Raw genomic sequence first — 288,358 nt, 5'->3', positions numbered from 1 at the left:
CACTGTCTCACTTGATTGAGGTCAAATATTTTCATGACGTTGCGAATGGCTATTGGGTTATCTTTAAATGAAATCCGTGCATTTAAATTTCAAGTATATAGATAGGCTAAAACATAGGCCCAACTTTTGTTTTGTTTTCATAACCTGAAAGAGTTTTTGTGCAACCAAACATTAAGAGACAACGTTTGAGCTGGAATCTTGGTCTACGTGACTCGATAGCGTTAACAATCAGTACTAGCATGTGTTGCACATCTAAAACCATTATCTGCAAAAGTCCAAGACAATAAACGAACAATGGCGTGCCACTTTTAGCGTTTTGATGCGTGAGGGGCTTCTCGGTCACACGAATGGACAGCAAGTCCTTGTTAATGTTTGAGCTTAAGGTACCTTTACTGTAATTGCACACATTTAAGAAAGCAGTAGCTATGGATCAGATGAACCATTTAAAGAAAATAAAACAGTTAGGGTGAAGTAGGAGGTTTTTTTTCACGACTAGTTTAATCCATCCCAAGAAGAAAAGATTTATGGAGAATAGTGTGCTAAAAATTTGGGAATTGGTCACTAAAGAGTAGAATAAATGAGAAATTTGATAATTGTGTAACAGTTGATAAAAAAATATAGTCAAGGACAAGCTAATAAACACAATGGTACACTGCACTGATTTCTAGCAATATTAAATAATAGATGATTCAACTGAAAAGGGACTGTGGGGTCTATCCAGCTTATTTTTATGTTTGGGCTATTTATTCTCTGGACTTTTTTATAGGAATATCTCATATCCCCCCTCCTCCACCTGCGATAAATCGGAAAGACATCAGGCTATGCTATAAATTCAGATTCACCAGAGAAATTTGATAACTTTAGAAAATATATGCAAGGAAGAATACCTAACTGGAAGTGGCATCAACAATGAGCAATTCAGGTATCATTTGTATTATATTACCCAACAGCAGCGAGATAACCATGGCTTCTTAACCATTTAGTTCAAACTACTAAGCATGTTAAACTTTGACCCAAGAAATATGTTATGCACCATCACCAAAAAGGCAGTTCAAATAGCCTTTGCAATTATCGAGCATTAGTCATTTTGGACGCTAAAATACTTCTCCAAAAGCGATGTTATAACTCTTAAAATGCTTCCAAAATACTCATCTTTAAGATTTGTGACTTCCATAAGAGAAAATGGCAGCAAGCTTCATAGAATAAACGCTACAGTGCCTGCTTGTGGTGTTTAAGTGTAGGAGCGATAGGTTCTCTGTTTGAACCCCGTTACCCGAGTGAGCCGATATTAAAAGGAAGAGGATAATGTCTTAGAGTAACCTTAGAATGAGGTTTGGATATTGTTCTCGGTACGTGGCGCTACTTAGTGACGATAGTCCTCTATAAAGGAAGAATATGTTTCGTTCCTGATAAAAGAGTTAGTGCTGGCCTGGTGTCGCTTAAGACACGATCACAGAGGCGAGATGACGGACATAAATGGAAAGTTATTCCGCTGAGAAGCAATGATATTCTGGCGAGTCGCTGCTTTTAGCGGACGATAACACATAGGGATTTAGTGTGAATGAAAAATGATCATATCCTCAGCACAGGCAATAAACTGTGAACTCTAAAGCTGACTGAAGAATATTGCCCCGGGCATTAAACTTTGAAACTTCAGTAATAAAGGCGAACACGTTTATTTAAACCGCTGTTCCCGGATGAAAATACAATCAGATATTAAAACGCCTAACATGAAAACAACAGTTAGTAGAGAAGCTTAAGAAATTGTATTTCTAGGTGTTATGTAATCCGATTAAAGATAAAATGTTTTAGTGCCCCTAATTTAGTGTGAAGGGGCGTTAAGAGGATAGGGAAGTGGAAATGAGGGAGAGAAATCTGATACTGAAAAGCAGTCCCGGAATTTCAACATTTTTGAGGATTTATCCCTATTCTGCTCCTTATTATCCTAAGTGATGATTCTGTTCTAACAAACAAGATAAGAGATATAGAACAAGACGCCAATATTATAATGATAAATACTGATCACGTGATATTCATGATTCGATATATGTAAGAGATGATCTTTACTTTCTGTAAATCCTAATTCAAATTGTCATTTATCGAGTGGACATTATTTAATGAAATCTTTCTCCATGGAAACTGATTCTCTCTCTCTCTCGGGATTTATTACCTTCAAGTTTAACCTTAAAATGGATTTCCTCGCAAATTACTTTCCCCTAGCGTTATCATTATGGCATTATGCTGCAGAGAGTATTTCCGTAAATCGTTTTAAGTTACAGCTCAGCAGTCCTACGAGTCTTCGTAGGGCTGCTGGAATATTGAACTCCAGAGGGAATGCTAATCATAACAGGGAAGTTCGTGAATAATTAATTCTACAGAATAATATGCATGGAATGAGGAAACTTCACAGATATTTCAATGTCTGGCTCCCTTAATTTCAGAATTGTCATCTGTTCTAAGGGTGGAACATCAAACTATCATTCAATGTTGTTTTTTTTGTTATACAGGATGCAAATAGATTCGTCATTAACTGAGAACCTATTTAAACTGATGGACATTTTTACAATAAACTATGACGAATATTTCTTTCCCAAGAAAGGAATTCTCATACTTTAAATCCGTGATCATTTATTTATTGAGGCCATAGTTCATGGTTGCTTAACCGAGAAGTTTAATTCTTAATTGTAACGGTGCCCCATCCATACTGCCATTTCTATGATTATTTTCCTGCCAAAAATTGAGTACATGGGTAAACATCCATCTTTATGCAGTACTTCTCTACCATTCTTATACCAGAATCCTTTGATGATTCTACTTACGGTATGAGAGATTCCAAAAGATGTGTACGGTTAAAACTAGAACAGCTGAATTGCTTCAAAAGTTTCAAGTACTTGCTGAAGTAGATCAAACAGAAGTTTCCATATGCAAAGGAAATCTAGAAAGCTTTTCTAATAATCTAGTTAAACATTTAAAAAAGTAATGCGTCGGAACCACGCAAAACATTTATAATCTTATGCAATTCAAAGAACTCCTTTCATCTTCCATTCAAAGAACTCCATCCATGTTATTCTGATTATGTACGTCTTCTCAAAAGGGACACTCATTCGCCAGTGCTCAGCTTTCGACTTGTTTTATAATAATAATATTTATAGGTAATAAATGAGAAAACTAACGAAACTAAGATAAACTTCATATATTCAAAAAATAAAGCTCTCGAATCTCTCAGAATATTTATACTCTGATGCAATTCAAATAACCCTTCAGTTCTGTTCAAACAACTCCACCCGTATTATTCTAATATTGTGTTCCTTATTTTCTTAGGGGACCACATAATGGGTTCTCACTCACCAAAGATTCGCTTTCTACTTCTACTCATCTAAGTAACCATTTTAAATTTCCAACCCATCGTTTCCTATTCGGTTAAAAGATATTAAAAAATCCTTAACGTTGTATAATGCTTTGATTCGTTTCAAGCAACCTTTCCAGCTGATCTGAAATATTTAGTTTCGCTGAATGGACTTACGCTTCACCGTGTGCTTCTGCCATTCTTACCGAAGTTAACAATTTAAATATTTAGTTTGGCATCTTCGCCTACGAATCAACTATTTATCAACATCACCAGCTTATTCTAGCAGATGGGTAAAAGAAGGCTATTTGGTTGTAAGTAACAGAATGCGTTCTTTATGCCGGGTGTACAGAAAGCGTGCGGCTGTTGTAGGAGACGGAATTTTACTCCAGTTAGTTGGGTTGTATGTTTCTTTCCGTTGCGTTGCAGCTGTTACCATGGAGAACAGCTGTTCTGGCGCTAGATGGATGTGTGTCATGTCGATAGTTGAATAGCAGTAATTCTATGAAGTTTAAATAATGTGCTTGGACTGTATTAAAAGTCCCCCGGCTTGTCAGGAGCAGCAATTTATTTCTGCCCACCGGGGCTTAGACTATTAAATCAATATGGAATTTTTGAATGTTTCCAGCAAAATTATTTGGCTGCGACTTCTTTTAAATGAAGGGAAGTTATGTGAAACAGGTGACTCCCAAGGATTCATTTCTCTTCACAATTTTAATGTTCTAAATAAAAGTAACAGAGCATTTGCATCTCTTTTTATATTCGATGTGATGCTTTCTGATTTGATGTCCAAACCATATTTCACGAATTATTAATAGAAATGTGTCATCGCCAGAAAGATGAAAAACGGCAAAGGAACAGAGTTCAACGACTTTTACGCACAAATAGGCCATAAACACAATTTATCAGAAATGTCACCTGTCTGGTATTATTCCGCAACTGGTTATAATCTGAGATATGAAATGGGTCGAAGATTCCGCATAGGGAACACAATAATAAGATATTTCTTTGACATGAAAAAGTGCTAGCGTAGATGAAAAATTATTTCTGATTAGAAAATTCCCTATTTCCAATTTTATGGAAAATTTCGATTCTTTATAATAATGGATCAGGTAGCAGTTATAACAACACTAACTGGGAAAGACATTGAGAAAGCATGCCGTTAAAATAATTAGGGATTCATTATTAATATTCAAAATCAGAGCATTATAATAAGTGACTGACCATTTTGAAATGAAAATTAACGTTTGTACATGGAGGATGGGTACAAAGGGATTAACTAAACAATAAGATCTTCTATGAGGGGGACAATGATGCCCGGCAGCACTAGAGACAATATGGATTTCACCATCAGTACTAGGGAAGCGCAGTGTTCTTCAGTTTATTTTAGCGAAGGACATCTCTTCAGCAGAAATGAACCAGTGTATGGAGGTAGAACAACTGCAAGCCAACCCAAGAGTGTAGGAATGGACAAATAGTTATCGTGAAGGAAGAAAAATTCTGGATGACCCCGCGTCGAGGATGTCCTCATACAGTTGTCACTGACGAAATTCTCTTCTTGGCTTTGCGTCATCATGGTAGATCAGCATACGACAGTTGATGTGGCCAGAGAGCTGGATATGAGTCATGAATCTGCTTACCCCTTCATCCAACTTAAAGTAGAAGAGCTGGCATTAGAAGCGAGTGAAATATCCCGACAATTAAATAATATAGTTTGGAACGATCCAAATGATAATCAAGAAGCAAAAGTTAAAATGTATAAAACCAAAGAAGGATCCTTAATAACGCATGCAGTTCACAAAAGATATACAGCAGTAGCCAAAATAAAGCAAACGAAGTTTTACAGAAATGAAAAAAAAAATAAATAAAGAATACGAGTAAAAAACATTTAGAAATAAAGTCAAAAGAGAGAACAGTAGAATACAATATATTACTGAATAGATATATATAGCAGAAAAATGAGAAAAATGACAAATGGACAAAAATATTGAAGAACTGGAGAAAAACAAACTATGGAGAGGAACTCCAAGGAGATGGAAAGATGTTAATAATGATATAATCTTTATTATGGAAAGAAATCGCACCTATCCCTTAACGGCATTGGGACTGCCAGGGATTATCATAAATCCAAAGAGGAATATGCTTAATGAGCAAAGAAGATAAACTGGTTAAAGGAAACAAATCTTATTGTACCAGTAGCTTGTAAAGTAATAGAATAATCGAATAATAATCGAGTAATAGAAGTAATAGGAATCCAGCAGTTATTAGTCGTTTTATTTCACTTGAGTGGTGGTTATTCAGAGAATATAACAGTACGTTCACGTTTCTGCTGTGATTAATAAATTAAGCACGTAATTAATAATTCATGATTATTAATTACTAACATTATTAACATGTGTTCACAAAGTCTTTTCCCACTCTTAAAAATTAATAATGTGAAATCTATATAACGAAAAATGCTTTTTTTTTACATTGTAATCACCACATGAAGCTTGTCAACGATAAAAAAAAATATTCACTCCAATAAACAAATTAGTTTTTCCTTACAAAAAAGGAATGACTCTGGTTTAGGTTTAGCTGGTACATTAGCAACGAAGGCTATAATAATGCGCCAAGGAAACGACTCTGGGATCGAAGAATTCGATCGCTTGCTCATCGTGGTCTTAATCTTCGTCGGCAAGATAAGCAAGTTTGAAGCTAAAGTCCTAACTTAAGTAGCTAACTCCAGTAAAGTTGGTTTTAAAATATTGTCTAGAGATATATCATGTTTAATTAAACTTAATTACAAGAATGGAAGCGTATCAAAGACAAAAAATGTTTCGAAGCCTCCTTGTTCAAGAACTATTAAATATTTTAAGGCATTTTAGTCTCTTCGGAGACGAGAAAACTATCCCTTTATAGGGAGGATTGCTGGGACCTCTGTATTCGACTCCCGGAAGCACGGTATTTGTTGGCACCCACTGGTTCAGCAGCTTGTCTTTTATGAGTGCAGGATCTTATTAGTTTACCCATTTGTAAAGTTGTGGCCTGCCTCTGAATGGCACAGGCTGGTACTCAAAAGCAACTTTCCTGGAGATCGCTGCTTCCTGGTAGCAGAAAGGTGAAAAACAACTAAAATCTGGAAAACACTACAGTGACAGCACTTTATTCATTTAGGACCATTTTACATAGTTATGTATCAGTACATACGTCTGCATAGCCGAGTGGTCAGGATACGCTCTTTGAGTAGACCAAAAGATTTGCTAAATATGGTTGATCTGCCAACTCGCACTGGACCAGTATGGCAGATTATTGTCCATTTCCCTCAACATGAGTTGTTGAGGAGTCTTCCATCCTACAGTGGATTGATAATGGCTGCAGTTTACCTTTATCTTTTTTTGCATACGTCTTCTTGAACTGAGTTCAGGAATCCCCTACATAGGATATAACATATGTCCATTGTAAGGTGTTTGGAACAAGACTACCTAACTCCTAAGCCAAGAAGTAGTCGTCGACCAGCATCACAAGAATTGATTGAAAGAATTTGAGGTACAACAAGGGCAACCCTTTCAGATTTTGAGGACACAATCCGTCAGGAAGCAGTGAACATTTCATCCAAATTTTTGAAGGCAACTGTGGATAACAACACAATGCCTCGTCTTGAATGCTTATTAGAAAATAACAGAAAACCCGCACAAATTTGATTGCAAACAAAGATTGGTGAAAATTACACTTGTGTTATTATTCTAAATGAATCACTTTGCACGGTCAAATTTTTGGTTAATTTTTATTATTAAAAGCTCCAACTTAAGCAGATTACGATGCAAAAACTGCCTCTCTATATGACCAATAGTTTCCGAGTTACTAATTTATAAAAGTGAGAAAGGACTATAACCAAACTGTTTAGTAAGTTGATTAAAAAAATGAGCTCTTTCGTAGGTGCCTTCTTAAAACGTGGACATTTCTTTTCTGCGCATCCACCATATTGCCCATTCATTCCTCCAATCAGCACACGACTAAAAACATACTATTCAGTGCTTCAGCTAAAATATGGTAGAGGATAACTACAGTTTTCTATTAGTTCAAGTTTAATGAAATTTGGGATTAGTGGAAACATTATCTTTCTAAATGAGCCAAATAGAAAATTATGTCATACGCATATATTCGAACTTGGCTAAAAACGTGTCCTTAACCATTTCATCCTCTGTGAGGAAAAACATGCACTACGGTTTCTCTTGTTTTCGAATGCACACAAGTTCGTTCACTTTTTGCATTCTTTTTATCATGCAAATCTGGTAGCACGTAGTTGCTACTGAAGAGATATACTAAGAGGTATTCTTAATGCTTTTCTCTGCGTCAGTCTCTAGAGAAATCACACAACATCCATTTGATAAACGGAAAACGTGAAAAAAGTTTTTCTTCAAGAAATTACAAAGAGTATAACAATATCAACAAAAAAGGTTTGTAAAGTAACTTCTGGTGACAACAAAGTACAAAAAACCAGTCACTTCGTTCAGCACAATCTGTGTAGAGCAATATTGGTAAAGAACATTAAGGCGAATTCCATACAAGATGTTTTGTGTATAATCACACAGGAAAAAGATAATACGAAGGTGTTCAATGAAGCTACAAAGAGTAGAAGTGAGTTTCTCACCTCTGGACAAATAACTGGTGTCTGAATGTACACTCAGAAAGAAAAAGACGAAGGGATATTTGAGAACGTTGTGGCATGTCTTGGATGAAAAGACTTGCAGAGAATAGAAGCGCGTTAGGCAATAAGAATAGCATGAAGAAGCAGCTCTTATAAAGTAGCTTTTGGTCGAAGTTTTATTTGCTGATCTTTATATGCCACAGGTTGCGTCATTATCTGGTCGCAGAAAGTATCTTTGAACAACGCGAAGTCTGAAACGATGAATCAATTCTGCTCAAAATCAGAAACAGCAAGCCTAAACTTGTGGTGCCTATTAGGACAAACGGTGTCTTCTTTCCTCACGACATTTTAGCCTATACTTGTCTTTATGAACTGCAATTTCCAACGCTACGTTATTATATATTTTACAACAAGTCTGCTGGTTTGGGAGAGTCGACAAGGTTTTTTTCTCATGCATTAATTTCACCCTAATCCAAAACCATATCGCTGACAACAAGGCAACTTTCCACTACAAGCATTTTACGATGTAAGCGGCATTTATTTGAACATATATTTGAACATTTGAGCTTAGGAGAAGGAATGGTCATAAAATATTGTAAGTAATACTAAGAGAACAGATATATGCATCCTTCATAGTTGTATGAGGATCTATGCTCTTCGTTTTCTTAGAATAATTTAGGGATTTAAATTAAATTAAAATCGTATCCATTGTTTATTTTCACTAGATTAATACATTCGCCTTCTGAGTATTATGGAAAAGGCAGTAAATGGTCAGATTTCGAGATAACTGCTACTGCACATAATGTTGATATGGGCCTTGACGTTGGCATATGATGCAAGAAAGCAAGCTTATACAGCATCAGACAAAAAAGAAAAGAAAAACGTCCCATTTCACCTTCCCATTTACTCCAAAAGTTTATATGCATCCCATGAATTTTTCTTCTCTGCCACGAGTCTCATTGTTCATCTGACATCCATTTAGGCTTAAACCTTGAACAGTATTTCTCAGTGTATGAAAGCCTAGTAGCTTCCAAGATTAATTCTTTGAATGCTTCCCATTTTGAATTTGCTGTTGGTAACACATCATCAGTTGGTCTCACTGTATAGAATTTAAACTGTCCGAGACCACTGTAGTCACCTTAACGAAAGCAAAAACCGCTCCCTTTACTCCTGATGATAGTTACATCTTTAAGTAAATCCCACATCAGTACACTGTGATCACTGCCACCTAGTGATTTCTTTATCTGTAGATCCTTAATGCATGAAGAATCATTGCTGAGAATCAGATCAAGAGCTCTACTCTCCCTCTCTCTCCTGCTGCCTCTCTAACGTGCAGTAGAAAACAGTCATCCAATAATCCATGCGCAAACAATACATTAACTGCTGAAGTCTGGAGATGCTGGATCTAAGGGTGCGCCATTGGCTTACGTGCGCTGAAATATGACGAATTCAATGGATATGACAGTTATTATCTCTTTTGATCAAATAATTACTTCATCCACTTTTACTTCGTTAGACATTTTATTTGATATTCCAGTACTGATTTCATTTTTTCATCTGAGGGTACTCTTAATAGTACGTCGAAGGCTGTTCCATGATTAGAAACTGCTGCTACAGATGCTATCGTTAATTTATTTACATCTGCACGAGTTCGAGAAGAACAGCTCGGGAGCCAACTTGATCGCTTACTACTAACTGAAGAGAAGATAAAACTTTATATTTTTTATCCCATTAAAACGCTACTAAAAATGTAAAAGTGTGTGACCAGAACAGAACTTGTATAGTCCCCTTGTGTACAGAATTATAACTTCCAGAATTACTCGATAATAAAACTTGGTGTCCCAAACTTCATCTCGTAGAATATCTCTGATTTACGAACTGTCATTAAAGACTTCGTTCAAGAAGATCACCTTATCGGATGTGCAAAAGAAAAGTGTTGTCGCCTTTGAGAAATATAAAGTTGCACTTAAAATATCGTAAAATGAATAACAAAAAGGGTTATAGCATCCTTATGAGAAAGGTAACGATCTTCACTGTAGCCATGCTGTTCGTTGTAATGGATAAGCAGACATATGATATGAGGCTGGAAATAATAACTCAGAAAGCAGTTCGTGTTTAATACGTGTGAGAAATGTTTCGAAGGGAATGCTTTCAATACCGTGATAATTGTTTATCGGAGCGTAAAACAATTATGAATGGAGATAGACTATAAAACTTCAAAAGGCATAGCTCGTGCCATTATACATGTAGAGGGATTTCAATATGTAGCGCTTCCTTATTTTATATGAGACCAAAGAATGAATTTTTCTACAGAATGTACTGAATTATTTTAATGATTTCTCCACCAATTAGGCTAGATGTGTGACAGGATTACGGATATTTGTAGCGCTCATACCGCATTTGTAGATTCAAAATTACAACAACCGAACGAAGAGAAATTTTTCTTCTTTTCTTTATCCTATTACAGTTTCAGAGCAATATGGCTTCCTCTGTGGTGGTTCTGTTGTAGACAACTTGATCAACTTTTTGCAAAAAAGAGAGAAAATTTTAAATCTGGTATAATCCCGCGGTCTCTTTGCATAAGAATCTAGGTCCTTTTCTTGTTCCATTTTGTGGCCTTATCCATCGTGTGGCCTCTATAATTAACCACTAATTTCCAGGAAAGAGGAGTCCCAATGTACTAATAGCGATTATTTATGAAAGAGGTCTAGGTCCTTTTCTCGTTCCATTTTTGTACTATTTATCAGTCATTGAGGTGCATTACCTCATCCATCATATGGCCTCTAGAATTAACCACAAATTCCCAGGAATATACTATCAACTTTTGTAGATAGTGTATTTCTCTTTTGAAATTCGGATTCCTCGTGGTTCGCTTCAGGGTCTCCTTGATTTCACGCTTATGATTTGATGTATTATTTAAACAGTAATCGAATCAGCACATTTCTGATGATGACAAAATTAAGTCAAGTTAGAAAATCATTTGAGAATAGATAAGGACTTTGGAATTGCTTAAATTCATTTAGTATTTGAACATTTCGAAATTACCTGAGCTTAAACTCAAATAAGTCTTCAACGTTTTTAGACTACTGCATGAAGACTAGCAAAACTCGTGCATAACATTCCACTAAACGATTCAAGAGTTCAATCAACATATTCAATATATTTCATATAAATAAAAAAAAAACAACAGAACTTGCTTTTTTAAAAATTAACAATGAATTTAAAGGATCAAACTTGTTTTTTTAATAAACAAGAGATGATTTCGTTTATAAAAAGTGAACTTTATACAGAGATATTTCAGGGTTTTTAGAAATCTTGCAGACCACAAAGCAGTCATGATTTTATTTAACAGAATTCCAGTCCGATAGCAAAAAACACCATAAATTGATTAGTGTTCAACTTTTTTTGATGAGATTACTCTCCTTTTATGTTAAAGACCCGCTTCTGATTTCTCTCAATTAGTTCGTCTCCTAGAAAAGACCAAAAAGAACATCTTGAAGAAATCAAATCGTCCTTCCCCCCATTATCGGTGTACGCATTCTTTCCAACTGTTTCTGTCTCACTTAAAAACATTACTGAGGGGAAATCGTTCGGACAGAGAGGCGGAATGGAGGACACAGTATTGAAAAGCATCAACTTCTGCAAGCGCCCTGAAGGGGGCGGTGTATTGGTTGATCACACAACAAATACTATCCGAGAGTATGTAATGGGGTTTCTATTATTCAAGCAAACAGACGTCTGTGTTCTGTGAACTCCGCAACTGATGATGTTCGCTGCTGCAGGTAAAAGAAGTGTGTCAGTCCCTCTTTCGGGGAACACGGTTTTTCCTTTACTGCCGTTTGCTCAATGTCTCTCTGTGTGTTTACTTTGTAGTAGAGTAATCAAGGAATGCTTCTGGATTCCTTTCAAGAATAAATAGCGGACGGCAGAAAAACTTCTACTCAAGTATTGACGAGCAGCTGAACGGCTTGACAATGTTACGAGACATGTGACTGAGAGGGCGCAAACACTACATCGTAATACAAACAGCAGCTATTTGCGTCCAGCATTTTGTTCGATACAGTAAAAAGAAAGCCCATTTCCAAATACAACTGCGACCTCTTCTCTTATACGGAAGAAGTCGGGGTTTGTAACTATTTTCTTCCAGATACAAGGGTGTCTGTCTTTAATGGTCGCAATTCAGGGGAACAGAAAGGGGGTTACAGTTTTACCTGTAATTTTCTTCAGAGGAAAAGACCACTTATGTATAACGACGCCGAGAGGGTTCTCATTGCTCGAATGTGGCTTATTAAGGAGGCTTGCAGTTAACCCTCGAAAGAGCTTTAACAGAAACGTATTGATCTGAGGTACCATACTAGAACAGAATGTTATGCTTTAATCTAATTGACAGTATAAGGTTGCTTGCTGAAAATAAATGTTTTTTTATCAGAATGTATGCTCATTCCCATCATATCAAGATGCAGAGGATTATAACTCTCCATTGTGCCAGGTGATCGTATTTCTTCTTCGAAAACTGGATCCCCTCCACAAATATAAAATAAATATCTGTAAATATTTTAAGGTTTATATATACTTGAGACGATTTGAACAGCGTGGCCTTCTTTTAGGTAGCAAACCTCCTTGAATTCTAAGATTTTGTGGTGTGATGATTCCTCCACTGATTGAGCAACTTCAAAATTAGGCAAGCTATACCACTGTAGCTTATTTTATAATAACAAAATGATGCGAAATATGAAAATAAACAAGTGCAGGGTCATCCAAAAAAGACTATTAAATAACAACTTTAAGAGAAGTGTTCAGATTAAAAATTTAATTGAGGCATCCACTCACACTAGAAATTTGCTTGGGTATTATTAGTTGAAGAGCTAGGCCTTGAAATCAGTGTACCATCAGTGTACTGAGTGTATTTTTTTATAGTTTCTCCTATAAAATGTAGTCACAAGGATTACGTCCAGCTCAATAAAAACGATCAGAGAGCGGTTAAATAGCTGTTTTTTTTTTTTTGTAGAAATGTGCGTGTCCAGAATATAACCAATATAACTGTACGAACGCCTCCTGAAAACATATTTCAATAAAAAAACAAAAACACGATTCTTTAATCAGAATTTTGAAATGATGCAAGATCTTCAAAAATATTCTCCTGCTTTAAGCGAAGGATAGTTCAAAAGTTATATTGCCTCTTCATGGCAACGGTCACCACACTGTTTGAAGAAGAGAAAATGTATTAATATAAATCTTGGCATAAAGAGTGCATGAGAGAATCGATCTTCATCACTGTTCCAACATAAAGCTGGAGCAGGTGAGTCAAAGCCTTCAATTTTTTTTGTCTTCCCAGATCTTGACTTCTATCATTCTCTAATTCGATCTCTCCACCTCTTCCCGGGTCTTCCTCTCGGCCTCTTCTTGTCCATTTTCATCCCAAACATTCTTCTTGGTAATCTGTCCAAAATTCATTCTCTTCATGTGTCCAAACCATTGTAAACTTGATGTAATCATCTTTTCCCTCAGAGTTTTTCTGTTCCCAAATTCATTCTTATATCAATATTTCTTATTTCAACTCCTAGTTTTAGTTAGCATAGTCCTTAGCACCTTCCATTTCTTGGACTCTGCAATCCCCTTCCTAATTAGATTAATTGGATAATTTTTCTACATGTTCGTTCCAAAGCAAAAATACTTCCAACCGTATCAATACATCTAATATGCACTCAAAAATTCAAACACTAATTTGATGTTAGTAATTTCTGTTTCGTTCTCTAATATTTAGCCATTAAATATTAAGCACATATCAGATCATACTCTGGTGTTTCCATGAAACCCTTGACGTATCCCCTCCCTATTGTTCAAATGAAGAATCGCTCAACTGTTCAGGTTTCTCGTTCGCTTTGTGGCTGAACAGAAGTATTTCCCTTCACGCATGAAAAGTAACCTAAACATCTCTTCCAGTTACGGATAACCTGATTGTCGGAAAGTTCTGATACCACTCTGAATTATGGGCCCGTCCTTGATTGCAATGTTGTCAATATAATTACATTCAATTAAGGTTACAATTATTCGTTGGTACTCGCTATGCATACAGACACCGGATAACAGACTATTTACCGTTCCCTTTGAGATAAACGTAATTTGACACATCCAGGAAGGCAGGCAGGGAGTAGGAACTTGACAACGAAGTGTTCAAACTTATTGTCTGTCTCTTTGGCTTTGTTATTAGAAATGCTGGGTAAACATTGACGCGAGAGACGAACTGACAATGGCTCTAATTAGATCACCTAATTATAGATGACACTAGCACACATTCAATCATTGCTTTACTTATTGGAAACCTATGGAAACAGATCTTTCACTTCGATTTTTCTCTCTCTTCTCTCTCTCTGCTTCCCTCAATCATGGCAAGAGAAATCAAACGAGGGTGTAGAAAGCAAGATGTAGGATATACTAGACTATCTAACAGAAACTTTAAAACAGATCTATTTGCTGATAAAATTCTTACATATGATTAAACCCTGAAGTGGCGAGGTTTGGTCTGCTGGACCCAGTGTCAACTACTCTCTCTCTCTCACCACAGTTTGTATTAATTAATTATTAAAAAATTTTATCCACTATTTAGCAGAACCTTTTCCACAAAAACGACTCTTTTAAATTATATATTTGTATAAATTAAGATTTTATACTTGGCTTTGGTTCTTATATTAACTAAAAATAAAGTGGTTTCATAGCTGCCGGAAGTATTCATACGTTTTAAGATATTTCACTTTAAATATTTTAGTTCAATAAATTAACACTATAGTCCTTATAACTGATTTAATTCAGTCATTATAAGAATATATTATTCTGCTATTTCCTAATTCCTTTTTTTCAGAATTTGGGGTTGGTTGCTATAAGCAGAATTGCATGGGTTGGATGTCATCCACATTTTTAATTTTTATTCCCGGCTGTAAACTTCAAGGGCCCAAAAATGATGAATCTGAAGGTAATTAAATCCTGAATATAAGAGAGGGTTACGATCCTAATTCATATTCTCAGAGTATTCATTGCACTGAGATTCAGCGAAGTCTGACATCGTTCTTTAGAAAAACTGCTTTTGATTACGGAGATTCGTTGATGATGATATTATCCAATTTAGCTTTAATGATCGCCGAGAATGAGAAAAAAAAACTTTCCTTTGGTTCATTTTCATAACCTTCATTGAAGACTTTATAGAACTTATACACCAGCGACTGTAATAAACATTCATCACCACACAGTGATTTGAAGTTTGGCAAGTCTTAACAATAGCTCAACGTTGAGCAACAGAACTTGCCTCTGAGATACCATGTTAACTTCATTTGCTATTTCTTCCGAGTTTTCTATGGACTTTCTCCTACAATCAGTTCAGGGACAGATTAGACAAGTATTTGATTTACTCTCTTCTTTTTTGCATTAACATATTAGATGGATTCCCGGTCCCCATTCTTAGCTCTTTCTTGTAAACAGCTTTCTCTCATCTTAACCCATGAATACAGTTGTTATTGTTCTCTTATAGGTCCACAATACAGATCTTGTTTCACGTGATAGCTTGTAACTGTCCCATACTTCTATCTTTTGCTCAATTAAGCTCTGGACCTCATTTGTTATTCGTTTTGGCATCTTACATTTATGGAACTTGACCACTGTTACGAATATATTTGTAACTTTGACAAAACCTCTTGAACATTTCCCACAGCCTTATACTCTCTCTTTCTCTCCTTCTTTCGTTAAAAAAAGAAATAAAACGATTGTAAAATCATCAGTCTCTCATTGAAAAATCTCACGAAATCAAAGTTGACAGCTTAAGATTTAATACATCAAGAAACATCAGTGTTATCACACAAAAAGATACATTTTGTTTTAAATATATTACAGAAATTTCCAATAATTCAATCTGTAGGCCCACAAAAGACAGAACCAACCCATGGCCTGAAATATTGCTTTGATATTATAATCGCAATCAAATAAAAAAAACGGTGCTTTATATACTTAACAAAACACACCTCTTATTCACTTGGTTTAATGCAAAAATGCGGTGCCATCTCAAGATGACAACGTTGTTACAGCGGTCTTCATTTTGTTAGAACCGTCTTATTCCATCAACTTCGCGAATAGCGTTTGCAGTCACGTGCTAGTGATGAAGGACGTTTTGGTGTTAATTTAAACACGAGGGGCTCCATCTAGTAGAGATGCTCGTGTGGAAATGAGCTTAGGGCGATTGTTGGCGTAATTTGTGATGGAATTTTAGACGTTGTTCCACTTTGGCAGAGTACAATAGAAGAACATCAGCGACACAGCAACTTGACAATAACTCAACCACTTAGGTATATTTATTAGAGCGAGCGAAAGGTGTGAACGCGCAGTATCTGAAGCCAGGCAGAAATGAACGATGACTGGGCATGTCGACGACAAGGAGGGTGGAGGGTGTTAAGCGGGACAACGTGCCGAAGGAGTGCAGTCATGCCTTACCTGCTCACTTCAAACGATATGGATGTGTGCACAGTTCCAATTAAAACCGAGCAAGATGATGTATGCGAATTATCAGCTGTGAATGGAAATTATCGGAGCGGAAACGAGAAATTTCACCCCACTACCAGCCTTCTGAACGGAAATTTATGAAGTCAGCGGTAAATACACTTCCCCCTCCCCCGCTCCTCATTCTAGGAAACGTCATGTGATATATTGCTTGCTTTTCATAAATGGAACAACTTAAGGAGACAGAATTCGAGGTGACAAGGAAACCGGGAAATCGAAGATTTGCATAATAACTCCTTATCTTAATAAGAAGTGAAGAGAGTGGGAGAGAATGGATTCAAGATTCTGCAAAAATAATCGAGGCCTTGGAAGATTTATTACAGCAAAAGAAGTTTTATCGCTTTGAATAGCCAAGTTTATTTTGCGGTAATGGTATTTATATTCGTACAGCAAGTCGTGTGTGGCATCTGTCTGGAATTCTTTTTGCTCTGCATCCAACTGGAGACGTGGGCATTGCTGCTGGAATAACAACAGTGACATGTATATTTTTTGATCAAGTATTTCGACAGTTAATTTTATCCGAATTGTCCAGAACAAACTGGACAGTTCTGAAAAAAACTTCAGTCTTTGCACTCTATTTCAGCATCCCAGAACATACCATCTCTTATAATGGAAAGAAAACTTAAAATCACTGAAGCCTAATATTTAAGTATCAAACGGATAACTAAAATTTTATTTCTCACCCGATGTGGGGAAGACGGTGATTACAATTACTGTGTTACCTGCGTAGGAGTCTCGCTTAGGAAGGGATGGAGCAAATCCGCAAGAGAAACGAGATGGCTTGGCATCGCGCGCTAAAGCCGCCTTCTAAATGATCACAACTTCTTTGTAGCCAAGTACCTAGGCACAGCACGAAGAGAGAGAAGGCGCTCTCACAACACGACTATCTAAACAGAGATTTGCAACTTCACAGTGCAAAATGGTGGATATGTAGGAAACTCAGGTGACGCCTATACTAAGACACCATGAATCCCTCTATAAGTGTCCTGGCAGTGTCACAGATTTTTAAATACTGTATATGGCTAATTTTTATGGGATGCTATACAATTTAGAAAGAAATCAAAAACTTAGAGACAAATACTATTATCCACAGCTCTGTCTAAACGGCAAAACCATTAAGTCGAGTACTCATCTTTCCATCTTCAATGATAACAGAAATATCGTTAATTTCCATCGAAGGATATTTCATGAAGATTTCATTTGATTCCAACTACTGCGTTGAAATATACCTCTGCAGTCTTATAGTAATGGCAATATATTAACTAAACGCCACTAATAATGTTGATTAATATAAACTGATGTTAAAAGTTACTCCTACTCCCATGTGACCCTGAAACTATCCATGAGTATCCTTCTCTCGTTTCTCATGAGAGAATGCTGATTTTGCTACTCCTCACTCGTTTAGAAAGGTGCTATCAGAAACTGGAAGAATTCTTAAATGCGTTTTATCATTCGCGGTTGCAGTTAGCCGATTTCAGAGAGCGTGGGGATCCTCTACGTGAGCTATGAACACAATTATACAAAAATAAATATATCAAATTATCATTTTAACGTTATCGGATATTTTCGCTGATGTCTGTATTTTGTATACAGATCATGTGTGTATTTTATGACGAGCGACGATTTCATATTGTGAAAAAGCCTGGATTGAATATGACTTGAAAAATTCTTCAAGTCCCTAATTGGAATCTAGCCCTGATATCAATGTACCGTGCTGATCAAGCTGCCTCGAAGGACAATTATATAGCTAAATACACGACATGGACATGACCAGAAAGCTCTAGTCTGGTGTCACTGAAATAATAATTTGAATTTTCTGGAGCTACATAAAATTACCATCCAGTGTTTATGAATTGAAAATAGTACAAACACTTGACTTGAATCCAAACTGCTCATTCCCACGGTTCTCGAACTTATCGGATACGCACGTAGTTGAGCTGAAAACCAATCGTGCACAGGTATTTCCCAAAATGATGCATTATCCACTTTCACTTCTTGTCAGAGAAGCAAACGTCCCATTTCAACATTTGTACGCGCGCGCCTACCGGATCAGCATAGAAATCTAGTCTCGCCTAAATAAGTATTTTCTACTGGGGGATTAATAACCCTCCAATACACGAATTCGGGAAAGCGCTTTTGGACATAATGAATTGATATTATTTAAAACTACCCGAAAACGTAACTTTTGTACTTGAAATTGCGTCTTCGCAAATTAAAAATGATTTTTCTTCTGTCAGATATGGCAGGTTTTAACCGCTCATGAAAACAGTTGGATGTCGTTGATAAAATAGGTTCAGTCATTCTAAAGGAGCCCAAAACAATTGAAGTAGACAAGGCAGGCTTTCTTGTTGACGACGTTTCTCATAGCTTCTTGTTGGTAACTTGGACAGGGAATTATTTTCTGGAAGGATTTTCTGCTTGGCTTAATCCACAAAGCGAAGGGTTGCAGCAAAACCAACTAGCCTGAACAATGGAAGTGAAGTCTCCAAAGTGCGTGGGCTGAAAGTTTTATCATAGAATGCAAAATATTATTAAATGAAAGAAAAAGAAAAGAAAAGAGGCATAGAATAGAAACAAAAGAGAGTTTGTGTCTTGCTATGAAATGAACTGTTCAAGACTAAAGCAAAAAATCGAAATTAAAACTGCAGTTTCCTGAATTTTATTTCAAAATCTTAATTCCTAAATAAAACATTTTATTTTTAATGAAGTTTAAATAAAATATTTTAAACATTAAACAATGATATTGCGCTGATTTAGATCACCGAGTAGGAATCAAAATTGAAACAGTTCATCGTCATTCTTAATCATGCTACAGTTCAAAATGTAAATAACTGCCCAGTAATATTAAAAAACATGGAGTAATTAACAAACAGGTAATTTTTATATCATTCAAGTATTTTTAAAAGGCATGAAAGCTGTTTCTTTCGGATTTGTGTGAAGTGTTAAAGGAAGAATTTGAATGAAACAAAGTTAAATGCATCAAATTACGAATATGTAAAGAAATAAAACTCCTGGGAAAAGAAACTACATTTTAAAAGATGACATATTACTTATGACCTCTGTTCTAATGAAGGGGCAGCTAGCTGTCACAACTAGAAGCTGGCCAGCATAAGAGAGATAGAGAAAATTTTTTATACAACTTCTAAACAGTTCTTTAAATATTTCTTCTGGTTTCTAGTGCACCAGAATCTTATGTACCATTTAAACCAGGGTCAGCTTATACCAAATGAGTGCTGTCTGAATGTAAAGTATATTTTAAACTAAGATATTACAAGTCTAAATTTCTGGCATAATTAATTGGACCCATGATAAACTATTTCGAAAGTACAGATAATAAAAGAAACAGACCCGCATCATCTACAGTTGTCTAGTAGTTGTATTTTTCTCATCCAGTTTCTGTTGGATGTTTTCTTTCTGTGATCTGCAATTAAGATTAATCTAAGAACACCTGAGCTGAAAGAATTTCGTTAAATCTAGATCCGAACAGCTCTAGAGTTATTTCGTTTAAAGGGTATTTTTTCACGTTTCACATACAAGGCTTCCATTCATTATATTTGTTCGCCTCCTTTCTCGTTAACTACTATATAACCACAATGATTTTTCACCTAGCAATGACAAGTGATTGGAATAGATCTCTATAATCAGTACTTCCTTAAACTCACTAGTTTCTCAGTGTCTTATTCCTTTCTTCATATTCTGTGCTGAAGGCTATCAAATGTGATGCTATTATCACTTAAGATAATACTATAAAATTATACTGTTTATCTATTGTTGCTTAAGAACACATAAGATAAAGAAAGGAACTAATAACTCCTCTACGCTCTTTTCTTCAGGAAACTACACGGTTACACGATTCTGAAGTAAGAAAATTTCCACAAAGAAAACACTCTTTTGTTCTTTGAGAAAACAACAGTTGTTTAAGGCAATACACAGAAGAAATAGAGACATGGTTGAATTTATTAAAAAGGCAGCGGGATGCTGTTTTTGAATCTCTTTTTATCCGCCTTACTGTTATTCTTCAGCCAAAGATATTTACTTGGTTTTGTCAGTTCTGGTATTTTCTCTTCCTTCGTTCTTCGGAAGTTATCCACTTTTTACACACTTCGTTTATTTTATTCAAATGGAAATTAGCCTTTTCACTTTCATCTTAAGCAATACGCTCCTGGAACAAACACGCCTCCAGGTGGTTTCTTTTTAAGACGTTAGCTTAAACAAGACATCCTAAATGCATTTTGAATTCGGACCGAGTTGAGTTCACTCTGTTTAATATGAAGAGAGACGGAAGACATGCAAATTTTTTAGTAGCGATATTTTTCTTTAAGTTTGTAAGTCTTGTTTCTCCCTGTCTTATTTCTGTTAATAACCAGAACGTATGCATTTTTATTCTTGACTAAGCTAACTGAAAAATATCCGTAAGCTCCTCTTATAGCCTTCTTGTAATACGAGCTACTTTTTATATAAGTAAAATAAAATAGTTGTAAGTGAAAATAAAATCCATGACAGAGTACTCAAAAGGGAATATTATCTTAAAGTTAAAAGAAATTAAGTGCTAACAAATCGTAAAAATGAAATGAATGATAACTATATTTATATCCTCTGTATCTGCACTTAAGTAGTCATCTACGAAATTGCTTAATCTTCTACAAAACTTAGAACAGTGCTGTTTATCTGAAATGAAACCAAAGGAACTTGTGGTGACTGCTCCAAACAAACTACTAGAACTACCAAAGATAGGAATAAACTCGCCTGATCAAAAGAAATTCCATCTCTTAAAAAAACAAATTGCATATCCCCAATCTACAGACCAATTTGTAAGACACGGCTTTTTAAAACAGATACCTTCTTAGCTTTACGTTCCAAAAAATTTCAATATGTTGAAGAGATTTTGGGTTGGCGTTTTATCGAGAATTTAAGTCAATATAAATAAAACCGTCGAGAGAGAAATCGTTTCAATCTATGCACATTTTACAGACATTAAAATTCAACACACCAACGTATCTGTTCCCCTTCTGATACTACATTTAATAGCGCTACTTTCAACAGTTTCCCTGTAGAATTGAAGCCACACGTTTCTTGGAGTATAAATAATAAAACAGCGCTTCAAATCCTTACTGAGATTATCAGCTGTAAATGCACTGGCCATGTTTTCGAAACAGTATAAAACTGCGGCTTATTTTAAAGAGTATTCCACGTTCGATACACGAAGTTTATGCAATATGTAATCTAATTATAATACAAATCGTTTTACATTGCAATTTTACTGTATTTTAAGATTCTTTTTATACTTTACTTATTCAAAAATGCGAATGAAAGCTTGTCATATGCTCTTTGAGGATTACAATCATGTGAAAACAAACATATTTAAACTCTTAATGTTGTCGGAAGTCGCATTAAAATATAAAAGAGTCTTGAAAAGATTTCTCTAAAATCTTCTAAACTGCAAAAGAGTCACGGTAGAGTTTAAAAATATCAGTATTTTTAAATGCTGCTTTATATTGGTTAAAGAGAAATATTTAATCCACACAACTTATTTTTAGGAATCTTCGAAGTTTTAGTCTGTAAATAATATTTTATGTTTAAAAAAAGATTTAGTTTATTGACGATGTACTGTATAGTACCAATCTTTCTTGGGTTGGATTACCTTTGCCATGGTGTTTGCGATTAATCAAAAACACGTGCTTAAAATTAGTTCCACCTTCTTATGAAAACATCAATATACTTCATGCTCACTTTATTGGGCACACCAGGACGTTGCACGAATTTGGGAGATCGTGTGATTGAACATGCGAAAAGCATCGTCCACATGAAACAGAGGAGGATGGGAATATTTAACATTTATAAACAACTTCGCCTAATTGAACATGCGAAAAGCACCGTTCCAACTTCGCCTACAATACAGGAAGATATTCCCAAATTGGACTATACAGAATCAGAAACTTCCATGGTAGATTGGAAAGGAATCTGTTATTGCAATTAATCTTGCTGCCAACTGCGTTATGATAATGGACAAGTAGGAGCTAATGGTGAAGCCTAGTGATCTGGATATATTTTGCTGTATGCCCATGGGTCCCTTAATTTTCGTGGATCAACATTAAAGCATATTTAAACCAGATGGGCCCTCAACGTTAGTTTGCTGTTCCTCAGATAACATATTTCTAGCAAGTTAATGCGCCATTAGATCGTACTGAATCTTGTTGGATTTGACAACAGAAACTAATGCCATTCAACTTATGCGCAAGGGATGAAGTTTTCGTGGCATGTACTTAATGGTAGAACATTATCAGAACATTACTGGAGTTTAGTGTAGCACTGTCCAGTGAGAAGAATCGCTTCTGTATTGCACCCAAAACAAAGGATTCAAACCAATATTAGGTAAGTCCGCTTAATAAATCAGCCAATGAATATTTGCTGATACAGCTTTGTAACAGTGAAACCGTACAAGAAGTCTGCCGATACAGCCCTCAAGTAATGTTCTGTCTTTGTAAGGGCAGAGTCTAGTGTTACATCGTTCAATAGACCTGTGTTCTAGAGGACACCTCAATATCCTCTAGAAACTCCTGCAGGAAACGCCTAGTAAGATTGCAATTGCTGGATGATCTTTGTGATCAGGTTAGAGGGGGAGAGCATCTAAACACTCTTGTCTCCAATAATCCCATATAGTCATATCTCGCGTTTATCAAGAGTGCACCAAACGTGAAAAAACAATTAGGCAGAGTTCCCATGCGAGTCGTTCTCGCGTTGTTAACAGAAGGGACAAGAAGAAGAATCTCACGTTTTGTCCAACAGACATGCCACAGTGGAGAACTGACCAAGCAGACTGCACGAGGATAACAACTTGCCTGGCCTGATCAATGGCGTTTCCAGCTACACCTTCAGATGGACGGGTGCAGTATACTGAACATAAGGCTCACGAACCCCGCTGCATGAGGGAGTTTATTGGCGGGCGAGGACAGACTATGCAGTTGGGGAAGCCACCAGTATGGGAATGCTGGAGATCCTATATCTATCGTTCAGAGACCTCGTAGTGGTCCATTTATGACTATGTGTGCACACGTGTATGGTGTAGGTCTTCTCTGACCACGAATGAACTTTTGGCAAGACAACGCTCCTTGTCAAGAGCAGCCAACGATCTGGTTCGATGAGCAAACTGGCTATTCGGTCATTTTGCAGGCCATTCCGTCTTGCAATGGACTACAAAGCTCTACTGATCTCAGCTGAATAGAACATGTGAAGAATATCTTGTTCTGTGCCTAGATTTATTGCCATCGAACACCTGGAATACTGCATCTGTGGAAACCCCCAAATTCTCAAATATATTTTAATAAAGTAAATTTTTCACAAACATGTTTTTATTACCAAATTTAGAATAAGAGTAATTTTTGTTAAATAAATAAAAAATAATTTAAAAATAATAATTTTAATTTAGCTATTAGTTTTATCTTTCGCTAGAAATTTAATTCCCGAACTCAGGGTCTCAACCCTCTGAAAGCCTAATTTTTTTTGTTAAAATTTGTCTCAGGTTTAAAATTTGTTCCTTTTTTTTAAAACTAAACTGTTTCATTTTATAAAGTTCTAGTTATACTAGATTAGATTAGGTTATTAACCAGATTATACGCTGGTTATAAAATCTCTTGATAGGTAAATTTTTATGGCATAGACTTTCCCTTTCCTTGATATAGGTCTGAACTTGACTCTTATTTACTCATATCTTTAATTTGTTAATAAAGGCCTATCTCTAAGGCAAGGATTTAAAGCGACAGGAATGCATCGAAATATATTCTCAGAGAAATTTCTGAATGCGTGTTATTGATGCTACGAGATAATAATATGATTACACATTTAATATACAGAGTTGGAAAATTTAAAGGACATCTTGGTGTTAAATCAGGTACAGGTCGAAAACGAGTGGACTCCTCTCGTGTTGAAGATGTGACTATCGCTGTCGTGGATTTATCGAGTCAATCTCCATGTGGTAGCTCAAGTGTGCCAGCTGTTTCTCGTGAAGGAAGTGGACATGTCGTATTCCACTGTAAGGCTAGTAATAATGCGTCGTGTGTTGCGGTACTATCCTTACAAGATGCACATGCCACAGCAGCTGAAGCATAGTGATGCAGATATTCATTTCACATACTTCAGTTTCTGGCGCGAATGACAGTGGATATCACTTGGCCATGGAACATCCTTTGGAGTGATGAAGCCCACTTCTGCTTAAATGGACAAGTGAATACGCACAACTATCGCATTTTGGCAACAGAAAACCCTCGAGTTATCCAAGAGGTGCCGTTGCATTCTCCAAAAGTGACAGTGTGGTGTGGATTTACGGCCACATTCATGATTGGGCTATATTTTTTGAAGAGGTAACGCGGACTGTACCCCGCACCTGTTACGTCACTGGACAGCGATATTATGAAACGTTGGCAAATTTCGCAATACCAGAGCTGCAACAACGTGGATGCCTTCAGGATACCATATTCATGCAAGATGGTGCGCCACCCCACATCGACCGTTGTGTCCAAAGATTGCTAAAGCAATATTTTATAGACGAACGGGTCATCAGCCGTTGTTTCCAGACATCTTGGCCACCCCAATCACCGGACCTCACCCCATGCGACTTCTGGTTGTGGGGTTTTTGAAAAACTAGGTATATCGGGAAGGATATCAAACTCGGGCAGATCTGAAGGGACAGCATTAGACGTTACGTACTGGCAATTCCAGTTTCCATGTTACGTTCTGCTGTTCTTCGAATGGAAACTGTTGTTGACCAAATTGGAGGACACATTTAACAATTGTAGCGCTGTTCAAGTGATTTTTATTGCCACATCGCCATATAGTGACACATTTTGTAACTAATGTTTTTCAATAAATGGCGATTCCATTCTTTATTGTACCTGTTGTCCAAATGTCTCTTCACTACGAGCCTTAGAAATCGCTCCAGAGCCCTCTACATAGGGATACTTTAATTTTAACAACCCTGTACGTCTGCAACACATATGCAAAGTAATCCTTTTACTTTACCTGTAAATAAGCCGGATTCTATTGTCGACTTATCTGTGATCAAAGTGGCTCGCAGATTGCCGTGTAGGCTGGTTATGAATGTCGAAAATAAAGTTACGGTTTAAAGTTTATTAAACTTAATCAGCAAATTATGTGTCCTATGACATGTATTTTTATCTCTCCGTTCATTTTTTTTTCGATAAAAATCATCAGGGAATAGTTAGCTAAAAAGTCTACATCTGGATTTGATTACGTATACAGAAAACACGCATTAAAAATTTATCCATTACACTATTGGTTCAAAAAGTGGTCCTACTATTGGTGGACCATATGAAATAGTCTATTACTTTACGAATCAGAAGTGGCAAAGTCTGACTGTATGAAAAGGCTGAAGTACTGTATCGTTTATTTATTTATCTGCTAGATTTTCTAAAGTTCAGTTTGCTTGAAAGATGGATTAAAATTCTGAGTTCCCAGTAATGAAATTGATTATCACACCCTGGGGATGATTGATTCAAAACAAGTTCACAAGTTCCAAAATTTTTTATATGAACTTATTCACAGAATTCAAAATTAGAACTCCAAGAAAAAAGGCCAAATTATTATTGAATAAGTAATGTGCATTCTCCCTTTTTCTACGAATACCAAACCACTCATTATGAAAGAACAAGTCGAGAAAAATGTCTAGAACTATATGAAGATAAATGAGAATATATAATCAACTACATCATAGTGAAGTTAATTATATTCATTTACTTATTCATTCATTTTTATATCTTTCCCAACTCTAAGTAATATTTATACTACGTGTTTAATAGATTGAGAGTAAAATTCGATGGTGAAATAGTAAACCTTTTTATAAGAAACTGAGAATACAGAACGATAGATGAGTATCGAAAACCGATACTATTAAATTGTTTTACTTGATCTTTAATAAACAATAGGAATTACATTTACAATATATGGATTCATCTTGGAAATTATCCAGTCCAAATCGGGTACACAAATCATTTCGGAATAGTTGTTTTAATGGTAAAAATTGCAATGTGTCAGATCATTATCAGAGACAGTGGACATGATGGCATGAGGATCACAATAGTATCATTTAATTTTTAATATTTATCACCAATTAAATTTTGAAACAAACTCATTCATTTGGAATCATAGACCACGCCAGCTTCATTTAACTGAAATTCTCGTCACTTACGCTCCAAAGAATTAATTTTAATTGAAATCCTTCCGAGTCATTTTCCAATGTACTTCTCATTCGTGAATATGTCACTGAACAGAATCAATGAGTGATTTTGTAATCCTGAAGCATTATAAGAAACTAATAGCTTAAAATTAAGAAGACTGGTTTAACGCTATGGATTTCGTCAATGCATATCAGTACGTATGATACAGTTTCTTCGACCTGTATAAAACTTGTTCTCGAAATATCCACGCATCCCTGTGTGGTGCTTTCTCCACATACCTTCGGTATAAAGCAGGTTTAGTGCCTTTACAGGTGCACCAATATCGATACACAACACTACGTATTGAAAACTCCGAAACTGTAGCGAAAGAGAGAGAAAGGTAAAGCGCATAAAATACACAAAAGCCATGAAGTAAAGTGTATCGCGACCTCAACATCCTCGAGTTTTATAGACCTTGTCAGTAGGGGGATCAAGTGGCAGCAATAAACTTGACAACGCCAAAGAAAAATCGTAGGCTATATTACAGTTTGCAGAGATTAAATCGGATATTGTATCCAGAGAGAGAGAGAGAGGGGAGTTTCGATGTGTTTACAACAAACTGTCACTGTCGTACGATGCGCTACTGCACTGCAATAAATTCAATGAGATCGACTATTCTGGTTTTAAGGAGAAGCGAGATACGAAAATTCGAGTATCCGTGATGCAATCCTGCTGCAGAAATCACTTGTTAGCGAACTGTGATTCTTATGTTGAATATCGTTTTAAAAGTGATACGCTTTTCTCACTGCGTCCAAATCTGGTTGCTACATAACTGGCATTTTTAATTGTGTAATTTGAAGCTGCAACGACCGCTACCCATTTCTTATCCTCTTACGTTGTGCCTGATGATGATTCATAATATTGAAGTCAGCAGTATTCAATTTTTTTAAGGATTCCATTTCTCAATTCAAAATTTCCTGTGGATCTCCCACATTAACTCGTTTATTTTACACCCTCTTTGTATTATCTATGACCGTTGGTAAGGAAAAAGATGAATTTCTCACGTGGCAGATTTTAAAACGGGATTATCATTTCAAACTGTTCTATTTTACAACCACAGAAATGTTATATTGAATAAATATTCATCGAGGTTTTGTTGCACATAAGTGCTTCTGACTTAGCCCATTTTTTGAATCCTCAGAAAGCTGTTTACTGCAGTAAAGATGAATATTCTAAAATTAGGAAGAGCTTAACGGACCATGAACAGAATTTTGTAGGGTATTCCAGGATGTGCTTATAATTTGAATAATATTTGAAACCACTTCACTAACAAAATTTGAATTTTTATATATAAATATAAAAAAAAAAAGGTTTGGATCTACAATCTTCAGGAAGCAAAATAGGGACACAAATTAAGGTACAGATAATAAAAGTGATACAGCTCGTAAAATAGTTGATATAAGTTAATGAAATTCGGTATGGAAGAAGTTCAGAAGTACTGATATAAGTAGTATTTCATGACGTACCAGTATAATTTACAATCTTAGAAGTAAAGCATGCTTCCTCTGAAATATAAATTTGGAAGGTTTAGCTCATGCATTTGTGAAAACAATTATCTAGCAGAGTTGGTTTGAATAATAATGGAAGTCATAAAACACTCACTCATGTTGTTAATGCATATTCCGGAATCCTGGTATTTAGCATTAGTAATGCCAAATGATGCAAGAAAGCAAGCTTATAGATAATCGTCCAAAAAAGGGAAAAAACGCTTTCCATTCCCCCTATCCATTTCCTCTAATATTTTATCTAGTTTTTCCTTGAATTTATTAAAGTTATTAACTTCCACAACAACAGAAGGAAGCTTGTTCCAGCATTCAACCACCTGCTGGCTAAAGGCAAACTTCCACACATCTATTCTGCAACCGTCCTTTCTTCAATCTGATTTATGCCCCCTCATGTGTGCGGTCTGAGCAACAGGAAGAATCCCATCAGAATTCAGCTTGCACAATCCATTAAAAGCCTTAAACACTTCAATCAGACACTTCGCAGGTGCTTAGTCTCCAGACACTGCAATTTGCAGAACTGAAGCTTCCCCCCACCAATCTCGTTGCCCTTCTCTGTATTCGTTCCAGAAACTCGACACCTGTCTTAAAACGAGGCCGCCAGACTAGTATGCAATACTCAAGATGTGGCCTTATACAAGGATAATTACCTCCTTATCCCTGCTACCAAAATGAGAATAAATCATTGACAAAATCCCATGAGCTGTCCTGGCAGCTATCTGCATTTCTCAGAGCACTTCATATCTAACTGCACGATTACCCCAGGTCTTTTTCATTACACCGAGCATAGTACAACACAGTTCGTACGTTACTCTGAGGTTACTGCTATTCATGTGCAGTATTTTGCTTTTGTCAATGTTAAACTTCAATTGCCATTCTATAGCTCACCTGCCTAACGTTTCTAGATTCTGCAGCAGTAGCATACCATGATTTCTGCCATTAACCACTTTGCCAAACTTGCACCATCTGCAAACTTGGATATTAAGCCTGATATGCCTTCATCAATATAACTGATAAATATAGAAAACAACAGTGTGACGAACACCAAACCCTGGGGGACTTCGCTAATAACATATTCCCACGAAGAGTGGTGTCCTATGATAATAACTCTGTCTTCCACCACTCAACCATCCCTTTATCCAGAGAAAGTTTCCCTTAATGCTACACTGCTCCAATTTGTACAGGAGCCTTTCATGTGCAACAGTATCAAAAGCTTTCCTGTAATCCAAGTACATATCAAAATTATTTTTATGTTCAGTTCCTTTGTGACCACATCGTAGTATCCAGTCAAATAAGATTTCCCCTTAACAAACCGGGCTGTGCCTAACGTATAATTACAGCCCTGTATAGATGATTTTACATTACTTCTTTAACCAGTGACTCCATTATTTTACCTGGAACAGCAGTTAAATTAACAGGTCTATAATTACAAGTGTCATACGTTGATCTCCCTTTGTGAATTTGGTTTAGATTCGCATATCCGCGGGGACCTGCCCTTCTTCTAAGGATGCTCTCATAATTATGGCTAAGGGTTTCCTTGCTTCCTTCCCTGCCTCCTTTAATATAACCCGATAGATCCCATCCACCACAGGTGCCTTTCTTTTGTTTAACTTCAACAATTTCGCCTCTTCCATCTTCCTCTGTTATAACAAAATCATTTCGCTCCTTGTTGGAGTTTGATATACTTCTAGGATTCCCTTTCGTAAAGAATTCCTCATGTCTGAATACAGATGCAAAATACTCATTCAATTTTTCAGCAACTTCAGCAGGAGCACCAACAGTTGAACCATCGATATAAAATTGTCCAATTTGATTCATCTCCTTTCATCTAGTGTTTATTTAAGTAAAGAAGTGTTTGCTCTTTACCTTTGCCAACGATTTTTCGTAATCTGCCTTCGCTTGCTTAACCTTCATTGTAACTTGATTACAGAATAGTCTACCATAGGCTTCTGTGTCGCTTAATAATTTATACGCATCCCTTGCATTCTTCTCTATCACGAGTCTCCTTAGTTCATCTGACATCCATTTAAGCCTATACATTGAAGAGCATTTCTCAGTTGGTATTAAAAGCATAGTAGCTTATATGATTAATTCTTTGAATGCTTCCTGTTTAGAATTTGCTGATGGTAACCTTATCAGTTGATCTGTATAGAATTTAAAAACTGTCTGAGTTCAGCGTATTTTCGAAAGCAAAAACCCTTCCCTTTACCTTTGATGGTAGTTGCATCTTTGAGTGGATCCCAAATACATTATGATCACTGACATTTATTGGTTCTTTTTGATCTGCAGATTCTTAATGCATGGCTAATCACTGCTGATAATCAGCTGAAGGGTATTACTCCCTTCTTCTGTTGCCTTTCTAACATGCTGCTGTAGAAAACAACCATCTAATATATCCACAGAAGTCTTGATCATCTCTCAGTAGCTAACCCACAAGTTCCAGTCTATATCTGCAAAGTTAAAATCACCCATTTTAAGACAATCTGATTAATTAGGTCACTCTATTTCTACGTAGTTACAAAATTGGTCGCTTAGTGTTGTAGGTGAAATGATCTTTACTGCTCATTGGTGATAACAAATGCTATAGGTTAAATGGTAATATGTTGGAAATGAATATTGAGGACAGTAATGAAAACAGTGTTGTACATGGCTGTACCTTAGGTTGATATGATATTGCGTGTAGTATTTCTCTTCTATTGGCCCATGACTGAAATAGCAATGACTGATAAGGATGGTAATTTAGTGACAATGCGTGTGTCCAGGGCAGTAATCCTTGCAATATCGCATTAACGTTTATTACAAGAAAACCGAAATGTATTTCCCTTGACCAATATCTTTGGTAGTTCTGGGATTACCATATGTGTAGACAACCACGCAGTTCCAATAGCCTCATTTCTGCCGAAGGAAAGCAACATGTGACATTGCACCTTTGAGACCCGATATCACTGCATTCCGCTAATGTGATAGTGGTCATCCGCCACGGGTATTGCAACCTGAATGGATGCTATTAGCGAGAAGTGCATGTTCTCCGTAAACGAAAGTCAACTTCTCACGGGAAATCTCCCCGATATAATAAAAGAGAAAAGAAAGAATCAAAAACTCGAGTAGTTAGAAATGAAAATGTTTTCCATCAGAGTAGCTTCATAAAATCAAAAACGTTCTCCACGATTTTAGAATCATATAAAATCAATAATTTTACAAATAAAAAGCTATAAAGGACTTATTTCTTACAGGATGTCCTAAATTCTATAGTCTAATGTAGTTTAAGAGTTTCGTGTTATTTTATGTCATATCATATAAGTTGTTTAAATGTTGCAAAAGTACATAAAATCGTGTGTCCCTGTTAGTTCGGTGTTTTTAAAGCTAGTTTCAATTGTGATGGGAAATCGGTGAGTCCGAGAGAAAGGAGATTCATTCAACGATTGAAAATGTGTGAGAAATGCTGATCCCTTCATGGAAAATAACCATATAAAGGAACAAGTCATGATGGTCCTATTAATAACTAATTCGAAGAATAATAGCTATAACGCATATTATATGCCTTAATAACAGCAGTACACACATTCCCGAGTAGAGTATTTAAATAAAGTAAAACATGGTAGTCATTGATAAAATGCGGACAATCAATCATTAAAGGTTAAACAGTTAAGAGTTCCACACTATTAACGCGAAGAGCAATCGCTAACACCATCAACAAAAGGAGTGCGAGATAATTGACCATTAACGAATACGAAATTGGGCCTGACAACTTCTTTACGCATCATGCTTTGATTAGAGTGGAAAGCCTATAGAGCACCAGAACTGAGCCTGGACGAATGTAAAAGGATCTGGTTGTCCAACTAATACTACTTTTAATTGGATCAAGCTGATGGTATGATTTGGGCATGTGATAATAAAAAGTAGCCACGGTCCAGTCATGCATCAGGACAACACTTGGGGGATGGTGAGGAGTAATAATTATTTTGGGGAACACGTTACGCTGACAGTCCATGGGTTACTTGATTCTCGTGTATCAATGCCTGAACGTCAGAGTGCATTTAAACATCCTTAAGGCTCAGTTGGATCCCGTAATTCTGACTTCCTAACTATGAAGTGACGGTTAATTCCAGATGGAGAATGCACCATACCACTATAACTGTGAGTGCGGCTCGAGGAATATTATGGTAACTTTATTAGCCGCCAGTCGCTGAACTTCAATCCCCACACCATGTATGGGACGACATCTAAATGACCATGTATGAAAGAGTTATGTGAATAGGAACCACTGTATGCAGTTTTTGTATCTGGAAAACAACGTAGTTGTTCTTGATGTCATCGCTAGAACATTAATAAAATTTAAAAGGGTCACTATCAAGAAGAATCACTGTAGTCCTCAGGCAAAAAAAGGGAGGCAGGGTCCTGCACGGCATAATATTTTGACTTTAACTGACATGGTGTTTTTTTGGACAAACATAGATCTTACATAACAAAGTTATTAATACAGTATAACAGCACACAAAATAATGGCAAAAAAAATCTGAAATCAGATATGATCGGGTGAAGATGAGCAATGGATTAAATATTTATGCAGAAAATTTTAAACTGATGGTAAACTTTATTTGAATCTCATTTATTGAGCATATATTCGACGTTTTGAGCAAATATACTCAGCAGATTAGGACAACTCGAGCATGATACCTCTGCGTTGTATGGTATAATGATATGCGGTTAAGGGCACGGTCCTGAAAGCACCGTAGTCTTTCTACAGCTAGCTGTTTCTAAATGGTCAACAAACAAAAATCCGAAAGAAAAAATTATAATAAATGAAAACACAAAAATAATCGCCGCTAATCGAGGGTATGTGTAAGAAGGCTTACACAACCCCTCGTTATTAACGGCATTCCAGAAGTATGGCATCGTGAAAATTAATTCTAACAGAGTTTTCGCAACTGGAGAAAAGATGCTTTTAATATTCGAGTGATTGATGTTCTGAGTGGGGTGTCTAACGCTTATGTTAATGAAGCAGAGCGGTGCTTTAATCACCAAGGACGCATTAGGCAGGTCTGTCGCTTGCAAAATAAATAAGTGAGTATATTATATAAACTTCCTTCCCCAAGTACGGCGACTTAACTGGTTTACGGTTAAAAGTGTTCTCTATTTTGCTTATTTTTTTTAAACAGCTGCACTTCTAAAGATGAATAAGAGAAGTGGAAAAAAATCTTAAATGTGGAGGGACGTGCATTTTTGGGAAACACACTTTACAGATAACAACAAATGTAGATACCACTCAATTAAATAGCAAAAACAATCTACGCAGAGGGAAAACCAGGGGTAAATACACGGGGAAGCTGTCCCGAGCTCTGCTTGAGAAGAAACGGATGCACAAATTCGTTTGAGTTTGGACAGAAGACAAAAATATACCTGGGTACACTTTTCTCCTTAACAAAGTTGGCCAACAGGTAGTACAACTGACAGGGGGGGTTATAATGATAGCTAACTTTTCATTAATTATTTCGAAACTTCGAGTTTAAAAACGAAATAATTCTACCGTCTAGTATAAACTTCACTAATGAAATGTGAAATAAATCAAACCACATGGTCAGAAAAAGGTGGGTGCCCAAATACGATTATTGAAATGGAAACTTCTGCGTATTTAGCGCTCATCATTCTTTGGTAAGGAATGAATCCGAATCCCACGTATGGGGCGAGGAATTCATTGCAGCCTCAACAGGAGAAGTCGAGTTATTTGGCGTAAGTGTTTTTCATCCCAGATGGATTCCGTTGACCTGAGCTCTAACTCCAAAGAACCTAGTAAATCTCAGACACAGAAATGAAAGGAGAATAACTTAAAATTAAACTGATGTTCCATACTATCTTCATTTGAAAGAAATACCAGCGAATATTTAATTCCAGTTTATAAATGATTCATTCCTTTAATTCAACTTTATGAACCGAATTTTCGGAGCAGTCTGAGAATCTTGTAAGAAATTACGATAAATATTTTTAACGAAATGTTCTTAGTTGTATCTTATGGTGTTTTGAAGGCGAACGTTGTTTTGGTCACTGGAATTTTAAATAAGTCATTGATATACCGCAGTTTAGTATCTTGAGGTGGGGTGTGGTTCATCAGTGTGCTCATAATTTTGAGCAGCTCAACCTAACTTTTAAAATATTTCTTTTACATCAACGACAGCTGCTAAGTATGTAGCCTTTGGCCTTATTTAGATATCATGATTACGAAAAAAAAAAAAAATGTTCAACTTAATTATGCTGATCAATATATTTAAGCTTTAAGTATTGGCCAAACGCAAATTCAGATGAAACATCTCTGGAATAAAGAATGCAAATTAGTGTAATTAAAATACAGATGGCGTGCTGTATGTGCATCTGTGAATATTTTCTTGTTCCTACTCATTATCTAGACCGACAGATCCATGTCATTACTACCAACAACGCGATGTGTTTCGCAACTCTACCCCTCCTCACGTCCATAAAGAGAAATACTGTTGTGCTTTGATTCATGTCGACATTAATTGCAAGACTCTTCAGATTACCAAGAACTGCCAACACACATTCGACTCCGTCTCCATTAGCTAAGAGCACTGTTATTTCAAAGCAGTGTGGTTATGGTGCTATATTTCATGCGGTTTAGTGCACCACCCCATATCACTTCAGAATTTGCGTTACTATGCAAATGCTTCGTTACTCACGTGAGTAGCACACATTTCACAGACAGATGGTCACCTAGATCCACAAGCTGAATAGCTAAATGCTTGTTAGGAATCATGCGTATACAGAAGCACTCTGGTAGTTTCAGTGAACTTTCAAGACCTTTGTATGTCCAACGGACAAAAGGCACAACCAATGTGCAGATAATTTGGATTTTCCAATAAATAAAACTTCATTAGATGCATATTTAAATTCACTACAGAATGTTCCCGCTCAAATCGTAATATTAAAGTCAGCTTAAACATTAAAAACTAAGGAGATAAAAAAGGGAAATGCATGTGCCCCTAAGGACACTATTGATTGGAAAACACTGTTTTAAGTATGCTCCCTTGACTCAACTATTCATTACACCCCGAGAATATTATAGGTGGTTGGTTCTATGAGGCGTACAATGCCTTCTCTGAGCCCAGAAATCTTGTAAAAGCAAACATTTGATTGCTCCAGACAGGACCGCAAATGGAGAATATCATCAACCAGAACGCTAAATTTGGGCATAAAGCAACATTGGATATGTATCGTCTAAGGTGTGTCCGAAACATACGACTGTTAAACAAATCCGGTTCTGATATTCAGACTCCATAATTAAATACGAATATACTCGAAGTTGTAGTTGGCAAGGACTACCATTTTGGAAACATTTTAAGGATACAACTGAATGTTTTTAATTACAAAAATTAGTAAATTTGTCAACCCGAATACCTTTCTTGGAAAACTTTAGCTATTAGATTCAAGATTATCTTAATTGCATGAAAGCGTTTACCTTATTGAAAATGCGGTTCAGACTCAGTTTATTAACACTCGTGTAGTCTCGAAATAAACATTTCCACATTGCTTGCTTGCATACGTATAGTGATCTAGTTCTCTGTACGTATGAGTTCTCGTGGAAAACATTATTCCAAGAAAATCTACAATAAACAAATAAGAAACGCTGAAGTTTACACCATGGAAAGATGTAAGTGACCCCCATTCTATCATTAATTGGCTGCCATAGTCAGCCTAATAATATAACAAAACTTCGCCAATATTCAAATAAACTATTCATTGGACAAGATTATTGGTCAATAAGGTTCTATAAAATATAATAATACTAAAATGCATTTTATACGAAAATTATTGCGAACTGACCATAACCCCTTACCACGGGTTTCATTAAAAACTTAACTCCCACAATCGACAAGGTACAATAACAGTCCTCGTAATTAATACTTCTAACCTATTTCCTCAGAAAATTTCACCTTCATTCATATTAGTAACAGAATGGCAAATGATTTGTTGGCAATATGCTAATTAACATGTTAAGCAAATATTTTATAATAGGTTTTGTACTCACACGTATTTCTTTACTTCAGGATATCGAAGGACACTTCAATTAAGCACATTTTCAAAATTACGCGACATTTCACTAATGCACAACAAAAGCGGTGGACACGTATGAGGTCTGTCTCTTCACATTCACTTCGAAGCAAATCATTCTGAAAGACTACGCCATGTATCGGTACGCGCGAACTAACAGTACCCGGATAGGTTTGTTCTGTATTCATCTTAATTATGCATAGTGAAGTAAAAAGAGTAATAATGTTGAATACTGAAGTCTGTTCCTTAATTGTGGAATGATAATCCTTGAGGAAATTAATAGAAATTTAATCTAGCAGTTATTGCAATCTTTGCTCTAGTATGTCGGTGTTGATAGATTTGGTTTTGAACTTCCAAAACCTAGTAGGGGTGGCTGGGAGGTCTAAAGTCTCATTATTCTGCGCTGGTGAAAGATTATTTACTCTCGACAGTAAGAAAGGCTTCTGCTAATACTCTGGTTATTAGTTAATATTATTATTGTTTATATTTTATATGTATAATTTTGAACTACCATTAATATAAATTCATTTATAAAAACTTATATTAATCCGATATTGTTCCACAGTACTAGGATTATGGTTTCACCCAACACACAAAATCCAACACTCTTTTTGTATTATTGATTCTTTCTACATGAGTTGAAATCTGAATGTAGACAACTTCTGGTAGGAACAGAAGCGGATTTCAAATCCTTCCAAGAGTTTGCCATCCAGGTATTTCGAAGACGGTTAATCTTGTTACAAATAGAGGAATAAGGAAAATAACTGCTGCATCGTGTAATGAGGTCTCGTGAATGACTGAAGAACAACAAGATTGGCTGATCATTAACGGTTTTCAATTTTTCAACAGAGTAGGCGAAGGATGAGCGGTACCATTCTAATTATAGGTGGTAACTTACCCTTTGCAGGCAATGACGCCCAAACTATTTCAAATTATTTAGGGTACTGTGGCGAAAACCTTGATCCTGTCCTATTTCATCATGGCTTTGGTTGTGCGAACTTTTCTTGGATAACAAAATCAAGTGTCGAACTACCATAAACCTTAGGACAGTAAACAACTGATCTGAACAAATAATAATCTGAGATGATTTAGTCTCATCAATGATGGAGCGATTGCGTTTGACCCTGTGCTGCCTTGGTGGTTGATTGCGCTACATTAGTGATTGATCTAGATGGTGGTTCATTATGCTGCCTTTGCGGCTGACCCTGAATGGCGGCTCATTGCGCCATTAGTGACTCGTTCCAGATGATGGTCTATTGCGCTAACTTGGCGATTGATCAAAGGTGATTGAATCCAGATGACCGCTCATTGTGCTGCCTTAGCGACTTTATGGTGGGTGCGTTATGAAGCCTTAGTTAGTGATCCGTACGATTGATGACGGTGATGCCAAAGGTTGTCTGGCACTGCATAAACACAATAAAAGTATAAATGCAAATGTGTGTGTGCCCGCGCGTGTGCTTTTCTCATTATGATTCCATAGAAGGATCTTCATAGCCATAGCAGAATAAACTTTGCCTTTCAAGAGTTGCCTTAGTATTCCACCACTTTTAAACAAATAGCATCGCTAAAAAGTTCATCAATATTTATTTAAAATGATAATACTACTATAATAGCCTGTTTTTGGATTTTCTGCTTCATCACCAGATTGAAGACGATATCTACTTATTAACTTTATTTCTACATCTGTTCGTTTACCGCATGACAGCTCACTATTTTTTCATGAATATGTGAGTAGAGGCCACCTTCTTTCTGAAGAAATACCAGTACGTCCCAAAAGAATTCTGTCATAACAGTGTCCCATCTTTTAAATAAAGTGACAGGTGATGTCATTTGTAAATAGTTCCATACGCAGGTCGTGGTAAATGCCAAATTTGTTCTGCTACGGTCATTAAAACTATTGTCATTAAAATTATTTTAATTTTTAAATCCTAATAATTAAAAAAAAACACAAATGACAGAAGAAAGTTCTACGTTTTAAACAGTTTATTTAGAAAGATCAATATGCATGACAGAATATCAATGGTCTTTAAAATAAACAAGGCCATTTAGTATTGGTATTATAGAGGTTCGTTTTGTTTTTCTCTACTTCTCTGTCTGTACTCCACTCTGCTACTTTAGGGTTCCCTCCCTCTAATAGTTTTCGTATCTGCTCGCCTAAGGAGATCTCCTTCTCTAAGGTCCCCTCTTTATCTTCTTCTGTAGTTCCTACTCTTTAAATTTTCCTCTACTTCATTTCTTGGGCCTTCTCACCCCTTACTCTGCTAGAGAAAAGATCACCATCAAGTGTACCTCCTACTGTCCTGGCCAAGCTCCTTATGCCCATGGATGAATGGATGCTGAAAGATTCGATCCATGGTGAAAGTGCCTTCCAGTAACTAAGTGGACAGATGAACAAGGCACAATTCTCACAACATTCAACGTTACTCACACACACCCATCTGGCCTTGGCAGAGTTTGATTTTGCCAATTTTGACTTCTACTGTGTAGAAGTCAAAATTGGCTGAGTTTTGGGAACTAAAAAGGAATAATTATACCGGGAGTTCGCGATGTGTATCTCTACATTATACAATCTGCCCTTTCTCTCTCTGTTGTGTGTTTCTGACCGTTTTTGCCTCGTGTGTAGTACAGTTGATATAGTTATCAGCCTCCTCACACCTGGTGAAAAAGACTGAGGTAGAAGTCTGTCAATGACGCGAGGAATTTTTATGAGTCTCGAGAGAGGGTAGCGTGTTTTTCCTACTGGAAACTAGGGTTTTTTGTCCAGCAAACAATAAATCGACCACAGAACACAATTTACAGGCATATTATATACGGCCCAATATGGTCTAATTGCTGATGCGCTTAAACCCTTTAACAACAAGTAACCCTTATTAATCGATCACTCACATAGTGAAATGACTATCATCACTAACGCTACCGAACGTCATTCTAACCTCCAATCGACCCTTACAAGACACCTCGGAAGATGAATGGAAGCGAGAGACAAACTGTTAAATGGGCCTTGCGATGGTAGCCTCACTTCCAGAAAACGGTTGTGAATCCTAGGAGAGATCACGTTGAACATGACACTCCGAATCTGAGCGAAAGCGGCTAACCTATTGAACACATCCTTTGGATACTCAGGTCTTTCCTTTTCTCAGCGCTTCTAGAATGCTCTGTGCCTGGTCTTCGAAAATGCATGCTCTTCCCATTGCGTCCAACATCAATGAATTGTAGATGCCTCTCGTCCACCTCGTTCAGCAATATGGCGGTATGATGTTTAGACCTTCGTATAATGACTGTCCATTCTCTCTCGAAGTCCACTTGGATATAGTATTAGTATTACCATACGGCGCCAGAAAGCCCTAGGCTTTTTCTGCACCACTCGAAAATACATAATTAAATCAATAAAACAAGCTACATATTTGACTCCATCGTCACGTAGGTGTCTATCCGCTCACCTTCGAATTCTCCCAAGCAGTTAGCGCCAACCTTGGTGAAAACTTATTTCAGTAATTAATAACTCGCTGGCTAAAAGAATTTCTTCCCATCCCCGCACCTCTTTTAAAACTTCCTCTTTCCCGTAATTGAATTTATGGCCCGTAAGTCTAGTTTCATTTATAACAGTCAAAATTTTACCACATTCATTTTACCTCTCAGAAACTTATACATCTCAATCAAGTCTCCTTTAAGGTGTCAGTTTCCAATCTCTGCATCCCAGATATTCGAAGCCTTTCCTCATATGGATGCATTTTTGCCAATCTAACCAAGCGAGTTGTCCGTCTTTTGACCCTTTTAAAAAGGTTGAAGTCTTTTTAGGAGCGGTTTTCATATTTAAATTGCGGAGAGTGTTCCAAGTGCGGTAATTCAATTGTATTATAAGTAGTGTGCATAGTGATGGCACCTGTGCTTTTCCACATCTGCACCGTATGTACACTGTAAATACCAGAAAAGTGTTCTATGTTGAATGTGTAGTATTGTGTTGGGTTCTGTTGTGTTCTGGAATATGCCAGCAGGGCCTACGTTGCCCGCACACACCGACAGGAGGTACCCAAGCTGTCCATTATTCTCTGGCTTATCTCCGCCAGGGTCGCCTGAGCTTCTTGGAAAAGTAGAGCCGTGGAAGTACAGAATATACTCAAGAGGGGCAAAGGCATCCTCCCGATAATCAATGGACAATGGCAACACTGTTGGTTTTGATTTTCATAAATGACTTCGATGAAGGGACAGAGGGAGTGATGTCTAAATTTTCAGATGATGTAAAGGTTGGTAGAATAGTTAATGATCACCGGCAAGCAGAGCTTGTTCAGAGTGACCTAGATAGACTTCAGGGATCGTTAGAAAAATGGCAGCTATGCTTTAATCCAGAAAAATGCAAGGTCTTACACCTGGGGAACAGTAACCCCAAAATAAGTTATTCACTTGGTGGAGTTGAACTAAGGTCAGTAGTGGAAGAAAGGGACTTGGCGTTACGATACGGTCAGACATGAAGTTGTCTGAGCATTGTAGACTGTTTGTCCATGGTGGCCAATCGATGATATATTGAACATTTGCTAGTAGAGATAAGGACGTCATAATCCCATTATATAAGGCTTATGGTAGACCACACTTGGAACACTGTGTTCAAGTATGGGGACCGCACCTAAAGAAAGACATCGAGCTTCTTGAAAGGGTGCAAAGACGGGTAACTCGCCTGGTGAGATCGGCAAAAGGGCGTCCTTATGAAGAAAGACTTCAAATATGTGGTTGCAGAGTTTGGAAACTAGACACCTTAGAGGAGACTTGATTAAGGTGTTTAAGGCTCTGAGAGGCATAAGCAAAATGAATAAGGATGAAATATTTTCATGATTATAAATGATTCTAGAACTAGGGGCCATAAATTTAAGTTACGGGGGGAGATGTTTAGACTGGATTGCAGGAAGTTTTATTTTAGCCAGCGAGTTATAAATTACTGGAATAAGTTACCTATGGGTGGTAGATGTTGACAGTTTGGGGAAATTCAAAGGGCATCTGGGAGGAGGGAAATGCGTAGGTTGTCTATTTCCTTTTCTCTTATTGTTATATATTTATTTAATTTTATTATTATCTGTTTTATTTATATATTATTTTATTTATTTATTTATTATTATTATAATTTTTTTTTCTGGTGCAGTATAAGCCTTGGGCTTCCTTGCACCATACTGCCATTACTAATACTGATATGCTCCATCAGGCGAAATGAGGACCTCGTAGAGAAGGATATATAAGACGCATACCAAGAGAGCGGCGTGTAAGTCGCCACTGGCAATTCAAGGTAGTCCCAGGGCCACTTAATCCTACCCAGGTTAAGTCCGGTAGCCCAGTAAGGTTAGGAAAGATGAGGTCTCGGATCAGATGTTTGGAGTGTTCCTATTCCACGTTGGTAATAGGGTGTTCCGTCTGGTGCTTGAGCGAACTTAGTAAAGTCGTAGTAGTGGTTTTCGTTTGTGATGATTAAGTGTTCATTTCCTTGAGGGATGTCTTGTATATGTGTAAACAGGATGCTGCAGAGTGCTCATAACGTTTACAGGTATATACCAGATGGTCCCAGTCTTCTATTTCACCGCATGCAAAGTAGGGTTTGTCTACGTTACCCATAGACGTTACTTTGTGGTTTATTGATCCATGTCTCTAATGAAGTAGGTGGGATAAAGATCGGGAGAGAACTAATTTGGAGACTTGGAAAATAGAGCATTTACATCAGGTATAAATTTCTTGTGATGGGGCCCTTGTCCGTAGCAGTCATCTGTCTTGCCATAAAATTGCCTTATACCCTGGGATTGTGGGATTATGATATTCTTATCTCTATAAGTAAATTTTCAATAAATCACCGATGGGACACTATGGAACTTGCTTGCCGCCTGTCTACATTGTTCAGAGAACTTCATATCCGACCGTATCGTCACTCCCAAATCCTTTTCTTCGTTTTCTGACGTTCTATCCCACCACGCCTATACGTTAGTTTGGGCTTGCTATTCGCCAAGTCTGAGGCCTTGCATTTTGCTGCCTTGAAATATAGCTGCTGTTTTTCTAACCATCACCGAAATCTATCTAAGTCGTCCTGAAGAAATGTTTTTGGCGGTGAGCATTAACTGCTCTACACATCTTGAGATCATATGCAAATTTTGATATCACGCTCTGTCCCCTCGTCAATGTCACTTAAGGTTATAAACGAACAGAGGTCCTAATACCGATCCTTGGGAAATCCCTCAAGGTGTCCGTTTCCTTCGGGCATATTTAAATAATAACATTTTCATTTTAATCTTATTTAGAGAGTTAAAGATTTGAGAAACTTATGACTTAATAGACATTCCTACGTGGTAACGTTCATTATGTTGCAATGTAGGAATTCTAAACTCGAAGCAACAGTCAGTCCTTTATCTTGAACTGACTGTAGCATCTTTATAGGTTATACTGTAATGCTGTTCATCTAAGATCCCCCGTCAGAGTACAGTAGATTCGCTGCCTGTTCTCGTTTCGATACGGCTGAGTCCAAAATCCAACAGAAAAGAGAGACTTTTAAAGATCTGTTCAATAGGGCTATTACTGTGAGCACACGCATGCTTCTGTAGATGTTGGTATCTAAGGTAAAATTAATTATAGCATTTAGCACCTTCTTCTAGAATCTCTCAGAGTTTATCGATTTGATTTAGGACTTCCTGTAGCAGGATGGCCGCGATGTATTCGATCCCATTATTCTAAGTTCGTGAAAGCTGACTGGTTATTTCAAATTGATATTATTATTTGTGCAGACATAATTCGCATTTGCAAGTCCATTACACCTTACCTTTGTCTGGTGGGATTGGAGAAACGTGTTTCTACCATAAGCCTGCTAGTTCCAGCTAATAAGATAGATATGCGATTATTAACAGGTCGTTTAATTTAAAAAATCATGCAGAAGAATTAATAACTTTTTTCTTATCCATAAATAAATACAATATTCTTATCTTAAGGTAGCATTAAGGAATTAATTAAGGCGAAAGTTATAATCAAGGATAGGGGAACAAAGTGACGACTCAGGAGGTGAAATGATCCACAAAATTGATTGCAATTTATAATCATGAGTAATCTTGGAGTTCTTTGTTGTAGCCTCGCAACGTGGAATGACTTATGGGTAATACTTTATTGCTTCAGGAAATGAACCCCAAATAATTTATTTTAACAAACTGTGGAAGGAGTGAATGTAAATTCAAGGGTAATGCAGTGAATACCCCCTAATGAGCTCAATCCGGGTGTTCAATCAACTTTGCACAGCTCTGCTTTTCTGCTGTATTATTCGCTTAGTCGCTTACAACCCCAAGATGTAGATGCGATCTCGAGTTATTTACTTTATTTCTGTGAGAACATCGCGCCTTTCAAATATTCTGCTTTGATCATTAAGTAACATAACTGAATACAACCTTTTAAATGAATGGAAGTTTCTATACTATGAGTTTCTCTTCTTTTTTCCATCGTCTCTTATTTCCGGATTGTTTTGACTGATAATAGATGAACTAAAAATAAACAGATGAAACGTGCATTTATCACACTTATTACTGAAAAAGACACCATCCACTAGCGTCAGGATCACTTAGAAAAAGCGAAATTAAGCAAACAGATAAAAAGATAAAAAACATCTCTCTTTCAACTTTTTTCGATTGTTATTTGTAAAGAAAAATGGCAGCTTTCTGTCAAGAAGAAGAAAAAAAGTTCACCACTGCTTCCGCCTTGCAGCGTGTATTATTCCCTCTCGTGCATTCTTTCATCACTCCCAGCATATTCGCGAAGCCGCAGCTCATTAGCACTTATAAAGAACTCAAGAGCCATATCAGTCTCCTTTGAAGCGTCTGTCTCTTTGATACCTTATAACTTACATGTAAACATTTTGTCAGGAACTTCTCTCCTCGCTCTACCTGTTCCCCTCGTGCTGCTACAACACACCACGATACATCATCTCGGTCTGTTGTAATTAACGCAGGTGCATATCATTGGAGGCTGCCGAGTAACGCATGACCGCATCTCTTCTTCGCTATCCATCTAAAGTCTTACTCGTATGCCAACGAACTTAGCTATCGCTCGCTCTTAGGTGACTTCAGGTACTTCAAGCATCAACTCCTGGCACGTACTTGCCGGAATATGAATTATAATGGAAGAATATTGGTTACAGGACTTCGAAGAGACGTAAGGAACTATAAAAGTGCATGGAAATTTCAACAGACAGACAGGAGATCGTTCGTAGTGAGGGACTGGAGTTTATTCACTTTAAAACATTTGTGGAAACATTCTCTGAATCACTTCAAAGAAATCATCTCAAAGAAACCTTCTTGTATTTTTGTTTTATCAGCGAAATTAGTTGTTGCCTTTGACTTATTCAACTTATCGGGAATGTTTCAGCCATACAGAGACATTTTGTTTTTATACATCTTCAGAAATGATGCAGATCATGCTTGGCAATTTTTATCTTCAAATAATATGGATTAAAAATGAGGTCACAGCGTATTCGTTATTTTTTTACAGAATGCAAGTCCCAAATAAACAGCATAATTTGCTGTATAAAAGAGACAGAGAGAGGGTTGTTTAATTTTTCATGTTCTTAGAAGCCGTGAGCATTTTTAGCACTCGTCGCTCAGCTGAAATAGGTCAACGGAATATGTTGTCACAAAAGTACAATGACGACTCTTTACTGACTGCCCAACTTTTTGATGGTTCTACCAATACATGCTATTGTTATTCTACTGCTTTATGTCCTGCCTTGGTAGAAGAGATCTATAATCATCTAGCCCTGCAAGCGTCATTATTTTCCATTGGTAGCAGTTCCAATCCATTGGTCGCAGTTCCAAACTTTTTGAATACTAGAAAAACGAACAATAAAGGGATACGTATCCGATCGCAGATCATAAAAATACACAGTACACGCAACAATTTCCTGAATCTATTATACGTTCTCAAAACCGTTCTTGAATAATATGTTTGTTTACGACTTTGCGTCAACAAGATAAATCATTTATGATTCGAAAAGTCTCAACCAAGAATCAGGATTATGACATCAACCATAATTTGAGTTAATTGATGCGTTTGCGAATGTCTAATTACTATTGTAACCAGGACAGATATAAGTTCAATGATAATTGAACAAAGTAGCGCAATGGACAACAGAGACCCATGTGTGTGTTTTTTATTACTTCGGATATACGTGATCTAATCCAGAAGTGGGTGTTTTTCCTAACTATTTTTTGATTATTTTGACATAGAAATGGAACGAAATGAGAGACATAAATACAAAAACAAAATCATATTACAACCTCCACTGCATGTTGCGAATCCACTTGGATCACAAATATCAAATATTTGGCAATAAAATGTTTTTGAAAATTTGACTCTTAAAGTTATTTGAGTATGAGTATGCGATAAATGTTAGGAGGAAGGCCAAGAACTGGAAGAAAGTTGATATTCTTTATAAAAAGTCCGTATGCAAGGAAGTACTTCAAATCGTGCTGCAAGTTAGGTTAACTACACGTGCTGCTGTAGAATTTAGAGTTTTAAACTTCTCTAACTGGAAGACTGATAAAATGAAAGGTGGTATTTTAATTCGATGCATTTTTGTTATAATAGTTTGTAAGATATGCTTAAGATCATGGGTCCAACCTCCACTCGTCACGCTTAGTGAATTTGGAAGGGCAGAAGGGAAACCTCCTGCCCTTCCAAATTGTCCCCAAAAAGGTGATTTGAATTGCATATAGACGGCGGAACTTTTAAGGACTTTGTTTCGCACCATTACCGAAGTATAAGGTCTCAAGCAAAGACTGCATGGATTTTATCCCACAGCTTTTCATCCCACAAACTGGGAAACCCTTTGAAATACATTTCAGGTAGGCTCTTCTTTTGAAACGTCTTTGAAAGACATGATAACTAGATGCTGCTATGCTCTAAGAGTAGAATGAAGTTTCTTAATTATATTACAAGTTTATGATCTAAGAAGCGAGTTGTGGAAGAGGAGGGGGGGCGTGTAACAGTCTTAAAATCTCTGTATTCAGGCCTGTACAATATCTTATAGTTAGCCAGCTTCCTGTGTCTTTCAGAGATTTTTTTGATTGCTCTTCTCTTCCCACCGTATACAGCGTGCAATACTGAAGACAGAGACTGCCTGTCAGTCACAATGAATGATGAGAGCGAGTGGGTATCGCTTTGAGGTAGTCTCGAACGCACGTTAGGCTTGAGGCTGGGTATACGTGACTTCGACTTGATGGATGACGTGTAAAGTACGGAAAGTGAAATGCTGAAAACTGGCGGGAAACTTGCGGAAACTATATGCTACAATAAAGAATGGCGTGATGGCATGGACTCAGTCCACCTCGTGCATGCAATTATGGTAAATGAAATAATAACCTCGCAGGTAACGGACACTCATTTTTCGTGCCTCAAGTAACAAGCCGATGTTATCGCAGGTCATGTTTCGCACTGTTATGCTTAAAAAGGGTCACGTAATTATTGTCCGCCTGTGAAGAACGAATTCAATTTAACTTGTCTGTCTTTCTAGACGGCTGTTTCCGATGCTTTAAGGTAAAATTTGTTTCATTTTCATACCTTTATATTTAGTTCATTGAATAGAGTAGTTTTATTTATGAATTTGGTGGTGTAGTGCCATGTTTTAATTCGCTAGGCCGCCATTTATTGTCTATAAATGCGAAAATACCGCTATAAACTCAATAGGAATGAACTTAAATTCTTTGACATATTTTGAGCAAAATTCTTGCGCAAAATATGTCAAAGGATTTAAGTTGTTTATTGTTGGTTACTAAACTGTAAGGGTAAAAACAGAACTATTCAGCTGGTGTCACACGGGACGGATGATATACAGATATCAGTGCAAGGAGGTATTGGATGTGACCTATAACAAATGAAGGTGTAGTGTTTGTTAATTACAAAGTACACTCAGTGAACACTGAATTATGAACACCTACCTAATACCGTGTTGCACCATCCTTCGCACGGAAAACGACCACCATTCGCCTAGGAAATGACTCAATTAGATGTCTGAAGACGTCCGAAGGGATCTGCAGTCATGCTATCTGAAAAGCTTTTCACAATGTCGGAATAGGTGACGGCTGCGTGTCCATACGCCTCACTTCCCGTTCCAAAATATCCACAAGCGTTAAATGGAACTGAGGTCAGGCAAATTTCGAAGCCAATTAAGATGGGTGATATCTTCACGGTGTCCTCGAACCAATCGTGCACATTGCGGGCCAGATGACAAGGCGCATTAACTTCTTGGAAGAAACCGTTTCCATCTCCTAAGAGCTGCCGGAAGACCTCAACAGTGAAGCGTTGGTCCATACGCACCAGGAGTCCTAGTTATTGCCAGCAAAACATACCCCATGTTAAGCAACCACCGCCATCCTGGATAATGGGCACCATGAATGATGGGTCCATGGACTCGTGCTACTTGCGGCAAACACGAAGGCGTCCGCCGGCATGTTCACCAAGTATTTGGATTCATCTGACTAGCACACTCCTCTCCAGTCTTGCAGTGTCTAACCAGCGGTATTGTTGAGATCACAGCATTTACCGTACACGATGATCAGCAGTGAGGAAAGGGTGTCTCTTGGATCGTCTGCTGAGGAAACCCATACGTCAGAGAAAGTGGCAAGTCGTCATTTGAGATTTGTTCAATAATTCCCCATATTGTATTGCGATATCAACAACGAACTGCAGTTGAGCCCATACAACGCACTGCACCCCGAATTCACTATGAATATCCAGCTTGCATAATCATTTACAGTTCTTTCGGAGGGAAGTAGTTTGACCCGTTCGATTCCATTCTTTGTACACCTTAACCACAGTGGACCGTGAGCAACCGACAAGACGTGCCGTTTTCGATATGGAAGCACCCACGTATGAGCTCCCATAATCAAGCCCTTTTAAAACTCCATGGTATCTTTACTACGTCCCATAACTGCTACTTTATCACTTTGAATTGAACGACCATGTACAAATTACCACTACTCTTCGGTAATTCTGTTCGGCTTTTTCTACTGCGAACTATGCGGAATAGTCCATTACGGATGGTGTGGTCACAATTCAGTGATCACTGAGCGTATATTGACATATTGTTTAAAAAAAGTGAGGAAACATTTAAGCAAACATAAAAATATAAATTCTCAGACAAAAACAGAACAGTCCAAAAAGAACAATCGAAAGGCCAAGAACTGGAAGAATAAGAAGCGCTGGAACCGGAAAAGAAATGGAAGGCGAATATATAATAACTAACAGTAATGAGAAAGCAAATGCTTTACTGCGATGAAAGCGATATATGAATGGTTATAAAGTATATTCTCCCACTTTATACGAAAAGGGCTGAATATACTATATTTATTAAGCCTTTAATAACATTTATAGAATGTACGAAAAGTTCAGATTGCCATTAACAGTTAGCTTCATGTATTTTGTATTTATCTAGTCCGAATTCCATGATGGATGGAATTCGGGATGGAATCCAGACTATATAAATGCAAAACACTATTTTCATAAGAGAAAACCAATGACAGAAGCAAATATTCAAATACACCAAACCCATAACGGAGGACGAACAAGAAGCCTGTAGATGATGGGCCCGTCTCACTGAGAAATACCATCATAGATTCAAAAGCATGCTAAATGGAGAAAGCACAGTTAAAGCCATAAACACATACGCAGTCTCACTACTTACAAGCTCCTTCGGATTCATAGTGTGGGCTAACACCGAGATGGGAGAGATCATGAGAAGAACCAGGACAATGAAGACCAAGAACCGCCAACATCATCCCAGGGTGATCGTCCAGAAAGTGACCATAACCGGAAAGGAGGAGGAAGGGATTTGACAGACGTCATCGAACAAGAGAATAAAGCGATTGGGAACCTGAAACATTACTTACAAAAAAATACAGCACCAGTCTACCAGGACATTAGACGATATCACATATCTTATGCCAGAAACAATCCAGAATGTCACTGCGGGATGCAGATTGATCGCCCAGACCGAGTATACTCACAGACACGACCAGGTAGCCAGGATAATACAACAGACGCTAGGGAAGAAATATCAGTTGATCAAAGAAGGTATACCGTATTACAAACATGAACTTCATGCTGTACTAGAACCGCGCCACAAGAACGACAAGATAATTCCGCACAATAGACCGGACATAATCTTCGCTGACAACAGGGAAAAAGGCTACCTAACTTATTGACATAGCGGTACTCAACACTATCAACCTCCAGAAAACCTACAAGGAAAATATCAGGAATTACAGAAACTTTAGACAAGAAGTAAAAGAGATAGTGTCAGAGAGAGAGCCTACATAAGAACTTAATAGTAATAGGCCTCCCAAGGAACACCTACAAGGAAAAGAAAGCCGCGATGTTGAACACCTGTAATACACTCAGAGAGAGATCCTCGAACAATAATAATAGCCGGTTATAAGAATCACCCCACGCACCTGGTACCCGTCGAGGGATGGAAAAAAAGAACCATAAGGGGAGGAAAAAAATTATAAATATATAAAATAAATAAATAATAAGTAGCAATAAAAAATAAACTACCTATGTGTTTTCCTCCTCAAATAGGTAACTATCCAGTTGACCTTTGAATTTCCCCAAGCTCAGCCCCAACTACTCACGGATGTAATTTTTTTTCAGTAATTAGCAACTGGCTGGCATAAAGAGTATTTCTTATAATCCCGTCTAAATCTATATCTCCGTTATTAAAATTAATGGTCCAAAAACCTCGAATCATTTATATGAGCGAAATTTTCACTTTCATTCATTATATTATACCCTACCCCTTCAGAGCCTTATAGTTCTCAATCAGGACACTTCTAAGTGCCTGTGCCAAACTCAGTAACCCACATATTAGAAGTCATTTTTCATATGGGCGCCCTTTTGCAGATCTCATCTAGGAAGTTGCCCTTCTTTTTTTCAGGTGTGGTCTCCATAGTCTGACACAGTGTTCCATGTGCGGTCTTGCATTCGTCTTATAAATTGAGATCGTGACCTTCCTATCTAAAACGAAACTTTTTTGTTCAATCATTGATAGTATACAATGCGCGTTCCGCGCCGTCTATCTACACTGCTCAGAGAATTGCATGTCCACCCGTATTGTAGCTCCCAAATCCCTTTTTTCATATATTGATTTTAGTTCAAATTCACCAAATGTGCAAGTTATTTCGGGGTTGCTGTTCCCAGTTTTGTAAGCACTGGACATTGTTAACAAATTGGTTTTGACTTGACGGTGTTTCACCCCTTCGATTTAATGAACCACATGCTATGCAATTGATGGACCATCACCTTGGGGCTTACGAATGAGGAAGCCATCTTCAAAATGCTCAATGGTATTGAAAATATTCTTTGTGAACTCATTATATTAATAATAAAGATCGATTTGTAGATCTCTATCTTTATCATAGTATCTGACAATACTGCTGGAGTTACCTAGGTTTCAAGTTACAGATTTTTAAAGTAAAAAAGACACCTTATAATCTCTTCAATTACATCTATTAATTCTACAATTCTCAATTTTAATTGTTACATTTTTTGAATTGAACAGAATATATTCATCGTGGATGCACTGAGTCCTTCAGTCAACAAAGTTTGAAAGATTAAAATTCTTTATATTAAAAATATACCACTGTAAGACATTTAACTTAATATATTGTAATATGCCTAATCGTATCTGAAAATTCTCCCATTTCAACACAATCATTTCACCAGAAAGAAATGTACGTCCTTCTTTATTTCGATTGCTTCAAATCATTACACATTTTCTGATGTAATTATATTTGAAACTCCCCAAGGGAGATAAAATAAGAATATCGGCTGTAATCTCAGTTAACCATCAGAGTGGCCTGCAAGGGACTATCGCTAGAGCCTCACCGCACAAGGAAAATCGGTTATAACAAAAATTCAAAAAGAAAACAATAAAACTGCATGGAATGATGAAGGTAGTTCCTTTAGGGTCGACTTTCAACTGGCATAATGCGGCCTAATCTGCCTGTAACCTAAACCTCCAACATATCCGTTGCGGAAATATTGTCCAACAGTTGTATGGCCATTATGATAGCTGCACTGGAGTTAAACATCAATGTGGAAATGACATGTTCAATAATTCATGACCTTCACTATAGCGAAATGTGGCTTCCTACAGACCAAGCTGAAGAGGAAAATGGTTGATAAGGACCAATCCTATAGTATTTGATGCCATGCAATAAAATCAAAATTGATTTTCTACAATCGTCCAACCACTATCCAACAGATTCATCTTCTTCGGTAGTTAGAACCCGTTTCTTTAAATGGTAAAAAATCTGGAGTTAAGAAATCCAGAACTTACTTTTAGTGCAAAACAGAAGAAAACTGTATTAATGTGAATGCACCTTGGTATCATTGCAGTTACTTATATTACGTGAATTTGTCTAATTAGAATTAAACAGAATATCTCAAGATCGACCAGCAATATGCTGATAGGGATTAAATGTGTAAGGACTTCTAGCTTGATAAGTTTAAAGGTTTGCAAGATTATTTTGATCTTGCTAAGCCTGCGATAAATAATATTAAAAATTATTTTATCTGTTGTTTATTTGTTTCAAAATTTTCTGAATTTTTGCGAGTGACTTACAGAATCCATTCTGAAGAATAAACAGAACAAAACCTGCATATCAAAAGTAGCTTGAAAGCAGCAAGACTTCCTTTTGAGGTCCAAAAGGAACAGTCCACAAGAAGTCCTTTTGTCGACAAGGAACAAGGAGGTATCATCGCGGTGCGTAAGGCTATGGTTACGCCACATCTGGAGTACATGGCATACAAGTTTATAAACCTAATTTCAGCAAGACATAGATTGTTATAAACAGTACAGAAAAGAACGAGTTGGGGGAACAAAACGATATTCTTTCCAGGAAGATCGGAGTTCTGTAAATTGCTGTCTCTGGAAATTAGGCATCTGCGCGGTGATCTAATTAAAATGTGTAAGGCTTTAAAAGGGTTAAGTAAAGGCTGACGACATCTTTACCCTTTTTTACAAGGTGGTAAAATGGCTGCAGATTAGATGTGTCGAAATTTGCATTCAGCCAAAGGGTAGTCAATTGTTAGCGTTATCGTCCACTTAGCATTGCCGGGGTAAATGGTTTAGTAAATTTACCGAACATTTGGACAAAATTATTAGAGCGGATGAGAAAATTGAGGTTTTTTTTTTTTTTTTTGGGACAGTGCTGTGTGAGCTTTGCTTTCTTGCACGACATTACCAATATCAATTTTAATACTAAGAAGTTTCCATCAGCTAAATCAATTCTTGGTAGATGTTCAGTCCGTGTGATGCCGCCCGGGCTAGCCAGGTGGGTAGAGTGCCTGCCTAGCAACCCAAAGGTCGCGGGTTCGAATCGCGCCTCGGGCTTGGATCAAAGTACTGCAAAAAACCTTGGGAGGTGTCTGAAGGCGTCTGAAGGCCACAGAAGCCGATGCGCCAACAACTACCAAAAAAAAAAAAAAAAGTCCGTGTGATATGAGATGACTAGTAGTAAAGGAAATATAATATTTGGGTGCGTGTTTAAGCCAAACGATTTCGCCGTGTACGATAAAAACCACTTCAGGCAACTTGAGTGGGAAAATAGGAGCGCCTGAATCACTGTGGTGACCCTAATCTTTTTACTTACAGGTTCGAGATCGTGAATATGCAGTATATGAGTGGAAGCAGTTGTCTTGAATCCACTAGGTCACTTTTAGTTACTTCAACACTTTAGAGAAAGTACACAGAAAAGACAGAATTCATGGGCAACGCGACTCTGTCACCCTTCTTCCTAGTGGATGAACCCACCACTTGGCAGGTATTTAGTTACACTGCATTTACGTAGACGGTAATTCGATGTCAGTATGGATAAACGTCGTGAGTTAACCGACTGTAAAAGAGTGATGACGGTGGGTACAGAAATTGCACTGTCACCGTTCGACAGTCTCAAGAGTGTATCGGGAAAACGCCATTTCCGGAATAACATCTTATCGTGGACAGCCCTGTGGGCGGTGAACGGTGGTGGATGAACGTGGCCGTAGACGTCTGTCTCGCATTGTTTCTGGTTGGCTGAAACAATGCGAGACAGATGCATTGTTTCAGCCAACCAGAGAGCTACAGTGGCAAAAATCACCGCAAACTTCAATGAGGAAGGTGCCAGAAATGTCTCCACCTAGACCATCAAGCGATCATTAGCCGCAATAGGTTATGGGAGTCGCCGACCCACCAGAGTCCCATTGCTAACACCACGACACAGGACTGTACGCCTCATCTGGGCGAAAGAACATCGGCAGTGGAACTTGGATGATTGGAGACGGGTCGCCTGGTCCGATGAGTCCCTTTTCCTGTTGTTTCGAGCGGACGAGAGGGTGCGTATCTGCGGAAACCGCACGAAGCTGTGCACCTGTCATGTCAACAAGAAACTGTTCAGGCAGATGGACGGTCTGTAATGGTCTGGGGCGTGTTCAACTGGTGCACGTTGGGACCTTTGGTACGTCTAGACGCATCTCTGAACGATCCAGGTTACGTGTCCATCCTCGCAGACCATCTGCATCCCTTCATGGTCATTGTACACCCACAGGGCAATGGACCCTTCCAGCAGGACAATGCGCCTCCCCACAAAGCCGTGGTGACTAGGACATGGTTCGAAGAGCATTCCGCAGATTTTACCACCATGGAATGGCCTCCTCGTTCATCGGACATAAACCCTGTAGAGTATCTTTGGGATGCTGTGGAAAGATCTGTTCGAGCTATGGATCCTCCACCCAGGAATGCGACGGAATTATGGACAGCAGTGCAGCAAGCATGGATGGAGATACCCGTGGAACGCTTTCGTGAACTAGTGGACTCAATGCCTCGCCGTGTGACTGCTCTTATCCGCGCGAAAGGTGGACCTACCCGTTACTAGTTTGGTATCCCATGATTTCTGTCCACTCGGTGTACAAGTGGTTCAAATATCCTTGACCTAGTTTTAACAAAGGATGAAGCCAATTCCGACAAAATATGACAGTTCGGAAACCGTTAGCGGGGAGTGATCATAAAACATAAAATGGATGGCAACCAAGGAAATTTCGGTAGTCAAAGGAAAAGGTTTCAGAAAGGGATACTACAGTAGATCAGGTCATTTCGTGAGCCCTTTTACTTGGGGTTAATACAACATGCTATTTATTATTGAACACTATGAGAGGTGTTTAAAGGATTTGTTTTGGAGGCAACAAACAGATTTGTTCTGGCTGGGAAATAACAAAAGAAAGACGCCAAAAGCAGATGCGTCATAAAATCACTGATGAGTTTTGTGAGGTATCGTTTTATACTCGTAAAATTTGTAAAAGTTGAGTATGAAAAATGACTGGCGAAGAGAGCTAAGAGTGGGAAAAAAAGGGGTTGATTTTACTTTTATATGAATGTAAAGAAGCAGAAAGTAAATTTGATAGTCTCCTTGCAAGATCAAAATGGCGATATAATCGACAATCAACCCGAAATAGCAGCAAAGTTGAACAAGTACGTTCCTGTTAAACATTGCTTTTCTACACTGGTGTGCAAAATTTAAGGTGGTAGATGACTTTCATCAACGGGTGAAATACCACCACTTTGCTTATTGGAGGCTTGAAGTGGTGAAACCCATGTTTAGTCTCTAAAGCAAAGTTTCCGGCATCCCCCTCCCCCATACTTCTCCTTCAACCCATGCACGGTACTAAGTACTATAGGTTTTGATACCTTTCGTGTTTGGGGTTTTCATAAAAAAAAAAAAAAATTAAGGACCAGTGAGGTTTTCACCTGTAGCTTCTCATAGGAGTGGCCTGGATATAGGAAAATCATACCAAAGGAACCTCGTGAGGTACAGAAATGATGAAGGAAACAACAACGGAAACAAAAATGGCAAAATAGCACTAGCTGCCATGATACAGATGCATCACTTCGAAAGATGGAACAAAGGGAAGAGGTAGTCCTCAGTAGGAGATATGGCCACCCCTAATGTCAATGCAGGCTTTCCACCGCCTGTCCATACTTAGAACAATGTTGTTGATAAGTTCTTGAGGTAACATCGTCCATTCCTCTGTCAGCGCCATCTTCAGCTGGTGAACACTTTCTGGTGGGTGTGGACGTGCCACTAACGTCTCCCCAGAACGTCCCATATGTGTTTCATGGGATTTAGATCGCAAGAACGGGCAGGCCAATCCATACGAACAATGTCCTCACTTGCCAAAAGCATACCAACAGCTGCAGTGCGATGGGATGTGGCGTTATCATCCCTAAACACAAACTCTGGGCCAGTGGCACCTAGGAACAGATGCACATGGGAAAGGGTGCCTGAAACCCGTTAGGGTTTCAGGCACTCGTTTTTTAATGATGAAGGCATATCGGGGCAGTGTTAGGCGGGTTGGAAAACTGCCAGTTTAAGGGGAACAGACTAATTGATTAACATTAGCCACAAGCAGAGGTGAGGGTGATTCTTAAACTGCTTCTATTGGAACGAGCAGCAGACTTGAAAGAAACGTGCTGGGGATTTCAAAGGACTGTTGGGAGTCATCATGAAACAAGGAAATACATGGGCTATGTAAGTATAACTAAGAGTAAGAACAGGTGCATGTACACCAATGCTAGGACAATAAATAAATTTGATGCTCTGGTTGCTGACAAACTGAATGAGTATTTTTCATCTATATTCATAGATGAGGAATTATTTAGGGAAGGGCTTGTCGGAACTTTATCAACAGGAAACTAAATGATTTTTTGTAATAACTGAGAGGAAAGTGTAAGAAAAATTGTTGAAGTTAAACACAAGAAAGGCACCTGCGGTGAAAGGGATCTATCCAATTATATTAAGAGAAGCAGCGAAGGATGTAAGAAAACTCTTAGCCATAATTATGAGAACAACTTTGGATTCACGGGACGTCCCCGAGGACTGCAGAATGTATCTCCAATTCACAAAGTGGGATCAAAGGGTGACACGACTAATTAGACCTGTTAGTTTAACTTCTGTTCCAGGAAAAATAATGGAGTACCTGGTAAAAGAAATAATGCAGGATCATCTACATAAAGCCACAATTATAGTTCAGATACAGCATGGGTTTGTTAAGGGAAAATCTTTTTTGACCAATTTGATTGGATACTACGATCTGGTGCAAAGGAACTGGATGAAAAAAAATTATTTTGATATACACATACACAGATTTCAGGAATGTTTTTGGTGCTGTACATAAAGACTGCTGTACAAATTGGAGCAGTGGCATTAAGGGCAAGTTCAAGTTGAAAAAGAGATGGTTGAGTGGGAGAACAGAGAGTAGTAATCAATGGATACTTCTCTTTGTGGACAAATGTTATTAATGGTGTCACCCAGGGTTTGGGGATGCCCATTATCGTTTTCTACACTTATAAATGATATTGATAAAGGCATATCAAGTTTGCAGATGGTAAAAAGGTTGGCAGAGTGTTGTTGCAGGAGCATAATGACATTAATGACTTCCATCTGTTTTTGCAGGAGCATAATGACAGTAATGGCATTATGCTCCTACAACAGGATCTCGAAAAGTTAGGCAGATGGGCTGAGAAATGGCAATTGAAATTTAATATTGACAAATACAAATTACTGCTTATGGGCAGCAGCGATCCCAGAGTAACCTATTAACCGTGTGATAATACACTCAGGTGAAAAATGAAAACGATTTGGGGGGTTATTTGCAGCCACGACAGCTCATGAGGTTTTGTCAATGATATACAGGAATTTTGTTAGCAGTGATAAGGATGTGATTATCCTCTTGTATAAGACAATGGTCAGGCCACATCTCGAGTACTGCACACACAGGTCTGGAGATCTCATTTTAAGATGAACGTAGAGCTGTTGGAAAGATTACAGAGAAGGGCAACAAGATTGGTGAGGGAAATAAAGAGATGCTTTGACCATTTTGAAATGCTTCAGTTCTGCAAATTGTAGTGTCTGGAGACTGGGCCTGCGAGATGATCTGAGTGGTGTTTAAGCCTTTGAATGGTTTGAGTAAGCTCAATGATTTTGGAATTCTTTCTCAGACTACGCACATGCGGGGGCACAAATTCAAATTGAGTAAGAACAGTTGCAGAATACATGTGCAGAAGCGTGCCTTTAGCCAGCGCATGGTTGATTGCTCGAACAAACTTCCATCTGTTGTTGTGGAAGTTGATAGTTTAAATAAATAAGTAACAGTTAAAGTTTCACGTCAGGTAGAGAACTGCCAAAGTGATATGCTTTGAATATATGCTATCTACTGACCGGCGATGCTAATATTAAAAATTACTTTTAAAATAACATGATACTTGATAATATAACGGAAAGAAAATTAAAACAGGAGCAAGTCCGATTGGATTCTTCGTAGTAACCTTTTATGCCTCCCACGTTCATAATTCTTCAAAACGTGATTATTACTCAGGACACCAGACATTAGTGGGTAGTTTGGGCCAAATGCAAATGAATCAAAATGAATAATACATGCAAAACAAAGCTGCAGATAGCGTGTTTTACTTTTCTGCTAGGGCACCTATCATTTATTATTACTGCCACATTATGCTATGTGCATATATAACCTACTTTTTAGAAATATGTATCTGAATACATTTAATATACATCCTCTGTTCTTAATGCTGTATTTTATTCGAATAAACATGTATATTTTAGTTTCTCCATTTGATTTTACGCATTCGATTCGTTTATCTAGCATTTTCTCCCGAGATCTATCTTTCATGCGATAATTAAAACCAAATTAAAATCTCTCTCTCTCTCCCCAGTTTTGCAGTGAATGAACACCATAAATACTGTTCTCTATTTGCCATTGTGTATTATGATGTAATTTTCACACTTTGGATAATCTAAAAGCATTAGAACACCATGAAACTTCTTCAATTCCTAGTTCAAAAGTTCCTCAAGTCCCAAAGGGAAACGAGCACACTTGAGACTCCCATCGTCGAGTGAAAAACTCTAGAAAGAGTTTCTTCAATCAGCAACGGGATCTTTCCGCTCTGTGGCACAAGTCGGTAACTGCTAGTATCCGTAGGACTATTTGAGCAAAGGCAATGCCAATATTTATTTAAAAAACAAAGAACTTTCATGTTTATGTTTTGCTATAACCATAAGGGGAAAGTAGTGTTAACTTGCTGTTGTGGCAGGGACACAATGGCATTCAGTTAATAAAGTGCTGCGTATTTTTTGTCAATTGAAGAAGGCGGTCAAAATTTCTATTTAAAGTTAATTTGGAAAATTCGGAAGAGGAGTGAAATTTCGATAAATATGGGTCGAAAAAGGCAAAAATACTCGTGACAATCCACGTTTAATGAAGATAAAAATGAGAACATTTTTGAGTATATGGGAAGAACAAACTAAAAATGAAAGTACGCGCCCAAAAAACATTTTAAATACTTACCACCATTTTAAATACATTTCCATATCCAAATATCAAAACCGTTGAAGAGAGACATAAATAAATTTGTTGTAACTTTTCCTAGTTGATTAAAATGCCACAAATGTCGAAAGAAAAAAAAAATCTCTTCTTACATACCTGCGGAACTGCAAGGTTTCTTTAACTCTCATTGTGCATGTCACGCCGACGATTGACCTGCGATGTACATATCATTAATCGTGCGGTATTAAATTTACTCTCCGACTGAAGAGTGTCAAATTACCGGATGTGCGATTATTAAAACTTTTCCGAAGTGCAATAGCGAGCACGCATGAGACGAGAATGTTCTGGCCAATACAGGTGGGTGAGGGTCGAATGTTGCTAATTAATTACTAGAACTCATTAAATGGTTTCAGGGTGACAATGAACCGACGGCTGGGAAATGGAGCATTTACCCACTTAACATAAACCCTCAATGGTCAACGTAAATGCTATGTTTCGTAGGCAACAAAATTACACGACTGCATCATGATAAAAAGTCAGTTCCAGCTTAAGATGAATAACATTTTACAGCTGCTGGTTGACTACTTCGGAATTCCAACTGCATGAAATCTAATCGTACCAATTAGTTTATTTTGAGGCAGATCCTGTATTTAGCTGAACTAATTATTTAGGAATCTTTCGGATATCAATAATTATGCACGAATCCAATTGACATTGGGACACAAGTCACAATTTCGGTTCCACCAACTTCTGATCATAACTAATGTTTCACCATTCCTGTTGAAATGCGGGTACCAGCTGTTTGGCGATAAACGATTTCCAAACAGCAACGGGCAGAAATCAGTATCAATAACGGAAAAGTATCCATCATTTAGAAAAATGTTGCTTAAAATGGGCAATACCTTTGAACTTCCTCTACCATGCAAAATAAGTAAATGGACTCAAACAACATCAGAATACTTTTATACCTTAATTATAATTACACCGTCTTGCACTATTTATATAATATGGTATGCGGGAACCATTATTAATAGATTTGGTAAGAAACAACGACCTGCTATATGCACTTAAAAGTATGATAAGGGATTTATCAGACCAGAGGAGCTATTCCATGTCAACAGCTGAAGAGATGTATAGCTGGATATTTTCTATCTATATTTCCCTAAGCACAGAGGATCGTGGTTCAGGATGGAGTACCAACTATGTTACTGCAGTTTCTTTGTGGAATTATGATTTTGAAACTTTTGCAACCTTTCAATAAAAAGTCCTTACCACTGCTGTAATTAGCAGATCATAAAGAGTTGCTTAATGCCACTGTGGCTATTACCCTTACAGTTCTAGCTAATATCGGCTCTGTTGGACCCCTATTGCTTATTTACATTATAAACATTATTAAAGCAGGCGGTATCCCACTGTACAGATGAGTTTTCCAGGCCGATCTTTTGGATTAATTTAAAAGGAGATCCAACTGAAGTGTCAGTGTATCTTGTATGTAAATAATAAATGAACGTTCTATTACACCCCCACGACCAGAAGTATGACGCTTGCATCCAGTATATTGATTTACTGTGTGGATTACTTCAGATTGTAGTGTGGATTATGCTGAGGTCAAAATAATTAAATCAAACACAAACACGGAAGAAACTGTAAGTTTTTTTTTTATATATGTATATATATATATATAACTTGATGATGGTTAACACAAGGATAACGCACACTGCAGAAGTATGGTACAGAAATTTTCCGTATTTGGCACATATAAAAGAAAAACATGAATGTGTTAGGCACCTCGCTGAGAATTCATTCAGTCGATGAAATAAAATATCAAATAGAGCGATTTAATTTGGGCTGTTTACGTATTTACCACAGATGTCCAACACTAAGTACCACCAATCATAGAAAATAATCTTAAAATCTTTAATTTCTTCGCCAATAAAATCGAATCTTTGTGAACATGTGAAGTGTAAAATTTTCAAAATGTTTACGATATTTTTCCTATTTAAATAATCCAATGATTATTAATATCTTAAACGATATGTATTCGGGTTGATATAATAAAATTAAAACTTAATATCCTCTCGATAAAACTTTTTTTCTGATTCCATTGCATTAACAACAATAATAACAACAACAACAACACCACTATTTATCACTCGGTTCACTAGATTGGGCCTTCGTGCCCATCGCATCACAGATTCTGCAGTCTCTTCTCGACTGTCCGTTGCTGTCGCCAAGTTACTTTGAAGGACACTCACACATACAGTCTCCAATACGCAAAGCGCTGATTCGTCGACTCCCAAAGACTGTCAATCAGCAGAACTTTGGATCCGTAGTACAATGCGGTCGCACTACGGATCTTATAGAAAATCCAAGCATTACGTGTCATAAGGGTTCACCTTCTGTCATGTACCGACATAGACTGGTTGATTAACTAGCATCCACACAAAAGTACATAGAAATACGACAAAAGTATTCGAAAACACGCGCGCACAACTGCTTATGTCCACCTCACATCCTAAATCTTCTGCTCTAAGGTCCACTATGGCTATAGTAACGTTGGTTACAGGAACATGACACATAGTTTTGCGAGCAACAGTTTGGGCGTATAGGAAGCCCTCAAAATGGAGCATTTGTACCCTCAAGGTCTCTCTCATCCACCTTCGGATCCAGTGTCCTAGCCACACAAGTCCACAGCTGCATACCCATGGGTTATCCTCCAAAAGAACTCCGCCTACAATAATTATAAAAAAAATTATTAATCGCTATCGCCAAGGATGTATAGAATTTTCTTTATCAAACATTTTTTTTTCATTTTCGATAAATTAAATGAAACCATAGAAGAACTTGAAATAGAAAAAAAAAGTCACAGATGACCGGGACCACATGGTAATAAGATTATGCAAATCTACTTAGAGTTATCTTTAATTGACTTACTGTATTTATTTATTTTATAAAATACAAAATGAATATTTGTATATATATTAAATAAAAAATAAATCGTCCCAGAAAACAATAAAATAAAGCAGAAATGAACCTGTGCCCGAAAATAGGACAAGTGGACCCTCGTAGAATGAAGTAGTAATAGAGTTTTAGAAGCAAAAATTTGGTTAGAAAGCACAGTACGTTACTAACGCAATTATATATTACCATCAACAATTCGAGAGATAGAACTTGTCATGTCACTTTTCTTAAAATGGACAAGCCACATCAAGACCACAATACATTCTTTTCAGATAGAATAAGACAGCAATTTGTCCCATTGTCTGTTCAAGAGTATAGCACAGTGACTATAATCATCGTCCTCCCCCCCCCCAGCGTGGAAAAGGCCGAGTTTTAATCCCCTCAACAACGAGAGGAACTTTTATGACTTTTTTTTCACTCCGATGCTGAGTTGGTCGGTCTCAGGCGTGGATATCAAGCGTGTAGTTAAGGAGGAAAATCGACCGAGAACACCAGCAATTTAAGGACATAGTACACTATGCAACTAGAAAATGAGAGATAAGAAATTCTTGAACTTCGCTTTACAAATGAGTTGTCCTCTACCTACTTCGATAAATTTGTTTCACCATTCCGTTTGCTGATTGTCATATAATTTATATCAGTAACTATAGAGCTTGGCTTTTTTCCAACTAAAATGCGGAAGCATTAAAAGATACATGACTACATCAAGTAGAGGGTAACTAGATAAGCATAACAACTGATAATTATGCACTCAACTATACTTTAACTTTAGTTCAGGTGGAACTTTTATCAGCTTTTTGTTTTTACGTCGAGGCCGATTTAGTAGGTCTCAGGGTGTTTGAATGGCTTCTCTTCTAGGAAACCCAAGGAATTTCATCAGTTGAAACAGCAAACCGATCTCGGAATAAACAAAAGTTACTGTCCAATTTACATATGATTCAAATTCGTTCAATAACTCTTCGTACAGCCTAAACAGATCTCAGTCTATGAGACGAATATATTGGGAAGATTATTGAAAGCTGAGAGAAGGTAAGGCTACAGGAGTGAATGGTATACGTCGTGTTATACTACAAATGTTGGACTTGAATGCATCATTCTGTTGGTGATGTTATGAGATTATTTGGAGACTTCGCAAAGATCTCCATATATCAGAAAAGCACCAATATCTCCCCAGCCCACAAAAGACGTGTGATAGACAAGTTGGACAATTATAGACGTAAATTTTACTTAATTCTCTAATTAAAGAAACAATGCAGGACCATCTCGATAGGAATGGTATCTTCTATCTTCAAAGATACAATAAGAATTGTACCTTTAAGGATACAATAGGAATGACATATTTAAGGATACACTAGGAATGCATCTGTAAAGATTAAGGATACAATAGAGGGCCATCTCGATAGGAATTATTGTTGTTGGTATTGGGCTTAACGACACAAGGGCTACTGAGGCCAAATTGTGTCTGTTCATTGTTTATTTGCAGGCAACATACAGTTATAGATGTTAGATTATATGCTCCTGTACAAGCCAATATGTTTCAGGTGCAATAAAAGTTCTTTAATATTTGCTAGAAATGAGATAAACCAGGTGATATATTCAACGTGGAGAGTGACTGAAAAGTGTTTGACTAGATGGTTGAATATAAGGGACAATCATCCAGAAAATGACGGACTGACAGGATGAGCACTGAGGTGGGTCTGACAGGATGAGCACTGAGGTGGGTCTCGATTGGAATGGAATGTGATCTATCACAGCATGAAGGGGAAGTCTTCCTCGACCAAGCTAGTTAATTATTATGACGAAGTTGTAAGACAGTTGGATGCAAGAAACAACTTTGACTTTATTTACCTTGCTTCAGTAAATCCTTTGTTACTTTTCCCCATGAAAGGCTCTTGTATAAATTAAAGAAAATTGAGATTAATGGCAAAATTCTTCGTTGGATCAAGGCATGGCTAAAGGTGAGGGCCAGAGAGTAATCATAAATGGACATACTCCAGGTTGGACCAGTGTAGCAAGTAAAGTCCCACAGGGATCACTTTTGGGGCTACTTATGTTTCTTATCTTCCTTAATGGCATTGATGAGAAATGCAGGAAGAGTAGTTAAAGTTTGCAAATGATTTAAAGGTAGGAAGGGATTGCTAACGACCAGAACCAGACTATTTTTCTCAGAATGATTTAGATCGATTGCACAAAAGGTCTGAAAAAATGGAAACTGCAGTTTAATGCTTAATGTTTAAGACCTAACTCCAGGGACTTATAAGCTAAGGGAAGTGGAATTAAAAGTAGTCCAGATTAAAAGATTTAGTGGTTGCGATTCAGTCAGAGAACAAGTGGTTAGGAAGGCACATGGTATCCTCTCTCTCTGATAGATAAATGACCTTCACAAATAGGGAAAAAGAATGTCATTGTCTTTCTGTATAAGATCATGCATTGCGGTGGTGCATTTGGAATATTGTGTTCAGGTCTGGAGACAACACTTGAAGAAATACATAGTGTCTACAAAGGGTATAAAAAGGACCACATAGTTGTGAGCGGTGCTAATCAACGTTAATATGAATAAGTTCTTAAAAGATGCGGACTGTAAAGCTTGGAAACTTGATATCGTTAGGGGAGGATTCGATTTATGTACGGTATATAAGGCCCTAAAGGAACCAGTAAACTGAACGAGGAAGATATATTTTTTGAGGGTCGGTACCAAGCCATCCTTCATTAATACTTAGCCATGTCAAATCTTAGTTCTCCTTGAGTAGCAAAAATGTTCATACTTCTTCAAAATTAGGCGCATTATGGCCATGTTGCTCTTGCGCCGTAAAGCCCACACTCAAACAAACTTCTTCAAAAACAATACAGGGATCGAATTTTTAAGGAAAATTTATATTACAATTATGCATGTTATATGCGTGAATGATGCAGATCCGTACAGGTTTCTTTAAGAAATGTGACTGGTGTCAACACGTGGATTCATCACTGGGATCCAGAAGTTCATGCAATGGAAACGCCCTGGATCGCCACCACTGCCCCAAAAAATTTAGGATTCAAGCCTAAAGATTAAGGGCACCATTTTTTGGGATACGTAAGGAATTATTTTGATAAAATTATGCCACATATGAAAACAATTACTGGGGATGCCTATGCTAATGTTCTCAAAAATTTAAGTGGGACCATAAAGGAACAGATAAGGGGAAGGGAAATGAGGTGGTTTAAACTGCTGAAATCTTAGACATCTCGTGTCTCAGATTTCAGCAGTCAAGCTCTCTCCCCCCCCAGTGCAAACGTGATTATTTCATTCCCAGAAATCTGAACACTAGCATGGTCATAAACACTGATTTTCAAATGATTACGATCTCAAGGACCTGTAACTTTCAACTTCTTTTTTTTTTTTTACTTTTAAGATATTTCCTCTTTGACTTCAAAATGGATAATATATATTGAATTCATGGGGATATATTTAAATATATATATATGCTATGTTAATTCTTTAATACGATAATCCATCTTTCATAATTCCATCTTTAAAATTCAAAAATTCCAGAACTTTTCTAATGACTCTCGTATATTCAGAGGACTCTCTTTTGGCAATTTGCCCAATCCTGCAATAAAACGTCAAGGTAGAATACGGCACAGAATCACGTAACAGTCATTCATAGACCTGTAACCTGGAAAGTAAGTGCAAATTGAAGCACTTATGAAGCATGCATCTTTCGAGAATACGTGATTAGATAACCTAGTTCAGTTGGATACGTGTTATCCATTTCGGAATAGCTATTCGTTTATTCATTGAAAGCTCCGATAAACATATTTAGCATGTGTGGCTGTCGATGGACAATAAAGAGATCAAAGGAATATAAATGGAATACTGTCAATGTGTACAGTTGCTTGCGTGATGTCTGCTCAAACGTTTCCATGGAAGCTAGTTGACAGCACGGTACGATTTTCCCTTATAGTACGAGTATATCTTTAAAGCAATTTACCAATGACCTTAGAAGCCTTGTTTCGCCATAGAAACAAGATTATCCGCTTGCGGCATCCACTCGTCGACCTAGTAAGCGGATGAGAGAGCAGATTTTTCGCAGGTAATTCATAATCCATCCTAAAAGCGAAAGAAGAATCCCACAAATACGGAGATATATCGATTATCGCTATTAACTTGAAGTTGTTTAAAAAAAATGGGCTCTTGTTTAATTACTGAAATTGTTAATATCCATACTCCATATTCATTCACCCAACTGTCACCAGTGAAACCGTCTGAAACTTTTCTCAGCTATTTTTTAATTATTGGATACATATTCATTTCTGTAACTGGTTGCGTTCGTCTGTTACAAATCTTCGCTGAGGCAACTAAGGTGTGGGGTCAATATCCATCTTTAATATACATAATCTACAGACTCTGTGGAAGGATTGTCTATGGTTGCGTATTTGGGGATGAAAAACCCGAGTTTCCAGAAGAAAATTATGATAGGCTTCAAAGTTTTAGGCTATACTGAAGCAGATGGCTACCTTTATATTAAGAAAACAGCAATTTAACTCAATCTTCTTTGCGATTTCTGAAAGGAAGGTACCAGAACATTCAATCATGGAACAATTTTAATTATCTGTCAATATACTGTATATTTCTAAGAATTTAATAACGCTTTTATCTTTATGGCACTCACCTTCAGAAAGGCCTCATCAAATTCTTACGATTTGGATTAATAATATATTTTTATGCCCTTAATCCAAAAATTCAAATACAAAAGAAGATTGGCAAAAATCTGTGCTCATTTCAGACTGAAAACAGTCGTTTACAGCTCATTAAAAAATCGAAAAACACAACACACTAAAATGTTTATACATCTTTGTAAACTTCCTCCTATACTAATTTATAAATCGATTGACCTCTGAAATATAATTAAGCATAACATTCCAAGATATGCAAATGTTCTTACGTAGCAGTTTTCAGGCATAAACTGTAAAAATAACATACCGTAAGAGGCTACAGCGTTCATGCATCTAAACTGTGTTCCATGTATTTCATTCTTTTTTTTTTATTTCCCCTCATACGAGGTACGATATTTGGGAAACGTACTCACCTGAGATATGTTGGGTAACTAAGGCTTCGCTTCTTACTTTATTTGCCGGGCTAAGAACGTCTTCTTCAATAGTCGTCAGTTTGTTTCCACGAATATCTAGCGTCAGGTAACGAATATCAGCCAAGTAACGCAACAGTCCCTCAGGCAGACGACTAATACTTGTACCGGAAATCCTCAGCACCAGCTCGTGAGTTTGAAGCCCTAGAAACGCATCAGGTAGAACGCGCTCGAGATTATGGCCCGTGATGATGAGTTCGCGCAATTTGGCTCCAAAAGTCCACTGTAACTGATGCGAGAGAGTGGGTTCCTCCACTTCTACAAGAACACGGCGGAGAGCGGTTGATTTGGAAAGGAGATTATGAAGGCGAAATGACCGAAGTCCTGCATACGTGCCTGTTTTGAAAGTTGTAAGGAATCTGAAAGAAAAAAAAATCCTACAAAGAAGATTTTCTGTTCTGTTTTTCTTTTCTTTTTTAATGTAAGTACTATGTACAAAAATAAGTGTTATTAGAGGTTAGGAAGCACCAATTGCCATATACAAATCATTAATGTGTGTGTTGTGAGAAATGAGCGCTGCTAATGCCACTAAGGATATTTTAGACTTTATTTTAAAAGTATGTTAAAAAATCTTCTGAACGTAAACAACTCATTGTCTCATGGAGCCAGGAAATAATTATAAGCAGCCATCCGCTATGGATTTTTACCTTAAATGTAATTTTCCAAATAAAGAAGTTGAATTACGAAGAAATCACCTATTGGTGTTATTTCCTAAAATCAAACGCTTTCACAAAAATTTGTACATAGACCGTGGAGTCTCTCCTGTTCCCATTTACGCTTAGATATTTTCTAGAACGATGTTCCAGTTCTACATTACTTTCTTTAATGTAATTCCTGAGTTAATTAGATTTATTTTCATAATTGTTTCCCAAAGAATACTGAGGAATATTGAATATTTTAGAAAGAAATAAGGTCAAATAGGATAAGATGGAAGATTATTTGGTCGCATAAGAAATAATGAAGGTTCATGCGCATTGCACTACCCTATCAAAAGTGGGCGGATACTGTCACTTTTAGAAAACTAGAGTTTTTTTATTGAATAAATTAATAAGGGGTTAGGCTATCCCTTTGGCCTAACCACCATCCATCCACCTACAATGGACCTTTGGCTCAACCTTCATCCTTCCACCTACAATGGATGGATGGATCCATCCATCTATCTATTGTAGAACAATTTCGATCAGTTTCTTATAGCAGGCAGAAGGAATTTATTCCTATTCCTCCTTAAGTAGAGTCGCCAATTCAGCTGTAGAATTTTTGATGGACTCATGCGGTGTTCCAGTTCGTCCAAATGTGTTCGATAGGATTCGGGCTTGAGCTATGGGGCATTCAATCTATAGGACTTCATTTTTCTCAAAAGAAGCTTTTACACTGTTCTCTGTATGAGATGAAAATTATCATGCTGGAATATGGATGAGTCCATTTGCACAGAACTGCCACAGTGCGAGATACAAAGGAACCATCCAAAATTTCGGTATACTACTCGGCACTGACGGTTTTTGGTACTTTGCAAGTCCAAACCATGGAAGCAGCCTATACTATGACCTCACCTTGTCCGAACTTCATTGTAGGCACAATACAGTACATGCAGTAGATGACATTCTCCACACTCACACCCGACCATTTAATCTGAAGACTATAACAGAACTCATCGCTTCATAAGATCTGCATCCACTGTTCCATGCTACAAGAGCAATGAGCCAAACACCATTAATAATTACCTATGAGGGTTCGATGGTTATGTGATGACGGGTGCGGACACCAGAGTAAGAATATCTCTGCATGCAATGCGTTTTGCGATATCTTGTATAGAATGTCTGAAGGGGACTTCTGAATCTGATAATATAACTACACTACCGTGTGCTTTATAATCCTAGTGTTGGCTCTAGACCATGCATTTATAGTTAAAATAGATATCTGTGAGGAGAGGTTGTTTCTTATAGACAGATGTATACTGAACCCATCTATTAATCGTAATCCAGCCATAAATAGTATTACTATTGATTTCAACGTCAGTAATAAATTGAGAAAAATCGGGTGCCAGTTACATTTATCTGTAAAATTCACTTTGGTAACTTCTAACAACTCTTCCATTAATGTTCTAAGTACAGTAATCTGGGATAACAGAAGTTGAAAGCTTCCAGTCGCTGATAATGAAAAGATGATTTACAAAGGGATTTGCTTTTGATTCTCGCGCTTGCCTGGTGCTTTGCATGTTACGAGCTTTTACTAGTTTCTCCACTGAAGAAAGAAAACTTTGAGTCTATGGTTACATCCGCATTTCCCTGTATCAGCTGGCTCAAGTATGGGACAACTTCCTTGATTCATTTTGACTGCTTTGGCACGGGGGGGCAGTGGGCATGAGAGAGGAGGGATGACTTTACACTCAGGTTACGGGCTTCGCTACGTGCTGATACAATGATCAAGGGGTATTAACTTAAGTGAGGTTAATAGCGCATAAAAGAGAAAAATAATAATAAAAGAAAAATGAGCATCCTTTCTGGGCACTTAGCTGCTATCTACAAAGTACAGAATATTTAGAGAAGTTAACAGTATCGATATCTAATAAAAGAAAATTTGTCTGGAGGATGGAGAGCTCAATAGAAGTTACTATGGAATCGCTTTTCACCCAGGGTTACTTTGAATTAAAATTCTTACTTAAGTGACACCATTTTTGCAGAAGTGATTATTAAAAAATAAACTGAGGAAAGGCAAAACATCAGTAATAAAGAGGAAATATTGGGCGTGAGATAAATTTATCTTTAAAAATTCATTTTATTATGCTTCTAATAAATATTCCATTATGTTCTATGGGCACAGATCTCATGGGACGTACCAGAAGTTCAGAGTTACCAATCGTTACAAATGAAAAGATGATTGACAAAAGGTTATTTATTTTTGATTCTCGCAATGCTCTAGATGTTTCTCATACCACGAGCTTCTAGCTTTTACTAGTTCCTCCACTGAGAAAAGAAAACTTTGATTCTCCGGTCACGCGACTGCCTTTAGAACAGAATTGGTCACTTAAAAATATGTGCGACTGATCTGATCATGCAATCCGCGAGTTTTAACTTTAAGACCACCATGTCTTAAATTACGACTACAGCAAACCAACTGAAGAAATTGGATTACCACAGAAGAGTGATTTCTTGGCCGGGTGATCTAAACGGAATTGTTCTGCAGGAACATCTTTATACCACTAGAGCCCGAGGTGGTTATTATCTGGAAGAATTGTTTTTCGCTTTATTATTCTATTATTTCCCACTAAGAGAGATTTTATCGAATAACTGAATTTTTGTCTTTCTTTTTGCCCAGCTACAATCTAAAGCCACCCGATATTAAATTCTTCAGCCAGTGTTATCAGAGTTTTATTCTTAAGGCTTCTGCCACGATCATCGACTTCGATATGCTTCTCGTGTTCAGTTCTTTTCTTATTTTTTTCGGAGCATGAGGGAATTACAGACAATTCCCAACAAAGACAGAGAGTAAAAGAAATTTTTCACGTCAGATTATAAATCAGATAGTCCTGTTTCTGGCAGTAGGCATGCCTAATGGACAATATATATATATTCGCACCATCCTGCGAATTTTATCAGACGGATCTGAATGACTATTGCCCATCATATCTTTTTTCCTTCCCCAAAAAACGCGCATAATTTAATGGTTACTTTGATTTCGTTTGGCTCTTTTCAAAACCATCCCAACTTTTTGTTTTATATACCTAATGAAAAATAAACGCAGTGATTTGAAGATTAATCTTTGAACATTTCGTCACAACCATCACGAGATGGTATCCGATAAATTGGTGTTCTTTATAGTACTAGCTATAAAGAATAGGAGCTCTGTTCATGACATTGACTTGTTTCTGAAAATTACGTTCGTGAAAACTTTGCTACAAAACTTTTAGAATATTCCTCAGTGCACTTTTGAAAGACGAAGATGTCTCAACCTGTTCAAAACAGAAACATCAAGAAAGTTAAAAAATTTAAGATATAAATAAAAAAGCATCATCTTGCAACAACTAGAGCAATCTTATAATCTTAGAATAGTACAGTAAGAACAAGGAACAAATGTTAAGAAAAGCACAGAAAATTGATTAATTTGCATATTGACCTAATTTGTAATCCACTTTTTCTTCTAGATTACAAGTCATTCTTATTAAAACTAAATAAGAAGAAAAATAATAAATATATATGCAGAAACGTGTATATATATCTTAAGATTAATATATACTAAGTTTTAAGTTCTTAAAGCTTCACTTTTCAGTAAACTGGTGCGTGCAAAAATAAGATTAAGAAAAATAATCTGATGTCTCACAAATAACATAAAATAAATATAATAGAGACTATCCCTTCTGCTTTTCGCCAGGAACAAGGTGAGCTGATTCTTAGGGACACAAATTCAATAAAAGTTTTCAAAGATACTTTTAATTTAATTTTATTATCAGATTTTAGAATTTTAAAAGAGAATTTTTAAATCCAAATTTATCCGATTATAGGCAGTTTAAGCAATGAGCTCATCTCAATGGAAAGTAAATACCTATGTGGCCAGTTGATCTGAAACTACCAGAGACTCGGTCCTTAGAGAGTAAAAAGATGGCTTCGTGTTCTACTATTGATGCTGGCGATGTTTCCCATTTTGTTTAAGGATCATCAGATATCTTATAATCTTTCCATCAAAGTTGAGTGCACAAAATATAAGTTGACCGGACAAGTATTTGGCCGTTTATGTACCACCTAAACCGGAAAACAAAATTTCTTCAATGTTTCTTTTGGTTGATCTTAAAGTATAGTATAACCTTTGGGGACGACTCCACAGCGCGTTCTATGCCTTCTTCGGAGTATTTGGTTCGAACATTAGTTCCCAAAGGACAGTACTGTTTTCGATCAAATCTTCTTTTACCTCTTTCTTGCAGGAATTTAGGTCATTTGACATTTTCAGTCTCTCTGCTTCTGTTTCCGAATGCAACTTATATCTAACTTGTTTTCTTAGATTACCTATCTTTGTTATCTCTGAGTATTCTATTAAATTTCTATCATACTGAAATACATCATTAGCATTGCTCTGTAACTTAATTAAAAAAATAAATATTCGATTAAAACGTTTGTCTTAATTTAAATAAAACGGGTGTACCGAATTTGTTATTAGTATGTGGCTATCTTTTGAAGTTATAATTTGAATTACTGTTTTTTTGGTTTTGCTTTCTTATAATTTTTTTTGTTCAAGTTGGATAAAAAATCACTATGCAGTACATAAACAGAAAATAGAATTAAAAGCTTTGATTTTACGCTATAATACAACGTATAAACACACGCAGTTCGCAAATTTCGATATTAAAGAATTATAAATAAAAAGGGTCGTCGATAATATTTTTATTTTTCAGTAAGGAGCACTGAATATTTTTATTTTTAAAATCAGTTCCACCGGTAATATGACAATATACATTGTAATTAAAGGAAAAAAACCTTAGACCATACACATCACAATCGGAAGTACACTTAAAGGACAGAATTCATGGGATACCTTGTTCCTGGGCAATGCGACGCTGTCACCCCCTCTCGCTAGTGGACGAACCTACCATTTGACAGGTATATAGGTACAATGCATTCATGTAGACCGTAATTCGATATCAGTATGGATAAATGTCGTGAGTTAACTGCAAAGAGGAATGATAGCGGGGCCCGACGCATGGGTCACTCTATCGCGGAGGTGCTACAGAAATTGCACTATCCCCGTTCGACAGTATTAAGACTGTATCGGGAATACGCCATTTCAAGAATAACATCTCATCGTGGACAGCACTGTGGGTGGAGAAAGATAGTGGATGAACGTGGCCGTCGACGTTTGTTTCGCATTATTTCAGCCAACCAGAGAGCGATAGTAGCACAAATCACCGCCGACTTCAACGAGGGAGCAGCCGGAAAAGTCTCCTCCAAGACCATCAGGCGATCATTAGCCGCACCCATCACAGTCCCATTGCTAACACCACGACACAGAACTCTACGCCTCAACTGGTCGAAAGAACATCGGCACTGGACCTTGGATGATTGGAGACGGATCTCCTTGTCCGATGAGTCCCGTTTCCACTTATTTCGAGCGGACGGGAGCGTGCGTATCTGCGGAAACCGCACGAAGCAAAGAACATGTCAAAAAGAAACTTTTCAGGTAGGTGGACGATGGTTTGGGGCGTGTTCAGCTGGTACATGTTTGGACCTCTGGTATTTCTAGACGCATCTCTGAACGGTCCAGGTTACGTGTCCATCCTTGCAGACCATCTGCATCCGTTCATGGTCATCGTGCACCCACAGGGAAATGGACTCTTCCAGCAGCAAAATGCGCCTTCCCACAGTGCCGTGATGACTAGAACATAGTTCGGAGAGCATTCTGCAGATGTTACCACCATGGAATGGCCTCCCCGTTCACAGACATGAACCCTATGGCTTTGAAAGAGGGATGGACCTTTCCACACATCTTTGGAATGCTGTGGAAAGGCCCGTTCGAGCCTTGCATCCTCCACCCAAGAATGCGACGGAATTATCGACAGCGGTGCAGCAAGCATGGATGGAAATATCTGTGGAACGCTTTCGTGAACTAGTGGACTCAATGCCTCGCTGTGTGAGATTCTGCCCAACAAACAAACGGATACCTATTCTCAAGGAACTGCCGTCGTATGTAGCACATTTGGTAGAATCGCCGTTTCCCCCCCGCCCAACTAGATGGAAAAGACCTGAATTCGACTTCTGTCGATGATCTGAGAAATTTTAATGGGCCTTTTTCACAAAGTGGTTGATTAGTCCGTCTCAGGCGAAGCGATTGTAGCATGGCTTTTTCTCCCGGAAAATCAGGTTTTTCATCCAGCAAACAGAAAATCGACCTCCGAACACACGAAATTTACGGACAATATACATAGAGCAATATGGCCTTAGTCGTTACTGCTCCTAAAACCCTACTACAACGACAACAACTCAAGGAACCTGATCTCCCAAAGCTAAACTGATTACCATAGGCTATTCCTTAATCAATAGGCAATTGCTAATCAAGTATCTGAAACATCTTTAATAAAAAAAAACACGGATCTCGATTACAACTTCGAAAGAAGTGATAGATGGAAACATATCACTCACTGAAGAATGGCACATGGCAAGCAGAGAGGGAAACAATCACACTTACGATATGCAATTTCGTATCGTGCACTTTGTGAAGATAAATGAAAGAACAAAGAAGCACGATTATAACTCATGCTTTCTTCTTACTACAGTCATATACTTCTTCTAATTTCACCTCGTATTAAAATAACTGTTCCCAACTACACAATCACTGAAATCGAAATGTCCACGTATACACCATGAAATCTTCATTTGCTTCATATTTATTCTAAAGATATTTGTGGCAGAATAAAATATGCCACACATCTGCGCATTTTTCTTGAAACATAAAACGATTTTATTATGAGGGGTTATTTTGCTGAAGTTTCACATATGGTGCATGATCCAAGTTCAATGATTACATAACTATGGTTAATAATAAAGAGACCGTGCAAAAACGTTTGAGTAACGGATACCGGTGGAATTCGCAGAATGGATAAACATTTCAATCGACGTACGAAACTCAATAATATGTATAACTCTAAAACTCTGTTTAACGTTTAAACAAAAGCAAGTAGGTTTTCCGGCCCTTCGATCTCTAAAAACGACGGGCGTAAGAATTTTTTTTTTATTGCAGAAAAAAAAGCTTAACATCGGTGAAACCACTATTAAATCACGAGACCGCTGTATGTGTCTCGCTTTTGGCAGTGAGCGCAGGGTCTGTCCACAGTCGCCACTTTTTTTCTAAGCAATGATTTCTGAGCTTAGTAAAAAGAACTTTTCATTCTTCACATGCCACGAACGCTATCGTGTTTACTCTGGGATTAACCGACTTGGCATCCAGTCAGCAGAAACTACTCTCATTCTTAACTGCTCTTTTAGAATGGTGTCTGGGGTGTCAACATTAATCCGGTACTTTTTCACAATGCCTTTTCCGTCTTCAATGAAGCTGGCGCTGTTGTGGATTATTGCTATTATTATTTTTTGTAATTTTGTGCATTGCGATTCGTCTTATCAGGATCACCATTTTGAATATATTCAGTGTCAGTCAGGTATACACTGGGTGGTCACTTTAATAGGTACACCGAAGCTATTCGCGAAATGGAGCACTCCTTCAGTAACACATCGCGTTCGTACAGCAAGATATAAAGCAGGAGGACATAATTCGGCGTGCAGTATGTGTGCAATTCAGTGCAAAAATGAGCAATACGAAAGCTCAAGTGACCCTGAATATGACAGTCGGTATTAGTGTCTTGAATATCACAACTCTGCTGGGGTTTTCATGTACCTTTGTGTCTTCGGTGTATCGAGATTGCTCGAATAACCAAATAACATGCAACCAATTGAGATCCTGTGGTTGTAAACAACTTGTTGATGTGAGAGTCCAATAGAGATTGATAGCACTTCTGCAAGATAAGAGCAAGGTTGCAATTAGTCAAATAACAACCCAGTACAATAGTATAACTGTACTCATAACTCGTATCTTCTCACGAATGGGATATCGCAGCCAACGACCGAACCGAATTCCTCTCCTTTCGTGGTGTGCATTAGTTCCCATTATACAGCGAAATAACATTTGGATGCGTAGTCGGATACAAGTTATCTGGGAATTGTTTCCGACTACGCGCTTCTTTACACGGCTTCAGCATATCCACTTGAAAATGGATTCTTCCAATAGAATGAATATTGCAAAGCCAGAATTGGACACACGAAACACGAAAGAGAATTTAGCCTGCTGCAGCCACATCCTAGTTAACAGATTCCAATATAAATGAGCAGTACTTTATGAATTGAGACGAGCTCTTTGGTGAAGAGATGAGGAAGCATCCAAATTGCAACAATTGTGGTACGATTTCGACACCTCGATCCATGCCGCAAAAAAACTAGGCTGTTCTGAGGACTAAAGCGGACCTAATTGCTATTAGGTAGACGTACGTAATTAAGTGGCCAATCAGCGTTTATATAATGATAAAATAATCTCGAAACATAGTATTTACACTTGAGAGCGATTTGAACTCATATATAACCCCTCCCTCCCCATCAGCAAATCTAATTATGATACTGCCAGAGTCTACAGTGTATATAGGTTGAAAGATGATATTATCTTCCGGTTATGATTTATTTGCGGAGGTAAAATAGACAAGTAACGTGAGAAAACAGATTTTGAACAGAGCATTCTTTGTTCAAAATGGAACAGCCGATGAAGCAGCAGCCGAGAATAGAACTACAACTAGAAAAAGACCTAGCTTCGATTTTAAATCTCAGGCGAGGATTGTACCGTTTTTATCAACCGGAAACTTGGTTTTTTAAAGTTTATCTCCCGGAAACTTGGCAGAAGACAATCTGTTTGGATGTTTTCATCCAGTACAAAAGCAAACCGATAAGACCATACAAGATGATGCCCCATGGCCTTAGTTGTCTTGGCGCAAAATTAAGCATTACCAACCGCAGTGGTGGGCAATTCTTTCCTTCGTTGAAAGGAAGAACTTTTCTGGCCTTCTTGGGTGCTGCCGAGTTATGTTATCAAGCCAAAATTATCTGTAAGCTGATGATGACCCCTGCATAAAATATGTAAAATATCTTTTAGTAACCCACGTAAGTCATTCATACACTCAGATTACTCCTAAAATTTCAACAACGTCAGTTCTATGTAAAGATTGAGCAGTTATGGAGTAATATTTTCTTCTAATTACACATTCACTCTCTATGTTGATACAATAAAGAGATCAATGTTGGAAAAAAAGTTAAATGGAATATCATAGCAAATTTCGTCTTCGGGGGCCCCACGCTGATGATCCACAGGGGCCACATCATTTCTTACATTTCTTGTCAATGCAAGCAGATCAAAACAGAAAAGTAGAAATACAAACAGCTCTTACGAATTTAGAGTATGCACTGGCAAAAATGGTGACCCGACTCCATGAATCCAATATTATTATATTAATATTTGTAATTTTAAATATATATTGCAAACTAAAATACTGCTGAAAAGTTTTTACAGACATGCTGGGATCGTACAGCCCATCTTCCAACGGGAGGAGCTAGAATTGGTACAGGAATATGTTGGTAAAAAGAAAGGTATTAAACAGTAAAGAATGTAATAAAGAGTTCTTCTAAACAGTATGGGGAGAGGAATCAACTTAAGGTGGTGAAAGACAATAATTCTATAGTTAAAAGAAGGAGAAGAGAGCAAAGGATAGAAATAATGCTAGAAAATCTTTCCAGTAGCCTAATAGATCACTCAGCGGCCAAAAGGTATGCAAAACAAAAAAGAAAAGTAAAAGAAAGAATAATTAAATTGCTCATGCAAGCTGGGATCCCAAGTACCCAACCTACAAGTGAGGGCCTTTTTGTTTGAGGGCCAGTTTGACTGAGGAAAGATTTAATGAGATTAAATTCATCAATGTATAAACATAAATGCTTGTAATTAGTATTGTGTATTATACTACGTATATAATCATTATCATATTATATTATTGCATTATTCAAATGATTAGCATTTTTTAAATTTATAAACGAAGACTCTTGAAACGTAATATAATATTTTTGTGACAAGATATTAGGCCGACACTAATGAAAGGAAGAGGGGGAAAGACCTGATGTGGTGAATGAACAAAAACCTTCTTTCCGCAATGCTATTAAGATTGCAGTGTGCAGAAGTATGTGCAGGATTGTTCGTCCTTGTTTGAACTGACACCACAAAGAGACTTTCTTCATGGGCTTGTAAGAACTGACACCATAAACATACTTTCTTCATGGGCATAACTGCAGGTTCACACATAGCTTCCATCTACTGATGACTTTCTGTTTCATTGTCTACTTTCAAATGGGAAGAGCCATTTTGTATCAGTGAACGAAATTCAACAGTGATGTAAATCCTCCTGTAAGAAGAAGAAAATAAATATATCTGAGCTTTTATTCAACCAATATTTCGCTACGAACAAGTAGTTTTCTCCAAAAGCATATGTTGCCTTAATTTTCAAACATCCCCGGTAAAATGGGAGTATTCCAATCTGCTTTATCATTAGATTAGCAAATCTTTCCCTGCTTGGCATGGGTGACAGCGCCTGATGAATTCATGTGTATATTTTACTTGACTGCCTTCAAACAAGACTGAGCAATTTTTAAGAATTCGTCTTTCTAAGAACCATGGAATTACTGCCAGCTTTATTTTTTTATTTTATTTTTGGATGGCAAAGCCATCCAGAAACAAAACAAAACAATACTATCACGAGATGGAAGGAGATATTTACAACATAAATTTGCTGTTCCTGCAAAATATCGGAATTTATAAAAATGCAATAAATTCCTAGGATTTGTGCTGGAACTGTTTCAAAGAGAAAGGAATTCGCTTTTCCTTTGTTATACATCAGAACACTGACACTCGCCACAATTTGCAACAAAAAATATATAAATAAATAAATAAATCCGTCCTTCTGAGGTGAAATTTTTCTACGCAGTCCAAATTCTCTGTATAATAAAGATGATGCAATCAAAAGCAGCCTTTACCAGCATTATCGCTTTGGTTTCACGTTTAGAAACACGGCTCGTTCTTCAGCTGTCTTATTTAATGCCGCGTTTTCTTTTTCTTCCACGAAAACCTCTTTCAGTGGAGGTAAACCAATTCGTGCAACTCGGGACTGCTCCTCGTTACGTAAGAGCGCCACTCTGAGTCTGAAGTAAATATCATAGAATCACTTAAGCTGCATTTCAAATTCCAACCACACAGAACAATACTGCAACAGCAACTCGCTGTTATTCACAGATATCAGAATACAGTAGCCAAGTTTACCAAAACAATCCGCATTGTTCGTTAGCTGGGCATCACGCTATATCTCCAGCGTCTATATTCTCCGAGGAATTCCCTTGACGCGACAAACAGCTGTTGTTTACTACGTGAAATGAATATCAGAGAATGCGTTAGATACACACCAGAGGTTATTAGTACATAACTTAACACAAGTACATAAACGCTCAGGCTTGCTGGAGATTATTATGGACTGGCATAGAATGGAGAGTTCGCGTTTAGCCGAAGTTTAAGGAACGATTAAACGTAGTAGTCGCTGTTAGTCCAGTTTTTCAAGCTATGGATCAAAAACGTCTGCTTTTTTTTTTGTCCCCTTCGAGTGGAATTGCTTCCCGGTGAACACTTTTTCAATGGAGTTAAAATAACTTACAAAAACTGAAGATTTTTTACAAAGAGACAAACAAAAATGATTTTAGCATATTAAAAGTCCAAGCAAAACCGTGGACAGCGCGATGCCGTATGCTTTTGATGAACCTATCAGAAAGTGTAGATGGCAATGATGCCCAGCGATCATAATACAGAAGCTAAGCTCCCGGAGAGGTGGATGGAGGGCAGTACTCCCAAAAGCATTCCAAGTATGCTCTGTAGCATGGTCAGCGTATTGTGCTGGACAAGCCATACAGTAACCTAGTCTGGTGTGTGATTTGGTTGGGCATTAACGTCACATAAGACCTGCATACGGTGTAATGTTAGGGCCCAGCAAATCATCTCTATAGATCTGTACCACCATTGTGGGCTCTCCATGACAGTATAGTGGGTCTGATACTCGTTGAAAGACCATTTCAAATTGGGGCTGTAGTTAGCTGATCCCAGACAAAAGGAACAGCGTTTTTCCTCGTAAGTTATTGCATATTTTGTAGCCCGCAAAATTGCAAATCATCCAAAAAAGCACACGCATATTCTTAGAGACATAACACACACAGTGCATTATGGACTCAATTACTAGTGTGCTATACGCTTAATAAACAACCATGGTGCTCGGCATCATGACTGTTGTTTTTTTCAGAAAGCATACATATATAGGCACGTCCACCAAAGAATGCCTTTCCAAATCAGCATAGTGTCGTCTCCTGATAAGTGTCCCTTTGAATGATGTTATCAGAAAAACATGTTCCTAACTACATTTATATGACTGCACATCTCGCATCGTGGAGGAGCAAGTATGAACTTTTCCTCCTGAGTGGACGTTATATTCTCACTCATAAATGTTACTTCAGGAAGCGTGCAGATCATTAAAATAAACTATCTGCCAAAGTGAGCTCGGCAGAGTCTGGAAAGTTCAAAGTGGGATGGGATGGATACTTTTCTAGAGATGGGAAACGCATGAGTGACTGTGATGTTTTTTGCAGTTGTAGTTGTTTTTCCGATGTCACATTATTCTTCAATAATTTGACCATTTTAATACTAAGCTCGCTTTAGTGACTCCCCCCCCCACGAAGTGCAGTTGCATATGAAGAGGCTGTATTACCATAGAGTCAAACCTTACATGCAGTTCATGGAATCGCTTTCATCTTTTGGGTAATGGAATTTTTATTAGACACTTACAATATATGTGAAAATATGTTATAAAGTCGATGTGTTTGTTAATTTTTGGGAACTAGTGTACTAGCAGTGTCTGCTGATAAAATGCCAACTTTCTTAGAACAGGAAGTCAATGTCTACAGAAGCATAGAAACTTCTAAATATCCAGAGAGAAGTTTCTTTTCTTTTTTTGGTAGTTGTTGGCGCATAGGCTTCTGTGGCCATAATGCACCTCCCAAGGTTTTTGCAGTACTTTGATCCAAGCCGCGACCTTTGGGTTGCCAGCAGTTTCTTACTGTAGTCCTGGAGAGGTTCAGCCGCCGTATACTGTATATAGAGCGAGTGCAGAGGATTGCAGGCGGATTTCCAATTCGTGCTTAAATGACAAGTTTGATTCAGCAGCGATTTACTGTCTGAGGATATCATTCTTTCCTGTGAGTTCTTCAGTTACCCATTCCCTCCTCCCACAAGGCGATGGACGAAAAGATCCAAGTTACGTCGCATTCTCTAGGACTTCTTCACGATCGAAAACGGGACTGGCAACCTGATTGCAGTAGAAATTTCAGGAAACAAGTTGCCACAGCCCGATAAACTATGCCTCGAGATAGCGTAGGTAACGTTGGAGGACAGCGCGCTGTCTATATACGAAAAGATTCAGGAGGATGAACTGAAATAACGATGAAAGGAAATGACTAAGTTGAGTTGGATGGTGATAGTGTCGCTGGTACTCCAGACTTACAGACGAGCACGTTGTCGAGGGATGTCAATCTCAGTGTGGTGCATAATACTAGAAGGGCGACACGTAGAAAACCCTGTCAATCGCAGATTGATCTAGGGAGGGTTGCTCGAAACATTGAAATGGACTTAGCACTATTGGAGAGTGGTCAATGTATTGATTGGCCAGGCGCGGATGGTTCAAGTGGGGTTGGAGGTTCTGAACCCGTTCAACGACCCTCATATCCAATGGAAGAAATTAATGGCAACTTTGAGCCAGGCTAGGATCGCTTAATAAATAAAAAAAAAAATATTCCACAGTCTAGTCTTGGCATTAGCAGCCCATTTCAGTCAAACCTTTAGATTTTTTATAGAAAGAAGTGGCGTTCTTATAGACACACGACTACAAAATGCTAGATTCAACTCCTACCGCATAGTTCTGTTGGAAATGAGTCTTTGTTTGCCTAAGTTGAATTTTTCAACCATTTTCTGAATACTGGACCTTCTATTTTTAAAGACAATTCGCTTTAAATTCCTGAGGTCTCTCTCTTGGGGTCCTGAATTTGTGTTGCATTTCTTCCTTTTTAGATCTGCATTCTCCTTTCGTCCTGTGTTCATTGAATACTTTTTGAGATGGCTGCTTTCGATGGATAGTTTCATGAGAAAACAAAGGAAATCACACACGATTATGGATCCTGCGAAATGTGCTCCAACAATATTACCTGCATGAAAAACGGAAAGATCACTTGTCTTCCTCATGACCAAATCGACTAAGAATTCGAGGAAGAGTACAGTATTTATTTGGTACCAAGAACCTGTGAGCTTACCATGAAACAAATTACATTTGTATATTGTACGTTTAATTACTTGTTGACGCCAATTGCAAAAGATTTCTCAATTTTTGGGCAGTGACTTTAGGATGACAAGCACTTCTCATAGATATTTTACATACAGAAACAAAAAATCAAACTCTCTAGGCAGCATAAGACAATATCACAATACAGTTTCAGTTAGGACTGACTATGGTTAACTTACGAACAAGAGTTAATCTTAGGCAAATTCACAAATGGCTGTAGTGCTTATTAGATGTTACTCTCACGGGTAAATGTTACTCTTAGAGGAAAATAAATCCTTTTAACCTTTTAATATAAGCTCCATTAATTTCTGCTGTCAAGTATACGATTTGATTTTATAAAAGACCCTTTTGTTTCTGTGGATCTTCTTTTTCGTCCTATTTTAATTTTGATAAGATAGCCATTTGTTTTCCTTGTAGTCAGTTAAGCTGGTATTATCCAACAAAGATCCCCATAATGTGAAGGTTTGTTGTTTCTTCCTAAATCACGGCTTAAAATTTCATTTGGAAACAAAGGAAAACGATACGGAAATTTTCCGATATCACATATCTTTACATATGAGGTAGCCACCTGAAGAACTGGTGCATTGCAGTTTCTATGAGCTTAATAGTAGATCACCTTGTGAGAAACATTTGGTTACCTTGTTCTTTCTTTATTTAGGCATGCTGGGAAAATAAGCCCTTTAAGCCTGGAACGCTTTGGAAATAAGCCTGGATGCACATGCTTTTCGAGATTTTTTTTCTGTTTAAGCATTTTAAATAACATTTTATGTTGCAAGTTCAGAGTGCTAAGTCTGTAATCAATCGTCTTTTAAGAAAAAAAAGTTTAGTTTTAAATAAACTTGTTTATAAGTGCCCTTCGTAAATATTTTGAGTTAACCCTAAAGGAAACATCTCCGAAAACAGGGTTCAGACCTGTTGGCATAGATTCGGCTAAGGAAGAACATCCAGATCAGGACTCAACCCAATGTCGAAACTGCTCTGAGTAGTGATGTATGTTAAATGCATTTAAATACCTTTTCAAAGTTTTTAAACTGTACTTAAAACCATTGTCAAAATAATTTTAATAAAAATCCGCATTTGGAAAACGCACGAGATGCTAAATGACTTCTGATATCTCAGATGTTTATGAGATACCAAACAACTAGCAAAGATTATGGTTTACAATTTCCCTTTATTACACAAAATGCGTATTTATAAATTTTGTTTATAAATAAACACATATATAAAAAATGAATTAATTAATTGCTACCTAATTAACAATCGCGTAAAGTAAATTAAATTTATTCCAAATAATAATGCCTATTTCTCAATATATTTTTGAAAATATCCTTAAAAAACAGTTAACAGAAAGCAGAGGAAATATATATGCTTAAAAACCAAATAGAATTAAAGATATATGTAATGAGAACCATTCAAAAATTATGTTAATAAGAAAACTTGGGCACCCACCGAAAATATCTTTATGGATCTTATTGACCGCGTCTGAAGAAGAGAAACAAGATGATCTAATCTCTTTATACGTACGACTACTTGATGAGCAAGCACGTGGTTTACTATTTCAATCGAAGTTTCCAAATCAGATTCATTTCCGAAAACAAAATTGAGGTCCCCAAAACAGAATCGCTTTAGAAGCTGAAATTGGGAAAATTTTTTTTTTTTTTTTGACTGAATTTTAATAAAATCCGCATTTGGAAAGAGGAAAAACTAATTTGGGAAGAAAGGATAACAAAAAAGCCACATATTTGTTTCGTTTTAAAATCAAGCAATCTAATTAAAGTGCAACCCTTTTATAATTTCTTAGCAAGAACGCTGTAGTCCGTTAATTAAGAATACTTGTACTGGTGAGGGCATTCTTCAAAGTTAGAAGTAAGTTTAATCATCGCTGCATATAACTGTCATGGAAGCGTTAACGGCTATTTGAAGTACCTGATTTTATCTGATACACTCCCAATTGAAAACAACTTTTAACAATAGCAGTTCACTTTTGATTGTTTTTGCATTAAATCAGCTGAGGCTATGAAGCATCAATATGTTGTATCTGTGTGTGTGTGTGTGCATACTATGGTCAGATTGCACAGACCACCACAATTCAGCAGTTCATCTCCTCAAATTAAACGTCCAAGCCTATTATCATTTAAGTTCACACGTGGTTCATTTTAACAGAATTACCATAGTGAAGAGGAAGCATGGACTTACGCTAAATCTCAATTCAAGATATGGCCACGAGGACCAATTTTATTGGTTATATAACTGATAAAATTATTCTTATTCTATACGGAAAAAGCCTCAAACAACAACCAAACCTCTTCTCCTTCATCTCCAAACCTTAAAGTTGGGACGAAGTCCAGCCGAACAATAAACATCAGTTCTAATTTTAGAAATTTAATTTATTTGTAAAAATATTTCAATTTAATTTAAGATCCACGTCATCTGGGTCCTCCTTTTGATAGAAAGTACAATCTTCTGACACGTAATTCAGTAGTTGAAGCAAGTAAAATTTTCCTGCCATTTTCCAAATCCATACCAGGCGACTCAACTGAACAGGATGTACCATGACTTATCGTCCTATAAGACTGTTTTCCACGACTCAAGAACACAAGACAGGTGTACAAAGCCAACCAAGTCAGAGACGCCCCGTCCATTTATACGACGTAGGTGGTATACTCAAGGGGTGGTTTCCCCAGAGGCGAATTAAGCGGTCGACTAGGTGGGCCAAATTCCAGGTAAAAATCAAGTTTAAAAAATGAAAATGAAAAAAGGAGAAAAATATATAAATATGTCATAATTTCAATTCCCGTGCTCGTATAGGGTACTTGATTAATTTCTCTACATTTATGAGAATTATTATTTAATTTGTCAAAGTGGTCCACAGCAAATTTGCTTATCTCAGTTTACGTTCACCCTTGGTGTTGGGGCACTGATTCTGTGGTTCGCTTGGGAAATCAGTTGCTAACAGCTAGTGTGAGGCCGTCCTTGATGAGTGACAGTTGGCATTCCTGGAATAACACCAAGTGATGGTGTTGTCATCAGTGACTGCCAGAGGTATTTTCTTGCACAGAATAGTGACAGTCTAGCACCGCTTTTAATAATATATCGATAATAGCAATAATAAGAAAGTTTCTCTTAAGACTTCGAGGTCAATGACCGGACAAACGATACGTCGGGCTCTGTGGTGGGTTGTGGCCAGAATTTATGCAATTCTGAACACAACACACGATGTATACATAAAATGAATACATATAAGCAATAATACTATGCCCTGTCTTCCATAGAATAATTAAATTTTTTCTGATATTTCGAAATATTTGCATATCTTGATCTCTCGACCTTTCTTTATCATTTCAATCAGCCGTATATAAAAACAAAAATAATTCGACAATGCAAAATGTACTATAAAACATAAAGAAAGTTCCATCTTGCGCTATGTATAAGGTTTAAAATTTTAAAGGTTAATGTTCGGAATGCCATTAATAATTTTAAAGGAGTGGGGAACATTAACCAAATGAATGCGAACCAGAAATAATAACAACAAAAGCTCCATTTTCTACATTCAATATTTGCAGAAAATTCATTTATGAAATTCGTTTGATTCATAAAAGTAACTGCTCAGTTAAAAGCATTTCTGAAAATGCTAATGTACGAATTCCACCCCAAAATAGGGAAGTTTTCTACTAAAGTTAGTTAACGAATGGAAAATGTTTGCCAAGGCAGAACAAAGGTCACATTTCGATGAAAGGCTCATTAACATTAAAGCAACGCATCTGGTGTCGTATTACTGTCCTTCGCTGCAGGTACGCTCAAACCACACTACAGAAAGCATTCATTAGCAGATGTTCCTAAGTGCTTGAACAGGATGATATTTATTCCAAAAAGATTGCTTTTAAAGAGTACCGATAATATTCTAACAGGTGATTTACGAAATTATATAAATTCCATTGAAGCAACTGTTGGAAGCGAAACCCCAGAAATATGATCATCAATACCTTTGGAAAAGTTCCATTTATTTGGAGAAAAACCAAATTGCATTTTGCATTTTATTATCTAGAATAAAATTCGGTATTTATTCGGTGTACATGATCATAAAAAATTTCGCTTTTCTTAATCTTTCGCTTCAAGTTACATCGAAAAACATTTCCATAATAATGAAGAATGAGAGTTATTCGCAAAGAAATTTCTGATAACTAATAATATTCAGTGCGAAGCCATTTGCATAAAACTTTCATATGCATTCTTTATGAATTCTACAAATTTATAAGGGTTGCTGTGAAACAGAGTGCGCTGTGTTTGTGGTTTACTAAAAATTTAATGAATGAAATATCATGCGGATATTGTCTTGAAATGACATCTTCAATATGTATAAGAGTGCTGTATATATCAGTCTGATGTACAATATTCGATCCAGCAAACTGATTTTTTCCACGTGGTTATATGAGAGAGTTGAAATTATAAACTAAAATTGGATTGCGGAAAAAATACATCTGATTGGTATTCAGAATACAGAGTAATGGCAGTTTGAACATGGTTAGGAAATTTAGGATAATGGCAGTTTGCTCTTACGGAAAAGAAACAGATCCTGAAAGGTGCAATTGAAGTATTAAATCATTTTTTCTCTTATAATATCCACAGAATTAATTTCTTAAATGCATCTCTTTCTCCTGATAAGATATGAACATGTCTTAGCAGGAGAAAGAGATGCATTTAAGATTCGGCATATAGCTGGCGTTGTTTAAGAACGACGATTTATAAGCAGTATGTTACTTAATTCATTGATATTAACCCAAGGTGTGGCTCCTTCTTTACCTTTAACAGTTGTTTGTTTATAAAAGCAACTCCATTTAACTGAGGGAAGTAATTCTTGACATATATTGAAATATGATTGGTCAATTACTTCAAGAAATCAAATGAATCCCAAAATAAATAATACCTAGAGATGAATAAAAGCGTAAAATTTTGTTTTGATAAAACTAAAAGTTAGGAAAATGTCATCGTGTATTGGATTGTGTTTGGATTTGGATCGTGTTTCGATTCTTGGTTGGTAGAGGTGTTGTCTAAAGGATAGAAAATAAAAAGTGGTCATATAAATAGCCATTTTTCTGGATGGAGTATTGCAGTGGAATTCCTCAGGAGTAAGTGGTGGGAGGCCCTTCCTGTTTCTAATATTCCTTGATGAAATTGATCAGAGACAGAGATAGAGGTAGGAGAGGTGATTAACGACCAGAACATGATTGAATCGGTTGCACAAAAGGTCTGGAAAATGGCAACTAAACTTAATGTATCTAACTGCATGGTTTTTCGAATAAGGATCAGAAATTCAGGCGAATAGGAAGGCACACGGGCATGTAAATCATATGAAGGAGTGTATATGATTTATAGGACCTTTGTAAGTAGGGAGAAGGACTCCATTGTCTCCCATTGTATTAGAAGATTATGAGACTGCATTTGGACTTGGCGAGAGGACAGCGCTCCTCCCAAATTCCAAATTTTTTTTTTTTATTTGGCATTTTTATTATAGACGTTTTAAGCAAAGATTTTCTGAATTTTAAATATCACGTGAACAATATTAAACTACTGTTGCATATAACAAAAATAGACAATACATCCTTATTAATAAAATAAAAATTAAATGAATAACTTTTTCTAATGTCCGCTAATGTCATTACAGCTGGACTCTTTACATATGGATGCATCACCCCACAAATCAGTTGAAGTGTAGAGTCTTTACAGGGACCTACGTGAGACAAGGGTATGGAGAAGTAAACTATCCCCAGTCGATATCGAATCACTGGTCTGAAGCCGTACTTTATATCTAAACATACCGTTATTAATTAGATTTTAACATCTACAGAATTTATGGATATTGTACAGATATCAAGTTTAAAATATCTACAAACATTAGTAAAGGCGCATGATGCAAGAAAGCAAACTTATACAGCATCGGCCAAAAAGAAAACCTTCCCATTTCACTGAGCCATTTATTCCAAATGTTTGTCTAGTTCTGCCTTGAATTTATTTAAGCTATCAACTTCCACAACAACAGATAGAAGTTTGTTCTAGCAATCAACTACCCGCTGGCTAAAGGAAAACTTGCGCACATCTAATCTACAACTGTATTTTCCTCAATTTGAATTTATGCCCTCTCAGGCGATTATTCTGAACAAGAGGAAGAATCCCATCAGCATTGAGCCCGCTCACCTCGATCAGATCGCCTCGCAGGTGCTTAGTCTCCAGAAGATGCAATTTTCAGACTTAAGCATTTCTTCATAAGAGCACCCCTTTGTTCCCTTCACAAATCTTGTTGTCCTTCTCTATACTCGTTGTAGCAACTCTACATCCTTCCTAAAATGAGGCTTCCAGACCTGTATTCAGTATTCAAGGTGTGGCCATTGCCTTATACAAGGGGATAATCACCTCCTTACCCCTACTCGCAAAATTCTTGTATATCATCGACAAGACCTCATAACCTAGCAGTGCATATAAGCTGCTCTGGCAGTCTGTATGCACTGATCAGAAACCTTAATATCTGACTGCACAATTATCCCCCGGTTTCTTTCATTCTCCACTACCCTGAGTGTAACACCACATAGTTGGTTCGTTTCACTGGCGTTACTGTTGCCCATATGCAGTACTTTACATTTGTCAATGTTAAACTTCAGTTGCCACTTCTCAGCCCATCTAATTAACTTTTACAGATCCTGTCGTAGCAGCATACGGTAATTACTGTTATTAACAACCCTGCCAATCTTTGTATCATCTGCAAATTTTGACATTAAGCCTGATATACCTTCATCAATATCACTGATAAATATACAAAACAACAATGGGCCCAACATCGAACCCTGAGGGACACTAATAATAAAATTAGTCCACGAAGAGCAGTGTCCATTGATTACCACTCTCTGTCTTCTCCGACTTAACCATACTTTATCCATTGTAGCAACTTGCCCTTAATGCCATACTGCTCCAATTTGTACAGTAGTCTTCCATGTGCAACGATATCAAAAGCTTTCGTGAAATCTAAGTATATGATATCAAAATTATTTTTTGCATCCAGTTCCTTTGTGACCACATCATAGTATCCAATCAAATTTGTCAGACATGACTTCCCCTTAATAAACCCATGCTGTGTCTGAATTATTACTGCTGTCTTGTCAGGATGATCTTGCAATGCTTCTTTAACCAGTGACTCCATTATTTTCCCCTGAACAGAAGTCGAACTAACAGGTCTGTAATTACTCGTGTCACCCTTTGATCTCCCTTTGTGAATTGGAGATACATTTGCACATCTCCGGTGCGTGAGAACTTAAACCTGAGTCCAAGGATGCTTTCATAATTATGGCTAAGGGTTTGCTTACTTCCTTTGCCACCTTCTTTGATGTAACTGGATAAATCCCATCTACACCAGGTGCCTTTGTTATGTTTAACTTCAACAATTATCCCCCACTTTGCTCTCAGTTATTACAAAATGATTTAACTCCCTGTTAGAATTTGATAAATATCTGGCTCTCTTCTCCTTGGATAATCCCTAATGTGTGAATGTAGATGCAAAATACTCATTTAGTTCGACAGCTATCTGAGAATGATCATCTACAATCAAACAATTGATATCAAGTGGCCAATCTGATTCATCCCATTCCTTTCAGACTTTATATCAATAAAGAATGAATTCTTTGCTGTTTTTCTGTACACCCTTTGCCAAAGATTTTTCATAATCTGCCTTTGCCTTCCTAACCTCCTTTGTGAATTGATTACAGACTAGTTTGTATCTACCATAGGCTTCTTTGTCGCCTGACAATTTATATGCATCTCATGCATTTTTCTTCTCTTCCACGAGTCTCATTAGTTCATCTGACATACAGTTGGACCTAAACCAAGAGCAATATTTCTTAGTTTGAATAAAAAGTCTAATAACTTCCAAAATTACTTCCATGAATGCTTCCCATTAAGAATTTGCTGTTGGTAACATCAGTTGATATCAATGTATAGGACTTAAAAAATCTCTGAGACAACTGTAGTTGCCTTTACGAAAGCAAAAACCTTCCCTTTTACCCCTGATGGTAGTTACATCTTTAAGTATATCCCACATCAGCACACTGTGATCACTGCCACGCAATCGTTCCTTTATCTATAAATTCTTAATGCATGAATAATCACTGCTGATAATCAGATCAAGAGTATTACTCCCTCTTGTTTCCTCTCAAACATGGTGCTGTAGAAAACAATCATCCAATAAAACCAAAAAAGCCTTGCTAGAGTGCGAGTGACCAATCCACAAGTTCCAGTCTATATCTGGGAAATTAAAATCCCCCATTATAAGACACTATGATTTACTGGCCCACTCTATTTCTCTGTATAATTCATTATGAACTCTGTATAAGTTCATTGTATTCATCCGAGTAATTTGGCCTATGATGAACTCTTACCCTCATTTTTGTTTTACCAGTGCTTATGTCACACCAAACTGATCCAATATTGCAGTGTCCATCTATGTCAACTGGATGCACTTCCTTAGATTTTATGTGTTTCTTAACTAACAGCATAACCCCTCCTCCCTTCCTATCTTTTGTGTACACATTGTGCTCCCTAAATTACAATTTTGCATCCCTTATATGTGAGTGGCACCACGCTCTAATATCCCAACAATATCCGCCTTGGAATCAAGGCGGATATTGTTGGGATATTGGGATTGGAATTTGTTTACTATACTCCTAGCATCTGTGTACATGCAAGTATACATGCACCTGTTCTTCCCCTTAGTTACTCTAACACAGCCCATGTATTTACTTGTTTCATAACCCCCGGCAGTTCCTGTAACCCCCAGAAACTGGCTTTCTGGGCTGCTGCAAATTCCAATAGATGCTGCTCATACCAATAGAAACATGATAAAAAGGGACACGAAATATACAAAATACTTGAAGAATACAGAATAATTTTACATTTAACCTTTTTTTTTTATATTTTCTCTTCGCAGTCTAACTTTTTTATATTTATTTTACTTTTGCTTGTAAAAAAATTAAAGTCTTCCTACCTCTGCTCCCAAAAAATCCTCGATTTTATATTCAAATAGAAACTTTGCAAATACAGTATTTCGAAACATTTGAGTAAAGTTTAAAAAGTTTTCCCATAAAAATATTTAAGATAAAAAATGTTCTGTAACATTTTGGTAGTAACCTACGAAACATATATTAACGTTTTGAAAAGTTATTTCGAAAATTCATATTTATTTATATTTTTAATGGATTAACTGCACGGGTGGAAATTAAAATTTTCAAGAAGGTTCTTTGCTATCACAGTGCTTTTTGTAACATGATGAGTACATTGAAAAGTTCAATAACATGCTATATAAAAATAAAACGTTGGTAGATCGGGCTTGACATATTCCTTACCGATTTTCATTAATCAGGTGGAAGGTTTAAAGGTAATACTAAAATTGGATAGTGAAGAATGCTTTTCTTTTTGAAATGCGTTGGATATGAATGAATTTCCATTGAGCAATAAAATTGAGGCCATATTTTCAAAAATAAAGTACATATTCATAGTAAGAGAAAGAAAACGTCCTGGTATCAATATTGCACAAGATTCTTCATCAAAAGATCTTGAGAATGAGTAGGTTTCTAGGTCAACTTTATCTTTAAAGGACGTTGTAATAACAGAACCATTAAGATGAAAAGGAGATGGAAGTTGCGGACAATGATTTTTGAAAGAAAAAATATTTTGGAAAGAAAGCAGACCTTGTCACATATTACAAACTTTTTTATTGTGAACTTCTGTTTGGGTAGAAAACGAACCTTGGGATTTGTATGTAAGATAATTGTGGCATACTTTTTTTAACCCGAATTAAATTATCTAATATGTTGTAATACAGAAAAACGAACCAAGGTTTTAATAAAGGAAGAGAATTTAAAGTGAAGAAGAAAACTAGAAATTCGATGACACTGAATTCAATGAGGCGATAAAAGCATACGTCAACCTTGCGAGATTTATAGTGGTAGCCTAACCGTTGGAAAGGGTACATAAATCGCAAAGATCGCAGTCTCATAACTCAATGGAAATGGAGACAAACACACCATGTTACGATTTGAGTATCTCATCTTACACCTAATATCTACTGTTGTTGTTGGGTTTAAGGAGCCACTAAGGCCATATTTCTCCGTGTATACTGTCTGTAAATTGCGTGTGTTCTGAAGTCGATTTTCTGTTTGCTGTACAAAAAACCCGAGTTTAAGGGAGAAAAAAACCATGATGTCCTCGCCTGAAACCGACTAACTAGGCCAAGCTGTGAAAAAAGCCCCATAAAATTCCCTCATGTGATCGACGTTACTTCAAGTCGGGTCTTTTCCACCCGGTGGGGAGGACGGCGATCCTACCAATTGTGGTGGTACCCACCAGGGCTAATATCTACTGTAAGTGGGATGAGAAATATCTTATATTTCAATAGGTAAGTATATTATTTATGGAAAATCTTTATTGACAACAAATGCGTCGGTATCTGGATCAGTAAATTTCGAAATAAACACTTGGAGTTGTTGGCATTCGAGGTACCATGAAAATGACATCACTCGTATATTTTTGAACTCCGAGAGTTCAAAAATATATGAGAAATAAAAAATATATTAATTAAAGAAATAATTTAAAAATTGGAACCTAATCGGCTAGATTAGGAGCCAGAGGAAATTAAAGACTATTGTGAAGGATGTGTATTTTAAGTAATGAGAAAATTCTGCGTTTTTCAAGCACCTACCACTACATTCAATCTTTTTTTTTTTTTTTTTCAATAATGAAGAATAATCGAAGAATCATGTTTCATAAAGAGACATTTATTCAAGCATTTGTTTAATTAATCATCACTTGAGTTAACTGTGGTTGAAGAATAAGATTGGGATTCAATTAAAAATGACCAAAGAGAGTTTCTAATACCAAATGGATGGAAACTGTTCAAATTAGAACCGAAATCTACGAAATGTATTAGAAAGTTTTTGGTATGATGGTAGACTTTTTTCGCTTATAAGCTTGTTTTTAAGCGAAATTTATTTAAAACATTATTTAAATTTGACTCAAGAGAGCAAATTTGGAGCACAGTACTATAATTGCTCTCAAAAAACATTTTATTTGCATTTAAAAACAGACAAAATTGTTTAAAATGCATATTAGTGCAATCCTAAATATACTCAATAAATAATGATGAAGTAAAATAATTCTAAATTCAAATTTTTGGAGATTTTTAGTTCTTTCAATTTATTCAATTATTTTTTGCCTAGATGAGAAAATCCTAAGGAACCCCAAGAGCAATCGCGTGAGCCATCCTACGTTGTCTTTATACATGGAGATTATGCTACAGGTATTTCATGTTAAAAACATTTTTATGTAATCCTGCTTCTACTAATATTACAAAGTATTTCTCCAAAAGTCTTAGCTAATTATCTGCCGCTCATATAATTACCAACTGGCTGTAAGTGACGTAAATAACAGGGACACCATTAACTAGTCCCTCGGATCGCAGCTCTCTCTGTGCGTGTGTGCGTGTGCGCACATGTTTGTAATATATTTTTCGGTTGCTGTAATCGATAGCGGATATTATTAATTGCGTGTCAGGCATTATACTGGAGTAATAAGCCAGAAACACTCTTACTGCATGATATATCAAGAAAGTAATTTCCTGAATATAATCAATATAAAAATAAGTAACATTAATTAGCTCGTACACTAATTAGCTTGTAAGACAACTGGAAAACAAAAGTTTATTGATAAAATTAAGCTTTATAAAATTAGTGAATGCAATTAGCTTTGTTATTTAATTTTTTTTCAAAAATATTTCAGGAAAATTTTAATCGAGTTGAAATAAATACTGTCAGCGCCTCATTTCGGGGATTTCAAATCCTGTTCACGATATTAATGTAAGGGAACGTAGTTTAGCCATCATGGTATTCATAGCGGCTACAACTGGTGTTCTTTCACACCCTGTGGAAATGGCCTTGGGTTTCCAATTCCTTCTAGGGGGAAGTAACTTCTATGTGCTGTTTTCGGAATATAGCATAGTTAGTCTACCTCGGATAATTCGCACAGAAATATGAGCCTCTCCTGCCCCGACCAAGAATGGTCATCATGGCCCAGTTATAATTCCCAGCTTTCTCAACTATCGTCATAAGAAGGTCCTCGATCATTTGTAAATGTTTGTTGGTATAATTAACTCTCCAGATTTCTGGGGTTACCACAGATAAGGCACATGATGGCCCAGTTGCCTTTAAGCCCAAACAAATAACAACAACGACTTCTGGTGCACACCGATGTCACAAACCACCACCCCCTACTGTCAGAGCCACTTATATTTTTTTAATTATCACTCTCGCAGTAGGATTTTGGTTTTAATCACTTTCTTCCCACACCGGATTGAGAAAGGTCTCGTTTCGAATCCCGTTAATGACGCGAGGAACTTTAATCAGCTTGTTTTCATAAAGTAGCCGAGTTAGTTGGTCTGCGGCAATCTTGCCTGGTTTTATCTCCTGAAATCAATCTTTCGAAATAAACATAAGAACCACAGAAATTTACGAACTGAATATGCTACTTTTACATAAATTTATTTAATGCTTAATATGCGCAATCACTTAGTCTGGAATTAGAAAGTGATGATTAGAATAAGAGGCTATAGACCTGTAACTGATTTATTTCTGCCTAGGTGCTTCTCATAACTCAATCTTTGCAGATGCTTGGAATAACCCTCAAAAATATGCGTAAAATAATCCGATCTCTATATATGATCCAGTTAGCCTTCAGAAATATACGTCAATTTGTAAATACAGGAGATTGCTGACTGAGCTAACTGGTCTCCAAAGTCGTCTTATTACAGGCATTACACCTGACATTTCCTCATGTGCCACCTGAGTGAGAAGAACGACACCACTATACTGCACAAAATATGTAAGGACGCCAGGCTACTGCTCCCCACTATATTCCCCTCTTCGCATGTAATCTATATCAATCCAGAGATTTTGCAGATTGTATATAAAACAACGGACACTGAAAGGACAGAATTCATGAGGTTCCTGGGTAACGCGACGCTGTCACCCCTCCCGCTAGTGGACGAATCCACCGTTTGGCAGGTATATAGGCACACTGCATTCACGAGACGGTAATTCGATGTCAGTATGGATAAACGTCGTGAATTAACCGACTTTTAAAGAGGGATGATAGTGGGTGCTCAACGCATGAGTCACCCTATCGCGGGAGTGAACACAAATTGCACTATCCATGTTCGACAGTGCCAAGAGTATATCGGGAATACGGCATTACCAGAATAACATCACATCGTGGACAGCGATGTGGACGGTGAAAGGTGGTGATGAATGTGGGCATCGACGTCTGTCTCGCATTGTTTCAGCTAACCGGAGAGCGACAGTGGCACAAATCACGGCCGACTTCAACGATGGAGGTGCCAGAAGCGCCTCCAGCAAGACCATCAGGCGATAATTAGCCGCAATAAGTCATAGGAGCCGTCGACTCATCAGAGTCCCATTGCTAACACCATGAACATCGGAACTGAACCTTTAGATTGGAGACGGGTCCAATGAGTCCCGTTTCCAGTTATTTATTTTCGAGAGGACGGGAGGGTGCGTATCTGGTGGAAACCGCACGAAGCTGTGCACCCGTCATGTCAAGAAGGAACTGTTCACTCAGGTGGACGGTCGGTAACGGTCTGGGGCGTGTGGCAAACGTAGAGACCTCTGGTACTTCTAGACACATCTCTGAACAGTCCAGGTTACGTGTCCATCCTTGCAGACCATCTGCATCCTTTCATGGTCATCGTGCACCCACTGGGCAATAGACTCTGCCAGCAGGCAATACGCCTCCCCACTGAGCCGTGATGACTAGACCATGGTTCGAAGAGCATTGCGCAGATTTTATCACCATGGAATGGCCGCCCCAGTCACTGGACATGAACCCTGTGGACCATTTTTGGGATGCTGCGGAAGGATCCGTTCGAGCTTGGAATGGCCGCCCCAGTCACTGGACATGAACCCTGTGGACCATTTTTGGGATGCTGCGGAAAGATCCGTTCGAGCTGTGGATCCTCTACCTAGGAATGCGACGGAATAATGGACAGTATCAAGCATGGATGGAAATACCTGTGGAACGCTTTCGTGAACAGTGGACTCAATGCTGCCTCGCAGTGCGACTGCTTTATCCGAGCGATCTCTCAGTGTATGATATAATACGCTTACAGTAAAATTTGAAATGCGCCGGTTATGTCTATATTACGAGGCACTACTATGCAAAAGTTATGAGAATGATCAAGGCCAATAACAAGCATTTTTTAAATTAGACGCTCATAGATTATAATATACCTTCACATTAGTTTCCATCATTTGCAGTTCTGTGCTGTGTTATCCACATATTTGAATATATTGTATGACAGCTGAATCAAATTAATTTTTCTGTGTGAATGAAAATCGTATAAATTAAGTTTTACTAATTTAAAGATGGAACAAATGAAGGAAATTAATCAGTAATCAGAGCAAAGAAAAATCAGCAACTACAGTTTTGGTCACCAATATTTCAAGACACAAAAGTAATGAAACTTTTCTCCAATGAGCTTTTCATAATGGCCGCTAGTGAATTATAACTTGGACTGGAACTGAGTTGAACAAGCGATTAAAGAATCCTTATTAAAAATATAAGAAGCTGTCTTTTTCGAACAGCTATACATACCACGATAATAAACATTAGGGCGGTTGCGCTTCTTTGAAAGAAATTGGAGAAAACTATATCGATTTGGTTTTAGAATTCCCAGTAGTGCCGTATTTACAAATACCAAAATCCCTAGTCCAACCGGGCGATTTATGTGAATCTCTTTTGTTTACCGACTGTTTCCCGCAAAGTTTCTTCTAGATAATAGATATAAATTGCTGACTTTTGCTATATCCGAGTAAAGCTAAACTTTCCCCACCAGTTACCAGCGTTTGTGAATATCAATAATAATTTCTACTGTGCCATAAAGTCGGTTTCTATTTTACAAAGGACGACTCAGTTTATAGTGATGGCACTGGTACTGATACACAATTGCCAAAGATAGGGTGAGCAATTACGTAGCAATAGCTGATGGTCGAAAAATATCTTTAATGGGAACTTTTTCCAGTCCCGGTGGATTAAATGAAGTCGGATTAAAACCCTCTGAGAAAGTAATCAAGTAGATTCTGAAGTCTGTAACTTTTGAACTTTATAAAAGAGGAAAAATATAAATTTATTCTCAAGAGATGTAACATACGATTGTACACTTCTACGCATTTGCAGAGAGTGATTAAATTGATGGAATGCCTCCAAACTCAGTACAAAAAATTCCCGCACTAAGAGAGTTAACTGTACTGCTAAAAATGATCATATCGAAAAATGCAAATAAGCAAGCATGCTATAAGCCTGGAATGAAAATTAAGATACAGAGCCATTGGACTGATTGTATGACACATGATATCATAAGGCCAAATATGGGTGAGTCAGTTTGTTGTTGTTGTTGTAGGGTTTTAGGAGCATCGGCAACTAAGGTCATATTGCTCCGTGCACATTGTCTGCAAATTGCATGTGTCCGAGGTTGATTTTCTGTTTTCTAGACAAGAAACACAAGTTTCTGGGAGAAAACCATGCTACTCTCGTATGAGCCCGACTAATTCAAGGTCCATAACAATTCTTCCCGTCATCATTAACGGGACTCAAACTCAGGTCTTTTCCACCCAGTGTGGGGAGTATGGCAGTCCTACCAACTGTGCTACCCACGAGGGCGAGTCAGTTTATCCGAAAGGCTTTGAAAATATCCAAACCATGTGCTACAACAATGTATATATTCAATTGAATAAGTTTGAAAAGGATGGCGTACTGGGGCTTCCTGAAGCTTTTTTTTTTTTTTTTTTTTTTAGGAGCATTAGCAACTAAGGCCATATTGCTCCGGGATATGTGGTGGTCATTTCCTGACCTTTCCGCGTCCTCTGTATTTGGTGCTGATGGGCTCGAACCCCGGTCTAATCAAGAAGCGTGTGCTACGCACTGCTGCTCCTTCCCACCTGGCTACGGAGGCGTCCCCTTCCTGAAGCTGGATGGTCCACCAGACAAATTGCTTTTGATGTTGGATGAGGTTTTAGGATAGATTTTCGATATCACGTTGTATAATATAATCCACAGCTTTCGTCCAGTATTAGAAACACCTATGTAAACACCAGAGCGCAAGAATGAATAATCTTCCAACAGGCTCCAGCTCACGGACTTGCCACTCTTAAAATGGCTGGGTGATGTTAATTCATCTTTGGGATATCCAGCGTTATTACGCATAATTACCAGACAATTGGCAGAGGCAGGATTGCTTCAACTCCTCACTGCATCTGATCGTATAGAGCAACGTCAGCAGAAAATAACAATAATCACCAATTGGCTTTGATATTAGTCAAGGGTATTGGTTTGGTTTCTGTTCGAGGTATTGTCCTGTTATAATAAAAGGTTCTGTACAGTTGAAAATAGGTAAAACAGAAAAGGTTAGTTATGTGAAGTTAAAACCGTAATTGCTACTTCACTTTTTTCATTTCTCAAATAGTTACAGAATCTTTTATTCCAAAAAAAAATCAACGTTCACCCCAATACTACTGATATCAAACAACTCTATAATTCAGAACGACTCCTTAGTCGGCTGAGTCTCCTGACATGTTTCCTATCGAGCATCTACGATATGATAAACCAGCAACTTACACTGTCCTTCCATTAAATATCCGGACACCTGCCTTTAGACAAAAAAGGAGCTTTTATTGTGTCATTTAATATTTTGAACTGAAACCATTTGCTTTTATGACGGCCTTCAATCTTCCCGGCATACTCTCAACCAGCTTTTTATAAATGTCAAGTGATATGTTACTCCACTTGGCCTTTAACGCACTTACCAGTTCCGCCTTGTTCGTTGGCGATCTCGATGTACACGTACCCGACGATCCAATACATCCCAAAGATGCTTGAAAGGTTCAGATCAGTACTTTGGACTGGCCAATCCAACTTTTCTACACCCATGTCCTCAAACCACTCTGTTACCCCCAAGCAGTATGGCATGGCACCTTGTCTTGCTGATACAGGTATGGGCCTTCTCCGAAGTATTACCATAACGTTGGAAGTGCAATACCAGTCCAGGCTGTCCTGGTGTTGCACAGCATTCATGATTTTGTCGTTAACGACAAATATGCCCAAGCCAAACCATGAAAGGAGCCCCATACCATGACACTACCTCAACCAAAAGTCATTGTTTTGAGGATAAATCAAGAAATTGTTCCCCTGTTAGACGGCCTTCGGACTGGTAGAGTGCGAACCTCGACTCGTATGTCCATAGGACTTTTTTCCACTGCTCTACAGTGTAAAAAAGTCGTGATCTAGCATTTGTTGAAGCGATCCTGTTGAACGTTTCATCTTGCATGCCGAATTTTGCAATTGTCTGTTCGAAGCCCAGTGTGCATATTTATTTATCGCAGGTTCTGTGACGTGTTGCATGCATAGGACCTGTTTCCACATCCATGGAGGAATGCCCGGATATTAATGGTAGGGCAGTTTAGAGCCATGCCAAAATCATCAAAGTTCGTGGCAGGTTTTTCCTCAAGAGGGTATTAGGCACATTTTTGTGCCTGTGCCAAGAAGAACAACGTCCTTCATCACTGCCAGAGGCTTCGTAATGATGTATGCCAGGTTGCTGCATTAAATAAAGATATTTTATTCTAACGTTTAGATAATTTCTTTCCTTGATCTATTTGTATATCAGAGCCCAAATACATTGCTTGGACAAGAATTATGCAAACGAAATTTAATTCCGAAATTCACCACCAGGGAAGTGTATGGGTTTAGGCTAACCACGACTAAAAGAGGTCCAGTACTAGAATTAATGAAAGGAACTGCTTTGCTTTACATAACCTAAACAGGATAAGTTAACGTTGCACTTCTGCATATTGAAAAACATCCATATTCGAAATATTTACAGATTAAGATGGAAGATTCAATAGAGAGTATCTGATGAAAGACAAGGAGGCCCTTGAGGGGCTTCATAGTAGTGGTTAATGGTTAATCTTTCAAATAAGGGGCATTCGTAAATTTTATAATGCCACGTCATTTTATTACTTCTTTTAACACTTCCCTGTGTCACTTCATAACAAAAGCCCCCCCCCCCAGAATTACGAAACAAAAGTTTTAACCATTTCCTTTGTAACTTACTTAATATGAAAATGAAACAAATTAAATACATTTGATGTCAATAGAGTTTCTCTTCAATAACACACAAGATTACAAACCTTAATGTATACGATTTTATGCCATTCAATATACAGGATTTTTTTCTAAAAGGCGCTATAGTTTTAATTGAAGAAATATAACGAACTGCTTTGTGCACATCAATGCATTTCGTGTTTCTGAACCAAGAAATTCTGGGAAAGTGGAGTCACGTGAAAACATTTGTAATATGCACATGCAGAGCGTTCCACAATCATCTTTAGAAATTCTTAATGACTCTGGCTAGAGTCAGTGGGAATTTCCAAAGAAGGAATATTCGCTAAAATTTCTTCTTTCATTTCTTGTATTATGTGCGGATTATTTCTTTAAACAGTATGATTCAGAAAACCCCAGAGAGTCGTAATAAGTCGGAAGGATTCAGATCTGGAGAGTACAGCGAGCTCCTTTCCTCTGTACATAACTGAAACGGGCAGAAAATCGATTAGACAAAGCTTGGTCATGATATGCTTACTGAGAACAAACAGCACAGAAGTTGTTGTGTGCAGTTTGGTCGAAATTGGCGCCTTGGAGGAATGAGATAAATTGGTTAAAGAGATACGGATAAGAGTCGACATTTGCAGTATCTATAATACTCGGCTTGTTAGAGTAGGCAATCATATGAAAAAGGGCTTCGTCTTCAATAACAATACCACATGCTCGTTAGAGCAAGAGGATTATTCTCCATAAAAAGCAAAAACGGGCCACAGAAGCCAACAAGGGATCGCTGCATAAGAATTTGTATTCAAACATGTTGACATATTTTCAAACAATTTCTCTACCTATATGGTCCTGATTTTTCAGATTTTAAAAGGTTTACAGGCCTTCGCAAGAGTTAGTTTTGAACATATGCAAAATTGTCTGTCCTGTACTTCTTTTTATTGACACTACCCCCTTCCCTTAACTGTTGACCTCCTAGCAAGAAGTGACCATGAAAAACCCAGTAAAAAGACAATTCATCTTCAATAGGCTTTGTTGGCTGTGTACAGTTCTCTCATTGCGGCAATGAGGTCAGTTCATGATCGAATTGCCGAACGAGGCCTAAATTATTACGTTAGATTTGAATTATGGAGAAGTATCCGCCAAGATTTGTGTTCTGTGGTGCTTTTCAAAACAAAGTCTACTTAGGACGAATTTTAGGGTGTTGCAGTAGTTAATGGTGCATGAGATACGTACTAGGTTTTGAAGTGCGATTCTGTAATGGTCGATTTGGAATTGTTGTCTCCTCTCTTCCTGTTTCATACAATGATGTTATTAAAGTCGGGGGGCATCCAAAGTGGATTGTTGTTGTTGGAAAGTTTTAGGGGCGCATCAGCAACTTAGATCATATGCACCGTATATATTATGTCTATAAACTGCGTGTGTTCCGTGGTCGATTTGCCTGTTTGTTGGACAAAAACCGCGCAACCCTCGCCTGAGACCGATTAACTCAGCCCCGAGAAGCCAAAAGTGAGTGTAAACAAGAATTATTATACTCCTTGTGACAATATGGTTTTTACGCAGTGTGATGTTTATGTTCAAGAACACTACCGCCTTAGAGATCGTGAATAGCTTCCTTGTGGCGAAGTTTAACCATTGCAGATACCAAAAATAAATCAAGATGCGAGGGAGGAGCAGATAACCAAACCAGCGATACACGTGTGACCATCAGGACGATAAACTGTGAACATACTGAACATTCTGAACATATAGAACATTACTGAACGCTGAGCCTCTGTCTAATAGTCCTTAGGACCGCCAAATAGTGTATAGATTCCTTGAAATGAGAGAGGAAAGTAATGTTCTAGTTCCATATTAAGCAAAGATTCCTGTGGTGAGAAACCTTCTCAAGTTCGAACATAATTCGTTCTTTATTTTCTTTATTTTCTTCCTTGTAAATGATGGAGGATATTCACAATTCTGAATAAACCAAAGAATATCACTTGGTTCTGTTTGGGTATCAATGTTTGCTCAAGAATTCCATTTATATTTTTATGCCGGAATCCTTGACTCCCTTTCCCATTTACAACAGTGACATTTCCTCAAGATATTAAATGAACTTAGTAGATATCTCAAGAGCAAATTACGATACGTGGAAATGTTTGTCAACGTGGGTTGATCTACACCTCTGATTGATAGGTATGTGGTGTGTAAATAATAGATGGTAGATTGACAAACAAATTTACTGCAGCTGTTTACATTGCGGCAATAAACTTTACAAACAAGAAAAGCAAAACAATCGGATTTTCCTTGCTGCAATAGGAAGTGTGGTGGAGATCTCAGAAGTATTCGTTAATAGTTTACAAATTATGGAAACAGCACTGAGTTAATAATTCTACTTTAGAATTCCTAGGACATTTGATGTACATGCAAGCGAACTAATGATGCCTTTAGGTCAAAAAGGCTTTGATATCGCACAAACTCTTCCAATAGGCTCTGGACTTTACACGAAGGCGTGAAATTCAATAACCTACCGGATTTCATTCAAGACTTGGTCACTAACTTAAAGTTTTGTTCGGCTTAAACGATGCTTCATTCTATCATTTGTTTACATCGCTATGTTTAACTTGGTGAATTCCAAGCGCCAGATAATCACAAAGACGCGGATATACAGAATATTCAGCGACGGAATTTAATTCTTTAATTATCAGATGGTGCCTAGTTATGCGGCCATCAGGGATGCCCACAAGAAATCCAATCTCTCAGGACTAGCGGAAAAAATCGTGGTTTCAATCTTCATATACAGTGTGTTTCAAAATTTCTCCAACATAAAAAGAGAATAAAAGCTATTAAAAATATGTCTCAAAAATCTTTATTTTCAAGATATTAAACATTAGTGATAAATGAGCACACCGTGAAAAATGCCAAAAAAAAACCAATTCTTATGTTAAGAATTTGTGTCATAAAAACATGACTGTGTAAAACGGGCTTTAACCTTTACAAAACATAGGCACAAACACTAACGAAACCAGCATTGCTCTTCTAGATGAATCATGACAATTACTTGCTGTGAGTACCAAAGTTGCCCAGTCCACATTAGCAGTTGATTGGTTTTTATTGGCATCAGCAACTTAGGCCATATTGCGCAGAATATAATATCTGTAAAACTGTGTGTATTTTGTGGTCGGTTTGCTGGGGGAAAAAACCTGAATTTCTGGGAGAAGAAACTAACTCTTGGCTGAGTTAGTCGCCCTGTCCTGAGAGCGACTAACTCAGCCAGGTATCAAAAATATCAATAAAAATTCCTCGTGTCATCGATGGGATTTGAACTCAGGTCTTTTCTACTCGGTGTGGACAGACAGAATGATGCTACATCAACGCGACTGATCAACATCGTGTTCATGTTACACTGAAGAAAATGGAGTACACATTGCACAGCTGCCCTTGATGTTTTTCCTTTTTTTTTTGCGATTATCTATTTTTTTTTTAATAATTTTAATTGTCTCATGAAATTTTATACACAGTATACTTCGAATTAGTGCGGTATTTTTCACGTTTACATATTTTATTAGTAATAAAACTGGATACGATGTTTATTAACATCTTTACAAGCCTCGGCATTTCTGTCAACAGTCACCAAGAGTTGTCTCGGGAGAGCAGTACAAATAAATACAAAATAATACGGATGATTAAGATTTATCATTGATTACTTTCTGAAATTAGATTCTGATCGCAATAAGCAGACATTCCCCATATGCTTGGAAACTGCAGACTTTTTTGTTAGGCGTTGAGTCGACCAGAAGTGTTTTGTTTACGAATTCAGCATGTAATTTTACTACACGCAGTTCAATTTCGTCGTCCGTATCCGAGATCTTCTTTCTAATACGATCCTTGAGTGGCACAGGTATAATATACGACTTCGGCGATTTTCTGCTGCCTCCACTTCCACTTAAAACTCATGGAACCTTTCAGTCTTAGTGAGTTTGTAAGTTACCCATATCCAATAAGTCAGAGCTTTTTTTGCTATTTTCCCAGTTCAAGCAATTGCATATTGCATCAACTGGGAAATTCTTTTGATTCTACATGGACGTATCTCCTAAAACATATTTATTTTGAAAAGGCAGTACCATCACGCAGAATGTTATTATAAACTTTTCTCCACCTTTGAAATTGAAGATTTAGAGTGTTAAATGATAAACAAATGTCAGCTTAATTATCCCCACTGAAATTCTAGAAAAGGGAGAAGTTATTCGATATTCGAGAATACAAATATCCCCTTGTTTCCCTTACTTTCATCGAATTCACGAACTTGAGGAAGATGACTCAGAAATCCATTAATACCCTACCTCGAGACAACTGTCTCACTTCATTTACTGTATTGGTTCGGCAGTATCTTCTCCTTTCGAATACTATTCCACGTTCGATAATTCTGGATTCGTGAGACAAAACTGACCACTTTTGTGTTTCCTTACAATGGAAAATTTCCAAATTCTTACAAAGCAATACAATTTTCTTATTTTAACTCTAGGTGAATCATTTTGAGTGAAATCTGCATGCACAAAATTGCTGTGCTTAAAAAAACTGTTTTCTATCTGCTCAGAAATCAGAGAAGTGGACGGCGCTATTTCGGAAATAAAAATCTCTAAACAGCACTCTTTTCTTGAAACTCTCGGTTTCATCTTCTAAAGCTGTTTCTCAAACTGCTTTGGTATAAAAAATCTTTTTACAAATTTCATTGGGTGGATAAACTTAATTCAGTACTAGGCAAAAAAAGTTTTTATTATTTCTAACCAAAAGTGAATAAAATGGGAATGAAAAACTCTATAAAATTTATTGGGGAGGGTATTCTCTTGATTCTCCCTTCAGCATACGTCTTCGATCCATTTACGTGCTTTTGCTCCTGTTTCACTTTCTGATTTTACCTTCAACCGAATTACAAATCGATCTTCGCTTTCCCCTAGCTCCTTTTGGGCTGATAAAATTACTTATGACACAGAAAAAAACAACACAAGAAAAGCACCGATAGATACGGCACAAATTTATATAGAACCAGTCCTGGATAACGTTTGCACAGATTATTGGAAGGAATAGCCAAATTAGTGGTCATTTTTCCCTTAGGTCTGTATAAGCTTTGCTACCTTGCTTTATTTTTTCAGTATTAATACTACCGCAATGCCATTTTTGACGCTTTTTGTTTCGTCCCTTTAAAACCGAAATGCGATGTCAATGAAAGAGTTGATGGGAAAAGAGAAGACTTTTTTGGTTTGTTTGCTTAAGAGTTTTTTGGCGCATTAAAATCTGTGGCTATAATTCACAAAAAGCAGGCACATGATGGCTTTTTGCGGGCAAAAAGCTAAATATCCTGAAACAGAATAAAAGCTTATGAATATATACGCATTAGAATGAAGACATTTCCGATATTGAAGCACCTCCGGACCACTATGCCACTATACGCATTCGCATATCCTTTCCCAAATTGGTAATGCTGATCAAACAGCTGTATATTCTGAAATTCCCCTCAACACAGCAGTGAATGTAATTGGAAGAAATTGTGGAAGATGGCAAAACACTGCAGCCATATGTCGTCCAAAAAAGAAAGAGACTGAAAAAGACTTGGACACCATTTTGTCATATTCCGCACTCCATAAAGCTAAAGAGCTTTATGGTTTATGGAGTGCAGAATATCAACTAAGCTCGATGGGACAGAGGACGATTGCTTATGGGACACTGATCCTAACCACATGAGCTCAGCTGCCGTTAAAGATGAAAGTTGTGGAGAAAAGTAACTGCCCTATTATATCGATATTTTCAGTTTTGTTTGATTTGAAAACAGAGCACTGCATACGTATCTCCTGTTCACTGGTTTGTTTAAATGTTTGTTAGGTATGCTTTAAAATTTGAATGACTTCACATAGTTTTTTTTTCTGGTGTCTTAAAAAAATGGGCGCACTTCTTATTCAGTGACGTGGGATGTTCAAAGAATACAAGGTATGCGTTCTTCTTTGAGAGAGAGACACTAATGTCGTACCAACGTCACCTCGAGAGATGGCTACGTTCCCAGTTCAAGCAATTTCATATTGCATCAACTGGAAAAATTCTTTTGACTGTACATGGACGTATCTCCTAAAACATTTATTTTGAAAAGGCTGAGTTGGAATCCCCCTCTTAGTCTCTGTGCAAATTAAAATAGTGCCCAGGACGGGAAGATGGGATATACCCTGCTGATATCAGGTATAAAATTTTTGGTGACCATGAAAACACAGCAGTATTCATGGTTTTGTCCAAAGCATCCAATGGACTCAAGCCAAACCATGAAAACACAGCCTCAAGACCATCACGAAGCCTGCGCCAAACGTCATTGTCGAGACAACACCTGGTATGATACCTTTACAAAATGGTACACTTTGAATTGCAGTAGACATTCTGCACTGTATGCGTCCAATTATTTGGCCAGTGCATATATCTCTGTACATTTTATATGAAACTACATAGCTGAGTAACTACTGAACTGATATCATGCCAAGTATTAAAAATAATAGATTGAAAAAATATGAAAAACTGTCAAAGAATCCTGAAAGTCTAAAAGAAATGCGAACTGTCGGTATAACGAGTCACCATACAGGTAGAAACTATTCATGGTTATAAAATACTGGGAACTGACAACCAGAGAAGATCAATCAATAACCGCCTTACTGAACCGATGCGTGCAAGGGTAAAAGAAAGGTTGCTGTAATATCTTTTTCCGCTGTTCTAGATGTGAGAGAGACTATCCTCTCACGGTATAACACGCTGACAGACTTTTAACATAATAAAATGGGTTTTGCCTGACAAAGAGATAAAATAGACCGATGCATGGAATAAATAATAAAGGAAAAACGTTACTCTTAGGTGTTAATTAAATACTTCTAGATCATGCTTTAAATAAATAAACAAAGATCGATTCGATATCTTATTCACTGAATGTGCGAAGTATATTTAAAGAGAATGTTGAATGAAAGCAAAAGAGCTTTTGTCCAGCACTTCAAAGCTGAAAATGTAAAAATAATAAATATAAATAGCTAAACAAGCGAGGATGTTTACAGTCGTCGATTTATATTAAATCCGGTTTTCAGCTAACCAAGCTACAACCGGTTCAAGTAGCAGATACACGCGAAGATGAGAAAAATGATAGTACATCCAGCAAAAAACTATTTTTAGCAAGTTTCTGTGCACAAAGTGTTTTTATACTTCTGTAATTGCTGACTATTAGAAGGAATATTCATCTCATTATGGTAGTACCAGAGCAGAAAAGAAAAAAATATGCCTTTTTTAACATGTAGTTAAAATAATCACTGTCATGAGAGAGAGAGAGATAACTAAAACAGTCGGCCTTACAATAATGCTACCCATACCATCAAAGATGGCTGCATCACGTGACTCATCAGAGCGCTCTGCACGCAAAGAACCATAGTTAAACGATAATGGAACCCAAATGGAGCACTTTCTAATATGAGTGCAACTGTTCATCATGCAATCCAGGTCATGTATTTTCGATGTGTGTGTGTATTTAGAGATCGAACACGCATTTCGTATCATTCATTTAATATAATCGAACAAGCCAGAATTGGATAAAATAGTAATTGATTAAGTTTCAACGGGCAGAAAAGTAATTTTTATGCTCATCCGTAAACAATATTGTGCGATGGATTACCAAAGGAATACAGTTTATTATAATGGACTCGAACTGGAAGAAATTGGAGCTACCAGATGGAGAAAGCAAACCCTTAATTGTATTTTTACCACGTTTTCAAAAGAAATAGGGACAATAGAAACAAAGTTTCGTGACTGTTTTCAGTAAAAGGAAATTAGAGTATGACTCACCTAGAATTTGCTAAAAGAAGTGCAATAGAACCTCATAAACCCGACACTTTTTGATTATTTCTCTGATGGTAATTCACAAAACAAGAGAGGAGGTCAAATAGATTGGATGGAATTAGAAAAAAGCACCGCAGGTGTCGGATTTACGAATTATTCCATCAATTATTTCCAAACACCAGTAATTTGTATATAGGATACAGTAATATGCATTGAATATTACTGTAAATTCAATTGATGAAATCATATCTTGCAATTTATACCACAAATTAAAAATATTGGACAATTATAACACCCATATGGGAGGCGGAATTCGAACTCGCGATCTTTATTTTTTAGTGCACAAATCTTTATTTTTATTATATTATTATAGTTTTTATTATGGTATTATAGTTTATTTAATTATTATTGTTTTTATTTATTACATTTTTTACGGGAGCTGCTACATATGTCTTGCTCCCTTGGTTCTTTCTGTCATTTCAATACAATGATCAAAAACAACAAAAATATATCTAATGTTTCATCGGGTCATTTTGGAATTTACATTTACCATTTTGAAACGTTATCACTGTGCTACGCAGTAGAGCAAATATGCAAGTTTCTCTCATAAAGTACCAATATGGCTGTAAGCTATACACCTCTCTGTGATAAGATCATTCGAATCCCTTTAACAGTTTCCATCAATCGAACACGCAAGTTCACTCAAAATAAACAGAGGGATTTGGCAGAGAAATAATTTCCTTTAAATAAAAAGGTATCTACACTGGTGTACAAATCCTAAGGACCAACACTATTTCTAAAGGTTACAACCACAAAATCAAACGAAACAGCCTGTGGCGATTTGCATAACTGTGGCAGTTTAGTAGAAAGCTGGTGCAGACGCAAAAATTTGAATCGTGATGAGAGGGCTCACATAAAACAGACAAAAGCAGCAGTTCGGCAGTTAAGTGAAAATTTCCGAATGGTGAGCACGATTGTTACGGACGTTCCATTGATTTCATTCAGTGCTACAGACAACGAAATTGCCAGTAGACAACATCTGGATGATTTTGCCCGGTTTAGAATAATTGTGAAGCTCGAGCAAGGTCGAAGTGGGAGGAGTGTGGCTGCAGACTTCGGTATCGCCCATAGCATCGTCTCACGTGCGTGGTCGGCCTTCAGAACGACAGATACAGATGTTCGAAAGACCAGTGGTGGTTTTCCACGAAAAACAACGCCCAATGATGACCTCTATATACTCCTACAGGCCAAAAGGGACTGACACCAGACAGCGAGATCCATTGCAAACCAGCTGCACAGGACGCAGGATATCGCGGTTTACTGTAGCCAGGCGATTCCACAAAGGTTCACTGTTTGCCCGACGGCCAGTACGCTGTGTAATTTTAACACTGCCCATCGGAGACACCGCTTACAGTGGAGCATCGAACACAATGACTGAACAGCAACGCGATGGGGTAAGGTACTCTTTAATGATGAGAGTAGATTCAGTCTCAGCAGCAATTTTGGACGTCAGGTAATCTGGCGGGAGATTGACACACGGTATCACCCCGCAAACACCACTGAAAGGGATCGATATGGCGGTCGAGGTGTTCTCCTCTGGGGAGGCGTTATCTTGGATGGACGTACAAAACTCCAGATACTGGAAGGCGGTACTGTAACCGGTGCACGCTACTGTACTGAGGTAATCCTTCCCCATGTACGTCTTTTCTGAGGTGCCATTGGCCCCGAGTTGTTCGTGTTTATGGATGATAACGCCACACCTCATCGCACCGCAGCTGTTGATATGCTTTTGGAAAGTGAGGACATTGTTCTTATCGATTGGCCTGCCCGTTCTAACGATCTAAATCCCATCGAACACATATGGGACGCTCTGGAGAGACGCCTATTGGCACGTCCACACCCACCATAAAATGTTCACCAGCTGCAGATGGCGCTGACAGAGGAATGTTTGTTTGTTTGTTTGTTATTTAGTTTTTAGGAGCATTAGCAACTAAGGCCATATTGCTCCGGGATATGCGGTGGTCATTCCTAGACCTTTCCGCATCCTCCGTATTTGGTGGTGACGGGCCCGAACCCCGGTCTAATCAAGAAGCGTGTGCTGCGCACTGCTGCTCCTTCCCACCTGGCTACGTAGGCGCGCCGACAGAGGAATGGACGATGCTATCGCAAGAACTTATCAACAACATTGTTCTAAGTGTGGACAAGCGGTGCAAAGCTTGCATCGACTTTAGGGGTGGCCATATCTCCTATTGAGGACCACCTCTTCCCTTTGTTCCATGTTTGGCAGTGACTCATCTGTATCATGGCAGCCAGTACTATGTTGTCATTTTTGAATAAAGTCCCCCTGTACCGTTTTGTTTCCGTGTTCCTTCCTTCATAATTTCTGTACCTCACGAGGTTCCTTTGGTATGCTTTTCCCATACCCAGGCTACTGACATGATACAGGTGAAAACCTGACTGGTCCTTAAGTTTTGCACAACAGTGTACTAATCTGAGTACAATTGGAGATTAAAATTAGTTTTCATCTTTAAATTAACCAATACTCAATCTTGATATTTTGCATTGTGTATTCATTATGTATTCACGGTGTATGCAAGGAAGAACTCAAAGTTCTTTTGTACTTATATAAATATTTTTCCCAAAGTGGTGGACACGAGATCACCAGTACAGAAGTATTGTATACCGTGAATCTTTGTGACTTAAGATAGATTAATATTAAACCCACTTTTAACCTACCTGTCAGGTTGATTTGTCAAGAGGTAAATCAAGTATTTTCTCCCGTTCGAAAAGTGGACCAAGGTTCGAAGTTCCTTATAATAATTACTTTGTATACGTGACTCAAGGGTATATAAATATACTTGTACGTAAAGTGTATAGATATACAGGTAGCATTTCGATAACTAACAGCTAGCAAGAGAATAACTAGACCATTGAAGAACTACTATGAGTACCATAACTGACTGCTTCATCCCATAGCGATCAGAACTTCATCTACAAAGGCAATATACAAGCTGCTATAACAGATGAGTTATGGCATTCAGTAGACATCGGTTAGAAACCGGAAGGCACAACATCAGCCGTGCTTAGAGAGCATGACTAGTCGCTGATGAATAGGAAAGATCAAGTTACTTGATAGGTTCCTATTCATTACAGTCATCACTAATTGCAAATCCAGATTAAGTAGTTAAGACAATAATTTATTTGCCATTTGATCACGATAAGTTTAATTTGAATTATTAATAAGCTAAACCATTCTCAGTGGTTTAGTAAATTAAATATTCTGTGCGTGAAACCAAATCTGAAATCCAAAATGGTTCTAAATAAAATTTCTTAGTAATTCTTTTTGCGATTCTTGGCAAACACACTGTTCGCATTATAAAAACAAATTTATTCCCTGAAACTTATTGAATGGCGCAAGGAGACTTCACATCTTATAAAACAAGACATGTTCTAGAGTTTGGAGTTGAATTCTTAGTTATTAGGAAATGCACTGGCTACACAACACTAAGGTGACCCAAATGATGTTTTTAAATTCTCCATTAAATTAAAAATAACAAAAAGCAATGAAAGCAGAAAGGCTGCAGTACGGTTTCTAAAGAGCAAAGCAAAGCTGAAATTTTATCTCCCTCTCTCTCTCCAGAGAATGTTCCAGGATCACTCCTGTTCACAATGTGAACAATGGCATCCTTTGTTTGTGTATAAAATATAATATATAACATAAGGCAATCTGTTTCAGAAGAAAGCGTAAAGTTTTCCCATCGGGATTTCTTCTAAATAATAAATGGAAGATTATAGATGAAGAATCCAAATATATTCTTACTGAAGAAGGAATACAATTATTATTCTTACATTAATTTTTAAATAGAATATCGCAGCTAGCGATATTTTCAAGTTTAGTTATTTAAAAATGCGTTTAAATCATTTGTTGGCAAAAACATCGTAATTACTACTTTTATGGTATCATGGTTTAAAACATCTTTCAATCCAATATCCTACCAAAAATGTACAGTTATGTAATTGGTTTAATGTAGGACTTCCAGCGACGAAGGACCACTTTTCTCATTGTGTGACGAAAATTAAAAATGAGTTTACAAAGTGCCTAAGAGATGGCGTAGTATCAAGCTTATTGGAAAACAAACAGTGATTGAACGTAGTGATGATCTATCAGCGGAATTGCTGTCTCAGTGAAAGCTACTCTTCTTCTAGATCTTCTACAAAAATAAGAACGCTTTGGGGAAAAATCAATATCAAAGATGAATCGCGAAATCTATCTTTAAAATCTGCTAAATGGTTGCTTGAATGAGGACTCTGCCTGTCCCAAAGTTTAAAGTGGTGAAAAGCCAATTGTTGTGGCTCCAGAATGATTGCAAGGTGTACGTAATCGGTTGTTGAGGAGTCGCGGAATAGTTGCAGTGTCTGTCTTACAAATATGGACTATCATATAGACCTTGCCAAAGACCAGCAACCTTTATCGCTGAAGAAAATTAACTTCATCCCTTAAGATTAGCATTTCGTTTATTGCCAGTTGTTTAATAGTCTTATAGCAGCGGAAAATTCCAAGTATCAGATCAGATCGCATATTTTACATCGATGAAGCTTGGTTTTTGTTCATGAAGAGTACGTTTTCGTTGTTGTACGGTTTTGCGCGCATCAACAACTTAGGCCAATTGCGTTGTATATAATATGTCTGTAAATTGGGTGTTCTGTACCCGATTTCCTGTTTTTATGGATAAAAACACGAGTTTACATGAGAAAAATATGCAGCCCTCGCCTGAGAGGACTATGAAATAAGTAAATAATATCTAGTGAACAAGATAAACAGTAAATAATAATAGATAAATAATGGACGCATAATTCATAGGTCTAATGTAAGAATTTTGTACAGTATGATACAAAAAAGTATACATATATAAACAGGATCAGTACTCAGAAAGCAGCTAATAATTGGAGATTAGAGGTCAGCGGATAGCGGACAGAAATGCATTATTGTGGGGGGGGGGGCATCAGCGACTTAGGCCATATTGCGCAGTCTTTGTATTATATCTGTAAACTGCATGTATTCGGTGGTCAAATTTCCTCTTTCTTGGACTAAAAGCCCGAGTTTTCGGGAGAAAACCCCGTGCTATCGCTCCAGATCAAAATATTCATCCAAGTTTCCATAACTTGGACCATAAAATACGCCCATAAAATTTCCTCGCGTCATTGACAGGATTCAAACTTCGGTCTTTTGCACAAGGTGTGGGGAGGACGGCGATTCTGTCAACTGTGTTACGCATGAGAGCACAGAAATTAATGCGTTAATATACAGTATATTCCTTTCATTTGTTAGTATGTAGTAGTTATCATTTGAAACAGTCATTCCAACACGCACTTTAAGTTGTAGTCGTCAGTCTCATGAAAAACGTTCACGATGGCGGTATCTTAGAATTTGGATGGTTGAAAGATGAACGTGGTTCTGAAAGGAACTGAGCTTATGGGTAACGCAGATAGGAGTAGAAAGGATTATCCAAATGTAAATAAATCCAGAATGAGAGTCCAGAAATAATGCAGATGAGCAGCTTTATTGGGATGGTAAGTCTAGGCCATCTTTGTTTGGACAAAGTGTGAGCCACAGCAGTTCTGTGTTGAGTTGGGGAGGGAGTTCACATTGATACACAAGCTCATCTCAGGAGCCAGAATTCCACTGCAAAAATTAATTATGGATTTTATTATGGTGGAAGCAGATAATGCACAGATTGTAGCTGCATAAGTGGGTAAGATACAGTCATGGTGTAATTGGGTGTTGATTTGTCACGCATATATTGCTGCCTAAGCAACTTTAAGAGAACTAATCCTGAATAGTACCTCACTGCTTTACTTAGCGATCTATTACAAATGGTGACCCATAGAGCAGAAAAAGATGGCATGGGATGTTACACAGCAATAAAAAGTACTGAAGCCTATAAAAAGGTACAAGTTGATCTGTAATAGTAAGACAGAAACGTTGGCAAAAGAATAATATGAGAACTCGCTGGCTAGGAGAGCAAAGAATGAGAACAAAAGTTTTACAAGTATGTGAATATAAAAAAGAGAAGAACAAATCAAATAGACCTCGTGTGTGAAACGCTTAGATAACCAGGCTAATACGCTGGTGAAGTAAACAGGTACTTTGCATTGACGAAAGGCCCTTCAGAGGAGAAACTGAAGGCGGAAGGCGTGAAATTGGCACTAGTGAAATTTTAGAAAATTTTGTATTAGAAAGTTTTCGAGTAAGGCTCCAGGAGTTGATTGTATATACCCAGAAAGTTTTTATGGAGGCAACAAGCGAGTGCATGAAACCATTAAGGTCATTTATGAGGGCATTACAGGATTCAGGAGAAATTACTTTGGATTGGAGAAATTCCTATGTATCGCTAAAACTAAAGGCGATTATAAGGGTGAAGTGAGTAACTACTGATCGGATTGTTTCACTTCACTTATAGGGCTGGTTGGTTTAGAAATTCTTGGCGCAAGAGCTACTGCGGCTAAAATATGCCTTCACTTATAGGGAAAAATCATGGAAGCAATGAGTCATTCAAATAAAAATGGAATTCTGAAGGAAAAAGCACGGTTTTATAAAGGAAAAGAAGTAGTGGACCAACCTGGTTAGCTAGCTATTTTGACAGAATCATTCATGAACTGCAGGTCTAAATTAATTTCGACAATGTTTAGTTGGATTTCTGCAAACCATTTTGCTCAATCCAGTATGAGAAATTACTATACAAGTTGGAACATATTGAAATCACAAGAAAAAAATCTTAGCTAGTTGCAGGTTGTCAGGTAGAGAGTGTGTTGTGATCAATGGTTATCCTTCAGATTGGACTAACGTAATAAGTGATGTTCACCAAGAATTAGTACTGGGACCAGTACTGTTTTTGATTTTCTTAAATGACATTGAACAAGGGATGCAGAGCGTAATGTTAAAAGTTGCAGATGATGACAAGATCGGGAAAGTAGTTAGTTTATGATTGGTTTCAAGGTTCGCTTCTACGAAAGAACGAATTACATAGATGTAGGGATTGCCATAAAAGTGGCAGATAAATTTTAATGTAGCAAAATGTATTTAGGAAATAACGGAAATAATAACCTTAAAATGACTTATACACTTCGTGGAATGGAATCAAAAATAGTATAGAAATAAAGAGATTTTGGAGTTATGATACGGACGCGAAGTTCTCAGAGCAATGTAGACAGGAGGAAAGGAAATACCATGGTGTCCTATCAATGCTTTATTGAACAAGGTGTAGAGAGAGATATGGAGGTCATAATCCCACTGTGTAAGGAAATTGTAACACCGCACTTGGAATACTGTCTAAGTATGGAGATCTCATCTGATAAAAGACACTGAGCTCCTTTAAATGTTCAAATATGGGCAACTCTCAACGTGTGTTCGGCAAAAGGGCGACCATATGTGGAAACACTTCGAATATGTGGGCTATAGAGTTTGGTAACTAGGTATCTAAAAGGGACCTTAGTGTGTGTATAAGTTCCGAGAGAAGGGAACAGTAATCGATAAGCAAATCATCAGAAAACTCCACAGCTTTCTGATTGTGGTATTGAAAATAATTTATAATATTGCTGTATGTGTATTTGTTATGCAGGAGTGAGGGCCACGTGTCTCAAGCTGAATGAATAAATAAAGATAAATAAGTAACATGAATGAAGGCGAAATTTTCACTGTTATAAATGATTACAAAAATAGGGACCATAAATTTAAATTCACAATACGGGGAAAGAAATTTAAACGGAATTGCAGGAAATTTTCTTCCAGCCAGGGAGTTGTTAATTACTGGAGTACATTACCTTTTATAGGTGGTTGGAGCTACAAGCTTGGGGAGATTGAAATGTCAATTGGACAGATACCTACTTGAGCAGGGAATCAAAGAGTGGTAGTTAATTTTAGTTCATTATTATTATTATATATATATATATTTTTTTTTTTTGGTTGGTGCAGAAAAAGCCTCGGTTTCCTTCCATCATTCAGCTCTTACTAATAGAAGTTAGGATTTCGTGACCTTTGGCTCAATTAATATTTAAATAACGTAACCAAGAATAACCCAAAAGAGGAAGCCATACGAATAAGGAACTCAATGGAGTTAAGTAAACCGATCTGAGGTGCAGGATATTTTCCAATTTTTTTTTCATTCCATAAACAAGCACAGCAGCTTAAAACATGAATAATTATGCAACTTCGATAATCACAGTGTTTCATTGCATCTTTCATATTCAGTGGGAAGTCCTCAAACTCGTTGGGAAAGTTTCCTAATAACACCGTTCATAATTACTATTATAAATCGCCTTAAGAGACTTTTTGAAATGCTTCTCCAATGGAAAATGGATATGTGCGCTCTAAGTGACTTTGCGTGAGAATAAATATGCTGCCTTACTTAATTTATTCCGGATCATTTAACCTAATCATCTTCTCCCGATTAATCTAGTAACTGCTAATTACTCTCTACGGTTTTCAAAATCACAGCGCAAGCACGAAGATACGAAGGTAAAATCATTGGGAAGAAACACTTCCTATCTCTAAAGACAGTGAATATGAAAAGGAGAGTCATAATGGATGCAGAAATATTAAAGCACAGTTGTATTGGCATTACAAGGAATGTATTTCAGGTATTTTTCTTCGAGAAGATCACAAAATTTCCACTGAATTAGTAACAAGCTGTTTTGAATCAGGTCACAATGCATTTGTGTTTCGTGACTGTAAACTATGTGACTTCTAAAGCCATATTACGTGATTTCAGGGCGAAAGTAAGTGATAAAATGTAGTAAGTTCATGTCAGCTTATGTCATTTATTATTTATGTTTTACCATTCAAAACTCCGCAACCATATTTTAAAATTCAGTTAAGAGTCATTAAATTACTATGAATGTTCCAAGCATTTTGAATTTAGCTTCAAATATAACATACTTGTTTCAGAATTTCGAAATTTATATGATGAGTTGGTTGTAATCGATTTATGGCATTGGGGAGTTCTTCAGCCGGTCATGAGAGTCTCTATTGCAATTGACGAACAATTAGCGATGAGAGGTTTCTCAGTTAGCAGGTTCTTAAGTTGAGCAGTAAGTTGGCATAAATGCATCTTTGAGCGTTTTTTTGTGGTCGACTTCTACTTCAGCACATAATGCACCTGTGGAGAATTTTCAAGGAAACATGTTATCTTAAGGATGGGGAGTAAAACGTTTTCCTTCTTAAATTTGAACCCTGAAGTCTTGACAATTGATAAGTGGTGTATGGCACTTGGTGTCCGGACCGTGGCAATAAACCATTATCAGTAAATATCCTAGTGCATATCAGCAATATCCGAGGGTACTCCACTGAAAGGTAGAAGTTTTTCTTTACCACCGAGTCATAGATGTTAAGAATGATATCAATGATGAAGGGTCTTAGACACTTAAGTAAAACAGTGGCATAATGTCTTCCCCGGTAGCTGCAGTGATTGTAAATTTGTTGTATGCTTAAATCGAACTTTAGGCTCAAGATGGTTGCCCAACTATTCGAAGTCTTTCTTCTGACAACGACTAGTCCTATCGCCTCCCACCAAAGGGTAAATTTCCGAAAGTTAAAGATAAATATCTAATAATTCAATGAATAAATATGCAACAGGTCAGTGGATATTAACCAATAAGAATCAAGTAATTTATAGCCTATTATGTCACGTTTGTTCCTGAATTTATGTGCAGGTTTTCCCAGTGAACTTTGTCAACCACTGTCAAGCAGTATAAAAATATCCTTCGCTCATTCGAAGACATGAAATACGAGTAGTACCAAATGCTTTCTCAATTCGTCGCACTGTCAACGTAATGAATCCCACGTAATCTGACCACCTATATTTTCTGTTGCTTTCTTTGATCATACCAGCGTATTTTGAATGTCACGCAATCAAATCCTTACCAGCGTTTCTTATCTACCAGATCAAGCACGTGACCGAAACGAAGCAATTGCAAACCATCTCTAAAGGCAAAACATGTTATTGACCTTTCGTCTCTTCTCGCATTCATTTCCTACAACGCAAATGGCCCCCGAGGTTTATCTATTCCAGGTTGCTATGGTTACAGAAAACTCTTAGTTCCCACTGTTCCTGTAAGAGTTAGCCAATTGTCTGCCTGTAGCAATAGCCGAGAACGTACTCCTATATTTCAAAAGTTAGAAGCGGAATCAACTAATTAACAGCAGTAAATTAGATTAATTATGGTAAACTAATTAGGTTAAAGTGTCGGAATACATTAAGTAGTAGAGTGCACTTAACCCCTTGTTCCAATGGCTATTCAATCCACAATGTACAGATATAAGTCTTGAGTAAATATTGGAGCTATAAAAGACAACAAAATCGATGTTCTTTGAAATTCGACAATCCCAAGAAGGTCCTGTTTAATTAGAATGGACTTGTTATACGAATTCAAACTTTTGTCTTTTGTTTAAGGGAAGTGGAATTTATTAAATTCAAACTGAAAGATCATAGTACTGATTTGGTCTTCATTTTCTCTTGAAATAATTATTTACTGTGTTGGACCTCGTAATTGGATATAATAAGTAATGCATCTGCAAATTAAAAGTTATTAGAAGAATAAAAATGATCCTATTTCAAATTTTATTATATTTTGAGCTAAATTTCTACAAAAGGTTTTCATAATATTTCAAACAGAAACAAAATCAAAAGCGACTCGTACTTCACATTATTTTGTCTACCAGAATCCAAATAGCAGTTTTACACGTCCTTATAGAATTCTACCAAGAAATTATATAACGGATCTTATTGGTTGAATAGCCATTTCTGGCATAATAATAATAATAATCCGGAAAGTAAAGATACCGGAGAGTTAAAGAATTTTTTTCTTCAGTCGATTTAAATGGTAAAAGAAATAAACTAGAAGGCAAATGCAGCATTTTCAAAAATAGGACATTTGCTCTTTGAACCACACAATTGTAAAAAATGTATCATAAGTATGATACTATTTTTACAATTCAAAGGATATTTGACCAATGCGGATACAGAGAAAAAGAGTCCATTTATGATATGGTGAATGATATAATGGACTCCGAGGAATACATATCATAAAAGATATTGAAGCTGAAAGGCTGTAAAGTTGTTGGTGTAGATGTGATGCATCCAGTTAGATTAAAGAATGTAATCATACCATTCGGATTGCTATTAATATCGTCACTAGACTCTGGGGTAATTCCATTGGATGAATAAGTCAAATATTTCACTCATTCATAAGGGAGGGGCTAAGCTGGAAATGACTAGCTATAGATCTGTGAGTTTTACTTCTGTGGTGGGTAAAATAATGGAATCTTTGATCAAGTATGCAATACAGAAACATTTAGATAAGGAGGAATTTCTAAGACGCATGGTTTTGCGAAGGGGAAACTGAAATGACAAACCTGATTAATTACCATAAACGTTTTTTTCTGGTTTCCTATTTCTCATTTCCACCATAAAGCATTTAGATAGCGGAAGTAATATCGTACAGCTGGATTTCAGTAAAACTTTTGTTTAGTTTTGTGCAATTGGAGCGTGCCTGGAAATCCTCAACAGGATCAGGAGCTCAATAACAGAAGGAGATAGAATAAGGTACGTATGGGGCATTCATCAGAGTGGACTTTATAGTGAGCGGGGCCTTATCTTATTTCTGATTTTCCTCAATGATACTGATGGAGATAAACTTATCTTCGATATAAGCGATTCATTTTTGCATGTGTATTCAGGTTGGGATTACTGTTGTTATTATAAGTGCATCAGAAATTTAAGCCACATTGCGAGGTATATAATATACCAGTATATTGCGCTTGTTTTTTGGTCTATTTGCTGTTTGCTGGACGAAAAACCCGAGTTTCCGGGAGAAAAAACTCTGCTAACTCAGCCACGTTAAAAAGTCCATAAAATTGATGAAATTCGAAGTCAAGTCTTTCCTATCCGGTGTGAGGAGGACGGTGAACGTAACTTTTGTGCTCACAACGGCTATGGGGATAAGCAGAGGAATTGTCAAAGTTTTCTGATGATTTAGAAGTACGTAGAATGGCTAACAATCAGGACCAGGCTATGCTGATTACTCAGATCGGTTACATATACGGTCTGAAAGATGAAAACAGAAGTTTAATCCTAATGAATGTAAGATTTTCCATTTGGAGAAAAAATCTGCAGAAATACACATACTAAGGGAAACTAAATTAAAGGTAGTTAAGGGTGAAAAAGATTAGGAAGTTATGATACAATCATTCATGAAGTTTCCCTTGCAGTGTAAGCAGGTGGACGAGCGCGAAAGCTGAGAGCGTGCTATTAACGATCAATAGGACTTTTGCCATAACGGAAAAGAATGTTATTTGGAATGAATGTTATTTGGAATACTGTATTCAGATCTGAAGGATTCACCTAAAATAAAGGCATAGAACTTCTCTAGATGGTTAAAAAAGGACAGCTAGATTGGTTGGGGGCATTCAGAGTTGTCTCTACGAGGAACTTCTAAGATTCGGCTTGAAGAGAGGAAGACTAAACACCTTAGGGGCTTCACAGTGGTGCTTAAGGACATTAAAAGAAAGAATAGGCAGAATGAATGAGGGAGTGATGTTATTTTCACTTTGATAGGTGAAACGAGAAAGGGATAAAGACAAAATTACGGGAAATAGGCCGACCGGGCTAGCCGGGTGGGTAGAGTGCCTGCCTGGCAACCCAAAGGTAAAGTGTAAAGTGTAAAGTGTGTTTAGGGTCAAACGGCACCAGGGGTTTCCCCCATCTCCGCGTAGTTTACATTGTGGTGTGATACAGTTCACTGTAAAGGCCAGAGATTTAAAAGTATATGGATCTTGGGGTGTGTGATGTTGTGTACCGTTGTTCTTCTGGCCATTTAGCCGCCGGACCCCAGCTGAGGCCCGACGTTGCCCACACTTCGCCCCGTGGAGGCAGACCAGGTACACTAGTATTACAGTTATTTACTCTGGCAGGCCCTGCCACCTAGTTTCCTGAGATTTCAGTGGCAAGGACCTTAAAAAAAAAAAAAAAAAAAAAAAAGCGTTTGCGTGGGTTGATCGCTAGATTGAAAGACCGAAATGCGAGCGAACTTAATTTGGAGCTATTAAATTTTGACCTGTGGGATATACGCTGGCGAGCAGGTAGAGAGGGAGAGGAGACTGAAGACTGGGGGGAGAAAGACAGAAGAAATGGGGTCGATAGAGGAGGCGGCCCCATTATAAGTCAGTGGGGCATGCCCATGCCCCACCAGGAGGAAATCTGGGTTGGCGAGTAGGGGAGAAGGCAGGAGGGAAAAACCTCCTGTCCCCTCCCCTACCGCCGAGGGAGGGGGAAAGAAAGATGGGTCCAGCAAGAGCGCCGGCACCGATTGCCATTATGGCTGGCATATGCAGAAAGCTCTGCGGTCTCATTGGACTGGTTGGAATTCAGCTGAATAGAAAGTCACTCATGGGGCTGTGTCCTGTCCGAAGGAGGTCCACATATCATATCATGGTTGTTGTTGTGGTGGTGGATGCGGGAGAGTCCGCCTTCTTGTGAAGAGGTCTTGCGCATATTGAGTGAAGGCACTATAAGTATCTTTTTCAGTTAGTATCAGATATTCCTGGTCTCTTAGCATTATTTGGGTGGTGGTTATAAATCGGCAGCGGAGATCCTCGTACAGTGGGCAGTCGTACATCAAGTGCCCCCATGTCTCGCGTAGTCCGCAGTGGCATAGGGGGGTGTCACTCAATCCGAATCCATGGAGTTTTCCTCTTATGGCGCCATGGCCGGTCAACAGGTAGGTGGCGAGTAGTCCAGGAGAAAGCCAAATTGGATAGTTTGGGTACACCAGTTGTAGATCAGGAATAAATTTTTTAGTTATTTCACCTTTGGTTGATGTCTGCCAGCGGGTTTGCCAGCTCTGGCTGAGATGTGTGAGGAGACGTTTGCGTTCCAATTTGTGGTCAGTTTCAGGGTCCAAAGTGAAGTTCAGATGGTTAGCCTCACGTCCCTTGGAGAGTTGATATATTAGGCCGCGGAAGACTATTTCAAGGTCTAGGGGAAGAGTCCCTGTCAGGGCCTGAAGGGCGTGTGTGCTTACAGTATTGCAGGCTCTTGTTATTATAAGTAATATATACCGTTGCGTGGTGTCCAGTTTTCTTCTGTTGACGGCCGTGGTAGCCTTCCGGTACCACACGCCAGCGGCATACGTTATGGCAGGCAGGAATACGGCTTTATAGAATAGCTTGAGGGTTCTCCTCCGCAGGCCCCAATCCTTGCGGGAGACCCTCATGAACAGAGCAGAGTATCTTCTGATCTTTTTCTGTATGTAGGTCAGATGGGGGGTGAATGAGAGGTTATTATCTAGGACAACCCCGAGGTGGTTTAGTTCCTTTGTCAGCTTAATTGTAGTTCCTTGGATGCGGATTTGTGGTGGTCTCCTGATGTCCAGGTTACCTTTTAACAGTATTGAGCTGGTCTTGGTTGAGGATATGCGGAGATTGTTTTCGTCGGTCCACTTCTGTAGGGTGTCAATGGCGCGAGTAGCAGAAGTTTCTAGCCTGGCTCTGCTGTCCTCTCGCAGTACCAGGGTCAGGTCGTCCGCGTATGCCTGAGTTGCCACACGACCTAGGTCTAGATTTAGAAAACCGTCGAGAACCATGTTCCAGAAGAGCGGGCCCAAGATTGAGCCCTGTGGGCAGCCTCTGAAGATCTGTCTGGAAATAGAATTATATGGAGTTTCTACAACAACCATACTGTTGTCAAAATACGTTTTGACGCATTGGTATAGGTTGGCCGGGATGTTGGCCTTCCGGAGCCTGCCGAGGACGCTTGGCCACCACAGGGTGTCATGTGCCCCGGCAAAATCTATTGCGATTACAAGTAGATATTTATCGTTTGTTGTTTCAGCAGCTCTGGTAATGTTTTCCAAGGCATCCAGAGTGGAGCAGCCCCTCCTAAAGCCAAATTGATTCTGTGATTGTAGGCCTGCAGCCATGTAGCAAGTTTCGATTCTAACTTTGAGGAGGTGTTCAAAGAGTTTACTTAGTACAGAGAGAAGGGCTATAGGTCGGTATGACTCCGGGAGGGTCCTGTTGCTTGTTTGGACTTTTCAGGATTAAGCGCAATTTAGCAGTCCTCCAAGCTTGTGGAAAGCATCCCTCATTAAGGCAGTGATTAAAGAGGGTGAGTATTACCTTTGGAATTGTCTCGATGGTCTTCTTGACGATTTCAGGCTCCAGTAAGTCGATACCCGGTGATTTCTTGTTGCGCAGTTTTGCTGCAGCAGTATGAAGTTCGGTGATGGTAAGTGGTTCTTCCTTATTGGTGGTAGTATAGGTATCATTGTCTTGACATACTTTTTGCTGTTCTGGTGTAGTGGGAGTAATATGTCCAGGAAACATGCTGTCCAGGATGTTGTTGACATTATCCTGCCAGGTCTTGGTATAAGTGCCTAGCGGCGTCTTTGTTGCAGGGATGACTTCTCCCCTGGGGAGTTTATTTGTCGTTATTCTGTAGACAACCCCCCAGGGGTGCTCGTTTCCGGTTGTAGAAACAAGTTGCTCCCATGAGAGCTGTTTTCTGAGTCGGATTAGAGCCGTGTACTCATTTCTTGCGGTGCGATAGTGGTCGCGGAGTTGGTCTATTTCTGCTGCTGGCCAGGAAAGTCGTGCTCTCTGGAATAGTCTTCTCCTTGTGTTCACCTCGCGTCTGAGCTGTTGTAGTTCCGGGGACCACCAGGGGACGGCCCCTGGAGTTGGGTTTTTCCTTTTAATTGAGCAGTTTGCAGCGGCAGTGATGAGATCCACCACGGCGGTTTGGTGCTGGTCCGGGCTCAGCCCCTCTATTTGGAGGGTTTGTGCTGCTTCTCTTAAGGTAGTCTGGAAGAGAGACCAGTCTGCCTTCTGTATGGCGTATCTATGTTGGATTTGTCGGGTTGGTTGTTGTCTGTCTATGGTGCGTTGAAGAGTGAAGGTTATGACCCTGTGGTCCGATGTGGTCCAGCTTTCCCTGACAATCCATCCCGAGAGGTGACCAGCCAGAGACCTTGAGGCGAGCGCAATGTCAATTGTGGCTTCCCACATTGTGCTGGAAAAGGTGGTGGGGTTATTTGGCTGATTGAGTATAGTGAAGGTACTGTTTGCCAGGAACTCCTCTAGGTGTTGTCCATTTGTGGCGCTGTGATGCCCTCGGGTTTGGCTGAACCACGCCGGGGATCGACAGTTCACATCCGCTCCCACGACGATCCTGGCATTCTGGAATTCTATGAGTAAACTCTGCAGGTACCTGGTAGCTGGGAGGATATCTCCCCCTGGGCGGCAGTACAGTGAGACTGCATAGAGTTCGCCGAGCGGGGTTATAATATGGGCACATGCGGCCCAGGATGTACAGTAGCTGGAAATCTTTGTTACAGTGATACTAGGGTTCCTAACCAGGATGCAAGCCCAGGGGGTTGTCTCTATTATCCTGGACTATTTTGTAGGATAGGGGATATCCTCTCACCCCCCGGCTGTGCACATAAGGCTCTTGGATAAGTAGGATGTCGAGGTTCTGTTCATTCGCTTTCTTGGTGAGTTGTCCGGCCACGGCCTTAGATCGCTGTGCATTTAGCTGCACGAAGTTTACCCTGTCTAGGTTAAAAGGTCTAAGGCGTGCGTCCATAATCAATCCTCATTTGGTATGCACCCTTAGCTTTGATGTAGATGGGACACTGATTGTCCCTGAGTGAGTGGTCCGCTGGCATCTTTTGTGATTTACAATTTACACAGGTGGGCGGATCATCTTTTTTAGGGCAGGTGCCAAATTCATGGCCTTTCTCTGCACAGTGGCCGCAAGTAGGCTCTGTCTGGGCACAGGTGCGCGTCGTGTGTCCAAATCGACAGCAACGGAAGCATTTGGGAACAGACACATGCTCTTTGAAGCGATGGCTGCCCCAATGTATGAAAACCCTGGTTGTTTGTGCAATCGTTTTCCATGCCTCTGGTGTAAGTTCAACAACCCAATTTGTGTGGTCTCCTGTCCTGGATTTTGTTTGGAATTTTGGGGTGATTAGTGTCGTTGGTTCCACGTTTGGGTACTCATGCTGAAGGTTCCTGGAATATAGTTCCTTCTGCAGAGCTTCTGGTGTTAGATCCTTGCTGGTATTAAAAATGACTATACTGGGGCCCTTTTTTCTTGGGGGACGCTGCCTCTAAGCCAAGTGTCTGGATCCTTGGGTTGTTGAGGATTTCGTTTGCATCTTCCTTCGTCTGGGTTTCAATGATGACACCTGTATTCCTTATTTTTTGGACAGATTTGATTTTTGTAGTCTTAAGATCCTGTGAGAGGTTCTTCATAATGGTTTGTTTCACCTCTTCACTAGTCTGGTGTTGTGCTGTTGAGGTCGGTTTTAATATTACTAGGTGTGGAGTCGGCAGGAGCGTTTTGCGTTTTGTAGTAGTTGCCACACGTGGCAGTTGTAGAGAGGTATCTGGAGCAGTGGTCCTCAGCGCCTGTGCATATGTGGGTGCACGCTGTGGCATTTGTTTTGCCCCACATTCAGCGTAGGCTTGCAGTTTAGCCTTGGCCCTTTCGCTCTCGAGGTAGGCTTCGACAAGGAGTGCATCGAGTTTGTTCCACAATGTTATTATTTCAGCCCTTAGTGCAGTGGTGACTCTGTTTGTTTGCTCTTTAAAGAGGGATTCTAGAGCAGTTTTCAGGAACAGGGATTTTTCATACATTGTACCCTCGGGTAAGGTAGGATCCAGGGAGGTTTCCTGTGTCTTGTCCTGTGTCCTGTCGTCGCTAGTCTCCTTTGTCGTAATCGCTGTGAGATTTTCCTGCGTTTCCCTTATCTCCGTCTGGGAACGGGTTTCTATCTCAAATTTTGGTATAGAGCCTTTTTTTTTATTTTTCTTCTTACCCGTTTGGGGGGTACCGGAGCGGGGATCCATCCCTTCGTTCTGTTGGTTTGTAATGATTATGCATTCGTCGCCCTGGGTTTCCCTAAGAGGGTCTCTGCTTTTGTCCGTATTCCTCTCCATATCACTCTTTCCGGATGACCGAGACTCGTCGGTTTATCGGTATTTTCTTTCTACTGTCAAGAAGCAGTGTGCGCGTTATGTAAATGAAATCAGCCACAAGTGCGAAGCACAAAAAGAATTTGAGTTGTAGGCCTTTAAGTCATTGGGCTGTCCCCTCAGTCACATGTGGGGAGGGAAATAGCCGGGTGTAAAAATAGACCTAGAACAACGGGACTACTTCCCCGTGGGGTTTCTGGGCGCGGCGATGGTATTGAAAGACAGTAGAATCTACCCTAGAAATGTTCCGCCTTTACCATGATAAGTCTATGGCAGAGGGGGGGGGGTGCACACAAATGTCATTATTTTGGGTAAAATTCGCACACAGTTTAGTGGAAAATGTTGGGACACAAATGTTGTCCAAGGTTACAAGCACCGTTGCACCTCCCAAGTCAAGAGCAGGTTTCGAATCCCGCCTCGGGCTTGGATCAGAGTAGAAAATGCAAAAACCTTGGGAAGTGCAATATGGCCATAGAAACTGATGCGCCAACTAAACAAAAAAAAAAAAAAAAAAAAGGGAAACAGTAAATCTCCTTTAGTTCACCTTTAGGCAGCGTAATGTTGATCGCTGGAATAAGTTGCCACCCAAGGTATATGTGGTAAAAAGTGCGATAAGATTCAAACTTGAATTGGAGTGTTACTTTTTAAAAATGAGAAAACTGTGAATGATTGAAGGTTTTCTTAAGTGCTAATGCAGAATAATTTCGCTTCCTTACCTGATTAATATACCCATTCATTCCGCCTGTGATTATTTAACTACAACCCCACTTATCCAATAAATAATTAACACTATCCCGAAGGATACAAATATAAGTAAAAGGGGACAGTACAGTATAACGTTTCATATTTGTAATGTGAAGCATCTCCCCCTCCCAACCATTCCTAACAGCCACGTCAGTGAATATATTAATCTCGTTCATCAGAGGCCCATGGATGAGGTTAATGTATGCCTGATTTTATCCTTATTCACGGTGAGGTCAGGCGCCCAACCATTACCGCCATTTACAGTCGAGTATTAATTTAACTCCCAATTATGAGAGATATTTGAAGCACACATCGATAATTCGCGCCATTAAATCTCATATTTCTGCACTTATAAAAAGCGAAGCTGAAAAGGCAACCATCTCTGAGATATGATTAAGTGTATCGTAACCTTTTACGTATGGAAAGTTTTTTTTCTCAAGAAAACAGAACAAAAAACGAGAGAATCGTTTTACAAAATAACAGGATGGCTAAAGACGAGCAGTCAAATGAACTCCCTCCTTCGTAATATAACAAAAAGTACAGGCGGAAAAAAAGAAACCAGATAAAGGTTAAAAAACAAACTTGACAGCCACGTTCCTAATCAAAATCCCACTAGGAAACGGCAAGTAAGAGTTAATCGAAATGACTGTACTTATAAAACAGATTAGTAGATCAGAAATAACAATTAAAATGATGAAATACAAAAAAAGTAAGCAGAATAACCATTAAAATAACACAGGATAAGCGTGTAACTTCAAATTGAAAAAAAAAATCAATAAAATAAAAATCTGTAAGTAAATTCTACGTGAAAACCCATGAACCATCATCTCAGCCAGACTAAGCTACCGCCGCTTATAAAACCTGAATTTCAAGCTTCATCGGTGACTTTTACAAAAGAATCGCAAATCAACATTCTTCACAAAGGGCAGGCTCCAATGACATCATTCCATATAAATGGTTCGACTGAAATCACTTACACAGGTGGACACAAAAGAAAACATAAGTTCCCTTAAAAAAATATTCATTAAAATTAAGATGATTAGAAATGTATCGATCACTTTATCATATGCTTAGAGTTAGAGGGTTAAAACTAAATCCTAACAATTTTTGAAAATAATAAATCTCATGGCCTTAAGCAAAAAAAGGTTGTCATCAACATAAAGTGCATCCCATATTGCACGCAACTAAAACTCAACTTGGGATCACAATGAAAGCCTTTGTACCTGAAATCCACTTCGGTTCCTCCTCCTGGATAGCCATTGTGGTTATGATCGTCATCCTTCAACACTGGACAAAAAAGTCATGGGTTTAAGTTTGCCTAGATGAAACGAACTTTTATGGTACGGACTTCTTTCCACGGTGGCCGAGTAAGCCGATCTCGGGAGAAGAATGATTTAATTAAATAATTTAATAACTGACAACAGAAGAAACCTTTCAATTTTCTTTCTTTCTTTCCTTATTCCTGGCTTATAAGCCGTGCCATATTTTGTGTGATGCGGACGTACCTAGGTGCAGCCCAAGACGTATTATACAATAAATATTTTATAAATAGTTATATTTCATGATAAAATTGGATCACTCAACTTTTCCTCGTATTCACTAATTCAGAATAATTTAAATACATATTCTTTATGGTTATTCTTCAAAAGAAAACGTACTGAAGTACATCTGTGGTATTCTTTCTATTGCTTACAAATCTTTCAGCATAAAAACTATCACGCAATGGGAAACAGAAATAAAAAATTTCACTAGACGAAATTGTGCGAAAGATAAAAAAACAGCTCGCAGAAAGACGCTTTACTTACCTGAGACAGTGTAACGTCCTGGAATCCAGATGTTTTAGATCTAATCCACGAATATCTAGTTCGCGCAGTCTTTCCAGTCCTGCGAAACTAGTCATTGTGAGCACCTGAATAGGATTATGGGATATGTCCAGGTTATCTAACCTAGGCACATGATTCCACACATGTCTGGGGATTTCTTGTAAGAAGTTATGGGAGAGATCTAGCAGTCTGAGTTGGCGCAAATGAAAGAAAGCGTGATCGGAGATGTTGTAGAGGAGATTTCCCGAGAGTCCTAACACTTTTAATGATGCCAAAGGGAAGGTCGGGATGTGGGCAATGCTCGTGTCTTGCAGTAAAAGTGATTGTAGAGCACGTAATGGGCGAAATGGTTCGTCGTCTAACCTCCATAAAGGATTATGGGAAATATCCAAATGTAGAAGTTGACTAAGTTTCACGAACGTGTTTTCAGTGATTGTAGTAATCTTATTCGACGAGAAATTTAGACTCTGAAGATTATACAGGTGGTTTAGCCCCGTACTGCTCACAGACACAATGCGATTGGCTGAAAGGTCTAAGTAGCGAAGCGTCTGTCGGATTGCAATCAAGCTTTCAAAGGGAGGATGAAATATGTTATTGTGAGAGAGATTCAATCTCTCCACGTGCGTATTGAGGAATACATCAGGAGGTATGGAGACTAATTTGTTGTAGCTGAGATCAAGTATGCGTAACACGGTCATGTTTTGAAAAGCCTGAGTAGGAATAGAAGCTAGGTAGTTATGACTTAATATCAATATTTGTATAGCAGGACACGACTTGGCAATTTCCGTTGGGAATTCTACCAAATTGTTATTGTCTAACTGTAGACGTTGAAGATGAAAGGCTTCTGACAGCGTATCTGAGGAAATTTTTTTAATATTGTTGAAGGATAAGTAGAGATAATGAAGAGAACTTCCCACTTGTCGAAAAAATCCAGCGGGGAGTTGATATAAATTGTTATGACTGAGATCTAAACTGCGAATCTTCAATTGTAAATCTCCACTGACGAGTTCCGATTCTCGCAAACTGCGAATGTGATTATTTGACAGGTTTAAATATAAGGGGTTGTCAGGTTCACCAACATTATGAAAGCCGTCAAAAGAAAACGTGGTCAGATTGTTATCTTGTAAAAAGATATTAACTAAACTCCTAAGGTTAGAAAACGCATGCCTTTCTATACTCGCAATATTATTTCTTGCCAATATCACTGTGTTGAGAACTGGCATATCTCTAAAAGCTCGACTTTGGATGGCTTTAACTTTATTACCATACAAAACAATGTTTTTGATCACAGGCAGTTGATAGAACGAGTCTGTCTCAATTTCCTCCACTTCATTGTTTGCCAATATTATGCTGTTCAGTCGAGTGTGAATGTTTCCTTGGAATAGCTTTTGGGGGATTCCCTGTAGTTTATTTCCTTCGAGATCATAATGGATTAACCAAGGCATCCCTTGAAAGGCGGAAGAGGATATGTTTCTAAGGTTGTTTTGATCCATTTGTAGCCATTTCACTTTATTTAAATTAGCGAGCATCTCCAGGGAGGGGGCATCGGCAAAACTGGACCCTAATTCCAATATTTCTAAACACTCCGTCACAGGTTGGAATATTTCAGAGTGCAAATTAAAGATGTTGTTGTAAGACAGCCGAAGTTCTCTGAGTTTAGGGGTTCCATAAAATGTTTTTGCGGATATAAAAGTGATGTCGTTATTTATAAGATTTAGGGCAGTGAGGGACTGGCCCCATACTTCAAAATCCTCTATGTGAATCGCCGTGATGAAGTTGTCTTGTAGGTTAAGACGAGACAACCGTTGGGTGAAATGAAGTGCCTCTCTGGGAATTTTTTTGAGTCTATTGCCAGATATGTCAAGTACATCCAGGTCATATCTACATCCGTGTAAGTCATAGCTGTCTAGCTCTGAGATGCTGTTTCCACGAAGGAAGAGATGACTTAAGCTTACTAAATCTTTAACAGCTTTAGGGAAGCTCTCAAACAAATTATAGCTAAGATCTAGCGCTTTTAGAGTCTCTTGTAAACCTTCGAAAGCACCGTCTGGTATGGAAGACAGACGATTGTTTGACAGGGAAAGACGCTCCAGCTTAAGACCCTGGAAAGCGCCAACTGGTAATGTTCTTAAGAAGTTAAAGTCTAAATGGAGGTTAGTGACCGATATTGTGGCATTAAACAAAACCGGTGGGAGTGTGGTCAGTAGGTTGTGGCTGTAATCGAGTTTGTGCAGATGCTTCACGGGTAGTATCATCTGTTTCGGCAGTCTATACAATAGGTTTCCACCAAACTGTAACCACGAGAGGTTATGGAGGTTAAACAAGGCTGACAAAGGCACATTTTCCAATAAGTTATTCCCGAGGGATAATGTCTGCAACGATGAGGGGAACGAATGCCCCTCAATATTAATTAAAACGTTTTGGTCTAAGTCGAGTGATGTGAGATTCATCAGACTACTGAAGGCACCTTCTGGAATATTTGCAAGACGATTGTCTCCAAGGTAAATGCTGCGAAAGTTGGCTTTACCAGGAAAACCTACTAGATCGTCCAGCTGATTAGAATGAAGACTTAACCACTGCAGGTGGCGCAACCTGTGCAGAGCTTCAAAAGGAAGTTTATGCAGTTTATTGAAGCTCAGATCCAGTGTGGTGAGCGTTGACTCACTTCCTTGAAAAGCACGAGGATACACAACGGAGATTTGATTCTGCATCAGTCTTAAAGAAGAGATCCTGGTCCCGTGGAAGGACTGATTATAGAGCACTTCGAGTCCAGCTTTGAGTATGGTCATTTGATACACATCGTCCAACGGTATCTTTGGAAGAGTGGCAAGTGGTACACCTATGCAGCTGACGTCATGGTGCGAGGTACTGCAAGTACACAGCGGGTTGAAACGACACGGCGGCTCCGAGTAACAATAGACGAAATGTAACGGCACAATGAACAGCACAATGATGATGATGACGAGAACAGTTGACGTCATCTGGAAAATGTAAAATTCTACAATCAAATTAAAATGCTTAAACAAGATAAAATATTTTAAAAATTGGAATATAAAATCTATACAAAATAAAAACCGGAATGAATTAGCTGCTTCTAATTAACATGTTCTTTGTGATTACATACGAACAGCATATAACATGAAATTACAAAACAGTCCACAGTTGTCCATAGCAGTAAAATAATTGATAAGTTAAGAAAGAAATTTAAAAATATCAAATTGAGTGCTTCCTATTTGACTAGTTTGAAGTAATTTAACTCATCACGAAAGTCTATTTGGGCTTATAATTTTTAGCACTTTTATCTTTATAAATATACACTTTATGAGTTCTCATTATCGATCGTTCAACTTGTTCCGAAGTTTGGCAAGAGGTCATCCTGTACGCGTGGGCCTTAATATGCAGGAACATAAGGACAGTAATATGGATGAGCACACATGCTAAAATGACATCGTTCAACGAATATGCGGCTGTAGCAAATATCTAATGCTGAGGAGCATATTATCTTGATAAAAAAAAAGATTAACTCGCAACCTATTGCTTCGTGAGAGGCTTCTAGTAAAGGAAGGTCATTGCTTTTAGTCACGGAACAAGCGGCTCTGAAAAATTTATCACAGGCAAGCAACATTTCGCCGTATTGATTTTAAAACAACTACACGGCGGTGGTGGTTGCGCCGTCATTTCAAGGAATGAAGTATGAATATTGACGATGTCAATGCATTCAGTAAAAATGGTTCACATTCTTTTTAAGAAACTGAGTAGAAAAAAACTGCAATATTGAAGAAAATGTATTAGATGTGACAGTGCATGAATGTTTCTTGATTAAATTCGATATGTAAGATGCTGTTAACCGAGCTACATGCTAAATTGGTAAGGGGAAACGGGTGGGAGAGAATTGCAATTTTAGTTCCGGTCCAGTTGCAGTTTTAACTTTGATTCTGTTTTGTGGATACTGGTTCGATTGTTATTGTACACAGTTGATCTGAATTCGCACCAGGGACGCATTCCCTTCATAAAGAAACCTTTCTTGTGCACGATGCTTTCCCTAAACAATAAAAATATACGAAAATAGGAGAACGAAAGTCATTCAGATGATTATAGTCACAACAGTATCCCTAGAAGATGAAAATGGGTGGTTGTAATGTGAATTATATGAAAGGCAAAGCTCACTAAAATGCGGCGAATGCTCTTGAAGAAATCTCCTGTCTCTCTCTATTTATATATCGTGAGAGAGCCGTGTAAAAGGCGAGTAGTCCATGGAGTGATGAACTGCCTGACTCAGTATCGTATTTTGTCAAGTCTTCTGAAAATCGTTTGTAGCGGAAAGGAATATTAACAGAGAACAGTGGGTCACTACGTAGCGTGTCTCCAAAACGTTAGAGACAATAATTAGTCGGAGACACGCTAATAGTATGTGACCTGAACAGCTTATTATGTTATAGAAGTAATGGACAACAGGCTGCATCAAAATGAAGTCGACTCCTCCTTTCACAGTTTATTACCTACTTAAAATCAATTGTTAATCCACTCAATGATGGCGCATAAGAACGGACAAATGAGTATCAAATGCAACCCGATATGCAAATGATAGCAACTTGCTCAGTACTGTTTGTCCACTTATTATCATAATTAGCAACCTAGAAGGAGTAAGTGGATCTATTCGAATATTCCTTTAAAATTAAAGCTTAAGAAATTGTGAATAGCAGCCGTTATTTTCCCAATTTCAGACTTATTTATTTCTATGAAAGCATCAGAACGTCCTTCTGGAGCTTCAAGGGCAAGGGTAGGAAGATATTTCGTATTCCGACATCCTGATTATTATAATTCGAATCTGAGGATTCAAATCAGAAGGCTGATCCGACTCCTCTTTAAGAGACTATGCCATCATTATAATGTCCTCAGAAGGCTGAACTAAGTAAATGCCCCAAGGAAATTTGAACTGATCTTTTACAGCTTGCCTTGTAGTTTTTACATCAATTATGGCAAAACAACCAATGATCGCCAACTTAATATTGTGCAACAGTAATCGTTGGTCAAAAATAATATTTGTATACACTGCGCTTATAAATCCATTTTAAAATAAGTGATTCCATGAAAATGTTCTTGAAATACGAACGTTTGAACAGCGACGTTTAGAAGAAAGAGGGTCGTGTATATCATGTTAAGAAGTTATGTGATTATTCCCAGAAATGGGAATATCCTCAGAATATTCTACAATATATTATTCTCGACAATTACACAGCATTACTGATAAGTGCAATGCAATGTTTTAAGCATGCATTCAGAGAAATTACGTGCCCCCGACAAAGTATGAATGGGTATGAATTATCGGGCAGTCTGAAGCCGGCTGCTTATGTGGGTCGTGCTGCAAAAATTGAAGAATTGCAGGAAGGTCTCCGCAACAGCAGTTATAGCAAGGTCACCCCGGATCTGGAGCCGTCAGACCAGTATCAATATGGGATGATCGACAAATAATCAGTTTATTGGCTACAGGACACTTCTCCATATCTACTCCAACAGGGCCAAGCCAAGGTACAGGCGAGTCAGCCGAGAGAGCGCCTGGAAGACAAATATCATAAGGTTATCGTCGTTGTAATAGTGTTTAAGGGGCATCAGCTTAAGGCCATATTCCTCTATTTATGCTATCCACAAATTGCGTGTGTTCTGTCGATTTTCTGTTTGCTGGACTAAAAACCCCATTTTCTGGGAGAGAAAAACATGTTACTTTCGCCTGAGACCGACATGACTGGAATTCAGTTTTTCACCCAGTGTGGGGAGGAAAAAGAGATTTGGAGGGGGAAAAGCTACAAAAAATTAGATTTGGCTTTGTTGTCACTTAATAAAGACGAATTCAAAGTCGAATATCACAATCCTTAAACCTGAGTGCAAGCAATGAAACTTATTCAAAGGAAGTTTCTTAGTCTGGATCTGTAGGAATTCTGAGGAGGAGAAAAGGTAAGCGAAGGTTATTGGTAAAGAGTCCTTCGACAGTTTTATGGATGAAATGGAATTGAGAATAGTGTTCTTTAGTGGGCAACTTTTTATTGGTAGTTAAGTGACAGTGTGGAAGAATATCAGTGAAGCCTATTGTGAAGTAAGCACACAGCTTCTTTCTTGTTTGTAAATTTTCAACAAAAACTTATGTAACAACCAAACATCTTGCTTTTTATCGAAAGACAACATTTTCTTTTCTTTGCTTTTCGTAGTATATGTATAATCTTTATTGCATTCCACCTCTCTTCAGAGGTACTACGTCTCATCAGTTCACACAACTTACATGATACCTTGCCCAACCGGATAACTGGTCGCATTGCGAATACCACCCTCGATAGAAGCATAGTTGGTAGAATCACCGTCCTCCCCACACCTGGTGGAAAAGTCCAGAGTTCGAAATTTCCCATAAAAATAATAACCCGTATGGGTTATTATTGTTAATGTGAGTTAACATATGGGTTATCCCTATATAAACATCGACTATAGTTTATTAAATATAGTTTTTGGATTTATTTTTAAATACGAAAAGAACAGGACTCCGACTTATGACTGAAATTGAGATATTCAAAGAAGCGCCAACTGAGAATCTCTTATAAGAAGAATGAATGTATAATTTAGTCATGCATGGTAAGTTAACGAATTTATCTTAATGCCTATTTAAATTATTAATCCTTAAATGATGAATACTGTACAATAAGCAGCTATGTGAAAGCATTTGCATATTTGTAAAGTAAGCGCACACGTTGAAAGATGCGTTTTCCTTTGGGCTTCGTTATTTATCTATTTTTATACATCTATTATTAAGATATTGTTCCTTCGAAAAATGCTTTGCACTCAGTTAGTGACAGTTTAAAAGACTTTTTCCCATAAACTAAACGACAGGGACTTCCATCTTTTATGATAATGCTATTAAAGTCGACTCCTTAGATAGGCCACTGATTTAGTGACCTCTCTGGATGGAAAGTAGATTTCGGAAATGTCTTAAATTAGTAACGATTGGAACTTGATTAGATTAGAGGATTGGGAATTGGGAAGGGAAGCTCCAATGTGGCAAGTTCTCTTTCGCTGAAAAGATTAAATTTTCCCTGTACCGATGGAATTAAAATTCTCGGATAATTTATTCAAAGTAATCAGGAACTTTTGATAGTATAAATCAGGCAGGTATAAAGATTATATACAGAAGTAAATTTACAGACAACTCGATAACATTCCTTTTGTACTTTTTTATCCATAAAATCAAATCAAAGACTTTATATGTTAGCCTGGAAAGCATTTTTCTCAGTGGAATAGATAAAAGCACAGTCCAAAATCGAACAATCGACTACAAAGGGAACAATCTATTGTTAAACTATTGGCTTTGTGGGAAGGTCAGCTTCAATATTGGTCAATTTAAGATAAACATATATTGTGTGCGTATATATATATATATATATATATATATATAGAATCCCATTATTTATAAAGAAAATAAGCTGAATAGGGTTATTAAGGTTATATTTTTGATCACTGTTCGTCACATAAACATTGTCTGTAATTGAAAGCAAACATCGTGCTTCAAGAAGCAGAGTTTAGATTTGATAGAAACGATAAATCGTAAACCTATGGGATGTGTGATCAATATCGAAAAGGATGCATCTTTTTTAAAATTTAGTTTTCTATGTTCGATGTTTGTTCAGGGATATTGACAAATCACGGAGGCTGTTAGATTTCCTATTCATGTACAAATAAATCAGAAAAAGAGATCTTTTTGGCAATCTTCAAAAAAGATTGCCAAAAAGACTGTGGGTTAAACACAGTGTTTCTTTATCACTAGGATATCATTGGCAATGCATTTAACCCAAGAAAAATAGTTTTGTTTTTGGGTTTTAAGAGCATCAGCGACTAAGACCGTATATTGTCTATAATTTGCATGTGTTCTATGGTCGATTTTCTTTTTGCTGGATGTTTCATCCAGCAAACAGGACTGCGATCCTACCAACTGTGCTATCCACGAGGGCCGAAAAATAGTGAATTTTAAACAAGAAGAACAATGACTTATTTGTCTAAAAAGCAGTAGTCAACACACACTGCAGTATTAAACTATTTTGAACCAAGTTTTGCATCCTCTTTGAGTTGAGGCACAATAAGTTTGCTAAAGACGGAACACCTTGAGCTGTTAGGTAAGATGGAGGGATGTATAATCCACAGAGGAAACGTAATAACGAGCAATTCATTTTTCTGTAAATCTAGCCAAAATTTTAGAAACTCAGTAAAAAAAAAAAAAACATTTAAGCGAAATTACTTTTTCAGTTCTATACTGTTCTTTTTCACGATCACAGCAAAATATTATGATATTAATTACTGTACGTACAATTACTGAGTAAGTACTTTTAAACAGTCAGTACTGCCTGTTTAAAAACAGCAGCAGGTCCTAACTTTCTGTCCATTTACTACTGATTTTTAAAAAATTCTAAATTTTGAGACTCGAGTCCTTAGACTGATAATGTTCATCCCGCTAAGGCTCATAAAATCATCCTTGTGCATTGGCTTTTTTTCCGAAAACAAGCCATTCTTTTTTTTTCCAAAGAGTATAATCACAAGCTGACTAAAAATACTGAAGGAACTTGAAGCATCCGTAAGTCAAACGCATCAAATTTGCGACTGTTTTTATAATGTTTCTTTCGGACCGCATGCTTAAGAAACATAAAAATGTCAACACAGAAATGTTCAAACTAAAACATTACAGAAACACATTTTTATCGATAAAAATGCATTATATTTATTTGGAAATGAATGAAGACAACTGAGGACCCGACACCTCGGAAAGTTGCACCACCTCACAGCATCAATCATCCCTACACTGATCCTCCAAAGTGTTTTCCTCTTCGCGGAGAAACTATTGACTGCCGGATTGGGAACGATAACTTTTACCTGTCATCAACAAGATTTGAAGACGTCACTTCACAGATGGCTAGGAAGTGTAACCAGCCATTACGAATGAAACTACCACGACAAAGTATTTCTACTTCATCAGCAGTTGGGGTGGAAAGCGGAAGACATACGCTGACAGCTATCGGACATATGCGGTCACCTTTCACTCATATACTGCATGAATAGAAATATTGCCCGTGAGTTTTCCTCTAGCAGAATTTCCAGCATGAAAGGTCCATGTTGTAAAGTTCCAAAGGGTACATAAAAGTGTCCATTCATATTATATAGATATTAAATGTTGGTAAAAAGCAATGAAGCTATGAGTTTCCGATGAATGTTTTGTATGCAGAGATATATAAATAGAGAAGTCCTTATGCCCTATATCACACTTAGTTGGGCGAGATTCATCTATTCAACTCTATAACTGATTATCCCTGAGAATGAAATATGCAGATCTTTAGTAACAAAGAAAATGAAAAACCTTGATTATCCGAACCACCAAGACTTCAAGGTCCTTTCCAACTAGACAGTTGCTTTCTCAGCCTTTCAGGTCTAGAATAAAGTTGCCCTTAACTCACGTTGCTCCCTAAAGAACAGATCATAGCAAACCGCCTTTAACCAGTATATGTAATTCGTAAACAAGCGCTAAAAAATTGTTTTACGAAAATCATAGAGAGGTACTGATTACTTCCATCTTCCTTTCCCCATAACTTCCAGAGATAAGTCACCAATGATCGGTGGTTGATCTTTAAGCTTCAATGATTCTGTATACAATAAGAGTCCACAGACTGGCCACCTGTGCCAAAACTATTATTCTGTTATGCAGTTGTGCTGACTAGAGTTAGAAATGGCAGGTAATCCGCTATGGCCAGCTAAGTAGCGGGTTAAGATTTTTTATTGCCTACTATTTATAGTTATGGAAAGGTAAGGAGGTTGACGTTGCAAGGGATGGAGTTCAGTTGTTTTCTGTTAGCACCACTGTAATTCAAGAACGAGGCATCACTGAATCTTGTTCATAAACTGCGCGTTATAATGCATATTTGTCTATCGCCTGAATGAAAAACTCCATGGTGGAGTTTTTCATTCATCCACTCACTCCCATTAGAAAAACCCCAAACAAGTTTCTTACATCAGCGACAAGATTCGAACTAGTACGTTTTCAAACGAATAGCAAATGATATGCAGCTCTCGTCAAAGAACAACTAATTAGGATATGCTGTATTTTTTTTAAGATGTGGCCGAGTTAGTCGGTCTTTAAAGTTCCTCCTGGAGAGACGGGATTCGAGCCACACGACTTTTTCCACGCAGGTGTGTAAGGACGATGATTATAACCAATATGTTGACTGCGAGGTAATGGTTTGAATTCTGCCAATGACGAGAGAAATTTCTATGGGTTTTTTTCGCAACGTGTCTGAGTTAGTCGATCTTAGGCGAATGTAGCATCATCTAGCACACAGGCAAATCGACCATGGAAGGCAAGAAATTCACAAACGCAGTATTCTGACGCCTTAAAGCTTTAGTTACTTCGGCTCCTAACAAACACTCATTCACTGTCCTGTTCGTGGAAATAATTAATTTGTTTTTCAAAATTCTGAAAAAAACTTTTAAAAAGAAGCACACGAATAATAAAGTGTGTAAAAAAATTAGGTTTTGAAAGTAACTAAACATTGCCTTAGTTAGAGAGAGAGAGAGAGAGAGAGAGAGAGAGAGAGAGAGAGAGAGAGAGAGAGAGAGAGAGAGAGAAAGTGCTTATAAGTAAAATCCGTTAGCATTTTAAATAAACTTATGCATTATTCAGGTCCCTTCCACGCAGATATTTCTGAACACGAATTGTCCTTTTTTCTACTTTATAATGACGACCTAATGGAAGGAACCCAAGGAATTAGGATGCTTAAGCAATGTGGAGAAAAGCAAGAGTTATGAGGAACCTTGCGGAAATAATTTTCATGTACTGTGCATGAAAGCATAATTTATTATACAATCATCCTATAACGACTCTTCAATCAAGAAAAGGCAAACTCAAAAACAGGAGAAAATTCACTTAAATGCACCGAAGAAAGCTAAATGAATGTGGTTCCTTCATGAATTTTAAACGAGGCATTCCTTTCAAGAATGTCAAACGTTTAGGTGGTAGTACTGAAGTAAATGCATTAGTTTATTCTCTAGTTTTAGAAAACGCTGCAAACAACGCGTTATTTATTACATGATTCTCTTTCCTCCTCTTCGCACTTATTATTCCTAACAGATTTGCAGAATAAATGCGCAAGACTGTATTTCTCTAGAGAGTGTAGAAATAAATTTAATAGGTCATTATTTATTGATCAACACGAAACCTAAATACAAGTTGATGGCAACGGTCAATTTTCAATAAGTGGAACGTCTCTTGATGGCCTATGCTTTTTTTTCCCACTTCGTCAACCTTGAGGACAACTTAACGAATTTCAATGACTAACAGCCTACTAGATAAAGCAATATTTCCTGCAATCCAGTCTATAATCCTTCGCTTTTAATTTAAATTTGAGCTCTGTTTCTGTTATCATCTCAAAGATAACAGTTGAACTACTAGTGTAATGGATGAAAATTTTCATGTGTGTTTTTATTACTTACCGTATATGTGATCAGTGTCAGACATAGACTTGTGATTCTCTAAGTATTCATTGATTCTTTGGCAGAAAAATTAAAATTGGAAGGAAAATATACAGATTAAATAACCCACTGAGCGTTAAACTGGAATCTTATTTTTGACCTTTATAACCAACCTCCACGGCAATCTGCGATCCATTTGGATCACAAATATTAGAAACAAGGCAGACTCCAGTTCGTAAGTACCGTTTATCTCTTCCACTTGTCTGAATATAAGGCTTTTAAGGTATCTATGGTATTCGTCATTAAATCTGAGACAATTCACATATGGATAGGATGTAATTTTAAATGACATTAGAGGTAATTCTCTGTGTGAGGGGAGGGGGTTGTAAGGTAGTTTTCCACGTCTCTAATTCTGGTTTACTGATGTGTCGCTCATGCCACAATGTTTTCCAGTAAAGATGACATCTCGACGAATTATTTTGTGATTAGCATTTTATGGTACAGAAAAGATTTGTTAATAAGAGTTAGAAGGATACTATCCTTGTTCCTTTATCTACAAATTTGTTTCTATCGACCCACCATAAGACACTGGATCTTATAAAAGAGGATATCAATACTGATTTATAAAGAGAGTATAAAATCAGTCGAATCTTAGAGTAAATGGGATGTGAAGAGGCTTTCTAACCTCTAGGACGTCTGCAGATTTAAAGAATCAATGCATATCATTGTTCATCTGATTCTAGATGGAAATTTATTTTTCGACACAAGTGTAAGTGTACTCAAGGGGAATCCTACTCCCTCCACCTAAGGTTATCAAATTACAACAATCGTATCCACACTCTCTCAAACGAGTGGCATGGATTTGATTACAATTAGCAAAATAACTATGCCCTCAGAGAAGAAATTACTTATCCAAGACTGTTTATTAGAAAAAACAGTGGAGTAATAATGAAACTTCTTCCATTCTGCCGAAATCGATTCAAAATAGTTTGTTCTTTAAAAGAAACCAATATAGAAAGTTTCAACAGCTCCGTTATCCTTATAAAGAAGTAAGGGATATAAAACTTACTAAATTAAGACTTTCCTTATTACATGGGAAACCAGTCATATTACAAGAAGGGGAAAACACCATAAAATCATTGCGACCTTAGCCAATGCAAATATATTAAATAAACGCAGAAAATATTATGGTAAATGGTAATCCCGTTTCATCGTTCTCATTACAGTGTGGACAAGCCTATTCTGCGATGCTTCCAATACGCTGGTACTCCCATTATAGAGTTCTTTTTCGCGTAGGAGTATTGCACAGATGTTACCTTCCCTTGACGTGTGGAGATGATCGCATTCTCGCAGTAACTTGGCAAGTAATTCTGAATCGCAAAGGAACTTGGTTACTTGTGGAGAACAACTCTGTCTTTCGATATGTCCGTTGGCTAGACAGGCTAATGCTGCACCAGCGATGCAATTTTCGAAGGACAGCAATCGGCAGACGCTGGTGGCGAAAACGATTTGCAGTATTGTCAGTCACCTATGCATTCCAGTGTGCTCGTCGGTGTCAATTAGAGTTCCGATTTATACAGCTGCAGGTGATAACAGAGTTCTGTCCGCCTCCACAGAGATTGTTCTACTAATCGGCAAGAGAATGTACAGCTTGAATACTACACATAAACGCTACCTGTAGAAACCATATTATTAAATACCCTCGCTTTCTGTTACTATCTTTCTCTGAGTGGAATGAATGGAAGACCAAAGGAGAATGAACACAGATGAAACTACTAAAAGGAAGAAATGCGGAAGAAAGTCGATACTCCAAGAACCACAAGGCAAGAATTTAAAGCGAATTGTGCATCGGAATGGAAGGTGCAGTGTGCACCTTCCATTTGCATGATTTTCAGTCATGCAAATGACTGAAAAATTCAATTTAGGCAAACTCATTTCTAACCGAATTATGCAGCAGGATTTCAAGAATTTGAGATTTGGTAGTGGTGTGCCTATACAAAAACCACTTTTTTTTGTAAAACATAAAAAGATTCGACTGGAGTAATGCCGCCATTGCCAAGACGACTGCGGAACAGTGGAAAAAGATCAAGTGGTCTGACGAGGTTTGATTTACAGTTTTTTTTTTTTTTTTTTGCCAACAGTTTGCTTCATTTTTCCTCGGATTGTGATGGATTCTTTATCTCAATGGGTCGAGGAACATTCCCAAGATTTCCAACATCTTCTTTGGCCACCTAATTCTGCAGATCCGAATCCAACTGAGATATGCTTGAAAAGGCATTTCTTCTTCTCAGTTCGCTTTTATTATTGTCATGTGTACTCGGATCTCAGAAAGGAATTTTTAAGTGCTAGTCCTAATTTTTCTCAACTGACTGAGAGCAATGATGCTCAGACTGAGCAAGATTTTCAGGCTTTTCAAAAATTTTCCAGGAAATTATTCCAGAGGGAAATTATTTTACTATTAATTTGAAGAAAGAATAGTAAAAGGCTTACAGACTATTGAAATGAATTCTGTCTGTGACAGTTTAAGATGCTGAAATAAACTGCGTAACCTTGCAGTTAATGATCACCGTGTTCCTTTGTAGACAGGACCATCTTATTGGCTCAGGTTTGGTCGTATTCATGTCATATGGTTCATTGTACCATGTGCTTGTCTTGTGATTCCTTGTACCACATTTATATTTTTGACTTTAATATGTCACGTAATTCTCTGGACATGTATTATGTTGATTGAGAGTGGTTAATTGAATTCTCCTGGCTTGCTTTATGAACTTTTAATTCATGGTTTGACCTTGAACATCATATCAATCTGTATATCATCTGTATATAACATGTATTTATACACTGATTTATCACTGAATTATGACCACCTACTTAATACTTCGTAAGTCTTACTTTTGTCCTCAGTAACGCAGCTATCCGACGTGGCATTGATTCAGCAAGATGTCGGAAGTTTTCGGGAGGTATGGCCAACAAAGCTGTGTATAATGCAGTCAGCAATGCAGGTATGGAGGGGATTGATGTATTCAGACGCCTGATATGCCTTTCCATAGTGTTCCACAAGTGCTCTATTGGATTGATATCGGCGGAGTTCGGAGGCCAATCGATATGCTGGAAGTCAGAACTGTGTTCCTGAAACCAATTCTGCACAACAAGTGGCGCATTGGCTTGGCGCATTGTCATCTTGGAAGACACCGTCGCCATTCGGGAAAAAGTGTAACATAGCGGGGTGTACACAGTCAGCAAGCAGTTGACGATAGCGGAGACCACTGATAAGTTGTTTCACATGCACCAAGGGTCCAAGTTCCTGCCAGCGAAACATGCTCCACACCATACAACCGCCTCCACCAGCCTGCACTTTTGATACCATACATGATGGATCAAGAGCCTCATGTTGTTGACGGCAAATCCGTACATGACCATCCACGGTGTGGCGTAAATAACGTGACTCATGGGCAACCCGGGGACGGGATTGCTGGCACTCACTGCTATTGCACTACCTCCAGTGGGTGCGGAATTTTATGCGCGAATTGCGCTACAGTAAAACCAGACCAAGGTAATTCGACATACTTTTCCAGGCTTGCTTTGTAAAGACTACATATTTACAAGTTCTCACGGTAGAGTTCAGCTTATGCCTGGGAGCTATCCTGATTAAAGAACACACATATACGCGAGTGTTTAATGCTATGTACAGAGCATCTAATTATATGTAAATATATATTGTATATAAATCATGTATATACATTTTGACGTACACAAACTTGAGACTGTATATTGTGTGTAATTAATAAATGAATGTACGAGTCGTCGGAGCTCACCTCTAACATCAACCTTTCGCTGACCTTTGCAGTTTTGCCCTCGGGTCGTTGTTTCACCATTTTGACGCCAGTCCTGGTACACTTTAACTACGGAGACTCTCGAACACCCCACCAGTTACCAGTTCAACCGTTTGGGAAATCGAGGCACCAGCTCTTCGAGCAGCACAATCTGTCCTTTATCAAAGTCCGATAAATTCTTCCTTTTACCCATCACGCTCGGAATTTTACTACCTACTGAACCATTGACACCTTATCTATGCTACGTAGTTCGACTAACTGCGCACTCACGTACCTCACGTGGTCAACGGGTAGCATTCAGTTTTCATAGGGGTGGTTATAATTCAGTGATCACTCATTGCATAATATGAATAGAGGATTTGACAGTTTCTGGCTGGGTCCGCTTGTTGATAAACTTTTCTAATTTTTGGCTGGTGTGTGTATGTATGTATAGTACCTCGGACAAAATTCCAATTCCGTCATTTATCTCTCATTACAGTAATATTAGATGATCCTTACAGTTCAAAGGAGTCTGCTTCCACCAAAGAATGGCATGCATCACACAGTTGTAGTGACAATGAATATCCACAAAGAAATAAAATTAAAGAAAAAAATGTCAGTTATATTTGAACATCTTCGTATAAGCAGATGCGGATCAAAAGAAACGCATTCTAAAACGCAATGGCGTTTATTTACTTCTCAAGTGCCCTCGTGGGTAGTGCAGTTGGTGTGATCGCCGCCCTCTCTACACTGGGTGCAAAGACTCGAGTTCGAGCCCGTTTCATCGATGACGGGAAGAGATTTTATAGGCCTTTTTTACAACGTGGCTGAGTTAGTTGGTCTCACGAGAGGGTGAGACCAACTAACTCGGGTTTTTAGTCCAGCAAACAGAAAATCGACATCAGAACAATTTTTACAAACAAAACACGGATCAATATGGCCTTAGTCTCTGATGCTCCTAAAACCCTACCACTACAACAACTTCTCTAAGGCGCACTATAGCCCCAGCAGCTTGTGCGCCATTAAACCCCCATCACACACACACATACAACTACTCTAGCATTATTTATGCAGGAATTTCAACGCTTTACCATTCAAAACAGAATGCGAAATTAGTTTTGGAATTGCATCCATTTAAACTGAACGTACACTATTACGTCACATTATTAAAATAAGCTCCAGGATGATTGATTACAAAGCTGGCGATATTTGATGATAATATAAAGAACGTGATTGCTCAGATCCAATCGAAAGCGGAATGTCAGTCTGGTTATTATCCGACGTCTACAAACGTTTGTTTCATTGAGGGATCTTTTGTTTCGACATCAAAAAAAGCAACTCTCTGAAAGAGTTCGTGATAAGATTCTGATAACAAACACATCGATCATAGAGCGATACTCTCCAGGCGTGCACCCTCTTGTAATGTCACGTGTGTTAAGGATTAGTATATCACTTCTCGAGTAAATTGACTTATCGGTATTTTATCACTTCCTAACACTTCAGAAATGAATTCGTGTCAGCTCTTCGAAATGATTTTGCGCTAACGTTGGATTGATAAAAAAATAGTGATCAGTAGTGGGCTCTGTGCCAGCAGAGACCTATGTTATGCACCTCCAACTACTACTCGTGTACCCCAGTCGATATCCGCGTGCTTCTCGCGAAAATCGGCCCTAGTCGGTATGTATCTGTTAAGTAATTTGATGTGACAAGGAAGCCGTGCCCTTAATGACTCTATCTATCTATCTTTTGCCATGACAGCAATACAAAGAGGAGATGATACCACTTTGTTAGAAGAGTGCTTGAAATATTAATCATAAACAAACACTAGGAGCAAGCATTAATTATGAAATTCTCACGAGTAGATTCATCAATTGAAATCCATCGTCGCCCCACACATACTGAGTTGCAGCGAGTTCAAAGGCTTGTGAAAGGTGTCTTTCAGTAATCCGGCGAATGTTCGATTGAATGTCACTTGGCATTTTATCGGGATTGATAATTTAATACTAAAATCTTGCTTTTTTAATAATATTTCATTTGACAGCTGGTTAACTGAGGCAGTCATTTTATTATATGGTTTACAGAAATAAAAGTTTTATAAAAATTATTTAATGTATCGATTATTTAGATAACTGCTAAGATTGAAGTAAAAGACAATCGATATCTAAATGAAAATCAGTAAGATCGTGGGACCTTGTATAAATAACTATTATTGATTATTGTTCCATCATTCATCAGCTTTGGCCGGTTTATATTAATCTGAATGGCTTAGATCCAATACTGTACAGCGGCCATCTTATAAATTCCAAATAAACTTAATTACTTATACAAAGACAGACTCTATTATGTCTCCAATACTACAGTAAACAACTTAGGTAATGCATGGAGTACGATATTTTATTTCTAAATTTTTTTTTTTTGTTTTGTATTTTCACGGATTTTCTGTAATTTAATAAAATAAACAAAAAATCAGATCTCAGTATGCAGTCAACATTTTTATAATGAACTATATATATATTATCCCCCTGGATTTTAATGGAAACTAAAAAATAACAATCATTTTACGTTTCTTCTGTAATTAATATAATCAATCTAGGATGGCTCATATGGGATATATTTAGGATGGCTCACCGAATATTTCTACAAGAACAAACTTTAAAATTTCATGAAAATCCAGCCATTACGAGTCCTGGTATTACATGCGGACGGACAAACGCACATGGTGACAGAAAACAATAGATGTTACGCGCATATATGCGAACGCACCTAAAAAAATTATTAAACCACTGCAGAATATTAATAAAACTATTAAGGTCACAAGTGTATAAGCATGTGCATAGTAATGTACAAGCTCTGCCCAAAAACTCATTCTGAAAACTTTCATTTGAGAATTTTACAGTCCTTTTTTTTTTTCATTCAGTTTAGTCTTATAAATTTTAATAATTTGGATTATTTTTTAGACATTAGAATGTCCACTTCCGGGTCATTTTATGTGTTCCATTTGAGCAGCCCATCTCTTATATTGTATATACTTTTTTTTAGAGATGTAATTGAGTTCAACCTATATGAGTAATTTAATAAATGTCTAGTTATTGCTATAAATATAGTTTTAAAATTTAGTAATGCACATTTCTCTCCTTGAAAAAAAAATGTCTTAATATCGCTCTAAAAAATACCATTTTGTAAATCTGAATAATACATTAAGATTTCATTCATATTTATTCCATCCAGATTTCATGTAATTCCAATCCACCAACAGATTCCTCTTATCAAAAGAAGATTCCATTGCATTAAATTCCACTTTATGTATAAATGCTAGAAAACATTAACGTACACAGGATTATTTATGTACATCCATACACGATACAGGAATTCAGAAATTTAGATTCATGGGCTACCTGCATGAGCTTGCAAATTCTTTTTCATTTCGTATTAATAGATATGCAAAAGTAAACAATAAATTTTATTTCTTTTTAAATGTAACGGATAGCTGAAAATTTTATTTTTGCATTGCATTTTCAGTAATAATGAATAAAACAAAAGCTGCTTGAGCACAGAATGCATCTAGAGGAGGAATATTGAAACCAATTGATATAAAATTAGTTAAACAAAACAAAATACATGACAAGAATTTACATACTGCAGTAATGATCCACATAAGTATTTAAAAATGATAATGTTTAGACAATTGTGAGGCGTATACCTACTTGATGGAATATGGTCGTACCATTTGGGACAGGATGGAGCATGTAGAAAAGAGGAATTTTCCTCTTTTCTACATGACTAGTACAATAAAAAGTACACAAAGAGAAGGAACTCAGAAATAGTTTTATTTTTATTCAAAGTAATCGCCACTTCACTGAATGAACTTATTACATCGATCTAAAAGTTCCTAAAAAAAGACAGCGAAGGCGTCAAGAGATGTTCAGTTTTTCTTTATGTCCTCAACATCTTGAAATCACTTTCCTTCGAGGGCAGGTTTCACTTTGGGAAAGAATAAGAGGTCCAATGGTGCTGAAACATTTCTGAAGAAACATGGCATTATACAAATCAACAATCCATCCACTAGCACCATGTATGCACACAGGGTGCTAAAGGTTGGATGGTTCATTTTTACGATTTCATGTTTCTTCAAAAATGTCTTCACAACAAGCGCGGATTGGGTGAAGTCATTGTCGTGCAACAAGGACCAGCTGCCTCTTTCAGAAAATGCGCTTCAATAGTCTTTGAAGCACCCAGGAAGTAGCATTGACTCCCTTCCTTCAGATAAAAATGTCTTGTGAATGACAATCTGTTTGTCGAAAAACATGATCAACATTGTCTTGATCCTGGACGTGTGTAAACGAAACTATATGCGCCTTGGTGATGATTTTCAAATCTACTGCATTCTCTGACGTTTCGTCTCTGGGTCGCACTGAAACACCAAACACTCATCTCAAGTGATCGCATGATACAGTCGAGGAAAGTAGCTACTGTTGCTGAAGATGTAGTATGGTTTTAGGATCATCAGCAACTAAGGCCATATTGCTCTGTGTACATTGTCTGTAAACTGTAAATGTTGTGAGGTCGATTTTCTGTTTTCTGGACGAAAAACCCGAGTTTCCAAGAGAAAAACTATGTTACCCTCCAATGAGGCCGACCAACTCAGCCACGTTGTGATAAAAATGCCCTCAAAAATCCCTCACGTCATCGACGGGTCTCAAGCTCAGGGTTTTTCCACCGGGTGTGGAGAGGCGGTAATCCTACTAACTGTGTTACCAACGAAGGAGCAGAAATTAGGACTGTTTTGATAAGTCTGGATGAAGCCTTCGCATGATGACAGCCTGCATTTGCTTCTGCACATCTGTGAAAGTGTACGGCACAAATTTTGCACAACTCTTCCTTTTCCCTAAATCTTCATGGAGAATTCGACGAATCGTCTCCTTATTCATATCCAACTTTTCAGCCATCATTCTGAGGGTCAAACGACGATCTCTTGCCATAATATCCACGGAATGTTGCAAATTCTGTCCTCATTTCGAGAGGTTGACGGACGCCCATTTCTTGATTCATCGTGAACATCCTCACGTCCGTCTTTGATATGCTTATACCATTCAAACACACTGGCACGACTTAACGTTTCATCACCATAAACATTTTTTTAACATTTGATAAGTTTCTGTTTCAGACATACCCAGTTTAAAGCAAAATCGGATATTAGTTCTTTACTCCATTGCAAAATCGTGACACGGAATGTTAACGCTACTGCCAAAAGTGGTTGTTACTTCCAGCCTGTCAGCCTGCTCTACAATCTCTGCACTACCATCTGTTGCAGGAAGTTTGAACTACAACATACCGCATTGGTTTATTTTAAAAACTCATCGAATATGACCGCAACAGCACCTGTCCGGGAACATTATTGCCACACCTCGCATATATATCTTGCCTCGTGCATTTCCACTCAAATATTTGCGCGTGTTATGGATTTACTATGGTTGACTGTTCTGTTGGTTATTTCTTCGATGATAGCACAAATTACTAGTTTACCGAAACTTTAAAGCATGTTATTCTAATACTTTTAAATTCATGAGATTTTTCCTATCCATAGCCGAGTAGTCAGCGTACGGGTATAAAGTTCTGCACTCTGCGTGAACTTAAACTCAAATAGGAGCTTAAAGATGGATAAGCATGATATTTGGTTAACTGATATTTGGTTCCCTACTGTATGTATTTCTACCTAAAATAGCCTCCAAAAAACGTATCCGAACACATGTCGGTTCACACTGACATCACTGCTACAGAGTAGGGAGATGGAATTCTCCAAAACCTTAAAATGGGCGTCGGTGTTCATGGTTCCCAGCAGAACTATCAACGGGTTAGGACCATACCATGAGAAACAGCGTCGCACAGTAACTCCTCTTAATATGAACTTCACAATACGCTCTAGGCACCCTCTACATCTACCCAGAAGATCAGAATAGGGTGCGTGCGTGCATGTTTGCGTTTCTGGGTGGCTTCTGGGCTAAAAGCCCATCTCCACCTTGTTCTCTGCGTTAGTTCAGGAACTCTGTATAGCGGGCCTAGAAAAATGTAAATATTTGGGTGTGAGATGTTAGTGTGTGCTCTGTTTTGTCGAAATCACCAACCTTGCACCATGCAAGGTTGGTGATTTCGCTTATGCGCATTGTACAGAAGCTTATTCTGTACATTTATAAAAACAGAAGCTGTGAAATGCCAACCGTAGTATTTGTACAGACCTCAACCACTCTTCTTCAAGCCTTAAACTACTGGTTGATGTTCTTCATAACTGTCTGACGACATTATCGCACTCTCCTTATTATTATTTATTTATTTATTTTTAAGAATACTGCATATTAATTGCTCCTCAACATACCGCATTATTATTTCAAAGGCACAAAATGCTTTTGGGAAAAACTACACTGAGTGGACAGAAATCATGGGGTACCAAACTAGTAACGGGCAGGTCTACCTTCTACCCGGATAAGGGCAGACACACGGGGCGGCATTGAGTCCACTAGTTCAAGAAAGCATTCAATAGGTACTTCCATCCATGCTTACTGCACCACTGTCCATAATTCCGTCGCATTCCTGGGTGCAGGATCAAAAGCTCGAACGGACCTTTCCACAGCATCCAAAGATGCTCCACAGGGTTCATGTCCGTTGAGTGGGGGAAGCCATTCCATAGTGGTACAATCCGCGCAATGCTCTTCGAACCATGTTCTAGTTACCACAGCTCTGTGGGGAGACGCATTGTCCTTCTGGAAGAGTCCATTGCCCTATGGGTGCACGATCACCATGAAGAGATGCAGATGGTCTGCAAGGATGGACACGCAACCTGGACCGTTCAGAGATGCGTCTCCAACGTGTGCCAGTTGAACATACCCCATACAATTACGGACCATCCACTTGCCTGAACGGTTCCTTGTTGACGTGACGGGTTCATAGCATCGTGCCGTTTTCACGAGAAACGCACCCTCTCGTCCGTTCGAAATAACTGGAAACGGGACTCATCGAACAAGGAGACCAGTCTCCCATCATCCAAGGTCCAGTGCCGATGTTCTTTTGCCCAATTGATGCGTAGAGTCCTGTGTCGTGGTGTTTGCAATGGGACTCTGCTGGGTAGGCGACTCCCATAATTTATTGCGGCTAATGATGGCCTGATGGTCTTGGTGGAGACGTTTCTGGCACCTCTCTCTCTCGTTGAAGTCGGCGGTGATTTGCGCCACGCTCGCTCTACGGTTGGCTGAAACAATGCGAGACAGACGTCGACGGCAACGTTCATCCACCACCTTTCTCCGCCCACAGTCTGTCCACGATGAGATGTTATTGCAAAAATGGAGTATTCCCGATGCACTCTTGATACTGTCGAAAGGAGATAGAGTAATTTCTGTACCACCTCCGGGGAGTGAACAATGCGTCGGGCACCCGCTATCATCCCTCTTTCAAAGTCAGTTAACTCACGACGTTAATCCATACTGACATCGAATTACCGTCTAAGTGAATACAGTGATGGAGTGTACGTATATACCCCAAGCGGTGGGTTCGTCTAATGGCGAGAGGGGTGACAGCGTCGCGTTGCCTAGGAATCAGGTTTCCCATGAATTCTGCCCTTCCAGTGTATTCTTTAGGGCAATTTTGATTTAGTGACAAAAATCACTGATGTCGTGGTTGTTAACTGAATTTTAAGACCTGTTTTTAGAAGGAAAAAGAAAGTCACCTCCTTCTCTATGAGATCGATTTATTCCAATTGAAAAAGGGTCCTTCGATGAGATTTTCCACACTGACGAGATTTAAATCCGAGATTGCAACCAATAAGAAAACGTCAGATACTAAAGCAGCTTATTTCGGATCATTTTTCTCGCGATTTGAGAGAAACAGTTTCTTGGACGGTACACAGCTCAAGAAACCGTCGTTCTTTTCGTAGTATATATATATAATGCTTTTCAAACAAAACCGAACCAATGTTTTATTCAGACTTTTATCAGTCCTGGTGATTTCCTTAATGAATTCTAAGTTTCAAAGGCGCATTATGGCCAAAGTAGCTTATGCGCCATAAAACCTCCATATCAACAACAACAACAACTAAGTTTCAGTAAGTTTTTAAACTAATTTTAAGATAATTTTATCTGCAGAACGGACTCGACTGGGGGATTCAATTTTCACAGTGAATTGCGTGGGTAATTGAAATAAAATTGACAATAGTTTTCTAGATGAAAACATATCTGACCCTCGTCCAAGAAACTAGGACACTGTGTATAAAGTCCATAAAAGTAAATTTCATCTTGGGATTCAAACCGAAGCCTTCCTCTGCACTGTGTGCAAAGAAGGCAGTGCTAGTCGCAGGGGCGTATTCTACTGGAAAGAGAAACTCACACAATGTCCCAATTTACCGTATTCGAGGGAAGCGAAATAAATATACAGGTGAAAAGATGCAGTTCGGTTGAGAATATCAATGATTTGAACAGAGAAACGTTTCTCTTCAAATATATGCAGTGTTGTGCTGTGCTGTGCTGTGACTATCCGCTAGCAGGAATGAAAATATTGCAAGTCACCGCAAACTTCACCGAATGCTGTGGAAAACTGAATTACTCGTCACCGTCCGCTTTCATTCTGAATTGCGCATTGTATCCTTCTGAAGCCCAACAGGAATCGAAGAGAGTAACACAAAGATCAGAGAAGGTTAACTGCAACGTGATGTGTGTTATAAAACGTCGGTTTAGAAAAGAAAGTGGAGATGTAAGCTGGAAAGGACACGAAGAGAATAACGATCACACTTTAACTTCCATTAAAGTGCAAAACATGCCGTTTTGGTGAGATGCTTCTAATGACTGCCATTCCGGTGGGTTATTAGCTAATTTATAGTTTGAAATCGGATTTTCTGAGGTAGAAAAGTTTCCCTGCACTACTAAAAGTTTTCTTTGTGTTATTTTTATTTTAATACCAATTAAAGATAAACATCAAACGTTTCTAGATATTCTGGAGTAGTAATTTTAGTAAAGTTTCATTTGGCTGTTAATCAAAGGTTGTTTTTTGTTGTTTTTGGTTTTTAGGAGCATTAACAACTAAGGCCATATTGCTCCAGGAATATGCGGTGGTCATTCGCTGACCTTTCCGCATCCTCCGTATTTGGTGGTGACGGGCTCGAACCCCGGTCTAATCAAGAAGCGTGTGCTACGCACTGTTGCTCCTTCCCACCTGCTACGGAGGCGCCAAGTTAATCAAAGGAAAGCTCTTAACATATTGCATACGTTGAAGGCGCCTCCGTAGCCAGGTGGGAAGGAGCAGCAGTGCGTAGCACACGCTTCTTGATTAGACCGGGGTTCGAGCCCGTCACCACCAAATACGGAGGATGCGGAAAGGTCAGGAATGACCACCGCATATTCACGGAGCAATATGGCCTTAGTTGCTAATGCTCCTAAAAACCAAATAACAACAACAACAACAACAGCATACGTTGAGATCTTTGTCTGGAGCAAAGCCGGTCACAGTACACTGAGTTGGCTTTGGCTTTGCATTAGCAACATCCCCTTGCGTAGGAATGGACGGGTCTGTGACACTGGTGAAGGCTCTAAGTCGGGCTCAAAGTTGCGAGTGCGAACATGAATGTAGGATCGGCATCGAGATCTTTCCGACTTCGAAAGTGGAATAATTTTGGATAAAAGCCAACACGGTTAAGACCTCTGTTCTGTGGTGTCACGAGTATACCTTGACTGGCTCAACAGCGGTCGAACAACCAGTGAAAGGTTACACGTGGGACAGCTTACCACAGTCATCCACCACCTGAGAATGAGGGTGAATGACTGTGGCAAGCGTCGTGTGCGTACCACCGCAGACGGATCGGGATTCACCGTGTTAAACAAGCCACACCACCTCCCGACGTTCTGTAACACACTCTGGGAGGCAACTATCGACATTTCCCTTGCCACAACGAACATGACTGCACACTGCCCTGGCTGGAAGGTGGAAAACGCGTGAACGATCTCTGACCACCGGGTGATCACCTACAGGATTACAAGAACACTAAGAACAGTACCGATCATCAGACAATTGCAACATAGATTCGCGATTGCTAAAGCAAACTGGGACCTTTTTGCGCAACAATTGGAAGCCGCTACATCTGATGGCCCACAGGAACAGGAGATTGTATTAGACCCAGATCATCACCAAAGAACAGTTACAGAACTCATTTCCAGTGTAGCTCAGATGGCAATTAGGAAGAAAATCCCATCCCTGGCGCAGTGTCCTGGTGAAATCAGGAGATCCATACACTCCAAAAGGGAGTTACAAAACGAAGAAAGGATTTCCAGCGGGCACGCAGGGCCTGGCCTGAGAATGAGGTTGAAGTCTTGAGACAAAGGTATAGTGAAGCCAGGAACCAATACACAGATAAAATTCGCAAGAGCAAAAAGAGTGCCTGGGAACGACTGGTGACAACAGTGGGAAATAAGAACCCCTGGGGGTGGTATACAAGGTAACAACCAACAAACTCCCTACGGGGGAAGTTCTCACAACCACCAGAATCCAACAAGGACTACTTACAACTACGTGGCAGCAGTCCATTAACAATATTTTGGACAACATCTTCAAGGAGGCGGTTACCCCAATCACAAAAAAGCAGCAAACCCTATGCAAGCAAAATTAAAACTACGAGACGGAAACTGTGGAGCACCATTCACATTACAGGAACCACAAGAAGCAACAGAACAAATCCAATCCAAAAAATGCCTGGGCAAAGATCTACTAGAGCCGGAGATTATTCAGCGAATTGTCCAATTGGCTCCAAACCTACTACTGAAGCTGCACAATCAATGCTTGTCAGAGGGATACTTCCCCAAAAAATGGAAAATGGCGACTGTAAAACTGATTCTCAAGAATCCTAGCAGGATCCACAACTACCGATCTCGTACCGGTCTATCGCTCTCCTCACAGTCATGAGAAAACTACTGGAGCGATTACTACACAAGCGGATTGAACACTACTACTCAGCTACCTACCTGGAATCACCAAATCAGTTTGGCTTTAGGCCTGGACTATCAAGTGTGGATGCCATGAGGAACCTTCTGGTTGCTGTTGAGGAATTTCAGAAAAAATACTTCCTAGCCATAGCAGTGGACTTTGCCGGGGCGTCCGACTCCCTTTGGTGGCCGAGCGTCCTGGGCAGACTGACTCCGACAAGCGAAAATCCCAGCCAACTTATACAACAGCATTAAAACTTACCTCTCCCAACGAGCTATAGAAGTAGTGACACCATACCACCGAATCACCAAAACAGTACACCGAGGATGTCTGCAGGGGTCCGTCCTAGGCCTCCTACTCTGGAGCATGGTCTTCGACGAGTTCCTGCACATTAATCTTGGGGAAGTGCACTCACAGGCCTTCGCTGATGATTTAATCCTTAAAGTGACTGCAGACTCAAGAACTCAGCTGGAGGACCAAGCAAACAATGCCCTAAAATCCTACAGAAGTGGACAGAGGACAACTTTCTCCAAATATCAACAGAGAAAACCAAATCAATCCTACTGAAAGGGACCCTCGATGTCAGAAGGCCACTCCAAATAAAAATAAAGGGCACCACAATCAACTTTGACACTGAAATGAAATACCTTGATGTCGTTTTTGACACAAAGCTATCATTCCAGCCCCACCGCAAACAAGTCAGGAACAAAATAAGAAAATACTCTGCCATGGTTGCAAGGATCACGCGCCGCGACTGGGGCCTCAAAAAACACGTCTTGACATTGTATTACAAGACCACTTTTATTCCAATGACCACCTACGCGGCCGCTATTTGGTATCACTGTCAAGCTGAGCTTCTTCAGAGAGACCTAGATAGACTTCAAGAATGGTCAGAAAAATGGCAGCTGTGCTTTAATCCAACAAAGTGTAAGGTATTACACCTGGGAAACAGTAATCCCAAAATAACTTATTCACTTGGTGGAGTTCAACTAAACCCAGTACTGGAGGAAAGGGACTTGGGTGTTACGATACGGTCAGACATGAAATTCTCTGAGCATTGTAAACAGGTTGCAAGGAAGGCCCATGGTGTCCTATCGATGATCTATCGAACTTTTTCAAGTAGAGATAGGGACGTGATAATCCCATTATATAAGGCCTATGTTAGACCACACTTGGAATACTGTGTTCAAGTATGGAGACCGCACCTAAAGAAAGACATCGAGCTTCTTGAAAGGGTGCAAAGAAGGGTAACTCGCCTGGTGAGATCGGCAAAAGGGCGTCCTTATGAAGAAAGACTTCGAATATGTGGGTTGCAGAGTTTGGAAACTAGACACCTTAGAGGAGATTTGATTGAGGTGTTTAAGGCTCTGAGAGGCATCAGTAAAATGAATGAGGACAAAATTTTCAAGATTATAAATGATGCTAGAACTAGGGGACATAAATTCAAGTTACGCGGGGAAATGTTTAGATTGGACTGCAGGAAGTTTTATTTTAGCCAGCGAGTTATAAATTACTGGAATAAGTTGCCTTCATGGGTGGTAGAGGCCGACAGTTTGGGGAAATTCAAAGGTCATCTGGATAGTACTTTCGGGTAAGGGAAGCGCATAGGATGATAGGATTAATTTCCTTTTTATTTAATTTTTAATTTCATTTTATTATTTTTATTTATTTATTAATTATTATTATTATTTATTTATTTATTTAATTTTTGTTTTTATCATTGTTTTGCTCGGATTTTTTTTTTTTTTTTTTTTTTTTTGGCTGGTGCAGCATAAGCCATAGGCTTTCTTGCACCATACGGCCGTTACTAATACTAATACTAATACTAATCACAAGACCACTATGGTCGTCAATAGAAGAACACTAGAATCAACCCATCGGTCAATCTTATTCACAGTGACTCGAGCCTGCAACACAGTCAGCACGGAGGCCCTCCAGGTGGTGGTCGGTGTCCTCCCATTAGACCTGGAGGCAGTTCGACGCGGTCTAATCTACTACTACTCCAAAGGGATCCCTATCACATTCCAAGGATATACAATCGAATCGGCAAACGAAAAAAGCATAGAAAAACTGCGACTACAAAAACACCTCCAACAAGAATGGCAGAACAGGTGGACGGCCTCCACCAAGGGGGAGGTCACAAGGAAATTTTTACCATCCGTTGGCAAGGTCTACCCAAAATCACCGGCTTGGCTTCAGCCGGGATGGGCACTCACCTTTCTACGAACGGGCCATGGGCCCTTCAATAACAAGCTCACCTCACTAGGGCTCCTTGATGACCCACACTGCACCTGTGGAGATGTTGAGAGCTGGTCACATCTTATGTATCAATGTCCAAGGTACGAAGATCTGCGGGGATTATTCTACACGAGATTGATATACATCCCACAGGACCAGGAGCATCACCTTTTGGACCCACATGATGAATACAAAATCCTCACAAAATACGCCCAGGACCTCTTTGCGAGAAGAGGAACTCGATACGCGCTGACAAACTAGCAAATGACTGGAACCAGTTGCATTCTCCATGCCATTGTTCTTCTAACAGAAAATGACTATTAACCAGAATGGTACATTCTTCGAAGAATGATTGCAGCTCTGGACAATGCCTACAACCCAGATTGAACACCAAAACCGTCAAAGAAAGCCAAACTATACCCAATCAACAACCTGGATGGGATACTCTCCGAAAAGAAAGACGGAATCCCTAACAAGCCTACAACTCGGATTGGACCCTGAACTCCTAAAAAGAAAAACTCTACTGAACTTTACCCAACTACTGGATTCTTACATCAGACTCTGACTCAGATATCAGCAATGCTGCACATGCATCACTGGAGATTCATCATAGCGACCATCTGGGACTGACCTGTGGAAAAGGATCAGACTGACCTTCTGGACAAGACATTGTCCTACCTTTGGACAGGCCATGATACTGAGGTCTCAAAGGAAACGCATCGGATTCGACCTTGCTGCCTATGCGCTATTTGGCGATCAGTGCCCATGCTCCCTTTCTGGGTACCTTTATTCCTCTTTCCTGGCAGGGGGGAGGAAACAGACTCCTGCCCCTCCCTCTTTTCTTTCTGGTGGAGCACGGGCCTGCACCACTGTCACTAACTGGGAGTATCTTCTCTATCGCACCCATTCTTCTGACTTACCTCCCCCAGCCTTCAGTCTCCCTCCCCCACTCTGCCTATACACTATCGTATGCCCTACACGTCAAAATTTTAATCGTGCAAATTGAACCTCGCCCATTGACTTTCTGCCTCTAATCTAGCGGACTTTTTTTTTTTTTTTTAGGTCCTAGCCACTGAAATCTCAGGAAATTAGGTGACAGAACCTGCCAGAATATATATAAGCTACTGGGTTCCTGGTCTGCCTCCACGGGGCGAAAGTGGAGCAACGTTGGGCCCCAACAGGGATTCAGCGGCTAAATGACCAGAAGAACAACGGTACATAACACTAAATGATCCAAGACCCACACACTTTTAAATCTCTGGCATTTACAGCGTACTGTAACACACCTCAACGTAAACAACGCGGAGATGGGGGAAACCTCTGGTGCCGCTTGACCCTAAATACACTTACACTTACTACCGCAGAGATGCAATACAGTAGCCCAGCTAACCACCCAATACAACGTGATAGTTGTTTGGGTGGTTAGCTCGGCACATCGACTACAATAGCCTATACAAGCTCGTATAGGCTATTGCAGTCGATGGCCGTCTCTGGTATCTATGCTCACTGCGAGACACATGGAACTGCGCCTTGCATGGGCACATCAGCACTAACACTGAACCACACCACCAATATATGAAAATCTGTCGCGTGGTCTGATGAATCCTGTTTCCATCACTATCATGTTGATGGGCATCCGCATTTGGGGAAAGCAACATGGCAATGAGGCCATGCAAATTGGATGCATTGTTGGCGTGCGGCAGGCTGGAAGCGATGGTGTTACGGTTGGCGGACTGTTTTATACCATGCCCTGGGTCTTCTGATCACTGTTAATACAAGCGCGATGGGAAACCTACCTACTTTTCTATCGTCGGCGACCAAGTATACCATTCATAATGAGAGTGTATCCAGCCAACTCCAGCACCTATCAACAAGAAAATGTTCCATGCTACAAGGCCCGGCAAGTTACTGACTAGTTTCAAGAACACGAAAATGATTTCTCCGTCCTCCCTGGACGCGCAGCTTCTGATATCAACCACTTGAGCATTGAATGACCTTTTCTACTGGAAAAGAACAGTCGATGTTACGACCTGACAACGTGCGGGCATTACTGAACACATCGTGCAACACACGGACAGGATACCCAACAATGCCTTGTGCAGTCCATACCAAGACATATCCGGGTTGTATTACGGAAAAGGTGGTCCCACAAGGAATTAAGTGTTGCTAATAAAAAGCCAACTCAGTGTATATTCTTACACAGCAGGCCACCGTAGCAAGATAAAGGTCAGTCCACTTAGCGCATATTTGGAATAGACCTGTTTCGAAATTGATAGATTAATTTAGAACTTCGAGTTCTTACTTGAGAAAGATAAATACAAATCCATTATAAATGTTTTTTTAAGGACCATTTTACACAAACGATGAGAGCTTAAGGTGAATTTTCAACGTCGAAGTAACCAGGACTGCAGCAGACTTGTTGGGGGTTTCGATTATTTGATTCAAAATCTTCAGAATAAGCAGCATCTTCCGACCAAACACATATTCTTAGCACTACCTTGCAGGCAAGTAAAAATTTTCATAACCTTCAACAATATCTGGCCTCAATCATATTACAGATTAATCAAGCAAAGACAGCTCAAATATCTTTCACTTGGAAGAAGTCACGCATTGATATCAACCTTACCATCAACGGATCACCTATTCAGAAAGTTAAAGCACACAAGGATCTTGGATTAGTATTGGATGAGGGGGCTGACATTCCAGGCTCATCTGAACACAAAAACCAAAATGTACTCAGCTATGTGGGCAATCCGCCAGGAACTAACGGGAATTCATTAAGCCAAAGAAATATGTTGTCTGATGTCACTGTCCCATAAATCTCTGTGCAGCAACCATTTGGTCCTCTGCTCCCACAACACACTTCAACGAGTTCCTCAGCCTGGAATACTGGCCCTTGAAATGGCTCAACTGGCGGACTGACAACCAGTATATCATTTCTAGGGCCCAACTCTACATAAATCTCGAAGTCGCCCCATGGAAACAACAGATTGTGGTAGCAAACCCTCTTACACTTTCCAGACTAATCAAAGGAGGACTCTACGCCCCTGACATCACTGATCTGATAAAAACTGCCCGCATTGCAGGAAGAAATCAAGTGGACCCAGGGCTCCAACTCAGAATCAGTTTCAACAGCCTGAAAAGCTTGACATGCATGTTCCCATGAAACAGGTAGATTGGATCAACAATCTAGACATCGACCTGGATAAATTCTGCCAGCAGCATATGTACACATACACAAACTTACAATCATGACAGACCACCAGGAAAATTGCCACGACAGTGCTTCCCATGACACGATGAATGTAAAATAAAATAAAGTGAAGTCGTCACTGGACCCCTCTCTTGACATCTATTACTCCAAAGACGCCTGGCTGTGTGAGCACTAGGACAGTCAAGATTGAAGAGATACCACGGGCAACAACCGGTAATGGACTGCCTCAATCCATTATATTTTTGTACATATTTCTCATTTTTTTGTATTTTACAGCACTTTTGATAAAATAATACCCTTTTATTTGGGACACTTGGGTATTCGACAACTTTCAAATATGTAAAAACACTAAGTTCTGTACCTTTCAGGCTAAGCATACAACTGCTCAAGTAACCGCCGGAAGACATGTCCCTGCCTTAACCTCTAAATGTGAATATCACCTCCCTAGCTAACTGCTGTCCAAGGGGGGTGGCTCTTGAGCAGAGCAATAAACAGATTTAATAAATAAATAAATATTAAATTGAACTTTTAGAAGTGTGGAGCTGTTTCTCTTTCAAAGTACAGCTCACTAGAATAATTATTTCTTACCTATCGATCTGTTCCCGTAATTCTTTTATCTATTTTAATATCAATTTGAGCGGTTTTCTATTAAGCAGAAAAAATTGCTTTTGTCCTATAGAAACTGAGGATACTAACGTATGGTATTCAGCAGAATATCATCTGGAAAGAAAGACAGCCATAAAAGAGTTTGTCCAATTCTAAATGAGGGCAACTGAATTTGTTGTTCTTCGCATAAATAAATAATAAATAATTTTTACAAACTTGCGAAATCCCTACAAGTCACTTCAGCTTCATTCCCTAGCTGTATTGGAAAAAGGATAATTAATGTTAAGATTAAACTTTACGTTCTTTATTTCGCGTTCTTTTACATAAAGTTCTTAAAATAGAAGTCATATCTTAGCAACTTCTTTCTTTGGTTACTCCACTGGACGCAGATATATTTAGGTATTTCAACCTTCTAAGAAAGTGAAAGAGTTTTACAAAACGAAAGGAATAACTGCAGTTTGTTTTCTCATAACTAAAAGTCAGGGGGAACCCACGCCGCTCCAGTTTCACTAGTGTTAATAGACAGAGAGAGAGAGAGAGAGAGAGAGAGAGAGAGAGAGAGAGAGAGAGAGAGAGAGAGAGAGAGAGAGTAACACGTGGGACTACAGATGGCACATTTCCAACGGTTTGTACAGAAGCATAAAAGAGCAAGGGTATTTCAGCTTTAGTTTTATCGAAAGAGGTCCTGTGTGTGTTTAGGAATTATCGAAATTGCTGAACGGAAAAACTGCAGCCAATTTTTTTTATTCATGGTTATCCAGATATAAGGAGTGTTTTAGTTCAAACTTCGTTTTTCTCTAATGAGGTACAGCGCAGTTTCCATCTCTCGGTGATAATTAGGAGTGCAAAATACACCAACTACCCGTACGTGAGTTCTAGTACTATATCAGTGAGGCGTCCCAGTGTCGTTGGTTGGTTGTTGTAGGGATTTAGCGAATCAGAAACTTAGGTCATATTGTATATGACCTAACCATATAACTGTATATCATGTCTGTAAATTGCTTGTGTATGACTGTATATCATGTCTGTAAATTGCTTGTGTTCTATGGTCAATTTGCTGGACGAAAAACCATACCACACTCGCCTGAATCCGATTAACTCGGACACATTGCGAAAAACGCCCATAAAAATGCCTCACGTCATTGAGGTGATTCGAAATCAGGTCTTCTCCACCCGGTATGGAGAGCACGGCGATTCTACCAACTGTGCTACCGCGATGACCCATAAGTAGGATGATGCTCTTTATCTTTAAACACCTCTACATCCTCGATTAATGATGAGTAGCTCAAAATATTTATTGCAATTTGATGACTTAGCCATATCAATATTGTGTGAAAAGAATAATAATCTCTAATTCCCGCTAAAACTTAGATTCCAGTGGCAACTGCGCTCCATTTGGTTGGTTGATATGTTGTTTAATGGCACAAGGGCTGCTAAGGCCAGATTCTACCTTGGGCTCCGGTCCTAGAGAATGTAATTACAACAATGTATAGCTCTCATTATCTCGGACCATAGCCCAGAAGGCAGAGATGAGTTGTCTTCTTAGAGCCAGGGTTAACCAAGTTCTAACCAGGGTTAATTGCCACTTCGGCTATCATGTTAGGTGACATTATTTTTCCCTCTTACGCGACTGGGTTTTGATAAAAAAAAAAAAAAAAGCCTACAAAACTGTTATCGGCTGTTAGGTCTTGACGAAAACGATACTCCACCAATATTCAGTGGTTCGTCTGAAATTTCACAACCATGACTGAGTTACAAATGCCCCTACACAACTTAGATTAATTTCAGACCACTAAAGTACTTTTTTTTCCGAGTTTTATTCAGCCACGATCCCTTTCTTCAAGGATATATCCAACTAAGGCCTGTCAAAGTTAATTTTTCCACAAAATCCATTGGCCCTGGAACAAATCCCGGTTCTGTTCTCTGCTGAAGCTCAAATCCTCTTGACTAAAAAGATAACGGTTTTTAGTGACGGTTAGAATTCAAGTCTACCGACAGGTTATTTAGCTTTGTGGAACAGAGTTTGAACACCTTCAACAGCCTTTCAAAATACATCGTTGTCGTAAATATTTCGCTTGATGTAGAAAGAAGCGAATTTCAGCTCCCTTTTACATTTCATGGAAAGCTAAACAGGAATTCCCCTGTGGAAGAGGATTCCAGCATGGCTGGACCCTGTTTCATTTGTGCAATTCTTTTCAACAAATTCTAGTTCAATTCTTGCTAAAAATCTGTAGACCCACGCATATCCGACCTATTCTTCCGTGGTAGAAGTCCTTTTTTTTTTTTCCTTGTTTAGTTATTGGCGCATCATCTTCTATTGCCATAATGCACCTCCCAAAGTTTTTGCATTTTACTGTGATCCAAGCTCGAGGCAGGAATCGAACCCGCGACCTTTGGGTTGCCAGGCAGGCACTTTACCTATCTGGCTAGCTCGGTCGGCTACCCCGTGGTAGAAGTAATAATGTGTGTGTTAAGCGCCAGAGCAACTACGATTGTGAGGTCCTAGGCCTTATTGTGCCTTATGTACTGTGTCTGTAAATTTCATGTGTTCTGTGGTATATGTGCTGGACGAAAAACCCGAGTTTCTGGAGAAAAACCATGCAAGATTCATCTGAGACCGACTAACTCGGCCACATTATGAAAAAGGCCAAGAAAAATTCTTCACGTCTTCGACGAGATTCGAACTCAGATCTTTTCCGCCCGGTGTAGAGAGGACTGCTATTCTGCTAACTGTGCTACACATGGTGGCTTCTTCGGACGAAAAATTCAAGTTTCTGAGAGAATACCATTCAATGTTTTCCGGCCTAACTTTGCCACTCGTAAAAAAAGGCGATAAATTTTCCTTCAGTCGAGACATTATTCAAATTCATGATTCGTGCTTCAACGCCGAGCAGGGCGTTGAAGCACGAGGAAAAGGTCTCTAAACACGAGATTCCCTACTCCTTCAGATATTCAACATCCCTTAAACCAGATGTAGAGACTCGATCTCACTAGACCTGTATCTAATATGCCCATACAAAAACTTTGAAAGATTACAGACCATTTCAATCTGTTGCCATACATTGAAAAATTTTAAGAAAGTACCTCTAAATTACCTCAATTCAATTTTGGTTTTCATTTCTGCATTCAACACTTAAGGGGAGATCCAGATCCATAACCAAACTTCTAGAGATTTTTGGCTGAATACAACGCTCCAAATGGATATTTAAAAAATCCACAGCCACATCAGAAGTTTTCTTAACCCATATTCAAGCGCACGTTCATCATAACAGTGCAATTCTAACTAACACCCTGAACAAGAGTCCCTCACAGGAAAGGTGTCATCTGTTTTTCTGAATTCGCTGCTTACATTGATCCTTTTTCTCTTGATAAATGAGAATTTCATTTTGTATACAGACAACTTTAAGATGTTTATTCCTTCCAATAATAATATAAATGCTCAAAAAGAGGCCTCTAGACAGCTGAAAGGTATATACACACATCTTAAAAATGTAGTTCAATAACATTCAGGCGAAGAGATTAAAAATTGGCATTAATGAAACAAAATGGCTCCTGCTGAGTAAGTTTGATAATACTGTATATGGATCTTAGAACGCACAGGATGATCAACTAACCTTTTTCCGTTCACTTTTCATATACAATAAAGAAAACCTTTAAATATTGCGACATGTCAGTCAAAAGTTCACAGTGATACAATATTCTGACATTGTAATACGTTACGTTGTGAGATGCGTGTCGCCCGTCCCCTTTACACCGCCTTAGTCTGTCTCAGCTGCAGCCTTTAACCACAGGAAATTCTTTCTGTCGAGTACTGGATTCTACGATGCCAAATCGATACCTTGGAAAACCTTACTCCATCTGAAGAAGCATTCTTCATGCTAACCTGGACTGGAACCATAAAAACTTACATCGTCAAACTTAATACTTCTATCCTTGCAAATGTCTTTAAACTGAGGATGGAAGTTACTGGTCTGCTGAAATTGTCTCCTTCTGCCACTTGGGCATCAATAGACTCCACAACATTATCCAAACCCCAAGAAGCCACCAATTAACTAGATAAACGGCTTAAACTGAAGGTGCAAAAGCTAGTTTAATTCAACTAATTTACAGTTCACTACATTTTTTTAACTGTTAAATATTCCACATTTCATTTCACATCACCCTTTGGCAGGCCGTTTTTGAGATTAAGTTTATACTTCGGGCAAAGTTAAATAAATAAATATATTTTGTCTGTAAAATAGGTATTTAAGAACCAACTAGCATGCTGCAGCTCTTTAAACTCCAAACTTTGGTTCCATTAAGAAGATAGGAGTAGATGAGTTATAACCACGCGATGATTCTCGCAAATCATTAGAGGTAAAAACAAAAATCCTCTTACAACTATATTTTAATATTACTACGCATTATTTACTCCAATACCTGTTTTTATTATTGGCAAATTCATATCATTTTAGGATTAATTATTTTAAAGAGTTCAGGAAAGGTAAAGGATAAAATCAAAATATTTCAGAAAGAACAAAAAACCCTCGTTAAGAAAAGTACGAAAGAAAAGAGTCATGGATTCATAAAGACAATGACAAGTCTGAAGATGACAAAGATAATTGCGATATTTTTCAAACACTTTGGAATGGAAATAACTCACTGTCCATGGAGTTAAAAAACTTTAACATCAAGACATATATGATGATTTCTATTTTAATAGTCAATAACAAATCGTAATCTTTTATATAAAATTCTTTCTTCTGTTCTCGCGCTATTCAAAACAAAAGTATCGTGGTGAAGTTTTGAAACATTCCATTAGTCAACCAATCCAGGCATTTCTCCAATTACCATTGGATGGATGTTTGATTGTTTGTGCGCTTAACTCCGTGTTTCAAGTATTAAACCTTTTCCCCTGGTTTGGGCAGAAACCAAGGCAAACACGTGGCATCTAGAGCACGTTCTCTAGATCACAGAATAATTCTGCTCTTACGCACTAATGGGGGTCTGTTTAATGACCTATCCTAATAATCCCCGACTGCCTAGAGGAGAATTGATCATCGGACTTTCTTCTGTGATGTGTTCCGGACTCTAAGAGGGAAACTACGAGGAAATAAGATTTAGGATCCCGAAACAGACAACCAATTAAATTGTTGCTGTTACTGCTGGGTTTCGGTAAAAAGGTTAAGAAGCAGATTGATGTACAGCAGGTGTATTATAGGCCTTATTGTTCCAGCGCTTAGAAAACTTGATTTTTTTAAATGTTTTGCGATGTCTAATACAAAACTGCAATTTATAATGGCGTAATCACATCTAGAACATTGAAAGAAATTTTCAAAGAAAATTAATCTAAAGTGTTATGCTGCTTTTCTAGAAACCTTGTACACTACAGCAAATTTCAGAACTGTTTACTGAACTTATAGTATGAGATAGATAACTAATTAAATCGATTCACGTGAGGTTTGCCTGGTAGTTATCGAAAACAATGGCGAGCTACGGTTTTGTCTTAAATGCCAGAGAGCACAGGAGCAATTATCTTCTACAGTAAATAGAAGGAAGTAAACAACTGAGGTGTATTTTAGTTGATATAAATACTCGTTATACACGTACTAAATATTTTTATTCCAACAGGTCATCATGAACTTCTAGATACTGCGATATAACGGTGACAATCACTTTTCAAATGGCATCTGCGCTATCAGATCGCAATTCCATTGGTATCTGATAGATCAACAAACCTGTTTGCTTGAAATTTGAGAAAAACTTAAGGCAACTGCATTGAGGTTCTATTATTGAACGTTGAGACTTGATTACATCCACCATACATCTCTTCTTTGGCTTCATTTTCACACGTTTGGGCATTCTTGAAAATGTCCTTCAGAGACGGAAATTCAAGGCTAATGTTGAAAACATGCCAGCGCCCTATATAAAACACATTGTCTTCAACTTCAACCGCCAGATTCAACCACTTTAGCCACCAACTTCAACCACTTCAATCGCCAGCGCCCTTTTATAAGCACACTGTCTTCAACTTTAGCCACCAGCTTCAACCACAAGGGATCTATATAAAACACATTTTCTTCAACTTCAACCACTGTTTTCTTGAACCACTTTAAGGTTGAAGAACAAGGCTCTTTAATTCTGTTTTTTGTGTATCCACACCAAGCCACACGAGTTCAACATCGAGTGTTTATACTTAACATCGCAAAGAAATATAACCTCCTAGTCTATAATCAAAGAAGATTTTAACAAACCATTACATAAATACTTGGCCAAGTACAGACTAAAACAAATAAATTAATGCACCCTTTCATTAAAGACGAATTTAATCACTCACTGGGTACAATAAAATTCCGACAATCCTCACCAAAAATCGTATAAATGCTATATTTCAATGAAGATGGTGTAAACTCTCTAACACTAAAGATATCCAGATGTTTGAATTTTAGTAATAAAGTGGATCCTTGATTAAGTAAGCGCATTAAACCTGTTTTCGGAATCAAGCAAGAAGCAGGACCAAAAGAAAAATATGTGGGGTGGAAATGAGGGTGGAGCAGATTGAATTAACTTTGAGCGACAGTGAGAGTTTTCTTCCTTAAGATTAGAAAGTAGGACTATGAAAAATTAGTTAATGATATCAACTTAGCCAGATGACATAAATTTGACAAAAACAATGGAAACAGTTCCCCAGTATTCACAAATATGAGCGTAAAGTAGAATGGAATAATCCATTCGTGCAACTTGACCTCACGACAGCCAACAGCATCGATGGAACTTTCTAAGCAAAATCTTATATGTGTCATTAATAACCAACCTAACAAAGCAACAGCTGTAGTGGATGGCTTTCCCATGTTTCTCATAAAAAATAGCCGGTCCTCATGTTATAGATATAATCACATACGGATGACGGATTATGCGAATATGCATTTATATCAACAGTTACACAAAGTATACGAGTTACGACACTATTAAAAGTGAAAAAATAAATAAACGATGTCAACTAAAAGATATCATCAAGCCCGTATTCATTAGCTGTTCGATTTTAAAAATTCTCCGTCTGAAACATTACAGCTTCCCATTATATGATATTTTGACCTACTCCATATGTCTTTATAGATCAGTGAGCAAGAAAACTGTGGTTCGCGGCCCCCACAGAATCGGCAAAAAGACGTTACAGTAATCTGTTCTCTCTAATTCTGAACTATGTGAAGTTTTAAATATTTCGCCCATTTCAACTGAAAAAAAAAAAAAAATCACTAAATTCCTGGTTGATAATTTCAAAAGCAATAGTGATATTTTTTCAGCTGTGGAGATATATGATGGAGAGTGAAAGAGCAAAAGTTAGACCTCGTCTGTTCTCCATATTAACGAGGATCAAGAAAATGGATCTTCTTTCTGAACTCGAAATATCGTAACGATGAAGTGTTTCTTTTCTTAATTCTCTACGGCAATAAAAGAATTTCATATATAAATATATATAGATAGATAGATTGATATATAGATAGATATATACACTGTTCAATCAAACTATTATGACTACCACGGTGTTTTAACAATCGGCCGTTCCTCTCGATCTGATGACACGTGTGTCGTGGTGAGAACAGACGCGTGTGATACTTCATGGGTGACTGGTCTTCCTCTATGACACGTGTGTTCCAGCAGGATAAATGCGCCCCGACAACTAGCCAGTATTATTCGAGAGTAGTTCGTCAAACATCAAAGTGACTTCTAGGTGGTGTCTTTGGCAGCCAAATTCGCTGGATATGAATCCCAGAAAACATCTCTAGGATTATGTGGATCGATAGTCCTCCATCACGGACTATCGCAGATCTACGGAACGCAATCCTGGAGAGATAGTACAACATATTTACCTTCTTCAATGTTCATGGGCCTTGTAGAATCCATATTTTGCTGTGTGGCGGTGGTACTGGCGCAAGAGGAAGATTTACCGACTATTAGTTGGTTGATGTAATGTTTGACTGGACAGTATATATCTATGTATATATAAATGAATAAATAAATATATACTCACTGATCACTGAATTGTGACCACCCCATTCTTAATGGACTATGCTGCATAGGTCACTTTATAAGAAGCCGAATAGCATCGTTGGCTAGAACAGTGGTGATTTGCATATGTCATGGAAGTCAAAGCTATAAAGAAGCAGTTATGGGACGTAGTAAATATGTCACGAAGTTTCAAAAGGACATGATTACGAGAGCTCATGATTTGGATGATTCCATATCGGAAGGGGGCCCATCTTGTCGACTGGCCACGGCCGCCTGTGTTTAAGGTGTTCAAAGAATGGTTTTAATGGGGTCAACCCCCCGCCGCCAGAACTGTAAAGGATTACGCAGGGTGAATGTTCGTGGTGAGCGAAGGGTCCAGTGCGTTGTACGAGATCAACGACAGGTCACCGTCCGACAGTTTACTTCGCAATACAATATGAGGAATGCAAGAAGTACATCCTAAATGATGATGCGCCGCACACTCAGAAGTATGGGGTTTCAATGCAGACGACCCAAGAGCTACCCTCTCCTCACTGCTGATCATTGTCGACGGCGAATGCTGTGGTGTCAATATCAAGCTGGTTAGACACTAGAGGATTGCAAACGAGTGTGCTGGTTATATGCGCCCAAATAGTGCAACATGCCAACAGACGTCTTCGTGTGTGTGGAGCAAGCAACAAAACACAAGGTAGAACATATGATAAAGCATCTATTTACAGTATTCCAAAAACACAGTTTCGGTAATGGTTCAAACGATGACCGAGTCTCATTTCTTAATGTATACTTGATGCATGGAGCTGCATAAGAGACAGAAATCGTATTAGTTTCAGAGTGAATAACGCTATTGATCAATAATCCTAATTCCACACTTAATCTTATGCTTGCATTAGACTGGAGCGCATACAACAAAGACTGTTTAATTACAGAAAGGCAACACAAGTTGGTTGGTTGGTTGTTGTTAGGTTTTAGGAGCATCGGCGACAAAAGCCATGTTGCTCCACGTACCGTATATATATTATCTGTAAATTTCATGCGTTCTGAGGTGGATTTTCTGTTTGCTCGACGAAAAACAATGCTACCCTCGTCTTATAGCCCGACTAACTCAGCAACGTTTTGAAAAAGACCCATAAAAATTCCTCCCGTCATCGACGAGATTCGAACTCAGGTCTTTTCCATCAGGTGCTGGGAGGACGGCAATCCTACCAACTGTGCTAATCACGAAGGCACACAACGCAGGACTTGGTGGCGTTGTACGATTATTTTAGATCAGATTTTTACGTATTTTCAGAAAAATGTCTCACTTAAAATTCTGCAGTCCCTATTTCCTCCTCCTCTTCCCCACCTCGAATTCTTCCATAAATTTATATTTCACTGTATTCATACTTTAGTTTGTAATTGAAAAGCGTTACATCTGTACCTTAGCACCTTGCTATTGGTATAATAGAAATCTCACTAATATATTTTGACTAATCTATCTCACTAATAAATAATTCATTGCAAAGCCAGACTTAGTAATGAACATTTTCCGTTAGCTATTAATCCCATTCCCGAGCTTATCGCTAGGTTCCTTTTCCTCTTCAGATCTCTCTTCTTCATTGCTCTGTATGTTTCATATTGGCCTGTTTTTGAAAAACTGCTTTCTCTTCCCCATTAAACATTCAACAATGTCAATCAAATCCCCAGGCGTCTGTAACCAGTGATCTTTAATTTCATGGCATTTCTAGTGACTTAATAGGTGACTTTTCTACCCTGTCAAAAATTCAATCTGTTGTCAATATTAGTTGCATTCTGCTGGCCAGATCTAAGAGTTCATTAATAATGAGTTCCAGGATGGTTATTTAAAACTTTTCACAATCCCTACTATGTAGAACTATTCAGAGGATTGGAGACTCTTAAGAAAGATTGAGAATTCTTCCATTTCAGGAATCTCATCCTCCCTTAAGACTCTCTGCGAGACTCAATCTAATTTGCAGTCTTGTAGTGGATCTTTTGCATCACCTCGCATATCATATTAAGGATTTACGAATTGTATATTCGAGCTATTCTTAGCTTGAATTTGCATAGCGTATATACTACTTGCATATCAGAATGTCTGCATTCCATTCTCAGAAGTCCAACATTAGAAAAAGCCTGGTGGTTTCCATCTTTCCATTTCACTAAAACATGTCTGCAGTTTCTCAAAGGCAAGTCCATCCAGAAAATCTTGTCACTTGATCACCTCGTATTTTCAATTTTTTGCCCTCTCATTGCAAGCGAAGTTATCGCTTTCCTCATTCCATTCTCTGGTCCCTTTTGTGACCATGGGATCACGAGAAAGTCTCACGCTTTCATATCCTAACCCCTTTCACATTTTCCTGCTGCATGTTCCCTAACAGCGTCGGTGTCGTATTACCGGCGTCCAAAAGCGATCAACTTGAAAAGATTACCCAGATGTCGTTGCGACTTAGTTGGCTACTGGCAGTATGTTCAATCAGCGTCTTCCACAAGCATTTCGTCAGTATACCTGTAGACCTTCATTTGCATTACGGGACGCGTACACCAAAGGACTTTTCTTGCTTTACAAAATTAAGCAATCCCTTGTGTTTATTTGCGTTCTTTTCCACTGCTGTCCTTTCTAAATTCGGTCTTCATTTTCGAAGTCTGCAGTGTATTTTCTCTGAGTATATGCTATAAATCGATATACTGCATATTTTAATTTTTTTTTCATAGGAAACATATTCAGGATTTTGGAGGATTTAGAATGTTTATTCTGCTCGTTATTAATACGAAGGTTGTTTCTAAATTAAGGAGATCATTAATATTTTATAACAAAAAATATAAAAATAATTCTAAACAATAAATAAATGCCTAATTTATTTTTACTTTTTAAAGAGTAAGCTTAGTCATGAAATCATTGGAAAAATGGAGGCTAGTGAACTTATTTCCAAAGATACTTCTGCAGCGAGAGGTTCTAACTATAGATATATATCTGCTTAATAAAACTAAGAGGAAACTACTGATCCTCCTACTCTGACTAACATCAGCCGTGCCCATTCTTCTGATGCCAGAGTGGGCTCAAAAAAAATGTAAGCTTTTAGCAGACGAGGTAATGGTCCTTTATTAGCTTCTGCAACAGTTTCACTGGGTCTAATGCCACAGATATGGTCTCTTAAGGACGTTGTTCGTTATATGTCTGCCGTAGGAGAAAGAACAGTAGTAAACAACATACAGGCTTCTCTAGAAGCACTAGGGAGTGCGCATATGTGCCCCGCATACTCATAAATATTACGTTCCCTTTGAATCGGAGCAGCAATTGGTTAGAATTCGGAGGAATTTATCGCTGTGTGCAGAACCGCATTCGTCCGATTCAGTTTCTTAGCGGACATGGAAGTCTGTAAGAAGAGATCAAGCAATGTTTGAATGTCCTTTCACATCTCACATCATTCTATCACCAGGATAGGTGAACGAGGCTTTACAGACCTGTGAAAAGCGTCGCCGATAATACGACGAATTCCCCACAGCCAAATAGACAACCATCTCTCAATATATAATGGAGGTCATGTGACTAACTCATGTAGTGTGCGCGTTATAGATCTACGTGCAGAAGCCTCTGAAGCCAAGAACCTATGAATGCTCATGGGGGAAGCCTCTCTATCGTAAAAAAAAAAAAAAAAGGGAAAGAAATATCAAACTTCACCTATCAAAGTACGTTCCGCAGAGAATGCTTGCGTTATTCGGAGTGTATCTGCGAAGACGAGTCCTTATCGATCACATACTGTGAAAAGATGCCATGGATCATCTTTTTTTCACCAATTTTTTTTTTTGTTTGGAAACTACTAGCTTTTGTAGGGTAAAAGATATTTTACAAAGATATAGGCTTCTTTTTATGAGTGATGTCATGTGATGCTAACCGAAGGAATAGCAAATTTCGACTTTCAGGCTCTCTAAATAGCCCCATCAGTGATTTCCTTGCCTTTTGGGTAGTTCTACTGAACCTAGACATCTGACTTTAAGTATCACATAATCTACCTGTTGTTAAGTGATATTACAAGCGTTACTAACTGTGTCAAAATATTCTACTGTGTTAAAACGTTTTCATAGATTTCTTTGGTTTTGTACGTAAATATTACAGACTGCGGTGTACTGCTTTGTTTATATTTGCAATTATCAATAGAATTTGAATCCTATATATTATTATAGATAAATGATGCAAGGAAGAGAACGTTTTTCTGCCAAATAACCTCTACTCACTCATACTTTTCCCATCTCGAAAAAAATGATGATCCAATCTCCTTAGAATGTAACTAAACCTTCGGCCTCGGCCACCTTGGCAGATAATTTATTCCAATAATCTACAATACTTTGCCCAAAGTTACACTATGAGATTACACCATCTGTTTCTCATTTATGTCCCAGTTTGTTCTTGTCTTTCTTATCCGTGAAAATATGCCTTCTTCGTTTCTGTAATCTCTAGTCCAGTGGTCTAACCTACCTAGTTTATTTTTCTGATACCTTCTAGGATCTCATTTACCTCAAATCACACACTTCCCAATATATCTAGCTTTGCCAGATCGCACTTCTTAGCTGTTCTTCATATGGACATATGAAGAACAAAAATTGGTGAGGAACATTTGGTTCCTCACCAAATTTTGGTCCTCTCTTCCCTGAACCCTGTATAAAAGCTCTATATTTATTTTATATAACCTTCCCAGGCCTGAATAAAGTATTCCAAATGCGACTTAATTACCGCCTTATACAAAAAGAGAATGACAACCAAACTACAACCGAAGGTTTCATAAGTCGTAGACATGACATCATATGCCTTTCTGGCCGCTTGTTTATACCGCATGGTAAAGCACTATACAATTCATACCATGCTTTATCAATCCTAAGTATTATTCGTCCTGAACTAACCGCAAAAGATCCAATAAGATTGGAAGCAAAAGAAAATAATTAATAGATCAAGAAAAACAGACTAAAGCAAAACATTCGAAAAAAGCATAAGTTATAAGAATTACTAGATATGACTACTAAAACTCAGTTTTCAAATAAGTATAACAGATTGGATTGACTTCATGAATCATGAGATAATGATGCTGTTTCCAATTTCATTTATTTAACGAAGGGTGTTTCACAGTACTCCGCCCTTGGCCCATTACTAATTAATATGCATGCATTGAGTTGGCTTTACATTAGCAACACCCTTTTTGTGTAGGACTGACTGCTCTCATAACGCTGGTAAAGGTTCAAAGTCGGGACCAGCTAAAATAAGACTGCACACTGCTCGACAAAATTAACAGAACACGCAGAAAACGTGGTGTAACTCGTGCAGCTTGCGATGAAGCGGGAAAAATTGGGTACGGTGGTGTACCAATAGAATAACGATGAAATGAGAAGATAGCCAGAAGCTTCGGACAGGCGTATGGAACATTTATAGGGATTGTATAAGAATTACTAAAAAGCTCACATTACAAAAGTAGATACAAGATGCTCGAAAATATGGTCACATGGCATCATTATGGCGTATGATCCCTCCAACAGCTAAATAGGCCTGACAGCGGTGAACAATGCTCGATATAACGGTGTCCATAAGATTCTGTGGCAACAAATCCCATTCTTCCACCGGAGCAGACCTTGTCTCACGAAGTGACTTGGCTGTTGGCATGCAATGCTACGCCCAAGGGCATCTCACACATGTTCTATTGGATTTAAGTCTGGTGATCGTGCTCGCCATGGAAGTCGTTGAATATCTTAAATTTCAAGATTCTTCCACCACTTGAGCTCTATGTACAGTGGCGTTGAAGTGCATGAAAAGAAAATCTTGGTCAACCAAACCCCTAAAGAGACGCATATAAGGTTCGAAGATCTGTTCTCGGTACCTCTGCGCAGTTACGAAACCCCTATTAAAAACATGAACAGGGTGCGCCGTTAATCATTATCCCGCCCCACATGAGAACACCGCCTCCACTGTAAGTGTCCCTTTCTCTGATGTTGTAGGGTTCTTGTAGTAGAGTTTTAAGAGCATCGGCGACTAAGGTCATATAATGCGTGTATACTGTCTGTAAATTGCTTGTGTTCTGTGGTCCATTTTCTGTTTGCTGGACGAAAAACCGGGATTTACGGGAGGATAAACCATGATACCCTCGCCTGAGACCGACTAACTCAGCCACGTTGTGGAAAGGTTCCATAAGAATTCCTCTCCTCATCGACAGGACTCAAACTCGGGTTTTTTTCACCAAGTTTTGAGAGGACCGCGATTCTACCAACTCTGCTACGTACGAGGGCGATGTTGGAGGGGTTGTACCGTATTCCTGGTGGTCTTCAGGTGAAAGAACGTCTAGAATCTGTTTGTAAGCTAAAACAAGACTCATCATAGAACAGAACTGTACCCTATTTTCAGAACTCCAAGTCATATCTTCATGGCACTAGTTTCGACGAACTCTGTGGTAGTTTGGGGTTAATGAGATACAAACCACCGGCTTCTTTGCGTAGAGTCCACTTGAATTGAGCCTTCTTAACACATTCCGGTTGGAAAAATTTTCACCTGTGGCCGCAGCAACCTCAAGAGACAATTGACGACAAGAAATCTCAGGTTCCGTCTTGCTGTTAGAACCAGATAGCGGGCTGTTCTGGTTGACGTAGCACTCGGGCGACCTTGACCAACTCTTCTTGCAAAGGTACTTGTCTCCTGTTTCAGGAGACAGGAAGTATTTCTGGAGAAACCATTACAGAAGATCTCGGCTTCCACAGTGCCGAGACGACACTGCATGACACATTAAGACAAAGCGCCACTTCCCCTCTGTTTGCGACTGCCTGTTTTCAAGTCGTCTAATGGTCTACCATCTCAAAGGCTCATCTGAACGACGATGACTTGCCATCCTCAATACTGGAGTTATGAGTATCCCACTGAGCAAGCTAAAAAATGGGAATGAAGCGATGTTGTCACAACGTGCTGCTTTGTAAGGTGGTACATCGATTTCTATTGGATACTCGGAATTATCACGTCAGGATGCCTATTATATCAAATATTCGCCGCCTTCGGTGACACTCTTCACAATAAAATATTCATGAAAAACATTTTTCTGTGTTAATTTTGTCGAGCAGTGTAGTTCGAACTGTGGCTAACAGATGTTGAGCGTCTGAGAGGAAGAATAATTATACTTCGCGGTCTTTCAGACATTGAATGTGGAGTGATTGTGGGCGGAAGACGTGCAAGTGTCGATCTCAACCTAATTGAGCATGTTTGGGACCTACTGGAGAAGGACTTTCTATGCTACGGTTATCCACCTGACAATTTGTGGGCATTACTGGAGATATAAATAACTAAATTTTCTGTTTATATACCGGCACGACCACACGGTCAGAAGAGTTCACAAGATAGAGAAAATACAAGAAACAGCGCCGCATTTAGCAGTCATTGACTTGAACCCCAGTCACTCAAGGCACGTGTACTTATCAACTCTGGCGTATGACCACTCGGATACGGTGGCCTGATATAGTGCAACAAACATGATAGCACTACCATAAGTACACCGTGCAACATTTTGTGAAGTGCATGCCAAGAGACGCGTACAAGCTGTATTAAGGGCAAAAGGTGGCTCCACGCGGTATTAGGTTGGTGTTGCTGAAGCAAAGCCAACTCAGCATACATATCAGTGATATAGCCACGCATTTTGAGACACTACCCATTAAACAGATCACATTAAGCTCTATGTTGCGATATCCTCCGGTTTACCGGGCGCATTATTCAACCAGGATGACGTGGGCAGTTGGCATAATCACCGCCCTCCCCACACCAAGTGGAAATAACATGAGTTCGAGTCCAGTCAATGAAGAAGAATTTTTATGGGATTTTTTCATAACCTGGCTGAGTTAGTTTGTATCCGACAAGGGCAGTATAGTTTTTCCTTCCAGAAACTCGGGTTTTTCTTCCAGCAAACAGCAAATCGGCCACAGAACACACGAAATTTACTTCTCTATTTTTTGGCTTATTAATAATCATCAACTAAACATTTTTATTAATTAATATACGTATATTGTTATTGAAGTTTATTTTGTAATGTATATTTTTTGAAATAAATAAATATAATACTAAATGTAGACCACAGCTGAATTTTTGTCTAGTCCTTACTCAATAAATTAAAAATCTTAACAATAACCTAATTCAAAGAGATTAATTACATTCTCAACAATTTTGTGGTATCTAACCATAAGTGTGTGGTATCAGTCTTCTGTGCAGCTAATAAGAGATTTCACAAATGACCTGACCGTCCGGATTTCGGTGTTTACTTTTAAGGTGAGCCGGATCTGGGCGAGACCAGTAGTATAGTCCATTTCAAATGCTACGATTGTGAATGCACTGAAGAAGGAATGGGTGTCAAATTCACAACAGACACTAAGCTGGTCCAAAGCTAACGTTGGAGCCAGACGCTATTATTTGTTTAAATAAAAGTCCATTTATTATTTCTGATCTCACAAATTCCCTGGGATTGCGTATCTGAGTTGATATTGAGAAAATTACAAGGGGACAGTTTTGGGAATTAAAAAAAGCATTCACTATGCCTACTTTTTTACAACAAATCAAGATAATATTTATCGCCATCAGTTAAAAAAATATTGCTATTTAAGGTCAATTATCGTGAAAATAATTTTAAGTTGATTCGAAAAGAATAAGCATTGCATATTGGCATCAAGTTTACTAATTGAAATCGCATCTTACTTCAGAATATAACTGAATAATTCATTTATTTTTTGAAAAAAAAAAGTTTACACAAAATTAAATTTACATTACAGAATTTTTGGCAGCTTCTTGGGTCATAAGCAATCACTATAAAATACTGACATTATCTGTGGCATTAAAAAACAGCGTGGATATTGCGTTACACTTTTAAGACTGCGATAGAAAGATGCTAATATTTCTGTTCACCGGGAATAATCATGTCATCACTCAAAGGAAACATCAAATCATAATAAGATGCATTAGCTTCCATTAAGGACGAACTCATTACCAGCATTTTGCATTTTTCCATCGTTTACAGGGATAGATTCTGCCATCAAGTTTTATTTATTTATTTTGAGGGGGAGGATTATCCTAATTACAGGTAACGCAAAAGCAGTACACATTAACATGTATCTGATAATATTTATGGAGTAAATTATACCCATATGTCCACCATTAGATCCCTCTAGCCTGGATAAGAAGAGAAACGCATGGATTAGGCAGCAAACACAAAGGATATTCTTATTAAAACTAAAGAAATGAAACGGACTTGGGCAGGACACATAGCTCGAAGAAATGATGACAGATGGACTAAGAAAATACCAGAATGGTACCCAAAAGGAACTAAAAGAAAACCTAGAAGACAACAAGGGAGATGGACAGATGAAATTCAAGAGTTCGATGGTCATTGCGCAAAACAGAAGGAACTGGAAAGTTGCCGGAGAGGCGTTGTTCCATGTGGATGAACGCCTCTCCAGCAACTTTCCAGTTCATCCATGTGGATTGAAAATGGCTGATGATGAAGTAAGGTCAAATTAGAATTTCAAATTAAACAATTTTATATCACAAAAATTCAGATTAATTGAAATTTAATATTAGTTAAATTTATTTAAATGTCTGTTTAAATGTGAACAATCCAATGCAATTCGCTTATGTCTAACTCTAAACGTAAATTAAATTATCCAACCCAATGAGAGTATTTTCTTATATGCTAAACATTAAATAAGAAATTTAACAATTGAAAAAGTTACTCTGGAAATAAATTAACGCCAAATGTATGATGCGATGTAATGTTATTTAAAAACCACTATGGAAAGGTTAAGTTTGGAAAACAAAAAAAGAAAAAATCGCTTCTTTAAAATGGCCAATGTCAACAAAATCAGTCGGATCAAAAGATTTTGGGAAGAGTTTAGAGGTCTGGGAATTTTTGCAACGGATGAAGTCGGATTTAAATGCTAATTCCGTAAAGGCCAGTGGAACTGGCGCTTCTTAAAAGAAGAAATCTCCATTTTTAAGTGAATGCACAAGTGAACATCAGTGTTTCTTGATGTATGAAGAACATTTTAAAAAATGAACAAAAGCTCATGGCGATGCCATTAGAGTCCTGGTAAAAATTACGCCTCGCTACAGGTATTAAGGCACGGTTGAATTCCCTAATCTTAAAAATTCTTTTATGAAGTAAAAACCGTAGGAGATTATCCTCCAAATGGAAGACTCTTCGGTAATTTGAATATGAAACAGGAAAGATTTAAACATATCTTAGCAGTGCAAATTAAGAAAGGTTCTTGTGTACAGTTCGCTTGAAAAAGTAAACCCTGACTTACAATCATGAGTATGGGAATTTCGAAAACAGTGCACAAAGCAAGTGATGAACAAAAACATTCTTCGTTTGCTTAAAGCACCATTTTCATATTATATTTCCTATTTGATAGGTGTATCAAATAAATGTCTTTATCCTAATTTCTATGTTCTGCCAAACAAGGATTCAACACTGAACCCACGAGTTACTAAAAGACGGCAGCAGTCAGAGGAAGTTTAATTAATCGCATGATCTTATTTTCTTCTGTTTCTCTGCTAGAAGAAGATAGAATCGTAGATGAAATTCTTTAAGAAATAAAAGTAGTGGAATACATTAAAAGAATTCTTTTTTACTTAAGAATACATTAAAAGAATATGCTTTTATTACGCTGTACCTGTGTTCTGCCGACGATTGTAGGATGCCTCTGACACGTTCACTGAACAAACACCTTCACTTACACAGGACATCTTTTGATTTAATATTTCACCGAAGAAATTCAAACTTTTTCCATCACAGATTTTTTTGTATGGTAATCCCTTGAGATGGTCACCTTAAAATAATTTTTTGAGAGGAGATTTTATTATTGTACAACTAAAGGAAAAGCATTTCTATCAGTATTTATAGCAACAGGGAAAAGAAACGAAAAAAAGGGGGAGAAGAAAGAGAGAGAGAGAGAGAGATGAGAATGTAATTAGATTTTCAACGCATTTCTTTTGTTTTCAGATAGTTTCTTTTTTTTTTATTTAAGCCCGATTTCCGTTTGCTCTGGAGAGATATGTAAATTGGTCTAGCCCTCGCGAAGAAATTAAAGAAATCCTAAGACGCAACGAGACAGGGCGAAAATTTAATTTCTGAACAGTGAGTAGTCTGTCAGGAGTCAGAAACCTGGAAAGACTGCATTCAAATCCTATTAATTTTCTTGGTGTCAACTCTTGTTAAGAAAAAAGAATTCTCAATTAAGGAGCGCACATTATCCACGGACCTAAGTAGTCATTAATGATGACATCAGTCACCTCATGCAAACAGCAAGGACAACACTCGAATTTATTTATTCTCTTTTGATGCACAGATCTATACCAACTGTGAAATGCTTTCAGATATCAATTGTTTATTGTCATCTGAATGATTTCTCATTATATGGGTATGATGGATAAAAATCGCTGTTCTTTGAAGTGGAATCCAGGGCTATAGTGAAAGGTCGCGCCTTAAACCATCTACTTTCTTTTCAAGCACACATCGTATACCTCGATGAAATTTTCGGTTGGATGTTTTCTCAGGAAATCTATCCAGATTTCGATGGTTGCGCTACAATTCACGGATACACGTATAGAGGCAGGAAAGAGAATGATCGTGGAACGTCTCACTTTTTTACAAGTCCATTTGGAGCTCATATTTGAGGAATTCAGACTAAGCGCAATCTTTGGGCCACCAAGTAAAACCAATCACACAGCTGACGTCATATTTATGCACGTTATTGGTGTATTCTGAGCGAATTAATCTTTGTCGGTGGTTTTCAAGACAAGCCGAAGAAACTAACCTCAAATGGCGGGATATATATAAAAGCGACTTCATTTCGTCTGACAGGCTTTACAAAAATTACCCAAAATCAAAATTCCAGCCACAACGAAATAAGATAAAAAAAAAAACAAAACAATTGGACAGTTCTGAGCAAAAACATATTCTTAACCGAAAGCATCTATCGTACCGAATTTCAAACGCAAAGAAAAAGGAATTTCCGATAAAAATATTTTTTCTGTGTGTGGAAAGAAGAAGACAGAGAACGCACCAGGGACTCACGTTCAAATATATAAATAAACGGCACACGAATGATCAGGCTGTTTTTCCGAAACCAAGTTCAAAGTTTCTTCTTCTTCTTCTTCTGAGTATAAAAACTTTGGGTGGTCGTAATATTGTGAAACGCGGAAGTGAAGCGTGAAAACAATTGCTTCTACAACAGTTCCACGTGCATACAGCCGCTAAACCAAAAAAAGAAGAAACACTCTGGATGGAGATTCAAATATGACAATTTCTCTGAAAGCAACAATAATGCGAACACCAGAAAATATCGAGAAGTTTTTAGCATTCGTGGAAGTAACTTGGAAGAACTCAAAAGTTATTTGCGTGCTTCGATTCACCAATACGAATGACAGATGCAGCTTCATTTGCCAACCACTCGCATCGACATCGGTAAAATAGGTTTGAGTACAACACGCTAACTGAGCAGATGAATACAACAAAGATAAAATTACCATACTGAATCAGATTTTTGATGTCGATGGCCAGCAATGATTCACTCATCTGGTAGAACAATGGTCTAAAACAGGGGTGGCCAACGAGTCGATCGATCACGATGAATTTTAAATATACAGTCATCCCTCGATTTGTGCATCTTGTGCAATGAAATTTTTGAGATGATATCAGGTGTTCATCGATATTTCACAGAGTTTTAATTTCCAAAAACACAATTTAAAGGTAGTGAATCTCATATACCCAATTACGCATCTGTGAGTTAAAAAAGAAAAATGACTATGGATCACCGGTGAATCATTTTTTTAAAGTATTGAAATTCAATTAGTCCATTACTCACTCTCTCAATATTATTATTATTAAAATACATCCGGTAACAGAAATTCGCTTAATAAAGATCTTTATTATACGCGGTAAAACAGAGAACATTATTATGAAATATGAGTCTACTCTTCAGGATGAAAAACTTGAGTTTCCTCGGTGGGGAAAATCTTGTTATCTATGCCAGAGGCTGATCAACTCAGCCACGGAATGAAAAGAGCTAATAAAAATTTCTCGCATTATTAACAATTCAAACCTGGGCTTTTTCCACCCAGTGTGAGAAAGACGATGACGATACCACTGTGCCACCCGTCTGCGCGGGTGGCACAGTGGTATCGTAAGAGAGAGATGTCATAAGAGAGAGAGGACACTCAATATCATAATTCCCAAAGTTCAATTTCTATGCCTATTTTGAATACAGGAACCTCTTTCACCAGTAATTCACTAAAGACGGATTCTTGTATCACTGCTCCACAAATAGAACTCTGGCTCATTACTAAATGGAATCCTCGCCACTCTTAAATTTTAGCTGGCACTGTCTTTACACCACTGAAGTCAGCAACTTCAAGTCACTGAATGCTGCTTCTGCCATTCATTTCTCGTGTGCTACTGCATATCCCAAATAGAAATCTTTAATGGACGCATCAACAAAAAACGCAATTCGACCAGAGAACACACAATTTATGGACATGTTACGCATGCGCAGAGGAGTTCTTGTGGGACCTTGATATAACAGTTGTTGTCAACAGCTGGTTCCAATGTTAACCAGCTATCCTAGGATCACGTTTAGCACGAACAGTAATCTCCTGGTGGTACATCCAGCCGAACGAGTCCTACAGATGCAACTCCCCTCAGATGACTTCAACTATGTATACGATACTCGAACATGTGATCTGAGCATTATAAAAGCACTATCGGAAAACTGACTCACCAATATTCAATTTTTTGATTTCGCAAACTAAAAATAGAATGCATCACATTACCACTCCAACTGCTCTCCATTTAGAAATTTTCATTTAAAACTGTTGTCTGTTGTTATTTGCATATATCATCACGATTTAGTAATATGCAAGGTTTCAGACAGTTGCATTAACTCTTTTAGGGTGGGAGAACATCGTGACTGAGTGTGGTGTGCATCGTAAAAACAAACTAGTTAAAATTAATTGAGCCATAAGTTTTGTAATTATTGAAGAGTTTCCCGTGTACTACAACAGATGCCTACCTTGCCCTTCCAGAGCCTGTAACAAGGTTATTTATTGTAAAAATCCTCAGTGCAAAGGCGTGAAACTGATACAGCTGTTTAATAATAGACTTCATATAATATGGAGAATGAAGTTGGGGGATGCTTGGAAAAATGAACTTAAAACGGATAAGTGCCAACTTCTGTCAAGATAAGAAATAAGTTTGCTGACGTAGAAGGTTGTCAGTCGAAGTTTCTTCAGAAAGATGAAAAGAAGCGGCTATAGAACAGCTAGTTGTGAAGAAATAAAGATAAACATCGACAATTTATTTATAGAAAGACATTTTAAAGCCATTTATAATATCGTTATGTGTAATCCAAATTTACACGAATACAGTCGCTTTACAAAACTGAGAAAGGCGCCAGGAACATTTGAAGTGCCAAGTTTCTTATTTGCTGGAATTCAAAGAGAGAGAGAGAGAGAGAGAATTGACCATGGAAACTTATTTTTTGTATCCTGACATATTATCCTGTTCATGCTCTGACACAGTGATCCAAAATCCACTTCAGATGCAACCAAGAAAAATCTTCTGAAGGTTACGTGCTTCCATTTTCTCGATCAATAACTTCTGTCAGTTGTGTGCCAACGATTTAGTTTATAACTGTATTCCAAAGGATGCACCTGCAATAGTTCGAAATTTTCCGATTTCGAACAGAAGCATGAAAATTGTCCATTAAATGACGTAAATACCTTTTTACTGTTTCTTCATCAAAATTCTTATTATTATTTTTTTTTTTTTTTTCTGTCATTTGGAATGAAAAGAAGTGAGAGTTTTTGTTCTTCCCAGAACAATATAGTACAGTTTCAAGATATTTTGAGCTTGCTATAAATAATTTTAATGTAAATTATGATTAATGATCGTAGTATGTTTCAATGAAATAAATGTAATATATATTCAAAATATTGTATGAATACAAGTAATGGTGATCAACTCTCCACGCATTTGAATTGGAAATTGTGGAGAGACGTGTCCTTTAAGCATTCGGAATATAGAGGGTGGAAAATGAATGCATTTCATGACCAGATTGTGAAGTGTCATAAGACATGGGGCCATAATTGCATCTTAGAGCAAGCAAGGAATTGCTAATAAAATATCAGCACGCCAGTAGCATTCAAAACCCTGAAATTCACAAGGAAGGCCATGGATTCAACCTCTTACACGCTGACATAAACCATGCAGATATTTTAGAGTATGATGCCATGATAAACATTCAATATTATTCCGATTTCCTGACAAGGAACGTGAAAGCACAAGTGAGGAAAAGACGTCCCAAAAAGGTGAAAGAAGAGTCCCCTTCCCCTCTAGCTTGCAATAACACCATTGAAATCTCACTCTGGGTCTCCTAACAATCTTGACGGGGCGATTCAGGCCCCCGCCTGTCTTGATCCTTTTAGATTTCTACCATTAAAGAATTTTGGGAGGATTTCTCCACTGTCTGTTAAACAGTTCTAAAGGATTCTCTTGTGGATAGTAACTAGCATTTCCACGTGGAGGGATGAGTGTATAAATGTAGAGAGGGAGGCTGAATTGCTAAAAGCCTGCATAATGAAACAGATCAGACATTTTTATACGCTATGATAAAATTACGAGTAATATTTCAAAAACATGTAACGTGTGTTGTTAGTTGCTATTGTTACTTAAGATATTAAAAGAAAAATGAAGTCGTTTTGGACTGTTCGTTTAGAATCTATTCAAGTCAACCGATAATAAAATCCTAAAACTGTAACTAGCATTTTATTTTTAAAAAATAAATCAACAACAGAGTCTATTTTAACATTAAAAACTTCAATGAATCAAAGGGAAAATTATACGATAAAAAATTTTGATCCTGAAACCCAAAATGCATAAGCTGGCTGTCATTTTCAAAGCAAAAGAAACTTACGATGCGATCCAATTACTCATAATAAAAGATTGCAAAAATGGCCACCGCAAAATGGCATCTGATTTACAGTGATATTATTTAACTTGTGCACCTTTAGTTAAGACCCTTCGGGCAATACTTTCTGACGTTAGAGACTAAAACTTCTAAATAAATATCAGAAGAAAAACGTTACATTTTTCTTTGGTATGAAACGACAACAAAGACTTTCAAAGAGAAGTATTGATATTATTGAACATCGATACGTGATAATTTAACAAAAATCGATTGTTAAAATCATTCGGAAGAAACCCGATGAGCAGTTATATCGACTTCATCCCAAATTACAGCGCAGTCTTCTCTCTCTCTCTCTCTCTCTCTCTCTCTCTCTCTCTCTCTCTCTCTCTGAGAGTGTTAAGAGAAGGTAACACAACTACACTACTTCCCTCCCGGGCTACTTGCGCTTTGTGTGTGTTTTCTTTCTCACTTAACTTCTTGGCAGTCTTGAAGAAACACCGCTCGATACAAAGACAATGCCGCTTCCGATTTCTGAGGGTTTCTCGCAATAACCGCCCACACTGATGGAGAAAACAGAGTAACGAGGCGCAGTTTTCCCCTAGTCAGCAAGACCTCGTTTGGTCTCCAAAATAGCCCAAGGAAAGAAATAAGGATGCCTTCACCTTGAACTGGAAGCGTTTGCCTCTTTATCTGTCCTTTTCCACAGTCACGAAGCATAAACACCATCAGCACTATTTAGGAATAAACAGAGGGTCTTCGTTCTCCTCTTAAGTTTCACAGAAGCATGTAATTTAGATGAGCTGTTCCAATGCCCAGTTTACTGACATTTATACATTCGAACAAGATCCTTTCGAATCTAGAATTTCTGCAACTTAGGAATATTTACGATGAAGTATTTGTAATCATGTGTGTGTGAGTGTGAGTGAAAGAGAGAGAGATCAAAGCATGTGTTCTGAGAAAACTGAATAAAACGAAGTCTACTGGATTCCCTCAACAATTTCTTATTGTGTATGCGCCCACAATTCTTTATAGATATGGAGTTTTACAGATGACGTCTTGAAAAGTAGACAAGGATGTAAACCTGAAGGGGAGGATTCAAAAAAGCTTTGTATTCACCCAGAAATAGTTGTGAGAGAAAGATGAATTTTTTTTATTCGATACCCTGAAATCTCTATAGCAACTACACAAATTTTGGTTTCGTCTGACAATTCATTTTTTTTTTACTTTGCCGTACTGAATGGATGGAGTGAAGTGTCACAATGGATAAAGTAGAATACAGATCAGTGATTCGGTTCTTCTTTCTGAAAGGGAAAACACCGAAAAAAGCAATCCACGAAGAAATAGTCACTGTTTATGGAGAAGACTACCCAAGTTAAAGTGTTGTTTCACATTGGTATAAACAATTCAAATGTGGAAGAACCTCGGTCAGTTCTTTGAGAAGAAATCCAAGACGCCCAGCCCAGCAATTTTAATCCTGGAAGATCGCTGTATTAGCATCACAGATCTAGCTGCAGAGCTCCTAATTAGTTTAGGGTCTATGGAGAACATGACCCATTAACAGTCGCATAAGATTGTCGATGTGCCAGGAAAAGCCAAAGAGGTTTTTCACGGTTAGTGACCATAAATGAAACTTGAATCCATCACTATGATCCCGAAAGTAAAAAATGCCAAAACAAATGGAGCATGCAGAATTTCCATCCCTCCCCCGCCCAAAAAGGAAAAGATACAACCAAACGCTGACAAGGTGATGCTGTCATTTCTTTTAGGATCAGTATGGCTTAATACTAACACCTTACCTTCAAAAGGGCTGTACTGTGACGCCTACTCCAACGATATTGCCCCTGCATATTCCTTGAATGCTGCACTGAGGTGTGCCCACGTATGTGGGGATGAAAAATTGCTACATTCTGCTTATTTCCCCGACCTTGCACCTTCGGATTTCTTCCTATTTCCTGCCCTGAAATCCCTTCTTGGTGAAAAACATTTTAGTGCTGATGATCAGGTGATTTCTGCTGCCAGGCAGTGGTTTGAAGGACAGTCAGAAGACTTCTATAAAACAGGCCTGCGAAGGTGTATTGAGAGATGGCAACATTATGTCATTTTGTCTGGTTATTATGTTATAAAAGTCTAATATATGGTGTTAGTTTCACCAATCTATCACTACTACACTAATGTGCGTGCAAAACTTAAGGATCAAACGAAACAGCCTGTTTCGATTTACATAACTATGGCCGTTCAGTAGAAAGCTGGTGCACATGCAAAAATTTGAATCGTGATGAAAGAGCTCACATAAACAGATAAAAGCAGCAGTTCAGCAGTTATGTGAAAATTACCGAATGGTGAGCACGATTGTTACAGACGTTCGATTGGTTTCATACAGTGCTACAGACAACAAAATGGCCAGTAGACAACATCTGGATGATTTTACCCGGTTTAGAATAATTGAGAAGCTCGAGGAAGGTCGAAGTGCGAGGAGTGTGGCTGCAGAGTTCGATATCGCACATAGCATCGTGCCACGTGCGTGGTCGGCCGTCAGAACGACAGGTACAGCTGTTCGAGGGACCAGTGGTGGTCGCCCACGAAAACCAACGCCCAATAATGACCGCTATATACTCCTACAGGCGAAGAGGGATTGACACCAGACAGCGGGATCCATTGCAAACCAGCTGCACAGGACGCAGGATATTGCGGTTTACTGTGGCCAGGCGACTCCACACACAAAGATGGACTGTTTGCCCGATGACCAGTACGCTGTGTCCCTTTAATACCTGCCCATCGGAGATACCGTTTATAGTGGTGCATGGAACACAAGGACTCTACAAAAGCGCAATGGGGTAAAGTACTCTGATGAGAGCAGATTTAATCTCAGCAGCGATTCTGGAAGTTAACTAAACTGGCTAGAGGTTGGCATACAGTGTCACCCCACAAACATCACTGAAAGGGACTGATATGGCGGTCAATGTGTTCTCGTCTGGGAAGGCGTTACCTTGAATGGTCTGCGCGGGTCCAGCGTCACTGTCCTCCCCAACACCGGATGGAAAATGCCCGGGTTCGAATTCCGTCGATGACGCGAGAAACTTTAATGGGCTTTTTTCACTCCGTGGTTGAGTTAGTCGGTCTCAGGCGTAGTTAGATAGCAAGGTTTTCCTCCCAGAAATTGGGGTTTTTCGTCCAATTCGACCATAGAACACACGCAATTTACAGACATAAGACATACCAGCAAGGCAAATGAATTTAATTATTCGGATAGCCTAAAAATAATAGTTTGGTTACCTTGGATGGACGTACACAACTTCAGATACTGGAAGGCGGTACTGTACAGTGCACGCTACTGTACAGTACAGTACAGTGCACGCTACTGTACTGAGGTAATCCTTCCCCATGTGCATCTGTTCCGAGGTGCCATTGGCCCCGTGTTCGTGTTTATGGATGATAACGCCACACGCCATCGCACTGCAACTGTTGATATGCTTTTGGAACGGAGCAATATGGCCTTAGTTACTAATGCTCCTAAAAACCAAATAACAATAACAACAGCTTTTGGAAAGTGAGGACATTGTTCGTATGGATAGGCCTGCCCGTTCTACCGATCTATCTCATCGAACACATATGGGACGCTATGGGGAGACGCCTAGTGGCACGGCCACACCCACCAGATCCATTTATTCCAATTATTCGCCAGCTGAAGATGGTGCTGACAGAGGAACGGACGATGTTACCGCAAAAACTTATCAACAACATTGTTCTAAGTATGGACAGGCGGTGCAAAGCCTGCATCGACATTAGGGGTAGATGTATCTCCAATAAGTACATGAGGACCGCCTCTTCCCTTTGTTCCATCTTTGGCAGTGATACATCAGTATCATGGCAGCCAGTGCTATGTTGCCATTTTTGAATAAAGTCCCTTTGTACCGTTTTTTTTCGTTGTTGTTTCCTTCATCATTTCTGTACCTCACGAGGTTCCTTTGGTATGCTTTTCCCATTCCAGACCACTCCTATGAGAAGCTACAGGTGAAAACCTGACTGGTCCTTAAGTTTTGCATACCAGTGTACTTCTGATTGAGTACAAATATTTTTTGAACCCCCTTCTTATGGAGATAATTTGCAGATGTCTTTAATAATGTAAATTGCAAATAGAAACCCATGTTTAGTCTCTAGAGCAAAGTTTCCGGCATCCTCCTCCTCCCATACTTCTCCTTCAACCGATGCACGGTACTAAGTACCATAGGTTTTGATAACTTTCGTGTTTGGGGTTTTCATAAAAAAAAAAAAAAAAAAAAAAAAAAAAAGCTTAAATAACGAAAATCGAGTCGTTCGGTAATAAAAATTTTGACAAAAGAGGGCAGAAATTCTAAGAAATCCATTAAAACTTATAATGTTCATGAAAGTATCACCCAAGTGTGCTACTGTTGCATAGTAGTCAGTAGAGTTCAAAGGAGGCGAGGTTTAGTTGAAGATGTTCCTATGTCTAGTTGACCATCTGACGCAATCAGTTCTGGAACAGTTGCCATCGTTGAAGAAAAGAATAGAAGTGTCTGAATTTGAAAAAAATACTTGCCATGTAAGCATTTTAAAATTAATACAGGAGCATTTGGAAATGTACAAAGTTCGTGCAACACGAGTTCCCACAGAAACCTTTCCATCAGAAGATGGAATCCTCAAAAGAGAATTTAAAATGAGTTCTTGCTAATCCAGTTATTCCAATTATTTAATTAGAGTCACCCAGAATTTCTTCTATATACCCATTTATGCATTTTGTCTATAAACTGCATGTATTCTCTGGTTGATTTGACTGTTTTGCTGGACGAAAAAAAACCCAATTTTCTTGGAGAAACCTTGCTATCTAAGCCTGAGACCGACTAACCCAGCCACGGAGTGAAAAAAGGCCCATTAAACTCCCTCGCGTCATCAATGGGATTCAACCCGCACTTTTCCTACCAGGTGAGGGGGGGGGAGGACGGTGACGTAACCACTGTGCCACCAGCGCAGACTGCTAATCCAGATAGATTTTTATCCCATTTAGTAACTGATGGTGAAACTTGGCTACATTTTTTTATGATCCTGAATCTACATTAGACATATGCAGTTGACGCCCAAGGGATCTCCAACCTCTAAGAAAGTTTCGGATCAACCATCAGCTGAAAAAGTACTGGCCTCAGTTTTCTAGGACACAAAATGATTGTCATTAATTGATTACGTTGCACATAAAACTCCAATAACAGGGGAATATTACGCCAGCCTTATGCCAAAGTTAAAACCTGCAATTAAGGAAAAAGATGAGAAAATTTGGGTCATCGAATTATGCTTCTACACAACGACGTACCTGTTTACAAAGCCCGAGTCGCACAGGCTAAAATTAATGAATTTTGATTTGATCAATTAACCCTCCCCCACTCATTAGAGCTCTGATCTGACCCGAAATTACTATTATACATTTAGAAATCTCAAACTCCCGTCTCGAAACTCATTTTAAAGCTTTTTTTTTTTTTTTTTTTTTTTTATGTGAACCCCAAACACGAGAGGTATTAGAACCTATAGTAATTGGTACCGTGCTTGGGTTGGAGGTTGAGAAGTCGAAAGAAGATATTTGTTGACATTGGACTTGAACTTCTGTAGATTGTAATTTTCAGGAAATACGTATGAAGGAAGGTTGTTCCAGAAAACGGCAGTTAAATGAATAAATGAGGAAGATGAAAAGTTGGTTCTGTGGGTTTGAAGTTGGACAGTAAATGGATGTTGTCTGGTGGCGGCACGTGTTCGGACTGTTTTGAAAGAGAGAGCGGGAATTATAGAAGCCAATTCAGAAGAACAGTGCCCATGGAAGTATCTGTAGAAGAGGCATGCAGCAGAAACAGTGCGTCTATGAGACAGCAAGTAGAGAGACTTTGTTAGAGAGGAGTCATTAATTTACCTAACTGCCCTCTTCTGAATTGAATCTAGAAGCCTGAGAGAGGTTTTGGGGGCACTACCCCAGATGTAGGAACAATATTCCATGGCAGGGCGGATTTGCGATTTATACAGAGTGAGCAGCTGTTTGGAAGAAAAGTAACGCCGAGAGCGAAATAGAAAACCAAGTTTTTTAGATGCAGAGGAAGCATTATTTGTAATGTGCTTGTGCCAAGAGAGATTAGAAGTCAGAGTAATCCCCAAAAGAGATATATCCTTTTGCCTAGAAATCGGAGTGTCACTAAAGATAAGCATCGGAGCAGAAGAATCCTTTTTGCGAGATACAAATTGTATAAGACAAAACTGAGTTTTAGAAGGGTTGAAATCAACTAGGTTGTCTTTGCCCCACTGGAGAATTACCTGAAGATCGGCATTTAAGGAATTGGTAGCAGATTTTCGAGAAGTTGAAGCTGATTGAGCAGGACAAGGTTTCTCAAAATGGAAAGTTGAATGCAATGTACTATCATCGGCAAAACTATGGATAGGATTTCCAGTCAATGGAAGAAGGTCATTGATATACAAGAGGAAAAGTGTGGGAGAAAGAACTGAACCTTGGGGCACACCGGCATTAGTGGAGAAGTTAGAAGACAGAGAGCCATCTACCGTCACCTTCAATGAGCGATCAGAGAGAAAACTGAATAATCAGTTACTAAAAACAGTTGGCAAACCATAAGATGGAAGGTTGTTTAGAAGACCTTTATGCCAAACACGATTAAAAGCCTTTGAGATGTCAAGAGCAACTACTTGTGTTTCACCGAACCTTTCCATTGAATTAGTCAATAAATGGGTAACATAAGCCAGAATATCACCAGTGGATCGACACTGACGGAATCCATACGGGCGATCGTTCATCAGACGGAAGGTTTCTAGGTAGTTTAAGAGTTGGCGGTTAATTGATTTCTCCATTACTTTAGAAAGAGTAGAAGTAATTGCAATGGGACGATAATTGGATGGGAAGAATTTGTCACCCTTTTTAGGAACTGGCTGGATATGAGCAAATTTCCAAGGAGAAGGAAAAACACCTTTGGAATAAGAAAGGGAAAAAGGCGGCAAAGAATAGGAGTAAGTTCAGGAGCACAGGTTTTGAGAACAAGCGGAGAAATACCATCAGGACCTGGTGCTTTCTTAGCATCAAGTTTCATCAAAATCCTTCTGATATCCTTTTGACGGAAGACCACAGGAGGCATTGAATGGAGAGTGTTAGGAATGGTGGGAGGTGTTTTACCAAGATCATTAATACATGAGCTGGAAGAAAAATGGGATGCTAGCAGGTCAGCTTTATCCTTGGCTGAAGTGACAACAGAACCATCTGGTTTGGACAGAGGTGGGAGCAGAGATGGGCAAAAGTTGCGGCCAATAGCTTTGGCAAGAGACCAGAATGCTCGGCTACCATTAGGGCAAGAAGCAAGTTTTCTACTCTTAGCCTGTTCAAACTCTAGTTTGGACTGATTAATAACTGCTTTACAATTGTTGCGAGCTTTGGTGTAGGCAGAAAATGAAACTGAAGAATTAGAAACAAGCCAATTACGATATGCAAAATTCTTCTGTTGGACAGCCTTAGCACATTTATTGGAAAACCAGGGTTTAGATAAAGGACGAGATTTTAAAGTGGAGTGTGGGATAAAGGATTCCATTCCTGCAAGAATAATTTCACTGACACGATCTGAGCAAACGTTGATATCAGAAGTTTTGAAACAGTAATCTGACCAAGGAAAAGAAGAAAAGAAGTCTCGCAGGTCACCACATTTCGCATTCTTGTAATGCCAAACAACACGAGGTTGGGAATAGCATTAGATAAAGGTTCCATTGGAAAAGGGACAATAACCAAGTTGTGATCTGAAGTGCCTAATGGACCTGACACTTCGACCGTGTACTTAGAAGGGGTGTTTGTGAGAAAAAGATCAAGCGTATTGGCTGTATGATTAGGATTGTCCGGTATTCTTGTAGGTAAATGAACAATCTGTGCTAGGTCATTGGTAATTGCAAAAGCCTCAGCATCTCGACCTGCTGGGTCGGTGTGACTAGAAAACGGAAGCCAGCTGGAGTTTTGAACATTAAAATCACCAAGGAAAATTACCTCACTGTTAGGAAAGTTGGTCTGGAGAAAGTCAAGTTGCAAAGAGAGGAAGTCAAAGAGCTCCAAGTGATTGGTGGAATTGGGAGAATGGTAGAGACAACAGATGAATTTGACACAATGAGGTAGAGAGATTTTAAGCCAGCGAAGATCAAAGAGAGGAGATTCCAAATTGTCAAGTCTCTGACTGGGAATATCAGAACGGACATATGCACAAGTACCACCTTTGAGGCAAAAGGAATCATACAGCAAATAATTTCGGCATCTGAGATGAGCAGTAGTTGAATCAACCGATAACTGAGATTCTGTCAGAAAACGTATATGGGGTTTTGCAGACTGCAAGTGGAAATGGACATCGTTGAGATTAGAATTGAGACCACGTATATTTGAGAAATGAATTAGGAAGTCCTTGGGAGGTTTAGATCTTTTTGCAGATAAGCTTGCTCTATTAGTTTGACAATTCATGGTGTATTCAATAGTAAGAAAAAGTAGGTGGGACATGCTGTATGAAGTAATGAAATTTTTGGATATGGCGTACATGTGGTAAGAATACCCAGATCCGTGACATAACGTGGCCTCGACAATGCTCCCCGCATACACACTACTCGGACTCCCTCCAGTCACTATCTGGCAGAGTAGAGGTAGCAAGATTATACACTAGCTGATCCGGAAGCCTCCTAGAAAGTTACCAATAGGTTCGGTCCGGTGTACTAACTAGCGGCCGGCCTGCGAACACCGTTTTAGAGCTGTACCCTCGAAATGTAAGGAATATTGGTTCTCGCCAGGATGGCGAGATCCAATCAGTCATACTGCATGATGGAAGAGATAGGGAAGGGTTGACCGGACCTTAGCTCTAGAGACTAAACATGGGTTCCACCACTTCAAGCCTCCAATAAGCAAAGTGGCGGTATTTCACCGGTTGATGAGAGTAATCTACCACCTAGTATTGCCTGGTAACATAGAGGGGCGGCGTTCCTCCATGTGGTGTGGGCACCACACCTCGACCCCTGCTTACGTTGGTTCACACCTGGGTGGTCACCCATCATGAACTTGTGCATTGTGGTTATACCCAGGATTACTAACAGTCCCACCATCGTGAAGGTGTAAGCAGAGGATCTGGCTGTCACAAACCTTCCGGACTTCGCCGAAATTGGGTCCACTTGACTTGAGTGTCACCCGAATATCAGTTCCATCAGCGTTTTAGACTCCCAGGTAGCAAGTACAGCTTGTCTGGCATATCGGAGAGAATGTCTGTGACAACCTCAAGATGACAAAGGGATAAAAGAAGCTGAGGAAGTAGCCTAATCTGTCGCTCCCCAACCGGAAGATTTTTATATGATTAAACTGTTTGCAAATTAAACAATTAGAATATTGTATTTCGGGGCGAATACATATTAAAAATTATACCTATGCTTTTTATACTCGGTTTATGCTTTTATACTCGGTTATCCGAATTTTTGACCACCCCTCGTAGGTGGGAAGATATGTAGGGATGTTTTTATGTGTGCATTTCAGTGCAACAATGGGCAAGAAGAGCGATTATGTGATTTACGTGATTCTGGTCATGAATTGATAGCCGGTGATGGCAGCATGGTGTGACTCACGTATGACTGTCTCGTGTACACCGAGATTGGTCCAATAACCGACCGACAGCCAGCCAACAACGATCCTGCTGGTGGAAATAACTCGTTGATGCGAGCAGCGAATGGAGGCTGACAACACTTGCGCAGAGTAATAGAAAGATTATAGTCAAACAACCCAGTACTATAATGGTAACGAAAAAGACATTTAAGAAAGCACAATTCGTACCTTGTGACAGATGAAATATCACAGCCGATAATTGGACCTTGTTTCAATCCTGTCATCAGAAAAAAAAGTTCGGTTATAGTTGCCTCAGGAACACCAATACTGAACAGGGAAGGATTGGAACACGTTTCCTGCTGTGACGAGCCCCGGTTCTGCTGTTTAACGCTGATGATCAAAATATGCTGCTGTTTAACGCTGATGATCAAAATATGCTGCTGTTTAACGCTGATGATCAAAACAACGAGTTCATGGATTTATCCTGTCAAGTTCCAGCAATACAAACTCTTTGGGGCTGTGTATCGGTGTGCGTGGTTTTTGTGAGGCACAACAGACGTATTGATGCCGGTGGACCAAAATTTGCATGGCATTCTGAAATTATTAAAAACTGTTATCTGGAAATTTTTTCGACTATGCACATTCCCCATTTGCTGCAATATATTTATCTGCGAGTACGCCCTTCCAACAAGATAATGCACAGTCCAAAAAGGCGAAAATTGTCCAGCACTGGTTCTAGGAACATGAAAGTGAATTGAGGCCCTACTGTGGTGGCCTCCCCGAGTCAGCATATCACAATTGAGCACCTGTCGAATGAGTTGGAACAAAGCCTTCGGAATATGAATCCACAACCCTCAATTTGTAACAATTATGGGGAGCAACTTAGTCAACAGGGTCCCCATTGTGGCACACCTTCGGCATCTCTGCGGCGAATCCAGGCTGTTCTGAGAGTTTAGGGAAACACCTGCTCGCTTTTGGTAGCGGTAGTTAATAATGTGGCCACTCCATGTAAAAATGCAATCTATGTCCTTTACAAATGTATTAACATGTATTCTAGTTTACCGGTATATTAACAAGTTGTGAAAATGTATCTAAATACATTTTCACAACCATTTAGCCAACAGCTAAGACTATCCGCAAAAAAAAAAATCTCGTATTCAATTCTTGTATAAAGGAAGAAACTTTCAGAATTTTTAGAAAACATGGCAAAGGTTACTGGTCTTGGTTCCATACGTTGAGATCAACAAACTAACAGTTAAACATTTTTTTTTTGATTGCAGCTAATTTGCCTTTGCATTAAATATTAATGACGCTCTCATTAATCGCTAACAGTAACCTGCTAACATCGCCGGGCTCGTTCGCCAGGGACTTCTTATATAAATTAAATATACATTTCCATTTATACTTTTTTTTTTCGGGAAAAAAGAAGTATAAATGGAAAAACAAAGAGAAATTTCACAGACTTCGTACCATGGCCGTTAGTCGGTTGAGGATTCCATAATGTTTTAGTCCGGAAAGTGTCTTTCTTCAAGCAAAACCAAATCCGAGAGTAGAATACAACCAATTTGCAAACCTGATATACCGCCACCTCGTGATCCTGTTTCCATTAGCATCCATCTTTTCTCTTTAAACTATAAAAACAGCAAATCGTATAGGGAATTCAAATGCCAATAGATATTTTATGAAATAACATTCATAAGTTTCAGAGAAAAAAAAAATCTTTTTTTGTCTTGGTCTGCACTTTTACATCCAAAACACAAAAGCTTCAATATTGTCCCAAAGGAACACTGCTGAGGGACCAGGCAGCAATTTTTTAAGTACCCCTACTAAATTTTTAATAGTCTATTGGTCTTTGCTTGCTATATTCTGGACATGAACCTAAACATTTTTATAATATACGTTATTACTAGAGCATTAAATGTAAAAATCATTGGTGAATTGTAAATTTATTTGCTTGTAGTGCGCAAGTTATTTCGGGTGTTAAAGATTTTCTGGAATTGATGCAGATAATACTTCAGCTAATAATTTGTTACCCAGTTAAATGTGTATTCCAATATAACAAGACAACGTTGTATAGCCCATCGGGAAGATTAGGGTTAGTTGATGTCTGGAACGAAGAACCGATAATGAGAAAGATCGAGATTCTTTTGAGGACCATTTATATATTCTTCTGCAGATGAGTCTGTAGAGGCCAATTTAAGGAAACAGCAAATGCCACAGAAAATGAAACTGCTTCATTCATGCCATTTAATGAAGTGAGGTTCTCTCTAGATATTTTGCCGTAATTTCTTTAATGGAGAATTAAGAGGCATTGGATGATTTGATCGTGATGTACCAGAAAGCAGTGATTCAAAAGAAAAATGCTACTTTGAAATAAGTTTCATGCCATATCACTCTGACTGCATTAAACGTGTTATAATGAAAAGTTCTACTTAATTGCTAAAACTGGCCAAATGTTTATAAAAGACAATGGTCATAGAATTAATGAGTTAATATACGCAGTGTACATTAACTAATTAAAAATAATTACTTAATGCACACAGTACGTTATACATTTTAGGCGCGTTCGATTATTTTTTTATAAATTAAGATTTTTTTCTTTTTCTGTGATTAATAGAAATAAAAAATAAACATAGTTATCGTCTTATCAATTAATTACTAAGATTATAATTTTATAGGAAACTCATTAAAGCCCTAGAATTTTATATTCTATGAACATAGCCGTTCAGTTGTAAAATTGTATAATATTTATTACTCTCCTCTCCTATACTCTTTTTTAAGTCTCTTTTCTCTCTAGATATATGTATCTGTTCCCAAGCGACACCACGTTCACATCAATACACGCGAAGCCTAATCACGAACCATCAGAACCTAACACTGCTCAGCATCGAGTTTCTAGCAGAACAATTCCCAGCCATCAATTACAGCTAGGAATTATTTTGCCAGATACTGGATCCTACAATGGGCGAAACATAGAGCGGGTAATCCACTCACCATTTCCCGATTCATCTTATAAACAAACTCAAACATGACATCCTGGAGGCACATTGTTCTCGCCAAGAATATATCCACCCTTGAGAAACTGCGGTCTGGACAAATTTATCCTCCTCCTCCCCCTTATTGACGAAATTATTTCGAGAAGAAGAACCAGAGACACTGAACAAACAAAACGGCACCTCCCTCTCAAAATGACACTGAAAAACCTCTCAGGTCTAAAGAATATGTTCCCAGGCAATTCCCTACAATTATTCAAAAGCCTTGGAATAAACTCAGATAAGTTTATCAATAACAAGACTTATAGACGACAAATACTTGAAGAAAGCCAGAGTGAAGCCAACCTAGAGGATATAATAAGCTCTGCTCTGCTACTCCCCTAACTCAAAAAGGCCAAAATAGCTTGGATGGTCTCCCCCACGAACATGTAAAAATTGTATATAGATTCATATACACTGCTAAATTCTAAACTGCACCTGTATAACTCCAGCATTACTCCTGGCGCTATGCATTTGTAAATTGGGATTCATACAGCAGCAATGCTAGCGGCTTTACATTGGCTGGTGGACCTTTGTCCACCAGCCTTGGGGAACGGAGCTTACATCGAGATTCGGGTTCATCCCCCAAAGCCAACAACAATATAATTGGCCCATTCGTTTCATTAAATTATGCTGTGGATAGTTTAATGTCTGGACAGAGTCCATTTTACTGTACTTCGTCAAAAATCTACCAATCCTTGCAAAACACAAACAACAACGATCATAAAATAACAAATTGGCTGTTCAACCTCACAGCGACTAGACTAACTTGTAAAATACTACTCGTCAAGTCGAATTTCTTAGCCACCACAGTGATGACCACGGCAACCATATTTATCGAGGCCTCAGCATCATCATAAAGCCTCAATGCTACTACATTTGAGTTTGGTGTAAATGGCTTCCCAAAGGTACCCTAATTCAGGGTACGTACTTTATACTAAATCCATTGTGGAAAATCCGAAATATACCGCGATTTCTGCCCTCGTGGATAGCACAGTTGTTAGAAATCCCTTACACCTCAAATCGGGTTGAAGAAACTAGAATCCAAATCCTGTCGATGATGTGAGGAATTTTTATGGGCGTTTTTCACAAAGTGGCTCTGTTTTCTATGTTTACTGAAGTTGTTTCTATTCAGCGAATTTCTACATTTAAAAAAGATAATAAGCTTTCATTTTCAACACGCTACTTTTGGTTCGTTTTTATAAATGAAATTCTATCTGCAAAATATGCTTAACAATAATGATATGTAATTTACATGTCGCATTATTATTAGAAACATCCCTCCCAAACAAATTTTCTTAGATTTTAATTTCTCCTTGTATTAACGGATGTTATTTCGATCTCTAGAGCCTTTGTACCTTCTCCGGAGGTTTTCAAAATGACTAAAGAACATTGTCTTGTTTTTCTTGCTTTTACTAAACTCGACACTTCCATCAACGGTTTTTTTTCCTTCTGCAAAGCTCTTATCTTTACGTCACTCTGCACAGTTCTGAGTGTTTTCTTTTGGCTACCATTTTTTGTTCTTCTTAAATATTTAGATAGTTATGTTTAAAGTTGTCCAGACGTTACCTTTGATGTTCTTATTTATAGTTATCGATCTGTTTTTTGTGTGCGTCTACACTTCGGAAGTATTTTGCAATGCTAAGTGACCAGAACACATCACATCTGTCATCTGTTCATGATTCAGCACACATTCTAGGCAGTCTTGAAACATCTTTCAAGATGACATCTACACGCAAAAAAAACTGATGAAATATGAAGAAATTCGCATAAAAAACTGAAGACAAGTCAAAAGTTTTCAAGTTTTCAGATTTAAAAAAATCTGCAGCAGGCAGAAAATTAGTTCTTCACCTTCTTTTCGAGTGTGTGAAAATGTCTATAAAATGATTTCACTCGTATGTAAATCTTGTATTCAGCAAAGTTATGATTGCGAAAATGATTACCTTGGAGTTTTCAAATACTACACTTAACAGGTGCGCATGTCAAATCATTTGGATTTGAAAAGCAAATACGAAAATTATTCAATAACAATAATTTATCCATATGCACCAATAGGTAATTTTCCTAAATTATTCATTCGTTTCAATTCACCGTATTTACACATTTTATACTTCAGATGTCAATCTTCAAATAGGAAAAAAGTTTCATTCACTATTCCTCCCTATATCTGACTCTGTTCATCCCGATATTCAGGACATGGGGATATGCCCTCTCCAATCAAAATATTAAGTCCATTTATCTAATAGTGGGTGTCCTCCTCTTGTCACCAGTACACCGCAACACGGCGAGACAGGAACTCTGAGAGGCCTCTGAACATTGCAGAAGGTATGTGGTACCATGTCACAAGGATTGTGTCCCGTAGATCTGAGGTAGTCAACGGTGGAGGATCCAAATGCCGGATCTGTCGATCCACGTAATCCCAAAGATGTTCTACTGGATTCATATCCGGCGAATTCGGCTACAAAGGTAGCACTTTGTGTTCGGCGAACCACACTCGAAAAACGCCGACAACATGGCAGAGCACATTATCCTACTGGAACACAGTCATAATAAGGCGTGTACCAGATCAACCGCAAAGGCCAGGTAGTTTTTAGCATTCAGAGTGCGATCTAGGGGTACGACTGCGTCAAGAATTCCCAAGAAAACATTGTCCATGACAAAACACTGCCGCCACCAGCCTGTTTCTGTTGGACCAGAACATCGGAGTGATTCCTTTGCCGCCTTACTTTCCACCTTTCGTCCACACAGCATATCAGAAAATGCGATTAATTGGAAAAGGAAACATTTTTCTCAGTCATCAATGGTCCACTGTTGTTGTTCTGATGCCAGATTTAGTTGCCGCTGGCGATGGGTTGTGTTAAGCATAGATACCTTGACCAAAATCCTACTCTCACTGCCCATAAAAAGGAGGAGGAGTATTCGTTGAATCGTGGCCTCGGAAACTGCGTTGGTCATCCCCTGGTTAAAGTCCCTGATCAGCCGTTCTATTGTTATCCGTCTATCGGCTAGCACAAGGCGGAACAGTCTCGTTCTCTACGACCATCACCGGCGCGGTGTGCGCCCGCCATTGACCCGGCAACTGCTGCACTGTCCACTTTTGAAGCACCTTTACTACAGCACTCAGCGAACAGCACACAAGATTCGCAGTTTCCGTAACACTGTCACCCTTTAACTACGAGTAGTAACCGACAATCATCCCATTTTGAAGTCCATGAGATCGCGTCCTTTGTCCACGTCGATCGCGTACTTCGTATGGACCGCGAGCTACGAACCGCAACACCATGGTAAGAGAAAAAACCGACTGCTAAAACACAGGGAGCAGTCAGTGTTTTGACTGGACATTGTACGTCTGGTGCATGTCCTCATTTCTGAATTCAATTGGAAATTGTAATTTATCAGTTGTTGCTGGATGTTGGGCTCAGTTCCTTTTAAAAGGAATTTTTAGTAGTGTAAATTTTTATAAAGTTTTTTTAGGATAACTAAGTAATTAACTCAATGAACATCGAAAACAGAGAATTTAAAATAATAATAGTAGTAAATATTGGAAGTGAAATAGCAAAAATTTGTTCAGTGCATTTTCTAACATATTTTACTATGGGTTAGCTGTTCCATTTCGTAGGAGTAAATAAATGAAATGAAGTCAGTCAGAGCCATATTCAGCAGTACATCGTAATAGAAGCCGGTCATATTTAATATTTATTCAAAAAAGACATTAATCTTTCATATGATTCTTGTCTGTTGACTAATGCAGTTATCTAATGGTGTTTGAGTTTTCCGTGAAAAGGGTTCGCGTTTTCTCAACATCCGCAGTGTTGTGTGTACCGCTTGTTTCCTATTTGCTCGAGTAACGATCGCATCCTCTGCGATCGTTACTCCAGCATGTATCTTGTATCTTCTTAAGCAAACATACAGCTTTCCTTCTGTGCAATTATTTGCTTCCAAAATTGATTTCCTTGGAGGGGGATGAGTACTTTCTTGCATATCTGAATCGCCTCTTCTCCGAATGAAAACAAACTTGCCATATGCCGTTTGCTTATCTTAAATATTTCTCCGATAATTTCAGCATGGTGAATCATTACATCTGGAAGAGAGGACTGATACGATGTGATAAGAGGATCCTTTAAGAATTCAAAGGTAGAAAGATTATCAGGTGAACATCCTTTCCAAGTTTTAGTCGGTGGAGCTCTTTAGTTTAAGGATGGTAGCGAAGGATATTACCATCTCTACTTGTTGCATACTTGTTCCTGGGAGTGCCAAGTTAGTCGTTCTTTGATACCCACCTACCTACCACGGAAATTAAAACTAAACCGAAAAATATTTAAAAAAAAATTATCTGGCATTTTGTCTTGATTTACATTTCTAACGATTAATGAATGTTTAGCATTTTAATATGATGGTATAACGTTATGGTACGTTAGTGGAAAGAATTTTCTTGAATCTCGGATGCTTTAGTACTATATAAATATACCTCTCAAATAAATTTGACATGTATCTCGCAAGCAGCAGCGAGCTATGGGTTTGATTGGGTCTTCAAACTTCTCAACAGAAAGCAATTCTAGATATTTTGTAGATGGTCCTCCCTTGTTACAGACTTCCCATTTAAAATTCAATTTTCGAATTCAACAGTTTTCGAATTCTATATAGATGGGGCCAAGTGATGAAGTTACCAACAGCTTATTCTAAACGGACATCATCCGGATGTAATCCCAGAAGCTACTAGGCTTTATGTACCAAAGACGAGATACTGTTCAAGGCTTAGATCTAAATGGAAATCATATGAAGTGATAAGATTTATGGCAGAGAAGAAAAAAGTATGTAAGGCATATAAATTATCACGTGCTACAGATGCCTACAGTAGATAAACGCTACTCGGGAATCAAGTCACAAAGGATGTCAGACAAGCAAGAAAGACTTCTTTACTTATATATATGTAAAGAAGACTTTAGAAGGAAGGACTCGTATGTTTCCACAAAGAACACAGACTACAATAGCATCCGCGTGAAGAAACGGAAGTGGGAAATGATCAGGAGGTCCATTTTAATAAATAATAAACTACATTTATTCATGTGCAAATGGTGTGTGAAAATTTTAAATTAAACAAAGATGTCCAACTGAAAGGCGATACATGTTTTGAGTGCCTATTTATAGACAGCCCCGACATATACGGTGGTGATTTATCCGACCATTTATAGACTAAGGTTGTGGCAGAAGGGGCCAGTGAAATAAGTTCCTTATCATTATGGAAAACATTTCTTACAGAAACAGTAGGTAATCACCTACCTCCTTTGCCTGGGCCAATTACGGCACACACTGCCATACACGCACTGTTGTCTTAGAACATTTTTCATATCGCACACAGCAAACATGAACTAACGAGAGATCATTAGCCCTTCGTATTCCGGGCACGCCAAGTTTAAACAGCTCGCGAACATTTGGGAATAAAATATTGCTGTATGAATTTTGGCTGTGGTTTGTCATAGACGTAAAAATGACGTAACTGCCTCAAACCGAACCAAAATATTTGATTACCAGATACAGTCTTGGGTGTTTATCTATGGCGCTGGAACATTATATCCGATTAATACTAGTCCTGTTACTCATTAAACACAGCGAGAGCCTGTAAAATTTCTTTAAGCTAAACATGCAGTTTAATTTCGGAAACGTATAGCGCCTGCAAGTAACTTATTCATTGGTAGGTTGCAACAACTTTAGGCACACAAGGAAATTCCAAGCTCTCGTGTTTATCGACTGTTAAGGGTCAATAGTCTGCAAGGAACGCAGCAACATAATGCTTGATGTGTCGGAAAATTTTCTCGTTTCTCAAGATCGTTCATCTAGGCCAAGTCAATGAAACTGCCATGCTGGAGAAAAGAAGAAACCGCAGGACCTTGTTATTGTAGTTTTACACGAGCTATTAGACATCCCTCCTTAAGCTCAGTCGCGTATGGAAATGAAATCGAATTTCAATGAGTATTTAACTAATTACGCCTCATCCCCCTCCAAGTATTAGAAATGAAGTGAATGACGTCCACTGAAACCATTAAATGTCAGAAATTTAAGTTTGGAGTGAAATACTGAAAACTGTTGTATCGAATAAATGATTGAAAATTTGATATTTTTACAATCGATGTAGCTCATAGCTGCCTTTAACTTCTTAGACATACGAAAAAAATTATACTTTTTTGAGGGAAGTTGATATATTCCCCCCCCCCCCCCGCCCTTGGAATCATTAAATAAAAATCAGTAGTCAGTGTGCCGCGTCCTATTAATAATGGTATCCTACTGATATTATCTTAAAATAATCAATCATTTTACTATTTTAAAAATTGAAGATTATTTTAAAATATTTTAAAATAATTTAAAATATTTTAAATCTGCTGAACATACCAGATATAACAAAATCTAAATCAGAATACAGCTAATGCAAGCTTTCTACTTGTAAGGAATGACCCTTCAAGGATATGTGACCATGGATCAAATATCCTTAATAAATATCCTATCCTAATCTGATCCTCCATTTCTTGTGTCGTACCGATTTAAACTTGCCAATTTATTGAAGTATATGGTAATTAAAACAATTTATGGGGGATTAGTTGCGTTAGAACCTCTCTAGGTACTTACTAGTAAAAGTTCATTTTTTGAAATGTTCCAAACATGCGCTGAATATTTCAGATTTGCATATTTACATGGCTCGGAGTTTGTGCCACCTGGTAACCGTTTTGATCAAAATCTTACAAATTAGACGCTTGACCACGTTTTTTTATGCACTTTTAAATGGTTTACTGAGTCCCAAACTAGTAAAGTATTTCCGATCAATTTATTATTGAATATACTAAACAGCACTGCATTCATGACGAAGTTTTCTCTTATCGAACTTAGGTCACCTGTTATTGACACAGAAGTCGACTGATCTCTTCCAAAGACAGATTAGGGTCAAGATTTTTATACTTTTTGGACTCGATAAATCATTTAAAGTTTATAGTTTCAGCATCGTACCCTTGCACCAATGCTTTACTAATTTACCACGAAGTATCGCTATCAGTGTCAGTGCAAACCAATCTTTTGATTATTGTACCTTGTAAATTTGATAAATTAATCGCACTACAACGAAACTTGAACGATATTTTTGCAAATAAAACTCCAGATATCCTTATATCCCTAGCCCATGTCTAACTTTAAGAATATTTCGAAATTTAAACTCTTTCCAACAAATACTTTGAGATAAACAAGTACTCGAAAGTTATTTTATAATCGCTCCATCTATGCATATATTATTTTTGATCTACCTACTTCCAGATAGCAAATGCTAATTAATATACTGCAACTGCTATCAGAGCTTTTATTCTTCCAATGTGCTAATATAATTGTAAATCGCCAATGCATCAGTACCTCCAGTGGAATCAGATAACAGCTGTAGCTCTTCCTACGAACACTAACAAATATTTTGAACTCAGAACCCTTAGATATCGACGGAGCAAAGAATAAAAGGATTTTTAGCTGGAAATGGTATCCTTTTTCCTTAAGAAATATAAAAAGAAGTAAATGATGTCCTAACATAACCACTTATATATCGGCTGAAAAGATATTTCATGTTCTCAGGCCGAATGGACTTCACCTATCTGATCTCAGAGGAAAGCAGAATAAGCGACGAAACATGTCAGGGCAGTGAGTTTTCCCAAAAGAGGGCAACTTTCTTAGTTTTTTTCGGGGGGGGGGGGAGAGAAGGAAAGAAAGAACTCACGTAAGCCATTCACTATGGAACAATACAGTTCACCATAATGGGTTTCTGGAACTTGATACACAAGTTATTGTGCCCAAATATCTTTTGATTTTTTACTTCGTCTTGATAAATGAAGAAATACATGAACCAGAAGTCCTGACAATTTAAACAAAAGAACACGATTTATTTACTTTTATGTGATGTATAAATTTATATGGAGCTAAACCAACCTGACGTACATACACCACTTAAAAAAGCAGGAGGTCGCTAAATAAAATGTTACCATCAATGAATGACTTGTCCTTTTGGCTCCTGAGCTAACATAATTGTAAATCGCTAATGCATCAATGCCTCAGTGGAATCAAATCACAGCTGTCTCATCCTACGAACACTAAAAAACTAATATTTTGAACTCAGAAACCCTTAAATATAGAAGGAGCAAAGAATTAAGAATTATTTCAATACAAACAAAAGGTTACTAGTAGTTTTAGAAGTATTATATTTCGACATAGTATGTCCGTTGTGAATTCATATTTAATCTAAAATATAAAGTAAAAAAATCAATGAAATATAAAATAATTGAAAATTGATAAAAAATAAATAAAATATTGATAAAATATTAAGTACAAAAATTTAAAATTTGATTTAAAACCGATTGCTTAAAACATATTGAAGCAATATGTTTATCTGTCTGAAAAAAAAATATTAAGGCATACAATTTCACAAACGTTTCATAAAATAAGACTAATATATATAAAATATTCTGTTATATTCTAAAATAAGAAATTATTTTTTAAAAATGAAGTGCTATGAAATTGTATAACACGTCTATCGTTATTTGATTTCTTTTAACTAAACAAGAGTTGTTATTTGGTATGAATTTCTCGGAAGAAAACTAAGGCTATTTAGGCATCAGTGCCCTACCATTAATATCTGGACACCTGAAAATCTAGAAATAACTTTTATTTACAGAAAAACTAATAATGTGTGCTGAAACGTTTAGCCTTTATGACAGCCTCTAGTCTCCGCAGAACACTCTTCACCAATTTCTTATAAATGCCCTCCGATATTTCGCCATCCTGCTTTCAAAGTGCCGACTAGTTCAACCCTCTTTTTTGAGCGGTCTCTCCACACACGCAGCTGACAATCTAATTCATCCCAGAGGTTCTCTATAGGCCTTAGATTAGAGCTCTGGACTGGGCAGTCCAACTTTTCGACGCTCCTATCCTCAAAACAGTCGCTCACAATGCAAGAAGTATGACATGGAACATTATCCTGATGAACAGGTATGGCCCTTCTTCTACGTGCTGCCACAACGTAGGCAACTCATTATTGCTTAATACGTCTAGACAGACCTCATCATTCATGGTTTTCCCAAAACAACCAACGGTCCCAGGCCAAACCACGAAAAACCGTGGTTTGGTCTGGGACCGTTGGTTTCCGAGCATCCGCCACACCCAAGTAGGACCGCCGGAGTAGTAGACCACGTAAATTATTCTAACAAATGCTAATAACTAACCTCGAACAGCACTTTTTTTTTTTTTTTTTTAAGGTTCTAGCCACTGAAATCCCAGGAAAGTAGGGGGGCAGGACCTGCCAGAGTACTATATAGGTAACGCCCGGCCGGCCTCCCCGTGGCGAGGTATGGTAACCTCGGGTCCCATTAGGGGCCCGGCAGCTAACAGGCCGGATGAACAAGGGCACAACATGCTAAATACCACATGACCCATATACTTTTAAATCCCTGGCTTGTCCGATACAGTGTACATATGCGGAGATGGGAGAAATCCCAGGAGCCGTTAGACCCAAATATACCTATACCTACCTATACCAAAGCAGACACAGACATTACAATAGCCACAGCCAATATGGCCGCGCACATCGACGGATGGACAGTCGAAAATTCCTGGACAACATCCGATCACCGGGTGATCACGTACCGAATCTCAAGAACGCTAACCAGAACCCCAATCACAAGATATCTCACCAACAGATTTTAAATCCACAAAACGGACTGGAATCAGCTTGTGGATCACTTAACCACAGCTATCAAAGCTAGACAACAACAAATAGAGAAGGAAACTGATCCAGACATCCTGCAAAGAACAGTGACTAACATAATCACAGAGTTCAGCAGTGCAACCATAAAGAAGAAGAGACCCTCCACAGTAATGGTCCCATGGTGGACCCGGGAGCTGCAGACCATTAGGAAGGAGGTCGCAAATAGAAGGAAACAATTCCAAAGAGCCCGCAAGTCTTGGCCGCAGGCTGAGGTGGAGGCCTTAAGACAACGCTATAGGGAGGCAAGAAATCTATACACAGACAAAATCCAAAAGAGTAAAAGAAAATCTTTGGAGTTGCTTGTCTCCACAGCTGGAAACGCTGTTCCCTTCCCTGGGGGGTTATATACAAAGTAACTACGAACAAACTCCCCAGGGGAGAAGTCCTCACGACGACTCGAACTCCACAAGGCACTATAACAACAACGTGGGAGGAATCAGTCAACAACCTCCTAAATGCAATACTGAAGGATCCAGCACAGCCATCCAGTGAACAACAACTCAAGCTGTGCAAAGAAAATGAAGAATACCTCACGGAACAGAGGGAACAACCATTTACAATGGAGGAACTCCAAGAAGCGGCTGCCCGGATTAGGCCCAAAAGATGCCCTGGAAGAGATATGCTTTAACCTGAAATCATAAAGAAAGTTGCTGACCTAGAACCCTAAATTCTCTTAAGGTTGTACAATTGCTGCCTGGAGGCTGGCTACTTCCCTATTGAGTGGAGAACAGCAAATGTCAAATTAATTCTCAAAGGCCTAAGCAAAAAATCCGGCACTCCCGGAATCATATCGACCCATAGCGCTCCTAACAGTTTTAAGTAAGCTATATGAACGACTCCTTCATAGACGGATACAACACTACTACTCCACTGCCAACCTTGAGGCAAAAAACCAACTCGGATTCAAGCCAGGTCACTCGACTGTTGATGCGATGAGAAACCTACTGATATCAGTGAATGATTGCCAACAGAAGTACTTTCTGGCTATTGCAGTGGATTTTGCTGGGTCGTTCGACTCACTTTGGTGGCTGAGCGTCCTGGGCAGGCTCAGAATGACACAGGTCCCAAGCAACCTTTATAATAATATCAACTGCTACCTCTCACACCGAAAAATAGAAGTGAAAGTACCATACCAACAGATCAGCAGGAACATCCACAGGGGATGCCCCCAGGGTTCCGTGCTCGGACCACTGCTGTGGAATATAGTATTTGAGGATTTTCTGAACACCGGCCTTGGGGAGGTGGTAACCCAAGCATTTGCGGATGATTTAATTCTCACTGTGACGGCAGATAATAGGACACAACTTGAGACTATAGCAAATCAAGCTCTGTATACTCTACAGCGGTGGGCTACAGAGAACTTTCTACTGATCTCGCCTGCCAAAACGACTTCCATCTTGCTTAAGGGAACATTGAACATAAGGAGGCCACCGCAAATTAAAATAAATTGGGCTACAATCAAATTCGCCCAACAAATGAAATACCTCGGGATCATTTTTGACAGCAAGCTCACATTCCAACTGCATCTCAGCCAACTCAGGACCAAGATTAGGAACTACTCGGGCCTGATTGCGCGAGTCTCACGCAGGGACTGGGGGCTGAGTAAACAAACCATGTTGCTATACTACAAGACTACTTTTCTCCAGGATTTCACATATGGTGCACCAATATGGTACCATTGAACCAGACTGCCCACCAACAAAAGAATACTTGACTCGACACAACGAATAATATTGCTCAAAACCACCCGAGCCTGCAATACTGTGAGCACGGAGGCGCTCCAGGTTCTTACTGGATCCTTACCACTGGATCTCGAAGTGGCCAGATGGGGACTAGCATACTACGTATCAAAAGGAATCTCTGTGACCTACTCGGGCTTTACGATTGAACCCACAAATAATATAAAAATGGAAAAGGCTCGGCTCTTGGCACACTTAAAACAGGAATGGCAAAACAGGTGAACAGACTCAACCAAAGGGGAGGTGACACGACGCTTCATACGTGATGTAGACGGGGTTTTCCCGAAACTACCTGTATGATTCCACCCAGGCCTATATGCCACCTACTTATTGACGGGTCACGGCCCCTTCAACGAGAAACTAACATCTCTGGGCCTCTTCCAAGACTCCAACTGTTCATGTGGCGAACCGGAAAGCTGGACCCACCTCATGCACGAATGTACAAACTACGAGGACCTACGTGGAAACCTAATAACAAGATTATCCTACGTGCCGCGAGGCCAGGAGCATCATCTCTTGGACACAAGCGAAGAATATAAGAACCTCACCAGATTTGCACAGGAACTCTTTGCCAGAAGAAGAACCTGTTATGCAATCAGGAACTAAGGGCACAGTATGCCTTGTAGCGAACATTAAACTTCGACAACACCAGACTATGAGCAAATACACCAGCATTGAAAATCAAATTGTCTGACCCTACCAACCTACTTGAATAGGAAACGATGGGCTCACTGGATGGAAAAGGCACTGGACCGCTCTCCCTGATGATGGAAACAGGATCAACGGACCAAACCCATCCGGGATGCAAAAGAGACACTACCCTGGTCCGGTATATAACCCATAAACGTGACTGACCTCAAACTACCTGGATGGACACACAGCCCATGAATGACATCGGGGCACCGGTTCCGACTGCTTCGTTAGATCCATATATTTTTCCCCACCTTGAACAGCAGATTTGCTGCCAGTGCGCCAATTGGCGACCGACTCTTTCCTGGCTTTCTTTCCACTCCACTCCACTTCCCTGGCGGGGGGGAGGTGCCTGTCCTCTTGTCTCCTCCCTTCCTCGCCACCCCCATTTTTCCTTCTGGTGGGGCATTGGCATGCCCCACTGACACCTATTGGGGTCGCCTTCCCTATTGATTCCATATTTCTGTCTTTCCCTCCCCCACTCTATCTGTACACAAGCGATTGCCCTACACGTACAAATTTAATCATGTCCAAATTACTGTTTGCCAATAGTTTCGGCCTTTCAAATCCTAGCCCTCTTACCCCCCCCCCCACGGGAAAGATCAAATTTTTTTTTTTTTTTTTTTTTAACGTCCTAGCCACTGAAATCTCAGGAAATTAGGTGGCAGGACCTGCCAGAGTAAATAATTATAATGCTGGTATACCTGGCCTGCCTCCACGGGGCTGAGTGTGGACAACGTTGGGCCTCAGCAGGGGTCCAGCGGCTAAATGGCCATAAGAACAACGGTACATAACACTATACGTATACAATATCCACACACTTTTAAATCTTTGGCCTTTCCAGTGAACTGGCACACCTACAATGAAAGCAACGCGGAGATGGGGGAAACCCCTGGTGCCGCTTGACACTAAATACAATCTACACTCTACCATGACGCGTCAATCCAAAACACAGCTTTCCATTGGCATACGGTCCATGAATGGCCTATGTCATAAGACGGGATTATCAATGGTTGTGAAAGGCTGCAGGACCATGGTCTTTCCACAGCAATCTCATTGAGGGTCTGTATGTTCTGTAACAACGTCATCCTGTGTTCTGAGCGGACGATTCTTTGGGGCTCTCCTGACACCGTCCATTAGCTTCGGATGTTTCCCGGGTCGTTTCTTGATGGTTTCAACACCAGTCCACTTCCACTTGCAAGTCACATCACCAACTGTCGATCTTCAGTCTTTCAACTGCCGTTGACATGTCACAAACGATTGCTTATGTGGCACTCTATTAACATTTCGCTCTGGAAGTCTTTTAACTCCATCGATCGCAACATATTTCATTAACAATCGTACTACAGTCTCCACGAAGGCCTACGAACATATTTATAGTGATGTCTGACCAACCAACAGGGACAAAAAAAAAAACAAAAAAAAAAACGCAAACCTGCCCTATATCAGCTAACTCAACTATAGTGCAAAAAAGGGGGAAAAACTCTTCCAATCGAATTGAATTCGATTCCAGATTCGAATAGCCGGAGAGTGAATCCCGTTAATGATGTTCGTTGTTCCTTCCCCTCAGTCATGAGTTTCTCGTAACTAAATGGCAGTGGAAATAAGTTTCAGAATCAGAAGGATAGCATATTTATCATTCACCAAGGCTGAGTACCTGAACTTTCTTTAATGTAAGAAAAATGTCAGTAGAAAACAGAATACAGTTAACCCTCGTATAACGCGGTAGTTAGGTTCTTATAAAATGTCCTGTTGTGTGATACCATGTTATACGGGACTAAAAAAAGTACAAAAAGGGGCGTTACATTCCTAAAGCTAACAAAATAAACTATTTCTGTAACAAAATGTTAACAAAACTAAGAAAAATACACCATTCTAGATTTCGTGTATCTTCTGCTCTGTTTAAAAAATCAGAAATCTGGGTTCGCTTGCTTTTGCTTGATAAATCTTTTTGAATTTCATCGTATGGAACTAAGTATTTTTTGAAGCTCCCTTTTGAACTTTGGACTCCTTTCATTCAAGAATCTGCATTAGAAAAAATAAGATTCTAATTGCTCGGCTAACTTTGTCTTCCTGTATGCTTTTTAGTGTAAAATTTAGGATTTTCATCTGAGCTATCATCCTCTGAATTGATTTGGTTTTACCTCAGATGCCATTTCCACCAAATCCTTTCCCCAGCTTTTTTTCTACCAAGTAATCCTTGGAATTCTTGAGTAATCATATCTTTTTTTAAGAGCATCGGCAACTAAGGGCATGTTACTCTATGTGTATTGTCTATAAACTACGTGTGTCCTGAGGTCGATTTTCTGTTTTGCTGGAAAAAAACCCCGAGTTTCCAGGAGAAAAAACTATGCTATCCTCGTCCGAGCCCGACTAACTCAGCCACGTTGTGAGAAAGACCATAAAAATTCCTCCCGTCATCGAGTGGATTCGAACTCAGGTCTTTTCCACCCGGTGTGGGGAGGAGGGCGATTCTATCAACTGTGCTACCAAAGAGGGAGGGCTTCAGTAGTCATCATCAAAATCTTCACCTCCTACCGACGAAGTATCGTGTTATATGGGGGTTGACTGTATATGTATAATATTAACCCCTGATAACTAGTTCGTCATTATTGCATTAATTTAAATTTTAATTGGTATTTTATATAAATTAGTGACTTCTCCTATAACTACTTCTTTCTAACATTCATAGCGCTATGAATATTTCTCAGCACCTAGCCTGCTCAATTTTGTAGACGTGTTTGGCACATTAACTTGCAAATAAAATTGCAAATAAATTAATTGGCTTCGTAAAAATTTTGTCATTCTTGTGCCACGCATGGTTGAATATCAATGTAAAAAAAATATTAAATGGGAAATAATTACTGAATAATTAACTAATGAATATTAAAATAAAAAAGGTAATGAATACGTAATTAATCAATATTAAAATGAAAATTAATGATGTACTCAGAATTCATGAATGAATAAACATTAAGACTGAAAGAAAAATTCCAAAAGAAACACTATCCAAGAAATTAAAAAGAAATAAAAATAAAACCAAGAAGTGAAAAGGGCGTGGAGCTTTCCTGCGAAAAAACTTTTACAGGTGAAAATCGGAATAATCTTAGTTATATTCCACTCTACAGGGAAAAAAATATCTCGCGACCACTAAGTGGAGATGAAGTTGACATCAGAAGAGAATTCTCTTCATTGTCTTTCTGTCTTCACCATAGAAAGACAATGAAGGTATTCGGAAATCCTCTAATCATTCCAGAGGGCCCATTTCATAAATAATTGGTCTCAAGAATGTATTCACCGCAATATGACTTTTAAATCAGTTTGTTTTTATTCTATATGATGTGCTTCATGTAAATAAGTACCCCATATAAATATGCTTTGCACAAACAGGGCGTGATTAATTCTCTACCTACAACAGTCCTTGAACAGTCCTACAACAGTCCTTGCAAGTCACAAACCAAACAGCACGCAATATACAGCTCATTGTAACTGTCTCCTGGAACACTGGATAGCTGTATTATGGAGGGTACACGACTCATGGTACACGGTTTAATGATCTGATGTCCGTGTTTGCGTCTGACGAATACCCGAAGAACTTTATTTACCAGAATATAATATATGTCGTCCCAACTGTCAGATTTGATGGAGATGAGATGTTCTCACTGTCTGAGGTTATCCCCATGGTTTCTGCTCGTGATATTAGTCAATTCTGGAACAATGAATCCCAATGCATATTTTGATATATTTTTCTTTTACGTGAACGATGAAGATTAAAAATTTTGTGCTGCACTACATATGATAAGTCTAAATACTTTTTTCGATTGGGGTTTCGATTGATAAGTCTAAATACTTTTTCGAATGACAAGCAATTCTCTCTGGAAGCATATGATTCTTGAAAAGTTGCTTTTATTTTTAACACTTTGCAGTAGCATAAACCATAGCAGTTTTCACCACCAGTGTTATACATTTTTAACATAAAAAAGAAATATGACGGTCATGTGTACTGTGCTGTATTCACCACAGTGTGAGGGCACCTGTTAGCCCTTGTAACAACTTTTGTATTTATATCCGCACGAAGTATATGAATCTTCATAAATTTTGATAATGAGGAGATTGTGTATTCTCGTGAAACATAAGACCCTCAAGTACTTAATAAGCTATATTTCTTCGAGTAGTGATATACTATTTAATGAAAGATGTGCGGCCCTTGTGAGTTGTTGGTGTGGCTCACAAGTGAATAAATATTTAATTAAATCAATAATTAATACATTTAATTAAATATTCAATATTTAACTGAAATTTATCTTAAATAAGGATGCCGTAATAATTAATACAGAGTAGATTTTTTAGGGTAATCAATAATGATGAAAGTTGTTGCATGTTTTTTAATTAGATTTTCCTCGATGTTTAGAAGGAAGAAGAGAGATCTTTTTATATCTATAGGAACAACCCACGATTTCAGTTGCTGTTTTAAAAATACATTATCATATTAATAATTTACCTAATTAAGTGTTCTAAAGTAAACAGTGATTTATTAAGATGGAGTTTTTTGTCTCTCTTAACCAATTAAATGGAGAACAAAGCACCCTATCTACCAAACAAGAAAAACACCTGAGATGTTTTATGTAATAAGACCAGCAGTCTATACACTAAGAACAAAGGTGGATAGGGGAAATGAAGACACGGCATAACTACTTTCGCATACCTACTCTCTAAAAGTAAAAGCTGAAACCATCAAATAAACGCAGAATATTAAGTTTAAATATGGCAATTGGATAAATTGTAGGATTCATTAGGGTACCGATTTAATTGACTTAATAAATAGTAGCAATAGCTTAATTTTCAGTACTTACCTTAATATAACATGCTCAAGGAAATAGAAGTGCACGTCTTCATCCTTGGTTGTCATGAATTAAGTTGAAAGGAATTGGAACTATGAGAGTATAATCAAGAGACCAAAATTTGGTCTCTTGGTAGATTGGTGAAATGACAGACATTGGTAATTTGTACTAAGCAAGAGACAACTGGTGTAAAGTGACATGTGTAAACCTATAAAAGAAGAGAAACCCCTTTTCCAAATAATAGTTGGAATTTATAAATTGTGTGTGAGAGAACCAATAAGGAAAACGGAAAGGAAGGGTTGTATTAACCAACGTAAATTTTGCTTACATATGAAGACTATGAGAATAGTTGATGATGTATGTGAGATGATGAATTGTCTAGTATCATAGTTCCTATATCTGTAAACGAAAACTTGGAATTTATATGTAAAAATGTTGTTTTACATTAAGTCTCATAAAAACGTTTGCTAGTTATGTAAATTTTGTTATATAATGCTTATTAAAAGTGTGTTATCTATGAAAAATTTGTGTCGTCTTCGTGCTCGGCTAAGTCGCCGCTTTACACACCCTAGAAAATTGCAGTCAGAGTTGCGATTTGTGTCCGCACGTCACTTCAGTAGGGTGGAAGTCACCAACAATCAACAACATTTATTTTAAAGAAAAAAATAAATTAAATATAAAAATAAACGGGCGACTACAACTTAAACATGTAATTTAAGTCTTACTTTCGTCAGCCACATTGCCCATTAATTTCTCCAACCAGCTCATGGCAACAAACATAATATTCAGTGCTTCAGCTACAATAAACGGTATATGGATAGCATGCCTAACTGTAGAGAAAAAATAATAATAATTGTCGGATTTCTATTGGTCCGATTTTAATGAAATTTGGGCTGGCTTTACATATATTTATAAAAGACTCGAATTTAAAATTTCATGAAAATTCGTCCATGGAGAGTAGAGTTGTTATATGCGGACGGACAGACATGGAACACTTAGGGCGCATGTACTAAGCATATAAAAAGTGGGGTGAATATCCTTCAATTTTCTTTTGACCACTCGCTAGAGAGAGAGAAATCAAAATCATATTATACAAAATAATTAATAGATTTAGCACCACAAAGCAAAAGAATGAGAGAATGTTCACAAACATCTTTTAACAATTCCAAATTGAATAAAAGAAACCCAACGAAATATAACAATAATCCCAATTTAGGGATCCCCAAAATAGTCCAACATGACGAAAGAGGAAACGTTATCTGATGGCAAAAAGGAAGGAAAAAAAAAAAGACAATAAAGGAGTCTTTCCATTCTGGAGATTAAACGCGAGCCGCACTTGCTACTGCATGTCTTGGAATGCAGCGACATCACTTCTTTTAAAGAACGGTTGCACATCAGAAGGTCATTGTCGCTGCGCGGATATCTCCATACATGCAATGAATGAATGAATGACACGCAAGGGAGGGGATGGGGAATCCTGGGCATTCCTTGTACACAGTACCCGATCAACAGAGGCCTGCGAAGATTGCCATAAAACAGACCGAAGTATGGGTTAATGCATGATTAGCTGAATGTAATGTACGTGCTTTGTCGCAGTGGCGCTAGTATTCGAGTCAGAAGTCTGCGCATGCGTATGTCTTTAACAAAAAGAGTGTCTGTTTCCGGTATGTTGGGTGTGTGGCTCAAATCCAACGCTACACTGACTCATTCGGTGTGCTAGTTTCGATGGCTCATCCCTGACAGGGTAAAACCATTAGTTAATTGAGGATATTTATAGTTAATTGTAAATAGTATTCTCGGGGACTCTCGTGAGATAATTTATAATTCGTAGAGTTTGATTCTAACGTAGTGTATTGTAAACGACTCTAGTGAACTACAAAATACGTCCAGGAGTAGATGGATCAGTTATTACGAAGTAGACGCCACAGAAGGACACACTGGAAACCGTTAGAAGCAGAAACTTTAAAAATTGCTACTTGGAGACCTCGCAAAAAGAAAATATTAATCTGTTTGAACGCTTGCGATTGCTACTGATATTCTTTCACGGTTTTAGAATTGGTTCCGTTATGAAATGTTTAAAAACAACCCTTCTTGAAATTAACTTTAATAATTTCTTCAGCTGCTATGTCAAAAATCTATAATTACTGAAAAGCTCTTCGTATTTCATATTTAAGACAAAAATGCGGTGAATTAAATGTTTATTAATGAAACAAAGTATCCGTTTGGAAGCATTTTTTCCACTGCATTAGTTATCTAATGTAAATGGAGCTGCGGTCGATACAAAATACCCTCACTGAGTTAAGATCACCGTGCAATACATAAAAATTCTTTAATTTCACTTCTACATTATGGTATCGTTATCATCCTTGTTCGCATGATCTGCTTTATTACAGTAATTGTGTCGTGAAACGCATATAAAAAATTACTCGAATAATGAAAAAGCCTGCATTTTTTGATACTCCAAAGAAATGTTGAATCTCCTGCGTTTCAGTGGAAGAAACAGTTCACATCTTGCTTTGAAATACAGAAAACAGCAAAAATACTCGAATTCATTAAAATGCATTGCAGTTAACTTAACATTAAATCGAATTCTAACCATTTTATCTGGGGAAAGTGGTCTTCATAAAGGAATCTTCATAAAATTAGCACTGATGCACTGAGACCATGAGGCGTATATAATTTTGTAAGCTGTGTGTGTGTGTGTGTGTATTATATTCGGTTTGTGTTTTATTGGATGAAAAACTCAAATATTCGGAATGAAAAGCATGTAATCCTGTTTCGAGGCTGATTAACTTATCCATGGTAAGAGAAGAAAAGCCCATAATATATCCTCCCATTCACACTAATTCCTCAAGGATTCTCCAAACATTTTTCGCAGCAATAAGGGACTCTAGAGATACGATGGAAAACTGGATTCTTCACCCTGCATTAAGGAGCACAATATCATGTCAATGGTAAGAGAGAGGATGGCCCTTACTGTTGACATGACAACGGTTGAATATCTCAAGATATTATTAAAGGGAGTTTGATGGTCTAAACTTACTTCCTTTCTTATCCATTTTCGTTCTAGCTTCTTTCCGGGGTCTAAACTTATACTACTATTATTAAATCTATTTGTTTAACATACATACGTTATAATACTTATACAATCTAGCTAAGAGGGCGTTCATTATACATGATAACTCATCATTGTATTCACATCATCACATTTATTAAATTACATCTTAAAACACAAGAAGAAACATAAAAGCTAAATTACAACTTAGAGGATAACCTGATTTCTTGAAACTATCTGTCTTGAAACTCTCATCTTTAGAACTTCACACAGTCCTTAATATGGCCATAAGGGTGAATTCAACTCAGAAAAACTTTCAAGGAGAGTCCAAAGGCAAAAAAATAATGGACCAACTGTTCCATCGTTGTAAACCCTTCAGGTTTTTCAAATTATGGCTGTCGAGTTGAGCTGGCACACAAAATGAATATTCTTCACCGAGGAGATCCGCAAACATTGACCAATTTGATATCTAAGTTAATAAATGCAAAACTGAATTATTAATGAACTGAATCAATGACTATGTGTTATTTGGTATTCCATTGCTATATTGCATATCTATGCAATATCTCTTTGAGTCAATACTTAAATACTGCAAATGTGAGCTATGCTTGATGAAAATATATTTCACATACACTCTGCATTACTCATGGGCGAGCATAGCAGAGGCGTAGGATGGATTGGATTGGATTGGATTGGATGTGTTTACCATTCTGTTATAAGTAATGCCCTAAAATTAAGTATATTGGAGGTACCAATGACCAGATTGCTGGCAGAAAAGTGAAGACAAATGAGACGAACGATCCATTACATACTGAGCATGTCAGTAAGTAATGGATCGACAACAACTTGTAATCCTGTACTCTCACCTGTTCTTGTTAATCAACCACTCAGCTGCAGAGGTTTTAGCTTTGATTTTGGTTGACAAGGTGTTGGAAGATAAGCATCTCATCACGGATCAAGCCTATTTCTGTGTGTAATTTTATTAATGGTATTCCTCCAACTGTGATACCATTGGTAATTTTCCAATTTTTGTTACTGTAAGTTGAGCAGATTTGGTTGAGCTCACATTCCTAGTCTTCAGACACCGGATACTTTCTGATATTTCACATTCAGACATTAGCTTTTTGTTGGCTCTCTAGATGTTGTTCCTCATCTTTCAAAATAAATAGCAAGTTCTCTGCATATGATATGAAGTTGCAATGTTGGTGTTGAAACAAAATAAATAAATAGCATTATGTAACAAAAATGTTTATGCTTATATTTTAATTTATATATGAATCAATTATGCTACCGATTTCTAGTACCACCATTTTGACAGAAATTCAAGGTAACAAACGAAGGCGTAAGTTATATAAAGACTCCAACCTGTAACGACAGGCGATAAAGAGAATGCAGAACTCTGCAAGCTGATATTCAGTATTCCTGTATTCGAAATTTCAATTAATTTCGTTGTACTGATCAGCGTCATCGGTTCTGAATGGGGTAGTGAGACGGGGGGAAATCTTGATTAATTTTCACCTGGATATGAATAACTAACTTCGAAATGATGACCACGATTGGTCCAAATTTCACAGAATGAACAGAATTGTAATAACACGAATACATTTACAAAGGGAGTATATGAATATTTGTGTACACTGTCTGCTGTATGATTTACACAAGGAGCACAATTGGATCGTTGATATTCATTTTAGAAAAAAAGTGTATCCATTAATGATGGCTAGAGGAGCTCGATTTATCTATACTCATGGCAAAAAAAAATCATACATTTTCGTATGAATTATTAAAAAAATGAAAAACTGCATTCACTAAATAGTGAATTTTATATGGAACGTTTTCCTTCAAATAATCTTGAAAATAAATATGTCAAGAATTATTTTAAAAGTACGTTTAGTTCAATAAAATAATGCTAGGCGGGACATGAGGTTCTGAAATAAGTCTAGAAATGAATTATTGTCATAATGAACAATTGCAGACTGAAAGATAGGGACGAGCTTGAAGCACGTTATATCATTTCTGTACGCTGAATATAGTAGGTACTGGAAATAGTATGAAAGTCTTGTTGTTTGTTGTTGTGGGGGTTTGATGGCGCATAAGATACTTTGGCTATGATATGGCTCTGAAAATTTTAATATGTTTAGAAACTCTCTGTGAAAAGTTTTTAAATAAAGTTTATTTGAATCCTTGAGATGTTGTAAAACCTTCATTGTTACAGCAGCTGAAAGTACATTTATGAAAAATTTGCATTATTTCATAACAAGTATGGTAACGATTCCATGGGACACAATCAAGCGTACAAGAAATTCCTAACGGACATAAGAAAAGCCAAAGTTATGTTTCTGGTCTTTGTAAACAAAAAGATAAAGAAATGTAGATGTTCTCTTTGTACTCCGGCACGACCGCTTAGGTCAGAAGAGTTTACAATGGGCGCAGTCGCTTACCGTATTTAGTAGGGACGTGTGCTACCGTCGATTCCACATTGGATGTCTTGTTCCGCTTTGTTTGTGAATATTATATAGCCCGAAGAGGTGACGCATGGTTGGTGGCAGAAAGTTATGTTGTGCACATGAAGCCTGCTGGTGATCGACACAAGTTGTGGCAACCTAGTTCTGCTGCGGTAGCTGTAGATCAACACAGAGTGATGGTTTCGTATTAGTTGTGTGCACGGACTGCTCTTCCTCGAATATGTAGAGAGAGAGAGAGAGAGAGAGAGAGAGAGAGAGAGAAAATGATCATGACGGCTACTACCCTGTAGCATATCTCAACATACTATTTTCTACTTCGGCGCTACACAGTGAAAACTTGCCAGTTTCTCAATACACCTTCCAAAGAAGAATCATCTGAACTGATGATGAAACTGGTGAACAAGATAACTGGAATTACACTTCAGAATCCCATTCAATAAAAGCGCCTGATTTCTCTAATCGACAAGAATTGGACGATTCAATGAAGGCTTTGGACATAACCAAATCCAGAACAGCGCTCCTGACATCTCCTTTGAAAGAGTGAAGTCTGCTGAAACCTAGGGCAAGACTTCCACAGAAATATAATATGTCACACATACATGTTTTTACTGTTGTACAATCCTTGTGTGCTATAGTTTTGAGCTGGTTGATTTTTAATGAAGAAATTGGGCATCGGCCCCAATCCAGAAGAGTGGCCCTTTTTTCATCGACAGTTCAAGTAAAAATTTGAAAACAGTACTGCTTCTCAAAGGGAGAATACACCCATCAATTCCTGCTGCGCACTGTGTTCATATTAAAGACTACCGAAATGTGAAGCACGTGTTAGAGAAATCAATTATAAATTATTTTTACTTCTTTCGCGTGAAATGTTGTGCTTATATCCTTAGCCTAGTGTTAATAATTCCATTTTATTAAACTATACTGTTTTCCGTTTATTTTAAATAAATTAAAGTTGTGCAAGTTTTAATGAAGTTAAAATTATGTATTAATTTAATTGTGTTAATGCCACTTTGTGATTAATTTACACTAATTGGATAAAATATTAAAAGAAGGTTCAGTCCATCTACTAATAGACGGCAGCGTACTTTGAGAAAACTAATTACAGCACTAGAATTTGGAATTTTCTATTGGAATTTCCTTACCATATTAGCATGCTAATCATTCCACAAATAGTTCATTTTCAATGGTTATTACTAAAGCCATAGAAAATTAATAACGAAAGCTGTTATAAAAATTAAAATGGATAATTTTATTCTCGGATATGAAAATGCTCCTTGTTTGCATAATCTTTTTTCAACGTGTATCAGCAGAGCGAAAGGTAGAGCACTGAATTTCTCCTTTTGAAATGGAATGTTGGATATTGTATTAGTTTTATTTGAAATTAGCCGAGTTGTTGAATAAAATTATCTAACTTTAATTATACCTTTATGCATTTATTCGCAATCTTATTTGAATTAATGAATTCCCTTACGTATGAATTCTCAGGAAGCGACTTCAGCATTTACACAAGGAGATAAATATTTGATCATTACGAATAACAGAACTAACCAAAATTGAATGGATATATTGCATTACATATACCAGAAATATTTTACTAGTACCGGGCTGCTTCCTTAGCATTCAAGATATGCAAATGCAAAACTTGTAATTGGTCACAATCGCAGATCGAATAAGTTAACCCCGTTCCTGCTGACTGCATATTTATCACTAATTTATGTTGTGTCTGAGCTTTCGGAGAAATTTTCTTATAGATCTAATTTATATGACCACTACTGCGCAAATATAAACTAGAAAATTGCGTTTAAACATGTTCCAGAATTGCATTTATGACATTTAGCTTCGAGGTTCGGATTAGAATTACCTTAATGAAGTGAGGAGAAATCGTTGAAGCGCTTTCAAAGGGGAAAGAGAACACTATATAGGATAAATGTGCACATTTTTTCCTAGTGCTTTCATCTCGGAAGTTTAACGATAGGAAAATAACCTTAAAAATAGTTTCTATGTATACCATATGTCCAAAATATTCAATTTAAGTTTCATTTTCATGGTTGTTTTATTTGTGTTTTTATTATCTGGAATATGTGATCAAATACAGATGTAATCTTGTTCTCAAACAATTTCTTCCTTCTTCTGACAGAAGAATCCACCTAGATCACAAATATCACGGAGAAATCGATCAGTATAAAAGTAAAATTACCTCTTTTCATACGCTGTAGAGGTGTACAAAATGTGTACATCTGTATAACGCAATACTAACACTTAAATCTTAAGGATAATATCGGGAAACATGGGTTGCTTTCGTTTGCAAGAAAAAAATTCCTGTTTCACTGCCATTTCGTGCTTTGCATGTTGCAAATGTATACAATTTAAGAGCAAGTTACCTAATGTACAAAGCGTGTTACATTTCAGGCTCGTCAGTGAATAGAAATAATTCATGATTTATAACAAAATAAGTCAACCCATCGACATGAAAATTTGCATCAAAAATTCATAAAATATTCTAAGTAGGCATTGAAATTTGAAATGGATCAGAGCTCTTATTATATATTATATTTATAGTAATATATCTGTAAGGAAACTGGGAGGGAGATGCTGTGAAACGGAAGTTGAATTTAGAACCATCCCACGGGACAACAGAATATATGATAGTGACAAATGGGCCTGGAGTACTGGGGTCCATAGTTTAACAGATATTTATTTAAAGTATACCCAGTAAAATAAAATAAAATAAAATATTTCCAGAAGCTTTCGGAACTCGTGTCCCTTTCTCAACTGACAGAATTTTTAAATACATTACAAGCAAAGTGTGGCACGTTACTCATTCGTCATTGTTGTAGCACGGACGTGTGCTGCCTTGCGCCAGTGATCATCCATCAATAAAACGGTTGTCTCCAGGATTGGATGTATACGCATGCCTTTCTGGCGATTTAATGCCTTAGGGTTGTTCATTATGTTTAGTGACTCTAGCCATAGGCGGTGGCGAAAGTGTCGCGCGTGGTCCACTATCTCAAAGTCGCGCTTGGGGTCAAGATCGTGGTTGGTAGCCCAAAAATGTTCTGCAAGCGCGGACTGGTCAGTTTCGGCAAGCCGGATTGCTCTGTCGTGTTCCGTGAGGCGATCCTGGAGACGTCTCGATGTCTCACCTACGTAGCAACTGTTACAGGCCCTACAGGTGATACGGTACACTACATTGCTGCGTAAGACAGGTGTGACAGGGGTCTTCACACTGGAGACAAGTGAACGTAGGTTCCTACCTGGTAATTGTACACATTTTATGTTGTGTACAATTACCACAACATAAAATGTGTACAATTACCAGGTAGGAACCTACGTTCACTTGTCTCCAGTGTGAAGACCCCTGTCACACCTGTCTTACGCAGCAATGTAGTGTACCGTATCACCTGTAGGGCCTGTAACAGTTGCTACGTAGGTGAGACATCGAGACGTCTCCAGGATCGCCTCACGGAACACGACAGAGCAATCCGGCTTGCCGAAACTGACCAGTCCGCGCTTGCAGAACATTTTTGGGCTACCAACCACGATCTTGACCCCAAGCGCGACTTTGAGATAGTGGACCACGCGCGACACTTTCGCCACCGCCTATGGCTAGAGTCACTAAACATAATGAACAACCCTAAGGCATTAAATCGCCAGAAAGGCATGCGTATACATCCAATCCTGGAGACAACCGTTTTATTGATGGATGATCACTGGCGCAAGGCAGCACACGTCCGTGCTACAACAATGACGAATGAGTAACGTGCCACACTTTGCTTGTAATGTATTTAAAAATTCTGTCAGTTGAGAAAGGGACACGAGTTCCGAAAGCTTCTGGAAATATTTTATTTTATTTTATTTTACTGGGTATACTTTAAATAAATATCTGTTAGAATATATGATGGTACGAACCCTCATTTTTCTTATCGATTAATGCGAAAACAAACTTTTATTTAAGCCGATTTTTGTGGGAGGGGATGGAACGAGGGTTGTGACATCTTAACTAAACTTGAAATTTTCCCAAGGCTAACAGAACACAAGTTTAAAATTTGGCCTCGATCCGACGTTTCGTTCTACAGTAATACACAAAACATATGAATATTTGTCTCAAATGACAATAAACATCTAACTTAGCCGTTCAGTTTAATTAAACCTGTATAATATTTATTACTCTTCTCCTGTATACTTTTAAGTCTCTATTCTGTCCAGATATATACACAACGTGTATCGATAGTTCCCCGATGTTGCAATAATAAGAACACAAAGTGAAGGAGATAAAAATTAGTTTTGTTTTATTCAAAGTAATCACTTATTACACATTTCTAAAATTTTCTGAAAAGAGTCCAAAGAGACGATGAAATTGTCCAAAGAGATTATATTATAATCAGGTCGGCTTTTGCGTTTTCTTTATGTCCTCAACATACTGAAATCGCTGTCCTTTGAGGCAGTTTTCACCTCAGAAAGAGGAAGAAATCCGTTAGTGCTAGCCCAGGATGGATTGTTGATCCGTACAATGCTATATTTCTTCAAAATATACGCGGAATGGCCTGGGCATTGTTGTGCAACAAGAACCAGCTACCATTTTTTTCTTGAAATTGCAGCCTCACTCGGGAATTGCACAATAGCCTTTGAAGTATCTGTACATAGAACAGCATTGACTCTCTCCCCTTCAGGTACAAATTTCTTGTGAATCGTACCCTTTTGTTGAAAAACATGATCGGAATTGTTTTGATCTTGCACTTCTTTAAACGAAACTTTCTGAGCCTTGTTGATGATTTTGAAGTACCAACTCTCATCTCCACTGACAACGTAGTCGAGGAAATTAGCATTGTCTTGACACGTCTGGATGAAGCCTTCGCATGATAACACTCTCCGTTGCTTCTGCTCATCCGTGAGTCTGTGTGGTGTACATTTTGTATAGATCTTCCTTTTCCTTAAATCTTCACGCGGAATTTGACAAATCGTCTCCTTATTCATTTCCGACTCATCAGACATCATACTGAGGGTCCAACGACAATCTCTTGTCACAATTTTCCAAACCTTTGCAATTCTGTCCTCAGTTGCAGGACGCCTACTTCTTAATTCATCACGAACATACTCATTTCCGTCATTCAACTGTTTATACCATCATTTAAACACACTTAACGTTTATCACCATAAACGGTTTTTAACATTTCATAAATTTCCGTTGCAGATTTTCCCAGTTTAAAGAAATATGATATTCGTTCTTTGCTCCATCGCAAAATCGTGACACGGAACTGGTTGATACTTATAACCAGTCAGCCTACTGGATAATCGCTGTACTACCAACTGTTGGAGGAAGTTGGAACTACAACATACAACTTCCGTTTATTTTCAAACTGATCGAACATGACCGAAACAGCACCAGTCGGTGAATATATGCATCTCTTCACAAGCAACATCATGTTCTTGAATCTTGGACAAGAGTACACAGGAAGCTTGTGAGTACATTTAGTCTATGAAATTCTTTTTTCCATACAAATTGTACGGAAGAAAGAAATAATACTGCTAGATTTTATTTGTCCTATTTTAATGAAATTTGGGTTGGCTCGACAAATCTTTCTATATGAACCAAATATAAAATTTCATGAATATCGATCCAGTGAAAGTAGAATTGTTACATGTGGACTGACGGACATGGGTTAAGACAATGGGCAACAATCAGAGCTAGTAGGAAAGTTTGACTAAGTATATCTGGTAATGAAAGAAACTTTGACACTAACTTAGCTCAAATAGAGCTTTTTCGTTGGGCTCAACCATCATCATTATGCAAAAATTCACTAGAATAATTTCTGCGGTTATAGAAAAAACGCTGCAAGTAAAAGTTAATGCAATTGTGGAAAGGCTGTACGTCACTACGAAACAAGTGGGTACGGATAAGGAAATACATAAAAAAAGCATTTTGATTTTAGATTTAAATGAGAGCAGTAGTACATAAAAAGTTTTATGGATTTTGATGAGAAATCAACATCATTATAGATAATAGTAGTAATGGAAAATGATGCAAGAAAGCAAACTTATATAGCATCGGCCAAAAAAAAAATACACACTTCACCCATCCATAACCTCCAAGAATTTGTCTGGTTCTTCCTTCAATTTATTCAAACAACAAAGATGGAAGCCTGTTCCAACAATAAACAGCCCGCTGGTGAAGGCAAACTTCCGCACATACATCCTGAAACCATCCTTCCTCAACTTGAATTTATGTGCAGTCCTCATATGTGCAGTCTAAGATAGTGGAAGAATGCCATTAACATTCAGCTTTCTCAATCCATTCAAGTCTTTTAAACACCTCAATCAGATTTTCCAGCTTGTGCCTGGTCTCGAGAGGCTGCAATTTGCAGAACTGAAGCAGTTTTTGGTAAGAACACTCTTTTGTAACCCTTCACCAGTCTGTTTGCGCTTCTCTACACCCGTTCAAGAAATCTACATCCTTCCTAAATAGGGGCGTCCAGACCTATATACACTTTTCAAGATGAGGCCTAATCACGGCCTTATACAAAGGGATAATCACCTCCTTATCCCTGCTAACAAAGTTTCTGTAAATCATTGACAAAACCTCTTGAGCTGTCCTGGCAGCATGTCTGCACTAGGGCTTACAATACCGGGATCCCGGTCATTTTTTTCCGGTATTGAAATACCGGTATTGATACAAAAAATACCGTTTTTTCGGTACTAATTTAAAAAAATAATTGCTTATAATTTAATCACATAAATATTATAAAATCACCTTTATGTGATTATGAAAATCGATAGGACACCATGCAACATTGCAACGTGTCCACAATTCTCGGACAACTGTTTGACAGTATCGTAACTCTGTAACAGTATCATTATGTCTGACAGTATCGTAACTCCGAAGTCCCGTTCCTCCACTACTGACTTTTGTTCAACTCCACCAAGTGTGTAAGTTATTTTGGGGTTGCTGTTCCCCAGGTGTAAGACCTTTTATTTTGCCGAATTAAAGCATAGCTGCCACTTTTCTGACCATCCCGGAAGTCTATCTAGGTCACTCTGAAGAATCTCTGCTTGGCGCCGACTATTAACTACTCTACTGGTCTTTACATCATCTGCAAGTTTAGACCTCACGCCCTCCATCCCTTCATAGATGTCATTTAAGATAATCAAAAACAACAGTGGTCCCAGTACTGATCCTTGGGGAACCCCACTTCTTACATTAACTCAATCTGAGGAATTATCATTTATCACAATCCTCTGCCTGGTGCCCTCAAGCCATCGTGCTATCCATCTAAGGATTTTCCCTATGATTCCAGCTTGCTCCAACTTATAAAGTAACTACTCATGTGGGAATGAGTCAGATGCTTTGCTGAAATCCAGATAAACAATGTCGAAATTATTCACAAAGTCCAGTTCTTGGATGACCCTGTCAAAATAGCTAACGAGATTAATTAAACATGATTTTCCCTTTACAAACCATGCTGTGTATCCTACAGAATTCCATTTCCATCTAAATGATCCTGAATTCCACCCTTGATCATTGCCTCCATGATTTTCCCTACTCCTGAAGTTAGACTGGCCGGTCGGTAATTTCCTGTTACACCCTAGAACCGCGTTTATGTTCCAATTTACACCAATCCAACGGAATCTCTCCTGAGTCCAGTGATGCTCTCATAACTAACCTTAATGGTTCCATGCACTCACTTGCCGCCTCCTTTAAGATTATAGGGTATATGTCATCAACCACAGGAGCCTTACTCGCCTGTAGGCGCGAAAGTTCTCATTAAATAAGCATTTGAAATTTCAACATCATTAATTACATTTTTTTCAACTTCACTTCCATAATATCTCATTGAAAAAAAGGTTTTTTTATGTAAATATCGATGCAAAGTAACTGTTGAGTTCATCTGCAACTTCAGCTGTGATATCTAATACTGTCCCACGTCTATTACATAACGGTCCAATCTGATTTGTCCTTCTGCTCTTTGCATTTATATATGTGAAGAATTCCTTAACTGCGCTCTTTGCTCTCTTCTTTATTCCTTTTCCCCACTCTTTGCTCTCTCTCTCCCAGACTCAGTAAAGATACTATAGTGAAAATTATACTTCGCTGAATAAAACGTCTTTCTCCTTCGGAAAATGATGAACATAATTCAAGCATGGAAGACCAACATGGAACAGAACATCAGTGTGCCGCAAATTCTTTCCAAAATAAGAAATTGCCCGACTCCAATGAGATTTTAAAAGATGAACTTGAGTCGGAAATTAATGAAATACTCCTCTAACTATTTTTGCTAAAAACGTTCAAACCTAGAAAATATGGACTGAGGTCGTCTACGATTATCTCAGTACATACCAGAATAGAATCCGAAAGGGCGTTTTCTGCCATCAATCAAATACTGTATGTACCAAAATTAGATCCATTTTAAACGATCATACTATTGATTGCTTATGTTTCTTAAGAGCTCACTTAATTCGGACAGGTAGTGTGGATGCTTAAACATAACTAAACTTTGCAGTAACAATATGTATTTTTTTGTTTTTAGAATAACCTTATTTTTTAATGATTTTTTTCAGAATACTGTATTTATTATTGCAATAAAAGTTTATTTAAAACATGAATTCAAGTAATTACAGTACTTGTTTTTTTCCTTACTTTATTGCACCTAATTGTCATCAAAATTTACTGAGAAAAACCTTTGTTTTTGGAATACCGGTATTACATGTCTGACTGCACAGTTAACCCAGGTCTTTTTTATCCTCCTCTACTCTGAGTGCAGTACCACACAGCTGGTACGTTTGAACAGATTTATGCTAACAATATGGAATGTCTGACCCTGTGATTTTTTAATTGCTATTACAGAATGATTTTATCGCTGTCGTTGTCCTCGCAGTTAATAGAGTGGCTGCTGCTTCTCACATCAAGTTTCTCACTCTGTGGACGAGTTATTCGGTTTCGGGAGGGGTCTCATTCCTCCTCCTCTTCTCGGATTTTTTTTTTTTTTTTTTGTTCAGCAACAGGAAAATAAACCACAGAATACGCTCGTTTCACATACATATATTTTCCGGGGTTGAAAACTGACCTTCCCGTTTGCGAAAGAACCTCTTCATTCAACTCACAAGTGGGATTAATGTGAGGGGGATTCTTTTACACGGATTCATTTATTTAACCATCAAATTTATTCTAGAGAAAGGCAATGCTAATCAGAAATGTAAAGGGAGGAGTTGGACAAAAAACTTCCCACAGGAAATCTGGGAATTTCTCGTTTATTCTCGAATAAACGGAAAAGTTCTCTAATTACTCTAAGTTAAGTATTACTCTTATACGACGGCGAAGTTATTTTCTGCATCTGTCATAAATGAAATAAAAACTTCTTCGTCAAGAATTTTTCATTTCGTGTATGACTGTTTGCATAACTAAAAGCCCATTTGCTATAATCCATTAAGAGTGAACCTCTGTATCTGCTTAAAAAAAGGCATATTACTTTCATTATCAAAAAGTGAAGTGAGAAATGAACTCCGCCTTAGCCACCCTTTCAGGCAATCTGTTACAACGTTTCACAACTTACTGCCCGAAGAAGATAAACTTCATAAGGTCTAGTGTATTGTTCTTTAGTAAAATTGGCCTTCTTATAGTTGCTAAGCTGTGCAGACCACATCTTCTAAGCTGTTCCATAACGATAAAGCTTGGCATTCTTCCAATTCCTGTCTCCAGACCCGGATACTACATTTCAAGCGTAGTAGTACCATCAACTTTTGTGGAAACAATAATAATAATAGCGACAGCTTCCATTTTCAGCCCATAATTTAACTCCATCCAAATCCTCTTGAAGAACCTGGTCAGATCGTTAACCACTCTCCTAACTGGCTGCCAAAATCGCCCCAATTGGAGTGCGCCCCAAAATCGCTCAGAGAAATTGATTCAGTTCAGACGTCTAGAGCTATGTCCTCGACGAATATTATTATTTAATTCGACAGATTTTACCTAAACTTTGAAACTGACGTGTTCTGCTAACGTCCTCATCATTGGCAATTTCTTCCGGGAAAGAAATTTGCAATTTACTGAATTCTTTCTTTGAGGTTAATAAAATATTTCTGAAAAGTCGAATTGCATTCAAAGGCACTTTGAAGCGTGTGCTGATAAATGTAAAAATTTAGCATACCAAGATACAATAATTTTACTCTTATCTGGTGATAACTCTGGGTTCTCTGACAGACTTCCCTTGATTAAATACAACATTGTTATTTAGCATTATTGAATAAATTATTCATATAATGTATTGAATATATCAAAAGTAAAGATTACATTTTAAGGTTAAATTTCAATCATTTCACCTATAAGTATAAAAAAGGAAGGCTAAGGGTAGAGCAGGTGTCTAATTAAAGGGTGTTGGTTCCAAATAAAAGCGTATCTCAATCTGACAAGGCCTCAGAATCGAGATATCTCCAGAATGAGGTACTCTGGGCTGTCATTGACTAAGGGGATGGTGGAACTAAGAGCAAGGGAGGTTTATTTTGGGGATCTGCAGAGGGAAAAAGGAGGTCACAAATCTACTGATGCACTTGCCTTTACTTGAGAAAGGATTGTGGGAGTAAAAAACGTTTGGTAGACTAACATATTTCATAATTATATCCAAAATAAAATTGAAGTACTAAATTCAGGGCAAAGACATTCCATCGATCATTAATGAGGACGTTGTAAAGATCAAACTGTCCTGAAAGCCGCTGTTTAGTTTCAGTTATATATAAAGAAGATAGTTTGGCTATCTCTTCCTTTAAACTTTCAGAATCCATAGGAGACACTGCAACCAAACTTTTTATAGCCTTATTTGGATCCAAAACCTTTTAATTTCTGGATCACTGCGTAGTAGGCAAGATAATGTTTTGAAATGATAAAAATATTTTTCCAAGACTTTAATTTCTGTCATAATTCGAATTATTTTCTTCAATAAGATTTAAAATAATAACCAGTCAAAAGCAGCCATCAAGAAGTTTTATTCAAGTGAAAAAGAACAGAAATTAACCCTAACCGAGACTGGTAACTAACCACATGACTAACGTTGTTGCCCAGTATTCAAGAAATATCGAATTTAAACGGGCAATATGGGATATTTCGGTTAGTATAATACAAGGCCGAACTGACTGGGTTTTCGTAATGATGTGTAGTGTGGTGATTTCTGCATTATTCGAAGAATGAGTTAATGAGCATGGACAGAATTTAAATCACGTCTCGCACCTCATGCAGTTTAATTCATTCTACGTATTACATGCGTTGTATGCAACGTGTAATGTTAAAGCATTCTGTTAATTAGATGGATGCGTACAGAACTCTAAGCTTTCAGGATTTAATTAGGACACGAAATACTATACTATGGCCCAGTTCCAGGATCGCTTTACAGCACTGTTTTCGGGTTTATTTGTAATACTGTTCAGTACTTCATGCTGTTATATCAGTCCAATCTACAATTTTTTTTTTTTTTTTCTGTATGGCAGTAATTCAGTGTAGCCACGTGTTCTGAAGCTCCTGAATGGTGAGTTATATTAATGTGTTTAAAGTATTTTCTTCCACTGGAAAAGTGTGCCAGCTAAAAGAACTTCGCAAGTGGATTAAGTGGGTAAAAAATTTTTGTTATTACGAGGGTTATCTGGACTGTACTCTCTCGTCATAGACCTAATCCCTTTAGGCTTAGCATTCTGCTAACGCTTTGCTGTAGTCAAACACGCATTGTTGACAGTTAGGCCTAGTGGATTTTGCTGGGAATATGATACGTACAGTACATAGTTTTGGTATCAGTGGGTAGCTCTCTTCTCCAGCTTCTGAAACAAGTACCAACAGAAGACTGAAGCATACAGGTAACTATTATTTCTATAGATTGAAACTGCGAATACCTGATAGGACATTTTCTAGTTCTAAATTCGCAACGTGTACGCTTACCGAGGGTAGAGCCTTTCAAAATCACTACAAGGTCATACCTCCTGCTGTACTTCCCCTTAATAGGTGGGCAGAAAGGCCTTAGTAAAGTTACAGTAGCTCACTATACTTCTTTTGCCTCGGGGAAAGAGTGACCTTAAAAACTAACGGAAAACACATGTCTGGATTGCAAAATATGGATAAACAGGGATTAGAAGCAACCGATCAAATATGTAATATATGCCAAAAAGTGAGCAAATGCGCTATTAAATGCAGTGGCTGCAAGGCGGTTATTGGAAGATGTTGCTCCTCGGTGGACATAACTCGACTTAATAGAACTAGAAAGAAGAAATTTCTTTGTCTTACTTGTAAATCCAAGAAAGAGAACGGTGGGGGTGAACAGGTAAATAAGCCATTTAAAGGAGAGTCCAGCGAAGGCGAGTCGGGCGATGACGCCGGCAGCGAACGCGAGCCTACGGACTCCTCTCAAGATATCTGCTCTGGGATAGCCGAAGAACCAATTAATGTCATAGGTGACTCGATAACGGAAATACTAGGGTGCGACGCATGTCCAGATGACTGCGAACATCGGAGACTTCTCAGCGGAACCCAAGACACTGAAAAAATTTCAAACCTCGTTGTACAGCGTGTTGCAGAAAACCCTCATTACAACGGAACTGGGAAAAACCAACACTGCGGCTCGGAACCCTACAAGAGCAAACACGAGTATTACCTAACAGAGCTCCTATCTCCGATGTATAGGGCCCTACGGGAGATCCAAGAGGAGAACAATGAGCTAAGGGAGCAAAACATTAAAATCAGCAGAAGTCAAAAGTTATTAGAAGAAAAATTGAACGCACTATTAGCCCAGTTCCAACTTACAGATAGAAAAATTGACACTGCTGTAATGGCTATTAAAAAACAAGAAAATAGGGCCCAATACAAGGATGCGGACAAGGCACGAACGGATCAGCATACGCAGACATCCAATTTACAGAGGGATATGAAGGGAAAAGCAAGGAATGCTAACAATAATATCTTTAAAAATGAGGGATGCGAGTCACAACTGCAGCTAAGGGTGTCAGGATCTGAAATCTCCACTGAGAATAATTACATGACTAGGCCTGAAACAAGAATAGACCCCGCCAAAGCTAGTCCCTTCTCCCTATCAACCCATGACAACCCCCAGAGCACATTTAAGACTGAAATAAATGCTGGGTTTACTAGACAACCTATCTTTGCACAGATTGCGGCCATTAGCCCAAGGGAACCGCAGCAAAATAAGGCGAGTAAACCTGCCCCATCGATACCCTCCCGCACAAAGCAATCCATGTTTGAGAACAATCTCGCGGGCTATAGGGTTCAAAAAACAAATCAAATCAATGATGAGCACAATAGAACCGAGACCACAATGAAACGTGTCGCAGGTAACAGTCAGAGGCTTGCCGATAGTTTTAACATATCCTCTGTACAAACCAGAGGAAAGATATTTATCTCGAGACTCAACCCGCAGACAAGTCCAAATCTTATTAAAGAAATGTGCGACAGAGGATTAGGGATTGACGTAGAGGTCAAGCAAATACGCACAAGACATCCTGCATATTCCTCTTTCATACTCTCCTGCCCACTAAATAGTGAAGGACGGCTCTTGGACAGAAACATCTGGCCAGTAGGAACGCTAGTGAAGACATACAGAGAAAGGGCTGCGAGGCCCACAATTAGGAACAGCACCGCGAACCTAAGAAGAGCCCTATAGCAATCAACAGTCAATTTTTCTCTCGCAAAAGAATCGAACCAGATTATTATCTTCTTGCAAAACGTAAGAAGCATATCAAATAAGCTTCACGCACTACAAACTTTACTACTGAACTCGGAGAATGATTGCGTATGCTTAGTTGAAACATGGCTCCATAATAACAGACACCTGGACGCCCTTGCACACTCCTGCGGTTACAACTGCATCGCAAATGGAAGAGAGGGTAAAAGAGGAGGCGGTGTAATGATTCTTTTCAAGAAAGGATTCTCAGTAGTCAAAGAACTCGAGGCGCAATCTGAAAATTTCGAGGCTATCATTGCCACTCTTGGTACGGAAACGAGGAGATTGCAATTAGGCGTAATATACCTACCACCGGAACACACTAAAGAAAACAGAGCCGAGCTTCTTACGTGGCTCACCTCAAATCTGAGCACGAACACTGACACAATCATAATGGGAGACCTAAATATGCCACTACCAAAACATCGGGAGGCAAAAAGCGAGTTGGACGATACAATGAAAGCTTTAAACATGATCCAATTGAAAACACCAGCAACAAGAGGAACTCAATGCCTAGATCTCATATACTACAATACCCCAGATATAAAGTTGAGGAACAGCTACATGAAATTCTCTTCAGATCATCAACCACTCACGTGTGAAGCCACTTTAAGAAGAATCCGGGACATCCCTCAAACTGGTCGGCATCCAAAAAGGGAAACAAAGATGATTTTCTCATCAAAATATATTAAAAGTGACGTCATGCTGAAACATCTGATGGCATATAATTGGCAAAACCTATACAGTTTGGGCACTGATGACGCCTTATCAGCGCTCTCACAATCACTCATGCATATGGCTGAAGAAGCAGCATCGAAGGAAATAAAAGTATCAGACAGGGCAAAGCCCTGGTTCAACTCACAGTTGAAAGTAATCTTCAAAAATAAGCAAACATTGTTCAGGAAATGGAAAAGAACTGGGCATCCAGAGGACCACATCAGGTACAAACAAGAAAGAGCACGGTTCATGAAGGAGAAGAAACGGGCACATATAGATATGGCTAAAGCAAAACTAAAAAAAGGTAAAAGAATTGTCAGCAAAAAGAGCCTCGCGCATAACATGACTGAGACATCCTTTAAGGAATGGACCGAAGCCACTTTCGGAACACCCCTCAAGGAAAACCAAATTGACAGCGAAGCAAACAGTAACAGGATACAAGATGTAATCAAGGGGTTTAAGGAATCTATCAATAGTAATCGGATTGTCACTAACAATGAACATCTAAAGGAAATCAGTATTAGCAGAGACAACCTAAAAAGTGCAATCAACAGCCTCCCAAATAAAGCAACGATTGGGCCAGATAATTTCCCACTATTTATGATCAAAATCTGTAGCTGTTACATCATCGATGTACTACTACACATTTTCCAGAGAATTTTGATGGAGGAGAGCTTCCCGACGCTGTGGAAAAGCTACTTTGTAAAACCTATCCCCAAAATAAAAAACCCAAAATCTGTAAAAGACTTCAGACCAATCGCTATCGGATGCTCTCTGCAAAAAATCTTTGAAAAAACAATCCTGCACACCATTATCGAGCATTGCTTCAAGCACAGGCCAGAATACCTGCACTCAGTACTTCCACAGAGATCGACCATCACCAACCTCATGGGGACACTGCTAAGGATCCAAGAAGCACTAAACAGCAAGCAGCAGGTGGACGTAGTCTTTTTAGATGTGGCTTCCGCGTATGATAACATTTCCATCCCAGCTCTCATAGTCATTTTGCGGGACTACTTTCACATTGCAGGAAATGTCCTCCATTTATTAAAGAGCACTCTTCGGCGAAGACAAATTGCGGTGACAAACGAAAACATGTGCGCAATGTATGAGGTGGATAAAGGGGTCCCGCAAGGCGGAGTTTTGTCTGCCACACTTTTTGCCATAGCCCTTGAACCCTTCTTAGCCCAGAACAAGAAGCACTTCATCACATACGCCGATGATATAAAATTTTTTATTACCTCAGGAGATCAGAAATCAGCTGACTACCACAACCAAGTGGCTAATACTAAAATAAAAGAACTTCAAGAGTACCTAGATTGTATCGGGCTGCAGTTGAATGGAAAAAAGACGGCACATATGACTTTCACAAATAAAATAAAGCCAAACAAAATGGAAATATTTGTGAACGGCATCCTCGTCCAAAAGGCACAGACACACGTTGATCTTGGTCTCAAGTGGGATGAAGGCCTAACCTTTCGCCCGCACTTCGCATACATCCGCAACAAAACATACGCGGCGCTTTGGGCAACCAGGCAAGAGCTCACCGGTATTAGAGACCCCGGTCTGATGAAGCAATACATCAACAGATGTGTTACTCCTATTCCCCTATACGCGGCACAAATCTGGTCTTCAGCTCCCGAAAGCAGTATCAAAGCCTTTCTAGGACTCGAATACTGGCTCTTGAGATGGCTGAACAGAATTTCAGCTAAACCTTTTACCATCTCAAGAGCTATACTATACTCCAATTTAGAGGTCACACCCTGGAGACAAATAATCACGTCAAGGAACATAATGACCCTCGCTCAGCTTTTAACGGGACGACTGGATGCACCGAAAGCCCGAGAGTGGATAAAAATACCCGGCGAAAAATCAAGACGAGTTGCAGATAAAGAACCACAACTGAAAGCGGCATTTACGCAGTTGAATAGCCTCGGAAGATTCTTCCCAGCAAACACCATCCAGCTATTTAACAACCTCAACATCAATCCTGAAAAGCTCTGCAATTGCAAATCCTACAGAAAGGAAGTTCTCAGAAACTCTTACTTGCAAATACAGATGTAAGGATACAGTTTCAGCACCTTGTTAGGCCAGGCACAAGCCACTGGGCTTTAGGAAAACCGACCTCATCAATGTGTAAGGATTGGCCTACCTACACAACTCTAATCCCCACAGAAGAAGAAGAAGACTGCTGGAACATTGAACTTTAAAATTTTTATTTTGCCGTATCATGGTCATTCCTGTTGTTTCATATGCTGTACGTTGTTTTGGCTGCTGTAAATATTTGTGTTTATGTAAATATGGTAAAACTCCCACTTGTGGGTGTTTAAGCAGAAGGTATGCTTCAATTGTCACGGTATGTTCTTACCAGTTTACAGTAGTTAAATAGTAAAAGTATTTGCGAATAATTAATAACTCAAATAGTGTATTTTCCAGATAAAATGTAGTTATAAATCAGATATTATGTATTTCATGTATTTTATAATTGTAACATAGATGTATTTTTGTAACATAGTTGTATATGTATTTTCACCCTCTAGCCAGTAGCTGTAACCGGGTGTTCTCCTAAGAGAAATAAACTGATGATAATAATAATAATAATAATATAAATATTTCGGAATATAAACTGTTGTGTTCCTTTGATGGGTGGGTGGAACTGCGAATTTAGCAGAGGGATCGCCGTAATCTACGCGAACAGAATTGGATACGTCAAAGGTTTAGAGCTTATATCAGAATACTCAGGTGAGCGCGATTAGGCTTGTGCAATATGCGTTTTGTGTGTAAAATAGCGTATGTTATTAATATCTGCCTATTTTTGCTGGGCAAAAAAAAAAAAATTCTCCCGGAAAAAAATCTCGTACTGCCACTATCTGATCAAACTGAGGTGAGATGGTTTCAGTTCCCTATTACACTACAAAAACACATGATCCTTATGATCTGTGGGCATATTATAAGAATATCTGGCAATCCCGCTAGTTGGATCCAAAGTCCAGCCTATCATTTTGTTTTTGCATCAAGGCAATTGCAGCTACGTGATATCAGTGTATTGTTGTAAATTGAATGAATTCTGTGGTTCACTGATTGTTTTGATGGGTGCAAACCTCTCTAGTTTCCAAGGGAAGGGAGGAAACCTGCAACACTCTCCCGACTGTAACTAACTCAACCATGGCACAATAAACAGCCAATGAAATTACTCCAGCCTAAATATAAAGTAGTTCTAAACTTCGGTTGGAGAAGGAAATGGAATCAAGGTCACCACGCTGTATGAGATAGAAGTAAACTGGCTGCCGAACGATGTGGGGCCTTAAAGCTTTTTTTTTTTTTAGGCGCATCAGCGACTTAACTCATATTGTGCGCTGTACATATTATGTTTGTAAATTGCGTGTGTTTAGTGATTTGCTGGACGAAAAACTTCAGTTTCCGGAATAAAAAATCAGTTGACTTACAGAGTCGTAGCAGTTCCAAAAAAGCTGCATGCGAAAACACCTGCAGACTTCAGGCCAATATCAATCGCCTCTCCCTTCCTGAAATGCTTTGAGAAGTGCATTTATAATGACGTTGCACTCGCAATCTTTGCGCATAGGCCAGATCATACCCCTTATGCATGCCGAATAGTTCTACTAAAACCTGTCTACAGTCCTTATCACAGAAAATACTTCACGCCTTGAATGACAATGAGGATCTACACACAATTTTACTGAACCTGAAATCTGCATTTGACTCAGTCCAAATCACAACCCTCCTTACATTACTTAATAGTTTCTACGGGATATCCGGAAATACACTCAAATTCCTCAAAAGTCTTTTACTTAGGAGAATGCTTTACTTCACATGTAATAACAGCACAGTCTGTAAAAGAGCAGAAGTAGGAACCCCACAAGGTGGTTCTCTCTCAGCTCTGCTATTCGCTGCAATATTCATTCCACTTATGGATCAAGTTCCAGCGTTCTTGTTGTATGCTGAAGATATTGTGTGTTACTTGGCCGACCGGGCTAGCCGAGTGGGTAAAGTACCTGCCCGGCAACCCAAAGGTCGCGGGTTCGATTCCCGCCTCGGGCTTGGATCAAAGTACTGCAAAAACCTTGGGAGGTGCAATATGGCCACAGAAGCCGATGCGCCAACAACTATCAAAAAAAAAAAAAAAAAAAAAAAAAAGTGTGTTACTTGCCATGCAAACGCCAGGTTGTTGATGTTGATCCATGTTGTTTATTAAAAGAAACACAAACCTTCTCAGAAACTTGAAACATCTACCTTAATACTTTCTGCCAATCTGCCATTTTTTTGGTCTATCAGTTAATCCCCAGAAGTCAAGCTATCTCATCTTTTCTCCAAGTCGCATGACATCTGCTGATACCTTACTTCCGGAATTAGCAGGAAAGGTTCTGATTCCCACAGACAGTGTCAAGTTCCTAGGGGTAATCCTGGATGCGAATGTCACTTTTAAATAACAAATCCAAGACCAGCATTCCAAAGCCTTGCTAGCCTTCTGGGGAATGAAAATAGATTTATGCAGAACTCAACTCACAATAAACAAATAATCAGGAAATACCCTCGAAACGTACTTCAGTAGTGTGATCTCCTATGCCGTGGAAGTTTGGTCGGCCGCACCTGCCACCAGCCTCAAGAAACTATGGGATCTAGAATTCTGGGTGCTGAAGTGGGCCAACGGGTGGTCTCACCAGATCTACGCGACATCCAAATCTGTACTATTCTCCAACCTGCAATACACGCCCGCAATCCACAGAGCCCACGTGCGGAAAATAAAGACGTTCCTTCATCTGTGTTCATCTAAGCATGATCATATGAACATCTGGAACACCTGGCAAACGCCAAGAGTTGGTTGGCGTTTGCCAGGAAGACACCTTCGCTGTACCCCCCCCCCCTCTTTGTGCTAAGCTCCAGTGTCTACAGAGTTTCAATAGACACTTCCCAAATGTGACTTTGGACACTCTCAACTCGCTCACCATCGACTTGGACCAATGGTCAATTGACAAGTCATATCGAGATGACTTCTTGGGCTATCTTACTGTATGTAAAGGTATACCGAATATACCGATGTCATTTTATAAAAAGCTTAATTTGTAGTCTTGTTTTTATTAGATTAATTCCCTGTTCAGATATTTTGTCTTTAATGGTTACTTTCTTGTTGAACTTTGTATTTTTGTGATTGGTCTCTTGTATAGTGAATGCTTTGTAAGATTCCTCTGGGCATCTATCTGTGCAGGAAAGCAAAAATGTATACCAATTAATTTATTAAAGAATTTTATTATTATTATTATTACGTTATCCTCGTCTGAAACTAACTCAGCCATGTTGTGAAACAGGCTCATAAAACCTCTTCGTTTCATTGACGGAATTCGAATTCAGGTCTTTTCCAGCCGGTGGGGGAGAATGATGTGGTTCTCCCCAGGACGACCGTGAGTAACAACGGAAGCACAAGATAAGACCACAACAATGATTTCTAAACGTAGTTAAATGACTTACTGCAACTGAAACCCGAGATGAATTGAAGAGGAATAGGAAAAACTTCCGTGTCTACCTCCACTGTAAAACTTCGTCTTAAACAAGCAAGGCTTCATTGTCGTGTAGCTGTTAGAAAACAGTTATTAAAACCGGAAAATCGAAAGAAACGATTGGATTGGGCTAAGAGCTATAACATTGGACAAGTTTAAGAGTGGCAAAACGTACTGTGGTCGGATGAATTCAAATTTTAAATTCTTGGATCCAAGCGTACAGTTTAAGTGATGGTGCCACATTGTTTAATGCCTACAGTTATACATCATGATCTGGGGTTGTTTCTGTTCTTCTGGGTGACATTGTCAGGATTGAAAGAATTTTAAGAAAATAAGGCTCTAGAAACATTCTTGAACATAATACAATATCCTCTGGACTTCGACTTTGTGGAAGAAATTTTATATCACAACAAGACAACGACTCGATACACAGCTCTATGTTGTACAGGGACTTTCTAGCAACTAAACAACAGCAGGGAGTATTGCAAATTATTGAGTGGCCACCCAAATCACCAGAATTAAACCCAATAGAGCTTTCATGGGGGTCATCTAGACCATCAAGTCCTTGAAGTCTGCCCGTCTTCACAAAACTTATGATAAAACTTGCAGAAATGCTTCGAGTAATGTTAGTGAAGAGAGCATTATAAAATTAAAAGAGACTATTATAAAATTAATCACCACAATGCACGTTTGTGCAAGGCCGTGATAAAATCTCTTAGAAGAAAAATCAGCAAGGTCGTTAATAATAATCATATCAATATTTTTGCTGTAAATGTTTCAATACTTAATAAAAAATCTTAAAACACTTTGTAGTGTTTTATATTTAAAATTAAACCTGTCATTATCATAGTTAATTAAAAAAAAAAAAAAAAACTTAAAAGAAAACTGTTGTCATATGCTGTGAATATGAACTTTAAGCTGGAGTGTTTTTTCTTTCCCCCAATACAAATTTCACGTTTTAAAATCATACTTGGTCCCATGAGGTATTTGCAAAGCACTCAGTTGGTTGTGGACGGTCAGACACGTTCCCATTTATAGCTATAGGTCCTCATTGTATCGTTTTAGCTCAAGTGGAGATTGCAGTCCGGAAAACACATAATTCCTATGATGCAGATCAATGTTTAGAAGACTGCTAAACTCTAAAATATTTGTGTGAAACAAGTTGGAATCTCCACTGCTGCGACAGTTATTATTCACAATAAATCACACACTGGTGATATACGCAAACATTTCGGAATGTACAAAGCTCGTACGTTTGGTACAGGTCCGACATAATTTCCATGCGTGAAAATCGTATATTTACGACAAGCATCACATACCACATTAGGAATTGCTTTATCAATTTACTGGAAAGAGTTTTGCCGCAAGACTTTTATTATTACTATTTGTTTATTCCACTAAAGCAAGATTTAGCAAGATTTCCACTAAGATTTAACTATTCTTGGCCGAAGTAGAAAGTTAGCGATTCTATCCAACTCACCAGGACTCAGATTTTCCATGAACCAAGCAAAAGTGGTCATAGAATCAATCCACACAATCCAGTACATTGATTCCTCAGAGCCTTAATTGCCTTGGAGATAAAACAAAAAGCAAAGATAAAGATACTTGCAATACAAAACCAAGAAGCTACTTCAATGTTTGTATTAAATCTAAAAGTAGTACGAAATCGTGCGTGCGCATAACACCAACTTGGTCATATAACGCAATATGCAAAACAGCTGCGTTTTCTGTAGTGGTTAATGGAAAATTCGAATTAATTCAGTTTCTTCAAGTGTTACTAATATCTTTTTTTAAATAAATTCTGGTGATTTACCACGATTTGGAGGGGTGGAATGGAAGCAATATGCAGAATCTTCATGCTCAAGAGATGTAGTTGGAGACTAAGTGATTTCAGAGTTGCACAACGGCTGGATAACACGTTACATTCAAAAGATAGGCAACCTCCTCTATAATTACAGGCCTAATTAACCTAATTACTAATTCTAAGAGTGATGCATACTTATTACTGAGTAATAAATGTGTCGGGAACGACAAGCCTTTTCAGTTAAAGCGGTATTTCTTTATTATGCTTTATGACTTTTCATCCCGAACAACATGAAAATCGGCCTGAGTGAGACCCCATGTTTTACACTGATTTCTCAAACTGTGAGGTCCCACGAGCTATCATGCCACCTCTCTACAAAGATAATTACAACGTTACTAGATGCTAAAAGGTGCTAATAGTAACTTCCTAAATATGAGCTATAAAAGTTCCCAAGCCTGTTTGTATAACTATAGTTGGCTTTACAACCATATTTTATAGCAGAGACAAAAAAAAATGCAAAGGCATAGCTCATATTCGAAAAAAAGCAGACAGCACATACACTAAAGACCATAATATAACATGGGAACTAACATGGGACCATAAATAACATAGGAACTAGTGCCCTACACTAAATAGTTGATGTGGAAAACTCCAATCTATTTCCTTAAAAAAAAAAAGATTCCTTCATCCAGCAAGACAGAGAGACCGGAATGTCAGTGGCTAAATCAAAATTATTTTTCCGCCATTATATGCTTCCTTCCCCCCGCATTGTCTTAAAAGACCGTAATAAATATCTTAAGATCATTTCCACCAAACTACCAGTGAAAAGAGAATAAGGGCGTGACCTCGATAAGTTCCATGGATTAAGAAAATATGTATTTCTTCGATTAAACCATCTTCTTGGGGAGAGAAATTCCTGGGGAGCGTGCGCCTGGTTGTATATTAATTACCCGCTGTCAAAGGGCTCAGCTTCATTTAACTTAAATTCACGATGATTTCGACACCCGTTATCCACCTTGGAAAAACATTAGACCTTCAGTGAATAGCTATTTATTTTTCCTTATCAGCAGACGTTCCTGTAAGCGCCAACCTCCGACGGCTTTAATCAAATGCTCGACCTTTGCACACAACTCTAAAGAAGTCGCTTAATGATGCGGCTTTTATAGATCATGTTCGCCACTGGTACGCTCTCTCTCTCTTACGGCAATGCTCTTCCCCTTTATATCTTGGATAGCGATTTTTTTACAAATCATGTCATTAAGGAGATTGACGGTGGCGCAAAAACCTGGCTATCCCCATCTTTCTGCCCCCGCGTACTGCTACTGCTGCCAAACGATGCGTTCTTGCTGTGTGTTTAACCACCGTGACTTCCAGGCTACAGAAATACGAAGTTGATATATGTAGAATATATAACTTCCGGCAGATTACTTTTAGAAGTATGACACAACGCTCTTCTGCTATCAGGTTCGTATTTCCAGCGTTGCCTCTAGCAGTGGGTAAAGATGATCCATTGTTACTACCCCCGACTCTTTCTCAAGCTGCAAAGAGCCTGCACGTTGACAGGATGAAACTTTTAGCCCTCAGCAATATTCTGTACACGCATCCTAAAAATAAACAAAAAGATCATCGCTCGTCCTCATTGCCAGTTGTACTTCGGGGAAAGCCACAGGATCACTTAACCATAAAAACAAAATTTATTTTGTCCATCACTGTTCACTCAGCAGGCCTAATAATAATAATTTCAGCCATCCTCATCTTTCAGGTAAAGTCTAAATCCAGATACCACGGAATAATAGTACAATTACCTAGCTTGATGTTGTTTGACCACTTATTAATTCTAGATGTATTCAGCCAGTTTTATCTCACTCCACTGGAGATGTCAAACACATCTGTTCACTTGCTTATGCACAATGAACTTAAGACTGGAAGTTAATACGCAGAAATAAATTTCCCACATTTTCAGTGGATTTAATTCATCCTGGCTTCATTTATATCTGCAAAACTACAGCAAATACAAACAATAAGATATAACCAAAGATTCCTTTTTCTCTAATTATATATATAAAAAAAAGATATTTTTTATCGAACAATAAACAGTTTACTTTCCAGTCACGTAAGCCAATGTTGACATAAAAGGAAACGGTTGCACTTTACGTTTGTATTATCTCTTTAACAACTTGCCGATTCGGCTGTTGTAGTGGGAAGATTATTAGTTCAGTTGCTATAGTTACGTAATGGCATTATTCACGCCATTTCATTAATTGCTTAAATACCCTCTCATCCTAGAAAGAATCCACGAAGCCAGAGCACCGAACAATATATTCTCGTTTGTCTTCGACTTCGGAAAGACTTTCCTGTTAACGTCTGGAAGAGAAGACTAGGAGAAACAACAAAGAAATTAATGGCAGTTTAAGAAGATGAAATGCAAGAGAATAATGAGCTGTGATACAATACAACTGTTCATTTACACAATAAAAGGCAACATTATGCAAACGGCTACTGGTGGCGTCTAAATAATGATATCTCTATTTTAGTTCCCAACAGTGAGACGGCCATTTTGTTTGTTTTGTTCTTTACTGATAGGGTAATTGCACTCCTCTGAGTACAACTTAGATTTTTCTCGGCTATTTAAACCTCACACACAATGTCCTGAAGTCATATCAGCGCATATTCAACTGTCACTAATGTTACTTTAGGTGCAGGAACAACGTATAGTATTTGACACGCATAATAGCGCATGCCTAAGCAAAATACAGTTTGTATTTCCTTATACTTATCTTGTATTATTATTAGATTACTGCTATTACGTTTTGCCATTAAAAATCGTTTTTTTATTAAAAAAAAAAAAAACAGCGCCGTACATGTCACTTTTTTTCTTTATTGTTTATTTTCAACCATAGGGTATGCATTATCGATTTATTCTTGAACAAGCTCAAGAATAAATCGATAATGCTAGGAAAGGTTAGGAGAACAAGGAGAAGAGGTCCGTTAAGAACACGCTGTCTCGACACCATTAAGAGCGACACTGCCATGAGCATGAAGGACCTGCATGAATCTATTGAAGACCGGACAGCATGGAGGCAGCTCGTCCACAGTCTCCGAAAGTCGGCTGCGACTTTCGGAAACTTTATGGGCGAGCAAACAACAACAAACGTTCTGATTGGAAATCATCAATTTTATCTATATATACTTCAGAAGTGATAACTGTTTAGAAATCAATGAGATGAAGGGGAGCATCGGAAACACCCTAACCACTTGATGAAAAGTTTAATGTAGAATTGTTGTTCGATGCTCAATTTTCTCTGTTGTGATCAGTTATTATTATTGGCTATACGCGGTGAATCGCTTTCAAAAGATATCAGCTTGGCTAGGAACATGACTCCAGATCCTTTGATGATCTTGAAAATGTCTCATGTTTATATTTTTATAATGGTGTTGCTGTATACTGCATAGGATAAACCAAGCTTGATGTTGAACCATCTCAGAACCAGCACTCACTAGTTGTATACTCTTCTGATCTATGTGGTCGCTCCTTACGGGGATGCAGCAGGTACTAGTCCCCTGTTCTCCGATTGAAAATGACCTCAAATCCAAAACGGTTCCTCTGTGTTGGCAAGGGTAGTCCTAACTTTAATTCTTGTACCACGGAGGCCCTTACAATATAAGACTAGTCCCGCAGTGTATAAACAGAAAATATTATTATTATTTATCCCCGATGGGGGATTTCTACCCCATAACGGGTACTGGGCGGTTTTTATGTCCAGGTATTATATTACTATTGGTCAAGTAACTTTCTGACTATCATACAGGTTTTGAGGATTGCGACTTTCTGGAGTTCCTTGTAGGTGTTATCTGGCAGGCCTATTAATGCTATGCTCCTTTGTATGGTCTTTGAAACCATGCCGGTGGTTCACGCGGTCATCAAGACGACGGCCGTTACTTGTTCCGTATGCCACATCCCTTTGACTTCCTTAACTTTTCCTCGTAGGTTTTCTAGAGGTTGCCAGTGTTGAGCACCGCTATGTCTTTCAAATAGGTATCTTTTTCCTTCTTGTGGACGAGTGTTATGACCATTCTGTTGAACGGGATCGTCTTCTCTGTTATTATGGCGCGGTCAGTACAACTTGTGGATTGAGGTCTCTGGTACAGCTTGCGGTTCGTACTGTATTACACTAATCCAAATCCTTGTATATAAGTGCACTCCGTCTGGGTGATCATTCTACATCCTGCGGTCTGTTTGTTTGTTATTTGGTTTTTAGGAGCATTAGCAACTAAGGCCATATTGCTCCGGGGATATGCGGTGGTCATTCCCTGACCTTTCCGCATCCTCCATATTTGGTGGTCACGCGCTCGAACCCCGGTCTAATCAAGAAGCGTGTGCTACGCACTGCTGCTCCTGCTCACCTAGCTACGGAGGCGCCACATCCTGCGCGTGAAGTGCTGGATTGTTTCTGGGGCCATCGTCGACACGTTTCATCTATCACTCCGAGTTATTTAGCGATGTGTTTTTTCCTGGTGCTGATTACCTGGTCTTGGATGGCAAGAATGGATCATTCTGTCCCGAGGAAGAGTGTCCCGCTCGTGAGCCATGAATTGAAAGCAGTTTTATCTATGTATTCTTGATGGAGGTCCCTGTAGTGTCCCCCGTGGAGTGGCTTCTTTGACCATCTTTCTATCTTCGTTTCTTTCGTCTGGGTAGGAGGGGTCTCCTTGGTAGAGTGGCGCTGTGTTTTTCTGGAAGTAATCCTTCAGGTTCTCAATGACTTTCTTCTGTTTGTCGATGAGGCCTGTTAATCTCGTTCCTCCTCCTTTGATCTAGGATCAGGCTCCAATCTATGATTTGGCTCTATCCACAGCCAAATTCGGATGGTGTTGGCAGGACTTGGTCTTGTCTTTGTCTTTCTGATGGTCTCCAGCTCAGTGTTAGTCAATTCTATTCTATGATTCCGAAGGAATATGTTAGCATTGGGACTGCAAAGCTGTTTATAGATATCTCTAAATAGGCCTACAAGGCTCGGGCAATTCATATTGAACAATTAGACTTTACACCAGCCGGTATTCAAATAAACAAATTCCAATCCTGAAACTAAAACACTTTATTTACTATAAAATAAAATAAAATAAAATACGAGCGTATAAAATGAAATTAAATGGAATAAAATAAAATAAAATATATAGTAGTCTAAAACTGATGTGATTTAATTTACAATAAAATACAAAAAATATAAAATATATATATGATGATAAAAACAGTTAATAAAATACCGTAACAACTGTAGCTTTCGGAGATAGCTATCTCCTTTCTCAACAGCATATTTCTGCTGTGTGGGACACCCTTAAATAGCATATCCACGGCACTCATCACATGGTTCCTCGGGAGTAAGGCCGGAATTTCCCATTTATGCACCGGAACCCGAAATGGCTCGGGAGCGCGCTAGCTGAAACCGTTCATCTCGCCCAAGAACCACGGTTTCAAAGAGAGGATATAAGCCTTGTCTCTATTAATGGAATTGCTAGCTGCCCCAATACATAAATTCTCAAGCCATTTACGGTCCCAGAACCCCTGTGCATGATCCGTGATGACAGCATCCTCCGGGGAGATTTGATGTTGCTTCTCCCAGAAATGTTCTGCCACGACAGACTTCCCATAGTTTGCGGACTTTATTGCATTCATATGCTCCCCCAGACGGTCTTTCAGTCGTCGCCCCGTCTCACCTACATAACACAGTCTGCCGTGGCAGAACATTTCTGGGAGAATCAACATCAAATCTCCCCGGAGGATGCTGTCATCACGGATCATGCACAGGAGTTCTGGGACCGTAAGTGGCTTGAAAGTTTATATATTGGGGCAGCTAGCAATTCCATTAATAGAGACAAGGGTGTACGCTTACATCCCCTCTTTGAAACCGTGGTTCTTGGGCGAGATGAACGGTTTCAACTAGCGCGCTCCCGAGCCATTTCCGGTTCCGGTGTATAAATGGGAAATTCCGGCCTTACTCCCGAAGGACCATGTGACGAGTGCCGTGGATCTGCTATTTAAGGATGTGCCACACAGCAGAAATATGCTGTTGAGAAAGGAGATCGCTATCTCCGAAAGCTACAGCTGTTACGGTATTTATTAACTGTTTTTATCATCATATTTTATATATTTTTATATATATATTTTTTATATTTTTTGTATTTTATTGTAAATTAAATCACATCAGTTTTAGACTACTATATATTTTATTTTATTCCATTTAATTTCATTTTATACGCTCGTATTTTATTTTATTTTATTGTAAATGTTGCAGGATTGGAATTTGTTTATTTGAATACCGGCTGATGTAAAGTCTAATTGTTCAATATCAATAGCTGTTTATAGTTTAAATTGTATTCCTTTCATTCAGCTTTGCTTTAAGTAGGCTTCTGAGTCTCTAACAGCATTTTTCGTTCAGGCAGGCCTTGATCTCCTTTACTCAAACTACTGAACCTGCATGATCCCCAGGTATTTGTAGGTCTCCCATGTCATTGTATCGATCTCTAACAGTCTGCAGCTGATAATTTAGGCCGACTAATATTCCCTTTCCCTGATGTAGTCTGTGGGACTTGCATTTGTCTAGTCCAAATTCCATCCCGATTTCACTGCTGAGTTGACAGCTGTTGGAGTTGATTCTAGGTCGTCGCATAGAGCCTGAGGTCATCCGTGTACATCACGTAGAACAGGGTGTACAGGTTTCTCCATGTCATCCTTGTACGTCAGGTGGAACAGGGTGTACGGGTTGACTGTTAGACAGAATAATAATGGATTGGCATTTTTTTTCAAAATTCAGTTGTACATAAAATATTACTTCACAAAAAATTAAAAGTTGTCATTCAATCTTTTAAAAGACAATGAAAGTTAATACGAGATTAATTAAAATATTAATTAATTTACAAATGGAAGTAAGTTTATGACAAAATGCTTGTAATAAATGCTGTGTAGTTCTGTCAGTTATAAAACATTGTACAGGTAGGGGGAGAGAGAGAGAGAGAGAGAGAGAGAGAGAAGAGAGAGAGAGAGAGAGAGAGAGAGAGTGTGTGTGTGTGTGTGTGTGTGTGTTTGTATATAGTGTAAAGAATACTAGGTTTTCTACTAAATGACTGATTTTTGGTATTGCACTGGAGGTGAAGGTTCTTCGAAACCAGTGCAGAGGCAACACGTGATGAAATGCCACTAAATTATGAGATCAGATCGATGCATTTAATGGTAATCCCAGTGACAAAATGAGACTTTGCCGTGCCCATACCGAAATTATTGTTTCCAAAAGGAGGAAATGGTTGATCCCGTCACTTAAACACACATTTTCATCCCGCAAACAAAATTCCTCGCAAAACTCAGTTCACAGACACAATACACTAATGCTTCGTAGCCTGAGATTGCGTGCGGCAAGTGTAAACAACCCAATTCTAATCCACCTTAACTAGCATTTCCTGAAAAGAAGAACGATAAAGGAAATCCCCACCCGACTTCGAAAAACATTCAGTCCAGGATGACATTGATTCAATACTAAGTGGAAACAGATCAATGAAAATTCTCGTGAAGACAATTACGAAAAATAATCCAAATGAAAGTTTAAGATATGTTTTGAAATAGCAAATAATTATACTGTTATAGAATGGCAACACAGAGAATTCACTCCACATCTATTAATATTTAACGACACAATCAGGCGAACTCAACGTTTCAATCGGTCTTGCAGACTTACAGTTGAACTTGCTGAAGTAAACAAAGTAGTTAAGACATGGAAATTTGCGATATGAAATGAAATATGCATGGAGCCCTTGAAAGCAAGCACACTGAGGTAGTAGATGATCGATATAGGAACATATCGAGCACTGTTCACAGGTTATAGACCCAATACGTGACTTCCACATCCATTACAGGACTACCAGACTAAGATTGTACACATGCAACTACTTTAATAGATAAATGCTGCGTAGTTCTGTCAGTAAGAGAAATTGTTGCAGGTAATTCAATCAGAAGCAGAAACCGTTCGTTGTCATGATACAAAATCACCAAGGAATGTGTTTTGACTGAACAGATGTTTTGAATTAAAATTTATTTTATTTTTCTCTATTTATAACTTTTAGAAATAACTTTTTCGATTTTCGAATTCAAATTGAGAATAACTCGTGAAAGGAATATTTCTTTCTAATTCAGGAGGGATGTTGGCAAATGTAGAATTTCACATTTTAGGACATTAATAGATAAAAGTTGAGATGCAGTGGTGTAAATTTACAAGCCCTCGCTTGAAATGATCACAGTACTCTTCACACCGGACCGAAAAGACCCGAGTTGGAATTCAATGAATGAGGCAAGGAATTTTTGTAGGCCTTTTTCCTAAAGTAGCTGACTTAGTCGGTTTTTTTCCTGAAAATCGCGTGTTTTCGTGTCCAGAAAACAAGACGATCTCACACCACACTTATAACCCGGCAATAAGTTAAAGAATTGATTGATGAGCATCAATGAAATTTGGTAAGGAAGTAAATGCAAATTATTCACTTTTATTATCAGAAAATAACGACCGATAGATACATCAAAATATTCACAAACAAAAAAGAAAGAAAGAATAATTATTTCGCGGATTTTGTCTTTTAATCTTGCAAAAGAATTCATATTCCGGATTGCTATTTTTAAACTGTCATAACGAAGATAAAAAGAAAAAAGAAATGCGTTGTAAATGCAAATTATCTTCCAAATGCGCTATGACCTCAATATCAACTCTCAGAAGGATTCAGAGATCCAGTAAGCAATGTGACATAAATTTAATATCAGAATTGAAAAATAACATAATTTTATGGACCAATTATTTCGTGCTTTTGATACCAAGTATGAAGAACCAGTTGCGCCTCTAAAAGACTAAGTAATACCCGTGGGAGTAAGGCAATAAAAAGTTAAGGAAATATGAGTAATGTATACAACGAAGCTGACAACTTAATTCCAGTAGGAAGAAAAAAATCATAAAATTCCATTAAAAAGTAATCTCTTTATCTAACTGGATAGCGTATTTCTTCATCAGCGCGTTTCTTAACGAATTAAGAGAGCCTATATTAACTAATCTAATTTAATGCACGCGCTTAATGTAAGTTTAATTTACTCATCATAATTTCTGGAATATTTTTGTAGTTGTCTTGAGCGTACTTCATCTTATTATCCAATCAGAGCAAGGCATGTAGTGAAGCTTCGTCAGGTGTAGGATAGACACTCTTACTGCTGGCAAAACCATTCATGTATTACTTATTATATAAGTATTTTGTCTGGCTTTTATACAAATTCTAAGGATTGCTTGCATTAATTTCTATTCATGCAAGCAAGACCTTCTAAAAGGTACTGAAGCAGAATCCAAGTTAGTACGATTTGGGATCGATGCGTGCAGTGATTTGTTTTAGAGAAACTCGAATTTTTCGTCGCGAAAATCCAGAAAAACCAAACAGAGCATACATGAAATTCACTGCTCAATATATAGAGATCTCATTGCCAAACTTGGTGAATAAAACAAATATGTTAATTCATCAAAAACTCGTATTACGATTGACTTGTAATATTCCGCTTACAACACCGTTAAACACGTTAATATTGTTAACTATTAACATAAATGCTGATTAATAATATTAATAAAACTCTACTTTCGACATTTTGGAAAACCTAACAGCCTTGTGGCCAAATGATAGACGTGCTTTCTAGTTACTCGCCAAAGCCATCACTCCTATTTCTCCAGTGGATTATAAGGCTTATACATTATAGTGTGCTTAACGCACTTTCTCCTATTCTGTTTTCCCTCGAGGCAGAGATACTTGTCCATGCCCAACCTGTTACAAAAAAGACAATAAATCTTTGTCGTCCATTTTTACTTCACTTCAATAATTTCTCAGAGATACCCTTTAGCAAGCAGCGCATAAGCCACTTTGGAACTTTTCACTTAACTGACAGTCACTGACGTTGATTCCATTGCTCTTAGAAAATCTTGATTGTGGTACCCATCTTCAGATAAAGACCATGAAAATATCTGAAAAAGCTCAAAATTGTGCTTGATATGTCCTAAGCTTTTAACAAAGTATATTGTAACCTATGAAGAATTAGATGACATGATAATAATATTATTAAATATCACATAATAACAGTCAATTTCATTTTAAGAAATTTCCGATTTTATGGAGGACTGCGAGTCTTTTTTGATTTCGGTGCTGCTTTTCTTCTAAGAAAAATAACACAGAAATCTCTCTTACCTTAAAATTTTATTTTCCTACCTGAGGTAGTCTATGTAAAACTTTTCGACTTCGTACAAAAGAAAATGGTTAGATTAATCAATGACCCTCCTACTCACTCATTGCCCTCATTACTTCACAGACGTTCAGTTACTAAAGCATGCATTAGATACTTACTCGGAAATTGTTCTTCTAAACTAGCATTTATAACCTTTCCACTTCAGTCTTAATGTTTTGAAACACGCGCGGCAGGCGGTTAATATCTCTCCGCTATTGAACTTCAAATTCGCTTCCCTTAATATTTTCTTTCTCTTCATTCCCCCTTTTTACTTCTCTTTCCGAAGCAATATTTCTCAATATGCGTTCACTAAAAATTACAATCTTCATAAATTGAAATCCATTGGTAATGTGTGTTCATTAATCTTTCTTGTAAAGTGTTATCGTGAACACAACATGAATCTGAAATGAGGGTCGGTCTCTTTATTCGTATTTTGGAACTGTTTAAAAGAAGAGTCCACGTGCTTTTGTTTCGCTGTTTTGAGTTACCGCTAAGGCAATTCGGGTTGAACAGTCTTTCTGTAAATTGCGTGTTCCAGGGCCAATTTTTCACATCAAGTAGCCAGAGTAAATTTCAGAGAAATCTTTGTGTGAGGATAAGCTAAGGTAGTTATAATCCAGTAAATGGGATACGAACCCGTATCTTATCATATACACGGAGAGTGGCATTGTACTTAATCACAGATGACTCTAAATGTTTTTGTCTCTGGTTATAGTTGACGTCAACGAATGAGATAGCAACGGTAGATGGCGAGGACTGTACCATCCTACCTGGCTACTCCTGCTCCTTCCAGTACAAATGAAAATCGCTTATGAGAAGTATGCTATATGTTTTTTGAAAAGTTTTAGAAGTATACTGTGAACTATCCACCGGATTTAAATTTATATTCGACCTGTAAGTGTCAGTTTTATGGATGTCTTTTCTGTTTAAACTGTATGTTGTGTACCATCTTTAAAGTTATTGTTTGGATTTAAAAGTATTTTAGAAATAGACTGTAGTTATTTTGATCGATGCTTCAGTCAGTTACGTTAGCTTTGTCTTCATAATTCATATCCTATTCAACAATCCCTGCAATCGTGTCAATAGACAGATGGCGCTCTATTCGTTCTGTCCCCCCTTTTTTTTTGTAAGTTCACCAAACTGCTTCGCATAAAATAATAACGAATTTTCTTCATTAACTATTATTATGGAAATAAAGTGACATTACGACCGTAGCCCAACAACTAAACATGTGATTATAACAACGTATGAAGCTCCCTTGTGCCTGCTTCGAGAATAATTAGGAAATCTGAATTCGTAGGGCTGATCACGAAAGAGTTATGCCGGTCATCAAGTCCAGTTGAAACCATCATCAACGCTGGCGTGAGGGTAAAACTGTAAAAGCAGAATAAATGCTCGGAGTTCTGGGTACACGAGATGCGCGCGCTGGAGACACTTGCATGACGCAGGTGACCCTCATAAAAGATATTCGCACAGATTCTTTAGATTATGCGGTATACATGCAGAGTAATGAAATGAAGAGTTACACGGCAACCTGGTTTAGAGGAATACGAATCAACTTTATCGTCTCGCTCTTCAGTACAATGTAGAGGCTCGAAAGCCGATACAAGGCCAAACGCCTCCTACGTGCTCGAAACCATCACGTGACTGTCGCGGTGATACACCTCCCTTTCGATGTTATACGCTGCCATGTGCTTATAGTAGAAGTTCACCGGACGGTAGTTTCTTCCGTTGTTGTCCTGATAGTTCACAAAGCCATGAAAGAAATCATTCTAACATTCTACAAGATATAGCGTACACGAAATCGTCTGGATTTAAAATTCACCCATGACAGAAATCGCTTTTCCCAGTTGACTTGCCCCTGCGTAACCATCATAATTATCACACGCTATACCACATGAACTAAAAATGAAGTGTACTGCATGGAGGTGGCACTATATAACGTGGCAAAGTCAGAAGGATTATTCAAACTTTGTCACTTCTCTTCAAGAGGAGATAGAAGAGCTTGCCACTCTACATACCATTACAGAAGTGATCTGTAAGCTGCCCATTGATTCAGTTAAAACAAATAACACGCCATACTATAATATGGTAATATAACATACATATAAATTAAGGACCCCTTAAAAAATAGCATGGTAAAGAGAGAAGTAATAACATATAATGAAAGGATCTAAAATTGTCTTCATTCGTGAACTATCTATTTTAATGAGTGTCTAATTCATTATTTAATGACAGGATTAAGTGAAAGTTTATCAGCAGATGTAATCCGATTTTCTAGAAGTATTAGAGCCGGCTTTGATCGGATTTTCCCAAGGGAATGGGAAACCAATGTCAGACTCTTCTCTAAGTTCGCGTGTTTGGATAACAGGAATAAAGCTATAATACAAGGTGAGGTCCAATGGAGCTAAAATTTTACCAATTAGATTATATTCAAACTCAATTTTACATTGGCGTAATTTAACGTGATATTCCACTAATAAAAATATTTAGAATTGGTATAAACAGCTGAAACCCGTTCTCCGAACTAACCATAAAGAGCAGATGAGAATTTGGATGAATGATGTATTTTACAATAATTTCTTCTACGAATTGTCAAAATCAGAAGTCACATTTTTATTTATTGAAAATATCAAATTCTCGTTAATGAACATAGAAGCAATATTTCATTGAAGACTACTACGAATTTCTCAAGAACGGAACCGATTTAATATGAATGGATAGGAAAAGAAGAATGGTCCCTTTTCTTCTGGAAATGGCAATATGACATAGCAATATTTTGGAATACAAATCTAAATAATTTTGAGATAATACCTGTTTATAATAGTATAATATTTTAATGGCGACTGAGGAATTAACTAAAATGAATATATAAAAATTATAGAAATTTTCATAGAAGCCAATTTAGAATAATAGTGCACCTCTGAAAAAATCTCGCGGGGCCTCCGGGTTACGTGTACCACCAGTAGAATACTACTACTACTCTAGAGCTCGATTCATCATTTCAGCCTCTTGTGAAATTCATAATTTTTAATTATGAGAAAAAAACGTAGCATGTTCCAAGATTTTCTTTGATTTAATTCAATTAACCCAGTATTTCGCAAGATTTCACAGAGTACTACACAGGCTTATATGTTTCTCTTTTTTATTTATTTTCATCCCAGACACTAATTAACACACAAATAGAGTTTCGGAGATGCACAATTCTAATTCCAAGTGAACAATATTAAGATCTATAAATAGCAAAGTTAATTTTCACTTAAGTTCGAGAGAAAATAGCAGGAAAGAAAGAGCTTTCAAAAAACTTGAGGAAAAATTGACAGTGATGTGATGACACGTCGGACGAAGTCCGAAATGACAAAGATGGCAGAAATCGTTTGAAGTTCTGTTGGTATAGCAGATGAGAGGACATACACTAAAGTGCAATGAAGTGATGCATCTCAAAGGGGAGAGGCTTATAAAGAAGGCAATATGAATACATTCGACGAAAATAAAAAATGCTTCAAAGGCAACCATATTATTTTTTTATTCATTAATTGGAAATTTCATTTGGTTGGGAGGATGTATACATGTATTATTGGTTATCTTGCTGGTTATTGCCTGGCTGTTGTGCTGTAGAAAGGTTAGTAGATAACAATTCTTTCTTTTGTTTTCTTACTTAATTAGTAGTAATTTTTCGTATTTAATTAGCGCTTTATTCCTCATCTTATTTGATTAGTGGCAATTAATTACAAGTGGTCAGTAACTGTGACCCACTATAATGGCAGGTGGCGCGTTCGAATGCAATGTATACTTGGCGGAAATTATGAACTCCCTCCTTTTACTAGCCGTCTCAGTTCCAGCTCAATACAGAAAGGTATTGAAGAACAGAAGAGATTTAAGTAGCCAAGTCAAAGGAAAGCATGGATGTTACAGAACTGGAGCATCGGACGTCAGATTTCGGACAAAAGAAGGGACAGGACTAAAATTATTCATAAATGCATGAGAGCTGTGTATGGTAATTTTATGATTTATGGGAACCAGATAAAATTTTGGTCTAATCAGTTTAAAAAAATGTTGAGAATCTATAGAATATGTTATTAGTCTCGCTCGAGACTAATAACAGAAGTAGCATCTCTAGAAATGCGCCAAAAAATGTAAGACTTCGTTATGCAGGATAGAGGGTAGATGTCTTTGAAATATCAAAATATCTATGATTGCCAGAGAATGTAATATTTCTGAGGAATTTTTGCTGAATATCCTCCGTGAACATTTGGCTATGCCAAAGTTTAGTTATCGCTGAGTGTCAAGATTGCTCAAACGACTTTAGAAACAGTACAGGAGTCAAATTTGTCAGTAAAATTTTCAGAACCATAAAGCAGGTCCACAAGGAATTTTTGTTTCCAAGAATTGTGTACTTGTGATGAAACGTGGATTAATTATTGGCATCAAGACAAAAAACAGGAGCCCATCTAATGGAAACACTCTGGATTATCATCTATCAAAAAATTGAGGAATCAACCGTCCGCCGGGAAGATCCACAATTTTTTTTGGGATATGGAAGGACACCTTTTGATAGGCCACGTGTCATATTACAAAACAACCATTGGAGATGCTTATACTTTCGTGCATAAAAATTTAAGAGGGGGCCAATAAAGGAACAGATAAGAGGCAAAGTGACACATTGGGTGTCTTACCTGTTATCTGGTCCTTTATCCCATCTCAACAGATTCCAATAGTCAAACTACCCACTCTAGATTCCCAACTTGTCCAGAAATAAGTATATCCTCTTCGGAAATCTGAAGGGACACCTGCATGGGCAGGTGTTCCTTCTGTTTTCTTTCTCTCTCTCTCTCTGTTTTCATGTGATTATTTCAGTTGTCAGAATAAAGTCAATTTTTTTTCAATTGTTTCCTCTTCGCCTACAAAATGCTGGACATAAGAACTCAAGGGGATATACATTGAGAAAAAATAAAACGCAGGCTGTATAATTTCTTTAATACTGAAGTGGATATAACGTTTTGGCCGCCCTCGTAAGTATCAAGACCAAAGAGAAGCTATGCAAAATTTAGTATTGCTATTCCTTCGATTTTTAATTAAAATATCAGTTCCTTATAAACATCATGCTAAGCAGGAGAGTTAATGGAGTTCAGTAATAGATTAAATACGCTTTCCCACAAGGGAGAGCGTATTTAATCTATTACTAAAACGACACTGCTCATAAAATAATTAATTATCCTAATTGTTTGCATACTTAACAGTAATTAATTATTCCAGAACAGTTAAACAGATTAAGGGTATCATTATCTCTCCATGCGTATTAAACCAATATATATCTTTCAATTCTAAGCACTTTCTTTATCCGTTTATCATCGGATAGCTTTCGTTCACTTCCAGAAATCCTAAAAGAAAAAAGGCATTTTTTTCGGGTGCTTTGATTGAACACACGCTTAAAATAATGGCATGTTTTCATTGATTTTTCTCTAGAGTTAAGGAAAGTAGAATTAGAATTCTTTTGTTCTTTTTCTTGAAGTTTACGAAGATCTAGACTCAGAATATTAGATTTGAATCTATATAATGGTAAACGAATGGTAATAGTAGAAAATGATTATCTTTACAAATCCTGAAAATACGACCTTGTATATGACCTCCAAAAATGCCCAAATCCTTGCTCTAATATTAACTCAGTGTACGGCTGAACAAAAAATTAAATAATAGTAAATAACATTCAGTAAAAATTTCCAGGATTATTTTTATTCCACATATTTCATTCCTCCAGAAAAGACCATTCTTAATGAGTGGCTTCCTAATATCAATTACAGAATTTAATTATTCAAATTATATATTAATATCACCATATTTAATTAATTGATTTCGTCGATTCTATGGACTAATGCAAAACAATTCTCATATGGCACATCCGAGACCAATAACCCTACACAATTTGGAGTCCGGAAACTCATTTGCATTGTATAAAATCCATTTATCGCCCATTTATAATGATAATGACCGTGAAGAGTAACTCCACAAAGTTGCGCAGCTGAACCATATAAATTACAAATTTTCTGGTTTATATCGCAAACAAACTCGTGCTCTTCGCTAGCCACTTGAAAACACATAATTTCCCCATATATTTAGCTTATGAATTCTTCTCTCGTCTCGATGTTCAACCCTCACAGGCGTTTGCGAGTTTTAGAATCTGCTTTAATTTATGACGCCATCGTAGAGTTTGCAAGAGCATTGTGGAAAGTAATAGAAGTCGCTACGAGGGAACAAAAGGAACGCTAGATATCCGACGGGGGTTTTTAAAACGCACACGTTTTTCTCTATAAAAGACATATGCATGGTATTTGCAAACAACAAATTGAAACTACCTTCTTTCGACTCTTAAAAAGGCGACAAAGCAGAAACTATTCAATCGCCTTCCACTTTCATAAACAGTTTATGCTGAGTACGTATGGCAATATGTACATTTATAAATACGTGTGCCTTCTACAAACTTCTTTCTGTTTTGCACACTCTGATGAGTCGTAAAAGAACGAAATATATTGCGATTTTAGTGGAATATTTCTAATCATTCACTTCAGTGAGAGTTTATAAATGGTTGCAATCTTCTTAATAGACTGAGGGTAACTGAGAATTTCTTGTGCCTTTCTTATTTCATAAAAATAATACAAATAAGTTTTAGTGAAAACGAAATTATTCTTTTTTCCATACTATTTAACTCGAATGAAAGCCGCGAATCTCATAAAAGGTTTATATTTAAAAAAGTCCGTGAAGATGATCACCTTCTTTGTTCTGGGAATAAGTTTAGCGCGCTTATTTGTATTCCATATTTCGAACCATATATGATAAAATCGGAGCAGAGGACAAATTCTGCCATCTTCCTTCGATTCAGCAACATCCACGAATATGACAAAAGACCACTTCACTAGCAAATCTGAAAATCAAAAGAATATTCTTAATTTGTAGGACATCTTTATAAAATGATGAACGATGACTTGGACACTCCAACTCGCATAAATTTTTGGATACTCCAATTCACAGAAATAAAGATGCTTCACACAAAATATTACTCTTTTAAGCTGAGGATTAATCCTGTTTACTGCGACATCGTTTTACGTGACTTTAAGATAACTAATAATAAAGTTAATCTGTCTTATTTCAAATGATGATTTTTCCATTAACAATGACATTTTGAAATGCAGACTTTTTGTTCGTGTCTATTTTTAATGCACCGTGCTATTTAATCCGGTTCTTTCATTTAAAGGTGTGTTCAGACATTCTGCGTAGTGATTTTACTTTGATCCAAATCGATTTTCAGGTTTTTGCACTTCGAGGGAAGACATACAACGCAGAAATGAAAATGGATGGTCCAAGCTGTAAAACAGTGGGTTACAAACAAGAAAGAAATCATTCTGAACGACAAATAGATATTAGAGCGAACTGTTCCAAGATGTCTGAATATGAAATTCAGAGTATTACCAGTGTTTATCGCATTAAAGTAAATTTCTAAACACCGACGGCAGCAAATCAAGTATATTTTATACGTGTAAAGAAATCAAGTGCACTGTGTTATCTGAGATAAATATATCGCGTTGGGAATTATTCAATATCATTTATATTTTGAAGGAATCAAGTTTCGCAAGAAGTTCGTGATATTGAATTTACATAATATAGTCCAAAAGGTAGACACTTTATAATATTGTGCCAAACAGAATGAATTAAATATGTGTGTCTGTCAGTTATATCATTTTGAATTTTCTCAGCTGTATTTATCACCAAAACAAATCTGCGCAATCTTGGACAGCCAAACTTTTAAAATTTTAAACAAGACACGTGCTTCATCCATTCGTAATTAAATAGTTCCATGCTCATGCCAGCGTAATAAATTAAATTGATATATTGTGATTATGGTAGCTAATAATTTGGTAAGCTATTTATTAACCTCGGGTGATAAGAAAAGTACAGTCAGTTTATTCCAAAGTCAGTAAAAACATTGAAAAGAATAAACGATTTATAAATATTGGCTGAGAAAGGAACTAGCCGAAGTATTAACATCATTGCATATATATGAGGGGCGCTGGAAATGCTATCGATCCGAACGTGAATGAAAGAAGATTGAAAAGAAAAAGCTTATATTATTTTTAAATATAATTCCTCCAACTTTAACTCAATGTACTAACTTTCTTTCAATTTAATGGAGGCAAGCATGAGAAAAAAGAAAAAAATATATCTGAACGTCACTTAAGAAACATCGACCTCACAAATACTTCAAATAAAGAAACGATTCAGAATCACCACGAGCTAGGTCACGCTATCATATAGCCAGTTCTGTTTCTTAAGCTTAATTTTTAAGCAAACTTTGTGGAGTGGAGGGCATTCATGACAAAAACTCCAAATCCGCATACAGTGTATAAAAGTTTTGAATAACATAAATACAGTCAGACATGTATAGGAATTATACTGCGGTGTCTTTAACCCCCAATTCTTCCTTTTCTTCACGTTAAGGCGTATAACTTTACTCCGATCACATGATTGCAGCAAAAAAGTAAGATGCAATTCTGCCCAAAATATGAATATTCCCCGCCCCATAAGGTTAGAGGGCACCTAAAAGAAGCATTAATTATTATTATATAATGACTAACAGCTTGAACTTCGCGTACCAAAACCATTCTCAAATTGAGCTTCACATCAAAATATGATCACAGCCACCTGTGGCGAACAACCTGTTGACCCCATTTCAAATGTTCATAAACTGTGCTTTACATCGTGCTAAAGATGGGTATAACAGATAATGTCTCCCCGAAATAGGGGTGGAAGGTGGAAAGCAATTTTAGAGAATCTCTCATTGAATTATGTTTTGTTATTTATGTCATGTTATCTCACAATTAATCAATGGGGCGTTTTGAAAAATAATTTCTAGTTCAAGAAATGCCGTTAATGTAACGGCATTTCTTGAAATCAATGTAGATACACTGCACATATTTCAAATACCCCGAGTCCTTCATTTGTAAGTTAATTCGCCAAACTGCATTTAAACAGCTATTTATCTAGTAGGTCATTGTATAAATAAACCCAGTCAAGAGATACCAATCACTAAGTTTACAAGTGTTTGGTTTATAATGCGACAAACACACAACTTTAACAAGTGCAATTCTAAAGGAAATATGAATAAATTATAACAATCTTCTCGTGGTAGCCATCTGTGAGAAATTCCATTTAATTTTAAGAATGGGCAATCAATTTTCAATGCTGTATTAAAAAGGCATGACCACAAAAATAATACAAACACTAATTATATATTAGTACACAAAGGCAGAATTTTTTAACACAATTTACACTTTTGGTTGAATAAATATTGATCGAAATTTTTCTAAATCTTCCGGGAATAAGTCTGAATATTAGCATCCTTGAATCTCAAAATATTTATATTCATATTTATTAATACTTAATAGCCTAACTCTAATAACACTGCACCCGGGAGGAGCATGGTAAGTAATTTATGTACTTCAATTATGTTATAATCATGGTAATTCTAGAATTAAGGGAGGGATTTTGTTAGACTCTTAATGTTTAAATAATTCTATACAGCTCTGTATTTTTTTCAGATTAATAGATACTATTAAAACGAATACAAATCGAATGAAATGAAATACCCGAAAGAATCCCGAAGTACTGTTTTGCAAGGACTAAACATTTTAAATTCCAGAAGGTAAAACTTTAATCCGAAATAGTCTAGTATTTAATCGGCACTACCTCAATGTCCGAATGCAGATACACAGAAAGGGGTTCTTTTGTGCACGTGTACAAAGTTAAACACCAAGAAAACTTATCTAAAAATTGTTGCAGTTACAGACATCCCAGATATCTCAGGGCCATGTGTCTGCCTCTCCGAAGTGACACTGCACTCCCTTTCCGATACTGTGTGGCGGCAAAGTTTGAGGTCAGTTTACGGAGAGCACCGCGCCGACTAAGTGCGGAAAGGACCAAAGTATCCGAAAGAACTTACCTGGACATGTACGGCACACCCTCTCTCTCCCTACATGAGAACGCAGTGGGTCAACAGGCGCCCTGGACTTTCTTGTTTCCTAGCAGCTGACAAACCACACAACACTTGGCAGTTTTCCCGCGCGCGACTGGTAGCTCCCTGTGCTTTTACTCTCTCTCTCTCTCAGCTTAACACTGAAGGACTTCTCACTTTTCGTCTGGCTGCAGTGAAGAACGTTGCCAGCAAGCACCTCGTTCGACACGGCGCATGCGTAGGATGAAAGCCAATTTCTCTCTCTCGTCGTAGGAGCGACCGCTACTGGGTTAGTGGTGCCGCAACAAAATATTTGTGTGTACACGCTTGGCAGGATACTAAGTAATAAGCTATTTACCAGGCAGAGGACTTGTCACTTGGTCCACGCTACCAGGTGGAGGCTGAATCGAGTCTTATATCCGCTGCCGAATTTCAACTTTTCTAACTCCTTATAGGCAGCAAAAAAGAAACTGTCTGAAATCTTGAGGGTGTACAAGATAACTTCTAGTCAGGTATTACGCTTGGAAGTGGTACTTCCCGAGATATCATTTTCTCCTTCTTTGATATAACGTCTTTTACTCCATCCAAACAAGAGGGAAGAGCAAACTTATGAGAAGCATTACAGGTAGGAAACATGTGGCAGTCCCCCGCTGTCTCTGGCATGCGTTTTCCATTACCGCTTTTCACGTGCGAGAAGCGAGGTGATTTCCTTATTAGAGAGCTCAGTTGAGTCGACTTACGTCGGTCTTCGCTCCTCTCAAAATAGCAATGTGCGAAGTCTGCCACTCGAGGAGAATACTGCTTCATGTAAATATCCGATTTATTTCATATGAGAATAGCTCAATTTCCATTAATCGTGTCCTTCCATCCATGAAACATTGGAGAAGTTTGTATAATCATAAAAGCGTTTTAACTGGTTAGATAGAGATTGGCAAACTCCTTTCAAGTAGTTTAACTAGTTTTCAAAAATCGCAGCGCCAGGAACCTTTCTTTAATATTAACAAATTATACTCTGAAATAAATATGTCTGAATAAAGACGAAAGAAAAATAATTTTCCACGTCAGCGTGATCAAGAGAACAATTACTTCTAGAATTCTTTATTAAATATGTGTGTGTTCCACCATTTAGTAGGGATGCAAGTCTGAAAACACCTATTATGTTCGCTGGTGTTTTTGACAATAACAACATTACACCGATTATTTTTGAAGAAGTGGCTGCAGTTACGAATATTTCAAATCATATGGAAAAGGCCTGGGCTAGAATTTCGGTCAAAGAAGAATTTTTGTGTTTCCCCCTCCCTTTCTGAAGCTCTGGTCTTTCTTTCTGCAGAACAGACAAGATGATCATGGAATAAATGCAATTTGCAAACAAAATGGTACCTTGGGGCCCTAATTTCATTGGCGCATATAAATAAATCCACAAAATGTTTCAGGCAATACAGTATATAAGAGGAACGGGCAACGTTTTCCTTGCGAGTGCTTTTTTTTTTTTGTTTATTTCAAACTATAAAAATCTTCGCATATGCCACATGGGTTTAAGTAACCTTTGGGATAATAGATAACAGAAAGTCCCCCACGGGGTGCCACCTAGTGGTACGATTGCACAGTGTTGTCGATGCCTGACATACACAATAATAGAAATAAAAGTTACCGATCAATCAGAACCTGAACCTGGTTTCCACAGAATTGGCTGTATAACCAATTCTGTGGAAACCAGCAAGGCACAATAGCAATGGTGTTGCTGACTACACAATTTAAAATATACAGATTATAGTCTGGGACTAGATATAGATTCTAGTCTACTATGTGGGACTCCAAAAGGCCCAGAGTTGAAGTCCAGCACAACGTTGCTGTTACCCTTCTGCAGCGACGATGAAAACAGGTCAGCAACAGGTCAAGGTCAAGATCGTTAAAAAAGTTACATTTCTTTTATTTCTTGCAACGATACTCAAAGACAATAAATGTTTCAAGGGCTAGAGCTAGTGTTAATCCGGGTCTGAGAGCCCATGATAGAAGTAGTTAATTTATACCACGGGCGTAATATTAGTAGAGAAGTAATTTTAATTTTGAAAAAGCTTCGAATTAAGCATCTTCAGAATCATTATTGGAACTTTTTTCCTCTCTGTAGGAACCGTGTCGGGTATTTTGCCTAGGGTCGGCAAATTTATAAATCCGTTGCTGGACTTACCAGCGAAATAATACCTGCATGTATAAATTCCCTTTATTTATTTAGCCAAGATGATTAATTGCCTTCCTCATCTCTCGCGACTTGTGAAGATTTTATCTGCTACTACTGGTAAAGCAAATCGTAATTAGGGTTCCTTATTTTAAACCTAATAAAAAATCGCTTGTCGATTTTGAACTACACCATTTATCCTCCGGAAGTTATTTAAGGCTACACTGATAATACTGTTTTGTCTTTATCAGAAAAATACAATTTGGGCATGTATCATCACATGTACATGTTACTAATTTACAAATCTTATTGTAAACTAACCATATTATAGCGCTTGGAGGTAAATATACAAATCGCTTGAAGTGCTAATAAAAAAGGCGTTGTGAATTCAAATACACTATATATTGCACATATTGAACTCAAATAGTGAACAAGAGAGCAAAAATATGCACAAAAAGGAGCCATGCTTTATTTTAATGAAATATGTACCGAATATATGTAATCCAGAATATCAAAATACAATCTGTAGCTCAAGTGCGAAATACAATCTGTAGTTTCAAGCGTTACTTTGCTGATGACCCATCTTTAATCCAATTCCTTCCATATTCGGCATAACATATCCTTGTCAACTTCACAAATGTGCCGTATCAGTTCCATAATGATTCCTGGTATAGGTGGAATATACAGCTGTTCCTTCTCGAATCCCTACAGAGTAAAATCTAAAGAAGTCAAATACAGGGATCGTGGTGCCCACAAAATGTCCTCATATTCCAATGCGCTTCCTAGGAAACACTTTTCATGCATATGCATGAACTTCTTTGCGGTAATGTGACAGAGATCCGTTTTGTCGAAAAATCAAGTTGCCATCATTTTCGTCCTGTAGGTAGGGCACAAATAAATTCTGGAACATGTTTAGATACTCGTTGCCCATGACTATAGCTTCTCCAAAGAAGATAGGTCAGCACACTTTGCAATAGTTCATCTCCTATCCTATCCTCGGACAATCGTGCTGGTATTTCCTAACTTTTCTACGTTTTACCTCCATATTCTCATATTTTGACTGTTTATTTTCCTGCTGGAGTGAAAAATGCATTAGTTCCAGGAAACTGTCACTGTCTCAAGCTGAAATTCCATCCTCTTGGTTTTGCCACCGATTGACGTCATCTGTATTGAGCTGAAAGTTGTATGCCATAATCAAATGACGACCTAACGCGTTATATACTGTTTATCGTTACGTGCAAAGTCACAACTTGCACCTTATATTGATTTCCCTCCCTGGACTTCGTATAAATCTTCCTCGAATCAGCTGCACACTTTTTTTGGGCCACCATCTCGATAGGGGATGACTGCTTAAACAGCGTCTTTTATGAATTTTCCCTACCACTACAGAACTATAGGTCTGCTCGGTGGCTTCTTTTTAACCCAGTTCGAAATTTACGCATCAGCTAGGTGACAGACAGCAGATCGTTGAACTAAAGTTCTCGCTACGCTCTTTCAAGGTTGTTAAATTCCACTATGATTATAATTTTTCAACTATTCTGCCATCTGTTGCAGCACGCACAATTTTTTGTGGGTGAATAAAACCTTGAAGATATCCTCTCTAATTTGGAAGTGGTTTCAGTTTGTTTTATCCGTCCTATTCACACAATAACTTTTCAGCTTCGTAAAGGAGAGTTGTGGGCGCCATTTATAATAATTAAGTGAGTAATTTTTTTTTATATATTTTTCTTAGAACATTTCTGTTTGTTTCGTTTGTTTCTTTTATTTTTAACAGAACTGGCAATATTTAATAATTTAAAGTTTCGATAAAATTTATAAAAAATTGAAATGCTTAATTTTTGATTTTCGATGTTTTCGATAACACTTTCTATACAAATAAAAATCAATTTTTTTGAATCACAGGATTTTATTTTATTATAATATTTTGTTTATTTCGTAACCTCAGGTGGTAATGGTAGATGGAAACGCTTATAAGCTTTTGGGGGAGGGGTGAGTGCTGTGTTGTTCCTTGCAACACTATTTCGGTCAATTGAGCTAGAAAAAGTAGCAGCAGTAATAGAAAATGATGCAAGAAAGCAAGCTTATATAGCATTAGCCAAAATAAAAGACACACACACAGTTCACCCATCCATACCCTCTAAGAATTTGTCTAGTTCTACCTTGAAAATTATTCAACCCACCTACTTCCACAGCAACAGATGGAAGCCTGTTGGTTGGAAACCTCAAACATTCAACCATCCGCTGGCTGAAGGCAAACTTCCGTACATCTATTCTGCAACCATTCTTCCTAAATTTTAATTTATGTCCCCTAATTTGCGTAGTCTCATCAAGTGGAAGAATATTATTAACATTCAGCTTACTCAGTGGGTTAAAGGCTTTAATCACCTCAATCAGATCTCCCCGCAGGTGCCTGGTCTCAAGATGCTGCAATTTGCAGTACTGAAGCCTTTCTAGGTAAGAGCATCCTTTTGTTCCCTTCACCAATCTGGTTGCCCTTCTCTGCACTCATTCCAACAGATCCGCATCCTTCCTAAAGTGACGCCTCCAAACCTGTATACAGTAATCAAGATGATGCCTAACCATGGCTTCATACAAAGGGATAATCACCTCCTTATCCCCTAGTAAAGTTTCTGTATATCAGTGACAAAACCCCATGAGCTCTTCTGGCAACATGTATGCGCTGCTCGGAGAATTTTATGTCTGACTGCATAATTATCCCCAGGTCTTCAATCTCCAATACCCAGGTACCCATGCCAATATTAAAATTTGCATTTTTCAATGTTAAACTTCAATTGCCATTTCTCAGCCCATCGACCCAGTTTTCCTAGATCTTGTTGCAGTAGCTCAGCCTGATGACTGTCGTTGACCACCCTGTCAACCTTTATATCATCTGCAAATTTAGACATTAAGTCGGACTGACATACCTTCATCAATATCATTGAAAATAACAATGGATCCAGCACTGAACCATGGGGAATTCCACGAAGAGTAGTGTCCATTGATAACCACTCTGTCTTCTTCCACTTTACCATCCCTTTATGCATAGCAGTAACTTCCCGTTAATACCACATTGTTCTAGTTTGTACAGCAGTCTTTTATGTGTAACAGTAATCAAAAGACTTACTGAAATCCAAGTGAAATGGAAAAGAATTACAAGTTATTGCTGTACAATTTGCATGCTTGATTAGATTCATGGAATTGATATTCCGATTTAAAACAACTCTCTAAAACGCAACAACACGGCGTCGCTAATATTCAAGCCATTATACACACGTGGACACATTTACATATGCCGCTTGTGGTATCACTACTTCACCTTATCAAACCTCACAGAGAACAATGTAACAGTAGAGAAGCTATAAAACTTCTGGGTCCACGCTAGACTGTCCAGTAACTTTACGTGATGTTTAACAACCATAAACCAGCCATCGAGCGTCCTTACTTCTAGAGCTCCCTCTAGAAGTGTGATGACAGTGTGGTAGCTCCCTTACTAAGTTCTCTGTGAGGTGTGCTGGGCTAGAAGAATTAAAACGAGCACTTTCGGGATAACAAGTCTTACTCGCCCTCTTGAGACCAATTGTCTTTGATTCGCTTACAAAGACAAAGAAATTCCTCTCTTCTGTCGTTGTATTCGAACCAGTTCTCTCCAACTGCAAAAGACTGAAAAGATAATAGCAATAAGCATAGCGATATTGCTATTATCTCTGAAAATAAAAACTGTGGTAATCAGAGAAAAGCCTATTAATTAATGCTATTGAAGTTTTTTAGAGAAACACTTGCTAATTATTGCTTTTCATATGAAGCAATTTATTTTGCAAGAATCGGCTGGAATTCAATGATCTGACATTATTCTGCGATCTAAGAAAAATTATGCAAATAGAGGTTGACCCAACCAGGCATACTGCCAAATAAGAGTTGAAGTGCTGACATGCAAATAGAATTTTTTAAAGGAATATTAAACTTATCACTATAGTACTGTCAACTAATATTTACTATTACACATTCTGAAATATCTTTGAATAAAGTCAAACTTTCAAAAACATTTTATTGTAAAATTAAAGACAGAGGAAATATAAAAGTAAAAAATAATCTTACAGTTCATGTAATCAATAAATTTCTTTCTCGGTGGCATGCTTTTTATTTATATCGTTCATTTATACAATGTGTTCAAGTTTTCTGTTAAAAGAATCAGGAAATAGCATAAAAACTTTGGTAGTTGATTCCATATCCCTAACGAAAGAACACATACGAAACCTATCCATTGTACTACTGATTCAATCGTTATCATTGTGCTTATAATATTCAGATTCATAATATCAGTTAGGCATTTGCATAAACGCATCAATTACTTGAGTTGGTATTTAAAGATTAACTCATTAAATTCTGGTTAATACCATAAACTCGATTCTTGCTTGAGAATAATTTGTCTTTGTAGATGTAAAACTCGAGGCCAATACCTTGAACAAAATACCTTATTCAAGAACGGTTTTACTAATCTAAACTCAGAGATTATAATCGCTGAGTTCAGTAGCTGATCCTTCTTTGTCGCTTCATAATATTAAATGGTTATTAAGTCTATTGAGGGGTTATATTCTTTCTTAATCCTGTTACTTACCAAAATGTTGTAGCGGTTATATTTGCCTCGGAACGTGGATGGATACCATGTACTGTAACCGCAGTTTAATAACGAAATAAGAGTCATAAAACATTTTTTACACACACCAAAGTATTTCTTCAAGTTTTGTACCGTTGTAATTCCTTGAAGTACCGAATACCAAATTCCTTTAATGAAACTCTTTCTTCTAGAAAGTATTTGAGATAAAAATTTAAGAAACAACCAAACATACTTCACAATGTTATCTTGTTTTTGTCTGCTCTGGTGAGTTTTTTTGATATTTTTTCTCTTTGAGAAAACTATTTAAAGACGGAACTTTTACAGTTGAAATAATTCTATATTTGAACAGTAGCCAGTGCTGCGGAATTTCTGTATTTTTTTTTGATGGCCAGTTCCTCGAATTTGTTACTTTTACTTTTGCTGAAAAAAGAAATCCCTATTATTATTTTTCCCCAAGGGTTTTGACATTTAAACTTCTTTGTTTTTAATGTCTCTATCATGAATTCATTCTCTCTATATATATTTCAGTGTTTTCTTAAGTATTATTAAATTCTTCGTGTTTTTTTTATTAATGGCATTCTCCAACTTAACGTTCTTCCCATACTCTCTGTAAATACATTATTTATCTTTCGCATGTTCTTAAAAAAACAAGAAATGCTATTAGAACTGATTGCGAAGTTCATTACATTACTCATTTGTGAGATGAAGAGAAAATAAAAACCAACCACCCAACAACAGAATATCAAATGACTTATTCGCTAACAATTCAATTAATGCCATTAATTTCAGACAATTATTTTTAATTCATCTTTGAATGGACCTAAGTGCTACATGATACTTTTCCACTGTATTCCTAAAATCATTAATTTTAAAATAATTGATTGGGATCCGTTGGCAACAAAGTTAATATATTACATTTGTATGCAACCCCCACCAACGAAAATAATGGCGCGTTTCAAATTCTCTCATTTGCCCATATCCTGGGCAAAATAAGTTGCACGCTAGTCGAATGACATGCTTTTCGTTGGCACAAGGGCTATAAGCTTTAAAAAAATAAATAATTAAGCCAATTTACACTGTGATTCATATAAAATAGGATAACCTTCTTATTTTAGAAAGAGATTTGAACACATGTTTTGCTGGAAGTGTGGTAATAGTAACGGCACAGAAGAAGTCAAGGTATGTAAAGAGCGGTAGAACGAGGGCTGTTCAATAAAGGATGATTATAATTTTTTTCTTCACAACATACCTTTAATAAGCATCCATATTTTGATGGTCCTTTTCAAAGTTGTCCCGATTTGATGAAATGCGCTTACTCCAACCTTTCTGCCATTCTTCAAAAACATGGTGGAAGCCATTTTTGACATGCATTTGAGAATCACCTTAGATATCTTTACAGCTTCTTCTGACGACTGGAAACGTCTTCATCGTACATTATAGCTCCATGTTTAACCTTGGAAATAAAAAAAATAGCAGAGTGGAAGTTCAGGGCTGTAGTGCGGATGAGGAACACAATTGACATTAATGTTAGGCAGTACTCAATGACAGTATGAACAATGAGGTCTGGCATTATCGAGATGCAGCATTCACCCACCTACGTGCCGTTGTGGTCATCTGCGATGAATCCCACAAAGTGCGTAGTCAGTTCTGTAGCAGTCATATGACGTGGCAAAACATGCTGGTAAACTATTTCTTCAGTGTCAAAAAAAAAGAGATGACCATAACCTTTCCTGCAATAGCTACAACTTCATCATCATTCAGTCTCAAAGCTTGACTTAATTAACTCCTCATGAAATAGCTTGTTTTTCCTGAGCTTGCCGGATTTAAGCCCAATGTTATTTACAGACATGTTGTATGATGGATTCACAGTCCACACGTACTTGATAATGAAATGAATCTAGAACGGTATGTTTGGAGGCTGATCTGCATACTAATTTTCTTTGATGCCTTCAGGCCCAGGTATCGAATAGAATGCAACTGTACAGTTAATCCAAAATAGACCAAACAGTTGGGCCCTAATTTGTTTCAAGATAAGGTCCGTTGGCTGCTATGTATTCTGTAATGCTGTTATTACACTGAAGTAATCTGTATAAATCATGATATGCTTGCTGGTTAGCTTATTCACATTATCTAGGTTCTTTTAATTGTAAACAGTTTTGTCGAATACATGCGACCGGAAGAGATATAAAAGCAGAGAAAACAGAAGAAACTGTTGGTCCGTCCACTGCTTTTCCTGTTTTTTGCCAATAATTATATATATTTTTAGCGCTGAGAATTTTCAGTTCGTTTGCAGCATTGACAATCCTGTTGGTCGGATTTGCTGCTTACTCTTTTTGCCATCGTTGAAAACAGTTATCACAGACTGGAGTAGTTTGAACAGATTTCATACGAAGTTTGTTCAAAAAGCACCCGGATTATGCACATTTTTCAAGGTAGAGACAATAGCACTTACGGGGACAAATTACAACGTGTTTAGATGTGTTTCATTCTTACTTCCAAGCGTCAAGCTGTTCAATTATTTACAGCAGTCAGTCACTGTCAGCAGATAACCAAGGAGCGTTTTCGCATCTTGTATTTCAAACTGTCTTAATGCACTTGTTCAGTGCATTAAGACACTGTTTGAAATACGACACATTGCGGAGTCCCCCGTCATATTTCACTACGGCAATGAAATGTGTCACGGAACTTGGCAATGTGCTGTACACACGGCTAGGACTGGTACCGTTATTTCAAATAGGATAGGAAGTCTGTCGAAAGTCGAATGTTTCCAAAATTCCTTGACTGAGTATGATTTCCACCACGAATACTCTCCGGATGGAGAGACAGTTAATGAAGAGTTTTATATTGAAGAAAGAGACTATGGTATATCAAATTAGTCGAATAATACCTGGCCAACGGCAATCCTGTGGTTGAAAAGAGCTTGTTGATACGAAAAGCCAAAGAAGACTAACAAGATTTGCGCAAAGTAACAAAAAGACTGCGGTCATATATCAACTCAGTACAACAGTGGTAACCGAAGAAACATTTCATAACTCATAAATCTGCATACGTGTCACTGAGTACCAGTCCAGACTGCGAACCTGGTACTAACCCAGGCTCAGAGTGATATCATAGCTGGTAACGTCAAATACAATAATACGTTCATAGAACCACCCTTTATTTTAGATGAACTGCAATTAGTACTACTAAAATAATTAGATCGCGTCCAGGACACAACCTGATTGAAATAGAAACCGTTAAAAAAAGTAGCAGAAATTTCCCCTGAAAGTCTATTAGAGCTGTTTAATCATCGTTTTATAGAAGGGAAATTTCCAGAAAAATGGAAACTGGCAATGATCAGTCTTATTCTAAAAAATCCACAGAAAAATTCTATAGAACCAAAATCTTAAAGACCTATTGCCCTTTTACCAGTCTTGGGAAAAACCATGGACCGTTTACTCCTCCATAGAATTAACAGCTACTATGATGAAGCAAACTTCAAATCTGAAAAAACAATTCTGCTACAAGCAGAGGTCTTCCACAGAAGATGCCATGCACTATATCTTAACAACTGGTAATCATTGTGATCAAAAATACATGCTAGCAATATCTATAGATTTTTCAAGTGCATTTGACTCACTCTGGTGGCCAAGTATCCTTAGGAGACTCAGGCAGAAAAATGTGCCACAAAATCTCTACCAATGTGTCAACAGAAGTGTAGCAATACGCACACAGTTTCAAGACATTATACACCCTGTAATCTGTTGTAATACAAGAACAGGTAATACAAGAGTGGTAGTGGAGGAAAGAGCCAATGCTGGCTTAAGATAGCTGCAAGACTGGGCACTGACCCACATGCTAAAAATTTCGGCGGAAAAAAACTAAATGTATACTACTAAAAGAAACACTAAATATACGCAGATCATCATTGATCAAAATAGGTACTACCTCAATATTATATAGGGTCCAAGAATTGAAGTACTTAGGCATAATTTTGGATTCTAAACGAACCTTCCATCCTCATTTGACTTCTATGGCCAAAAAAGTGCAGAACTATGCCGGAATGATTGCCAGAATCAGCCGAGCTGACTGGGGGTCTCAAGAGCAGGACTATGGCACTGATCTACCCTGCAGTAGTTTTACCTGTAATCTTCTATGGAGTTGGCATATGGTTCCATCGCACAGCCATATAAAGAAACAGGGCAAAACTAAGCAGTGTTCAAAGAATAATTCTATTAACAATGACCAGAGCATGTTGTACAGTGAGTATCCCAGCTTTATAAGTTTGGGCCGGCACTCTACCACTACATCTAGAAATAGCAGAGAAAGGGCTATATTGTAAACCGAAAAAAGGGATTCCCAATGGAATTCCTAGGAATTACCCTAAACCCTACCAATGACATCAAGGCAGAAAGAAAACAAATTGCCATCCAATTACACCAAATATGGAAAACCGAATGGGAGCAAGAAACCAAAGGTGATGTCACTAGAAAGTTTCTACCTCAGGTGGCTATGGTTAGCCCTAAGCCACCTAAGTTGTATGCTCCAACACTGCTCACAACCTATTTATTAACTGGTCATGGGTCTCTCAATGCCAAATTGGCTTCCTTTGGACTGACTGATGACCCCACTGCATCTGTGGTAAAAGTGAGGATTGGGCGCTTGTTCTGTACGACTGTACAGGAAAACTGACTGTATATGAAAACCAAAGAAACCAGCTTATTACATAAATTGGTCCCCTTCCTAGGGACCAAGAACATCTATTTATAACGGAGAGCCTTTATAAGGCCTTCACCAAAACACTTGAAATGAGGAGAGACTTGCAAAGACAGCGCAACCAGTTCCTGTACCAAATCCATAGCTCATTAACTAAATCAGCTCATGCCCCTCCCCACTCCCAGATAATGGCAAGATTAACTTGACATGGCCACCTTATATTAAGAAACATACCAGTCAAGATTGCTAAACTTGACTCCTCCCCTGTAGGCCCCCTAACCAATTGTTGGGGAACCCCTGAGGCAGGAAAATAACCTACGTGACTGAATGGGAATAAGGGCATGCTGATCTACCCCCCCCCCCCAACATATCACATGTCTTAAAACCAAATTGGGTAAACATACTTAGATTGAAAGACTGGGAAACTGAGCATTGTGGTGAATGTTAGTGGCTGATTGAAAGACTGAGTATCGGAGTGAATGTGAGTGACTGATTGTTAAATTGATAAATGATTAAATTTAATTGCTAAAATTCTTAATTAAATAACTCAAATAATTAAATAATTAAATTTATAACCCGCTTGATTGATACTTGATCTCTCAGCTGAACAATAATAATAAGCTGAGAGTCACTGTAGTATCCTTGTGTGAATGAGCAAGTGTAAATGCTAGGAAGTGAGTAGATGAGTAAATGGTGCAAATGGTTTGAAAGACACAGTATTGTGGTGAATGTGAGTGATTGATTGATGTAGTGAATGTGAGTGACTGAATGATGTGGTGAAGGTGAGTGGCTGAATGATGTGGTGAAGGTGAGTGGCTGAATGATGTTCTGGTGAAAGTGAGTGGCTGAATGATGTTCTGATGAAAGTGAGTGACTAGTGGGGTAAATGTGGCAGCCTGAGAAGTTGTGGTGAATGTGGAGGCCTGAGCAGTTGTGGTGAATGTGAAAGACTAACTGTTGTGGGAAATGTGAATGACTGAATATGTCTGAATGAGAATGGCTGAGCATTGTGGTAAATGGGAAACTGAGTTGAGTGAGTGAACAAATGAAGGTGTGGATGAAAAAATGGCTGTGTGCATTACTGAATGAATGTTGAAGTGCATGATTGAAAATAAGAGTATGAGAGAATGATTGACAGACTGACTAATCAAATGAACTGAATGAAAGAACACGAGTAATAATATATGGCATAAAAAGGAACTTTTACCCCATTATATTAAGGCCACATAAAATATCTGTGAATGTCTATTATTTTGACCAATTAGTTTAATTAGTTATCTTCTCATATTGGCTAGATTAAATGACGTTGGTTACTGATATATTACATTTGCCATATCGACTGCATACCCCCTCCAGGTGCAAAAGAGATGATGGATGAATGAACCAAAAAAAATTGTAAAAGGGTAAAAATATATAAAATGTGTGTTGTCCATAAAATGTAAGAAAAATTTACAGAGAAAAATTTTAAAAAAACTTTTAAATGTAAAAAAACTATAAAAAATAAAGCTGTATGAATGTAGAGAGAATGAAAGTTATTAATTGTAAGTTCTATCTTAGCCTCTTCACCAGAGAGACTGATGGCTATGCAGGCCCTCAGTGGCCCCATGGTTATCCAAGCTGACACCATGCTGTAGCTTTTTCTAGCTGTCATGGTGTGGGATGCTGACAGTGGCCATTAGGGTAACCCCCCTAAAAAAAAACTATGTCACTATATCTTGTCACTGACGAAGTATCACAGCTGACGATGAAGCGGGTTCCACTACTGACAGCGAAACAAAAGGGTACCATTATAGTAGATTCAGCAACACAAACTCTGGACAGTGCATTCAGCAACGCTAAATCTGGCCAGTGGAAGATTAGGAAAAAAAAATTGCCTGGTTTGATGAATCCTGGTTCCTGCTATTTCAAAGCCTTTGGTTTCATTTTAAAAACAATGGATATATTGTTTTTAACGGTAAAAATAATAAAACATAAGAAAAAGTATATAAGTACCTAGTAAGAATACCAGGTGGTACATGTATGCTTGAAAACAGAATGTGTCCATGGACACATCCTTCCAGTTGTCAACATGTGTAGGCATGTATGATATCTTATGTAGGACAGCACTTGAACGTCTGTTCAACTCCGCCTTTGTACATTATAATATGATTGCAGAGCTCTGTAAAAAAGCCAGAAATGTGTGTAATGTTTTGTTCGTGCAGTATGTGTGTTATGTTGTTTAGTTGTTTCTGGCCTCTTTGTCACCAGGCAGACGATCACTTGAAAAACCTGCCCAACAGTGTAGGCGGTTCTGGCGGTGTAATTGTGTGAATAATGTTTTTGTGAGGCACATTGGGCCGCCTTAATACCAGTGGAGAAACATTTCGACGCTACAGATTATCTGTCAAAACCGTTTCTGAAAAGGTGCATCCATTCATTGTTGCAGTGTATCTATCTATGAATGGTTTCTTCACCAAGATAATGCGCTATGTCACAAAGCCAGAATTGTATAGAACTGGTTTCAGGAACATGAATGAGTTCAGTCTACTGTGCTGTTTATCCATTACAAGATCTTCATCCAACTGAGCACCTGGGGGACGAGGTAGAACGAACTATTCAGAGTAGAAATCCATAACTATCCAGTTTGCAACAACTTCGAGAAGCAGCTAAATCAACATGGACCAGCGCCCTGTGGCATGCCTTCAACATCTCCGTTCATTCCATGACGAAACCAGGCTGTTATGAGCGCTTACGGGCGACCTAGTTGCTATTAGGTAGATACACTAAATAAAGTCGCTATTGAGTCTAATATATAGGAATGTACAAAGGAAAACCATAATATATGTACCATGATGATTATATTCAATATAATGACTTGTAAATAAAGCAGGATATATCGATTTATACTCCATGTTATTGCAGATACTATTCCGAGAATATTCGCGTTTTTTCTATATATATTTAGACAACTGGTTCTCAGATATGTGATGTGTTCTTTAGAATTTAATGAATTCTATAAATTGCATCCAATATTAGACCGAGTAATTTGATACTACTGGTAAGCTATGATGTTAAGTTTTGAGCCCCAAGTTCGTGGCATTATGCTATGTACAGATTTATCCGTTTATAAGCAGTAACCACTAGTGTGAATTCAATGCTCAGATTTGTTTAGTGGTGCAGCTGTCTCTGGATGGAATCCCTTTTTGGTTTTTTTGCATTTTCATAATAATTGGGATATCCTGCCGGTGATACCAGAACTTACTGCATTTAACTCAATGCAGATCGTTGAAAAATGCCTTATACTGTACATGCATTCCGAGAGGGCATTTAGATGTCGAAATAGTGTCTTTCTGAAGGTGGGAAATTCCTAAGAAGTAAGGGCAGCTTGCCTCACAGCCCAAAGGTCTCAATATCCTGTTTGAATACTAAAACGCCTCATGGTGTCAAAAGCAGTTTCTAAACCATAACTTGCCATAACCAGCTGTTAATTTCTGACAAATTCATATCTCATGTTTGATTCTGCTTTAATCATAAAATAGTGACAGTGTTTCGTGGAAGGCACCACCGGTGGTTTTCCACATTTGCGCCATGGTACTTTGTGAAAAAGAATAGAACCTCTGTAAAGGCCAGAGAAAGTGCAATATCTAGTTTGTGTCAAATTAGATTCGTTGCAACAACTTATTACTAACAACAAACATATTAATATGCGTTTGTTGAGTGCCAAAGAAACTAAGATCTTGAATCTGTAATTATGTTTATTCCTATCCTTCGATCGATTTTCCTCTTTGGTAGTAGACAAATGGCATATTACTTCATATTCAAAATGAAGGTAGAATAAAAACGAATTTTATTTTGGTTACCATGCAAAAGGAAAATTATACACCTGCATGGAATTTTAAATATACCAGTAGCTCATCTCACAGCTCTTTCAAAACAATTACAGTTTACAATCCCAACATACATAAATTACAAAAGATAACGTTTCCTTAAAGCTTTATTGGTTTACTGAATGCCAGACATTCGTATGGGTTTTCTTTATATGATAATAACTTCAAAATAAACATAAAATATTTATATAATGTTAATTAAAGCAATTACTCTATAAAAGAGTAAATATTTGGGTTAGGTTGTTTAAGATAAGTGCTGAGACAACTAAAACATTAAGGTATAAGTACACTGTAAATTTCAATTCGAGTATGCCCTAGGTTCATGGGGTGCCTAAGACGGCCTACAGCTTTCAGTTTTCCTTCGCAAAGAGAGCCTTTGTTCTTTGAAAGAAATAGGACCTGGGGCATTTACAAACGAATGACAATGCATAATTGCTGCGCCAGCTAGGAGAAAAATGAAAATAATTTGTTTTCGGGTGAGGGAAAGGATTCAAAGCTAATTAAATGACATTTGTTAACTTTTTGTTGTCACGTAATAATATAAATAAACAATAAATACAACCCAGTATCAAAATGTCTGATACTTTTCTGGAAGAAATTTGCCTTATTTCAAATTTCGAGCGCTGTGCAGGGCGCGGAATTTGAAACAAGCCTGAAAATGGAATAAGCTGAAACATATGCGCGTGTGCAGTTTGAAACTTCAAGAAATTAATCTTTTAAATTGGAAAATAGATCGATGTCTATTATGTTTTTGTTGTTTTAAAGCAAAATTAATATTTTTTTCGGGTTTTTGAAAACAAAAGATGTAAAACCCACAGCTTGTTTTAATTTTTTTAATATTTTTTAAATTTAAAAAGTTGCATACGGTAAGCTCTGAAATCCATTTAAAAAAGACGAAATTCTGTTCAAGCAGAATTCAATAAAAAGAAATAAAACTTTTTCAAAAAAATTAAAAAGAAAATGGACACGTTTTCGGGTATTCCGCCAGTTCTGCTAAAATGAGGGTTTGTGGCACCGTGCATCAATGTTTGGAACTTTCTACGAAGACACATTACTTGGCCTTATTTTCATAATTTATTTTTAAAGTTCAAAAATAAACAAAATTAAAATGGCTTACTAGCAGCTGTGACTAAGAATACTACCAAAGTTTTCTTACCATTTTTTTCAGAAAATTTCAAGCTTAAAAAATTAAACAAGGTGTTTCAAAAGTATGCGAAAAATTTTTGATGTACTCTAGGGCCCAAAATAAGAATGAAAAGTCATATAAACATGTATTCGATAAGTTGTTTGATAAAAAAAAATAAATGTTCATTGAATTATGATAAAATATCATAATTTTTAATGATATTTTATCATAAAAAATGATAAAATGGTTTATTGATAAAAAATAATAAAATAATAGAAAGGATACTCAGCATGGTTTCGTAAAGGGAAAATCATGTTTAACAAATCTGGTTCGCTATTTCGAAAGGGTCACTCACGAGCTGGATTTAGGGAATAATTTCGACATTGTTTATTTCGATTTCAGCAAAGCTTTTGACTCAGTCCCACATGAGCGGTTGCTTTATAAGCTGGAACAGGTTGGAATCACTGGGAAAATCCTTAGATGGATAGAAGGATGGCTTCAGGGCAGGAGGCAGAGGGTTGTGATAAATGGCTATTCCTCAGATTGGGTTGAGGTAAGAAGTGGGGTTCCCCAAGGATCAGTATTAGGACCACTGTTGTTTTTAATTTTCATAAACGACATTGATGAAGGGATAGAGGGCGTGATGTCTAAATTTGCAGATGATGTTAAAATTGGAAGAGTAGTTAATGATCACTGTCAAGCTGAGCTTCTTCAGAGAGACCTAGATAGACTTCAGGAATGGTCAGAAAAATGGCAGCTGTGCTTTAATCCAACAAAGTGTAAGGTATTACACCTGGGAAACAGTAATCCCAAAAAAACTTATTTACTTGGTGGAGTTCAACTAAAGCCAGTACTGGAGGAAAGGGACTTGGGTGTTACGATACGGTCAGACATGAAATTCTCTGAGCATTGTAAACAGGTTGCAAGGAAGGCCCATGGTGTCCTATCGATGATCTATCGAACTTTTGCAAGTAGAGATAGGGACGTGATAATCCCATTATATAAGGCTTATGTTAGACCACACTTGGAATACTGTGTTCAAGTATGGAGACCGCACCTGAAGAAAGACATCGAGCTTCTTGAAAGGGTGCAAAGAAGGGTAACTCGCCTGGTGAGATCGGCAAAAGGGCGTCCTTATGAAGAAAGACTTCGAATATGTGGGTTGCAGAGTTTGGAAACTAGACACCTTAGAGGAGATTTGATTGAGGTGTTTAAGGCTCTGAGAGGCATCAGTAAAATGAATGAGGACGAAATTTTCAAGATTATAAATGATGCTAGAACTAGGGGACATAAATTCAAGTTACGGGGGGAAATGTTTAGATTGGACTGCAGGAAGTTCTATTTTAGCCAGCGAGTTATAAATTACTGGAATAAGTTGCCTTCATGGGTGGTAGAGGCCGACAGTTTGGGGAAATTCAAAGGTCATCTGGATAGTACTTTCGGGTAAGGGAAGCGCATAGGATGATAGGTTTAATTTCCTTTTTATTTATTTTTTTATTTTATTATTATTTTTTTATTTATTAATTATTATTATTTAGTTATTTATTTATTTATTTTTTTGTTTTTATCATTGTTTTGTTCGGATTTTTTTTTTTTTTTTTTTTTTTTTTTTTGGCTGGTGCAGCATAAGCCATAGGCTTTCTTGCACCATGCGGCCGTTACTAATACTAATACTAATACTAATCAGGCCTACACGTATTATCTAATATTCTTACTAGGTACGTGTATACTTTTTCTCATGTTTTATTGTTTTTTGCCATTAAAATCAATATGGCTGTTCTTTTTAAAATTCAATCAACATAACCATTAAAATCGGGTACATTTCAAATGTTTTTTTTCTTATTTTGTACCCCTGAAATTTTCTCCCAAATCTTTTAAATACGTTGTATATAAGACATGATTGACTTACCAAACAGAATGTGATTCAGAAAGCATCTTTTCCTCTTATCATTTCGATGGAAAGAAATTTCTATGATGAGGATAAATAAACAAACAGCCCTTTAGTTCTAAGATGCATTGTAGAAATATGTTCAAGCGAAAAATAATCAAAAGCAGCAGCACTTTAGTAAGACTAATTTTATCTTTAATTATGAAAAATGTCATTGAATTAAAAACGATATTATGCTGATTAAATAATTTTTTTCCATATTTCTGTCACGCAAAACATATTAAAGGCTTATCTATTTCTCTATAGAAATCGATTCCGGTTTATCTGTGCAGCTGTTGCATTTGCATTTCTCCACATTCCAAAAGAACTTAGTAAACGCAACCTTGTTTAATTATAACATTCAAAAATTCTCTAACAAGGAAATGAAATTATCCATTTTAAAATAAAAACATTATCAGACTGATACCACTCGAGAAAAAATAGAGAAAATTTTAAAAACGTGTTATATTCTATATATTAATTTCATTCGTGAATTTGTCTTTCATTAATTAAATTTAGATCTATTTAAAAAATAGATACACAATGAAATTTAATTTCGAGATCTTTATTGGGACTCCCTCCAAATCTAACCTTTCATTATAATAAACGACAGAGCAAAACTTAAACGTTACAAACTGCATCTCTGTTCTTTTCTTTTTCTTTTAAAACTAGATCTAAACTCCTTGTTAAGGTAAGGTAAAAGAAATGATTTTTTTTTTGTTTCTTTATGAATTGCAGCAGACGGCCCGTTTGTCACTTGTACGATCTTTCTTCCAAATGCACTTAGAACTACAGAGATATGTTTGTGTTTTAAGAAGTCGAAGTGCATCTGCTGGCTAAGGCTTACCATTGAAGATGGAAAAAAAATTCACCTTACACATGACAGTAATTGACTACCATTTATCAATAACCTTCCAGCTCCAAGTGGGAGGGTTTATCGGAAGATAAAGATTACTGCATAGACTCGCTACCAACAACTAGCAATTTCCGTTTGATTCGAAAACTTTCTTTCTGCACGCAAATGATCTTTTTTCTGCTTTAGGTCAAGGGATAGCATGGAATTATTTCTTCTGAAAATTCGCTGGATGCTCGGAAAAATTAATTTGATATTAGAGGACGCTTCAGAATGAAGGTGGAAGAAAATACGCAGAGTATCTCTTTACGAAATGGTTTATGGGGTATTTAAGCTACGTAAAAAAAATTGGATGCAATGATTCCAATTTTTGTAACTCCAGTGTCTTAAGATCTACAGGATTTAACTTCTTTTTTTTTTTTTTTGGAAATTATAACACAAAAATAAATTAGGCCATTTATTGAAAATATTAAAAAGAAACACATAAGTGCTTTTATTAAAATTTCTAATAAAATTATTACTATTTGTTCAAGGGCTGTTCTAAAAGCAGTAGCAATATTACTGTTCAAAAAGTAGTAACAATATGGCTGTTCAAAGAGAAATAGCATATACGGCTATTACAAATAAATGACTCTCAACAAATAATTGATGCTTATATTACCCCCAAAATAATCTCAATCCTCATGACCGGTCTGGGTTCGGTTCTCATCGAAGATGGTGCGATTTTTGAAGTCCTCTTCAAATAAGGCTTATGGTAACTAGTCTCAAGAAGATGGAGAAGAGGTTCGGCTTCCTGGTTATGTGTTTAGAGTGCCGAGTGGCTTGCAGTATCATAAAAATTCGTATTAAGAGAATAGAAGAGTTGCTTGATTTTTATGGATATCTTTTCATCGCAATGTCATTCTTGACAGTTACTGTGTATGGCAATTTGGGATAGTTATCTGGTCACTGGAAGCAGAAAGGAAACTGCGTCTCCTTTCTGCTTCCAACTCAATTGTAACGTTCTTCAACAGCATAAGTCACTGGTAGCTCACACACTGATAATTAGCAACACATTAGAGTTGACTTATCTTTAGCGATAGCTGCTCATTCGAAATAATTATTCATTTACAACCCAATGCCAATAAAATTAATGGTGATCTAGATTGCCAGAGCGAGTTAATACTTATGGTGGTCTTTGATGTTTGATATTGACACGATCTCCTGGGAGAAAGCGTTTGGAAGACTCTCCTGAGCAATGACTACTTCAACATGTTTCCATCGTGTGTATCTTAAAAATAATTAAAGCAGCGATCCGCCAATTAAGTAGGATTGGCAGTAAAGTTCACTGAAGTGAGCTGAAGACTCCAGAAACTACCGGTCGAATATATTATAACTTCATAATTGATGCGCTTCTCTACAGTGGTCCAGAGCTTTACAGTGAGAACATTCATATCGGGTGTATTTCATGTGACTCAACATATGCACTTTTCCCAAGACACGTTTTACTTGGGTTATAATTCTTAGCCAATGCCGTGGGATTCGCATGTTGTTGACCTCTTTCGAGTGCCATTTTTTTTCAGAGAGCACGCCGCCGTTATCACAGTCACACTTACTACACATTTAACCTTCTGCATTTGGCTACTTTGCAGCGTCACGTAAGCTTCGTTGAACTTCCGTGGCACTTGGTGTCGAAGCAGAAACCGTCGGTACAACAGCGAAAACGATCGAATGGCAGATGCCTTTTTTCTCATCGGCGGTGCTGCTGCCAGTCGACTGTTTCCGGTTAGTCGGTGTGAAGTAGCATGGTTTCGGCAGTTCCAACTTACCAACTACGGTGGATACTCCGAAAATCAACGGCAGTTATATGACCTATTCAGAATTAATTAAAATAAAGTACCGTTTAGTGGTAACTATCTCTCGTCATCGTCTGGCTAGTACAGTGGTTACGAGTGCTGCCCTTCCATATCGTGAGGAAAGGTGCTGATCCGAGACCCATCTAGACGAGAGGTGATAGTTTACCTCGGACATCGACTGCATGATTTTTGTCCAGTAAATACAGTACATTTTATACCACAAAATATGGAAATTAGCATAGACAGTTTACAGGCAAAATATACTGACGTCATGTTTAATTGAATTTTAGGTTGCCTTGGGATAAACTCTAGAACAACGCAACCCGTAGCCCTGTGTTCTATGCAGTTATGAAAATACCTCATTTTATGCCATGTTGCTGAACCCATTCTAGAATTCCAAAAAAACCGCAACCCTCAGCTAAGCCGACTAACTCAGCTAAATTGTGAAAAGAGTGCATAAAGTTTCCTCGTGTCATTCGCAGAATATTTTCCACCGGGATATTTTCCACCCCGTGTGGGAAGGACGCTGATTAATCGATTGTGCTAACCATCAGGGATTCTTTGAGAAGCCTCTGCACACAATAAATTACTGATGTCATCTTTCCCCTGATAATCTTAAGTTTTGTGATTCTTTTTAAAATGTGTTGTTGAAACTGTTTATTCATTAACATTCCCGGCTCTTCAGTAACTTATTCTCGGTGTTTCAGCCAGAAATATGCAAATCGAGCGATAACCACATATTAGTTTAGATATAATGCATAAAAATTGACCACAGATTATCAGAGGAACCGGTCAATCTGATCAATTTTCGAAGCTCAAAGATAGTCCCAAAACATAACCAAACTCGTTCGACTTATAGAACTTCTGGCGCAGTTCCGAAGTATCCCCTTCAAAAATAATGAATAAATACATATGAACGAAAAATGCTTACCAATCACTTTATTACACCATTATATGATTTCAATATAATTTAGAAATAGATTTTCTCTCTATTTTGAGAGAAAATTGAAACAGATCCTTCCAAAGAAAATGGAAGTAAAGAAAGGCTTACTTACACATTCTGCACTCAGATAGATATCCAAGAATTATTTTCATACAGCATCGTGTGATGGGATCTCTCTCTCTCTCTCTCTCTCTCTCTCTCTCTTCCATTATTCATCATAAAAACTAGCTTTACAATTCATAGAATATCTTATTCAAATACGTTCTATACCATTATATCCATATGAGAACTGTCAAAATTTATAGTTCAATAACTGGCATTGAGAGTTTCACATATAGAAATAGATTGGTGGATGACGTTGGTCTACTTAAAATGTGCACAAATGCATATTTTAAGCAGATGGACCAAAACTCGGTTTACAGAAATGTAAACCGATTTGAAGGAATCTCCTCATTTCCTTTTTAACCAAGAACATATCCTGTTAATATTATTGGGCTTGGAAATATTTAGTAGAAAGAAAATAAATTTAAAATTTCGTAATACGTATCGGTTATGCATATACGGAGCACTACACGTTCAACATTTTGACATAAATATACCGAATAATACTCCCAAAGTGCGGAAAATTGAAAACATTAAATATGTGTATCCAACTAAATTTCAATGATAAATATCTTCAAAATATTAGTGCTGTATTCTCACGTGAATTATGTTCATAGCTCTACAATAATTGCGTGATATTATTAAACCAGTACACAAAATGTTGGGAGATCTGTGAAACTCTACTAATATGTTCTCAATCGATAATACACACTTTTCTGACACCCAGAATCCAAATTGGCAGCAGTGGTGAATCTGTAAATGGCAAAAGCAAACGAACACAACAAAGTAAACCATACAGACTGTAGACAACGTGTTGCTGTCAAGATTTAGGGAAGTTGCGTGCGAATAATTTAAACAGTATATTAGGATGGAAAATGTGAGAGTTCACAAGACTCCATTCGGACCAAAATGTCATTTATATTACCAATTAATCATCTTAAATGAAAGTGCAAATAACTTCAAGTACAATGATAGATATAAAATTTTTCAAGTAACACATTTTTTATTCTTTGCTGTCGTTTAATTTGTCACAAAAATTTCAAATTGATCATAACTAAGTATGTTGTTGATCATAACTAAACAAATAAGTCACTGAGTAGTTTTAAACGACTCGTTTAAAAACCTACTCACTTGTTTGAAGCTATCGGATAGCGTGAAGTGTGAATCTGGCGATGAGATTTTTCCTTCGGGTCCCCTTGGAGAATTGGATAGATTGGATGAGTCTTTTGTAATCTGCAGGTTAAGTGGTTACAGTTAGAAAGAGGAAGCACAAGGGGTCAGAGGTTGAAACAAGGATAAATGAAAGGTAAGATAAGCTCTTTCCTGCTTTGTCGTTTCATCAACTGAGTGTTTTTCTTCGCTTCTATAGGTTTCTGGTCTTCTGATCTGATATTAATCTTTATAAAGAAAGATTAAAAAAAAACGATCAATAATTGCTATTGAAATAATAATTTATATATTATTACATAAACTGCATTGAGATTAATTTCATAACATTTACGTATTAACTCTGACTGTTGAATTTAAATATTCAACAGTCAGAGTTAATTTTTAATTGTTAATATTTAATATTTTATTCAATAGTAAGAGTTCGAATATCATGTAAAATGTGCTCTTCAAGTATCCCTTTAGGCTGTATAACGTATTAATTATAATTTCAGCAGTTTCGAAAAATTAAGGTGCGTTTCTCAAAGTGCCTGTGGATAAAACCATACTACAAAGAAGAACCCATGTTTATAAGAAGATCGCCAGCATAATAATAAGGTTTCAAAATATATAAGATCAAATGAAAGAACCAAGGTAAACGAAAAGCCAGCTTTTCAATCGACAGCAATGCAAAATTGGTATATTGGTCATAGAAAATTACACACTGATATTGATAAATAACTCTGGAAGCCACCAGTCATAAAACCATAGCTAGCTTCCAGTAGCCATCAGCATAAGAACTCGAACAAAGCATCTGCCCTACCGACAAGAAAATAAAATCAATAGAAGCGGCACTTACTTTTAAAACTCGCTAGGTGCATTTAGCTGCAGTCTTCGGAGTGCAGACATTTCCTGTATGTGCGTGTGTAGTGTGTACGCGCGAGCGCCTGTGTGTGTGAGTGCGTGTGTGTCCGTAGCGGCGTCATAACGTTCGAAGCGCTTACGGCTTCGCCGAAGTTAGTCGCCTTTCATCTCACCTGTACTACCCTTTCACAAGAGCTCCAAGAAAAGTTTGAAGATAAGAAGAATTTTAGCTCTATTTGAAGTCACAAGTGAAACCTTGACGACATCGTCTATGGTTATCTGTTGCTCCCGGAGCCGAGCTGATCTTGAAAGAGAAAAGTTGCGAGTCTCAATGAAAGTGCATTATTGCCAAGGCCCAAGTCTGTATCTGACAATGTCGAAGACGACGGAGATAGCTTTCGTCTTAGCTAACGATCACTGTCCGCAATCGGTATGAGCTAATAGATGTTTCAGCTGGCAGCAGTAAATAAGCGATTGTCAAGCTCGTGATGTCTCGATGTGTTCCAGCGATTTCTTTTCAAAAGATGCTCTCATCTAATATTTGATGTGTTAGAAGAAACAGATAAACTTCAAGCGGGGTGTATCGTTGCGCTTCCTGAGTACCATGGAAGACGACAACTGTGACCTAGTCCAAAGAAAAAACTGGTATGAAGAAGAACCGAGTTTCTTGAAGAAACGACATAGTTTTATCCGTAGGTTATTTTGCGATTTCTGAAAGGTGGAACAATAAAGCCGCCATTTCTCAATATCCACCGAATGTCGTCACCCATTGTTTGTCATTTCTGATGAAAACTGAAATAATAGCAATCGAAACAGAATCAAAAAGCTCCCCCTGCATTCTCTACACCTTTCTATATAACTAAAATATTGCTTCCAATCAATCCTTCGTGAAAATAATGAATATCCCGAAGTTTTTCGATTTCTTCATCTTCACTTCACCTAGTTATGTTTATGTACAACATGGCCAATTTGTCGATGCCAGCGCCCACTTCAGGCGGCAATATGATCCATTTATAAAATAACATAAATGGACATATCTGAACTATAAATGGGTGGTAGCTAGTTGATAATCGTGTTCGGAATGGTTTGAAAGAAAGACCGTGATACTTGCTTGAAATACAGAAATCAGAAAAAATAAAATAAATGTATCCATACCATATTAATACTTAAACAGTACGAAAACAAAATTGCTTTAATGCATGAACGCGATTTAAGTTTGTGAATTAGAGTATACTTTTAAAAATAACCTGTAGCAGTGTTTTTGATCAATTCGATTTTATTCAAGAAGCCTTTCTAATCTCTCTACATACTAAATAAATACAGGTCTTCTGAATTTACATTTATGTAATCGAATTGCATGCATCTAGAGAATACTTTAACATCGAAGACAGATGAATAGGCTCTCAACTAATGAATTATGAATAAACTTACCCGGTTTCGTTTAAAATAAAAGATGAAACGTTATATTTGATTAATAATGTATTGTCCAAGTTTCTACAGTATATTTTGTTTATCATACGTTCATATTTATTAAGATTTAGGAAGAACTCACTTGTTTTCGATATTAAATTTGAAAAAATAACTTTTTTGGCAATGCTGATTTCACAAATGAATTTCTTGTAGTTTCTTGCACTTAAAGTAGCGGGTTAACTTGTTTGTACAAGTCTAAAAACTGTGTAACTATCTCAATTGGCAGCAGAAAGATCTAAGTCAATATCGGCGCACTTTATATTCGTACATTGATACTGTCGAGATATTTCAAAGCTCTAATAAGAAAACTTCTAGATAAGTTTCATTATATTTCGCTACAACTCGATTTTCATGATCTCCATTGGGCAAGGGAACTGTGATATTACTTTGAAAAAGTAAAAATATTTTACTTTGACCAAACTAAAATGAACAATCATTCTTAAAGTTTATATTCTCCAAAGGAATATCGCAATTACATCAAAAGAACATAACGATATTTAATGCTTAAAACTGCCTACAAAAATATTAAATAACATCCACCTTTAACAACGATGAGAGATTTGGAAAGATATCCCCAGTGCCCTCGTAGGTAGCAGTTGGTAGAATCGCCATCCACCCCACACCGGGTGGAAAGGACCTTAGTTCGAATCTAGTCGATGACGTGAGGAATTTATGGGTCTTTTTCCCAACGTGGCTGAGTTAGTCGAGGGTAGCATGGTTTTTTCTCCCGGAAACTCTGGTTTTTCGTCCAGTAAACAGAAAATCGACCATAGAACACACAATTTACAGACAATACATATGGAGAAACATGGCCTCAGTCGCCGATCCTCCTAAAATCCAATAATAACAGTCCCTAGT

The 288,358-nt window shown here is 38.0% G+C and overlaps 1 protein-coding gene across 1 annotated transcript; it reads right to left on the bottom strand.

Annotated features, from left to right (window-relative positions):
• Positions 1 to 60,733: 60,733 nt before the first annotated feature.
• Positions 60,734 to 262,019, bottom strand: LOC150076494 (uncharacterized). Its single transcript, XM_090387400.1, has 4 exons — positions 261,871 to 262,019; positions 128,374 to 131,372; positions 66,714 to 67,129; positions 60,734 to 61,414 (listed from the first exon to the last, which is right to left on the bottom strand). The coding sequence occupies exons 2-4, from the start codon at positions 131,370 to 131,372 to the stop codon at positions 61,086 to 61,088; spliced, it is 3,744 nt and encodes a 1,247-aa protein (XP_090243526.1). The 5' UTR covers positions 261,871 to 262,019; the 3' UTR covers positions 60,734 to 61,085.
• Between the last annotated feature and the right edge of the window lie 26,339 nt (positions 262,020 to 288,358).

Source organism: Mastigoproctus giganteus, chromosome 13 (assembly GCF_048544385.1).
Source record: "Mastigoproctus giganteus isolate SK-2022 chromosome 13, ASM4854438v1, whole genome shotgun sequence".
Classification (NCBI taxonomy): Eukaryota; Metazoa; Arthropoda; class Arachnida; order Uropygi; family Thelyphonidae; genus Mastigoproctus; species Mastigoproctus giganteus.
The sequence above is the reverse complement of the archived record's forward strand: the minus strand, read 5'-3'. Positions and strand labels throughout refer to the sequence as shown.

Coding starts and splice junctions, on each gene's coding strand:
- LOC150076494 (XM_090387400.1), bottom strand. CDS start 131,372: ATGACGTCAACTGTTCTCGTCATCATCATCATTGTGCTGTTCATTGTG. Junction 67,130..128,373: donor AGGACGTTACACTGTCTCAG/GTAAGTAAAGCG, acceptor TTTTTCTTTCAG/ATTCCTTACAACTTTCAAAA. Junction 61,415..66,713: donor AGTTACCCAACATATCTCAG/GTGAGTACGTTT, acceptor TAATTATTGTAG/GCGGAGTTCTTTTGGAGGAT.